The sequence below is a fragment of the Acanthopagrus latus genome, chromosome 3, assembly GCF_904848185.1.
Source record: "Acanthopagrus latus isolate v.2019 chromosome 3, fAcaLat1.1, whole genome shotgun sequence".
NCBI lineage: Eukaryota > Metazoa > Chordata > Actinopteri > Spariformes > Sparidae > Acanthopagrus > Acanthopagrus latus.
Window position 1 is genome coordinate 23,382,291 of NC_051041.1, and position 288,358 is coordinate 23,670,648.

General features: G+C 42.0%; 11 protein-coding genes, 3 long non-coding RNA genes and 1 pseudogene across 17 annotated transcripts; 9 read left to right on the forward strand and 6 right to left on the reverse strand.

Annotated features, from left to right (window-relative positions):
• Positions 1–3,281: 3,281 nt before the first annotated feature.
• Positions 3,282–4,032, reverse strand: LOC119017202 (annotated as a pseudogene).
• Positions 4,033–8,577: 4,545 nt separating this feature from the next.
• paqr7a (progestin and adipoQ receptor family member VII, a) lies at positions 8,578–14,644 on the reverse strand. Its single transcript, XM_037094147.1, has 2 exons — positions 14,525–14,644; positions 8,578–11,797 (listed from the first exon to the last, which is right to left on the reverse strand). Exon 2 carries the CDS (start codon positions 11,742–11,744, stop codon positions 10,680–10,682), a length of 1,065 nt encoding a protein of 354 aa, XP_036950042.1. The 5' UTR covers positions 11,745–11,797; positions 14,525–14,644; the 3' UTR covers positions 8,578–10,679.
• Positions 14,645–25,314: 10,670 nt separating this feature from the next.
• tmem222b (transmembrane protein 222b) lies at positions 25,315–34,045 on the forward strand. The gene is made up of 6 exons (XM_037093223.1): positions 25,315–25,478; positions 26,418–26,502; positions 28,160–28,191; positions 28,295–28,391; positions 28,483–28,613; positions 31,275–34,045. Exons 1-6 carry the CDS (start codon positions 25,360–25,362, stop codon positions 31,360–31,362), a joined length of 552 nt encoding a protein of 183 aa, XP_036949118.1. The 5' UTR covers positions 25,315–25,359; the 3' UTR covers positions 31,363–34,045.
• Positions 33,712–59,044, reverse strand: LOC119016877. Of its 2 annotated transcripts, XR_005074279.1 has the most exons (4): positions 58,373–59,044; positions 57,495–57,556; positions 57,297–57,419; positions 33,712–35,360 (listed from the first exon to the last, which is right to left on the reverse strand). It is a non-coding gene; the product is annotated as an uncharacterized LOC119016877 (long non-coding RNA). The 2 variants fall into 2 exon arrangements; XR_005074278.1 differs by lacking the exons at positions 57,297–57,419; positions 57,495–57,556; positions 58,373–59,044 and adding an exon at positions 47,846–48,246.
• tpbga (trophoblast glycoprotein a) lies at positions 35,861–40,911 on the forward strand. The gene is made up of 2 exons (XM_037093222.1): positions 35,861–37,036; positions 37,316–40,911. The coding sequence occupies exons 1-2, from the start codon at positions 36,783–36,785 to the stop codon at positions 38,163–38,165; spliced, it is 1,104 nt and encodes a 367-aa protein (XP_036949117.1). The 5' UTR covers positions 35,861–36,782; the 3' UTR covers positions 38,166–40,911.
• On the forward strand, positions 49,112–50,802 carry LOC119016874. Its single transcript, XM_037093221.1, has 4 exons — positions 49,112–49,250; positions 49,358–49,416; positions 49,505–50,668; positions 50,739–50,802. Exons 1-4 carry the CDS (start codon positions 49,117–49,119, stop codon positions 50,759–50,761), a joined length of 1,380 nt encoding a protein of 459 aa, XP_036949116.1. The 5' UTR covers positions 49,112–49,116; the 3' UTR covers positions 50,762–50,802.
• A 1,894-nt stretch (positions 59,045–60,938) lies between the features above and the next one.
• arid1ab (AT rich interactive domain 1Ab (SWI-like)) lies at positions 60,939–116,176 on the reverse strand. 2 transcript variants are annotated; one of them, XM_037093219.1, is made up of 20 exons: positions 114,892–115,791; positions 92,749–92,970; positions 89,420–90,193; positions 88,140–88,256; positions 73,579–73,819; positions 72,868–72,957; positions 72,352–72,522; positions 71,491–71,794; positions 70,793–70,938; positions 70,586–70,683; positions 70,286–70,495; positions 69,963–70,167; positions 67,889–68,021; positions 66,903–67,078; positions 66,685–66,814; positions 66,385–66,504; positions 66,096–66,192; positions 65,051–65,870; positions 64,429–64,559; positions 60,939–64,313 (listed from the first exon to the last, which is right to left on the reverse strand). In XM_037093219.1, exons 1-20 carry the CDS (start codon positions 115,789–115,791, stop codon positions 62,391–62,393), a joined length of 7,008 nt encoding a protein of 2,335 aa, XP_036949114.1. In that variant the 3' UTR covers positions 60,939–62,390. The 2 variants fall into 2 exon arrangements, with proteins under 2 accessions (XP_036949114.1, XP_036949115.1); XM_037093220.1 differs by lacking the exon at positions 114,892–115,791 and adding an exon at positions 115,915–116,176 and having other exon boundaries at positions 62,391–64,313.
• A 14,076-nt stretch (positions 116,177–130,252) lies between these two features.
• LOC119017427 lies at positions 130,253–150,094 on the forward strand. 2 transcript variants are annotated; one of them, XR_005074424.1, is made up of 5 exons: positions 130,254–132,194; positions 146,466–146,551; positions 146,754–147,020; positions 147,509–147,610; positions 148,093–150,094. It is a non-coding gene; the product is annotated as an uncharacterized LOC119017427 (long non-coding RNA). The 2 variants fall into 2 exon arrangements; XR_005074423.1 differs by having other exon boundaries at positions 130,253–132,194; positions 146,466–147,020.
• LOC119017428 lies at positions 136,476–138,103 on the forward strand. Its single transcript, XR_005074425.1, has 2 exons — positions 136,476–136,620; positions 137,279–138,103. It is a non-coding gene; the product is annotated as an uncharacterized LOC119017428 (long non-coding RNA).
• Positions 150,095–158,637: 8,543 nt separating the features above from the next.
• On the forward strand, positions 158,638–161,801 carry tbxta (T-box transcription factor Ta). Its single transcript, XM_037093341.1, has 8 exons — positions 158,638–158,839; positions 159,196–159,460; positions 159,916–160,050; positions 160,163–160,224; positions 160,310–160,371; positions 160,494–160,667; positions 160,772–160,895; positions 161,018–161,801. The coding sequence occupies exons 1-8, from the start codon at positions 158,655–158,657 to the stop codon at positions 161,274–161,276; spliced, it is 1,266 nt and encodes a 421-aa protein (XP_036949236.1). The 5' UTR covers positions 158,638–158,654; the 3' UTR covers positions 161,277–161,801.
• Positions 161,802–170,218: 8,417 nt separating this feature from the next.
• Positions 170,219–175,753, reverse strand: nudc (nudC nuclear distribution protein). The gene is made up of 9 exons (XM_037094081.1): positions 175,561–175,753; positions 174,712–174,789; positions 174,404–174,613; positions 174,235–174,312; positions 174,046–174,159; positions 172,449–172,643; positions 172,249–172,332; positions 172,025–172,143; positions 170,219–170,563 (listed from the first exon to the last, which is right to left on the reverse strand). The coding sequence occupies exons 1-9, from the start codon at positions 175,633–175,635 to the stop codon at positions 170,512–170,514; spliced, it is 1,005 nt and encodes a 334-aa protein (XP_036949976.1). The 5' UTR covers positions 175,636–175,753; the 3' UTR covers positions 170,219–170,511.
• Positions 175,754–177,543: 1,790 nt separating this feature from the next.
• Positions 177,544–180,358, forward strand: LOC119016686 (nuclear receptor subfamily 0 group B member 2-like). The gene is made up of 2 exons (XM_037092811.1): positions 177,544–178,315; positions 178,414–180,358. The coding sequence occupies exons 1-2, from the start codon at positions 177,772–177,774 to the stop codon at positions 178,653–178,655; spliced, it is 786 nt and encodes a 261-aa protein (XP_036948706.1). The 5' UTR covers positions 177,544–177,771; the 3' UTR covers positions 178,656–180,358.
• Positions 180,359–180,508: 150 nt separating this feature from the next.
• kdf1b (keratinocyte differentiation factor 1b) lies at positions 180,509–186,808 on the reverse strand. The gene is made up of 4 exons (XM_037092810.1): positions 186,614–186,808; positions 184,531–185,480; positions 184,346–184,432; positions 180,509–181,053 (listed from the first exon to the last, which is right to left on the reverse strand). Exons 2-4 carry the CDS (start codon positions 185,459–185,461, stop codon positions 180,959–180,961), a joined length of 1,113 nt encoding a protein of 370 aa, XP_036948705.1. The 5' UTR covers positions 185,462–185,480; positions 186,614–186,808; the 3' UTR covers positions 180,509–180,958.
• Positions 186,809–187,276: 468 nt separating this feature from the next.
• LOC119016687 (palmitoyltransferase ZDHHC18-like) lies at positions 187,277–202,756 on the forward strand. Its single transcript, XM_037092812.1, has 9 exons — positions 187,277–188,115; positions 188,878–189,038; positions 192,058–192,207; positions 192,437–192,574; positions 194,386–194,437; positions 194,562–194,664; positions 194,996–195,105; positions 195,997–196,099; positions 200,947–202,756. The coding sequence occupies exons 1-9, from the start codon at positions 187,865–187,867 to the stop codon at positions 201,301–201,303; spliced, it is 1,425 nt and encodes a 474-aa protein (XP_036948707.1). The 5' UTR covers positions 187,277–187,864; the 3' UTR covers positions 201,304–202,756.
• Positions 202,757–232,524: 29,768 nt separating this feature from the next.
• Positions 232,525–242,535, forward strand: tent5bb (terminal nucleotidyltransferase 5Bb). Its single transcript, XM_037094202.1, has 2 exons — positions 232,525–233,293; positions 239,661–242,535. The coding sequence occupies exons 1-2, from the start codon at positions 233,138–233,140 to the stop codon at positions 240,684–240,686; spliced, it is 1,182 nt and encodes a 393-aa protein (XP_036950097.1). The 5' UTR covers positions 232,525–233,137; the 3' UTR covers positions 240,687–242,535.
• Positions 242,536–288,358: the final 45,823 nt, after the last annotated feature.

Below are 288,358 nucleotides of genomic sequence, written 5' to 3' on the forward strand. Positions count from 1 at the left end.
TCTCCTTTTTTTACACAGAAACCTTTTGTCTAAATGAGTCTTTTGCTCTGATCATTATAAATACCTGTCAGGAAATTTATGGTAGATTAGATTCACCTTATTTTAAAGATGTGCCATCATCAGTAAGATTTCAAGCAGAGATCTAAATGGGTAGACGTTGTTTACAAGAAATTAGTAGTCGCTCCTGACTTTGACTTTGAGCTCTCTGGCATACTGAACATTTCACCCAATTCGGGTTGGTTGAATCCAAAACCTGAGGATATTTTGCAAAGCAGCTGTGTAGATCAGACAGTCTGTATTACAATGCAGTAGTGCTTATTTTAACAAAAAGTGATGACTGCGACCAAAAGGGCTTTTTCTAACCACAGGAGCGTACCCCGAAAGAATGGATCCACTGGGGCACAGGAAGCCTTCATCCCTCTCACAAGATCTAGTGTTCCAGGCAAGCAGCCACATCACTAAGCAGCACCACACACAGTGAGCCATGCAGCGTGTGTGGCCAGGAGCGTAACAGTGGAGCAGTCTTCACCGCAACACACCTAAAAGTCTAGAGAAGCAGCAGAATGTTTCTAAGAATAGTTTTGATGCTCCAGTTCTGTCTCTCTAACGACTTATGAAAAGATGAACCTGAATCCTCCTCTTGCTCAACATCAATTCACGACTTATGAAGTTGTCCCCCGGGACCTTCATCAAGAGCGATTCAAACAATTCTTAGTCATCATCAATAAATAATGCTCCATCCATTCTTTGTGCAATTATCAATATATTTGGTGATGCTTTTTTTTTTACGATTACAATTGATCAGTTATCAAAATCAGAAAAATAGAATCGTATATAATAATGTGTACAAATATAAACAGTATAATTATGAACAACGTGAGCAAGGTACTGTTATTTATGAATAATGAATATGAGTATGCAAATTGCCCAGGTAGTGCAAACCAAAATGAGAAATTAGGTACGTATACCGTTTTGTTTTTTTTTTGCACAGTGCACAAGTGAGGTCTACAGGGATTGTACTGATTGTACAGTCTGACAGCAGCAGAAAGGAAAGGACCTGTGATACCTCTCTTTCACACACTCGAAGTGTAATCAGCCTGTCGCTGTAGGAGCTGCCCAGTGCTGTGATAGTCACCTGCAGGGGGTGGGACTCTTTTACCAGCAGTGATGTCAGCTTATCCATCATCCTCTCTCCTACCACCTACACTGGGCCAAGAACGCATCCCAGGATGGGGCCAGCCCTGTTGATAACTGTTACTGCCTAAGCTTGCTTACTTACTCGTCAGGATTCGTTTCTGATAACCCAAACTGTCATTCTCATGGTGGCACTAGAGGAGAGATCACCAATTCAAGTCAGCTGGCGTTATCCTCATGGGACCAGGAATGTCTGTGCAAAATGAGCTTTTCTTAAAAACCATTGAATTATTTGCAGCTGCAAATGATGCAATTTCAGAATTCCTCCTCTTTACGAGAACCTCCTCTGAAATACTTGAAATAAAGCAACTACTGTAAGCTACCTCTCCTTCCAAAACAGCCTTCCTACAATAAGGGTTTAGTGTTTCTCAAGGAAACAAATGTTACACATGGCTACCAAGAGGATTCACAGGGATAGTTTGGATGATTTGGGAACGTCCAAATTTACAATCACAATCTCTCTAACTACCTACTACCACCCTGCAACAATATGAGTAACTTGAGATTATTATCCAAATTGTAAGCATCCACGAGATTTATATTATGGATAAAATCATACTCACAAGTTGAATAAAATCAGCGCTGCATTGTTCCCGTTACAATGCTGTGAGTATTTTGAGCCCCATTAAGTCTAATGAGCAGTGATGAAATTTGATTTGGAACGTATCACAAGGGAACCAGGCTGGCCCCTTCTATTGTGAGTCAGACAGGAGGAATGTGGGAAAGAGTCCAGCAGTGCCATAATTCAGCTGATTCAGGGTTTTAAGTGAGTAACTGAGCCGTGCAGTATGGACCAGTACACACCAACACACAGTAAGACCGGAGCCAGCCACCAGGGTCAAAATATCTGACATCTGCAAGTCAGGTGAATAATATCAGCTCCGGGGTTTGCTCAAGAGGAATTAGAAAACCAATCCTGCACTCAACATGACAAAAAAAAAAAACCCAGATTTTTCTACTGATATGTTTGTCTCAAATATATGGACCTTTATCAACACTTGGGGGCAGCAGAAAGGTATTTCTCACTCTGTCTAGATTCAACTGAGAGCAAACAAGATCCTAATTCTGATAAAGGAGATATTCAAAGATGTTTCGTTTCATTTTCTTCTGCTTTTTCTGTGAGGGCTGCACAGATGTTACTGTTTTTATCCCCCCTTTTTAAGGGGTCGCGGGGGTTACTGGGGCCAAATCCAGTTATCTCTACGAGCGAATATATTCAATATATTCAAAGATGTCTTTTTTAAAATTGGTTATAGAGCTGGTCAGGGAATGGAAAAATATTTGGTGTCAGGACAAGATGATAGGATCAAAGCAAGTAAACTCCGGAACATGACGACTATTTCAGAGGACACTAGCTGTTGTAAACCCTGAAAGGCTTTTACAACAACAAATGGTTGTTGCAGCAACACATAGTATACAAAGGATTTATGGATTCAATTATTCAAAAAAGAAAATCATAAAGGTTAGAAAGAAATGTGTTGGAAAGGACTGCAATAAATGTAAACAGCTACAAAGAAGTGTATAAAAATATAAGCATCAGTTTATGACCATGAAATGATGACTAATATAAATCACAATGAAACTTACTCAGCTGATTACTCACATTCACTCACAACAATTATTTTTAAGTTTACTGTAGGTTTATATAAATATTCATATATTTATTTCCAAAACAGAAATGTGAAGTAAACACCACAATTGTGTATTTTGGACATGTTCTCTCTACTAGTCTGAAAAATGAAATAACCCACTAAAGAGCACAGAAAACAAAAGACACCGTAGTACTCCCCAAAACTATGTGTAGGTTTAGGGTGGAGTTACCTGCCTATTATTGGTGAGATGTAGAATTAATTTATTTATTCATTTATTCACAGAGTTTTAGTTAATTTTCTCTTCCAATAGAGAGGATAAGTGTACCTTTCTTAGTCTTGATTAATATCTGGACTTGACCCAGTGCAGTAAGGGACAGATTCACTTTGTGCTTTTAGACCAAAAGTAAAACATGAGCCTGTCAGAATCTCAAAAGCTAATTACAACTAAGTTGATTTATAAAGGCATGAATACAACATTATTAGGAGGAGGCAAAATTAGTCTGCGTTCAACTGTGGTGAGTGGTGACACAGAACTTCACACCGATGACCAATAGCCGAATGCAATAAAAGTGCAGACCTAAGAGGGGGTGGAGTGCTGGAGATTCAAAAATTGAGAAAAAGCTAAACTGTTACAAGTTTGTTACTTTGGAGAGCATCATTTGCCCCGCTGAATAGCAGATAGATTGCCATAGCAATATCCCAGGCATGACAGACAGCTGAGAACAGTCGCAATGGACATGAAGATCCCCTGCACATGTCTATAAAAGCTCTTATCCACAGCATAATAAAAGTGAACTAAAGCACTGCTGCACTGATACTGTGCTACACCAACAAAGTCCAGAAAGAAGAACATATAGTGACCCTGCTCAGACTTGCCACCCAGTAGGTGAGCTGCTGCACTAAATGCTGAGTAGGTCAAGGAGGCCAGGGTAAGGACCAGCAAGGGCCAAGAATGACGATCATCAACAAAGTCCACAGTCTCAGTGAGCTGCAGCAATTTAAACAGAAAAAAATAAAAACGCCAGCAGCTGAGTCCGGATGATGATGATCTCATTGAAGGAAGCAGTAGCGCCAGTTTTGGTGGTGTGGTTGGGAGCCAGAGCAGACGTAGCACTCCCTAAAGTACTGGGAAACCTCGGTGTCTCTCACAGTGCCGGGCATGGAGGACGCCGCCTCAGTCAGTATTCGGGGAACCTCCCTGATGTGCTGCAGGCTGATGAACACACGCCCAATTCTTTCCATTACAATCATAGTTCAAACAGTGGATGGTTCCTGCAGAGAAGATTTGAAAAGTTTATATGCACTAATATTTGTGGTTTATAAGTTATTATTTTCCCCCAAATACGATTTTTGTACTTCATCAATAAATGTAATGCCTGTACATAATGATAACCAGTGAAAACATGTTTGAGTGTGTGCTGAGAATACAGACACAGCTCTCATTTAGTTATACTAGAAGCGAATGGCTTGTTGCTATGGCCACTTTACCCCACGACCTCCCCCACTGGGTCTTCTGGGGTTCACAGTTGTAAGCCTTCTTTGAGTCCACAAAACACATGTAGAGTAGATGAGCAAAATCCAATGATCCCATCCGCAAACCCGCAAGGGTAAAGAGTCTGTCCACTGCTCCACAACCAGGACAGAATCCACATTTCTCCTCTTTAATCTGAGGTTCAACAAGTAGTCAGGGCCTCTTTCACAGCTCCATGGAATAAACTTTCCAGGGGAAGCAGTATGATACCCCAATAATTTGAATACAACGTGCAGTCACCCTGTTTGCAAGCGGGAACCACAATCTACAAGTCTACCACTCCAGAGGTACAGTCTCCGACAGCCATGTAACACTGAGGACCCTTGAGCCAGCACAACCAGAAAAGCCTCCGTTTTTTTCACCAGTAAGTTTTAGGTGCAAGTCTGATCAACCTTTGATGTGGGGCCAAAGGTTTCCTCCTACTAAATACACTAGTGAACCTTATGCTCGAACATGATGGCTATTATGGCCAATCATGACTGGCACAGAAGTCTCATGACAGAGCACCACTCAGGTTCAGATCAGGCAGGACATTCTTAAAAAACCCAGGGATTCCAAGAAAGCCAAGTATTCAATTTTAGCACCATTATTCTGAAATAATGTCTTGTCAATTGAGTGAGTCCAAATGCAGATCTACATTAGATTTTCCCTCAGTTTTGTGGACACAAATGTTTTGGTATCACCTTGAGTTCACCTTGACCCCGCACAGCATGAAAAGTTTTTCTGTTTTTTCTTTTTTACTTCATCGACGGTGATATGTTGTGGCTTCTTTCTTGTGACAAATGTACGTATTGCAAATCGCTGTGGACAAAAATGTCTGCTAGATGCCATAAATGTGAATATAGGTGTTCAAATGAGACTTCCTAACCCCTAACCCAAACAAATACAAAATTTTCATTTTAACAAAAAAATCCTTTGTGGTCAAGTGCAATGTTATACATAAATTGATATTTTTTCCATATTTAATCTACGGACCTGTTTACTTAATTGTTGTTGTGGAATGGCCACACCTTTTCATCTTGTGCAAGTGCAAGCAAGCCGGAATTACTGCAGCAGGTAGCACTTATGAACCACTCTCAAACTTAGAATTGCCCCAGCAGTCTGAAGACAAACACAAAAACATGAAGCTAGCTGAAAACGTCTTCTTAGAAAAGCTCAAGAAAGCACACATTGTAACACTGTTAAAAAATATCATCAGCTAACAAAATGGTAACACAAAGGTTCTTACTACAGAACAGGAAAACACTTAACAAAAGGCTTTTAAAGCTTAAATGCAGAATAGAGTGGGTCAAACGAAGCGTGGCTTGTTCAATTATGCCCCAGATGTAGAACCAGCAGCAAAACTTTTTGGTTAATGACAGACCAGCTATTTGTGCATGTTTTAACATAGTTTCCTTATCATTGTGTGTCTTTGTTTTAACAGTTTTTAACAGTCTAATCTTATTTAACACATTAAATATTATCATATATATACATACATATGTCAAACAGCCGAAGGATTTGGAACCTCACAAGCAGGACCATCAGTTGACAGTCATTTTGTGGACCAATATAAAAAACAGGTGTATTAAAAGTGCAACATTGAATTGGTTACCTGTCACATTCAAACAAGGAGCAGCATATTACTAGAATAACCAATAAGTGTAGCTGCCATCAGCTGGTTAGCTCATTTAGCAATGCAGCTAGTGCTCCTATTAGCTGCCTCTGCCTGACCTGAGCACTTGAAGCGCCGCAGAGTGCTGATGTTGTTCACTATCTGACTACTCATGCTCATACTCGTTTATCTCTGAAGTTGGAAGATGGGGAGCTGGGAACGATGTCACACCTGAGTTGACTTGCATTCCAGAACAAGTTGAAATACCAGTTCTAGTCAGGTTAGAGGTTGTAAGCTTTTGTTTACAGTATGATTTAATAAACAGTCTATTTCATGCTATTATACATAGAGTTGAAAGTGCAGAACAATACATAGACGTCTTTAAAAAATAGCCCAAGCTGTTGTATTTTCCCCTTTCTGTTAAAGTCACATTGTCGATATTTTAAACTTTAATTATTACATATTGCACCTCTAATCAATAAAAAACAGCAAACTTTCTTTCCACAAGAATACATTAACAGGCATAATGAGGAAGAACCATTTCCCAAATGGAATGGCTCACAGATCAGACAATATAATTAAGGTTTCACTTATGTTCCGTCTTTGTTGTCCTTGAGATACAGTTCGGTAATCTACACTAGATGCGATTGGCTTAGAGGCTTCATTCACATTAAAGTGTGTTCTAAAGATGGTGGTGAACAGTGGTGATGACATTCTGAGTCTGTTGTTGCTCGCAGCATGCAAAGGTCAACATGCTCCTGATACATACTATCCATTCTCCCCATCTGGAACCTCACTGTTTAAACATGTTTCATATTTTTGGAGTTGCTCATAGTGAAAGTAGTAACAAGAGATTGTGGCACATTGCAGCAGCGTATCAGGAGATGAGATATCAAATCATCAGCCAATGTTGCACACAGGATGAGAAGGCCATGAGAAAGAAATGTGCTTTAACAAAACCTGAGATTTCTGCCTCCACACAAACTATGTTGGAGATGTTTATTTAATTATTTCCTTACATTTTGGTCAGTAGTGGGCATTATTATTTCCCGTAGACATAGATTATCAAAGTATCCTCATCTTCAATTAGTACACTCACTTTACGCTTGTGAATAAAAAAGCAGAAACAAGATTTCTCTGTGTGAACAAACAGTGGAGGAGAATTGGCTAACCGCTGCCGCAGCAATAATGCAGTATCTCTCTTTGTGAGAAGGACTAGTGATTGCCGAAATCCTAATCTACAGTACATGATACAAATCAAATGCATGCTAGCAAAGTTGACAACTCATTACATTACTTTAAATAAAAGTTTCCCAACAGCAGTGATTTATCAGTCTAAAACCAAAGGTGGACAGACATCGACGCCATCTTTTTAACACGCCAAACCTGAGTCTTGTGGGAGGCAAGAGCCGAGGATGCTAGAAGCTCTGCTAACCCTGTTCCATCCTGTACAAACTAGGGATGTCAGTGGTTAGCCGATGATCATCAAACTGCCTAGAATATTTTTGACCAGTTACACATCTGCCTACAAGTCTGTTTGCTCCAGCAGTCTGAGGTAAAAAGTGATGCAAGCTAGCAGAAGCAAAGCCTGGGAACATTTCCACCAGAACAACAAAGTTGGTAAGTTAAACTGTGTGATGATACTCTTCAGTTTAGTATACACACACACCCTGCTGCCATGTCTGATGATGGCTTGCTGCCAAAGAGCACATTGCTGCTAGCAGGGAGGAGAAAGTGTGATGCAAATGTAGAGACATTGAAGCAACATGTCCACAGATAGGGGTTGCACAGAACTGTTCGTAAGACTGGGAATGAGACACAAACAAGACAGAAGTGTTGATAAACGGTTTGTTCTACAGTTTTTAACAGCGGTTGATTTGTGAAGTGGCCATCTTGGATTTTGAGGTCGGGGCTGGCGAGGCGCGTCTGACTTTCTGACTCGGAAATACGACTTCGGGGGGCATTCCAGTTCAAATGGCTGGATGGGAACTTGGAAGTTCTGAATTCAGTGGCAAGGGGCTAGATGATTTGCATGCTCTCTGCAACACAATACATAGACATCTTTGACGAATTACCAAAACTGTTGTATTTTCATCTTTCTGTTAATAATTTGTTATATTTTGAATGTGTTCAACTTTAACTCTTACATAGTGGACCTTTAATAGAACAAATAAGCAACTTTTTTCATAAAAATTCACCAACAGGCATGATAAGGAAGAACCAATTCCTAAATGGAATGGATCACAGATCAGACAATATAATTAAGGCTTCACATATGTTTTGTCTTTGTTGTCTTTGAGATACAGTTTGGTAACCTACACTAGATGCTATTGTCTTAGAGGCTTCATACGCATTGAACTGTGTTGTAAAGATAACAGTGGAGATGACGTTCAAAATCTGTTGTTCCTCGCACAGCATGCAAAGGTCAAAATGTTCTTGATACATGCTCTCCATTCTCCCCTTCCATCTGGAACCTCACTGTTTAAACATGTTTGATGTTTTTGTAGCTGCTCATAGTGAAAGAAGTAAGAAGAGATTGTGGCACGTTGCAGCAGCGTATCAGGAAATGAGATATGAAATCATCAGTCAATGTTGCACACATGATGAGAAGGTCATGACAAGGAAATGTGCTTTAACAAAAACTAAGATTTCTGCCTCGACACAAACTATGTCAGAGATGTTTATTTAATCATTTCCTTACATTTTGGTCAGTAGTAGGCATTATTATTTCCCATAGACAAACATTATCACAGTAACTTTATCTTTAATTAGTACACTCATGAAACACATACATTCACTTTTCCCTTGTGATTCAAAAGGCAGTAAAAGCTTTCCAACAAGACACATTACAGTGATTGCTGACATCCTCATATACAGTACATAATACAAAACAGTCTAGACATTTAAACTGCCTGTTTATAATAAGACACATTTTAATTAAGACTTGATTATATACTGTATAAGGTCCCTCATATCCAGCTTTCCAAAATACACTAAATACAGACAGTGCATTAAATAATATCTAAAAGTGCAGTGAAATCAAACTCATGCTAGCAAAACTGAGCTAAGTTGACAACTCATTACATAGCTTCTCATCAACAGTGATTTAACTGTCTGAAACCAAAGATAGACAGATGTCGGCCCCATTGTTTAAACACACCATGTGGTAGGGTAGGAGGATGCTAGAAGCTCTGCTAACCGTGTTCCATCATGTACAAACTAGGCATGTAGACCTTTGATCGTTAACCACGGAGAAAATCTTTGATTGGTTCGGCCCTCTATGAGTTAAACTGCAAACAGTTTGAGGTAAAAAGTAAAGCACACTACAAGAAGCTCAGTGTGGCAACATTTCCATCAGAAAAGCAACAGAATGTTAGTTCAAATGTTTAATGATACTCAGTATCAGTTTATTAGTAGTACTGGCACTACACTGTACCATACTAACAACATACCCTGCTGCCATGTCTGATGATGGCTGTCTGCCAAAGATCATCTTGCTGCTAAGCAAGGAGGAGAAACTGTGATGCACTGGTCCAGGGCAAGGGATTCGAAAAGCTTGTTTGTTTCCTGCAGCTTGAGAACGTTATGCCATCGATAGCTATTGTAACTAAACTCACTTAAAAGCATGTTGTCACATTCAAGCAAAAAAGTCTAGCTAGCCAGGGCAACAAGCTAAATTTAGCTCTGACAAGCGATTGTGGAACAGCTCTCACAAACAAAAGCTAACTTCACAACTACCTGTAACTTCTTCAGTGCTGACAGAGAGATGCAGTCCAGTGTGCTCCTTTCTCTGGCACTGGCACAGCAACAAAACAAAGTGTGGAAATAAGTCCAGATAGGCAAGACTAGTGTGCCCCTCACTCACAGCCTTGTAAAGAAGCTGACGCAGTGTGGAGTGTCCGATGAAAGCACCTCTTTAATTTAACTTCTTGTATAATGGTATGGTATGGTATAATGGTATTGATGGGATTATTTGGATATATGGAATGCTGTGCAAAAATGTTCCCACAATCTTTGATCAGTGAATCACCTTTAAACCACTTCAAGAATTATAATTTAAAGAAACAAAAACAAAAAACTCCCACCATTCCAGCAAAAGCCTATTCATCCTGCTGCTATCTGGCAAAAGATACAGAAGTATCTCCTGCTGTACCTCCAGACTACAGAGCAGCTTCTTTTCTCAGGCTGTGAGACTCGACAGTCCAGCATAAAACATATTTTTTCCTAGACAAGCAAAAAGAGATTGCAATGTGTATGTCGTTGTACAACCGTTTGTTGTAAAATGACAAACAACTGAACCTTGAACATTGAAGTACACCCACAGTATGGACAAAACCTCACTTACAAAACCTCACTTACAAAACCTCACTTACAAAACCCTTACTCTCAAAAACACTTTACATTATATTATCCCAGAATTGTAGGATAAATAAATTCCAACAACAGTAAACTAGTAAATGGCCATATATCAAAGGCAGTGATTACTACATTTTGAGAATCTGATTTTGCCTTTGCTGATGCAGGAAAATGCTGATAGTGTGAATAATTACAAAACTGAAAATACAAATCAGTACCATATACTAACTCTTAATATTATTATGTATATATTGTGTAATCTGCAGTTAATTGTCATAAAATGTTTAAATTTCAACAGCAGTTTACTAAATACGAGCCTCCAGCAAATATAATTAGTTTCCCTTCTATCAAAGCAGCAAGTCTGGAAGGCACAAGAATGATTCTGTACACAGATCCTAAAACATCAAGTCTATTATTTGGACTTGGATTTGAAGTCAAGCACTTGTTTAACTTTCCTCATCATGAAGGCAGCAATTAACGGGCATACAACCAGAGTGACGGCATACAGTCCCACAAAGAGGGCGGCCTCGTCGCTCCTGTGCAGACGTGAGTACAGTTCCCTACGGCCTATGAAGTCGAGGTGGGAGGCGTGGATCTGACAAAAGGTGCAGCAAGATAGAAAAACATGAAAAACCTGATGGCTTTGTCCCACGAAATCACATCGCCCTGGTCGGCAGCGCTCTAACAGGGGGTAGGTGAAGAAGAAGGCACAGCTCAGAAAGAAAGCCACCTGGCCAAAGTGATAGATAATGGCTGGGTCATTGCTGGCTGTAGACCATGACATGAGTCTTTTAGCGACAGGACTGCTGTCCCACATATAGGCGAGTGCTGAGGGAACCACCTGGCACACCTTACGCACCCAGGTTGGCAGGCTGTGGTTGCAGTATTTGCCATAACAGCATCCAAGGCATGACAGACAGCTGAGAAGAGTGGCAACGGGCATGAAGATCCCCTGCACATGTCTATAAAAGCTCTCATCCGCAGCATAGTAAAAGTGAACTATAGCACTGCCGTATTGATACTGTGCTACACCAACATAGTCCAGGAAGAAGAGGGTATAGTGACACTGCTCAGACTTGCCACCCAGTAGGTGAGCTGCTGCACTAAATGCTGAGTAGGTCAAGGAGGACAGGATGAGGACCAGCAAGGGCCAAGAATGACGATCGCCTACAAAGTCCACAGTCTCAGTGAGCTGCCGCAGTTTAACCAGAAAAACCAAAAACGCCAGCAGGTGAGTCCAGACGTTGATGGTCTCATTGTGGCGCTGGAATAAAGACAGGAAGTAGTATCGCCAGCTTTGGTTGAGTGGTCGGTAGCCAGTGCAGACGTAGCGCTCCCTGAAGTAGGGGGGAACCTCGGTGTCTCTCACAGTGCCGGGCATGGAGGGCGCCGCCTCGGTCAGCATCCGGGGAACCTCCCTGATGTGCTGCAGGCTGATGAACACACGCCCAATTCTCTCCATTACAATTGTTGCCATAACTGTCAGTAGCTGAGTGATGCACTGTGGGTCAGTGGGTGGTTCCTGCAGATCTGTCGGTATCGGAAACAAATATTGTAGCATGAATGATAATTAATCATGTAACATCATTATTAGCTTTTCCGACAGGCTAACATCAGCATTAGCTACTCCAACAGGCTAACATCAGTAGGCTTTTAGCTTTCCCAAAAGGTTCACAATCATCATTCTTTCAGTATTCATGTGGTTTGTCTTTCTTGTCATTGCCTTACACACCTAACAACAGTGGCACTGCCTTTTTGTCAGTTATTTTGAGTTTAGGACAGGATCTGTAGCCTACCATCCTATTTTAGGATATGCTTCAGTGCAGATGTTTCTGATATTGCAAAATTTCAGCCAACCAGTAACAACGTTATATCTATGCAATAGCCATATTACATAATGGATACAGCCACAGCCACACATGCCATAGAAGTAACCACAAAAGACACGGCAGTAGCACAGCTACACACATTGTGTTCATAGTTACAGCTTGGCCTTCCGCATTCCTCAGAAGTAACTAATGGAATTTTAATTTACAAATTTGGCAGTAGAGAAGTCCTTGTTGTTTATCAGAGAAAATCTCGCTTTCCTTGCGTTGATTGTGTTTCTTTACTTGATTTACTGAACTGATAACTGAAATCTGTGGTTCAGCCAATTTTTGATCAGCCAGTGACTTAGCTTGCTGTGGATATTAATAAGATTTAAAGGTCCCTAAAGGGTGAATCCTAATTCAATAGTTTTGGTGACCCTCAGACCTCTACTACACTGTCGCTCACACCACACTTTCTGAATGGACAGAACAGAGGTAAACATTCTCCGGGCCCTAAACAAAAAAAATGTTCTAAGGCCCTTCTTTATCTGCTTCAAATATTAGCATCAGCAATACTGAATTTCCCTAATGTCAAGAGCGTATTTATTTCATTGTGTAGGCAGAAATGACATTTTTGTAACTTTATTTTGTTAACTGAGAACAGTGTTCTTAATTCTGGCTTTGGGGGCCCCTGCCCTGAATGTTTTAGATGTTCCCCTGCCTGACACACTTCAACAGAGTATGATGACGAGCTTATCATTCTAATCAGGTGTGTTGGAACAAGACTGAAAAACACCGATCTAGAATATAACATAGCAATACATTAATACAAATATGTTTATAACCAAAATGCTGATCAAGTAGCCAATTGTAGTCCAGCTGGTGTTACTAAAGTTAGGGTAAGTCAGTGTAAGTTTGTTCCTTAGCAATATAGGGCTTGGGTATTTACACCCAACTTAAACAGGAGGTATCTGAACAGTTGGCAAATACTGAAACCAGACAGAAAATAAACCTCAACATCTGTATATAGTGTTTTTGTGTTTGTTATAATCATGCTGTCTGAAGGGTAGTCTTAACTACTAGCCAGCTATCCAAACTGGAGCTGTAATCTTAACTGAACTCTGCAAATGTTGTTTGGAAGTTGGACAGTTTGAAGCTGATACTCCCTCTGAAGAAATATTCAGAAAAATGAGGCCAGACATGTTTTGCCCCATCTGAATTTCCTATTCAAGCTGAAACAGAGCCACGAAGGGACATGGCTACCTGACTATAAAAGATCCAAAGCAGACCAGGGATCTGCAGACCCTCAAGCCCTCAGATTTGAATGGAATGTTTTTCAAATGAAATTACCACAAAAATACAATCTCAACAAAAATAGAGAACACGTTTCAACACTCACTGAATAAACCACCCACAAATTACATTTTTACTTACACAGTTGTATTTCTGTATGGATTTACCAAATGAGGATCTTGAAATAAGGCCTGCAACTAATGATTATTTTAATCATCAAATAATCTGCTGAATATTTTCACGACTAATCGATTAGACTTTGGTCTAATCGATTAGTCGTGAAACTGCTCATCACAATTTCTCAGTGGCCAAACTGTCTTAAAAAATTGTATTTTGTCTTCTGTAAACCAACAGTACAAAACCTCATGGCTCTTAATTCACTATCATAAATGACAAAAGAAGCAGCAAATCCTCCCAATTATAAGGCTTAAACTGGCAAATGTTTGACATTTTTCCTTGAAAAATGACTTAAACGATTAATTATCAAAATAGTTGGTGATCAGTGATCAACTAATCAATTAATCATTGCATCTCTAGTGTTAATGACTAACTTTAGATTTGATTGTTGGCATATTTTTGATCATGCTAAGCTAGGCTAACAGCCTCCAGAACTCCAACTCTTTTACTGTATTAATTGCACATGCATACATGAGATTGAGACTTCTCATATCATGTCCAAAAACAGTGGAAATATTTGTTGTTGGAATGTATTTTGAATGTGTTTTCTTTTGTTATCTTGTCATACATTTCTATTAACAGCAATGTCTATCAAGTGCAGCAGCAGCAGCAGCTATATTGGCAAAACAGGAGACATTTTAAGGTGAGTTTTTGCCCCCTTACGGCCCTGAGGAGCAAAAAAAAAAAAAAGAAAGAAAGAAAAAACTCTCCTCTTCCCAGTCAACGCCCCTGGCAAGAACATGCTGCTGAAAGTCGAATGTGAAATCAAACGGACTTCATCTGTGGTGTTTGAAGCGAGTCGTGTCGGTGTGCCCATCAATCATGTAGAGGCTACTGTAAAAGGTCTCGGACTAAACCCGAGGCACTTCAGAAAGTTCTGCAACAGCCTGAAACAACTTATTAAACCTAGTGCGTATCACTTTTAGCGGGCTGCCTGTTGACTGTAGACTCATAATGTGGTATCTTAGTGATGTCTCACCTTGGAAGTGACAGCTTGTTTTCTTCACTGTCCGCAGCAGAAATGACCTCTTCCTCCTCCTCCACCCGCCGACAGAAATATTAAACAGATTGAACCGCTGTTCTGAAGTGTGAAGACAGCGTCAAGCTGCGAATGGTCACGAGAACACAGGCGGAAGTGTAGTTCTTTTTGACGTAACACTAAAAGCACGGACGAGTTTGAAACGTAAAACGAAAAAAAGTGGAGATAAAATTAAAAAAAAAAAAAACACATTAACTGTCAAACATTATATGATTGCAACTTTATTGTGTATACATTTACGGCTATGAATCATTAATTTAAGATAACATGCCATTATGCCAGCATGGATAAACACCATGCAGGTTTGACGAGATATACAGTAGTAGACCCAATTTCAAAGTATAAAGAAAAATACTCAAAAGTCAATAGACGTATATATATATATATATATATATATATATATATATTCGCCTGTATTGCTAGGAGTTTGGTGGGAACAGCCTACACAATTGCCACTGTGGCGCGTACCTGTACTGTTTACGTACTTTATTTTGAAAACCCATACCGGAAAAACTTCTGTTTTTGCAACGAGCCTGACTAGAATTTTGCACCCCGACAGGACGAGGAGGAAGAGGGTTTCCCACTGAAGACCGAGCAGTACAGAGACTAAAAGAAAACCATGTACGTGAGGTGCATTAACACTGCCCAGTTTGAATAAGTTAATCAGTAGTCAAGATGGGCTAGTTGTTTTCTGACGCGTTTATGGCCATAGTTGATATTAAACCTGAGCGGACATAAACGACAAACGTCTTGCAATCACGGGAGTCATCCACGAATCTCATACAGTCCAGAGCCTCAGGGGGTGCACAGTAGAAGTAGGCCTGAGCGGCATTTGAAGTGTAAGATATTCTGTGAGCTGGGACGGAGGCAGGGGAAGGTGGCCCGACTGTGTGGGTGTGAACTCCTGGAACATTCTTTGTCAGTGACTATCTGCTCACGTCCCTCCTCAGCACAGTTCCTACAGCACAGAGCAGCTGTGACCGAACTACTCGCAGACCTGAGTTGAATGAATCCAGACACTTGAGACACTTCTTAAACTTCACACACTGTTCATCCAGTGTGTGGAGGTGACTAGTTGAAGAAGCTTTCATGAAAATATTGACATGAAAATTCTGAGGGCAAGAAACCCACACTCTAACAGAAGTAAAGAAATGGCCTATGTGTAGTTAATGCAACCTTGAGTGGACTGAATATTACTGAATACTGAGCATATTAGTCTGCAACCAGAGGGAAATATGGAATCTGGGACGGTTCCATCAAACGTTAGTTTGACATTATGGGCGGGGAGACAACAAGGCTACACCCTGCAGCTGGGTAGCTTTTCTTACTGGGACATGCAGATCTGGCTCCGTCCGAATGTACCAAGAAATAGTACTGCAGATGAACCGTAAATCCATCTGTAACCACTTTATCCCTTTTATAAAGTCGTAGGGGTTTTTAACTGGAGCCAATCCCAGCAGCTGGGACACCCTGGGCAAGTGTCCGGCTCATCCTGGGACTCTCACTGACAGCAGAGGCATTCAGTATCTTGCTCAAGGACGCTTCGACGTGCAGCTCAGCTCAACCCGGAGCTGGGATTTGAACCAGCGACCTTCCGATCACCAGCCGACCTGCTCTACCGGCTGAGCTACAGCCGCCTGCGCATAAACTAATTTAATGTATAACCACAACGTTTTACACTTTGTTTTTTGTAGAAATTAAACAACATTTGAGAGGCTAGTAGCCTGTTTCCTCCCGTCTCCAGTGTTTCTGTTGAACTAAGAGTTTGGCTGTAGCTTCATATTTACTATGACTCTGGTACATTCTCATCTGACACTTGGCGAGAAAGTGAAGAAGCTCATACCAAAACATCTGGAACCATTGCTTTAGGGTGTGAGCGCTGTTTAAAGTGTGATTGTTTAAAGTTTGTTTTCAAACGTCCACCACTGTCTGGTCTGCAGTGCTTCGTGACATTTCAGGATTTAGCTCTGAGTCAAATCCAGACTGGAGTAAACTGAAAATGGCTTCGATACCAAATCCAGTTTTCAACAAGGATTTCCCCTGTTGTTTGGACAGCAGAGCGACCTGTTACATCATCGTTTAGCCTGAAGCAGCAGTCAGGACTGACCCTAAGGTTTGGCAATTGTGAATCGCCCAGTCTCCTTTGACTCAGTTTTACCTTTGAAGCATGAGAACGTTACAGTGTCCAGTGGTCAAGGTTTAGACATCCATCCATCCATTATCCGTGGGGCTGGAATCGAACTCAGCTGACACTGAGCGAGTTGTAGGGTACACGCTGGACAAGACGGCAGTCCATCACAGGGCTGTCATGTAGAGATAAGCAACCATTCACACTCACAATCACACCTATGACCAATTTAGAGTGACTGATTAACATCACTTGCATGTCTTTGGACTATTTGAGGGAGCTACAGTGCTCAGTGTGAAGCCACGCAGGCATGGGGATGAAATGCAAACTCTGCACGGAGAGGCCCTGCCCTGTCGAACCCAGGACCTTCTTCCCGCGAGGCAGCAGCAATAACCACTGCAAGGGCTTTGTTTTAAACTTTATGTGCAAAACTGAGGCTTTCGGACACATAGCTCGTCAATGCATAAGCTGCCAGAAAGCAAAACTAAGATATTTCCTTGAGAGGCAATAAAGTAAAGCAAGTTTCTCCTGAAGTTAGTGAAATGCAAACATTGAAACCAGACAGAAAAAAAAAAAAATTCAAATAGTGAACTGTTTACTGTGGAGCCCTGGTGTCAGGAGAAGATAATATTGTTCCACCTATTAGTTGTTCTTTTCATAGAGTTTGATATTTGCTCTGTGAGGTTTACAATGAAGCTGTCTGTAAGTTCCCTTTAAAACAGGGTAAAACAGGGTATGTGTGCATGCTGTTCCTCTGTCTCTGCAAGGACTGCTTTGAAAATTAGACATTGAAGGACGACATTTTTTGAAGGCGAAGACATTTCTCGCTCCTTAAAAAGGATGTTCAAAGGTTACGACTTTAGGCAAATAAGATCATTTACACTAGTACTGAAGTACAATTTTGAGGTATTTTCTGCTGCTGTTTACTTCCTCTCAACTACATTTTGGAGGCAGATTCTGTATGGTTTTTTTTTACACCTTACAACATTTATGTGATATCTTTAAGTGACAGGTTACTTTGCAGTGGAAACATTTTTTTTTTTTTTTTAATTCATTTGTTTTAACAGCAATCGAGCGAAAAATACACTGATTCTAATAATGAATGCTGAATACTGGATCTGATAACCAGCCGGGCCAATGATCAGACAACGCCTACCCATGAAAGTCAGATTTTTTGAGACTTTTACTCAGATTCCTCTCATATGGATGACTTTAACTTTTGCTGAAATAACATTTTAGCATCATATATTATTGCAGTGTGTTTAAGTCAAGTATGACTGTAAGTACTATTTCAAAAACATTCCTTTAGGACTACAGCTAGAATGGCATAGGTTAACATACAGCGACAGGTTGAAGCACGCAGTTATGATAGGGTTAGAGGGTGCATTATGTCGGAAAGAATCTCCTCAAATGTATAGAAGCAGTTTGTGCGGGGGATATGTACCCAGTTGCTTGCATATTTGTGAGTGTGTTTACAGTGAGGGATGACAAGAAGAGGAGTGGATGGAGCAACACTTGCGGATGTGAGCGATCGCTCCAGCCCGACCACACATCTCACTGAATAATCATGAGCAACAACAAGTCTTATCTGGAAGACCGAAAAACAGGAGATTAATAACATGTATGGCTGCTTTCCAGCTGCTGAGAAAAAAGTGTTTGCAGCAGCCAACAGTCCCTCCCGCCCTGGAGGAAAAATGAGCTCACCGTGTTCTTGACACCAGAAAGACTGTGGTCCACTTACCATTACAAAGACTAAATTTGTGCTCCACCAGCTTGACTTTAGAGGGAGGATTTCATCGAAAGGGAAAAACTGGCCTCGTTTAGAATATGTAAAGTGCTGATGGCAGGTAATGTTGAATTAATTATTCATTTGCGCACTCGGCAAATTAAAAGACGCGTCTACACAACGAGGTGAGCGATGAGACTGAGATGAGGCTCATTTGAGAATCCTCGGTGGGAATTTGGATTAGTGACATGGAATTAGAGTCCAATCGTTGGTCTGCTGCTGTACAAAAATAAGTCCAGAAACACGAAACGGGGCTCAGTTGAACAGTCGAAAATTGAGCCTTTGCTGTCGTTCTGATCTTTCACCTGCAAAAAAAATGGAATCTGTCTAATTTTATCTCAGCTCTCCATTTAACATACTGTACTTTCTGATGCTCAGTCCTGCTGGCTCTGGATTGGGAGGACCTCTGAAAGGGTTACATGCTCAACACCAGTAACTACTTCTCTTCACAGATTAAAATACAGGCACGTGACCACTTATACACACCCATATCTATAGAGCTTGAGGTTTTGACCCTGTCACTCCCTTTCTGTCTGTTTATCGCTTTGACGAATGTTTACACATTTCCTGTTACCAACCGCACTCACTTGCTCAATATTTTTAGTTCCTGCCTCACACCCTTTTCAGTTTTTATTGCCCTTATATTCATTATGATGCACACGTTGTCTACCCTGTTGCATTTCACTCTGTTGTCCTGTGACTCATTTATTTTCTTTACATTTCATTCTTCAGGTGAATTTGACGGCATAGTTGAGAAACTTGAGAAACCTTCAACCCTGAAAAACCCAGTTTTGTTGTGTTTTAACTGTTTTTTGGTTTTCTGTTCAAAAATTGTTGCTCTAAAGTGAAATACAGTATCAGTTAAGGCAGGTCCTGCATAATTATCTAATCTTAGAGTCTCATAAAGGGTAACTGGTGGTCCTGGGGAGTACTACTGCATGTGTAATTAAAGTAGAATAAAGCCCCTTGTGGTTCCAGAGGAAGTTGCATGTAACCTGATAAAATGCCAGTGGCTAAATTGCATTGCAGGTAACACAGGCACTAGATTTTAAAACGATACAAATGCATGGGGGAAAAAAGGTGCTTTTGATTGATTGATTTAGTTGTAAAACTATTGACATTGAGTCTAATAGTGTAGGAGACCAGTGCACTGCTTTTCAACACATGGCACCTACATTACCCACTAGACAACGGAGTGATGTCACTGGAGGCAGTTTTTCAGATTACATGCAGCTTCTTCTGGAGCCACAAAAGACTTCAAACTATTTCTTTTCACATGTGCAGCAGTGCTTCCCAAAACCCCCAAACACACTTTAATGTGTAAAATTGGTGGAGTTACCCTTTAATGTCGAAGGCGCCTATGCTGAAATCTAGTTTTTAATTCTACTTTACTGAAGTTGAAGTCTCGCAGCAGCAAGAACAGACACATACTACTTAAAAATGAAAATACTATATGCATTATGAGAGATAAAAACACCAAAATGACCAGTCATTATTAAGTGTACTGACACAAAATGATCTTAATAAAGTGAGGAGGGAAAGTTGCAATACAAATTAAAAACATTCCTGAAGTTGTACAGTTATTTGCACTACTAGTGTAGTGTAGTGCTGCAGTTGGTACATTATGTTGGTTTTGTCTGTGGGAGCACAATGCAACTGTAATGTATAGCCTGCTGTGTGCACTGGACTAAATGGGAACTATGGGAGGTAAAAGAGAATGCACACAATAGACAGGAAGAGGGCGGTGGAGGAGTCAATCTACCCTGGAGCCCCTCTGATCTGATCCACCCAAGTCTCTGATCAGTCAGTACAGTTCTTTTGTTTTGTCTGCAGCTCAAACACTTCTTGAACTTGCTCAACCTGTTTGCCTATAAGGTGGCATATTTTGCAGCAGTGTTACCATGGAGCATGTCCAGTAACTCTCCAGAGTGTCCACAGAGGGGCAGTGTTTACTCTCGTTACAATGGTGTTAAGAGCCGCCGGGGCCTCATTCAGGCAAAAATTAATGTGATCATTTATGTTTTAGAGATGGGGTTAAAAGGTTAAAGCTGTTTTGTGAGCATGTCACATCTAATATACTGTGATGGTGTTTTTCTTCTTTTTATGGATACTGAGAGTTTTTCTCTAACAAATGGCCCATTTTGACAGTTTTTGAAAAAGTGAGTGACAATAAGACAAATGATTGGATTAGATTCCTCTACTGGGAGGCCATCAGCAAGAATGTGAGCCCACAAACCACCTTCATTGTATTTTGCCCAGAACCTAAGAAACCAAACCACTTTTTCTATTTTGTAATAATATCCTCTCCTAGGTTTAGTATGTATAAATTACTGAGTTGTAATATAGCTGAACATACGCATATTCATGGACAGACTACATACTTTAACAATGGATTTTCACACAGGGGTCCCTCTACAGTACAGGCCTCTTTGTCTAGTTGAGAATGCACAAAAGAAACTCTGGGCTACATTGTGGTGACCTCCCTCTTGTCCTCACAGATGCAAAATGTGAAGCTTAGTGCACTGTTGGAGAGAAAATCAATATCACAATTCCAACAAATTACGCAGAATCTATGGATTGATTTTTTTTTTATTTTTTTTTTGTGGCAGTTGTATTTGTGTGTGTTTTTAGTTACATGACATTTAACAGGGCTTCATTTGCCTTTAATGATCAGCACTTCACCTCTTGGGAGCTTTTTAAGTGACACGGTTTAGCAAAGTACCATGTGGCTTTAAAGGGACAGTTCATCATAAAATCAAAATAAAAGGACATTTCTTTTTTCCTCTGTACCTGTAGGGTTTTTATCCATCTAGATTTTTATCTGGTGTCAGTTGTCAAGTTTTGGAGATAGATGTCTGCCGTCTCGTGTCAAATGGCAGTAAAGGGCACTCAGTTGTTTGAAGTGCCAACAAAAAAACAATGTCTCAGTCCAGAAATCATGACATGGTTGCTCAGGATAATCCAGAGACCTTGTTGTGAGCATTTTCATGTAGGGACAGTTTTTTTTGTTGGTTTTTTTTGTCCTCCTCGACTGAACTGTAACTTTAGCTAGCTTAGCTGTGCGTTACCTGCACACCATGTTCCCCATTACAAATAACTGCAAGCCTAGCTAGTTTAGTTAGCTTAGTTAGCTTGCCTCTAGATGTAGGCTTCCCCCTGCAATGCGGTGCGGTTGGCTGGTGTAGTGTGATCGAAAGAAAATAGTTCCTAACCGAAACTTATCACAAAAAGGTCTGTGGATTATCTCGAGTCAACAAGTCATGATTTCTGGGGAGAAATGTATTTTTTGCCGCTTGGAGGACCACAATTCGAGCCATTCTGTTGTATTTCCGAGAAGGCAGACATCTCTACGGCTGACATGTCCACAACTCGGCAGCTCACACCAGAATAATCCTGACGTATAAATAGCAATTCATGTAAGAGGAAAAATATAGAACTTGGAGGGTAATTCTTCTTTTAATCAAGGCCTTTTTGACCAGTAAAAATTACAACTTTTTCCAGTCTTTACTCTTTCATACAACCTTTCTGATAATTCACATTCTCAAGCGTTTTCAAAAGTGTAGAATTGGACCCTTGTGTTGTTGTTTTTTTTTTCGCCAAGGGATCTGAACTGGAAACCAGCGTACCACTTGACATTTTACTTTTCAAACCTTTGACTGAAAAGGATAACATGTCACCAAGTTACAGTCCCTAAAGCAGCACATCTTCTGGCCTAATTGGGTTGGACGGCTCAGCCAGATATCGAGGTGGCATTTTGCTGCAGAATTCCCTCAGCTCCCCGATGATGAGCCCAGTGTGCCTTCGTTTATCAACGTCTGCCCGCTTTTGCTGAGTAGTTTGTTTTTGCCCTTCGCACAATATATCACCTGTCACATCTAATGGGACCCAGTATGGAGTACACAGGGCCCCGGCAGATCCCTTGGGTACATCTTTGTTTCCATTTCCACCATTGCCATAGATAACTCCTTCGATAGCTGCAGCCCTCCACCTCCTCTGCCGTGCTGGAGAGCTCTCTTTGTGTGCTGGCATGAAAACGAATAGTGGCTTTTTGCAATAAACTGGAGAGAAGTCCTGTTAAAGTGCTAGTGGAAGGATTGGATTTGGATGATAACAATGGACCTGTGCAGTGCTGCTATACTGACAAATAACAGTTTCTATCACACAATGACAGTGACAGAGGGGATGTCTCTATAAGTCTGTTGTTGGAGGTTGGGTGGATAAAGGACATTTTTTCCTTTTTAAAAATATAATTGGATTGTTTTAATCATAGCTGTATTGGTATTTTTAATTGCAGTCGGTGTATAAATTCAGTATTATTTTATTATCATCACCATGATTCTGATCATATCATCATTCTCTAATGTATAGGACTGTTTTAACCCACTGTATAAGTGAGGCTTACATACCTTATATACTGTATATGACAGTCTTGTCCCTTTTAGGTGAAATATGTAAGAATTGGCCACATTTCAAATTCATGCTCAAAACAGAGACATCATAGTCAAATGTGTTAGTTTTCACTTTCTTTTTACATTTTACTAAAATGTGTACATAGTACCTTTAAGAGCAGGATAATGCTGTGCTGCGAGCCATCTTCACATATTGTCATATTTCCTTTAAGACGTGCAGGAAAGCAATTACTTGTTCTTGATTGCTGCTTTACATTTCTACCACTACAATTCAACTACTGGCAAATATAATAATAATATTTAATCCACCACATTTATTTGACAATTGTAGTTATTGGTTACTTTGCAGATTTAGTTGAATATTAAAAAATATATATTTGTTTAAATAATGTGTAATATTATAGATTTAGATCAAACTTATGATCCCTAAAGGGGCAAATTTGAACGTCACCCAGAAGACTAACTTCATTGAATAACTGGAACACCATTACAAGCTTCAACATTACTTTGATGAACACATTAATGCATCCGTATTTGTAACAGAGTAATATAACATGCATTATCCTGAAAGATGCCACTCTGCAAAAGTGCATTTGCTTTTAGTTTGAGATCTGGGTACATCTCCCCAGCTGACATTAAGTGGAAATGTGTCTGGTTCTCACATAGGAACCTGCACTGAATGGTGTCATCTGGGACTTTGCCTCACTTTGTCTCTTCAAGTAATGGTTACAGTCCTGTAAGGTCAACATAAATAGATTTTGATAAGGTATCTGGAATTAAGTAAAAGACAATGGACTACACTATTGATGGAACACTTAGTATAAGCGCTGGCATGTTTTTTTTTTAAAAGAATATTCCACAGTAAACATATGTTTTAAATATCAAATATTTACCCCTGCAGCCTGAGAGCAGACCGAAAAGTTTGTTGTTTCCTTCACAGATGATGGCAGTTAAAGTCACTTACAATGGATTTCAGCGGTAAATCTGTTTTGCAGCTAAACAACAGTTTCCAAATGTCAGATGAAACTTATCAGACCACTTCTGCTGAATAATTCATATAATGTCTCTTCATGTGTATTTCCACAATCACAACACTCTCACAGTTTGTTGCCACAGTATTGCTGAAATCACAACTTGAGCTTTGTTTATGACTTACAAACAACATTAAAGCTCAATTGACCCAAACTGCACAGAGTGTGACGATGGAGTTGCAGTTACAATGCATTCAGGGTTCACTTTAGCAGATAGAGAGTGTTTTTTGAAAAAGAAAGTGGGCATTCAGAGCCAAAAACAGCCTTGCATTCAAAAACAATTACATGGGTATGGTGTGTGTTACTTCAGTATCAGTGGGGTAATACAATATGATCCAGGAGGTCCAGTTTGAGACACAGATCCATTAAATCTGAGGCATCTTGTGACCCCTCAGCATTGTCTTGCTACCCTTTTGGGATCCCTTACTCCCAGAATTGGAACCACTGCATCTCAATTGTATACAGTAAGATAAATGTTTCTTTATTTCATAATTTCATGGCTGTACTGAAATTCATATTTCAGACCCTGGTAGGACCATTAGTATAGTACCAAAATGCCTGGGACTTAACCACCAGTTATCAGTTAAAACATTTGAATAGTTTTTGATTGCATATAATCCTAGTGTTTAAAACAAAATACCTAGCAGTTTAAGAAAAAATGGACTACAGAATTATTTCAAGGGTGTATAGGTGTAGGCCTATATGTTGCCTGTATGAACAGGCCGTTCTGTTATTGTATTTATTTATTTATTTATTTAATCTTATTCAATTCTAAATATATCGGCATATATGTTCTCTGTACCACAACTTCAACTTTCATTACATTGTGCCACTCTCTGATGCATAATGACATAGAATACCTTGATACCCTTAATATATTATTTATTAGCCATATATTAAGTAAATAGATCAGTTGCTTAGAAGAAATCAATAACAGTTGACCTGCTTGAGGTGTGAAATACAGATTTCCTCTGATGGCTGAGGGTTAACCTGAGTAGCAGGCTTGTTAGACTAAAGTTTTACTTGACTGATTTCTTCCTCTGGTGGCTCGCACAGATCCCGGAAGCACCCACTGGTGCCAAGACAGACATCTGTATCAAGTTCGCGTCAGTAAGAGAAGGAGCTTGGACTGTACCTGTCAAAGTAAAAGCAGCAGTAAACTACCACGTAAGATACTGCTATAATACGTATCACACCAGTCTTTATTTTTCTGCCATGATTTTCCCAACATATCAAGATAATACCGAATATGTATATGACGGCATGTATCCTTACACGTGGTGAGATCCGTCACCAAAAGAACACAGGTCAACTTTATTTTGAAGGTAAAATAAAAACATTTCCGGATTGCCTCAGTGCGTTCAGCTGCTCTTGACCCAAATGTGAGTGGGACAAATGAAGTTCATTTTCCACAGCTGGTGATGGCGGATGTTGTTGATAAAGACACCATGAAGAATTACCACATAGCGTCTGAGAAAATTAACCCTGAGGCCAGTCGTTATCCCTACTGTATCGTGTGGACACCTATCCCCGTGTTATCGTGAGTTATCGCCGACCACTGTGCTGGTCCTCTTTCGATAAAACCTCGGGACGAAGTGACAGCTGTATTAGCTTAGCTAGCTAGCTGACGTACAATACCATCCTGTTGCTGTTGTTTCCCTTTCATAAATTTGTTTTATGATTGTTGCCTCGCTTTTTGTAAGAGACAGACAGATATAGACCATACAGTAATGTTATAGTAGATATATAAAATGTGTTGTATTTAAAAAATTAGGCGTAGAACTAGAAAGCAAATTAACAGCACGTACTGTAAATGAAGTGGCAAACCAAACAACACAACGGTTTTAAATACTAAAAATTGGAAAGCTAAAGTTTATAGAGCTTGAAGTCAGTCTTCTTCAAGTGCGTTTTGTGTAGGTGTAAAAAGTTGTACAATGTTCTTGTTGTAACGCCAATGCACTATTTGTCCAGAAATTTACGTTTTAGTTTGTAAATTATATATATATATAATAACAGCATTTAATTAACTCATTATTCATACTGATAATTTTATGTTGAGTGACAGCCATAGAAAAATAGTTCTTCAAAGGTGGTTGTGTGTGTGTGTGTGTGTGTGTGTGTGTGTGAAGTTGGATTGGTGTTAGGGTACAATAAATATAGCCACAACCATTGATGTTGATTGATGATAACAGTTGTGTAATTTTAACAAAAGCAAAAAAGCACAACTGTTATTCCCCCTTAACTACAACTACTATGGTACACATGTAAGTGAGCCCTACCTCCACACTTGCACAATTATGAGTGCTTTATATAGAAGAATTAAACAACCCAGACTGGCCTAGTCTGCCCTACATGTGTGGACTTAGTCAGGTGAGATCATGCCCAATAATAATTGATCATGTGTCAGTCTTTCTGAGATGTATCATGTGAATATTACTTCTATGTTGTAATAACAACAATGCGTGTGTTCTTCTTTCAGATGGCTGCTGCCATTCATCGGCCATATGGGAATCTGCACTTCCACTGGTATCATCCGGGACTTTGCTGGACCTTACTTTGTCTCAGTGAGTAAAGTCTATGGTCCTGTAAGGTCTACATAAGTGGGATTTGCGAGGATATTATGGCCTTCATGTGAAAATAAGTACAGTGCAGTGGTCTACACCAGCACAATGGATGTTAAGAAAGACAGTAAGAAGGAACTTGAAGCGTTTGCGTGTACTTTTAGAGAACATCCCACTGTAAACATGTGTTTCGAGTAGAGCTGTCCCAAATGAGTGTTTTTCAAACGATTAATCTAGCGATTATTTTTTCTATTAGTCGACTAATGTAACGATTAATTCAGCGTTACATGACCAAATAAAAGTAACGTTGTAACTGTTGTTGGTAACTTATATGAGGAAAAAAATACCATAGTTGTAGGCAGCAGCGTCTGTCCTCCTGCCTTTCCTACCGACTTTTCGTCACATTTCAGCCCATAAAACAGCGTCTGTAATCGGCAATAAACTTTAACTCACTCAAGTGGTTGTGTTGATAGAAATCACCACGATGGTCAGCCCTCCCGACCGAGACTCCAGTGAACTTTCCCCCAGAAAACAGCTTCCGTCCCCACAAGTGACAGTCACTCTCACATTTTTTTGCAAAAATATGGCTTAATACACAACTCAAGTTATTTGATATGTGCAGCCAATGCTACCAAGAGCAGTTGTGTCAATCCTTTTATAAAAAATGGACACAATGTACAGTATGTGTTAAGATGCTCTAACATTGCTATCGGGATGCAATAAGCTGTTAAAAAACTCAATATGGACAAGTAAGTGGGCATTCAGACCAAAAAACAGTCTTGCATTAGAAAGAAAGCAGCACTGTCTTGCTTGGTGTTTGTTGCTTCAGATAGAAGATGTTACTACCTGGGCTCAGGAACACTTCATGAAACTGTACGTTTTTAACTTTCCTACTTTTTTGGAATCGGTGTTGTAGAAATGGCTCACAATACCATACTGAACAACAATATTTCATTTGACATAGACACAATAATTAATTCACTCATTCTCAGGTGAAAGATGAACAGCCTGCCTTTGCTGGAAAAGCAAACACAGTTGTTGTGGTTTCTTCTGCAAGAACACAGCTGTTTCAAAGGACTTTGAAGTCTATCTGATTTGACAGCAACAACATACAACCAAGGAGGGAAACAAGATCAATAAAATCTTTATGCATGAGACCCAAATAGAATAGACTCCAAACTTTCTGTCAAACTTTCGTCATGCCAACCTTCCAGGGCCAAACTACATATTTTAACGGTTTCTTATATTTGACCCTTAAGACCTTTGTTTTGAGATTTTAAAGTCAAGTCTTTAAAAAACAATAGATCATCAATACATGGCTAAACCTGCTGATGGAGATGCATACATAAGGGACCCCTTTGTAATGTGTTTTCAAAGCTGCTTCGTTATGGTGGAAAAATAGAACCAGATTATCCAGATAGTGGTGCTGTATCATGAAGCTTCCCAGTTTTAACCTGGACTCATTTAGATGTTGCACACAAATGAAATACAGACAAACAGGATATGAGGCACATTTCCTCAATTCCACCATCTAAACCATCTAAATGGCATTCTCTGGTTTCCAAAGAACTAAAAGTGTGTCTGTGCACATGTGACTGTTTATCACATCATAATGCACGGTTTGTTTTTGAGCTTGAAAAGTTTTTCTCTTTTGTTGCAGGAAGACAACATGGCTTTTGGAAGACCAACAAAGTAAGTAAATGAAAACAATATATTGAACATGTTGCTACAGAGAAATAATGAAACATGTTTCCTCACATCTGTGCTACACAAATGTTTTTCCCTTTGATGGAAGGTACTGGATGCTTGACGTCAGCAAAGTCTACGCTAGTGGCTCCAATGCGTGGGACACAGCAGTCCACGATGCATCAGAGGAGTATAAACACAGAATGGTAATTTTGGTGGCCTTGGAGACTTGATTTTTATAGACTATACAAATGTGAAAACACCAGTCATGATTTGTCCTCTTTGTTTTCTCTGAAGCACAACCTCTGCTGTGACAACTGTCACTCGCATGTCGCCATGGCTCTGAATCTGATGCGATATGAAAACAGCACCTCATGGAATATGGTCAACCTCTGCCTCCTCGCTCTGATCCATGGGAAACATGTCAGGTAAGAAGGGCTAACATGCCTAGTTGTTGACAATACTGTTTGTGGACAGGGAGTGAAATTACTGTCCAAATATGGCAAAGATGGCTGAGTTGTTGGAAGTCCACTTGCATGAAACTGTTGATTTAAAGTGTGTGGAAATATAAATATGTTGCAAGCCACTTCATCTGTTTTCAATAGACAGTTTTGGTGTTGCTGCCAAAACAGACACAACAGTACAAATCAATCACCATTCTTTTTAGAAAACTAAAAAGAGCCTCAGCAACAAAGCAACAGCACAGATGTAAATGATTAAATTAACAATTACTTAAAACATTAGATCACAGCTTCAGACTTCTATAAGTGTATGATGCCCAAGGCTGGATTTGACATGAAAAAACACAACTAACTTGCAGTTAAAGCCTCCATCCAAACATTAAAAGGTCTGCCTTTTCATAAAGAAACAAAATCACAGCACTGTTACAGGAAGTCTACGGTCCAAGCAGAAACTATAAGGGCACTGATATGTTTATTGTTGTGGCTCTAATCTAGTCCAGTGGATATTGAATAATATGATGACTGATTACTATGAGATCAGAGTGCTAACGGTCGTTCACACCCATAGTTGGCAAACAGTGTAGACATAGTTCAAATTCTTGCACAGTTCAGCAGGAAATGATCTTTTAACACAATCAGATATGTTTATATCAACTCTAAAAAACTAAAGCAACCAAAACATGATTTGATAATTTTTGTTCCTGCACTCTTTAAGAGTTGTGGTGAAGTTTTTGTGGAAAACTGCGCTTCTTCCTGAGATGCCCAATCAGTTTTGTCATGTCTCCTGAGTATTTTATTTCGTACTGGCATTGTTTGCATATAGCGTGTGTTGCCTGTCTTTCCTCCAAAATCTAAAATCCTTCCACACTGCTGATTTGTTCCTGAGAGGGGAGTAAAAACCTTTATTGCCTTTCTCTTGGCTGGTTGCCTTTATCTGCATGCCACTAACACTGTTGAGATGTTTAGGAAGGAGGGGTGCCTGGATGGGAACAGATGTGCTGTAGAAATTTTCAAAATAAAGGCACATGTTAAAACTGATGATATAGATCCTTTTACTTTGCATGAATGATATTGGAGCATTGCATTGATCCATCAGTTCACCTGGTGAAGCCTCTGAATCAAACAAAACATGAAGATGGTTGCTTTACAGTCTTGGCAGAGCATCACCAGGAAAGTGCCTGCGCATTAACTTAATGCCAAGAGTCAGTACTTGTAAGTTGAAGTGATTGTTTGAATTCAAAACCACTGTGCAGCCAACCCAATGATAAAGTTTTCAACATTATTATGTGTACAACAGTCAGTAATGAGGACAACCACATCATTCACCTGCTAATTTTTAAGAAAAAAAAAAGATGAATTGTACAACGTTATTACATACAGTATGTTTTACATTAGATCTAATGTATTTTTTGAATGACACAATTACAACAGTAGTTGTAACAGAAATGTAGCAGCAAAATCAGCTATTGCAGGAATAAGCTTCTCCAGTAACTGTAGTATTAAGACTGGACAGGTTGGAAAGTAAAAACATCATTGCCTTACGGCAGGTGCAGTAAATACTAAAAGCAATGCAGTTATCCTAGATGGCACCTAGTTTTTTTTTGTTTGTTTGTTTTTCAATAATGTTTTGACATTTTGGCACTGGCACAGAATATTGCCAATATGCATTTTCTGTCCCAAAAAATCAGATTTTTTTTTTTGCCTGACAGGCCCAAACTACTGCCTTCTATATAATCTACAGCTGCCCTCTTCAAGGCCACTGTAAGAAGTAGGGCTGTAGCTTGTGAATGAGGTTCCTCACTAGGATCCCAGGGGCTCGTGCATGATTTTGCCGGTATGCCTTGAACCTGTTGTGTCTCAGGACACGAGAGAGAGAGCCCTGATTCTTGGGTTTATATAGGACATTCCTCCAGAATGTCTTTAGATGCCTCATCCTGCTAGCTCTGTAGTGATTGCTTGAAATGAAGTTGATTGGACTAGACACTCCCCTCAGTAGCCACTTTGCTGTACAATGACAGTTATATCAGCAAAGAGGTTGTCTTTTTTTTTTCTAGTAGTCATTTTTGTCTTCATTCGTTCAAATAAAAAAACACCCAAGCTTCTAAAAGGCTGAAGAGCCACAAGCAGATGTTTTATAGAGGAGGGAAGAGCAGCATCACAAAAGGATATTTCCTAAAAGCAGTGTGATGTTGACAAACCACATGCAATTTTTTGAATCACAAGTCATGCCAGTAGTTTGGACAAGGGGTCAGTAACCCTGAGACTTTGTTTGATGTCATGTCATCTGCCAGTGTCGTCACACATTTATGCACCGGGAACATGTAGCATAGATCACTGGTGATTCAGATGACATGACTCTCCTTTAATTCAGCTACTCATTTCACTTCTCAGCAGGGGCACATTGGGTTCTAACATGACAAAGTTAAATCAGTACATATTGTCTATTCTGAAATGGCTGTTGCCATGGTTACAGCATGCGCAAGCTTATTGACAATTGGTGCTATGTCTTCAGCAGGACATCATCAGGACAGAGGGAAGGGGGAAATCAAACACAAATTACATTAGACCACTGTCACTTTTGTGCTCTTCTTCTCACCTCCATTTTTCTCTCCTCTGTGGCTGATCCAGCTGCGCAGGCTTTCTGAAGACCTGGCTGCCTTTCCTGATGCTGATGGGCATCATCCTCACAGTGGCCCTGACCCTCAACCTGCGGTGACCTGGGAGGCAGGTTGAGGACACAGTGGAACCCCTGCAGGTCGGATGTGGGGTTGACCTTTTAGACAACAAGGGGTGCATCACATGGTGTCGAGCAAACGTTACAGAGGAGATTGTGACTTTCCTCCTCCAAGAGGAGATTGTTGAACAGGGATGTCCAACACATGTACACCAACACGCGCTTGGTTTGTGGAGAGCAGGCGGCCGGCTACCGGCAGTGCTCCAGTGGTGAAGCCTGAATGGCCTAGGGACGTAAATTAATTTCTATTCAGCCATTTGTTTAGAGAGAAGTGACTGAACACACCACCACCACAACTACCAGACAAACACACTAATGGATTATGATTATTGAAAGCCTAACAGCAGGTTTGAGCCTTGGCCCCCTGCAAAGCGTACAAGTTGTGTAGCTGTATTAATAGTTGAATAGAGGTGCGTACATTGTTGAATTCTTGGAGGAGAACACATCCATGCCTTGCTTTCAGATTTTGATGACCTTACTTTGTAATGGATTGGGAGTGTAATCCCATTGTTCTGTGCTTCCAGAATGCCATTTTTATACCAGGGACATGTTAATTGAATTAGATGCCTTTCTAGGGAATTTATTGCATTTCATGCTTGCTCTGATGTAGCTCTTCTACATTACTACAACTTAAACTAAACGAGCAGTTTGTATTTTTGTGCATTTTCTTACCTGTATTCAGCCTAATTTCATAGGATTTCAAAAAGTCTGCATCTTCTACAAAGAAATATTTTCTCAGAGATATGTTGTACATGCATTACATGCATCACCTCATGGTAATAGGTTTACGATCAATGTTTTCATACCTTTTAACTATAGATCATCAGTGCAACGATTGTAGCAAACTCAATGAATGTGGCTGTGGGAAATACTAATAGAATAGTAAAGCTCCTTTTGGTTTTCTATACTTGTGCCAAATGTAGGAGAATGGGAGACCAACTCAAACTGTGTCCTTAAATATCGAACTTGTTCTCTAGCGAGGCAGCGAATGAAAAGCCTGCTGACGAAAGAGTTATAAAACCTCGCCTGATGTTGTTGTTCAACATGAGAACTGCTTTGCTTTTCATTAGTAATTTTGACTTTATAGAAAAATGCAAGAGTCAGTGCCTAAAAAAAAAAGACCTCTCACAGATTCCTTAAATGTTATATCTTCAGTTTTGTGGTTATTTTTGACGCCTTTTTAAAATCACGTTAATTCCACATGATGGTTGGCACTCAAAATCCGTTGCCATGGCTGTCGTGAGTAAATTCAAATCCCCCCATTGTTTGCAATCAAACAGAAAAAAAGTGTTGAGCCGTCTCTTTGTCCGCAGTGCTGCCAGAAGCAGCAGGTAGCCAGGATCCTCAGGTTTTTCACACTCACCGACCCCTGCTGAATATCCCCACTTTCCCCACAGCGCCTGGCCAGTGTCGCTCCTGCTGTTTTCCGCGTCTGCAGATCAGAATCGAAGGTCATTGTGAAATGTCAGCGCTGTTCCACAAAGCTTTGATATATGCTGGTCAACATCCTGCAATAATCCAAAGTAGATGTCATGTGTTTAAAAACAAAAAGTAAAAATCAGTTATATTTTGCGGTTTAAGGTTTACCAGTAGGGCTAACTCAGTGCCAGTTTTTTAGACTTTGCTCTCCTCATTGAGCGTCTGTTCGAAGCAGATACTCTGTGGCCTCTTGTGTGTAATTCACCCATGTTGCCTGTAAATATTCAAACATTATACTCTTCACCAGGTGCTCTTTATATACTTTGCAATCTTGATCGTTCGCTCTACAGATTTAGCGTCTGAATAATTTAAAGTGTAATTTTTGTTCTCTTTCCTCCACTTCTGCATATCATCTCTGCTCAGTAATGAAGCAGAATTGTTCGTGTGTGTGTGTGTGTGTGTGTTTGTGTGTGGTGAGAAAGAGAGAGAGAGCGAACGAGAGCATGTGATTGCATGCCAGCATGTGTGTATTGCATGCATGCAATAATACGAGCATTTGAGGGTCATGACTCATACTGTGGCTTCTTGATTAATAATCAGCTGCATTTCATAGCAGTCTACTGCCCACTGATTGATTTTTATATTTATTAGTCCATATCTTCCTCCTATTCTCTTTCAAATTGAATGTGATTGCTGGTAATCCTTAGCAAGAATAAATAATAAATTAGATTCTAACAGGCCTGCTTAAGTTCATGTTGATTTGATGATATAGCCTGTACTGTACTGTACTGTGTGTAGCTTCAGATTCTGTAGAGTAGAGCTGCAGTCATATTCTCAAGAAGAAATGGAAAGAAAGTAAGAATCTGCCCTCAGCATAAACAGTGAATACGATTTTCATTTTTATTTTTTTTGGGGGGGAAAAAAACATGTTTAAAATGGGCAATTTGTAAGATATGGCCAGAATTGAGGAAAAAGAAAAAAAACCCAATCTCAACAGGAGTGTTATGAAGCTACAGTGTTGATGTTTTTTCAAAGATGTCTCTACTGTACTGAAGGGATGAAGTTAGCGTGCTAACCAGCTAGTCCCGGCCCATCCTGTCTCCTAATATTTCTTTGTACTGCAAGAGGCCCCCATAGCTCCAGCAGGGAGAAGTAAAAGCAGAAAGTAAACAAAATGAACTCACAAATGTCAAAAAAGGAAATATTTTTACACCTGTTTTCTTTACTGAATAAAAAATACAACCTACTGAATTCAAGTTTTTCTTTTTCAGCCAACAGAGTCTAACTTAATTGCCTTGTAAATGCATCTTAAAACACACTTTGTTCCCTCGACATAAACAAAATGAATCTCAACAGTCTCGGTTTGTCCTCCTACGATCTTCTCTGGTTTGGTCAAAGTAAAATGTCGAAATTACTCTGGCTCTACGTGGTGTTCTGATGCCGGGCGCTCAGTCCTCTGCCACTTCAGGCCTCTCCTGTCCCAGTCTGCTCTGTTTTCTCCAGAGTCCCTGGAGTCATAGTCCTGGTCAAAGCCGCTGTAAACCACCTCTGCATTGCATCCCCTGTCTTCAGCCTGGCACTCAGCTGTGATCACTGGGAGGCCAGTTGACGTGGTCCTGTTGCCGGTGGTGAATTCCCCCATGATCTGAGGTCGTGATCCTGGCAAACTCCTGTCAGCTAATGAGGCCACTTAGTTCCACGGCTAAACTGATCTACTTGCTACCAGCAGGAAGTCCCTACAGCAAAACATATAGTGAGCCACAGTTGACCAATATGCAGACCTCTATCATTTTTGAGCTACTTTCAAATTCTGGCCATTTCTTACAAATTACACCTTTTTAGAAACCTTTTCCTGTGACCCTTTCTGCTTTTCTTAAAAGCCTTTTCATTACTAGTAACTAGTATGAGGAGTGGGTTGCCTTTCATTGTGCCCCACAGTCTCAAATATTTATGTTTAAAATGAGTGGGAAATTAAGATTTTGGACTGTGGATACAGGCAAGTAAACTGGTCGTCTTTCATTCACTGTGATGTAGTTAAAAGTAGCATGTGTTTATAAAAAGCAAATCTGGAAATATGCTCATTATCCCTCAACTGCAGAGACATTTTACATCTCTGTCCAAACTTAGCAAATGTTGCTGTGGAAACGAGCAAAAAGTGAAAACCTTTTGGCTCTCTGTAATTGCGCTAAATAACAGAAAACGAGAGACAAATTGTATCCTTGAATGTGACTTTGTTTTTCTTCAGTCAAACAGCTCATTCATTACATTTCGAGCTATGGAAGGTAGCGAATGAATGGCCCCTTTGAGGTCAGCGTATACAACTGACAACAGTGTGATTATTACCGCTTCTAATGAATAAATATATACATCTGTATGTTTTAGGAAGAGAGGTAAAATTGTGGCGATAGCTGGAACACCAACCCTCACTGAAGTGCATGTGCAGGAATGCAATATTGAGCGGAGATCATTTGAATGGTTTAAGATGCTGCCTGCTGCGGTGCCTTGTTGTATCCAGGAGCCAGGTCCAGGAATGTGGAGACCTGTGGTCCTCGCGATTCAGCCTGCTGACAAAAGACAGTTGGGATGCTATTATTAGTGCCACTATCCATATATACTTATAGGAGTCTGCAATTTCAAAACCCCTCTTTTGTTTCTCTAATCCCCAAAGTATCTTTAATGCTGCAGATCATGTAGCCCACGGGGAGTTTAAAGACTGCTGCAAGTGACTGTGTGAACTCTGAATGTGTGTATGACTTACAGCTATAATACAAATAAAGATGTCTATTATTGTAGAAATTTCTCCGAGTGTTTTTTTTTTTCCCTTTCTTGGATTTCCTTTGTTGAATTATGACGACTGCGTTTCGTCAAAGCTGTCAGCGGGGAAGGATGATGTTAAGATTTCAAGGCCCCCTGAGCCATGAAAGGCAAAGTCCCCTCCACCACCACCACCTCCTCCTCCTCCTCCTCCTGAACTTTCTATAAATACACTCAGAAGTGATTCCTGTAATAATCCTGATCATCCGTCAGAATAAACATTAGGGAAGGGGGAGCTTTGATACTCCACTATCAAGTGGCCAAAAGTCCCACTCGGTGGCCGTTATCCCACAGAGCAACTCAGGATTCAAGAAAAGGGATCAAAGGCTTTGCAGTCTGGCCCCTGAACACCCCTCCCCCGCATTTACCAAACCACCTGGGTAGGTGGGAATGACCAGGGACCCAAAAGTCACCAACAGAATTCACACTGAAGTTATTCCAGTCAAAAGCATGTGTCACAAAGCCTGACAGAGTGAAGCAGGAGAGAAATCCCAGACAAGAGCCAGAATGTTATATTAAACTCTGCCCTGATGGGAGTTTTATTAATACATTTTTCTGCAATACAATAATAATAATTTTCTTAAAAAACTCCAGATTTCCATATCCACATCTGGGCTCAGGTGCTAAGGGACTGCGATATTGGCCAATATCGTTGATGCCGTGTGATTATATTTGGCTGCAGCGTGAGAAACGGTACATGAAGAAGAAGAGGAAGAGGGGCTGAGAGCACTTTCTCCTCCTCATCCCTCTCTCCTCGCCTGTTGTGTCTCCTCGAGCCGGAGAGGAAGGAAGATCTCGCCGATCCGGACAGGGAGCAGGCGGGAGAGAAGCCCCTCCCCGCAGATCACCAACACAAGGCGATGGTCCTTTCTTAACTTCATTGTTGCAGGAGAAGCGACGCCCCGCTTCGCCACGGCCGAGGATCAAACAGCCCCTCTGATCGGCACGACCCCCAGTTTCTGTTCTCATGGAAATCCGAGCCTGCCTCCCGGCCACACTTTCTGCTCGGATGCAAAGTTGAAGCGCATTCCCAGCCGGGACGGCAGACGATAATGATGTCTTGAAAGGGAGCTGAGCGTTTATCGTTTATTCCCCTTTTTCCGCGTTTCTTTTCTTTTTTCTTTCTTTTTTTTTTTTTTTCCCCCCGACCGCGCACTTTTCTTGCCAACATGCTGGATTTGGCGCAGCGCGTCGTTTTCTGCGCGCTGCTCGGCTCCGTTTACGCGTCGTGTCCTCCGCGCTGCGAGTGCTCGGAGGCGGCTCACACCGTGAAGTGCGTCTCGAGAGACCTGCGGAGCGTCCCGACCGGGATCCCCGGATACACCAGGAATCTGTTCATAACTGGGAACCAGATCAGTCGGATCGGCCCGGAGTCTTTTAAAGGGCTGGAGAATGTGACCAACCTTTCTCTGAGCAATAACAGGTAAGACTCTCCCGGGACTTTGCTGACATTATTGCCACTATGATGCAAACTAATGATTCCATTTCAGATAGTCTGAAGAGCAGTTTGTCTCAAAAGTAAAGTACTGTTTTGTCATCAGTTGGTCAGCTGAGCAGATTGCAGGATTTTGGTCGTGGGAATCTGGGTCATTGCAGGCTATCAAGGGTTAATTCAGATGACAACCATGATCAGCTTTATTTTAGTTTGGATCCAGATGTTAAGAAAAGTGGAAATGATCTGAATGGATCTCCTCAAATACAGGATCTCAGAGGTGGAGTCCAACTCCTTTGCCGGACTCCGCAGCCTTCGCTCCCTGGACCTGAGCAACAACCAGCTGGCAGTCATCCACCCGGAGGCCTTCTCCGTGCAGAACCAGTCCCTGCGGGAGCTCAACCTGAGCCGGGCCCTCTACAACCACTCCTCGGTGATGGACTTGGCCACCTCTCTCCGCTGGAGCTCCCTGGGGACCCTGAGGGGACTGGACCTCTCCAGCAACGGCCTCGTCTATCTACCCTCGCGCATCTTCTCCCACCTGACCAGCCTGCGGCGGCTCCAGCTTTCGAACAACTCCCTGGTGTCCATCCACAACTCCACCTTCTCAGGCTTGGAGTGCCTGGAGGAGCTCGACCTGACCCTCAACGCCCTCAAGACGGTGTCAGAGGAGGGCCTCCAAGAGCTGGACTCGCTACGGGACGCTACCCTCCTCCTTGGGGAGAACCCGTTCACGTGCAAGTGCGGGATCGAACCTTTTGCTTTGTGGCTCAACAGGTCACAGGGACGCATCAGAGACGCCGAGGACCTCATGTGCGCCTTCCCAGTCAGCATGAGGAACACGTCCATGCTCGCCGTGGGGACGCTGACTCTGGGGTGCCACCAGAGGAACGCAGGGGCCGACCTCGCCTTGCAGACCTCGTACGTCTTCCTGGGTATAGTCCTGGGCTTTGTTGGCCTCATCTTCCTTTTCGTACTTTATCTCAACCGCAAGGGCATCAAGAAGCGGATCTACGACATGCGTGACGCCTGCAGGGAGGTGTGGGAGGGCTACCACTACCGCTTCGAGATCGACTCCGGCCCCAGGTTATCACAGGTCTCATCGAGCGGCGACATGTGAGCGGACAGTCACCTCCAGGGTGTTTTCTAACGAAGCCGATTTTTTTCTAACGCATCTATCAGTAGAAAAAAAAAAAATGTAAAAATTGTACAGATTTGTCTGTAAATATATACATACGATAAAGTTAACTGTCATTCTGCCTTGTTGATAAAAGCATGCACTGCCCTTTATCTTACTTTATTACAGAACTATTAATGCTCAGAATCCCAATACATTATCTCAGATTTGTGTGTTCTCTGGAGTCAAGCGGACATAAATGTTGTAAAGTTCACTATATTCTTGCCGACTCACAGCAAGTGCCTATAAGTCAGTAAGGTATTATTTTATAATCAGTAGATGTCTGAGACGAGCTCGCATTCCACACGGCACGCTCATTGTCCTGCTTCAGATCTTCTCAATATTTAGCTCGCAAAGAAGCAACAAAATGCTGCAATAAAGTCCCGACACTACAAAAACAAACCTCTGGGAATTGAAAGCACAATCACTCATTCATCTTTGAACCATTTCAAGCCCTTTGGTCCCTCCGTCAGTTAGCCCCCGGGGTGCCACAGAGGAATTAAGCCCCCAAAGCTTTTTTAAAGCCCTCCTAAATTCACCACTCTACTCCTCTTTGGCTGTCGGCTTGGAAGGAGGAGGCGGGGGGGGGACAATTCAGAGCAGACCAGCGGAAATCTCAAAGCCCCCTCTCTTTTTCTTTTTTCCTCCTGAAATGTTGCTTTGTTTCAACTCCTTGAGTTTTATTGTCAAAATGATGAGAACCAGTCGCGGGGCTGAGGCCGCTGAAAGCAATCTCCCTCCCTCCTTAAAGACAACAGCCGCTCCGGAGGCCCTTTGAAGGAAAAGTCTGGCACTCCACGTTTTTCTGTTTAGGGGATTTTTTTTCTACCAATGATAAGATACAGATGATTCTAAAACACCAGCTACATTGTTTCATTCAGCAGTTCGCTGTGACCAGTTCAGAGTTGACCCTTGTGGGAAAAAAAAGAAAGAGTTTGCTCTTATCCCAAAGGTTTTCTGCACCTTTTATCCCTTTACAGTTGGATTTTTTTAGTGAAATATGTTTTTCGAAGAGCAGTTCCGAAAAGGTCCCACTAGGAACTTTTTGTTGGGTTGATTTTGGCGCACCATACCACCAGACTACAGAGCAGCTTCTTTCCCCCGGCTGTAAGACTCCTCACCACACCCTCAGGACTTAGAAAATAGTTTTGACAATGTGACTTGAAAGTCACAATCCGACCCGGTGATAACTATAATAACTATTCAGAAACAGCCAATCTTCTCGCTGATGGTTTGTTTGATTATGAAGGTCATATACAGGGATCAAAAAGTCACAAACAGTCAAGATAACACTGAAATCCAGAGGTGTATCTCAAATACTCCTTTTCCTCAGTCAAATCCCCAGCCTCACATTTCACATGCACGTTTAAATTGAATTACAAATCACAACTTGCATGTATCCCGAGGATTATGACAAAAGCAAGTCTTTGCTACGAAGTGAGAGGAACACAGACAGAGTGGTGGGGTTGGGCGGGGGGGTAGATGGCAACCTGCCATTCCTTAAAGTGTTTATTGCCCAAATTGCTAGCTATCTGCGTATTTGGAATGAGGGAAACAGCCTCCCATTGTTCGTAGCCAAAGTAGCATCTTCACTCCCATCAAGATGTTCGCCGAGCTCCTCTGATAGCGATCCAGACAATGTTTATAACGGAGAGCCATTTTACTGCATGTGTTATGACAAAAATAAAGCTTTAAAAGAAGTCAAGATGTCTGTATGCTCATTTAGTGAATGTAATCTTGTGTGTCATGAAAGGGCAGAAAAATGAATCCGCTCATACCGCCAGGGAGACTCTAGATATCATTTCACCGAGCTGCAGAACCACATTAAGCGGGGCATTTACTCGCTGAGGGGAAAACAATTGAGGCTCGTACGCCGACACAAAGGCTGGCTCGGACGGCGAGACGTCTGAAACAAGCTTTGTTTTCCAGCGCAGAAAAATGCCTTGTGATACTCATTCTCTTTCTGTCTCCACAGACGCCCATTATGCCGCCGCGTAATAGGATTCACTCACGATGACAAAGTCGGGCTCTCTGATCCGGCCATTGTTAAAGTGTCATCATTCTTAATAATTGCCCGTGAAAGAAAATCGCAGGAGAAGTTTTCATCTGCCATTACACAATGTGTCACTACCCGGGCACGACGCCGGCCACGGGTTATTGGTGTCAGTTGGCGTAACGGAGAGAAGAAAGATTATCCGCTGCGTGTCATTACTTCCGTTTTCGCTCATTAAAGTGTGGATTAGGAGCCGTGCCTTTTTTGTCTTTTTATGAGTCTGCCTGTTGGAAAAATATACATACGGTGTGTTTGCCATAGGCTGTGCAGGATTGCCTCAGCAGGAATGCAATGAAAAGAGAGGAACCCTACAAATACAGCCAGACGTTCTCCATTAATCCCGGTGCAAAAGAGAAGCTTGTTAAAAAACTGAAAAAAAATGGCTCCAATTACAGAGTTCTCTCAGACTGTATGTTGTATCTTTGATTAAAAGATCAAATTTTTATCTCAACTTCGCTTGCCATGTCTTGTATTCCCACAAGCCATTTGTTAGACCACTGAGGAAGCAGTTTATAAAACTTTTAACAACTTTATGTCGCAGTATGTACAGCATGTGGTTCTGCCTATTTGAAAAGGCAAAATACATACTTGAAGCATTTCTTTTCACTTTTTGAGAGAGTTCCTCTGGAGCACAGCAGGCCCTCTATTTTATACGCCTCCTGTCTCCGGGAACATCTTGGCGCCATTACATGGGTTTAATGGCCATGATAGGGAATATGCCTTAAAAGTGAACACCACATCTGTGAGGAATTGAACATGTTAGAAAGAGACCACAACAGTCAGCAGCATGACGACAGAGACAAAGTGGCATCTACCCCCCTCCACTGGCATGGTATGACAAACACAGCTGTCTCTCTCTCAGCTATGGACACATGTCATCATTTACATTTGCCGTCGCCGAGTACTACACAGTCATCTGATACATTCTGCTTTACATTCGGCTTCCCCCCTTTTATAACCGAAGCATGCACAGGATAGTGAAACACAGTCCAGTGTCCCTTTTCCTTCTTTAACAATGAACTTATTTGAGATCAGTGAATCCATTCGCGCAGTTTCCTGTATGCTGCCTATACATCATGTCCAAATGGTCTGGTCAGCGAAGGTGGCGACCAAACCGCAGAGGTGGTTCCAGCGGGGAAGTAGCCATTGTTCTGCTGTTCTGCTTGATCAATGTGACTGCTCGCGCTCGGCCCCGCTCACCATTAAAGCCAACTGGCCCCCCATTTATCATCTTCATAAAGGCCGGAGCTGACAGGCACTTAAGCACATGTATCGCGCACAGTACATGCACACACTCATACATGGATTAAAGCATTTCTTGAAACTTTATTCAGATTCTTAGTTTCATCACTGTCGGTAAAAGACGGTCTGAAATTAAGATTAGTTTTGCTGAGAAATCAGAATCTTTGTTGTACTTACTAGGTCCAGAATTCTAATTACCAAAAAGTTAAATACAATACAAGATAAAGTACAATATCTGTGTGAGAGAGCTAGCTAGCTAAGAGCTAGCTAATGCTAGCAAGCAGCTAACACAACACTGAGTGCGCAGAAGATGTGACGACTCAGCAGGTGTTGAAATAACACATCGTGTCTTTGTGAAAATCAGAGCTAACATTAGCAAGGTCAGCTAACTGGCTTCCACTTTCTGAGTGCATCTGTGAATGGGAAGAGAAACAGAACTTCACTTTCAATGGTCACCCGATCTTAAAAACTGTATGTATAGAATCACAGGTCAAATGTGATGGTAAGGAAAGAAAAAATAACTTTTAAATTTCGTTGATCTGCCCCAAAATAAAGTTTTTGTTTCCAGAGGTCATCCTTCTACTACGAACGCGCACGGTTTCACGCCACCACCTTCTTTTACAGCTCAATCCAGAGTGCCGTGATGTGCTGCTGTCAGCTCGTCTCACCAGAACTAATTCAGGTTTAATGTCTACTGTTTGAATAACCTCACTTTCCTAGGTAATCCTGTGCCTTAGCGTGATATCCTCATGCCTATTGGACATCTGCAGCCACACTAAATTGGTTCGATCAGTTAGAACGGCTGTGACACTCCACTGCAACAGTTGCCCATTTGGGGTATATGTTTCCTGTGTTCGGGCTGTGATGAAGAAGATGATTGGCTTTTGGGGGGAAGGGGCGGGATATGTTACGCACAACCTTCCTCTCAGGGGTAACAGACTTTTTCAGTCAAAATGCTTTATTTAGTGGTTTGTCTCCTCTCTTACAATGTCTATGGCTAAAGCAGCCTTGTCAGCACAGCCACAATTACCCTCTTATCAAAAGCTTATGGAGGGAAAGCAAAATAAGAAATGTAGCCGTGTGAAACACCAACTAACTGAGCTAAGTACTGCACTGAAGACAGTCAGAATTAATGCCAAACGTCTTGGTGTTATAAACATGGATGTGTTGTGCGTAAGTGACGGCGGTCGCCAAATTAGTGACTATGAATTGAACAAAACAATTTGAATCAGCAAAGTGCTTCATAATTTCCAAGTCTGTGTCACACTGAAGAAGTTGACTGCACATCTGCTCACAACACCAGCCCTGAAATGACTACGGCAGTCCACCCATGACACAGTCACTGTGCCACAGGAAATGCCCACCAAGAGGGACGTTTCCGCAAATGTCCTAAAACATTTTTATCTTCTTTTGAAGAACAGAGACATCTGCATTAAAGCTGCAGTATCATTAGAGTTGAAACTTTGCTGTGACAAAAAGTGAGGCGAATCTAAATTTCAATTTGACATTAAATAAAGCCACAGTCCAAATGGACTTGATTTGCGTTTCATTGCTAATCTTTCAGTTCCACTTGGGAAAACACACCACAGAGTTTGTACAACATGTATGTGTTCACATGTCATAATGGGATTCTTTATGCTCTTGAAATTTAAACAAAAACCTCTTGGTGCATAACCGCAGTGGATCCCCAGACTCGCAGAAAATGAGAAACAAATGCTCTGAACAAAGTCCTGCCTAGTATGAAAGACAGGCTCATGTAGGCCCTCCACCGCAACAATGCAGCTTCCCTCTGAAGTCTGCATGACCATGTCTCCATTGATCTTGAATTGACTACAACTGTAAACGGAGCAACGGCACAGCTCTGCCAGGGTTTATAGTCCCCCGCCTACACCCCCGCGACTTCCCCTCCTCCGGGCCTCAGAGCCGAGAGCGTCCCGAAGCCTTGTTGTTGGCTCTGCTGTTCCCCAGCTGGCCACGAATCAGTCTGTAGATCCATGTGGCTTGTCAGAAGTTTTGTTTTGTTGTTGCTGTGGATGTTTATAGGAGGATGAGGTTGGGGAATTTTCAATTAGAGAGATATATTTCCTTGTGTCCAATCTTGCCCAATCTTCTCAAACTCTGAATGAGCCCGTCCAGCTGAGGCTCACATTGTGTGCTGAAACGTAAAGAAAAGGTAAGACTTCTCTGCGTTATACTGTCGCAAAGGGAAGGAGGTAGGATGAAGATAAATGATTCACTGCGATTCATTAAAGAGTCTCTGCTCTGGTCGTCTCAGAAAAAAGGAATAAGGCCCGTGTAGCTGGTTGATTATAAATGGCCTTGACCCGTTTTAAAGAAAGGAGGAGATACTCACAACTCCTGCGCTACTTCATCATCTACTTCATGCATCAATGACTTGGGTTGGAATTGAGCAGAGAGCCGGGCAAATATGATGGCCAACTGGAAAATGGAGTCATTTGAAGACCCTTGGGATCACCCCCCACCCCCCTCCAGTGGACCCACAGTGGTTCACGTACAAAGACAACAACAATTTATTGCAGGCAGTGGATATTCCTCCACTTTTTAGAGAACACAGAGTGCAACCCAATCACCGGAGTGACTGTATATTTCTGCAAACCATGAATAGGTTACATTTCTTAATTTCCATTGATAAATTGGTACATCTCATACTGTATGTAAAAGCTTTGAATTTATTTTACATTTCTATGCGTTTCAATTTCATGTTGTGACAGCGTTGCGGTCAAAGTCTCATTAGGTCTAATCCCAAAAACCATTTGGTTAGGGTTAGGAAAAGTTCATGTTTTAGCTTAAAATAATTGTTTTTTTTTCCTTTTATTTTTCATGGAAAAATGTCTGCAAATAGGTGTCTAAAAAAATGTCTCAACGTCCCTGTAAAAGTATTCAGTTTTGTTGCCCTGAAGACAACTGCAAAATCTAAAGATGTCTCGTTAAAAATCTGGTTTTGTTGCCATGAATTTGCCTTCAATAAGTCCCAGTTTCTTGTTAAATATATTACACGTTAGATTACCACTGAAGCGCTCCCAAACAGTGCTTACTGGCTGATCTGGACATAATATGATCCATCTTGGCTGGACTGGGCTGCAGCTAATTATTAACCAAGCAAAGGTATTTTAACATGTTTCAGAGTTACTGTTTTGTCTTTTTGCCCAACAAATCAAACTTGCTGCCTAGACCCAAATGATAGATAATCACTTCACTTAATCACAGTTAGCTTTCAGACTTAGTGAAGCAATGGTGGAGACAAACGCAGAGCAAAAATGTGTGTATATTGGATTATTTTTTACATATTAGGATGCCATAACTGCAAATGAATTCTAATATTGCTCTATGTGGATGTATAAACATTTAACATGCTCGCCACATTGCTTACAGGAGACAATTCTTTCTTTCTTTATTCCTGCACTTTGGCAGACATGGTTCCTATGCAATGAAAGTTTACAGCTTGAATCAAATGCTTTACCTCCAGAAAATGTGGTCTAGATAAACTGTCATAGTGGTGACCTATAGCTGTTTTCCTAGATCTCGAAATGATGACCAATACAACAATGAGACCAAAGTTGCTCTGGGACGAGCTGTAAACCGAAGTGTGCAGAATGCAGCCTGTCAGATGATGAATCCTCGAGCTGCTGGTGGAATGTGTTAGGTGTGAACTCTCCATAGGTAGTTTGACCTCTCGCCTTCCTGGAGGGAGGAGACTTAAGCTCATTATTATTACCTTCATTATTTCAAATGCTGGACCAGATGCCGGAGCGGGAGGGGGCCCAGCACGCCCAACGGGGACCTGAGGAACCTGATTGGTCGGAAAGAGAAGAGCGGTTTGGAGGCCAAAGGGTAGATTCTTCCGGAGATGAGACACCATCTGCTGACTGTCTCTCCCTGACTTTACATCATCTTGCTACATATAGGACTTTGAGGAGGGGATCATTTTGCTCATTTTGGATGATGACATTGCCTACACTTGTATTACATCATGTAGTCCCGCCAAACAAAATGTGACTATAACAGTCTCGGAAACTGACAGTGTTATTTTCCTTTTGTGAATAAATTGCTTTCAGTTAAACTGTTTCCCTCCTAATTCCAAGGTGAAGTCCAGCAGAGCAGCCTTCCTTTGAGAACTACTTTTTCGGACTGAGGTACCTTTATGACGGCTATTTTGTTGGTACAGCATATATTTAGCAGCTAACACACTCCTTTAGAAGCTAAGGCTAGAACAAAGCACACCTGCAGCAGTAAGCATAAACCTAACTGGCTGGCCAGTTATCATTTTTCAGATTGAGGTACGTTTATGAGGACTATTTTGTTGGTACATGATATATGCGGCAGCTAACGTGAACACAAAGCCCACCCACAGCAATGAGCATTAGCCTAACTGTCTGGCCAATTAGTCTTATTTGGACTCAGGTACTTTCATTAGAGTTATTTTGCTGGTACACACTATACGTAGCCGCTAAAGGAGTGTGTTAACGTCTACATATAGCATGTACCAGAAAATTAACTAACAGCAGTCATCGGCCTCACTGCAGGGCTGGTTAGCCTTTTTTGGACTGAGATTTGTGAGGTGAACGCAAAGCCAAAGAACAGAGCTGTGGCATCCGGAACAAACTCCATTCATGGCTAACAAACAAAGCACTGGTTATTTCCAACTGAGGTACATTTGCGATGGCTAGTTCTCTCGCTAAGAGAACTTGTGGAACATAGCAAATTAGCTGCTCACACACATATCCCGGCTGGACAACAAGAGCCACAGCACAGTCTGTCGGTTGGTATGTTTAGGGGGAGTGGCTTTGCAGTGAGGTCTGAAGAGAGGGGGTGATATATTTATTTTTGGTTGGATACTTTCAAAATTTAGCTTGCTCTTACAAGATTTTCCAACCTTACCAACTCCAGGTTTCAAAGATAAAAAGTATTTCGATGTTTTGTTTACATCTTGCCTCCACTGCCAAAAAAAGACAAGAAAGTCCGAACACCTACAATAATTGGCCTTACTGGCAAGCCAAAGCCTGATGTACCTCGTTCCTCCTCCTCTACTATGGAGCTCCGCCGTTGTCTGAAATCTATTGAAGCAGTGATCAGACACACACGCACACACACACACGCACACACTGTAGTTTATTTTGAGTCAATCCCACATACACTTTCTCTGCTGCCATACATACTCACTAGCGCTAGTAAATGGGTATTGATCCACAGCTGAAAAGAGGCATTTCATTGTTTTCGGAAATTACTCGCCTTTTCAAGAAAGTATCAATACGCTTGTAGTCATTTTATGTCCAGTTGAGATGAATGTGCTTAGGACCACAGACAGCTTAGGGCAGTCAGAGACTATTGAGAGGCGAACAGACACATCAATGGATTTGGTCCTTCCACATGTTGCCAGTAATCAGAATGAAAAATACATAAACTTTTGTTTGAAACATAAAAGAAAAATGAAATAACATTACATACAGCGTTTGAAGAAACAATGTTAGCCCTGAAAGTCTCAGCCGGGAGAAGGAAAATCAAATCTAATACAACAAAATAAACAAAACAAAAAGTCAAGAAAGGAGATATTTTAAACCTGTTAAACAGAAAAATACAAGTGTAAGCCGTCTGTCTTTTACCAAGTTCCTCTTTAACTTACTGTAAAACTCAACAAAACAGTCTTTGTTTGTCGGTCCACATCACCTCCTCTTTGTTCAAATATGAAACAGCAGAGAGTATACTGAGCAGCAGTTAGCGGTTATGCTATGACTTTTGAGTCTGTCTTCAAATTATTTTCATTTCCATCCATTTCCCGCCACCTTTGAAACCTTTTAAATGACAAAGTGTAGTTATATACACTCTACTTCCACTTGATCTAAAAAGTCGGGTGGAGCACGGCAACCTTGAGTTTGAATTATTTTATCACAGATCTGTAACTGCATAGTAAAGAACTGTAGGCTTGTTGTGCACAGCAAGCTAAAATGGAGAGAAAAGGCTGTGTTTTTAGATTCAGGTGGCAAAGGTGACTGTGTTACTGACCCGTCTCATGAATGCCCCCACATTCTGCATAGCTCTGCACATAAATTAGATGACAATGTTGTTTGCCTTCTCCTCCATCATAGCTCTGTGGTGGTCCCTGCACATACAGCTACAAATTTATCTTAGCACGCAGAAAGCTCATGAGCGGAGTGGAACCTGACACAGGGCGACCTTTGCACCAAGCCAGGTCGCAGTGAAGGCCACGCTCAAATGAGCGCACCCACCACTCGTCCGCAGATCGAACAGGGCACTTCCTTTGTTAAAGCAGCACAGATCAACATCATTAAGGCAGAACATGTGCACTTACGAGACACGATGCGGGCAGACTTTGAATTCAAATGAGAGAGATCATCCTCAAGGAGAAAAGCGGCGCCAGCTTTGATGAATAGATCCCGTTGTGATTTATGTCACCCTTGCACGTTTCATGTAAGCTCTTTTAAAGCCCTGCCTGTGTCATCGGGAGTATTGTGGCCGATTCCAACGGAAAACTTTCACTCGCGTTTCCTTCTCGCTCATATGAATGTTGATAAGAGTAATGGAAGGAATTTAGAATGGAGGAAACTGTTCCTCAAAAAAAAAAAAAAAAATCCTCTGCGCTATTTCCTTTGACAGGAAATTGTGTCTTTGATTTAAGCCACCACACTCATCTGGTCATCGCATGCGAGGTGTCGCTCCTTCCTACGATGGAGAGGAGGAAATTTGCTATTGCCGCTCCGGCTCAAACGCTCAAGTGTCCGAGAAGTGAAAAATAAGATTGCAAATTTGAATAAACCTGGGTTTAAGAAGTTTAGCTGATGATGGCAAATACAATAAGGGGAAAGTGGGACAGAGTGACAGATTAATTTGTCGTCCTTTTGTCTGCACTCGCATCCTGCTTCTGCTGGCACCAGGGGAGTGCCATTAATGAACACTATTGACCAGGCACAGTCTGGGAGGAAGATTCACACCTGCCAGACTACCAGGGAGTGTGTCCTTAGTGTGCGCGTGTCACCTACACTGATAATGTAAGAGGTCGTTTTCACATTGAGCGTCCCACATGGTCCCCGATCAGTCAAGCGGACGCGGGAGGCTGATGATATCACACTCGCGTGCAAATACGACATCATACATTCGGCTTATCGTTTCTCACAGTTGCATGTCTTATGATATTGACTGTGGTATTGGTATATGTGATTTATACCCTGCAAACAGAAGGTGGAAGCCTGATGATGTTGATGTGCTGTTTGTCACAGTTAGGGTCGACTGCATCATTACTGCAGCTGGGCCGCCTGGGTCTATTCAGCGTCAGGGTGGTGTCAGAGGCACCATTAATAATATTAACAAGGCCATCAGAACTAACATGATCTTGCTCAAGGGCAGGTTTGGACGCAGGGAGGAGAAATCTCAGCGCGACAAAGTAACTGCGGAGTAAATGTGTGAGAAGCTCTTCCTAGCAGAAGGAAGCTATGGCTGTTCGAGAGCGCGGCGCAGAGAGAGGTGGCAGGAAAGAAGGAAATCCACTGAACCCTTCTCTCCCAGTCACCCTGAAACCACAGCAGCACACACCTGTAGGCAATCACTTCATTAAGCGCTGATTGGATGCAGACTGCAATAAACGCAACCTCGCTGCCACACACACACACATGCAGAGCAAGTAGCCTCAGGGCAGTTGGACTACTGTTGCCTCGACGGGGCAGCATACAGGAAAAAATGGCTTGTGGAGTTCATTTGGGGTAAGTTGTTTTTTTTTTTGTTTTTTTTTACTGCTTTTCCGAGCATGTGTTGAGTAACTGCTGGCTGGCCCATTTCTTCTGACCTTGATGTTTTGTCTTCTGTGCAGGATCTTGCTGATTTGCTTAGCTCAAGCAGAACATGTACGCTGTTCGTGGTCTAAACAGGGTGAGCAGAGCACAAAGGCGTCAATGTCCCTCTGGCAACGTGATACACGAGCTGCGCATTAATGGCCTTGTTTTTTTTTCTATTGCAGCTCAAAGCTCTCAGAGACAAAACAGCAATGCATATGTTGGCTTTGCTCAGCAGCAGAGTGGACAAGGAAGACTTGCTAGCAACTATCCCCAGAATCAACTCAGACTGGCCTCAGCCCAGAGCAGGAGCTTCAACACAGAGCTAGCGGCTAGCAGCGGCAGGAGGTTTAGCCAGGTGTACTCCAGCGGTGGCGACACAAACTTTCATTCACAACCAACTCAAAGTGGCCACTCGTCAGTCAGGCTGGTTCAGAGCAGCTCGCTCTCAAAACCTAACTGGCGACCAGCAAAGTCGAATCGCGCAAATGCACAAACTTCACCAAAAAACTCTTTTGGACTTTCTACCGCTATTGCTAGTGGAAGTTCTGTGAGTAAGTATAAGAAACCGAATGACTTTGCTAATGTCAGCAAGAAAAGGACTTGGCCAGTTCAGCAGGGTACAGCACATGTTGGCAAGTATGTGTCCAGTAGTTCTACAGCTGTTCAGAGTCCTAGAAGCCTGTCTGCAGCACAGAAGGCTCCCAGCGCGGCTGCTGCTCCAGCCAGTTACTGGCCGAGAAGCTACGTTCCTGTCGAGTCTTCTAGCCGGTTCAGTGTGGGTGCTCCAGCGCTGCAGATGCAGACTTCAGCCACTGCCCGCGCCAGAAGAGTCTCTTCACATCGTGGCTCTAAAGCATCTAAACCTTCTCGCTTCTCACCCTCAAATGAGAGGAGCGTAAATAACCCCAGCCAGACTGAGGCTGGAAACCGATACAAAAGTAAACTCTTTCAGCCAACAGGAGGAAATGCCCAAGGAAGCCAGTCCCTTCCAGCGTCCCAGAAACAAAATGCGCTCAACGTTCAGCCACGCAGCTACACCTCCACTAAGCTCCCTGCCTCTGAGAGCAGCGGAACAGGAGCGTCTGGTCAGCGCTTCGCCCCAACCAGAACCTACGACATCCCTGACCGCTTCGGTGGCTTCGCTATCAGACGGCTGAAAGAACCTGCTGACCAGAAGGTGAGCGTCAGGGAGCCACAGCAGTCATATCCTACCTCGTGGCAGAGTGCATCTCTCAAACAGCAGCGGCAGGCCCACCCAGCTCCCCCACAGCAGGCCTACAAGCCACAGGTCCAGAGTATTCACCATGAGAGCAAGTGGAAGAGGGTCAGGCCATCTGGGAAACTAAGTGAGTATCTGTTTTCTTGGTGGTGTTCGCCTCAGCCTGGTCTCTAATATCTATCTCTATCTTCCAATAGGTGCAGCTGGTGTCACTGGATAAGAATTTGGTCTTTTTGAAATAAAGCATTTTTAAGATCTTGACTTCTGTCAATTTGTGTACACTCTGTGCTGAAGCATGTGTGCATATTGCTGTATATTTGGTGCCATCTAGTGTGCAAAAGATGTGGTGCAAAAGGTTTTGAGGTGCCCTCTTATGAGGCTTCAGTTTTTAAGCAACACAATGTAACTTGTGGAGAGGGGTCCCAGCTTTAAGGGCTTGCACACTGAAATTGTTTTGGGGAAAACAAATGCAGATTTGAACTTAAACATTACAAATACTGGGTAAGTGTTAGAATGTATAGCAGAGTGACTTAAACCATAAGAACTTGGATAATTTCTCCAAGGAAAATTTTATGGGGGCCATAAAACAGACTAAATGGACCCCATTTATCTGTCAGCAGGTGTTAATGGTAAACTCATTCCTCATTTGTTTGTTTTTTTTTAATAAAACTTCATTTTATTTGCATGTCCACAATAACTTTACCTCTTAGGTTTAACAAAATTTTAATTTGCAATACAAAAATTTACAAATTGAATAAAGACTGCCTCTTATTGGTCTTAGTACATTACTATAGATAACTGAGCAACAGACTTGTAAACACAAGTGTAAAACGTTTGTATTGTCAGGACCATGTTTGAACTGTTATCTGGGGTGGAGATGTGGCTGTGGAGTGATGGGCAGTTCCTTTGAAGGCGGGAGAATGAGGCTAGTTGCAGCCTCTGCCTGGAAGCTCCTTTGTTTCAGTGGCTTGTGGACACCAAGTAGTTTTACAGTCTTGTAGATCAGCCATGCATTAACAAGGCCTAGCATTATGGTTTACCAGAATAGGTAGAGGTAACAGCTCTGTGACCTCACGTGGTACTTGTACCTTGCAGGGCATGCTTCTAAGAGGTCTACCCCTCCCATGAATGCGTTGTACTACTTCACAATGGGGCTAACAGATCTGTTGTCCTACCACTTGACAATGGCCATGCGTTCTTCTTTCTCCACCCTGACATCAACAGATCCTCTGCCTCTTTTGGAAAGATTTTTCTCAGCTTCAAGCAGCCAAGCGATTGCTGCGGAGTGTTCCTACAAAGTAGATCTCAAGCTGAAGAAGCTTGAGCACCAGTGGTGCTGAAGAAAACAAGCTGTCTGCAAATATTAGTTTTATTTTGACGGGAGAGTTTCACACAGCTTGACCACAATGTCACCTTCCATGCCAAGTGAGTTCTCGTCATTTTCCCAGTAAGCACGATTTCCCAACTGTTGGCAAAGACCCATGTGCAGGTAAGAGGCCAATCAATATTTCCAGCTCCTTAACAGTGGTGTTAACGTTGCTGTGACGTGCAGATTTTTCTACACTGTACAAATTTGTTTGCTCCTTCAGTAACTTAAGCATTTCCGCTGTGATGAACCTCTTGAAACACTGTAGGGGAGTATGAAGATTGTCTGGGGGTGTGGCACTCTCTCCTTTGAATGAGCACTCAAGAAAATAGTTTTGTGCCCTGGGTGGTTGTATTTTGCTGTCCAGGGTTCATCTTTGGTTGAGGTACTTCATCTAAATCACTAGACTCACTTGACTCGTCATTCTCCATGTCTTCGTTGCTGGGAGTGTAATCTTCAAGGTCTTCATCTGAGCTACTTTCACTGTTGTCTCCCTGTATGACTGCCAATGCATCCTGAACACTGTATCGCTTCTTATCCATACTGCAGGTAAAATTAGATTGCAATTTTCATCATTAGTTTCAATTTTTATTATTTATTTTCATTAAATTTTCAAATAACATAAGGTAGAAAAAAAGTTGATTTGGGGTCTGTTTATTTTATTGACTGATGGGTAAAAATGGTTTCTTTATATATTTGATTAATTACTGGATTCATATAATGTGATTTTTGTTTACATTTGTGGAACAATATAAAATATATTAGCTAAATATCATTGAATAAGTTAACTGACCAGCTCATATTTTTTTTCTTATTGTGACATATATGTCACATTAGCTTTTCCATGACAGTTTTAAGGTTAAAAGCCGAGTGTGACAGTGTGTCACAACGATATTTACCTGACTTGTTTTATATCAACTTTATATCAAGTTTACAACAGGTTAAATGTAAGAAAGGACATCTTAAATGGTTTGAATCTTACCTTTGTCAACCAAAAGCAAGCTCTTTATATTTAGCTGGCTCTGCCCCTAGTGGTAACCTGGCACACACACATCACGTGAACTGTCACATGACCCACCAGGATGTTTAGTACGTGTCACTTCATGAGTTAAAGTCAAGGATAAAGCTGCTCATTGAATTTTCCAGAACATTTAAAGGACGTGTGACACCTGTGTCTCGGTGGGTTTCTCCTATGGGTTAAGCTGAAAATATTCCAGTTTTATTTGTATGCATTTACAGCTGTGGTATGAATCACTTACAGGACCAAATATTGCAGAAAATGTTTGGGATGCCTTATATGGTGGTACATGTAGCTTTTCTACTTATGCATTACTTACACCATTTTCTTCAAAAGGCCGAGATGAGTAGTGTCAAAAAGCTGCACTGATGGACATCTTCATATCACTTAGACCTGAATGTACCCTCACACACTTGGGCTGCATTGCGGTAGATGTAATTGTTAAAAGGATTTGTCCTTTCTCCGCATTTAAATGAGAAAATAGGATTTTCAGACCTCAGTGATAAATTCTGATTAAGTTTTCTATCAGCTGTGTATCAATTGTCAAAACTATTTACTAAACTTTGTAAATTTCCCATATGACTGAACATATGCACATATTTAAACAGTCACATGTCAACCTGTAGTCAAATGGGACGATTCTTTGCATTTATATTGGTTTACTCTTTTTTTTTTTTTTTTTTAATTAAAATCAGTTTTATTGAGATTGAATGTTGACATTGCATTACCTACAAACACACAGTACATATCGAACATGGAAGCTGCATAATGTGCTTCCATTCTTTACTACAAACCTCAGGCCTGTTCATCTAGGAGCTGCTCGGATCTCACCCATGTCAAAATGTCCTGAGTTCTGCAAAGTTACAGATTGCTCTGGCATCTGGTGGAGAAACTGTTTGGAGGTGTTACAGCCAGAACAAACACAACTGACACGTGCAAGCAACTCAGGTTGACCCGATGGAGAAGCTGAAACCTCATGAATCTTGTGCGTCTTGATTTCTGCAGCTTTTGACAGCCTCTTCAGTGTGTGAGGAGGCATGCAGTGACAGCTTCATCTGTCGCCGGTGAGTTAAGGATGCTGTCGTCTAACTGACGCTCCAGTTTGAGGTTTAAGGAAGCAGATTTGGTGCCGAAGAGTCTTACCCTGATGCTGACAACAAATAATAAATGTGATCCCAATAAATGAAGACAGTAGCTAATAAGATGGTGATGTGCTGCACAAAATGTTATCTTCATCTTCTCACAGTCTGATGTCACTAGGGTTTTGTGGTCTTAATAGAGCACTTAGCTGCCTGGTTGAATGAAGCACCACATGACTTCCATCTTGTCCTGTCCTCAGTCGTCCTTCTGATCCGCTCGTGAGGGACCGTTTCTTCGACGTTGTCATGGAAACTCTGGTCGTACTGTATGTTTCCTTACAGTAACGACACGTTACCACAGGAAGGCGCTGCAGGGGTGACTACAGAGTGGCTGTATGCTGGCAGGAGGACACTCAGCTCCTCATTTCACCTCTTGGTGGTGTTTGGGGTTGGACTATGACAGCTGTTGAGGGGGGGGTGAACGTGAAAATACAACAAGAGTGAATTACTCATCAGCCCCAGCCACCTGTACCTCTGTCAAGAAAAACCTGACGGCAACAACAGAAAAAGAGAGAGTTTTGTTATGTTGTTACTGATTCTGAGTGTTCCTTCGTCAGCACCAGCCACCTGAGTGGAAACATCCCACAGAGTGAGTCCGATGAAGAATCAGCGAATCACTAACGACAGAACGTTCATGGATCACAGAACGTGATGTTATGAACGATTTCCATCCCTGTGTCTGCTCGAGTCATCTTCACCTCAGTAAATAAAAAGAAATCAAAGGGTGATTAATCCAAGTGATGCTGAACAAGCAGGTACATCAAACAGTGTGTCAGCTTGCATACTTGACTGCCAGTGATTTTAAGTAACACACTAACCGTAGGTCGTTTTCTTTGCGAGTCACAGTGTTGTACTTAACTTTCAACCACAGGATGTGAATGGCAGTGGTTCAGCTGGTAGAGCAGGTCCTCCTCATTTCAGGGTTATTGTTGCTCTTGTGTACCCATGAAGCTTCAGTGAGGCTCAGGCCAGTGTGGCTCCCGTCAGAGCCAGCTGAGGTTTTACAGTCAAATTAGCTCAGCTGGCTCCAGTCGACAGAAAAAAAAAAAGCAGCCGTAAGGACGAAATCAGGCGGGATGAGGAGGAAATCCTGTATTTATTATAATATTCTCACAGCACAGGTCGAACAGGGGAAGAGATTTTTTGTTCACACACATCTCGCTTTCTTTTGTTGTTCTTTCTCCCCTCCTTCCCTCTCTTTGTCGGTTCCTGACCGGCTCATATGAGATTAAAAACTCGCCTGACTGAGGGGCGAAGCTGGTCTTCACAAGGCCACAAGTTAGTTTTACATGCAGTATGAGTACCGCATTTCTTTTTTACCCTCACTAATATAACCTGAATCATAAAAAAAAAACTAAACTGTGTTTCCAAGATGATGTCACTGTTGCCGACACACCAGCTGTTTGCACTGAGCCGGGGTCATATCTGATGTAGCCAACCGGTTTTGATGTGCGCAAAACTGCACGCGTAATTACGCGTTGGTGAACTTTGGGGACCTCGACCAGGCCACGCGTGACAAACGACTGAGATCTCCAGAATCACCACACAAACGTCTGAGCTTCTGTGAACTCTGTAGCTGCTGATTATCATGCAGGAGCCGGTGGCATCCTGGACTCACGCCATTTCTTTGTTTTCAGACAGGACAATGAAACCATTTGAGTGATGAGGAAAGAAAAGTCTTAAAAGATAAAGTGATGATTAAACAACAGGTGTAGTTCTTTGTCCATGAGCACTCAGACACAGTGTGGTTCAGTTGAGCTTCCTCCTTCGCTCAAGCTCATAGCAACTCGGTTCCTGTTCCTCTAAAGGGACATGGGAAAATTAGTTCACAAATGTGATGAACTTTGAATTCAAAAAAGGTCCCTACAGCAGCTCTGAATACATGTTAAAACCTGTAAACCTCGTCTTGATTGGCCTGCATGTCCCGACGCCTGCTCCTAATGATTCCATCGTCTCCATGGTTACAAAACGTATCGATTTAATGCATTTCATTAAAAATGGCCCAGTTGCCATCAATCAATCAATCAATCAATCAATCAGACTTTACTCACAGAACACTTTTCATACATTGTAATGTAGCACAAAGTGCTTTACAGAGTTAAAACAACAAACCCCCCCACACACACACATTCACCCACACACACTCACATTCACCCACACACACTCACATTCACCCACACACACTCACATTCACCCACACACACTCACATTCACCCACACACACACACGTATCCAGCGATTTAAAAATAAATAAAAGAGTGAGTAATGATAAATAAATAACTGGTAATAAATTAAACAGGGCACTAACAACAGGTGGTGCAGAACTGAGGAAACGCTGTCATCGATGTATTTCACTGAGGAGACACTAGAGGCAGTAAGATAAAGATAAAATAATAAAACTCTAAAACTAAGAACGATAAAACACCAAAGGAGGTTAGGAGTCTAAAACTGCGGTTTAATTGATAAATTAAATAAGAAAATCATAAACAAAGTAAAACAAGATAAAACGAAATAATTGAAATAAATAAATGAATAGTAAGTGAATAGATAAATAGAATAAAGCCAGGTTTAAGCAGAATAAAAACCAATGAATAAATAGAATTCAGCTAAAAGCCAGCCTAAAAAGGAAGGTCTTAAGGTTCCTCTTAAAAGGAACTTAAAAACATTCTCCAGTGCCCTCAGTTCACAAACGTGGACCGTGGAACTGAAAGGCAGCCTCACCGTGAGTTTTTGTTCTCACTTTTGGAATAGTTAAAAGTCCGTGACCAGGGGATCTGAGGGTTCATACAATAAAAGCAAATCTGATAAATAGGTGGGGCCAAGGCCATTACGAGCTTTAAAAGCTAATAAAAGGAACTTAAAATCAATCCTAAAGCAGACAGGTAGCCAGTGCAGAGACGTTAGAATCAGTATGATGCGTGCGTCCTTTCTGGTCTTAGTCAACACCCCTGCTGCAGAGTTTTGAAGTAGTTGTAATTGAGCTATGTTCTTTTGTAGGAGACCAGAAAACAGAGCGTTGCAACATACATTCAAACCGACTCATAACAGGTACACACTGAGAAATCTGCAATTATCATCAAATCTGTGTTTTTCAAACAGGCCATTAAGTACCATACCATTTCTTCAGTTTCAAATTAAAAATGTATTGTTAACTTTTGTACTGAGGAAACTCGCAAAGTTGTTAGACAGGTAGACAAGTAGAAAAAGAGGAGAAAGAGTTGCGTTACCTCACCCTCCAGTCAGCGGTTGTTCTTCTTCTCTTATTAAGGCAGTCGTTCAGCTCTCCAACAGGTTTTCCAGATTCTTTCAGCCTTCCAGATGTTGTCAACTCCAAGTGCACAACTTCCTTCTGTCACTAAAAAAAATCATACAGACACAATCATGCCCAGGTGATAGCCCCTCCACACTGGATTTGAGATGAGACGATCACCTGTCACAGGGGCTCCTGTAGCTCCTGATCATACACACCATGGCTGCTGAGGTCCACATCATCTGGAGTCACAATTACAAGTTCAAACTTCAATTCATCTATTATAAGTATTCACTGAAATGAGAACATTACCTGTTCTTATATTAGCATTTTCTTTTATCAAACTGGGCCCCAGATGCAAACACCTACACTTGACTTCTTGACCTAGAAGGCTTTAAATGTTTAAAATATACCGAAACCAATAAATAAATAAATAAATAAAAAATCGTCGAGCACAGAGCTGGACAACGTTATCCCACAAGATGTTTCCAGCGGTAATGTCTGCTTTTGCACGAAGAGACTGTTAACACAAAGCCTGTGTTTAAACCGCTGGCCTGAGGTTTGAAATATGTCCAGGATCCAGTGTTTTCCAAGCTGGGAGGATACCAGGGACTAAAGTCAGGAGGAAATCTGAGCTTCTGCTGCTGCAAGCCTGATTCCATGAAGCTGTGACGTCATCTCCATGGTGCTCTGATTGCAGCTGCACCTTAAGGCACCTTGTTGAGCATCACCTCCCATCACATGGCACCCAGAAGCTTACAGATAATCACTGTACTTTGCAGTTCTCACCAGATGAGGGCAGCATATCTTCAGAGTAGAATGAAGAGCCAGCGAGATGACACACATACATAAAGTATATTGGCTACCAATCAAAGACCATATAGACAAAAAAAACATCAAATCACAATATAATACATAAACTACACTCAGATGCTGAGTTGACAAACACGCAAAAACCTCTAAAGTCACAACTCGGATCTAACAGTGTGCTTATTCAATATGGTGCAATTATGGACGTTTGCGGCTTTAAACACAATGTCCTGTGATTCAAGACTCACCGCAGAGTCCGTCCAGCCAAACCTCAGCGATCACCCACTGTGACTTAACGCTGTCATCAATATCCGAGCACATGGATATCGACAGCGCTCCAGCGAACCATCCTCTGACACACAATGCCGTCTGTATGTCGGAGAGTGGAGGGATGCCAGGAGGGCCCTCTGTAAGATTCCTCAGGTGCTTTGTCGATGCAATTATAACGGATCAACGGCGTCTTTAGATACGCGGAACGCTTTTTTTTTTTTTTTTTGGCAGCATGTGTTCAGCGCTGGCTGCCGTGATTGTTTGTCGTGGCTCTTGCAGAATATCCATGACAGATGTCTTCGCCCCCCCCAGCTTCAGGTGCCAGCATGAATGAAACGTAAAGCGCAAGATCTCGTGGTTGTTTCAGTGGCACCTGTTGCTGAGACGTCTCCACTTAGTATGGATGTGGAGCACTGGGCAGATGTGGCAGGTAGGCTCCTCTGATTGTTCTCGCATGCGGCCGCAGATGGACCGGAGGGTCTCTCGCAGCGTGCCAGCAGTGTCGATTAAGAGTATTCATAGGCAGGCGCACAGATGTGTCTTTGTTTTTGTCGTATTCTTCTCTCTCTGTGCCGAGCAGCAGTTCACCACTGAATCAAGCTGTCAAAGAATAAAATCAGCACTTTATGCTTTCTACTTTTTGTTTTTGTTTTTTTTGGTCCACTCCTACACTCCAACAAATGTTCCCTGTTTAACAATATCCAGCTAAAACTCACAATGCACAAAGCTTCATACCCTTGTGTCTTTTCAGAAGAATGATTCTTCAGCTTACATCTGATATGCACAACAGTTGGGTGCACATATAGTTGTCGCAATCTAATGATCTTCCCCATATATATATATATCTATATATATATATATATATATATATATATATATATATATATATATATATATATATATTCCAAATAAAGTATATTTTCGCCAAAAGTGACCTGCAACACTGTGCTGTTACCAACAGATGTCCTCTACAGAGCACAATGGGGCAGACAGTGGAAACACCACTGTTAAAGAGGACCGGTGTGTGACCTCAAAATCAATATATGGTTGAGGCATGAGGTGAGTAGCTAATGATCTTTTATATTATCATTATTTAGTGTTTAGCTCTTCAAGCAGCATTTTTTTATATGAAAGGTCAGCTTTAAAAATGTATATGTTAATATTTAGGGATGGACCAATTCTTGGTCTGGCTGGTTATCAGGACAGATATTCAGCATTATTTGTTTGATTGCTGATAAAATAAATGAATTTGAAAATGCACTGCTTTGGCCCTGATACAGCATCCTCTCTCTGTCTCGTTCAATGTCCCGCCCACAACACTGTCTGATTGGTTACACGTCAGTAAGGAAACAGCATATATACCCTGCATGATCTGAATCAAAGTAACTAGTCACGAAAGTTATCAAATAAACATATTGGAGTGGTCAGATAGGAAAGTGAAAACATGGAAATACTAAAAGTTCCTCAAAATTGTCCTCAAGTGCAGTAAACTGTAGTTACATGTAATCGCTGGTTGTTTAATATTTTGACCCTATGATTATTATTATTTTTTTAATACAAATGAATATTGGTTCAAACATCCGCGATTGCTCTCCTTGATTACTTATAAGGTGTAAAATGAAAACTGTATCTGTTGACATCTAGTTCATGAACAGACTGACAACCTTGGCAGTGCACACAGGTTTATTTCTGCAGATTCATGTGCCTCAGTGTATTTTACAAAGTCAATGTTGTCTAAAGGAAGTGAGCACTTCACTTTGGATTACTGTTCTTTCATGTCTCTATTGTGTAAGAGATCTTGATCTCAATGAGACTTCCTGAACAAATAAAGCTTAACGAAGGAAAAACCACTTCAAGAGGCGGCAGCAGCCTTTGAAAATGTAGTTGTTGCCACATTTAGCTCATGCTGACTGTGTTCTGTTTTTACGGATGCTATTTTGTCTTGCCTTCGAGGACTAGAATGGAACATAATATTTTAAAACTTTATAATGTTGTCTTTTGGGCTAAAATAAAAATGGAAGTTTTTGCTCTTTTAACTTTGTCTCTCCTAAATTAACATTAGATCACTGTAAGCATGTCAGACTTGTTTTGTTTTTCTGGCCGCTTCAGTAATGCTGGGTTTATTTAAAGTCGCACAATTTAAAATGCAACTTCCCAACATTCAGAGTTACAGGTTATCTGTATGCATCACGCAGAGAGCCTGTTCACAATCCCCCACCTAATGTAAATAAATATGTAAATATCAGCATGTGTGATCTGGGGACAAGGGCAGCCGTGCAACATCTGGGTGAGATGTGAATCAACGCATGGATGGAAAACATGGCTGCGCATTTGATAAGCAGCGTACTCCACAGAGCTGGCTGTGCCTTGTGTCTCTGCATCCATGAGTAAATATCAAAAGCATCAGCAGAACGCACTGTATACTGCTTTAGACTTAATGAACTGTCTCTGTGCAGGTGAGGTGTGAGCCCGCTTAAAAAAAAAAAAAAAAATCCGGACTTTATTAACTGCTGCCTCAACTATCTGTGAGGTGAATAATAAATAAATCCACAGCAAACGTCTTACGAAGATTTAATGTACATTTATTCTTAACACGTGGAACATATAGTATAAAGATTTCATACTGAATAAATGATATTCATTAAGCCAAAAAAAGGAAAAAAGAGGAATTTACATCAAGTTTTTAGCTACATCATCTGAAATACAAATATGCAGAATCCGCATCACTGGAAAAAAAAAAAAATAAACAAAATAAACAAAATTAAAATGGTTTCTTCATCAAGGTCTAGTTTGTCATTTATGAAGGAGCTCAAATGGAACCGCAGACATGATTTTTGTTATACTCTCTACACCCAGACCGGAGACAAACTGAAACTTGAAGTTGTGTTTGTTGGGGGAGGGGGGAGGGGAGGGGTGGTGGCATTGGACAGCAGCTAAACACCCCCTGGAGCGCGATACGAGCAGGGTGAGGCGCCTAAGTAACGGAGAGTGTGGGCGTCAAGTAATCACATGGCGTACTTGATGCAGGGAAACTTGTAATCGTCAAAGATTAAAAATGGTGAAGAGCAACAGAAGTTGAGAAAGAGAGAGAAGTGTAATGTACAACATCATATATACACTGCAGCTTGGACTGCATCTAGAGTTGAGGACCAGTCCTAAAGAGGTGACTTTTTAATATAAGGGTCAAGTCATACAATCAAGGGACAAAGAGAAGAGGTCGGGGTGTTGTAGGTTCACCATACTTTGGGGGGAAAGCCGTTTTCTCTCTCGACATTAACTAAAACTGTTTTTAAAAACTACAGTTTGCTGCCAAGCCAGCGTATCTCAGTGTGAAACAGTATTATTACAGTATGTTTACAGTTTTTAAGGTGTACAGTACAGAAAAAAGTCCTACAATCTACTGCACAGGCCTCCCATGACAGATGTCTGTTCACAGCCAATAATGTGGTTCCTGTGGGGCTGAGTATATAGCATCCAAAGTTACAGCAATTATACCACACCACAGTCCGTGAGTCTATGAAGCCTCCAAACATGAACCATAATATTGTTTAGTCCGTGCCCTCTTCCCCCTGCCGACCCCCGAGGGAGAAAGCGAGCACACGTATCCCCCAAACTCACTGTAAACGAGACAGCAACTTTGGTTACAGTTTCTTCTTTTTTCTGGAGATTTTTTTTTCTTTTCATTAAAAAACAAGTCCTTTCTGCAGGGCAGCGCACTCTGTCCTTAGCCTGGGTCCCAATCTGCTCTTGTTTGTCAGTATCTTTCCATTTCAGACGTTTAAAATCCACAGCTACTTCATGATATTCCTTCCTTTAGTGAGAAGCAGGGGTAGAAAGACAGTGGAATCCGAGGTGATTTTGCATAAATTAAAAAAAAAAGGACAGTCAGTTTTGCTCTTTTCACTCACACGCAACAGACACACACACATACAAAAAAAGGGGGGGGTGGGGTGACTGGGAACGGAAAGAGGCAGAGCTGAAACCTCCCCACGGCTGTCATGACTGGCCAATCAGAAACAGTACGTCACAGATCACTTGGGACACCAGAGAGTTCATAAGTGGAGACACTGAGATGTCCAGTAGCCGCGACTCGTACAAAGTGAACTCCGAGTGGTTTTCCTCCACCTTGGCCAGGGCATGCAGGGCCCGGGCTGCCCGCCGCATCATGTCCACACTGGTGGGCTCAAACTGAGGTGCGCCCTGCATTTGAAGCAGAGAGCTCTGGCTCTGCTGGTACTGTGTGGCAGCTAGGCTGTCCTCCAGGAAGCCCAGCAGGTTACCCACGCTGCCTTTCTGTACAGCGATAGCCCGCGCTGCTAGGCTGTCACCCTGGGCCAAGTTAGCCAACAGGACGACCGCCATTTCCCGGCAAACGGCCACCTTGCGTTCACCAACCAGACGCACCAGTGAGCCGTACAGCTTCTCCAAGCGGCTGAACGGCGGCGTTGCCAGAATGAGGTCGACGTTGTTGTCCTGGATGCTGAGCTTGCTGAGGGTCTCGAGGACCAGTCTCTGGGGGGAAAGTGAGCCGTGGGGCCCCAGCGTGGGGAAGGGGTCCAGAGCCTCTGCTGAGGGGCAGACGGCCCAGTGGAGCAGGCCATCCAGCAGCGGCAGGCATATACTCTCTGGGTAGATAGAAAGGTCCAGCTGGCCTGAGATGTTCGCCAGAGTGACCAGGCAGTTCTCCCTTAACACCTCGAGGCAATCCCACCACCACTCATCTCTCTCGCAACTCACGCCTTCATCCTCCTCTTCCTCCTTCTCGTAGGTGACGGGCGCCTGTTTGCGCTCAGGGTGCCTGTGGTGAAGCAACACGAGGCGGCCCAACAGCAGCAGGAGCCCTGGGTGTTTTGACATCTCCTGGTCGTTTCCGGGAACGAAGGAGAGGCTTCGCACAATGTTGGACACGCAGATGCAGCGCCGAGCTAACGAGTCCTGCCAGTATGACAGGGTGCTAAGTGGCGTTTCATCCTTGCTGTGAGGCTCGTCCTCCAGGATCTTGATGTTGCGTCGGCTCTGGAGGTCAGGGTTGATGCTGAACAAGTACTTGCCGTTCTCTTTCTGCTCTTCAGCACCTCCACGAACCGCTTCCTCCGTGACCGAGCCTGGGCGGGCAGATAGTACATCATCAATGGTGGCAGTGACCGGAGCACCAATGGGAAGAGGAGGAGGCGTCTTCTCCGCTGGAGACTTCTGAGGTTCAGAAGACTGGGGCTGCTGCTGCCGAGGCTTGTTCTCCCCGTTGGACTTGGCTTTCTCCGAGTTTTCCATCACAGTCTCAGTCACCTGAACTTTCTTGCCGCTCTCAGTGGCTGTTGCTGTGCGTTTCCGTTGCTTCAGAAGGTCCATTCGGCTCTCAAAGTGGGTCTGGATATGTTCGGTAGTGTCACCACCACCAATGCTCCAGTGTATCAGGCCGCTGTCAAAGCTTTGCCGCTGCCCAAGCTTGGACGAGTGGTTCACCAGGAAGGGGTTCTTCTTCCTCACCACCTTGATGGGGAGTTTATCAAACTTGCTAGCCTGCTTGGGCTTCTCCATGTGGAGGTTGGGGTCCTGGGAGGACCCTGAGGTAGAGGTATTGGGTTCCTTGATAGAAGACTCCCTTTCCTTCTCCTCTTCCTCATCCTCTGAAGACTTGTGTTTCTGTGAGCTCTCCTCCTCCTGTTTCACCTGGACCAGCGAGGAGGTGTCAGGATTGGCCTTTGTTTCCTCCACTTCCTCATCCTCTTCGTCGTCTTCGTCCAAGTCCATGTCCTCGCCTTCAGGCATGGGCATGTCATCATCAGAGTCCTCTGCAGCGTTAGGGTCTATGAGGGTGCGCTGGCCGGGGTCTCCTACTTCATACTCCTTTAAGATGCCAAAGATCTCAATGAGGCAGCGTCGGAAGTACTCCACAACCAGCTCCAAGAATCCAGGCAGCTAAGGAAGAGAAGAAGAGGGAAGTCACCAAAACTCTCCAATAAACAACAACTTAATACACTTGTGACAAGGTATGTCTGATTGTGTTAATGTAAGTTGATCAGATGTGGCTTACCTGGCACAAGTTGAAAGTAGAAATGCTATTGTCGTCATACAGTAAAATGTTGATGGTGTCCAAGGCCCAGGTGCTTTCAGCTAGTAAGCCTGACTTTAGTGACATCATCACTCTCCAAGCCTCAGGAGTGCCTGAAAAGACAACAGACAGAATATGAGAAATATGAGAAATCCTTATAGGATCAGTTATTACCACTGTGAATGACGGATGGACTAATACCTGATGGTATTAATCCATCTGTACCATCAGGATTGGTATAAATTTAACTCCTTATTACTTATGACACCAATTCCATACAAAACAGCTTTTTCTGTTACACAATTCAGTTGCCCACAGCACAGCCAGGGGTATCAAATGGCAAATTCAGGTCAGGCAGGCGGGTGGTCATTAAGTAGATATTTGGGGGTGATTAGTACTGTGGCCATTCATGTAGAGAAAAGGTCAAACAGAGCACTTTAGACTCTAGTCTATGACCATTCTCAACAAGCAGTTTTTGCTTCAGCAACTCTGTCTTAAATATCTTCTCATACAGCCTTTTATTTCAGTCTTAACTGCACTTTGTTCCTTGAATATGCATGTCTTTTGAAAATACAGAGCAAAGAATTAAATAAAAGTTCTGTACCAATGTCCTTCATGGTGAGTCGCCTGCGGGGCTTCAGGTGGGGTTGGGAGGCCTCCACAGAGCCAGGAGGGAAGGCCACATCTCGCCTGATCATGGGTTGCTGCACAGGGGCCTGGCCAATATGTGACGCGGGTACCGGTGGTCCAGCTTTCTGCACCTTAATGCCCGGATGCATGTAGGGTGACTTGCTGGGAGACGTCCTGCTTTCCATGGGCCGTGGCATGGGTGCTGGGCTTGACACCTGAGGAATGTGGTTCTGGGAAGTCTGGTAGGTGGATGGCAGGGGTCTGGTCATGGGAGGTCCGGAACCACCGGGGCCAAATGGCGGCTGCCGCTGGTTGACGTGGCTAGGCCACTGCCCCTCATGGTTCATGCGCTGGTCTGACGGCATCATCTCCTCCGAGCGGTTCATGCCATGGTAGCTGGGGCCCTGGCCGGGTACAGGAGGCCCCTGTCGGTTGGGATAGTTGGGGTAGCCCATCTCATTGCGACCCTGCCACATTGGGCCCTGGGGGCCGTCAGGACCTGAAGGCATGGGGGTTGCCATCATCTGGGGAGGCATTGGGGACTGGGAGTTGGGGCCTGCAGGTGTCGGTCCTCGGTCCCGGCCGAAAGGAAAAGGGAACTGGTTCTGTGGGCCTGGTGGTCTGCGTTCTCCTCCAGGGTATGCATTATACTGATTATACATGTCCTGTTGGCCCTGGGGCCCAGAGGACTGGGGTCCTGGCTGCTGTTGACCACTGTAGGGTACATTATACATTTCTCCCTCATGGCGCTTGGCTGGTGGTCCATACCCTCCATCTACAGGACGCTTGTAGTTCTGTCAGAAGATAAGTTTCAGCATCATACTCGACTAGTGGTATCACCATACAATAAATTGAGGAAGAACCAATGATTGCATCTGTTCAACAGATCCCAGCATAAATAGGAATGTTTACTGTTAATAAATATATGCTAAAAATCTATATTTAATCATGGGAACATTAAAAAGAAAGAAATCAATTTGCAGTATGAGCAGGGCAAACACCGAACAAAATGTTCTTACCGGTTGCTGCTGTGGATACATTCCTGGCTGTTGATTTGGGTATGGGCCACCAGGGGGAGCTCCTTGGCCAGGGAACTGATTGGTATAGGAGTCATGCCTGGAAATAATAACAAAAGTTCACACCACTACGTTTCACATTTCTTCTTTACAGTAAATACACAAACAGTTGTAGTAGGAAACTCCAACGCTGAAAATCCTATTGTTTTCTAAAATTATCACACTGGCCTTAAAAACAACATCTCGCTTTCTCCCTTTATACAGGCCAATTTTTGCCGTGAATGGTACTGACCGTTGCTGTGGTGGAGGGCGGCTGGGCGAGTACATCCCTGTGTCGGCTCCAGAAGGCATCATGTTTGGCTGAGGAGCTCCTGGTCCCATGGTGCCATCAGGTCCCATGCCTGGCTCCTGTCTGTAAACCCAACAAACAAATCAGTTTGATTTGACTTAAATGGATATTGATGTGAACTGTGAATTGGACTAGTACAGGCCTGTTCTGCATCAGTTTTTAATAGGCAAGATGTACAGATATTTACAATTATACAAGTTGAACTGCATGCTGACCACTAGGAGATTAACGCAGTATGTTTACCTTCGGTCATATCCGTAAGGGTACTGTTGCCTCTGGCCCATCTGCATGTTGGCCATAGGGCCTGGAGGGCCTCTGTTATACTGTTCTCCCATTCCACTGTTGGGGCCTGGTTGCATGAACTGCTCTCCAGCTTCAAACAAAAAAACACAGGTCGTTGTTGGTTATAGCTCTAATAGAACTCCTACAGCATCGTATTGGCTGGTTTGGCTGTTGCTCACCTTTCCTCATACCACCAAAGGGGTCCTTGTTTGACTCATAGGGACCCATTCGGCCCATCATCTCTGGGCCACCCATGCCGGGTTGGTAGCCTTGTGAGTTAGGAGTCATGGCGTTCCTTCTGGAAAACGCTGGATCTCCACCATCAGCAAAGGGGTCCTGCAGATTAACGCTACTCCTATAGGACAACAAGAGGCTTCTTAGTGATAGAGAAAACTATTTGGATGACAGATATTATTTTCAATACATTACATTTTAAGTTTCCAATATTTTCACAACAATGGTAAATGGTTGATAACTCTTCTGATGTCCAAAACAGTATATTGTGTGCAATGATTGCACCTACTTTATGTTATTCTGCAGTTTTCAGGGGCATTCATACTACTGTTTGGGGCTGCAAGTAACAATTGTTTTCATTGTTGATTAAGCTGTCGATTGTTTTTTCGATTTATCACTTAGTTGTTTGGTTTATAAAATGTCAGGAAATACAAAAAGAAATGTCAATCAGTTCCCAGGATGTTTTGTCCAAAACCCAGACATTCAGTTTAGAGAGTAAGTGAAGAAACCAGAAAATATTCACATAAACACTATAATTTTGATGGTTTTTGACCAAAAATATTACTTGATTCATTTATTTGTTAATCTAATCAATCAATTGTTGCACATCTAGAACTATTCTGTACATTATATATAGTTAGTAGTTAGTAGTGGTGTCATTTTCTAAACCCCAATACAATGTTTCAACAATTGTCTTTTCTACTTGCATCATAACAATACTCGTCTTTCACACTCAGTTACAAGCTGGTTGGCTGTGCTTTTATCTTAACATCATCTACCATAACATAATTTAAATATGTTTTCCTGTTTGTTGTATTTCAGTTCCATTTCCTGATCCAATTTCTCAACAGGGATCAGTTTCATTTCACCATCATGACTCCTGATATTGTTAACATCACAGAAACATGATATTGTGGCTTCTAACTTGTACCTGACACCGGGCATTGGAGGCATTTGTGTGTGTGGGGTGGAGGCTGGGGTGGGGGGCTTCAGGTCTCCCCCCTCTGCCATCGAACTACTGGTGGACTGAGGCGTCTGGGGTCCTTGCAGGGATCCAGAACCAGCTGCAAAACAAAGATACACACACTGAGAACTGAGAAACAACAGCAAAGTCCTCGGGTTTGTAAAATGCATTTTTATTTTATTCTAGAGAATTCAAAGCACATCCCCTCCTCATCCCTTGACTTCAGGAATAAAGGCGAGAGTCGATAGCTGATAGTGAAGCGGGGTAGTCTTGTGGATAGGCTGAGCACTGCTGGGGGCTTTTAGGAACACATGCTGCTTTTGGCAATCCTAAATCCCATTAAGAAATTCCTGAGCGCTGCACAGAGGAACACAGTTTGTGTCAAGCTGACTGGCTTTTGAGTGCGCAGCCAGCGAAAATGTTGAATCTTCCAGCTCATCACAGCATGCCAGCATGCCAACACCCCCCCCCCCCCCCCACATCACCCTCTTCCTCAACTACCGCCGGCTCTCGGAGTCACCAGGAAACAATGATCTAAACCCTGACTCTTGAGAGATTACTGCCTGACCTGTACAGACAGCATGATGTGTGTGCGTGTGTGTGCATGACAGTGAGAGAGTGATTGTTTGTGTTGTGTGTGTGTGAATGTGTGACATAGTAGCGCTCATCCTTAACTTCAGCTCAGGACTTCTTACTATTAGCACGCCAGTCTGATGACTCACAGGTTCCCATTCATTAAAACTGGAGCACACAGACACACACACGCACGCACACACACACACACACACAACACCAGGGTCATTGGCAGGTCACATTTATTCACATTTTCTCACATCATCCTCTCGCCTCTCTTACTCTCACACACATACACACACATTAACCGACTCCCCCACCCCCTCCTCCTCCCCCTCCCGCCTCCTCCCTCTGGGCAGGGATTTCCCTCTACTAAAGATGAAGGGAGGAAAGGGGAGGGGGAGGGGGAGGATCTCGTGAGGACAGAAAAAAAAATAGCATGGCAGAAACAGTCAGAGAGAGAGAGAGAGAGAGAGAGAGAGAGAGAGAGAGAGAAAGAGAGAGAGAAGTGCGTGATTTTTACACACACACACATTCAAGCCTCTTCCCCCCATTCATCATTTCTGGCTCAGCACTAATCTCCAGGGAGTGTTGCCTTGCCTCTGTAGCCCTGGGCCAGGCAGCGAGGACACGCCACTGACGGGGCATCGCTATCGCCAAATCACCTCCCGCCCCGCACCCCCACCCTCCCCCTCTTCCCATCTCTTCCTTCGTACTAACTAGAGGGCTGATGCCAGCTGACAAGCACCCTGATGTCTCCTGTAACAACACCCCGGCGCTGACTCAGTGCCCCGTGTCTGACAGCCTGGGTCTCGGCCAGACTGAAGCAACACGTGGTCGCTCCTGGTGTGGTTGGCTCCTGGCAGCTAAAGCCCTCCAAAACAAACAGCTTCTAGGCGACACATCGTCCTGAGACCACCCCACTGCATCCCCCTTAACCTCTGACTGACTGCCAGTTTACACAGTGACTTTTCCCCCCAACATTCAGAGTTCATTGAAAGGTTTGGCATTCCATTGGCATCACTGTTCGCGCACAAACCCAATGGGAGGGAAGTGTGAAAGGACAAGTCTTTTGTCATGTCCTGTGCAAATGCCAGGGAGTAGTCCCCCATGAGATGTCTTCGTGGAACTGTCCAGAGGATGCACTGCACTTCTGTGACTTATAGCTACACTGTCGCCATTTACAACTCCTACAATATATGCCAAAATAGCAGTGATTTATGGGGGATGGCAGCCTCGTACAGGAGATGACAAACGATGGTCTGAGATCGGCTTTTAACGGTGCAATTAATAGGATACAATAAAATAAGGTGGTTTATAGGGCAGATGATGTGAGGCAAATAGAGCAAGGAGGATGTGATGAATTGCATGGCAACCACAATGTGCCTCAGGGAGAAAGTTAAAAGGAAATAAGCTTTCACTCACTGGATATGAGTGTGATTTACAGACATGACGATGGGGTGCTCACCTGGGCTGGGAGGCTGGATCTTGGGCTGGTTCTTTTTGGTGTCCGTGTTGAAGAAGTCCGGGGGCGGGTCCTCGCCGCGCTCGATCTTGCACTCGAAGGCGTACAAACACTGGATGTACTGTTTCTTGAGCGAACTGGCCGCGCTGCTTGACGTGCCCACGTTCAGGTTGGTGGCCAGCTCCCTCCACTTCTTGTTCTTATTCACCTGGTGGGCGACAGATACAGGAGGACGCTCAGAGAGCAGCACACAACAGCCTTACAGGGATTTCAGTGCTGACTGTTTTAACGTGGGATATTCAAATTCAGGTGGAATCCAGGCATACTTGGGTGAGGCCGCCGATCTCTTTGACGGAAACGTAGAGTCTGAAGAGATCGAGAGGCTTGCGTCCCACTGCGGGTAGGTTGTTCATGCCCATGGCCTTCTCCTCAGCAAACGCCAGATATCGATCTACCCACATCTTCCTCTCTGGCTCTGGGCCAAGCTCGTATAGACGAGTGATCTTCTCATTGGTAATGGTGGATGAGCTCGACTTCTACAGGATGACGAGAAAAATCATGAGTTAGAGAAAAACAAAGCTCTTATGAGCAACAATAATTTCTTGGTGTGGAGCTAGAATTTTTACCTTTTTGGATTCAGGCTTGGGCGTCCCCTCCACTTTGTTGTTCATCTTCGGTGCAGGGGCCATTTTCTCCATGCCAAACTCCGTACTAGGAGCCATTCCTGGATGTAAAGTGGTTAAAAGAAGATGAAAAATAGAAGAGATCAACTCTATAAGACCCCTAAAGGACAAAACATCCAGGCCCACAATTGTCCTGCAACTATTACTCACCAGGGGTGTTGTTGGCCATATTTGCTCCCATTGGGTATGGCCCTGGACCTCCCTGGTTCATCATACTGTGCATGCTGTTCATGCCAGGGCCGTATGGAGAGCCTGCTCCCATCATGCCCTGGGACATGTTAGGGTAGCCAGGTGGCCTAGAAGAGAGAATTCTTGTTAACAAAGAACACATGGGAAAAGTTTTTAAACTGAAAGCCTTTTCGTGCCTTTTGTTTGATCCTGTAACAAATCTAAGCTTTTTTCTTGTCTTGCATTAACTGGGTTTAGCTTATTTTGTAGGAAACATCAATTTACGTCATATGATTCTAGCAATAGCCAGGCCCACGAGTGCCTCTCAGTAGGCTGAGCTGGCATCCACGCTGAGGAGAGATGTGATTCACTGATGTCAGAGACCATCTCCTGCTCTCTTTTTCTCTCCACTTCTTCCTTTTCTCTCAGAGATTAGCTTTTGGTCTACTGCCATCTACTCCGCAGCACACTCCGGCACCAAAACACACAACAGATCAGCTTGCATGTGGGAAGGACCAATAATTTTTCATTTCATAGTCATACAACCAGCACATATGAGCAAAGACACACACACACTTCAGTCTTAAGAGTCCTAATACAATGATTCGAACAGACTCTCGTCATCAGCTCTCTTACGTGTCATTGAGACAGTGATGCAGCCAGCAGCCTGAAGCACCCACCTGTTGTGTATGGAGTTTGTGGGTCCGTGGTGCATGGCGGGGCCGCCGTCCTTCCTGTTCATGCCGGGAGGGGGACACATCCCAGAGCCCACCTGAGGAGGCATGCCAGCCATGTTTGAGGCCATTGCAGGACCGTAGGGCCGTGCACCCATCTGCCCCGGGCCTATCCTGCCTGGTGGGATGCCTCCGTACGGAGCCCCGCTGCCTTGACCAGGCATGGGGTTTATGGTACCGCCCATGCCGGGACCACTGGGAGGGTAGTTGGCATTAGGCATCCCTGTGTAGCCAGGCTGCCTGGGGTAACCTGGAAGGGTCACAGATGGACAGAAACTGTAATTCTAGCCTGCTACACCAAATCATCTGATAGGGTTTCAATCCACTGAATTGTGTTTATAAACTGTGTTTCGGGCTAAAACAGAGAAATCTGCAGAACGACTTCTACTCATCTGTCCCTGCCGAGATAAAGAGTTTCAGCAGTCCAGCTCTAAATTTACCTCTGCGCAGCCTGTTCTGACAAGCAGCCTGATGAAGCGGGCTTTATCTGGCCCTCGCTGCTCGCTGCTATGACTCATATCAGAACTTCTTCAAAGCCCACAGAAACCATCTGAGACTTCAAAGTGAAGTGATAGAATTTCATAAATATATGAAGTGAGAGGAAACTTCAAAGCCTTTTTAAAAATCTGGTCTATCTATGAAACTGTGATGGTCGCAGGGCGTCAACTGTAAACTCATTCATAATATTTTTAGAATTGGAAAAACTGCGTGATATGACTGAGCAGAGAGCACCACTCAAAACTGTACTCTTCGCTCTCCTCTACTAACCACTGTAGAGGGCCTTACACCTCTGCCATGAGGCCTCACCTTGTGGACCGTACTGCCCTCCCTGAGGCCCGTAGTTTCCCATGGAGTTGTTCTGGGGATAAGGTCCCATTCCACTATGTATCTGGCCTCCTGAAGACTGGCGTGGAGATAAGGCAGAGCCAGGCTGGCCAGGGGACCCATAGGGGGGCATCTGAGGGTTCCGCATGTACACTGGAGAGGATGAGAGGAAAAATCATTACATTTCTTCATTTGTAAAACACGAAATATTGAATCTCTGCATGTGCACGAAAACATAGCAGTAAACAGTGTCTTTCTGCTGTTGCTCTCATTCAACCTGGCAAGTAGATTACAAGCACATTCTAATTTAATGATACAGCCTGGGGGAGCATTTAGTGGGGAAAGGAATGCATACAAATGCAAACAATCACACCTTAGAGCTGCTGAGAATGTGGCACAGTTTTCTTTCAATGTTGGCCACTGAGCTAAGCAGAAATTAAGTGTTTTTTTTGTTACTGTATTCTTCAAAAACCTCTGAGAAAATGTATTGACACTTACCCCTGTCCTGGCCCATGGCTGGCTGGTTCATGGAAGAGTGCATGATGCTGTCCGACTGGACACTGGGTGGCCGGGGAGGCATCTGATTACCTGCAGGACAGCAACACAAGGCTCAGAAAGGTTCAGACCTTGTTATCTTTGGTCTGTGCATGTCCTTCAACTTTAAAAATATTAACCATCAAGTATTAATCTATAAATAGTTATACTATGATGGTGTCCTATTGGATGCCTATTAAACTGCTCTCCACTAAGAGTTGTAGGTGGCATCGTAACTGCTGTGTTCCCCGGCATCTGGGTGGGCTACTAGCATCATGTTAGGGAAGAAATATTCCCATCTGGCAAGTCACTTCATGAATTAAAAATGGGGTCTGTTTGTATCTAAACTCTTAATCTTTCTCCTTGTTACAGGATGTTTCATACACCATGTCACCAACTCTATATGAAAAATGTATTCAAGTTATTTTCCTGGTTTGTTATTTTCAGCAGGCCTAATTGCTCTAACACGATAAAAATAAAAAATGCTATATGTTAGAAAATAATGCAGTAAAGAAATACAGAATATTTCAGTTGCATAATGTAGTTTTGATACAGCTGTGAAACTGTCTAAAACATGCAACAAACATCTACCAAACTCTGTCATACATGAGCAAAAATCACATAAACAATACTTCTTTCCAATGGCAAAAATTGTTCTTCTTAGTCTGTTTTTACCTGGCACAGCAGCAGGGGACAGTGGGCCAGTGCGGGAGGGGGTGACACTAGCAGGAGAACCCACAGGTGATGGCGAGGGCCCACGTATACCTGGCAGGTGGGGTGAAGTGTGCGGAGAGAAGGGCGACTGGGCAGGATTGCTCTGCTCGCCCTGACTGCTGGACACCCCTGAGGTGCTGACACCTGGGCTCAGGGCACCCTCTGTACCAGTTGGCAAGTCATCAATGGATCCCGAAAGGTCCTGGAGCAAGAGGAGGAACACAGGTTGATGATGGGTTGTACAGGGCAAATTAAGTAAGTCTAATCTTCTGATACATTCTGGGTGTCTATCAGTTGACTGTAAAGGCTGAACTGGGAGCTCTGCCAACCATACCAATTTCTTTTACTTCTGTAGGCAAATCCATATAACAGCTAATGACTTCTTATTCTTAATAGTTTGTGTTTCTTAAAACCTAATTCATTCACTTAACACTTTTCATTGTGATCATTTCATTATTGCCCTTCACTTTCACAATTAACTGATTCATTGTTTGGTCTGTAAAATGTCAAAGACGAGTGAAAAGTAATGTCTTCCAATTGCTTCCATTGTCTAACAGTCCAAAATCCAAAAACTCTTCATATACTGTCATATGCGACAAAGAAAAGTAGCAAACCCTAACATTTAACATACTGGAACCAGCAAGTGTTTGACAAATTTGTAACAACAATTAATCGATTATCAAAATAGCAATGGCAATTTTCTTTTGATTGACTGATTGTTTCAGCTCTACTGAAAGCTGATTAAAATGTTATTTAATGCACCATTTCAGCAGTTAATACTGGGATGGGTTAAACAGGATTATGATGTAGTAAAAGAGGACCGAAGTGGAAAACCTGAAACAAAATATCATAAGTCTGTATGTTGGTGTGTGTGTGAGCAGGGATGCAACTAAAGCCCAGTTTGGCTCAGTCTAAAGTGTGAACATTTGCTGCAAATGGGGGAATGTGAATCCAATTCAGGTGTTTTCCTGCACACAGTTGACTGAGGAGGTTTTCAGATTCATGTCAAAGTCAAGTGAAGTCAAATCAAGTGAGTGGAAATCCAATCAGCTACTCGTGTTACAGAAATCTTTCCCTTCACCAAGATGTGTCTGTTATTCTCTCATACAGCACTTCCAGCTCTATTATGGCAAAAACACACATTCAGGTGAAAAGACTTCTTTCTCCACCTTTTTAAAAATACTCCACATCACATCTATAATGCTGATAATGATCCATCTTGGCAAAGAGAACTCCGTTTGTGTGGCTTGCAAAGACAGTGGGGGGGGGGGAGTGGGGGGAAAAAAAAAAATATTTGAAGCAAGTCATCTAGGGAGGCAGTTGAAATAATTGGTGCTGGGCACCGGCTCTGGTGCCATGTGGTGTTGTTATTGAGCCTCGCTGGCTGTGACACAAAGACAGCCAGGCGGGCAAGAAGGTAGGAATGCAGCCGGCGATGATTATGTTTGTGGGAAGGTGAATGTTTACACACTGGCCACTCACGTGGAGCCCATGTGCTCGCTCAGAAATGCAAGCTCATCTGCCAGTCACATCGGAGGAGGGAAAAAAATGGGAGGGAGGAGGAGGAGGGAAAAAAAAGCACTCATTGGAAGGTGGCCAACTATTCCCATAGAAATCTCACACTCGCAGGCTGGCTGCAGCCCCGAAGCCGGTGGTTTTGCACTTGAAACAGCGCCCGTTGCTATTTTTGGGACGTGACCTGATGGAGGAACCCCAGAGGGAGTGACAGGAGCAGAACGCTGATTCAGAATCCCCCCCCCCGACAAAACCACCCCCCCTATTCACTCTGCCCTCCATTTCATTCCATCTTTTCCTCTCACTTCAGTGACTGAACAAACCCAGGCCTTTCTGACCCGCACAGAAGATGTGACAACTACAAAACCATTCAAAAAGCAGCAGGAGTGCTTTATGTACGAGAATCACACTCTCAAGACTTTCATTGGCTGATACCCAATTAATGTTCACAAATGTAAAATCAGGTCAGAACAAGGCAGAGCCACGCTGTGTGAACGACAGAGCAGGGAGATCTTAAAGAGCAGAGATCAAACAGCATGACATTCTTTGCTTAAACAACCATGGCGGGATCCTTTTTCCAGCAGCCAGCATCATCAGCTGACCTACATCCCCCCCTCTTCCCAACCAGCACCACCCCACCTCCACTCAGACATCACAAGACTGGTCATCTGACAGAGGGCTTGGTCTGAAAGCCCCCGGGCCAGCCGCCAAGATGACCACCTCGGCAGCTGTCACACTCAGAGCATTAGAGATCACAACAGAGTTGTGTCCCTGCCACAAAAACCCGCCTACAACAACTCCTCCACCCCCATCCAACCCAGACTACAGGGCAAAAAGGTCAGGGGTCAGTTCCTGGAGTTATGCCCAGGAGTCACCTCTCAGCATGAGGTCACTGTGGACATCGGCATGGGACATACTCACTTTGGTCACAAGAAAGAAAGAGACACCAAGAAGGCATTACTAAGGCAGGATCCATCCTCTCAAATAAATACTACATTATATGTGGGATCTCTCCCTGAACTGAGAGGTTCAATGCCAAACAGTCCCAATCCTGATTCCAGGACATAGCAGAGTCCTGTTTAAAGAAATTATTTGGTATTAGATGGGTACAAACACTATCAGAACAACTCTACCCTCAATTCCGTAACCCGCAGGAATAATTCATGGATAACAATGAAATAAACTGGTGTATTTAGATGCTTGGTGTCTACAAATTGATGCATAACCTAATAAAGGTCTACTATTTTCCGCAACACAATTGGAGATTATGGTGGTTTAAATTTAGAGGTATACAGAGCAATCAAGTTTCATATTGGATTCAACTAGATTTAATTAAATGGGACTCTTCGGCCTCTGGTGGAGGTATGCACTCTACTGAAGGCCATTCAAGTATTTTGCTGCAGCAGCACAGGTCCACAGCAAAGATTTGACAAGGGACATGATTTGGATTGGGTTTCAGGACTAGATTGAGACGTTCTTAATTTTTCTCCCTCAGATTTTCTTTGTTGTACCAGACCAGTAGGAACAGAATTTAACTGGAAAAGGACTGAGCAGCCACTGGGGTGAACAGTAAGGACTGCATCCTCAATCAATGACAGAATAATAAAGTGACTGTTTGTATAAATTACCTAAAATAAACTGCATCTCGTGTTACTTATCTCTTTAAGAATGCTTTGAGAAGCCTGTCTCATTTTGCTAAATGCAATAAGGGGGCTTTGTAGAAAAAATATGATAATATTAAACCATAATACTATAGGATTAACAAAAATGAATTGAATTGTGTATCTATTGACTAAATCTCATCAAAATGTTTATTGCCCATAATGCAAAGGTACAAAAACATTGAATGGTAAATCTATAAAAACATTCACATATGCACCTTCTATACTGGCACGTATGTAGCATAGAGGGTGAGCTCTTCTGTAAATATCTGACAACTGACAGCTCTGATCCCTCAGCCTGGATAGGCAGAAGCATTGCGCACACACACACACACACACACACACACACACACACACACACACACACACACACACACACACACACACTCTCTCTCACTCCTACCTACTCCCACTCTGCAGTCATTGATTTTTCCCAGCTCAATACTGCACAGCACCAGCCTGTTCTGCTGACTGCACAAGCCGGACAGCGAGAGGAGAGAAGAGGAAGGAGGAGGAGGTGGTGGTGGTTGTGGAGGAGGAGGGGGAGGGGGAGGTCGCTGATACTGATGCTGCTGTGGCTCTGCTATTCAACACACTCATTATTAGAAGGCAAATGATGAAGAAGACATGGATGAGGCATGAGGGGGAGTTGAGGGATGGTGGGGCGGTTAAGTTTGAGTGTGGGGGGGTTGTAAGCTCTGAAGAAGGTTATAGCAGTATTATCCATGACAATAATAACAGCTGATTAAATGAAAATAATCAAGTACAAGCTAGTTTCCTGTATGCAGAAAAGGGGGATATATGAGCTGTGTTCTGGAGAGAAGCACAGAGCTGCAGCTCTTTCTATGGAGCTTCAAGCTCCTCTCTATGGCAGCCATTTTGTGTTTTTCCCAGCACTGCCTAACATGGAACTTCAGAGCTGAGAACAGCACAACAGTGTTCACAATGTTCGAGGCAAAAACAGAGATTCATATCAAAGGAAGTGATGAAAATACACTAATAAATCCTAGACAATTGTACGAAAATGTATTTTAATGCAATAATTGTTACTGAACATGGAAAATGGCAGAAAATCTTTACTGCTCCCATTATTCCCATATTCTCCACTGCTCCTCTGAGTGTGCTGTCTCTGAGTCATCTGCTCTGCTCTCCTCTCCTCTCCTAATGTATTCCATTTGCAGATTACTTCACTGAATCAATCAAGCCCGACCAGAGTCATTAGTCTGCCAAGCCAGCCGATTTCTTCTTTTTCTTTTTCCCCCCTTTTTTACTAGGTTATGAGAAACAGAAAGTAGGTAGCGTAGCAGCCCTGAGCTAATGAAACATATCTGGATTGTGTGACCCTGGCCACTAGTGTGTAACTGGATCTGGTGGTGGTGGTAGAGGAGGTGGGGGCAGAGTTCATCCCTCAGTCACACACTCTCCCTGACCCACACTTCTCTGTCATTCTCAGACCTCAGGCTTTCACCGACCGCCTAGTTGGCAGGCTTCCTCGTTCTCAGGCCTCCAGATGCTAAACACAATATACAGGGAGAACAAAAAAAAAAAAAAAATGAAAGAAAAAATCTCACTCACTCCAGACTTGCGTGCACACACACTCACACATCCTCTGTGGTGAGGCGATAGCTGAGGAAGAGAGAGTAAGAAGGGGGGGTAGAGTAGTGGTACAGGGGGAAAAAAATGGCTGCATCTCAAGGGCTGCCATGGTTACTGTGATCCACGTGGTTGACACATTAGAGCTGACACAGTCCCTCCCCCCTGTTGCTGCCATCCCTCTCTCTCTCTCTCTCTCAGCGGCCTCCCTGCATGCCTGGCAGGGTCACGGTGCAGTCAGCTACTACAAAAGAAGCAGCCCGTCATTGTTACAGGAAACGCAGACGCACCAAAGCCGTGTTCCTCCCCCCCACCACCACCACTGCCACCGCTTTAATTACACACTCAGCCTCCAGGCCTTTCGCGCTGAGGATGCCTGGGAGACACGCACATACAGAGTGGACAAACACTAAACAGCAGAACCTTGAACTTCTTTGCTGTCTCTCCTGAGTCCCTGATGTTTATGTTTATATGCCGGCGACCTCGTCAGTGAGAACACTCCAGCGCTGCGCATTTAGCACTCATTCAGGGGCAAAGTGAGCTTTTGATATCTGAACAGGGTCATGGGAAAAGTCATCTATTCCCTTTTAAGCTTAAGATCAAGTGAACATTTCTGAGCATATTTTCTAAAGGAGTTTCTCTTCTCTTTCTCCCAGCTCAGCCCCAGAACGTGCTGACTCGTCTGAGCCCAGAAGCAGATTATCTTCAGACCACAATCACAGAGCTTCTATCGGCGCACACAGATGACAGATAGACTGCAGGCACTCAGACTAAATAAAATGTAGCCCGTCTCCTCTATTGAACCACCTGTAACGACTCCATGCTGCAGTAGCATGAGATCACAGCAGGAAATGTTCAGGTGTTGAACATGACGACGGACAGGTGGGTACTGCTGATGCCTCAGCCAACTGCCCAGAGGGTCCCACCTGCATCTAAGAGTTGTGTCGAGCTACAAGGAGCTTCTGGAAGTCCATGGAAGGCTTGGAGAGAGGCAGCTCCAGCCCCAGCTCCAGGTTTGCAGGGCTGAGCTCAACCATAAGGGGGCACTCCCATCCCACTATGAGGGAAGAACTGGAGAAAGGAGGAGAAGCAAGGCCCCTGCCTCATACAGCAGCAGCAGCAGCCATTACAGGGTTTCACATACAGCACAGGCTGACATGAAACTCTCTATACACTGTTGGAGCAACCTATAGGTGCACCAGGCAACATTTAGCCAATTCACACGATGATATAGACGAGAGCTGTTAAGTCGGTGGTTCAAAGACCAATCCGTGGATATAATTATCATGTATAACTTCTGGTATTTAATTTATCTTAGATGTAGGCAAACAACAAACAGGGATGGTGAACACAATACTCAGAGTCTGGGAGCACCCTGCTGGGGTTAGATATCTCGTCTGGAGTATCAGTGCCACAGACACATTGTCTACTACCTTCATCTCCCCAGAGATCACCATTACACTTTATCACCAGCAGCCACGTGGGAAGGATAATAACACAGACAGAATAAGTACAAGATGAAAGAGTGAAGCAGCACAATTCAGTAAAAAAAAGTCTTGTACCGCTACGGCGTTAAAAATACAGTTCATTTGACACTGATCAATACTGCTTTAACATTCCTGTGATACAGGCTTGCAGTCAAAAAAAGAAAAAGAAAATAAAGGCCAACTATGAATCTTAATCAATGAGTAGGGAGTTCTTTTTTAAACGCTCCACATTTGCCTAATTGAGCTTCTCTGTGGGGGTAACAAAAAAGGGGGTGTGCAAGGCACACAAACACTGCAGCAGCCTGTGTGTAGCAAACACAGAGTAGATGAAGGGAGGTGGTGGGGGGGAGGAGGGCGATGGGGAGGAGGGGGGTCTGATTGCTGTGAATAATGGGGAGATGGTGTGTGCGTGGGGGGCCTTTTGTAGAGATCACAATAGTAGCAGGGAGTCCCAGGGCAGCGCACAGATGCCCAAGTGAGACAGGCAGCTGCCCAGCCCGAGGTGAGGGGTGCCGGGATACGGAGGGCGATGGGGCTGGAGGGGCCTCAGGGTGAGCTGGGTGGGGGGTGGGGGGTAGGCTCCAGACCCCTACAGCTAGTCTGCCTGCTCTCCAGAGCACCAATGCCCCTCCCCTCTTACTGTCTCTCACTCACACACACACACAGAGCGTGTCTAGGGGGCACTACCAAAGCAACCAGCGGTGAATTAACTGAGGGAGGGGGGGGGAAATAATACAGACGTTATTTCATATATATAGAGAGAGAGAGAGTTAATTTCATTGTGAGGCTGGTTTCATCCATCCAGGCTCAGCAGCTTGTTCCAGTGAGAGCAGGAGCGAGCCGAGCACAGACAGTGCTGCAGTCAGCCACAGTCTTTGTGCTGCAAAACTAGCTCAGCCCAGCAGAAATGGAGGCAGAGGGGAGGGGCATGGGAGAGTGTGTGTGCGAGTGTGAGAGTGTGTGAGTGAGCAGAGAGAGCAAAAAAGGGAGAGGGAGAGTGCTCTGCCAGTGTGTGTGTATGTGTGTGTGTGTGTGTGCATGCACACTCACAAGAGCAAAACAGAGCTTGGGGTTTTAGCAAGCAGGCTGAGAAACAATTCAGTGAGGCAAATGCAAAACAACACACTTTGTCAGCAGATTGAATTTTCTCAAGTACATTAATTAAAAATCACATAGACGAAAGAAAGGGGTGAGACAGAGAGGGAGCAGGGGAGAGAAACAGACGAGCTAGAAGGAGGGAGGGCGGGTGAGAGCAGTGCGAGTGAAAGGCACCCTGGAATCTGAATAAGACATGTCTGCACAGGAAGCAAGGGCCCCAGAATAGCAACAGGAAACTGGCCCCGGACTCTGAATACTGTCAGCGTCAGAGCCTCGCAAAACAAGGCTGCGCTGCACAGCGTTATGAAAGCTGATTTACTGAGAGAGGAGAGAGAACGAGGAAGGGGAGAGTAGGAGGTGGGGGGGAGGGCGCAGGCGAGGGAAAGAGAAAACGAGAATTTAGATAGAAAGAGGAACGGCAGAGAGTGAAATATATATATATATATATATTCAAAAACAGAAAGAAAGGGAGAAATGCAGCAAAAACAGAGTGTAATAGTGAAAGGCAGGGAGGGGGGTTGGGCTGGGTAGGAGAGGAGAGGAGAGGAAAAAAGTGGGCCGGCCTTGTCAGGCTGATTGCTCCAGAGCTATGTCGCAAAAACAAGCTTAGCTGCAGGAGGAGAGCAGAGCTGGGCTGGGCTGAGCGGGGAAGGAGGATTGCAGGAGGGGGGACTGAGTTGATCAAGACTGGAAGATCCCTCAGTTCCAGATCAGGAGGCTCGACACATAACATTAAAGGTCATTAAGGAGGGGGTGTGTGGGGGTGTGGGGCTGATGTGGGTGGTCCTTGAGCTTTGCAAATGCAGTGCATAAAACAGAATTCATTCAAGGGTGGGGTCGTAATAAGCAGTAATGTAGTCATCAATTTGAAGGTGGGAAAACTAGGACCTACAGTTGAGCTAGAAAAGACCACTGAATTTAAAAAAAAATAAAATAATGTCAAGTCATGTACGGGGTTCATTACTCCTCATCTTCCATATATAATAATACAAGTAGGGATTTCAAGTAGGACTGAATAATGACACTACGTCAACCGCAGTTAATAAGAAGATATACACCCCTGACGCACGTTAGACAATCTAAAGCCCCTTGGCCCTTTCTTCAAGATAAAACCACTCTACTCCACATGAATGCTCTTATTTGGAAAGGCAAGAGCAGCAGGAAGATGAAGGAAAGAAAAAAAACAAACTCAAGCGCAAGTGTGTGACCAACATGTGACCTTCCTCTCAAGTCTGGAGCACATTCAGACACATCAGAAAAGAGGAGCATCACGACCAGTGGGCGGTCCTGAGTGGGATTAGTCCCACAGTGGAGAAAGAGTGTACAAAAGACATGGGAGAGGACAAGGAGATTTACAACAAAAAAAAAAAGAAGGAGCAAGGTGGGAGGGAGAGACGTTGGTGGTGGTCTGGTAGTTATTCTCATTCCCATGGGTTGACTTAGAGAGGAAGTGTCACTTCCAGGGAAAGTTACAGCACAGCTCTGGCCTGCTTCACTTCTGCTGGAGCCTTGATCTGGAGCAGGTGGGCTTTTGTATTAGCGAGGAGCTTTCATAACATGAAGGATACTAGAAAAACGCTTTCCTAATAAAGACACTGGACCCTATTCTTGCACAGAATATTTCTTCAAAACATGACTCAGAATGTTGGCACCAAATGCCTGAGTAGTTTGGAATGTGAGCAGCTATTGTGGTCAACAAAGGATGACTTTAGTGATTAAAGTTTGCAACTTAGGATGGATGGATTACTAAAAACTGGTTAAGATTATGGCAGCATATTCTTCGATATCATGAAGTTTAGCCCTTGGCATAAGTCAAGCTTAACCAACACATTTCCCATAATGCAACTAAATAGAGAGGTGAAGTCCCTACCCTTCCAGTGGATCATCATGGGACCTTATTTTTAGAAAGAGTATGGACAGTAGTTTATGGTGAACGAGTAATTGTTTGATCCCGTTCGAATTGCTCCATAATTACAAATATTTGTCAATTTAAAAGATACATTTTCAAGTTTTATGGAGTTGTAGTTAGTCATCAAATTGTTTCAAAAGGCAGTGAGATGCCGATTTAGAAAGACCACACTCACAAAAATTGCTGAAATGATGTTGTTTCAACACTCACTGTAACCTTGTACAGTAGCTAGCCCACAAAACTGTATCATTGTCCTTTCACATAACTGCAGCTGTCAATATGGCCAGACTTGTTGTGATTTTCACCTTTTTTGTACTTTTCTTGTGCCAAGATAACAACCACGTTGGAGTAGGTGCGATATTTTTAAGGCAATTTCATTCACCAAGCAGTTTTACAAAAAACTAAATAGTATTTTACTATCTTAACAACGAAGTGCAACTTTCATGATTGGAAAAATGTTCCTTTAAATTTAAAAACATTATTGCACAATTCAAATGGGATAAAAAAATTTAAAAAAAATGTTGGACATATTTTTCTGAAATAAGGTTCCATCAGGGAAACTAGCAATGAGGGCCTTCGCTTCTCCATTAGACTTTCCTTGCTTCCCAAGTGCCCACATCTTTCAAGCTCCACACCTCCAGTTTCACCACAGATTTTATACTGAAAATTTCCAATCTCAAACTGAGATTGCCCTAATGACATCACCATGATGACATGATGGTGACCAGCAGAAGACCCAATACAACTGTTGTCATAAGCTGTGCAAAACTCCTTGTGAAGAGCAAAATCATTATTGTGTATAATTGGTGGAGTGCCCCTGTAATCAGCAAATATGGTGTTTCATTATCGACAATAATGTGGCATATCTGATAAAGGAAAAAGAAAAAATAAACTGCTCCTCTTACGTCCTCTTACCTCTTAATTCAATTTGGAAATTAGTTTATTTTTATCAGGTCACAGGAACATTTTAACTTTCCACTTGTAATGCTTGTTATTCAGTACTCACTGCGAGTTGTTTTTAGATTCACATGAACTACACTGTAAAAGTGCAGTGTAGTGCAGTGTTCACTGTAGACACCAGTTCCAGGGATCCGACAGCGTGGTAAATACTCAGCGGTTAAACTGTGCTCGTGTGTCCTGGAGCCAGGAACCAGCTCAACCAGCTCAGCTAGTTCCTCTATGACTGCCTGTTTGCACCCCCCCCCTTCTTCCTCCACCTCTTATCCACAACCCTTTTCTCTAACTGACTGTTGCTTTCCTACCTGCACCTTCCAGCAGGCGCTGAGCCTCCTGTACTCCTTTATTCCTACCTCAACGGCGGCCTAACAGACGCTGGGTTTTTAGCACCTGGCTCAAACAGACCCATCTGTGCTCTGGATGAGGTGATGTCTGGCTGGCTCTGTGAGAAAGCTACTAAAGTAGCTAAATGGTGCTTACCCCTCAGCCGCTGTCAGATTGGGATTCAAACATGTTCTGAGGCAGATTAAAACAAATGTGTCTGTACAAATCACTGCAGGCTTTTACAAAATAAACATCTTTCTCAATCAAATTAAATCCGTTGGTCTGTAATCTGTAATCAACATATCTTAATTATAGGAAAATACTTCTGTGTTTAAAATGATATAAATTGGTTCAAGATTAGACAACATCTAATCTCAATCAATCACTGGAACAACTGCATCTACTGTATGTGGCAATACACCAATGAATGGTAAATGAAAAATAAGTAATAAAGTATGATACTTGAAAGACTACACAATGAAGTTGTTTTTTGTGATGCCCTTTTTATTTAAAAAGAAAATCAGCTTTCTGGCAAGCGAAAAAACTACTGATCATGGCTGGGTTTCATTTGACTGGGTTTAACACTGCTAGTATGGTATACATGGTACTTTTTAGTTGGTTTTTTTTACAATGCCTACCAATTCCCTTAAAAAAGTGTCCTTTTATTTAACAAAATAAATAAAACCTCTATAATGCATTAGTATTTCATTTAGTTTTAAAATAAAAAGTAATTTAAGAACTCTGTCTCGTAAAATAGGCTAAAATGGCCCAAAGTTTGTTTTTGGTTTTTTGCGGAAGATTACATAAACGTGACTTAAGGCTGTCCAATAGGACACATTTTTTAAAGCATTTCTGGAGTGTTTTTTGACTCTATAATGGCACAGAACTGCTGCCATATTAACAATTGTAAGATTCCACATTGATCTCCAAGACACACCTATGTGGCTTCCAATTCAGGTCCTACACTTTATGTTTCATTGCTCTTAAGAATCTGTTTTTCTGACCATTAAGTGCGGCAGAGTGATGTGGATAATGGATTCACTATGGGCTGGCTTTTGTTAGAAAACAACTGGTTCATATGGCAACTTGTCTGTCCATGTTAAAACCATTTCAAACAGCCACTTGGAAGGCAGAGTGAAATTTCATCCATCGCACGAGCTTTAAAAATGTTACAGAAATTATTAGACATGTCCTCTCCAACAACACTGTTACAAATGAGTAGAGCAGCTGGGTTTTCTGAACCACTCTGACAGTCCAACAGGCAGTTCTGATGGAGAATACAGGCATCTTACAGCCAAAGTGGGCCAGAAAATTAACTATTTTGGTCCATTAAATGTCTGTCATGTCTTTATTTAGAAGCTGTAATGTTTACATTAAAAGTCAGGGTCCAAGTGTGTTTTAAACAGAAAGATGCCTCAGTAGGGTAGCTGTCTTGTTACTTTAACTTCCATTGTTACTTTAGGGTAAGCATGTGGCCAAGAATTTGATGCCAACTTTTTATGCACGACAGTCAAATTTCACTTGGTACCACAAAAGATACTGGGCTGCAACACTGAGACCTACTGCTATTTCAGAGTACATCACAGAGTACACAATTTTATTTCCACAAAAAGAATGTCAGGAAATCAGAAACATTTTGTGCAAGTCTGTATTTTTTTATAAAATAACTTCATTTCCAGGTACAACAGATACCCTGGTGTATATCTACTCATAACACCTGTAGGAGTCTATTCAGCTGTTTTGACACAGGCTGTCACACTTACACTCTCATGCTCTAATCTGCACAGTGTCATGTGCACTCCACAGGGGTGCAGAGGAGGCAGACGAAGAGAAAGGGGATCAGTTCATTTCTAACTTAGCTGGATTAAAGTCTCTCACAGCCAATCACAATGCACCGATAGGGAATCCCCGAGAAGTCGGAGAGAAATAAATAAAAATAGCCCTGGCCTGCCCGGCCCGGCCCGGCCAATGGCTGAGCCCGCAGAGAGATGTATAAATAAATAAGAGAAATAAATAAAAGAGGAGGGAAACACATCCTGAGGGCATCCCCTACTGGCATAGACAGCGCTGCCTCTCATCCCTCCCTCCCCTCTCAGCATCTCCCTCTCCAACCAATCACTCACACTATTTGAAGTTATTTGCTTGCACTCCCTCAATCCACCCCCCCATCCTCCTCCACTCGCCGCCGACTCCGCTCGCTCACTTTCATTCTCTCTCATTAATGATCTCATTTCTCACTCTCCTTCCCTGAGGCCCAGAATGAGGTTAGCTCCGCAGTCTGACCTATAAACACTGCCATGGAAACTGCAACGTGTTACAGCGAGACACCTCCTTAACGGGGAAGATGTCGGGGGGGGGGGGGTTTGGGGTTCTCCTCTCACCTTTATCTTAGCCAGAGGGCTATCAGGCACCAGATTTGCTGCACTTTCAACAATCCTTTTCCTGGCAGAAATGTTTTTATGCCCTCTCAGAATTTTGTGTCTTACAACCTACACTGCTCAAACACGCTTTACTCACTCTTGGCACCTGCTTGTTGTTGTGTGCTTTGTGAATATTGAAGTAAGAAGCAGCCGAAAAGGGATCTAAATTCAAAGGATGGCAGTAGGAATGCTGGAATTGTTTTTGATATTTAAGCTCAGTTACGCCCCAAGTTTCTGTCATTACTGTAAATAAGATTCAGATATTGGGTAAAACTTTTTCTTTTTTAAAAAGTATATATACTAAATAGGAAAACAGTTCACATTAGCTTAAGTTGTGACTTTAGAGACTTTAGTATCTGAATGTCAGTAATTTAGCAGACATGTCGACAGAAAGCAGTAAATAAACCTGGGAACCCACCAGCATCAGCAGTCCAAAGTACCGAATATTGACCTAGTCCAGTAAAGCATGCAATACCCACCATAGTTATAGCTCTGAAAAAGCATAAAATGTCCATCACATTGCTCTGAAAAGATGGGAACAGCTCAGTTTGAGAGTTAGCCCAAAGGTCTGATTTTCCCACATTTCTGTGTATTTTCCTTTCTCAGTGAGACCAGTGCTGTTGTCAAACTAAAAAATGTGTGTACCTGTAACTTTCATTAATTCTTTTTGCTACAGGGTGATAATTGTTAATGTTGGTTATGCGACAGTGAAAATTGCAAAAATTAACTGCACAGTGTTATTTTTTTAAGCTTTAAACCAAGCTATGTTTAATAGTTTGGGATATCAAAAAGACTTATAGGTGGAAAGCAGGTGCTTGTTGTTCAGGGTGAAGGGAAGAAATCAATTCACAGTAAACATTTAACCAGTGATATTGAAAGTCGCTGGCAGGTTTCAGGCAACCAAAACTGGCTGGTAACTTTTGAGCATTTGTATGTTAGTGGCTGGTATATGTTCACATCTTTATAAGTATTTCCACATCATTCTCATAAAGGGAGATAATTGTAAGATGTTCCAAATTTGTGAAGTCAGTTTGTTTGTATACAGTCATTCAGTGACCTTTATCACAACCATTTAGCTTAAGTACCAGATATGTTTCATATTGCTTTTCAGTGGAGAAACATCTTAAAAATGTCTTCCTTTATCAATATTCAATTGAGAGTCAGTTTGGAATCAAGATCATTATCACACATAAAAATCAGCAGTTCAATCCAAATCCATGGGTTCTTTTCCTCAACACATGGCAAAATCAACTATTTTAATGAACCTAGGTGCAGCTCAAGTAATCCAGTATACAATCTATGTATTACCATCAGTGTGTAGAGGAGGAGCAGAGAAGCTCGCTGTAATGATACTTGCCATTGGATGACTTTCAAGGGTACCTTTATCCCATGCTGGGTATCAAAATTTTGACAAATGAATAGGTCAAGAATTCAGAATCTGAGTTAAGTGCCATATTCACTTTATCATCAAAAAGCTATTTGCAGTGCAACATTACTTGTTACCAGTCTTTATATAACACTGGACTTCAGTTGTTATATAAAAAGACAGAGGACTCACCGGCAGACTAGATGGCCGGCCTTGCATGCTGTCTTCCTGACTGCTCTTGTTGGAGGCCATGGGCTGGTTGGAAGGAGGAGCGCTGGACTGCGAGCTGAAGGAATCCTGGGAGAGTTCCTGAAGAAGAAGACCACACTATGGATTCCACACATGCAGAAAAAATATCCCAATACCCAGCTTCTTGTTATTGCTTATGACCTCTTTGTTTGGCAATTCATCTGCTGACACACCAATATAAATAACAGATCTCCACAGGGCAATGCTGTTCCAGGTGATTGAATACTTACTGTATGACATGTCTATGACACCACATGACGCAGAAAATTAATTGCTTACTGCACAGCTCTTTGCCATTCTTAAGTCATTCAAGCAGTGTTTTTTTTTGTTTTTTGTTTTTTTACCAACAACCTAAATTGAACAGCAGAGCTTTGCTCCTGAGTAATGTCGGAGCTGTTGTGTTGTGTTATAAATCCTCCTGTCCTTACAATTCATTGAACAGACAAGAGCCTCTTTAATTAAGTAAATAATTAAACTTTAATTAAGCAACAAGTTAGCCCTTGATGGCTTACATCAAGTTCATTCAAACCCCCAGATAGCTACTCACAGAGTCTCACAAATATTCACACCATTTTAGCACCAGGTATGTTAAGGAAAGCTAAGGACATATCATTCTATTAATTTCAACTGTCTGTTAAACAACTACTGCCACTACAGTTCATCGTTTTATTGATTACTCAATTGAATGAAAATGAATTGCCAATTATTCTGATAAGCGATTCTTTGTTTCAGTTATTTTGCAAGCTAAAATGTCAAAGATTGGCTGGTTCCAACTTCTTAAATGTAAGGATTTGTTGCATTTCTTTGTCATTTATGGTAGTAAATGAGTCTTTTGGTTTGGACTGGTGGTTGGACAAAAGAAAGCAACTGGAAGAAGCCACTTTCGGCTCTGAAATATTGTAATAAGCATTTTTCACTTTTTTCCTTTTTTTTTTACATTTTACAGACTTAACAATGATTCAATAAAGAAAATTATCTTTAGTTGCAGCCCTAAACAGAACAAAGTCAAATTTGACCCAAAGTCAAAGTTGCGGACAGGAAGGTGTTTACTGTGAAGGTGTTGCAGACAGCAGCATGGACTGTATCTATACAGCGTGCATAAAGAGCGTGTGTCAGTTCAGCAATCTCCTGCTGCAAACAGTAATGGAAACACAAACAGGCCTGACACGGCACATCACAGTATAAATAAAGTGTGTTAACAGAGTTCTGTGTAGTGTTATTACCTGTGGAGGAGGTGGGAACCTCTGATATGGTGACTGCTGTTGCTGCTGCTGTGGTGGCTGCTGCTGTTGCAAGGGGGGTGTCTGGGAGTAAGGAGATGGTTGACCCTGCTGGCCATGACCTGGAGGTTGCTGGGTTTGAGGAGGTGGACCTCCTGGTTGTTGTTGTTGTTGTTGTTGTTGTGGTTGTTGTTGTTGTTGTTGTTGCTGCTGCTGCTGTTGCTGTTGTTGTTGTTGCGGGGGCCCTTGCTGCTGCTGCGGTTGCTGCTGCTGAGGGGGTTGCTGCTGGGGTGGCTGCCCTGATCCTGTGGGTTGTGGATAGCCTGGCTGGCCCTGTGGGCCCTGTTGACTTTGAGGACCTGGTCCCTGCTGCTGCTGCTGCTGCTGCTGCTGCTGCTGCTGCTGCTGCTGCTGCTGCTGCTGCTGGGGAGGGACATAGGGTGGCTGTCCTGGCTGAGACTGTTGGGGCTGGTTATAGGGAGGCTGCCCTGGAGTAGGGCCGTGGGGACCTTGGGATTGTTGGTAGGGTGGTCCTGACTGCCCGTGTTGGCCAGGAGGCTGTGAAGGGTGGCCCTGCTGGGGATAGGGGGTTCCAGAGGTGCCCTGGGGTTGGCCCGCGTATGGAGGCTGCTGCTGCTGCGGCTGCTGCTGCTGCTGTGGCTGCTGCGGCTGCTGCTGCTGCTGCTGGCCAGGGTGAGGAGGGGGGCCGTGCTGACCATAGTAACTCTGGCTCTGCTGGCTGTAGCCACCTGGCCCCTGTTGTCCATAGGCTGACATCTAGAAGGAAACACAACGATTGGTTAGGTCTCCAATAGCTTTAAGAGGGGGAAAACTGTCAGATATGAGAGTAAATACAATTGAGCACATCTGAACTATTTGTAAACATAAACAGCTTTATTCAGTTGAACTTATTTTTTTTTTTACACAGGTTTACTATCCAGAGCCTCTCTGTGGAATATAAATCACCAACCGAATAATGCCGGTGCACTGACAGAATCCTTTCTAAAGCTGTAGAAATATATAAAAATAACCAAATATCCACAGTCAACTCTTTGATTTTTTTTTTATCATTCATTCTCAGCAGAGTAATCAGAGCATCTCTTCATCTTTCCCACAGATTAAAAGGGAAAGACAACTGTTCTCCGTGTCTGTGAGAGAGAGGAGCGTGTTGCTTGCAATAAACTGATCAGCCAAAGCACATAAGAAAAACCATCTAAGTGCTCAGCCGTGTATCGCTTTAAATTACAGCCGTGAAAATAAAAATTGAGTTTTGACTTCATCTCCTTGAACTTCAATATGAGGCTTTTTTTCATATTCTACCCGATCCTGCGTGCAGAGAGCCTTTCAATACAGCATTTTCGTTTCATTACCCTCAAGGAGCATGGAAGGAGAAAACCCTGACCTTGTGAGGAAGCACAGTAATAAAAACGAGAGGAGAAGAATAAAGGCCACGTATTGTTTTGGGAGGCTTCTCAGCTACTTGAGGATTCAAAGAAAATAAGAGATAGTAAAGAATTGCCACATTTAAAACAACATGAAGTGGCTATATTGTATCTGTCTGACAAAGGGAGGGAAGCCGTTTTCTTCTCTGCAGGGCACTTATCGAGTCCATGGTCAGCCACCAGGCAGAAGTGTATGAGATAATCGCACCACACAATGGGCACAAGACCACAGACAGCGGACGTGGAAGAAAAGCCTTCACTCTACGGGATTTCCCTGCATGCATTTCTCTGTTAAGACCGACTGCCTGAGTGAGAGAGTTCAAGAAGAGTCTTATTCCTCGCTATGTGTAAGTAGCTATGACAAACTGGATGTTTGCTGTTTTCAATTGGACGACACTGTCAGAAAACGCTGCCCACTGTGCGCATACACACAACTTGAATTTTCCTCAACTTTCGCTTTCAAGCATGAAAATAAACCAGAGAGTGAAAAAATTATGGATTGCCCTCTGTGAGTCTGTTCCTCTCAGAGCTTCTTTCTTTGGTGCGGCTTTGGACAAGAATTTGGTTTAATTCCACTAACTTTTGTTGGTCAGATAATTTATGATCATCATCATCATCATTTATAGCTGCAATGATTAATCGATCACATCAAATGCCAGCTATTTGGATTATCAATTAATCACTTCAGGAAAAGTTAAGATGCGCTCTGTTAGAAAGTAACAAAACAGATTTTTTTCAAATTAATCCATACATAAAATTTTAAAAAGTGCAGATTTTTTAAGGATTTTTTGTGGGACTATTTCTTGGCCAGGAGCAACACCTTTGGGTAGAGTCAGGTTAGCGATACGCCCCTGCTTTCAGTCTTAATGCATTGCAAAACTAGGGCCATCAGTGGTTAAGTACAGCAACATATAGTTTCACCACTTTAAAGTATCAACCCTACCTATTCAGATTGGACAGATATTACACATCGGGATCATGATTATTCACTATGAACCGAAATTTCCCTGCATCTGACCTCAAAGGAGGCCCCCTCATAGGGTAAGATTATCTTCAGTATGCTACTTTTTCCACCATTGTTGTAACAGTAAGTAACATACCAAACAAACTCTCCTCTACATCTGCTAACAGGTATGTAAAAAAAAAAAAAAAAGATCAACTTGTGGTCCAGACAACAAACCACATGCTGCACAATGGCTAAGTACCACAAATACTCAAAATGGCATATGTTTATATGTTCACTCCTAAGACAGGAGGCATTTCATTTTTAATCATTTAGCTCTGGTTTTGACGATTCACTAACAGATATGTGGCTTGGGCCTCTGCCCATCATTTTCTCAGCAAAGCCAGCAGCACCACAGGTTGTGGTCGTGGTTTGGAGTTTATTTTAAAAAAAAACACTGCGCCAACCTCTCTGACGTTTACTGTTTATATGCGCCACCCTCCCATCCCCAACAGTAGCTTTTTCTCTGAGTTCACATCGACGAGCCAGTGACTTAATGTTTGGTGATTTCAACACTCACGTTGATGATTGTTCAGCTAGGTTTGACTTTAACTTTGAACTGTGGTCTACATGTCTCTGGACCCAGACAAAGCCCCAGTCACATGCTGCACTTTAAACTTGCTCAATTTTGAAGATTCCCACATCTCTCATTGTAATTGCCTTGTCCTAAATACAGATAAGGAAAAAACTGTATTTGTTGTCAATCTTTATTTTGCTTCTGATCACAACACTGTTTCAGGTGATGCAAAGACTTCAACCAAATTCACTGGATTAAAGCTTTTATTGAATACTATAGGTAGAAATTCCTTCAGTCATAAATCACATATTGCCTTTCAAATCCAACTGTAACTTCAGAGAGTCACAATGAAGAGTCATTAACGACTGACCTGCTGTCCATACTGCATGCTGCCCATAGTGCCTGGTGTTCTGCTCTGCATCCCCATAGGATACCTCTGAGGGCCTGGAGGTCCGTAGCCCTGCCCTGGGTAAGAACCTCCATGCTGGGGTCCAGGCCCTGTAGGGGGCCCTTGCTGCTGCTGAGAGTAGGGGTTGGGTCCTCCATATGGCTGGCTACGCATCTTCCCTACCTGGTCCATTGGGCTTGGAGGCTAGAGGATGTACAGAGAGAATGTTTCAATTAGCTGACACAATGGATGGATGGATGGATGGATGGATAGATGGATAGATGGATAGATAGATAGATAGATAGATAGATAGATAGATAGATAGATAGATAGATAGACAGATAGACAGATAGATAGTGTGGTAGTTCGGGCACCAAAATTCTCTGGAAAAGGTTTGACTTCAGAAATAATTGCCTGTCATTCACTCATGGGTTTGGGGTTGATGGTTATGGTGCGTCTACTGTGCAGTCACACACCCTAACAAGCTATAACAAGCATAATGATGCAACTGATTGTTCAGAATCCAGTGATGTGACAGTTCAAATATAGTCTGAGCTATTTTGGAACCTTTCAGTGGGTTTTCTTGACAAAGCATTACTCAGCAATGAGCACAAATGATAACTCCACCATTGCAATGCATCATCTCATAAACCAGTCACAGTATAATCAAGCAGATATAGAACAAAAAGCAGGAGGGGGAGGGAAAAACAGTAGTGGATTTACTTTCCTACTAGAAAGGGAAAAAATTGGCCATGAATGAATGAATGAGCCCACTATATCCGCCAGGAGCGTTTCCCTGCCCAGGAGATCATTGTGCCAGTGGGTGGATACTGTTACGGCAGAGACGTCGGGGAGGGTTTCTATGAAAATAAGCTTAAGGAAGTGGAAGTGTCTGCGGTGGCTGGAGCTGGGCCCACCCCTCAGCTGGAGCCACGTCAGGACGGGGGCCGGGGTGGCGGCGGTGGTGGCGGGGGCTGACCTTGGCCGGCTTGGACGCGGGGAGATCCACATGGCCCGGCAGGCAATGTTACTGGGCCAGACAGTGTTTTCTGGCTGGAGATCCAGGGAGGGAAACGGAGGAAGAGAAGGGGGGGGGTTTGTAATGAGGTAGCCTCGCCTGTCAACAGCTGGAGCCAAGGTCATAAAGTGTCTGATGCTGTGTTTGTGTACATAAGAGATGAGCCTGGTGGAATCCCCCCAAACACAACACACCTCCAGTGCAACGAAAAATAAATACAATTTAAAAAATGGAATTCCAGTGAACTATAAATGAGCTGGTCATTCCCTGAATATCTGAAAAACTACATTCACACCAGGGCCTGTGTGAGTATCCTCTTGGTTGGCGCAATCCAGTGCCATCAACTCATCATACCGCTGGCAGCCCCTGTGTATTCCCATCAAACCCACTGCAGCAGCGTCTGAAAGTACGAGCCACAATGGGGGCTTTGAAGTAGCAACACCTCCTGGCCTGCTGACCTCAGGCAGCAGACACAAAGCTTTCATTGCTTCCCACGGTTATTAATCTGTGTGTGTGTGTGTGTGTGTTTTTCCTCCCCCAAAAACCTCTTTTCCTTGGTTAAGGGAGACAACCACCAAGGCTATTTATAGCCAGCGAGACGGAGAGGGCAGTCTGCCGAAAATGTAACAGGTCCCAGCTGCACTGCTGTTTGAACCTGGGCCAGGCCTTGCTCTTCCTGGGTTTTAATAAAGCAGCAGGCTTTGGCACTCTATGAATGACAGAGCTGCAATGAGAAAGACGAGGTCAGGTGGGGGGTGCCTCAGCAGGAGACTGGTGTGTGTGATAATATGTGTATGTGTGTGTGTTGGGGGGATTCTGTAGGTGTAGTGTGGGTGGATGGGGGAATCAACAGGCTGTCAGGATGGTCAACCAACATTACCCAAGATAACATATTCCATTCCAGGTTTTCCCTGTAGCCTCCCCCAGGCCACACTCTCCTGAGCTCCTCCAGGTTCAGGAGAGTTTGTATGTGTGTTATGTTTTGTGTGTGTGCGGAGGAAGGGAGGGGAGGAGGACGCGGGGAGGGTGTTACTACGCTCCCCAGGGTCATTACCGACCGCACCGTGGGGGGAAGAGGTAACAGGTTCTGGTAGGCGCTCTCCTATGACCTCTAATGCACTTTTAACCCCAGTCTGGTCTGCCAGGACAGACAGCATACCTCCCCCACCCCCCACCTGACGCTATGATGATGCGCAACACACACTGCTCAGATTAAAGATGACTAGTGGAAATTACTGAAGCTAGCACCACCTTCGATCCATTGCAGACAAGTGGATTTGTCCAGTTATGGCAAATAATAAAAAACCTTCACATTTCCACTAACAAAGCTGGAGAAGACTTCTTACACGAGACAGAAATATGCTGTAGCTCTTTCCTAATGAGCTGCTTAAGCAGTTAGACAGAGGCTCCTGTATCATTCGTAAAGTGTGCCACCGAGGCCTGAATCACCTGCTAACATCCTCCAATCCACAAGAAAAATGACTAGTATGCTAACAAACTACAGAGCAGCAACACTAAAGGTAAAATCTATTTCTCATTTAGACAAAATCTCCCAGCAATGACCAGGGCCATAAAACAATCAACCTTCTTCCTCACCGATTTCGGTCGATATTCCGCTGGCGGTGAGAATATTTCTACACCAGCTTGTGTACCCGCTTTTTCATTAAGGAGGCTGACAGCTCAGGCCCCGGCTCAGCATGGAGAGAGGGCTGGAAAAGTACAGCTCAACTACAATCAGGGTTTCCAGCTCCCTGAGCCACGTGGAGAATCAGTGCTGACGTCCTCAAAACAAAACATGTGTTGGTCTCTCTTCCTCCCTCATGTTTAATTTAACAGCCACTTTGAAGATGGAGATAGTGGTCATTTAACCAGGTGATCAGATAGCAGAGATAAGTGTTCACTCAAGTGCTCACAAGTGTTAGACCAACATGTACCTTACAGAAATCTAAACTGTATTTTAAATGGAGCAGCTGACAATCCTGTGTATGAATATAATCACAAAATAATGTGATGTAGCAATATGAACATATTTTGGCAGTTTTCATGCCAAAACATTAAAACAAACTGTAATAATTAAGTGTTTTCTCTGGGAGAACAGAATGAAAAGCCAATGGGGAACAAAACTAATTAAAATAAAACTATTAAGATCATGATGATGTAACATGTGTTGGCATTTGTACCAAACAGACATTTTCTTACATCTAGAGAATAAGATTTGTAGGCCAGGGCATCTCTGCAGCAGTACAGTACTTCACTGTAACGCCGTTTTGTCACACATTTTACCTTTATTTAAACACTGCAAGATGGCCAAGTCCAATATCCAAACTGCATACTGCACTTGGCCATATTGAGATTTGCCTAACAGACCAAAATATGTTGTATTATTTTGAATAGTAGTGTCTTGAGCTGCCCATTTCATTTAGTTGGTTTAACAGATCCTTTGTTCCTTCAGTTTAATAAAATGTGGGTCTTCTTTAATATAGTGCTGGAACAATTTGCCAACATGTTGAATACAATCTAAAACCTATATAACAAACTTAGATAATGAATCATGCGTGAGAACAAACTTATCAACTAGCAGCAGTTGCCTCTTGTCTTGTTTTATATCAGTGTAACTTGAATATCAATCTGCAATCTGAAGACGTCACAGTGGGTTCTAGAAAAATCAAGAATTCTTTTTCATGCCTATTCTTTTCATGATTATTCAATTAGTCAAAAAATGTCAGCGAATTGTTGAAAAGTGTCCTCACAATTTCCAAGAAGTGATGCCTTGAGATTGCATCTTTTTGTCAGCCAATAGTCCGAAAACCAGAGACTCTCAATTTACCGTACATTTAAGAAGCTGGAAACTGTTGCTTGAAAATTTACTCAAACAATTAATCGAGTAATTGTTCAGCTCCAAAATATAATACAATATAATAAACAGTTTTAATCAAAAAGAACTAGAGCTGACCATTATGGCCTTGAACTAGCATTTATTACTACTACTAATATTACTAATTTTAGATAGATAGACTTTTGGATTCTCGCCAAAAGCTCTTCAATAATGCTAGGGCTGGGCATCAAATATCATGATGTTTGTAACCTTATATCGCAATACTGACACTGAAAGAATATTCTAATACTGTACAAAAATTAACACAATGAGATTTTTGCTCAACAATCATCATTAATATCCATATAATGACTAAGCCATTAAAGGCAAGTATTAGAAAATGTAGAACTGTCTGGTAATTAAGTAAAATTACACCATTTTACTGTACTGAGACTTTTAAACCGGGCAAAGACAACACTTATGCCACTTCACAGTATACAATGTATAGCTCTGCCAAAAGAGGAATAATCCTTAAAAGTTATGGGCACACCTACTTTTTTTTGCAAGATCCATCAATGAAACTACAATTTTCAAACTGGAGCTGTGGAAACTAAATCTGCAAAACCATGCTGATTCATGCACAACCAATGGCTGCCTAAACCACACATCATGCCATTACATTCAATACATGTCATAATGGCTTTTAAAGTATGTGTCTGCAGTCTGGTATGTACCTGGGGAATCCACGATGTTAAACCTGCTCGAGATGTCGGGTTTTTTTTTTTGTTTTTTTACTCCTCCGCCTCATTCGATCATGTTAACACATCTGTGCGCTGCACACTGGAAGAGAGCTGTGGCCAGTCTGCTGCTCGGCCCTTCATTGATCTGTTTACCAGCATTTTCCTCCTCGCATTGCTTAAGTTGTTCACATCTGACACACTATTATACATCCTCCAAGATCCCAAAGAGCTTTGGCTGAGGCCTTTGTGAGTGTATGTGTGAGTGTGTGTGTACTTTAACCACACTACACAGCCTCTACTGCATCTTTGTGTATAGAGGTCAGTGCCAGCCATAAAAGGCTCTGTTCCTCTTTCTCTTAGTTATAGAATGAGTGGCTCTTTAGATGCCGACACCAAGGCTGGAGTACTGCTGCTGTTGAGTAAAGTCCTTGAGCATCTGAATTTATTTTCCCACGTTTTAGAGTCTGAGTTGAGAATTTCATCATAGCCAAACTATGATTAAAACTAGTATTACTTTAAATATTACATGCACAAGGCTGAGAAAAAATGCCAGAGGGAACAACGTGCGTAGGCACTTAAAATTTGATCTTTTTAAATCGAGTACGTATTTCAAGGTAAAATAACATGCGAGCCAAAATGTTACATTAAATATGAAGACTCTGTAGATTTTCCCACATTGATAAAACTAAAATGGTCAAACTTTGTTTTTAAAAAGGTTGGTCACTGTTCAGGGTCTGACACCGAAGGCGATTTGTTTCTGATGTGCCAGAGCAAAACACTGTGGCTAGATACACTCTAAAGACAAAAAGCAACACTACTGAGTAGATGCCAAGTTTGAGTCCTGGTACCTTGATGCACAAACAACTACAAAAAATCTGCAGGATGTCATTTAAGCATTAGTGTCACCATCCCCACATACTAAAGCCCAATAGTCCCATTTAGTTCAATCAAGCTTTATTCAATATTAAACTCCATAACACTGTATCACTCTTTATTTTAAATCACATGTTACTGCTCAATGATAATTTAAGCTCACCGGGTCTAGGATCCACATCAGATTGTTCTCACTCATTTATACCAGCCATTTAAATACACCTGATTTTCTTATTAAGATCCATACATTACTCCCCAAGACAATAATAACAACAAAAAAAGTTGAAAAACACTGCATCTTGCCATTTAACATGAAGTTAGAATAAAATCCTGGATCTGTGCCTTTATCTGGAACTGCACCAAAAGTTAATGGGGTCTATTCTGGGCCCAGAGTCATTCAGCCCTAAACAAGAACACAAGTATATCTAAGATATGGATATTACCTTTTTTGTATGTGAAATTTCTGTGACTGCAAACATGACAAGAAGGGAGATTCCCTAACACATACAGATCTCAAGGCAGATAAAAAAGCTTTGCAGCAGCAACCCACTCATTTGCTTCTGAAACTGTCTAAAGGGCTCATTTTCATTCCAACATGTCAATTGCATATTTTAATGGATAAGATATATTTGATTTCTTATTTTGGCTATGGCAAAAGGCTAATTATAAACCTGAACTGGTGTGAGTTTTCAGTTACCAAACAGATTTTAAAAGCAGATAACTGAACTCTCATTTAAACCAAGGTTATAACAATCAACTGACTAATAATTATCTACTAAAAACTATCAGACCTCACTCAGGGCTAAACAGCCTTTTACTAAAATGTGCTTTTCACTGAAAGACCAGGATATTGCCGACATGTCTTCACTGCTCCACACAGCTCAAAGATTTGGAGCAAACATCCCACAAACAGCAGCTATGTCTCAAACATGCACATTGGATGGCAACTTAACTCACAGCACGGCACTGTCTCTTTTTTCTGCTCAGTCATCTAATCAATTTCTGGAGGAATCTCTTCCCCTCCCTTTTTTCCCCCTCTCTTCCATAAAGTAAATAAATAAATAAATAAGCACAATTAGCACATGGCTAATCTGCATAGAGGAAAGCCAGAGCACTCTTGGCAGAAGAGGTTGCACTGAGTATATTGTGTCATGACTGGGCTGCTGGTGGATATTGCAACTATTCAAAGCTGTGTGTGTGTGTCTGTGTGTGTGACATGGGGATGGGGATGGGGATAGGGATTTGTAAGGGGTTGGGGAGGGTGGGATGGAGGGTGGGGGTGGGGACTCTGGAGCAGTGCCTGAGAGCAGAGCTGGAGTCTACGGGGCAGAGTGGAGCAGATGGACCGGGGGGGACAGACGATAAACAACTGCTGCTAATTTAATCCGCCACACGGCCACATGGCCTCGGCTCGGCACACACACCATTGTTCTGCGTTAAAGCCCTTCGACACGCAACACAACAGCGCTAGCACACGCCAGCTAAGGCCGCCCTCATATGGCGGCTCAAACATCCCATGTCAAAGAAGAGCAGCATAACCTACCCTCTGACAGCAATGTCCACTTTTAGGCTCAGTTTTGTTCCTAAGAGCAAGTCCAGTGAACTTTGCTTACTCCACATCAATGCCGTGATCCACTATCACAGTGGAGCAGTCTTTAACCACTGAACACTTCCACTGCAGAAGTGAAGGGTTAAGTACTGTGCTCCAGGCCAGGCGACAGTGTTCCCTCATCCACTTTCTCCACTGACAATGCTTCAGGACTTAAAAGCCGACTGTAGTGTATCTAACTCTACATAAACTTTAAGATTAATGAAGAGATGAAGTTCTAGAGCTGCTAACCGTTTGTCTCTTATCAGTTGAACTCTTTGGAACAGTTTCTTGATCAAGTGACTGGACTAACGTCGGTATACTACTAACCAGAAATGTACAAATTAATATGAGCCAAAGGTGACAATAACATTTTTTGTTTGTCGGTCCAGTAGTCTAAAACATCTAAAACAATTAAGGGTTTATCAAATTCACACAACTGAATAGCTTGAACCGTAACACATTTTACATTTTTATTTGAAAATTAGTTAAAACTGACTTGCATGATTTCTTTTGTTATTAAAACGCCAATGGATTGACTTCAATGGTTCCTGGTTTGGGTCACTTTGATCAGTACTTTACTTTAAGGAAATGTTCTTGTATAGCTGTTTGGGATAACCTGAGGAAATTTCTACACACATAATTTTTTTGACAAATATTGCGATTCCTCAATATGAAGTATTGTTTTGGTACCAAAAGTCTTTTAAATGTTAACCACCCCTTACAGGAAGTGCGTGCAAAACTTATTGATTGCTGATATTGACCAAATTTAATCTTAACCAACTTCAACTGCAGTTTTACTCTCCAGATGCTGATGGAATCAAAATACGATATTCACATTTTAACAATGAACAACTCTTTTATAAAATCCCTGTAAGTTTAAGAATTCATAGAGGGAGCTACACATTGTGTGAATATTTCCCTTGTTCATAAATACACAGTATACACAGGGATAAACAAACAGCTGGTCTCAGCACCAACAGCAGTAAGGTACTCCTCCAGCAGCCATAAAGCTATAAAACAATCTAGACAAGTTGTTAAAACGAACTTTTAAGGAAAGCTGGACCACAGCCAACTGGTGTGCATAAATAGCTGGAGAAAGTAACTGAGAACGGAGTAAACAAGAAGCCAAGAAACTTGGGGGGGGGGACTTAAAAGGCAATGTTCTCAATTAAGCAATTAGTCTGCCTTCCCACTGCATCAACCTGAAAAGTCCCAACTTTGAACTGACCGCTGCATGACTCTGGATGAAAGCAAGGAAGACTTGGGTTTGGCAGAAGGGGGGGGTGGCAGCCTGCGCCTGCTGGTGCCATCATCCACACCGAGCAAAGGCAGCGGCACCCCACTCACCCAGGTGTTCATCCAGCTGTTCCGAGGAATTCAAAAGATGTTCAGGGAGGAGAGGAAGAAGGGAACTTGCACGCTTGACACAAGACAAAGTCGGCTTACACATCTCTGAGAGATGAGCGGGAAAACAAAGCCTTTCCAGGCCTATTTGAGGTTCATAGGAACAACAGAAACAACAACAACAGACAGACAAGAGTTATAAAACAACACCACTGCTGCGGAAATAGGCCCCTGTATTTCTGAGCATCCAGAGGCTAAATATAATAGATTTTCCTAGGTTTGTTCAAATGTAGTTTGATAGAGGAATTTTGATAGGCTTCATTTTACACTTACTTCAGCAATCAGACCATCAATTCAGTTAATGGTAATGTAGATTTACAAAAAAATAAACATGTCTCCACAGTCCACGGTATAGTAAAGGTTTACTCGTACCATTTGCTCTCCTGTGATTTAAGTTGAACCCTTTGTTAATTGTCATTATGTGAGCCTTTTCCAGGAGAACTAGGCAAATTCCATTAGAAACGCACAGCTAGTAAGTGGAACTTGAGTCTGGGCCTAAGAATCAGGGGAATATTTTCATCAAATCTATGTTGAAGATGTTTTTTTAAACTATGTTTTACACAAGTTCTGAACTCCTTTCAGGAATTAACTGAAGCAGAGGTCGTCTGTGGAACGTGTGTGCTTTTGAAAAGCGAGGGTGGTGTAACAGCGTGCAAATTAGCAGTAACATAATAGATGGAATAGTGAACAGGAAAAGAAGATTTAGCATATGTGCAGTCTGACCACTTTAAATCAAAAGTTAAAATCCTGGAATATATTCAACTTCGCCAAGTGAAGTGAAAAGTTGAAGTTATCCATTTAGCAGACACAGATCACAGCAATCAAGTTGAAAGATGTAATAGTCTTGTTCATCTTCAGGTTTTGCAAACACATCTTTACTATTGGCTCAGTAACCGAAAAATAAAAAAAAATATATAGAAAAATGCCTGCTTCCAAATAATCAAACATGGATGTGTAATGGCATGCCATTACAAGTTGAAAGAAATGACTACAAAATTTATTTTAAACCAGTACATTAGAATGTATTTTAATTCATCCTTTAGAAGAAATTCAATTGAGTAATCATATTGAGTAAACGATGACTGGTAAATAAATAACAGCAGTTACTTGGTGTTAAATGGTTCCCAGTGCTGCACTAATGGGCCCAGCGTGCTCTGTTAGGTGGATCAGAGCAGCTTGCTGAGAACCGTTCAGTTATTGCCTGATAATAGAAAAAAAAAAGGAAACAAAGAGGGCTGCCTGCTGCTGCCTGCCCTGTCAGTGTGATGCTGAGGTCGGAGCTACAAGAGAGTGAACATTCGCCCTGACTGCTGCCTGTCAACCTGTCAGGCCAAACTTATATTTCCAGGTGACAGCGGCTTCTCAGGAGCGAAACGAGGTGAGGGGGTGTTTGAACTGGGAGCTCAGAGAGGCTGAGCGCAGGGCCGGTGGGCACAGTGCACACTGCGGTGGGAAACAGTTGAGGCCAAACCAGATGTTTAACGTTTAGCTGTGGAGTATAAGTAAACTCCAAGTGATGCAGTACCAGTCAAATTCACGCAGCCGTTCTTCACTAAAAAAGTATTTTCTGCCCTTTTTTTCGCCACACTTGTGTCTTCAGACTCAGACTCATCCTCTGAGTTAAGATTTGACTCTGGCACACTACTAGGCTTATTGGGGAGAAAGATTCCACCAGATACATGTCCGGGCCATTACGGCTCCAATCTGGTTTTGCTCTTATGTACGCCGTACAACAACCCCCACTGGTTGTGTTTTGAGTCTGCCACAGCGCAGTAATGTTGACAACTGACATCATGAGATCGAGGAGTTCCCACAATAATCACATAATCACTCGTGACTGCAGTTGATCAACATGATGTTATATGTTATATAGTTGTGTCAGTGCATGACTTCCTGTCTGCTCTGTGCTAAATTCAGGTAAATTGCTGCGTTGTGCTCCGGCATCCGTCAAAATAGAAGTCCTGCATATCTGTTCCAGAGGGCTTCTGACCTCCAGAGCTGGGACAGTGAAGATACGCAGCACAGTGGACCTGGTGGAAGTTAACATTTATAGACTAGAGTGAAACCTATCAGCTCCTCCTGCGTGGTGGGGCCGTAATGCAGAGGAAGTTTGTTTCACCATTGCTCGCTCAAAGTGAAACCCTCGCCTTCCGTGCTCGGAACAACTTTAGGACCCCCCCTGTCCACTTACAGAGCCATTCCCTATTCCCTGCCCCTTTCACACACATTGATCTGCCACTTGTGATTCCAGGTTCTTTGAGATTTCCACCAGTGTAAAAAAAAAAAAAAAAAACACCAGCAAACTCACTGGTCGTACATGTCTCACATTTTGGTTGTAAAATGTGACCAGTTGGTTGCAATCTGGATCCCTGATGGTGCAGCTGTAATAGCTCACAGAATTAAAAATAGCCAACAACTGAAAGCTGACACTAAATGTTGTATATTCGACTTGCATCAACTTATTATTAGATAAGCCCGAACCAGATTCATCTAAAAATTTCCCCAATTTCAAAATCATTTTTGGAGGCACATTTCTGCATGTTTCAGTTTAGACAGCTGTGTGTGCGCGTTTTTACTGGACAACAATACTGAAATTTTGGTGGGTAATACATAGGATTTGATAGTTATTGTGACATGAGACTATATACCGTCTTTGAATTTGAATACTTTTAAATGTGATACAGCATAAGTGTTGTCTTTTCCTGGTTTTTAAGGCTGTATTACAGTTAAGTGACGTCATTTTCTAAACTTACCAAACCGTGCTTTTTGAGGGGGTTTCACATTGTAGAGATATAATTTGTGTATCGCTATAAACTTAAAAAAAAAAAGGTTTAATTCAATTTCTCAAAAAGCTATAAAAAAAGTGTTGTTTGGCACTGGTATCACGCTCAGGAGTAATATTAAAACATCTCAAATGATATCCAGGCTTATGAATGACTGTTTATTTCTGTTTGATATCCTTTTCGGTATGACTAACAAATCTATTTTAAAACTTTTTATCTATCAAATCTAAACATGAAATATCCAACAGCTATAAAGTAATGCTCAACAAATTCCTATTTAAATGTCGTACCTTTGCTGTGAGTGTTTACAGTTACGGTCGACTGACATTCCATAATAGACAACAGTGTGGCTTATTTAAGGCCACAACTGAGTACAGTGTAAGAATGGCAGTCTGCTCAGGTTACATGAGCACTCGGGTTAGAAACAGCGGTCTCTGCCCTCCACTGCTGCTCACAGATAACACACCTGATGCGTTAGCGTACAGCGGTTTCTCCGTCAGCATCGGAGTCAAGACAGTGATCGGTTACATCACGTTGCTGCGGCTCGACTCGGCTGCCGAGAAGGATGCTTATTCAGGCTGACCATTGGCACCCTGGACGACCCATTACGATAAGTGTGTCACTCACTACTATGCCAAAAATACCCTGGCTACTGAATGAGGCGAAGCCACTTAAGGACCTGGCTGGGTCACTGCCTGCCTCATGGTCAGAGTCACAACTCTGACACTGACGTCACACACGCACACACACTCTCGCCAGAGGAAAACATGCTCTGTCATAATCTGAATCACAGACTAGTAATCTAATAGCAATATTGAGTTTGTGCATTGCAGCAGAGCTGTCCACTTTTAAATAATAGCCTGCAGGTAGCAGTGAACGACTGTGTCCAACATGTTTCAGGCCTTGCTTAAAAACAAGTGGACAAGAGAGACTGTTAGGATTCTTAATTTGCACTCTCCCCTTCACAAAACAGAAGAGGTACAGCAATGCAAATCTTCAGGTCGGGAGCGGAGCATGCCAACAACAGCTGCACAACCACACGTTCAAGTATCACGATCAGAGCTCAAACTTGGCATGAGCCAGGCACCATACACTGTTCAAATGGGTCTTTGGTGCATAAATCACAGTCACCTGCCACACAAGCCACAAACAATGACACCAAACAGCCTTCTGCTGTCGCTTTTGTCTGTATAACTGTGTCCCTGCTGACCACTGGCTGCTCTTTATTTTACCCACGAGCCGATCAAATCAAAACAAAACAATGGCTCTGTATCAAACAGGCTGCCTGCTGCACTACTGTACAGAGAGGTGGCATTTAAACTTGTGTAAACATTGGCCTCTTTCAATGAAAAACTTACATTAATTATTGAGGCCAGTTAAAAATACGAAGTGGCACATATACAGTACTTTAAGAAACCAAAAAGTTTATTTTAGAGTCCAAGAACGTCCATGCCCAAGGCTATACAAATTAGCCCAAATTCTTTCAATAACAATTTTGTTTTGTATATCCCAATATAACTGTGGCCACAACTGATCATTATGTTCTTCGTAACTTAGTGTCTAAACTGATGTTGTTAAGTGTCAGAAGTGTCAAACGGTGAAATAAATAGTGAATTACCTTGCTCTGCTAACAAATGACAACTATTTCTATGATCAATCACTCGTTGTATACATTTTTTCAAGCAAAAATGTCAAACTTTTGCTTGTCCTAGCTTCTAAAATGTAAGGATTAGCTTCTTTTCTATGTTATTTCAGATAGTAAATTAAGCTTATTTGGGTTATTGGTTGTTTGATGACAGGACCATTTTGTTTTGTTACTTTTCAAAAACTAAATGAAATGGATTAGTCAAGAGACTGACCAACAATAAAAATAATTGTTAGTTGCAGCCCTGAAAAGTTTTTTTAAAATTGCCAGAGGCTGACCATCAAATTTCATATGTCCAACAATCCAAACGTTTGATCAGCGAACAGCCCAAATCACAATGATGCTTAGTTTAATTTCATTTAAAACTATGAGAAACAGTCAATATTCACATTTGAAATGCTGGGCCCAAAGGCTGAGCATTTTAGTTTAAAAAAAATGTTTAATGGAGCACTAATCAAAACAGTTTGCTTATTATTTCATCAATCAACTAATCCATTCATTTAATTATTTCAGGTTTGTAAAAGCAGCAACATCTCACATTTAAGAAGCCAGAAGCAGCAAAAACTTGTTAACTGTATTGTTGTTTCACAGAACATCCTTAACAATTACAAAACATTGTTATTGATTCATTTTCTATCAAACCATTAATTGACTTGTCACTCAGGCACTCTATGGCTGCTTTCCTATTCCTCAAAGATCTAGTGTGTAAGGCTTGCACTGGATTCAAGATCTGTGTATTGATCCATCACTGGTTTTGCAAGATTACTTCAGTCTGCACAGGCTTTTTACCAGCTCCTGCTTTACTTAAGTGCCCTGCGCAGCTTTGGTTTTATTAGCCTCAGAAAAGGCTGAAACAGTACATACCACATTAGGCAAAACAGAAAGCAAGGATTTGACTGGAGGGCACAATCCACAAAAACAGACATTAAGATTGAGCTCCAGAAAAGACATAAAAAGAGAAAACCAACTGTTCCCTGTGTGCTTATGTTGCCTTTTCCATCTTTATATACAACATACAGTGTATGAGCCTTTGGCTTCTTTCCTGCAGAGAGCAAAGGTGAGGGCTGCCTGAGAGCTGGGAGGAAGTATCATTCTCTACCTTCTAGCATCAACAACTGCACCAATTTAAAGGTTAACCACTTTATTCCATAAAAACACACACACACCATACGTCATGTAAATGAAGTCTGTAGTCTCACACAGGCTCGGAGAAGGATATTACTATGCTAATATGGAGCATTTTAGAAGCTAAATGTCAAAAGAAATGAATTACCTTTACATTCCAGCATGCCCTGATGCTGCAGCCCAAGTTTGACATTTGTCCGTGGAGGAACTACTTTTTCACGGTTTATTTTCAATGTGTAACTCTGGGCGTACAATTATTCTGATTAGTAATTTTCCAAAGATACCTTTCCATAGCTTGTGGAAGTCAATACACATGGAAATGTTCAGTCAAATCTATAAGCATCTGGATGATGGTCAGCTTTGTACCCTATTGTTTTGTCATTTTTTTCCTGGAGTGATTTGTATCAAAGACTCATAGGGTCTTCTGGATGATGCAACCAACAAAAAAACAAAAGGCTGCGTTGGAAAATGTAACAATGTCTGATGCTGTCAGCGGGATGAAAAGGGCGATGTTACCAAAGAACGACGGATGGCTGGTGACACGTGGTTTAAGACCAGGTCAGAGAGGATCCTGAGGCAGCGGCAAACACACACACACACACACACAACACACGTACACACACTCCCAATGACCATCAAGTAACTGCCGCACTTTAGACACAAATACACACAGCTGTCAGGGGCAGACGAAGATCATTCACAAAACACCCTCCCCCCCTCCCCTGGGTGTCACTGACACCGTTTCTCCCTCATACGCACACACACATGGACGGAGTTGCCGGGAGGCAGCATGCTGTCCATGTGGCCTGTGGAGAATCATTACTCAGCAGTGCAGACTAAAGAGCCGAGAGTGAACTTCCTTTTTGAACGCTCAGGCTTCCTCTTCTCCACGGCACCAACCCCCACAGAAAGGAGTCCCAACAGTAGCTGGAAGTTGTTCTGCATGTTTTCTTAGAAACGTCAATTGTGCTGTGTGAACAGGAACAATTCAGAGAGTGTGAAGCCCGCTGTCACAGAACTGTATATCACTTTCTAGTGATTGTGTACAGGTTAATACTCCGCGAACTTTCCAGTGACGCAATACATGTGCATCTAAAATGGTATAGTTTAACAAGAATTGATATGCATCATTTCAAATACAAAAAAATATTAGGTACAGCCACAACTATCAATTATTCTCATTTATATTCAAGAAATTACCATTTAGTCGGTGAAATGAATGAAAACAATTGGAAGGTCACGTATCAGAAGGGATTCAGTTTACACAACACAACAAATCCCCACATCAGAGAAAGGGGAGGCAGCAAGAATTTTGGCATTTCATCTCAATTTTCTGCCTTTCAATTCACCAAGTTATTTATTGTTGTAGCTCTATTTATTAATCCATTAGTCTACAGATTAATTTCTCAATGATTTGATCCATAGAACGTAAGATAGCAAAGACTAATCAATTATTTGTCAACTATCAAATTAATCTCCAACTATTATGAAAAGAGTCAAAATTCTGATATCCAGCTGCATTTGTGATTGTTTTCATGTTTCTTTCCTTCTCTGTGACAGCTGACTGAATATTTTTGGACGATGTCCTCTAGACATTTGTGATGACATCATCATCACGGATGTGAAAACACAGATCAACATTTTTCACAACTACTCGATTATTCGGGAACATAACACACAAATAAATCAACTGAGCATTATTATTTACTATCATTAGTAAACCTGATAGAGCTGCAGCAAATAGCATGATATGCCCATTACAACTTCCCTGACCCACACGACACCTTGAAATGGCTTGCTTTCAAACCTTTAGATGTTTACCTAGTTTATTATCACATACATCAAGCGAAAGCATTAAAACCCACATAACTGACAAGCTAAAACCAGCAGATGTTTGATATCTTTGTCCAAAAATATCAAAAAAGCTCGTGTTAATCTTGATTGACTTGAATAATTATGAAATAGTTTCTGCACAAGTCACAACCTTCTTCATCTTAAACTCAATGGTAAATACTTACATCTGTATTGTTTCAAATACAGAAAAGTGAGTAAAGTCTCCCTTTTTGTCATAATTACAGCTCCAACTACTATCAATTACTTATCTACCAATTGTTTTCCTGAATAATTGATTAATTGCTATATTTATCAAATGTCCACAGAGAGCTAGAACGGTTTACGCTCAGAGAAAACTAAAGAAAATTGGAAATGTTTATTTTTTCTGGAATACCTGATTTTTAGCATTTTCTTAAATGATTGCTCATATTATAAACACATAATCACAATATTTGGCATTAGAGCTGAAACAGTCAATTAGTAATTTTCAGGCAAAAAAAAAATGCTTCAAAAACGTGGTAATTTCCTGTTTTTCTTTCATTTACGTGATCGTAAACTAAATGTCTTTGGGTATGGGACAGTTGGCAGACAAACAAGGCTTCACAATGTGCTTTAGGGAACTGTGATTAAGAGATTTTTTTTTTTTGACAGTTGAAGACTTCCTGACCGATTGATAATAACAAATTATCGTCAGATGCCTTTTGTTTGGAGATCACTTCAAATATCATGTCAGAAAAACACATTTAATGATGCTGAAAGTGACACCATGTGCAGAACCTTTGTGTTGTCAAATTTCCAGGATGATCCTGGTAAGACTGAATCTATCCTCTAACAAATGACACACTTAACACAGCTCTAGTGTGCTAAATAAGAGCAAACAGGCTTGTTTAATGCTTTAATTAATTTTACTATGGAAAACAATGCCGAGCCAGGCAAGACATTTGCTCTGTTAAATATTAAATATGTTCCATCTTCATTTCTTGATAGTTTTTGACACAGTAAAGCTGCCATGAAACTGTTTATTTGTACGCCACTTTCCAATTTGCAGCGGGGCTTCCCTTGTACATCAGCAGCAGAACTGTGCATCTATTAGCAGCAGTCAATTTAACACCCTGGCTTTGAAGTTCTTTCATTATGTTTTCAACTGTGGGACTTTCTCAAAGAAATATTTACAAAGGTGTATTCGATTATGATTTAATTCCAACTCAATATGGGAAGTCAGCCTTGCAGAGCCGAGGGCATCCCCAATGGCTCGCTCCCATGTGTTAGACTGAGGGAAACACCTGGCGTTATACCATCCAAAACAACCCCACTACAATCCACTTCACACAATTTGTTTATGTGTGAGGCATAATGAAAACCCATAATATTAGCCTTCACCCACCACCCAATTAACGTATTAATTCATCTTCTGCAGGTGGCTAAAGGCAGGCAGAGTGGCCCCATAAAAGAAAGAAATAAATAAATCACCCAGCCAATCATTACCGGTGATATTCGCAAATTAAAAACCCAATTGTGGCTCTGTTAATGAATGGAGAGCGAAAGCATTTCATAAACTCTCTTAACACACAGCCTACAGCACTTATTATGGACAGCTCTACTGCAGAGGATGAACTCCTTACCTGAACTTAAAGTCTACTGGCTGCCACATCAAACGCGCAAGTTCTCCAAGTGAACATGATGTGGCCTCATGTGAAATCCCCATGCTTTCATATGACAACAGTTCATGTTCCAAAAACAGAAACCATCATTTAATCTTTCATTTTTGCCCTTGTGAGAGGTGGTGTCCTCCAGGTACCATACCTGAGATTAAATCTATTAAGATAATGGGTTCTGTGCACCTACACCTATGACACCAGGACAAGAAAAAAAAAACTCCTGCAGGGGTTTGAAGTTATTCCAATTCTTCCAAATGTACTGACACTAATGAGAGTTTGACACAGTCTGTTTGCCTTCTGCATAAATACAGTTTCTGCTGCCTTTAACTCTGCTTACAACCAAAATGGTCAATTACCATCCCAGACACTCTATCTTCACTTGCACAGTCAGAAAGAGCCGGGGCTTATTTAGCAAAGAGCTGTTCTGAAAACACATGAAAAAACCTGCATGGAAGTCAATCTAGTGATCAAAAAGTGTTAAGACTGTTGGGACAGGTGTCAGAGTTTTTGCTTAAGATATTGAGAGGATATGAGCACAAACAAATTTCATTTCAAAGCACTCTAACAATATTTGATATATACCTTAACTTGTGTGCTTGCTTTAATGGTAAAACAGTGCTGTCACTAACATAATGTAACTGTCAACTACAGCAAGTATTATAACCATGAATTCAAGAAAAGTGACAGCCGGATTCTTTGCTCTTCGAGACATTAAGATGTAACAGCAAAGATAAGACACATATTCTGAGTTCATAACTCTAATTTGACACTTTCAGTCTTTGTTCTGCCCACAACACAACCAGAAATACAGACTCAAACTAAAGAGAGGTGATGCACGAATTCAATTAGATGAATGTTGCTGAGTCTGTCCCACTCCCAGTTAAGATATTACATGAACTAAAGATTACATGCGCAATTTAAAAGCAGTTCTTCTCTTAACTAAAACTGTTTAGACCTGCAGCGATTAATCAGTTGTCATTCAATTAATCACCAACTACTCTGACATTCAATTCAAAAGTACGTTTTGGGGAGAAAGTGGTCAAAATTATCCGATTCCAGCTTCTTAAATGTGAATATTTTCTGATTTCTTACTCCTCTATCACAGTAAACTGAGTATCTTTGGGTAATGGACAAAACAAGACACTAATCTAGTGACTGAGAAAGTAATTGGAGGCAATCAAATATATTAGTTGGCTGATTAAATTGGCTAATATTGGTCTATCACAGATATATACCTGGCACCACCATTGTGGTCGCACATGTGGCAAAAAAAAAATCATTCAAGTGTGACTAAACATGTTTTAATTGGTCGCACCTGTGCTCCTGAAATTTAGTAATTTGTTTCTTATACTACTGTTATTGTTACAATGGTTAACGTTACTTTTCGTTGCAGGTGCTGTGATTCAAATGTCAAGTTTACTCCTGTCTACAATCACTTACATTCAGTCTCAAGAAAATAAATGAAAATGTATTATTAGGTGCACCTAAATGATTTGCTGGTGCATCTAAATTATAAAGTTCAGCGCACCAGTGCAACCAGTGTAAAAAGTTAGTCTTGAGTCCTGTGTATTGGTATCTGCATTTATGTTGCCCAACAAGCCAAGATTTGAAAACTCCTCTTGATTAAAATTATAATGCAGAAAAAGAAACTTTGATTTATAATTACTAAATATCCATTAAATTCAATGCACTAGCGTCACTTTAGATGATAACGTTTATGGCCGAAATCAGCCTAGATATCTGTAAGAGACATTTTTGCTTCCTAGCATCAACCCCAAAAATCACATATTGGTTGGGGCTCTCAAAATGATCAACAATGAAAATAAGCATTAACTGCAGCCCCCAATTCCCATTGCAAGTTACCTGACTGAATATCTTTGGGTTGTAAACTAATTCAAATAATTAATTGTAGATTGTGCTGTTCACTAGATGGCAATTGCAATAAATAAGAACATAACCCTCTGGTCATCTCATTAGTTGTTCTTAAATCATGGCTTGAAAGAGGTGTGATCTTGTCAGTGATGTAAAAAAAGGCATCTCTAAAGCATGGGAATACATGTTTACAGTTTGATTTAACACTCATTGATGGCCAAAAAGGAGCTTCAAGCTGAGAAATTCAGCTCATCCACACTAACTGAGATGCTGTCAATTCACTGCTGGCCTTGGGTAAGGCCGCTTCTCTGCATGCAGGAAGTGACAAACTGAAACAAAAAAGGGAAATCCAAAATTTCCCTCAAACAACAGTGCATTACACTATAGAAACAGACTAATCAGCATGCCATTTCCCAGCGCTTTAGGTATATTTTTATAAAGAATCACAGATCATCCCATTTAATGAACATGACTACAACATCTGCAAAAAATTTTAAACAGAACCATTTTGCTGACATTTAGACAGAGGTACAAATGTACAAAGTGGCACTGTGCCACTGTAAGTGTCCACAACTGACCCTGTTGTCATGCAGCAGAGGGGCAATCAAAATGTGTGAAGAGCTTGCACCTTAAAAGGTTCAAGCAACAAGTGGTGCCATCACTCCACCAGATGAGCAGTCTGTCCCTAATGACCACTCTTTTGCTTGAAATAAAATAGTAAAACACAGCACACCTTCTTGAAGACATTAACCAACACAGATAGCGCATGACCTCCGCCATTATATATCCATATATTTGATCAGTGGTCACCTCATGTTAAAAAAATAAAGATGGGAGCGTGCAGTTCTCAATCAATTTGAATTTTTGGAGAAAATGCATTCAAAATATTGTCATTTGCAGGTTTCATGCTATATAAATGAAAAGCAAAGATAAACAATTCAAACTTTGCTGTAAAGGTACACTCTTCAAGTGTGATGTCTTTGACACGTATGACACCAACTGTCGAGTAAAAACATGACACATGTGGCCGTTATCACTGGAGACAGAGATGTAGATAAGCATTGTTGACATGGTTGCACTCTTGTGCATGTGGAAGTTAATTAGACAATTGTAAACCTGCTGGAAAAAAAAAACAGGTTGTGACACTGGGTGGATGCCTCCTCTCACTTGTAAACACAACTGCAGCCAGTACGACTCTCTCACGTGGCCACGAGATCTGCTGGCACACAAGTCTCCTCAACTCCTGATCTGGAAACAGTAGAGAACGGTTGTACAACGGGGCTACATGACCACACCTACTCTATCTGCTGTACCAGAGTCAGCCCACTTGAACAGGCAATGCACACAGCGTACCCAAGAGCTAAGAAAAAAAAAAGAAAAGAAAAGGGGAAAAAAAACTTGAGGTGCACATCTGAGGTCAGCAGCTAAAAATGACAGTGGAACTGTGACTCAGCACATGTGAGCTCCTTAAGGTTTGATGAAACAAATCAAAACAATGCGGGAGCTACAGGAGTACAGTCATCATGCAAATTACTGCAGCGGAGGAAGTGAACAAACTGTGTTCTTAAAATGCTTTCAATAAATAAAAACAATGAGAAAGATAGGATTATTAACATAACATTCTGTTTTCTGGTGTATTTCTCTTCCTATGAGAGGATTAGGTAACATTTTTTATTATTTTTTTTTAAATTCATATTTTTAGACAACTTGAAAAATTGTTAAAAATGAATAAAAAGACCCAAAAAAAAGACACTAGGAATACGATGTCTTGACACGATGGAGGATAGAAGCGGGCAGAGGGGGCTGTTTTTCTGCAGCCTTCCATTAGATGCAATTATAAATGGCCGAGAGCAGAGGGATGGGGAGCCAATCAGATCTCGGCTCGCATGTCAACCTAAGACCAACTGTCTCCTGGCTCTGACAGCAGGATTTTACCTCCATAATTCAAATCCCAAAGCAAAGGCAATCTGCACTTTGCCAACTCCAACCAGCGGGGCCGTGTTTACAAGGCGGCACATGGAGGGGAAGCGCAGACCGAAAAAAAGAGGCGAACGGAGTCGAACCGAACCCACAATGAATGAAACCCTCCGTCAAGATGAATCAATCGCGGTCACAATCACACTTTGATCCGAGCAAACACTTAGCGGATGTAATTGTTGCCATTCACTGGACTGTGAGACACATCTCCACTTGACTGTGCAAAGCGGCTTTTTAAACGGACAGCGGGCTCTTTTCTTAATGATTATGCAAATTTTATTTAACGGCTATCGCTGTCATTTGCATCTTGTTTATTGCCCTGACAGCCTCTGACACAACTTTGATAGCACCGGTGGGAGCACGACACCGAAAAGGAGCTCTCTATCCGCGGATTCTCGCACAGATAACAGAGGTTACAGCTCTTAAATCTACAATGAGGCTGAAGGAGCACTGCGAAGAAATATCACCTTATCTCCCTGTGCACGCACACACACTTTCTCCTGACAAACTCCTGCTCTACTTAGTCAAACTCTTGCCCTGTACCCAGCAGGGACACACACTAATACCCACCACTCAGAAAGTTGTTTCTAACGGAATATGCGGCTTCTTTCTCTGTCTAAACACTATTGCAGGGGGTGGTATTGGGAGAAAGAGAGAGGCAGCCATTTTAGAGCTCTTGCTACATAGACAATGGCTGGTCCAATGCAATATACAACTCTACAGTGCTTTCTCTGAGCTGGTGGCTGACTTTAACTATGTCAAAGTGTGTCAGAGCAGTAAGTGGAGTTTACCTGATTTCTGTTTGGAGGCTGTCCAGTGTTTCCCGGGCTCATGGGAGGCGGATGGTGGGTCCTTTGTTGCCAACCCGGATGGACCCCACCATACTGACTGCTGCCCATATCTCCTGGTCCCTTATTGGCCCCTTCCTGATTGTTATAGTCTCCTTGGGGGTAACTCGGGTAGCTCCTGGCAGAGCTTGGGGATGTCAAAAGCTGATTTAAAGTTGGCGTAGACGTAGGTTGTTGGTTTCCCATGTTATACCTCTGATTATTGTAAGAGGCAGCCATAGCTGTGGTTCCTCCTGCTGGCTGTTGCTTGCCTGGCTGCCCCCCAGCCGCCGGAGGCTGGTTGTTACGCGGGGAATTCATGGCCCCGTATCCTTGGCCCTGATAAGAAGTCCTGTTCTGGAACGGGCTGTAGTTGTTATAATGGTTAGGGTAGCCGTGTTCGTGTGAATTAGGGGGGTAAGGGTCCATCATGCCCGGCCCCGATGCAGCTGCCATGCCAGGGCTTTGTTGTCCGCCATGTTGATGAAAAGGGGCCCGGCTGTAGTGCTGGTTGTAACCGTAAGGAGGTGGAGGAAAGGGGCCCGGGTGGTGGTGTCCCATCCCGGGATGGTTATTCCCTTCGGGCCCACCTGAATCATTCTGATTACTGCTATTATTATTTACCCTGGGCAAATTCCCGTTGCCGTTCTTCATGTCAGGATCCCCTCCTCCCCCAGCATTTCCAGCATCGGTCCCGTCCTGCAGCTCCTTCTGACCAGGGGATCCGCCGTCAGGTCCCGGATCCTTATTTTCATGCTGTTTCTCTCCCGGTACCGACTCCTCCTGTGGGTCCCGATCCGGCTTTTTGAGTTCGGATGGCGGGCTAGTGTTGAGAGTGGCGACGCTGGCAACCTGAGCGGCCATGATATCCCTCTCTCTCTCTCCCCCACTCTTTCTCTACCTCTCTCTCTCAGCACGGCGACTCACTCACAATCAAACTCCGAATAACCATTGAATATAAATACAATTATATTTATAACAACGTACCCGTCGTCCCGGTTCATTCCCCCCTTTGCCCTCCGCCCGGACCGGTATCCGGTAATCCACCGCGACTCCGTTTAAAGTTAAAACAGAGAGGGGAAAGTTTGTGAAAGAAAAAATATATAAATACAGAGCCAGGGAAATGAATTTCACCGACACTAGTGAGTGTGTGTGTGTTGGAGGGGGGGCTTCTGTTACAGAACGAGAGCGCGAGCTAGAAATCAACCAAACCAGCACGAGGCTCCGCGAGACACAGCCATCTTACCAAGCTGTCGCGAGAAAATGAAAACCCGGAGCGGAATCCGCAGACAAATGGATCTGGACTGCGCCGACTGTCTAATAACAACATTGTTTATACCCAAGAAGAGCCATTATTGTGGGTCTAATGCGCTTTAAACTGAGCTCATACATAAAAATGTCGACGTGTTCGAGAAGCACTGTTTGTTAGTATAAAACACCGGTCATTCTGAGACTAATTAAGTGTTGCATATAGGTGAAAAGCTTATGCTAATGGAGATTCACAGCAATGGGCTGCCTGACATAGTAAGTAAAGGGGAGTTTTAGATTCGAAGGTATACATTTTATTTTATTTACAAAACGTGCTCTTCATCAGTTACATTATTGTATTTGGAAGACCTACCACAGCTATCCAGTGCTAGCGTATGTACGCTAGTACATCATATTTGATATTTTATGTGCTCAAAATATTCAATAGCTAAAATACTATCCTAACAAGTAGGCTGAACAGTATTTCAGTAGCTTCACATCCCTTTCCTCTACAGTGACCAGTCTGGCATATTTAACTTCAGCACATATATGAATTCAATGGCTCTTCCAGTATTAAACAATTAAGATGCCCTTTCCTTTACTACATTGCTCTGCCTTGAAGTAAACTATTCAACCATTCTGATTAGAAAAAAATTGCTTCATGCATGAGCTGTGTGTTGCTCTTTGTTACGTTCATTCCGTGCACTTTATCGTATTAGCTCGTTAAAGGAGTGGAACAAAATAGGCTTCTTCTGTTTGAGTGGCCTAATGGGTCGAAGTGACTGCCTCCATACTGCTTCCATGTGTCGAAGGCGGCAAATGAGAGAAGTGGGTACGGCGGAGGAAAGTAGAGGAAAGCATGAAATCACAACCTGTGCGTCTGCGTGCAGTGTGTGCGTGTTTGCGTGTGTGTGAGCGCGAGCGAGAGAGAGAGATCGAAAGAGAGAGAGAGAGAGAGGATAGAAAAAGGAAGAAGGATGGGGGATGGAGGGAGCCAGTCACAGAGCAGGAAGTGAAGATACAAAAAGAGAAACAGTGGTGGTGGAAAAGTGACAGTGAATAGGCCAGTGAAATTCAGCACACCACATGTTATCTGTTTTTTTGTTTTGTTTTGTTTGTTTTTTTTTAAGTCAAATCTCACGCCAACACACGAGAACGAGAAGAGATTTGGTGAAAATCATACAGTCGCCCTATACAATTAATAAGAACAGACATCCTATGTCTCTCCACCACTCTCTCTCTCTCTCCCCACCCCCTTTCTTCGTGCTCTCTGCCTGCCTGCCTCGCGCTCTCCTAGCAGCAGCAGCCTTCATGATGCCTTCCAGTGCTGTCGGAATTTTTGGAATCACGCCTCAAGATCGAAACGAACAACTCGTACAGTGTGAAATTGAAGGACTGGATGTCCAAGGAAAGTCTGAATTGTCCTACCACAGCCTCCCTTATTGCCCCCACGCTCGTTACACTGTGTGGGAAAGCCCTCTTACACATACACAAAATGCATACATCACACCAGACATGTTGGTAAACAGAGGCATTATCTACTTTAACAGGAAACAATCATGGAATAACAATGATTATAGAGAGTATAGATAACTATATGGATAAAGGGTAGTTAAATAGTGTCACGGTCACAAATTACATGTTTCAAATAAGATCATGTGAAAATGTGGACTACAAAAGTATCAAATGTCTTCTCTTTTAATGAATCAACCCCATAGTCACCCAATTCTTGACTAATAACAGGAAATAACATTACATGGGCTTTTAAAGTATTGTGTGTGGGGGCTCATGTGGAAAGATATTGTGCTATTTTTTTCCTGTATGTGTTTGATTTACAATTTTCTTATCTAGGGCAATGTAATACACATATTTTCTTTGCTTTTAAATTCGTGAAATGACTCTGAGATTCACAAAAAAAAAATTAGTAGCAAGCTGTGAAAACCTATCACCACTTATATAACGGTGTAAAGCGTATTCTTTCTAAGCAGAGTGCTGCGACATTGTGCGTTCACGAGCCTCGGGTGGAGCACGTGAACGCAGCATCGCCGCTTGCAAAAGCAGCAGAACTTTGCTATGTGAATGTGGGGGATGGGAAGCAGCAGCTCTCTGCTCTGCTCAGCCCTTTCTCTCTACAATGCGGGGCTTTCTGCTCACATTGCTCACCCTGTCCATGGAAAAAGAGATCCTCGTTTACTTGAACTTTTACTCAGAAACCAACAAAAATATCCACATGTATTTTAGAGCTGCAAATACTGCTTTTGTATGTTTAATAAAGAGAGAGTATGCAGAGTGGAGGGGGTCAGCTCAGCTGCTGTCTGCTTATATAGGTCTAAGGGAGGTGTGTGTGCGCCCGCGTGTGCGCGCGTGTATGAGTGTGTGTATGTGTGTGTGTGTGTGTTAGCAGAAAGCGCAGAGACTAGGCTGTGAGGGAGGAGGGGGTTGGGAGCTTCTTTTTCTTTTTAGCATAAACTTGCTGTTTATTATCAGGGGGTGCAGTCTTTCTTCCTCCCTGTTTCACATGTTTAAAAAGAGTACTATAATCTGTTTTCTATGCTCTGCTTCCCTGGTCTTATTTTAGAAGTGGCTTCAACATGTGCTGTATTTTCAGCGCTCACCTTGAAAAATATTTATCTGTTGTTCAAGCTTGTCTGTGTGGCTCCGTGCAGCTGCAAAGTGCCTTAAAAGCTCTAAGATCATATGGTATGTTAAATCTCTGTGGGAGAGCAACAACATGATGCTAAAGACCTCAAGTGCAGCTAAGTGTCATGCATTTATTTATGTGATTCTTGTTTTACAAGGATATGGTGTTCTCTAAAATGCCATGTTGCCTGTCCAGACAAGCTCCCCAGCAGGCACGAGGACCTCCTTAACACAGAATAATTAGGGACACTATGGTGGTTGAAATTGATATGACTTGGAAAATAGTCTTTATTCTGAAATGCAGAAGCTGAATCAGGAAGAAGCATTTAGTTCAAATGAAGTCACGGTAATAAAACTGTAACCACCCACAGACAAATAATGACATGGCGAAAAGGTGTTAACACCAAAACCCCTGGCTGTCCATGCATAGTCCTGTGTGGCTCATCTAGAGTAAGATTCATACTTCCCACATGGTCTTTGAATGTTGTGCCCCATGTCTTGTATTTTGAGAGTGAACTAGCTATAGTCTGTTTTCCTGTCTGTATATTATTTGCATATCTTGAGAACCACTGATCCAAGCTACCTCATACCTGGCATGTTTGTTGCTGATGGCCCAAGGAAGTGCAGTGCGCAATTTGGTGCAATTTGGACATGAGACATGTTCAACAGTAATACCCTACACTTTGAATAAACAGTGAACACCGCTCTATGCAGCAGTGGAGCGCAACATCAGCGCTCTGGTTACGTACGTATGCAAACCGTAGTTGGGCTCAAACTGATCCCTCTCATGTGATCTCATGGGGAAGCAGACATAAACCAAATTGGAGATTAAAATGGTGCAACAACTTGCTGTAGTAGCGTGTTGCAGTGATAAAAAAGAAGAAAAAAAAGTTAAACTAGTCTGCACAAGTTGGGAGGTGCAGTCAACAAAGGTTTGCAATTCTGTAGCGACAACCTGAGATAAGATTTTATGTTTCTGTCAACAGTAGTATGCTAGCTAATGCTAGCCTCAGAAGCTCAGAATTAGAATTTACTATTGCTAGAAAGCAGCTGCTCCAGGATTCAATCCACACCCAGCCTGTAAATCATATCAAACATGTCCGTGAACAGTTCAGGAGACTTAAAGGGCCGCTATGTAGTTTTGGAGAAGAAATTACTAGAAGAATTTAATTTTTTTATATATATATATTTATGAGGTAATAATACATACTCAGAAATATATATCTATTTTTTCCATAACTTAATAAACAAGCTGTTCTAAGTGTAAAATAAGTTCCCCAGAACAGTGTTTGAAGGGTCCGACCAATATAATTCTATTGTCCTTTATGGTCAGTTTGTTTATTCAGTCATGAAAGCAGAGAGAGTTTGTTCATTCAATTTGTCTCTTCTGATTGTAATGTATTTTTCCCAAAACCACACATTGCACCTTTAAGGCTGGATCTATGAGCCCCGGGCCTCACATTACCAGATAATCTGTGCTGTTCAATCTGTTCAAATAAAGAAAGAAAATCAGAATTTAGTTTAAAATGCTGCCTGGACTCTGTCACATTTGTCTTTTGCTCTGACTGTTGATAGTGTGTGTAGAGTGACAGGCTGAGGGGATGGCGTGGGTGGGTGGGTGGTTGTGTGTGTGAGGGTGGGGGGTCATGTGACACCCCCCATCTGTCCCAGGATGATGATTTAAGAGTGTTTACTTGTGCCCCACCACCGCCTCCCTGCGAGGATGACCGTGATGCATCACCTTCGGCCTGACGCCGCGGCTTCCCCGGCTGTCACTAAGGCAGCAGCTTGGACCTCATCCATTGGGCCTTTTCTCTTGTAATCATTATTAAATTGAAATCGGGGCTGATTAGAAGGAGGGAAAAGACAGTACCAGTGAAAGCTGTGGGGAAAAACCACGTTTAAAGATGCAAAGAGTAAGAGGCAGTTCATTATTCATGTCATCAAATTCTAGTTATAAAGGCAAAAACAGAAATTTCGGTGGACAGGCTAGGGTCATGAATATTTTACCAACTTATCTGAGCTAAGATATTCTATTTTTGTTAATTCATGTAAGCCTTTGATATTCCTAAATATGCATTTTTAATGTAGTAACTTTCTTCAATTAATCTCAGCTTTGAACAGTAAAAGTGTCACTCTTGTTGAGCGAGTTAACTGATGACTGATCATTCAGGAGTTTTTCTTTTACTTTAATCCCTTGGGATCCAGTCTGGGAATGGAGCCATACAATCACCAAGACAACCCAATAATGTGGCGTGGAATTTCCTAACAAGAGTGGAGTTGAATTCAGAGACACGCACACACACAGATGCACTGCACACACCCACGTGGGCAACAGCCAAACACAGCTCACACCTGACAATAATGTACACACTGAGAATTTATGGCCGTCAAGAGTCCGTCATTAATGCATACCTGCGGCAAACATCGGCGGTAATCCCGCGGTGACGTTGTCCCGGCCATACACACACTGAAACAACACTCACACACACACAATCACAACACTTGGGCCCTGTCCAGATGGTTGCCAGGCAGCAGTTCAACGCATAGTCTGGAGTGTGTAGAGGAAGGAAGTGCCACTTTGCGAAGTGCAATGGGCGTCCGGCTCGTTCCCAGACGCTGTGTGTGGAACCTGCCGCTTAAACTTACACCTGACAAACACACACCCACTACTTTGTAAACAGCGAAGGGATAAGGAATGTGCACTATAAAGCCTGGCATGGTTTCCTCCGGGGTTCCTTAATAGATGTGGACAATCAGTTTCATATTAGCTTTAAATGACCACAGTCTCTCTTCGGGGCCTCAGTATACATTTAATCCAAACATACAGCTCTGATAGATGAAAAGATATTAAAAAGCACTTGTGGAATTATTCTGCTGCCTTATAAGGTCATACTTCAGATTAATCTTTCAGCCATTGTTCTTACCTGATTTGATCAAATGGGATCAAACTTTTCAGGAGCCACAGCTCACCCTGAACTGCTTAGCAGACATTCAATCAGTTGCTCCTCTCTCCTTGTATTATTCTCTCCCAAGCACTGAAATCCTCTCTGTTCCTCAGGTGAAAATAGACTGGGGGACCTCAGTGACCCACGACAGGCTTTCAAATCAAAGCTGATAGGACTTATTCAGGTTACGCTGGGGTACTTTTATCTACCATTTTTGTGTGTGTGGGGGGGGTCATAATTTGCTAGGGGGCATTTTTTGGGGTGGGGGAAATCTCTGAATTCATGAGATCCACACAGTCACACAGGCGCCGGCGCTGAATTCTAAACACTCCAATTTCTCGCGGTGTGTTCGAGCGAAGTGAAGGAAGGACCCCTGATCTCAACAAAGCCAGGCAAGGTTAAGAGCACTCAAAATTACGGTGTCCACCCTGCAAGGACAGAGAAGTGCTCACTCTCTTTTCAGGCGGGATGAAAGGAAACCGTGCGAGGAATCATCTCCAGTAAAGGAACTCATCACTATGAGCATACTGGGAACTGCTCCATTGTGGGTCACAGAGCCCAGTATGTGAGCTTCTACTCGACTGACAAACAGTCCCATCCCTATAAATCACACAGAGCATTTTGTCAGCGTTTCAGCTGCGAGGTAGGGCCAAAATAAAGAGGAGAAAAAGACTTTGCAGTGGTCTTACAAAAAACATAAACAGAGCTAGTCAAAAACACACTCAGCTTTACAACTAGGAATCGTCTATGAACCTATTTCCTTGTCATTTCTGTAGAAGTCCTAAGGGTCAATCACACCAGAAAAAAAGCCGAAATCCTCCATATGTCCGCAAAGCAGATGGCCGCTTGCAAGCTAACACGCTAGCAAGCTGGGAACATGCTAGCATTAGTCAGCCAGCAGCTGTCTAAGCTTCTTTCTCTTTGTTTTTTTCCTGCTGTTTATTTACCCTTGGTATTTTCTTCTCAGGGTGAAAAAAGCTCCCTCTGTTACAGAACCTTTAAATTGTGAATTAGCTCACTCGGTCGCCAATGAGACAATAAGTTCAGAGTTATCCAAAAAATGTGTTGGGTGCACAGTTGTTCAGAAATCTGTCTCAAAGCCTAAGTGACTATAACTTAAGTCATCTGGACTCTCTGTTCCCTCATTTGCTGCAGGAATCCTAATTCCCGGAAATAAGCAACCAGTTTCGTAATTCATGCTCCTTCAACTAGTTCCTAAACTAGTCCATCTTTACAGGCGGACTACAGTTGCAAACTATTCTAACTCCACTACTTTAACTTTACAACTTGTAGACTGATCGGTTTGTAAAGTGTTCATACTATAGCACTGTTAGATGTTTATCGTTGGTGACGAAGTCATGTAACCGCCAGGCTATGAAGTTCATTTACAGCCTAACGTTAGCTTTTTACTTCTGGCGGCAATGCTAACTTTAGGGTTAGCCTACAAACGGCGGCTGTTGCTCATCAGTACAATTTAACATGTCAAAGTTGAACAAAGTGGATTTTGCAACAAATTGTTTGGAATTACTTACTTTAATCGTGATTCCCATTGATTATCCAGCTAAATATAGCTGATTTAAACGTTGGTGTTACAGTGGCTTCACAGTTCAATTTTACAAAAGTATCACATTGCATGAGGCAAACACAATTAAATGAATAAATGAGAAATCATGAAATAACAAACGGTCTGAATAAATAGAGATTAAATATATCATATAAACATTCATCATTAATGAATCTAATGAATGTATGTCCCTTTTCCAAAGTTTGCACAACTACTTTATTTTTCAGGACACCAGTTTTCTTTACAGAGTCTTGTTAATCGAGACAAACAGGGCAGCCAATCATATAACTTGCCTAGCCCTATAAAACGTCAGGAACTGACATTGTGAAATAAAAGAAAACTGGGAAAACGGCACGTTGAAATAATAATAGTGCAGTGGTTTATTGTTCAAATACAACAGTCCAAATAAGAAGCATTTTATTTCTTCAAAATGCTTTAAAAAAAAAACCTTGAGTTGCCGTGCATCACTAGTTAATAAAGAATATATCCATCCAAGGGGAAAATAAAATGCGATATTCTGTTGTTTATGGTACTGCCCTCCTTTTTATGTGTGGATGATAGACTGGGCCCCTGCTCACGCAATACACTCAAGATAGAATGACAGACTAGGCTATGAATATTTAAAACTATAATTGAACCAAATATGCATGTTTGAATTTGTGATTCAGAAGCCATAGGGTTGCAATCAATGTTGGCAGTCGGGGGACCTGCGTTTGTTTTGAGGTGAAATAGCTAACTGTAATGTAGACATGATGAACAGCAGAGTGGGCCGGCAGAGAGATGGACGAAATTGACATGTTGAAGATGGAGTGATTAAGTTACCTGTTACAGAACAGCCCCTGAGCATATATCAATATGAACTGTGGCAGGCTGAGAAGATGAATTGGACGCGAATGAATGGATGTGAAAAAAAAGAATTGCAAGCAGCTGTACTTATCCAGGACAGAAAATAGAGTCTGTGTAGAAACCAAAGGAACATTTTATGGAGAAACCATTTTCTATGCGTAATATCAATGTGTTGGTACGACGCATTATATTGAAAAACGGCTGATGTAATTCACTCCCTGGGCCTCTGAGATGCTCAAGAGACCAATCTTCTCATGTATTGAAATTGGATGTATTTCAGCTGTTACCAGCTGAATCATTTTCTTGTCCCACTCTTTTAGCCTATTGTTTACAGATGCGCCTTTTGTTGTGCCTGAACTCTTCCCTCTTATGGGGACTGATGTTTGCGCTGTTTCAAGCATGAGTGCCTTAACTTACAAAGGGCAACGATGAAGCGAAATTGGAAAAAAAAAAAGGGGGAATATATTAGCATAGCAGTTTGATATGAGATGAGGTGGTGCAGTCGATGTTGAAACAGCTAGAGAATTCTTTTTGAAGGGGGATAAACTCAAACAAGATGTGGTAAAATGGGGACTTTGGCATGTAAACATAATCTTGATAAGGTGACAGCATCAAGACAGAATGGGTTTGATGGGAAGGCAGCTATCAAATGAGACGGGGCCTCCGAGTGAATGCACCTATATGGGCTTGATGACGATGTAAGGGCCCCTCAGTTGTGATGGGAATTGTCTCCATGTGGGGCGGCACACTTCAGGAATGACCTTTCGCATCCACGCTAGGACAGCGGGTGGGGGCGGAGGGACTCCAGCACCACCCACCAGTCAACTGAGAAAACAAAACTTTATCTTGACTCCGTGGGGAGGCTGTGAGATAGGGGACTACAAGGCTTTTGAGGGCAGAAACCATTCTTTGGGGCTGATTATCAGCCTGAGGCTGCGGGGTAAGGTTGAAAACAGGGGTGGCACCGGCTGGGGGTCGGATCTCCAAATCTTTGCATTGAAATGCTGATGAAAGAGAGGACATTCAGCTGTAATTGCTCTTTTGCTGTGAATCTGAGTGACACACCTCCAAGAAAACAAACCATGAACACTGATGTGCTGCAGCTGCCACCTTTTTCTCCATGCGTGGCGAGAGGGAGGAGGATGCTGAGATTAACGAACAAAATCTACTATAATGTGTGACAATAAAGAAGAACGACGCTGTGCATATGACTTTCCAGTTTTTCTCCATCTGTTGCCAGTCGAGTTGATAAAACATAATCCACGGTTTCCTCTGAATATGATATGAGAGCTTACAATTTGGAACGCATCATTTGGATCGTTTAGGATTTGGATCAGGTTCACATTTGAAGAGGGTATTTGAACCAGAACCTTAAGAGACACTGCTGGGCACAGCTCTTGCCAAATAGGGCATTTATAAAAGGTTGGCACAGGCCCTACAGAGTGAAGGCTGGCAAAGGCATGATGCCCACATCATAGTGCCAACCAAGGGTTTTGTTTGGCATGTGTCTCTGTAGTATGGCTTGTCTCCTCCAGACAACTGGCCCAAACACAACTTAGCATTAGGTTACAGAAGCATTACGAACTGAAAGTGATTCATTAAAATCATCTCAGTCTCTCCGTGAGATGAGACGCGCAAGAAAGCGGATCAATTCAAGGCATGTAGAAAAGGTGCAAAATATTGCGGACATATGTGTGACAGTCTCCTTTAGCCTCTGCTGTCTGTTTGTATTGGATTCTCATAAGAAAAATCAATAAGTAATAACAGCTTTAATCATATGGATTCACAGCATCAAGTGAATGGAAGAACAAGTATAACCTACATTTATTGTTGACGCAGTTTTATACTCACTATTGCACATAAAACTACATTAACTACACATTATTGCTTCAGTGTCTTCACCATCAGCCTTCTCACTGAAGGACTTGGCTGAATGCCTCCGATATCCCTCGTTTGATAGCAGGCGCCACATACGCAATCCTCATTGAGACTGTTACAATAAAAAGGGCTCTAGGAACATAGTCGGGGACAACAGCAAGGTTTAATTTCAGGCACCGAGGAGAGCAATTTCTGTCCTGCAACTGTACAAATCAAGACAGTAGGGAAAGAAGGGCAAAATATAGCTAAAGTAATTTATTCTGCCTCATTTTAACCTGCCAGAGAGGCCTGTTTTAAGAGAAAATATAAAAGAAGGGAGGAGGTGCTGAAGACAATGCATTTTAAAAGAGGCTCTTCCCCCAGTGAGCCTTTATCTGTCAGTCAAACCCGGCAACGTAAACACATATTAAGGGGGAAGACAGAGGGGTTTCCATAGCCACAGTTTTAAATGGCACTGTCGTGCTGTACACAGGCCCCCCCCCTCAACACACACACACCCTTTCCCTTTTGCAACACTGTTTATTTGCTGTTGTGTTGGAAGAATTCAGGTTGTGCAGAAAAGCGCCGATAGGGAGGCACTGCGAGGCTTGGCTTGCGCTAGTTCCACTGCAAGGCAAAGAGGGAGAGAGGCAGAAGAGACTGAGAGAGAGAGAGAAAAAAACATACAAGGCCGGTTATGCAGAAACACAGATTTAATGTAAGGCTTGGCTCTGTTATAAGCAGCGGAGAGAGGAAAAAGCTGGTCTGGACTGGCAGGAAGAGGGTGAACCGAGGGGGAGAAGAGGAGGAAGCAGCGTCTCATCAAGCGGCCTGAGGGATGACGGTTCACCCGCTGATGGAGCAGTTAGAGGAGGACTCAGTCCGGGAGAAATCACCGGTCCTGGGTCCTCTTTCTGACTGACTACTCAGAGAGGATGGTACCCCTTTTAAAGCAGCTCCTGCCCCCTCTTTGGATAAACACTGCCATGATACACTGAATTAACAACACAGACCCTGGGGAAATCAGGTCTCTCTACAATAAATTGGCAACTCCCCCAAATACCCCCACCCACTAACCATGATTTTTATGGTTTCAAGCTCAATAACACATTTATTATTAAATCATGTTTACTGGAATCACGTGCGTGTCCTTGTCCTGGCTGCGCAGCTATTGAGTCTGGATTTCAAATGTGTTTGGTGTTTTTTTTTCCAATTTGGTTGAATTCATTACATTACATGATATTTCATAAGCAGTTATTGATTGTGGCTTTGGGCAACAGAAATTCAGCACAGCCTTCAGTTTTTGAATCTGTGCAATGGAGCTTTAAATCCATGTAAAAATAGCATTTGGTTAATGTCATTTGTTTAAATATGACACTTCTAGATGCTCAGTTCATCAGCCGCCCATGCAGCTGAGCTTCTCCCTTGCAGGTCCTCGCTTAGGCAATGCATAAAACATCAAGCATGTAAGCAAGAGGCACTGTTCATCAACACAATGTGTGCTGCAAAAAAGGGATACGATTCTTGCTGAGCCACATTAAAGCGCTCTCCAAAACCTCTGATTCTGTTTGTTCTGTCGTCTCTGCTGGAGACCAGGTAGGAACCCCTTAACTGTGGCTTCTCACCCGCCGCTTAATCTTACCCACAATCACATTCAGTGACAGGCGCACAAAGCAGTCCAGCGAGCCCAACAAGGCTCTGCTATTATGTAACCACTGACAGCTGGGCTTTCAAGGGATGGGTGAACCCCCATCCGTGTGGCAGCACTTTGTGTCAACCAGACGTGACAGTCAAGAAAGGGCCTGGGTAGAGAAAGGGTATTATCAGGCCAGGCAGAGGCATACAGCCCCCAAAACAAACGCACTGAGTGATGGAGTCCGAATCAAAACAGCGCTAACATTTCCTCCAGATCCTTTATCAAATGTCATGTAACATGCTGTATCAGTGTGACACTTGGTAAGAAGTGCTGGGCCATTGGGAGCATTAAATGTGATCTAGAAAATAATGTAACCAAAATAGTATATTTTCTTGGCATCACAGTTCTTCCCAAGGGTAACAGTAATTACTGCTTTCTATGATGCAGAAATGGATGAGAGGATTTTGTTCCTTTTAAGCGCACCCAACAATGTCCTTGGTTGCATTTCAACCAAATGCATCTCAATGTAGATTCCTGTGCCTTGAAAAAAAAAAAGAAAGAAAGTTGGAACAGGCACATGTTCATAGATTTTAAGTCTCCTTGCGCCAAAGGGGGTGATTTCTCCCCATTGTTTTTCTTAATATGTCATTTCTTTGAGACGGTGGCACATGACACTGAACACAGAGGCACCCAAATGTTTGATTAAACTGTGCATCGCCTCCCTTTAGGCCGACATCTCTGACGGGCCTTTGATGCTCTGAACACACAGCGGAGCCAAAGGACCCAGAATAGCAGGGGGATAATCGACAGACGGTGTGTTGATTTTGCCACCCTTTCCAAATAATTCCCTGTTGTTCCAGGGAAGAATCGCTGTCAGTGGCGGCATTCCAGGGCAGACAGACTGGAGAGATTGTACAGGATGAGGGCCGGCGTCTAGATACAGTAGATCTAAACTGGCCTTGAATGTGCTCTTTCGCCAAACTGGCTATGATTTTGTTGAACGCCTGCCAGAGCAGCGCAGCATCCATATAAACTTGTTTATACCATGCAAAATTAATGACTATCACTTCTGTTTGCCCGTAAAATACTTTTTATGCAAGTAGATTGCTGCGGCAGCATAATGTAGCAAAAAGAATATGATTCAATTGAAGGGCAAAGGGGACCCCAATCGCAGTAGCATTTGTTATGTAAAGGCAGAGTGATAAAAGTGCACTTGAAATATAAAACAAGCATTTCAAAATAAATAGCAAAGGATATTTTATCATTAGAAATAACTATGTGTCTTAGTGGTAGGACTCTACTGATATCTTTGAAGGTTTCTTCACACAGAATAAAGAAAATTATGTTCACTTTAAATTCAGACTTTTTCCAATGCTGTTTGGTATGGAAACATTTGAGGCACCACATGAAGTTAGAGGAGTAAATGTTAATTATAGACAAATTTATTTATCATTATTATTTTGTTTACCCTTGCCCTGGCTTACAGGCAGCCCAGATATCTGTTGTTAGGACTATTCATCACATAACATATTTTCAAGAACAAACTAGACAAAACATATGTAGTCTGCATGGAGGCTAACATCTTGCTAACTTTCCCACATCATTTCAACATGTCTGCCCTGGTGCAGAGGCTTCAGGACTGCATTGAATGCTGAATCCAGGCAAGAAAAAACCTCCCCATTTTTTTTTCAATGTCTGAGGACATTTTGTGGACTGCTTTCAGACCTTTCTTGACACAAGGATGTCCCCGTTTGCTGGCCACCAGTATAACCAGTTTCACTCCCTGTGTAGCTGGTGTCTGGCGCTCTCACTGTTGAGCCACAGATAGTCAAGTCTAGATAGAGGTCATAGTACAGCAACCGCTCCCTCCAATGCACAGGCACTTCATTAGCAAACAGGAGCTAAAAAAAAACTGTCGAACGTGTTGAAATACGGCAGATTTAACAGTCACACTTTGGTATAATATATTTGTTAAGCGGTGTAAAACGCTATCGTACCTTCCTCTTCTGTTTTTCCACTTTTAAAACGTGTTTTTGCCTCAGATAAAAATCAAACTCCGGTCCGGGTTTTCCACGACGCCGGAGCCTCAATTTACTGTGTGTGCTTTCAGTGCCGCAGCACTCACTGGCAACCTTAAGGATTCCTCCGCGGCTCACTTGTGTGTGCGTGTATGTGACTCTTGTTTTACAGCACAAAACGACACGTAACGTACTGCGTAACGCCGCGCAAAACAACGTGTAATACTTCATTTTGATTGTCCTTTCACGGGTTTGTAAATACAACCCGTTTTCACACGCACAGGCCGGGTTTGGGGAACTTGGTGCACTATTTTGCCCCAGCTGTCCTGTCTTTCTAACGCATACAATACATTCCTGTGTCGTTCCGCGGTGTGACAAGGCCCTGCCTGCCTGCTGTTCCTGTAAACTCCCGCCTTGACTCAATGAGCGAGCGAGGCAGAGAGACACGGAGGGAGAACGGAGAGAGCGAGTGGAAAAGCCCTATAAAACAACCAGTCCCACAGCAACCACACTGGAGTTCATATTCCATTATAGAGCTCGCACCAAGTTTGCTGGGTATAACGAACACAGTAATCACATAATAACATAATAAAAATAATGACTCACACATATGAGAGTGGAGAAATATCCATTTACTCAACAAAACTGCCAGCAAAACAAATTGATGCGGTGTTCACAGTCCACTACGGGCCATGTTAAGTGCTAACAGACAACAAATGAGTAGCTACTTCATACTGAAGTATGAATAACCTCCTCCCCTCTTTATTAACAGAGATATGTGGCTTTTCATAGCCTTATAATGATAAAACATGATGTAATCTCCTGGAAATCCAGTAGAATATATTCAGATTTCTCATTTTTCCCAAAGTCAACATGTCTCACAACTGACCCAAACCTAAATTATAGCTATTTGGTGTTTAATTATAATAGCATTAGTCATGATCAGTACTGGTAACTAAACCCTGGATGCATAAAATAAGGTTATCTGATTAAAAGGCCTTCAATAATATTCCTATCATATTCCGGTAGGGACTTTAAAGTGCATCTGTGCCACTGAAATGTGGGTCTACAGTGCCTTTATCTGATATTTAATCACCTATCGTGTCACTTAAATATTCCCATAACACAGGGTTTATAGCTAGCTGTGCTGCAATGTGATGTTTTTCTTCTTCTTCTTCTTCTTCTTCTTCTTCTTCTTCTTCTTCTTCTTCTTCTTCTTGAGAGCCACCCTGGAAAGGACCATCTCCTTATCGGCTCTGCATCTTAACCATCAATTAATTTCTGTCCAGGTTCTGAGTAGCGTGATGTGGTTGTATGATGACTGATGCTTTCGCAGTAAGATTGCGTGCGAAACCAGATTCCACTGCCCCTAAGTGACAGTTTATGGTCTTTGATTTGGTTTGGCTGGAGATTGCCAGGCAACAAAACTACCCTGAGTCCTGAACGAAACAGCCATCTGTTCCATAGCCCCGGTAAAACTGAATTAATTTGACACAGGGCCTAATCCTGGAATTCGGCTGTAGATTCTTTTTTTGTTGTTGTTTTTTTTTAAAACCAGAACAGCCCGAAAAAAGTAGGTTACATCAAAGAACACGGCGACTATGGTGAGACTTGACATGAAAGCGTGCAAGGGGCGCTGCTCGGTCACACATAACCTTAAAAGGTGATGCGTGCAACTTTGAGACGATGAACGAAAAACAAAAGAGAGGCTATTGTTTGTGCTGACTGTAAAGCAGGTCATGGCATACTAATCCCCTCGTCTGCGCTGTGACCCATTGAATTCTGGACATTCCTTGCCATAAAGAGTGCAGCAGGAGTGAATCCTAAAACCTGGAAAATAAGTTAGCGTGGTTGCACTTTCGGCCGCCCTCGTCTAGACGTTATTGGGTTTTTTTTTAAATGGGTTTCTAGTTAAGCGCTTGAAATAAGGGCATTGGTTAACGCAGGCTTAACTGATCTTCACGTTTTGTTTTGTGACGTAAAATGTGTCGGTGTATACCCCACGTTGCAAACAACTGGCTAAATAAGACTGCTCAAGTTGACATTAGCTTGAAAGTCAGGACTTATGTTGTAAAATATTCAAACTCTAACTTCACAATGTGTAAACCGATCAATTCATAGTAGTGTGTGCAGTGTGGTGTAGTAAAGGCCATGTTCGCTTGAAGCTAATGTTAGCATCTTCAAAAATCATGAAACTGGTGTTCATTTTTGAAGATTATGTTCCGAAAACGATCAAGCATCACAATGTTTTGTGTCTCACGGAGCTTATTATCTGCAATAATTCAAAGTCCAACTGAAGAAATCCAGTGGGCTTTTTGTCAAAGAAATCAAGGCGACGCTAACGTCAAGGTTAGCCGAAAAAGATGCACCATCCCTGCAGCACTCGACGGACATGGCTATTCAGAAAGAGAAAAACTCTGTAGAGCTGAGATGGATACGAACACATTACACGATGCGAGCACAGTCAAAAGAACAGGAAGAAGGCGCACATTTAATCGGACTTGGTTCAGGTGAGTGGGCCTCAGCCAGCTCCTGTCGACATGTCACTGACCTTTTCCCCCCTTGCAGATTACCCTACTGCCCTTGACCCGCGCCACACTGAGGGCAAGGCCCTTTGGCTCGGATGACAACCTCGCCTTCCAGAGTCCCCTAGCTTTATCCGTCCTGCTTCATGCCTGTTAAACCTATATGGATTGTTTCACCCTCCGGTCCGCGGGGCCACACAATGCCCATTGAGAGGCAGAGGTCAGAGGCTCGCCACTGCGACCCGAGCACCGGGGGCTTTTGTATGGAGCCGAGCTTGTATCCCATTCTCCACCCCGGCTCAAAATCATGTAGCCAAGCACAAGACACACTTCTGGGGCTCACACTAAATCAGCTTCATAAAGGGTGCAGCAACAATGGAAACAGAGCTGATCATCCGGCTGCTGTTGTTTCCCTTCCCACACAGTTGTGGGGTGAACTCGGATGGATCGCACACTTTTTTTTCTTCTTCCTCTACGATACTAAACCAATGCTGAGGGAGCGGGGCTGACACTGACAAATCTACTAATGCTGCCACGGTGTCAGACACACTTCCAGGCTATCTCTCTGTCACAGCTGGTGAAAGTGCCTGATAACCTGCGCGCTCTCCTTTTCGTCTCAGATGTTGTCTGGTGCTCATGCAGGTCAGAGGGTGTAGCGGCAGCGCTGTGATTATGACACCTTTGGTTTACCTGCAAAATTAACAATACCGGCTCAGGTGCTGTCCTTGCCTTTGTGAGAGCTTAATCGAGAGCCGTCGCATTCAAATGGGAACACCAGCGGAGATGTGTTTGATTTCCTTTCAGTCTTCATAATAAGAGCTCTTTGAGTGGAAAGATAATTGGCAAAGAAGGTCAGGATGGAAGGGGCAGCTGCTATTTTCAGTGTTGATCTACCGCAGAAAAGCTCTGTTTTTGAATTATTTAGCCGGGCTATTCTTGATCCGCAAACTGCTTTGACAGCAAAACAAGAGTGTCTGTCTCTCAGTCAGAGGAAAAGATGATGGTCTGCGAGGAGAGAACAGAACAAACAGCTCCCTCTTTTATGCCAGTAATTAAGCTAGCAGTGGGTGGAAGAGTGTGGGAAAGAAGCAGAGAGGAAGTGAAGAGGGCTGGTTCAGGAGTGCCACCTTGTGGCGTGACGAGGATAATGCAGGACGAGGCGCACAGAGTGCTTTGTTTTAGGTCTTCCTCTGTAGTTACAGCGTGCTTTGACTGTGCGATGGTTTTGTGGGAGACAGAAATCCCGGTCACCTCTCCTGAACTCGCTCTTCACCAGCATGTGAAAGCAGCGACTGGCAGGATCTCCAGGATCTATCATCTCCTTGCGCCATGAATGGCAAAAAAAAAAAATAATAATAATAATTGAATAGGGTGACCCACACTTGGCAGCTGAAGTGCAGGATGGATTCTGATCCCTGTAATAAGTAGGGCTCAATAAGCGCTGCAGGAAGCCCCAGCTCGGCTCCGGCAGGAGAATGACTGGGTCAGATTAAGGTTGAGGAGTTTAATTATGAACAAGGAAATGAAGTTCTCCAAATCTCTGGCTCATGGGATAATTTTAGCCGAGAGACGGCAGCGGGTGTCTAGGTCCATCTTCTCTCTGTCTGCGTGCTATAGCTGAAGCATCTTCTGCCACTTCACAATCAGAAGCCTCCTGAGGGATGAAGATGTGGGGGGTGGGTGAGACGAGGAGGGGGAGGAGGGAGGGAGGGAGGGGGTGGGGGGAGAAGAAGGAGACAGGGATGAAGTGCCACTTAGGATATTGCTTCAAGGACTGCTCTCCTTGTTAAACTCATTGCTGTGGGCATAAATATAGCTGGGCGTCAGATGATTTATTGACACGCGCTCCCTCTCCTCCTTCTTCCTGCCTAACAAGCCTGTGGACAAATGAATTGTCGAACTGAAGGAATTTCGCCTTGATTTACACTCAGCTCCCCGTGCCTGTGGGAAATCGTAGGGGAAGGGGCTGAGTGTGAGGGAGAGAGAGAGAGACGCAGAACTTGGAATAAGAGTGATGCAAGTTGGAGGGTACAGACTTCAGATGTTTTGTTCACCAGAAACCCCGAAATACACAACTTCTTACACTGTCAAGTGTTTCTTTTTGGCAAAATAAAAAGGAGAATTACACTGACTTAGCTCAGAAAGGTCATTTTCACTTTCCCTCTTTATGATAAGTGGACTCCAGCCCATGAGCACAGTTGTGTAATGTCTGCTGTGGCTCTGTGAGAGCTCTGACAAGCCCGAGAAAATGACCCCTGATTATGTCACCAGGAGCGTTGAGTTTAAAAGACATTAGAATTCACAAGGCCGTGAGGTGTCTAAGAAGAAGATGCTACTGGTTGCATTATGGGAAATGTAGGATACAGTGTGTTTGAAGTTTGACCCAGGAGATCAGGGTGAAGTGACTACTTTAAAAATTCCACTTTTAAAAGTCTCCTAAATATATGGAAGAAAAATGTAACTCACACGGACAGTCTCACCCAAATCCCTGAGCTACACCTAGTAATAACCCACAGTGATGACACCCATTGATTTGACTGCCATTTTGTTACCCCAAGTTTGACATTACAGCTATTGCCATTGTGGTCTATTGGAGCCATAAGTGACCTTATTTTGACAAGATGGTGGTGAGTAACCTGACTGGATCTGACTGAGAACCTGAAGACACTCTGTCGTGGCGACTTGTCAAACACAATGGAGCCACACATTTGTTTTTTTCACCTTAATGGGACCATAATTTATATAATGAACATCATGTCGTATCAAAGACTTCAAACTAACAATTGAGACCATAAACTCATTGGGAAATTGTTTGCTGGGGTAATTAATCAAGTGACAAATTGGGCCATTTTCCCATAAGCTTACATACAGTTTGAACTTATTTGTGAAACCAGTGGGGTTCAGCCTTTGCTTGCCATTAGAAAAAAGTGCAGGTTTAAAGCACTTCCGCATCACCTTTCAGACCCCGGAGCTCCATCCTTTTTAAACAGTCAGTAAGCTATATGAAGTTGTTTTAGCTTCTTTTGGCTAATTATTTTGGTGGTCTGGTTGAGAAAGCTGCACTCTAATCGACTCTGTTTCAATCAGACAGTTCATTCAGCTCTTACTGACCAACTGTATTCTACATACCCAAAGTGCAACATTAAGCACAATATTTCTCTGACACGTCTAATCGTTTTAATAGGTCGATTGCCAGCGACTTCCTAAAACAACAGCGACAGGCCTGCAGGACCTTTGTCGTTTGGCTGCAGTTTGGTTAGGTCTAGGCAACAAAACATCTTGCCTAGGTTTTTTGTGGTTTTACTGTAAGTTAAATGACATAATGTATGCGACGTAACTAACTTACAGTTTACTTTTGGTTTCCTGCTGGACGTAAACAGTGGTCTCCCCCCCCCATCCCCTCCCTGTGTGGACCGTGTACACTTCATCTGTCACCCCGCTATTGCTGCTGTAATAATTTAGTGCCCACTAGAGGTCGCCGCCCACAAACGTAAATGGACCAGAATAAGCTGCTGTCACAGTCGACCTATACGGAGCGATTGGGGGACTCTTAATTATTGGCAATTACTTAAGAAGTCACTTCACGTAAGTTGGCTACTCTTTGCAAACACGCTCGCCACAACATCTACAGTATCCATGCCAGCATTCATGCGCTGTTGGCAAAATGGGAACAACAGAAAAAGAAACTTGCTGCTATTCCTACTTAGCGGTGTGAGTGTTCATGTTTTCTCACATATGGGTCTTATTTCCCTCTGTGTGATCGATCGTGTGATGAAATCGCCTTTTTGAGCTGCTGGGAAAGTTTTACTCATACAATGCCAGAATGGTTTAAAAGTCCATTGCAGCTGGAGGTCTCCTGTCAGCAGTTTCACAGGCATCTCTTTTATAATGGCGGTCTGCGGGGAAAATGCTTTTTGGACCACACGCAAGCGCAGCTCATGTGGCCTTGCTCAGGTCTATTGAAGGAACAGTTCACACAAAAATGAATTATCTTCTCACCCGCTTGCTGATGGCATGTCAGGTGAAGTTGTGTGGCCCGAAAAAAAAAAAAACATTTCTGGAGCTTCACAGGGAAACTGCTTTGCAGCAAACACCTGAAGTGGATGAGGGCTAGTTTTGAAAAAAATGACATTGATATGGCTCTAAGCGGCTAGCTGACGTGCGTGCTAAGACTTCTGCGGCTACAGTGACTGATTGCCGCTGTAAAATGAGTGTAATTAACATCTCTTCAAATCAATTAGGGATCACTGGGCTTCTGGAGACTTGGACTTCACTGGAAAAGCTGTTTGGAGCAATATTACGATTTTTTTTTTTTTACTATCCCCACACACTTCCTGCCGCGACTCTGTTTTTCTGTGACGGGTCAGACCAGATGAATAGACTACTAATAGCTACTTTTTCTATATTCAAGGTGATTTATTTGTCATAATACAAATATATTGAAGCCGTTTGTTTACTAATGAGACCATGACACAAGATGTCTCTTTAAATGAGACGAACTGGCCGCATCAAGGTTAATACAAGTTTTATTTAGATGCCACTGATGTGGCTCCGCAGTCTGTTGGTGCCTCTGTAGTCCTTTTCGGCAAATGAGAGATATCATGGCTGCCAGAAATCCTGGGCTGGGCCAGCTTGTAAACAAACATTCTAGACAATATGTGAGCAAAGGTAGAGTTATCGTGAAAAAATTTTATGCATCAGTTTTTTCTGTCTTGTCTCAATAAAAGTGAGAGAATTAGACTAAGCCGTTAAAAAGCTTATTGCCAAAACGCAGGAATCATTACTTGAGAGTTGTTCTCTCACTGAATCAGCTTATTTAAGGGAATCGCTCGTACATCATCGTGCCAACCATGCATGACAGATCTATATGGGCTGCAGTGAGAGAGGAGAGTCCCTCTTTAATTCATGCTTACATTGTAATTTGTGAGGTAGGACGGTGCGTTTGGTGAAATTCCTCCGTGGGAAACAAAGAGAGTCCTTGAAGAGAAGAGACTAATGTTGAGCAAATATTGGGGAGCTGCACTTAAAAAGCCCTCTTCAGCAACTTCCTTCCATTTCCTCCCCTCCAGTCGGTGCTGCTGTGAAGGCCTGCAGCTGGCAGCAGACAACGCCGCCTAAGCGAACACAAGAGCAGATGAAGAGAAATTATTGTCGACTGTTCTTTGCCACAACGCTGCGCCTCACCAATTGAAGATAATAATTGTACATCTCATAAGCTGTCAGCGCCATGTGCTCACATGTAATTTCTTTGTCTCCCTTACTCCTCCCCTCCTCTCCCTCCCTCCCTCTCTCTCTCTCTCTCTCTCTCTCTCTCTCTCTGTCTCTCTCCGTCCCTTCATCCTCCCGTCCTCGGCTTGTCAGTCCCCGCCGCGGGTTGGAGGGTGGCACGTTAGGACTGATTCGCTCTGACAATGAGCCACTCGCACTAATTTACTCATTTATTCTAATATGATTGACATTTCATTTCAGCACACTCCCCTCCCCTGCCACTGATAGGGTTGGTCGAGGCAGCCAGTAATCACTGACAGGCCCATTAAAGGGAGATTGCATGCAATTATCTCGCTAATTCAGAGGGTTCTTTTAATTTGGCAGCATAAAATTGTCAATCTTGGAAGTGTAATCGGCCTCATTCCCATTTGAGGCCCGGACTAAAAATAAATAAGAGCGGAGTCTGTTTCCCTTCTCAGTGCTCTAATGACAAAAGAGATGCAGAGGCAGCAAATGAAAAGGATGGAGGCCCTCATCTGTTGTCCGTCCATGCTGACAGGCATCAGGATGATACACGGAGTGCAGGAAATTAATATTGTTCTTACTGTCACATCACTTTCATTGCTGTGAAGCCATCAAGATAGAAGGTTGCATTCATTTCAGCTTGCTTTTTGCGCTCACATCCATATGCTGTAAATGACCCCCTCGCGGAACATGTCTGCAAATAAAGGAGATGTAAAGATCACTCAGCTGCTGGATGCTGCAAAGAAATGTGTATGAACGAGGAAGACAGTTAATGGGAATCAAACAAAATACCCAGAAGTATGTGGACACCTGAACTTTACAAAGCAATGAGCATTAACCTCCCGCTGTAACAGCCTGCTGGGAAGCTTTCCATAAGACTTTGGAAGCTGGCTGCAGGTCTGGCTCACAGCTGATGCTCCAGCTCATCCCAAAGGCGTCAGATCGGGATGAAGTCAGGATGTGTATTTTTCAAGCCGCTAAAAGTGAAATAAATCCTCACATTGGATACAGCTCCACAGCAAGCTCTTGTGATTAAGAGTAGGTCCTGGATGGATGTAGTACAGAGACTGGGGAGAGTACTCACCTGCTGAAATATCTGACCGTGTTATGGATCATGACTTTATCTTGTACCATTTGCATTTGCTTAACTTTTCTTTTCTTTTCTTTTCTTTTCTTTTCTTTTCTTTTCTTTTCTTTTCTTTTCTTTTCTTTTCTTTTCTTTTCTTTTTCCTCATCTTACATTATGTGACCTTAAACGATATCACAGTAATTTCAGGCTATAACATGATACATGATGTATTTCCTTATATTTTCCTGGGACCTTGTGACAAATTCAAATGTCAGTATTGTATACCTCGATATCAGCATTGCCATATCACTGTATGATGAGATTTCTGATCAGTAATCATCAGTAATGTTGCAGTGGGCGTTCTCTCTGAGCAGATGCGCTTGGATGCCTTTAGTTTTGAAGTTGGAAATACCAACTATTTTGTTTTTACTTTGTAACTGTTTTATTTCTTGTATTTCCGACTATTTCATCCCTATCTGTTCAGTAAACACTTTAAGGTATTAAGGACCTGTTGCAGAATAACTGATCACTGAGAACATATTCAAAATCTTTGAAAAGCCAGCAAATATGGCAGCTGCAGGGTAAATAGTTAAGTCTGGTTGGTGGCTCCTGCGGTGGCCTTTCATGTGAATTATTTCATGATCACTTCAAAGTTGATAAAGGTCTCTCGGAGCATAACTTCGAAAGTGACTGTTTGCGGCATTCTTGAGAGTAATTCTTAAGGAGTTGCTATGGCATTGAGAGTTCTTTTCAAAGGAGCCAGTAACCCAAACTAGAATCAGAATCAGATTTTCACTTATATATATAGATATTATGATATCTACCCGCACTGCAGATAGAGTGTCTCTCTCTCATCAGTCACCTCCTCCAATGCGATTTTGTGCGGCAGTAGTAGCCACACACTGTGGCAGTAGCTAGCTAGTTACTGCGATGAGTTCCTCTTCTTTTTCCTGTGATATGGAGGGTGGTAACTGCCATCTTCTCACATTTCATGTTTGATTGGCTGGTTAAGTCAGAAGGTGGCACGGGGGGGGAGGGGACTGCCTGTAACTGCAGTGTTTCTACATTTGTAAGCATTACACTACAGATATTTTTACAAAGAACTCGAGACAATTTCCAGCTGTGTGTGTGTGGCTGGTATTTGGCCTTTCCATGGCTGTATTCACAGGACAGCTTGAGAGATGACAGGCAATGGGATGAGAGACAGAGGGGGGGTGACATGCAGCAGATGGCCACAGGTCGGACTCCAACCCCGGGCTGCTGCAGCGAGGACAAAGCCTTTGTACATGGGTCACACGCTCTACCAACAGAGCTACCGGGGAGCCCTCAAATCGTGTATATTTGATGATATGTCAAGAAATCTGCAGCCGTATTTGTGGTGACCAAAGCTGGCATTTCAAACCAAAACATGATCTTTTCCTAAGCTTAAAGGGATATTCTGGTGTAAGTTTAGTGGTGAGTTTTGTTTATCTTTTCCAACAAATCCAGCAACGACATCAAATGTTTGATGCCTCAAAATATGTGCTGGGACCCAGTTTGTAATGTTGCTGAAGTTTGGTGCTGTTCTGAGCATTATTTGTGGCTTTTTGATGGCGGTTTATACTTGGACGTGTGGTCGTTTCTGAGGATGCTAAAACTATGTTTGCTAGTGGTCCGCGAACTTTATCTCTACTCGGTGTCGCGGTGTGTTAGAACATCGATTAAACTTACACCGGAATATCCCTTTAACCGAGTGGTTTCTTTGCCTGCACCTCACTAGAACAATAGGCACAGTATTGTCACAAGAAACATCTGAAAATGTACTCAAAATAACGTAAAGCTGCAACACGAAGAAAGTCTGCAGTACATGCAAAACATGCGTTGTAAAATGGTTGAATCAAGTCTGAGACAAGCACCGTGAGGCTACTATTTACTTTTATTGCGATATGAGGCCAAGACAGAGGGACACGTATTTGCAGAACGTGCAAATGAGCAAAAAATATGAAATGCGGCAGCAAGAGATAAGTGGGAAATTCAGCGTATCAGAATGTCAATCCAGAAAACACATTACATGCAGCATATGGGGACTTCTATATAAAAGTGTGTTATATTCACATTTACAGGGAATACAAATGCCCACAGGGCCTGAGTCTGTGAATGCATGTGTGTGTGTGTGTGTGTGTGGCCATTATTCACCTCATCAGCACATTCAGTTTGCACATGTTGATAACATATGACATTTACATCACACCGCTGTCCCAGTGCATTTCTCAGCCCCGCTTTACAGAATCGTACAGCAGTAGTTCATCTTATCCCACGTTCCCACACACCGCCGTCTCTCCCCCCTCTCTTTTCCGTGACTGTTCTCAGGATTTCCAGATGAGGGAGTGATTGGTCGTTTCCCCATAAGTGCGCGGGCCCCCCGAACGCAGCCCCATTCAGCAGCCATCAAGCGGCCCCGGAGAAACACTGGAGTGGATGGGAACGGCTGCGAGAAGTGGACTCTACGTGAATGAGAGCGCAAACCCTTGGCATTCAGCGCTTGGAAATGGCTTTTCATGCCACACTCTCAGAGAAGCCAATTGGGCTGTGATGCGTGGCACGTCTCCTCGCTCCCTCACTGCAGGCGATTCAATTACCTCCCATGCAAATTGGCCGGGGCTTTCATTTCTAGGAGGCAACCCTGGTAACTCATAAGGCATCTCATTGGTAATCTCGGCAATTAGGGAGCTAATGCCTCTGTTTGTCATGGTTTGGAGGGGGGGGTGAAAGACACTGGCGCAAATGAAAAAAAGTGTCCAATTCAAAGAGGTCCAACATGAATGCAAACTCACTTATATAAATTCCATAAAGTCTGATGAGATGTGTTCAAAAGTGTCTCTCTCTGAAGTCCAAATCTTCAAAGCAGAGAGAGGCGGTTGATTCCGCTCCTGCCGACACCAGAATTCAAATTACGCTCAGGCCGGGGGAATTTATACGTTTCAGAGCGATAACGCTAAAGAATGAACGATTATACAAAAGTCTAATGTGTTTGCCACTCTCATGAATCCATTGTTCTGTGGGTGTTCATGTTTTCAGCCAAGATTTTATTGTTTATCTAACCCCTCATGAATAAAACATGCCGGAGTCATTTCTGCTGCATGCTGTTGCATTATATCAATCATTCACAAAGCCCGGGCCTGTAATTTGATTCCCAGTGTAATATTCATGGCGACAAAAGCAGGCCCCGGAAAAGTGGAACTGTGGAGACACGTGCATTTTCGTCGCCTCTCTGTGTGATTTGTGGCTCGTTCGTCATCAATCTTGCATATGCTTTTTGGAAAGAAAAAACAAAACGAAACAAAAAAAAAACCCATTGTACATCGTTTGGGATTCACATTGGGAGAAGATTGAATTATGATATCGATGTAATGCACGGGGATATGGAAGGCACCGTGGTGCATGAGGGTACACAGTGGTAGTGGTTACTGTCATGGCCACCAGAGGGTGACCATGCATTGTTTAAAGACTGGCCTGTGTTGTGCGGGAAGGCAAACCCTCAACAGGACGACCAATTGCAAAAGAGCATGTCACCCAAACAGTGTATGACCAGACACCCTATTCAAAACTCCCTTTAGGTTTTTACAATTTTTTTTCCCCCCACATCAAGAGAGCAGTATCTGAGCTCTAAGCGGACTTTTCCTACATTTGTACAGATGTTTTCCCCTCCGTCCTCCTCTGTAATAAACACCGGGGGGCCATTTAGCCCGCGATCACTGCAAGGATCAATGAAAATGTCACCAAACGTCGAAAGTGTGTGTCGGCAGCTGTGTCTCTTTAAAAGCAGCCGAGGAGTGACAGGAGAGTTAATAAGGGGCCCTCTGATCAACGTTGATCAGCTGGTTCATCTGCACGTCTGAAATATTTCCATTTGATGTGATGTTACAGTGCAGTCATATAGAAAACACGACATCCTGAATTGTTTCATTTAGTATAAACGTCATGAACTTTCAATGAAATGTTGGAAGAAACCAACTAACTTAAACCTTACTTGAGGTTTTTCTTTTCAATTCTTTGTAATTCTATCATTCTATTAAATGACTCACTAATGGAGCGTGAAACTTCCCTCTTGACCTTGGTAATAATAGTTTCACAAAAACTGGAGACCAGACCTGGATCTAATTCAGGGAGTTGTCATGGTGATGGTGGTGTAGATGGCTGTGATCACGTGTCTTTTTTCTTGGGTTGATGGTTACACAGAATGGTAGTCAGTGGAAGATGATCCTATTTGCAATTTGTACTTGCTGTTATGACAATAACGCAGTGATGTCTGAGCCAGGTAAGAAGGACCTGTTCATACGAGGCACCCCTCTGCAGCAGCACGTATCCAGAGATCTCTCATCTCAGTTTGGCGTCACAGCTCTGGAAAGCCAGCACAGCGATGCTCGCAACAGGCTTTGCAGGTAGTTTAACAAACGACTTGTGCAGCAGCAATAACACTGGAACTTAGGTCGCATGGTAAATGTCGGAATTGTTGAATTATCAGCCAAACATTGGGAAATGGATATTAATGGCTGTATGGTATCAATGAAATTCTGAAAGCCGGTAATTTGAGTTGATAATAAGAGGTGTGTGTGTGTGTGTGTGTGTGTGTGTGTGTGTGTGTGTGTATGTGTGTGTGTGTGTGTGTTTATCTCAGGTCATTACTGATTCAGTTTTAGATGAATTACCAATAGCCAATAAAAGTAAACTGAATCAAAACAATTTAGCAATGAATAATAATGAATGTAGATAATAGACAGATACACTTAATAATCAATTGGGGGTTGTATCAACATAATGCAGGCTGCTGGAATATAGATGAATAATAAGAAATAAATCATAAAATACATTTGAAGACAGATTTCTCATAAATGCAATTAGTAGCTTGATCAGTTATGAGTAGATTACTGAACAAGAACTGTGTGCTTCATATGTAATTAGAAATGTGATCTCTCAGTTATAGAAATGGCTCCATGTAATGAAATGAAAGTCTGTGGAGCATGTTAGGAGTGTGTGTGTGTGTGTGTGTGTGTGTGTGTGTGTGTGTGTGTCTTCCCCACGCTGGCTCTGTTGACATCCGCCACTGGTTGGTCGGCTGGTAAAAAACGATTACAGCGCAATATATCATCCCGGGAACCTGCTACCTTCACTGTCACCTGGGATAAAACAATCTCCAAAGCAAATAAACAGGAGGCCTGCTGTGGCGATGGGAGCAGCGGCTGAGCCCGCAGCCTGCTCCCAGCCTCGGTGGCTCCCCCCGACACAAAAGAGCAGACGGTGATTCCGACGTGGCTCTTTTGTCGGGGTCCACATGGGGCCATGATTAAAACAGTTCAAGTCACCAAGGGGGTCCTGTGACCCTCCCCTTCCCTTGACAGCAGCTCTACCTGCAGCCTTCCCATGGAGGGCCTCAGGAAACGCAGGAGACAGGCTGAAGTGTGTTCTTATCAAGGTGGAGGAGCATCTCGAGCCACTGACACCAGCACAAATCACGCATGATTCATGTACAACCCTACATATACAACATTAACCTTTAAGATTATCTGGTGTTCAAGGAGTGCTCTCTGCTGTGCTGGGATCAGCGGGGTCCAGGTGTCCTGCCAGGCGTGTGTGTGAAACAACATGTTTGACTGTGGTTGTTTGCATGTATCCACGCTGCTGCTGCTGCTGCTGCTGCTGCTGCTGCTGCTGCTGCTGCTGCTGGTCGTTCTCTCCGCATAGATATCATTCGGTTGTGGCTGCATTCACCCCTTGTCACCTCAGAAGTTCAAAGTGAGGTGAGGATGGCCTGTGATGGGGCACAGTGTGAGAGTGTGAGAGTGTGTGCATCCTCTCCAGCCTCGTTTCTCAAGTGTTGATTCCACTGCATTGATCTCCAAATCCATGGGAATGTCCTGTAATGGGCCTGCTTTTGCTATGCCTCCTATTCTTTTCCATACAGTTTCTCACATATTTCATCCATGATTGATTACTTCATGAAGACAACTGCCTTAAATGTCCTTTAAGCACATTTGCTGAATACATCAGTTTGTTTTATTCATTATCCCTGGTCTATTTTTTTCTTGGTTGGAACTGTTTGCAGCAATGATCCGTGTGTCCCCGCAGGAACTGCGAATGTTTCCCCATATTTTATAATGAACTAGACAAATAACAATGTACCATGCACTCTGCACACAGCTGTATACAGATGGATGCTGAAGTCTTAAAATCATTAACTGGAAAGCACCCCCCTAAAATGAATTATTCATGCATTCCCTTTTCAGACAAAACTACACAGAGGAAAATATATATATATATATTTTTTTTTATCTTTCGCAGTGCAATAAATGAATAAATAAATAAGAATGGAAAAATCACGCACATTTTTCAAATACATGAAGTGATCAAGTTTTCCTTGACGTTCTGAGGAAATTCCCCGACTTTTAAAATGAAATAAGCCGTTTTCAAACACGTTGTTTAGTGGTTTGCAAATGAGTTCACTCTGCTTTCTGGCAGCTCAGCAATTTGTCAGTCTCTGGTTATTTCACATTGGAATGATGACGCACATGGACGTGGATCGGCTGCAGTTTTTCAGCGTGTGTGATAAAGAGACACGCAGTCAACAATGCATTGGCACTTTCTTACACGCCGTTTCATCTCAGGCCATGTGAAATCCTGCGAAACCGACACGGCAGTGGGGCAATTTGTAATCCTGAGTCAGGCAGATATTATGATGTATCAGTCGATGACTGTCTCGCAATCTATCAATTAGTGCAGAACCGCCGTATTGTGGTTTTATAGTAATTGTGGGCAAGATATCACTGTGTTAGAGTTCCAGCAGTCTCACAGCTATGAATCATATTCGAGCACAATGAATACAAAATGTGTAATATATTTATATATATATATGAATAAGTAGAGAAATTAGTAGAGAAATAAGTAGAGAAATTAACATATGACACAGACCGTACAATGTGTTACTGTGAAAAGCATCTAAAATTGAACTGGTGAACTTGGCATTCTGTCGGCCTGTGGTAACCCAGGGAGACAGAGTTTCTCTGCACTGATCAGACATGTCCTCCATCTGACGTCAGGTCAAAGGTCAGGAGAGTCACAGGGCCTCCAGCTTTGGATCTTTTGGGTCCTTATGGAAGATATCATGACACTAAAAATGTCATTTCCTGTAGGAGTGATGCACTAGCACAATTTTCTCTTGTAACGTTTTAACCGTGTGCAGTTGTTGAGTTTCTTTGCCTGGGTCATCAAACGCCCGCGCTTTGAGTTTGCGTCCAGCCCGGCCCACCGAGCCCAGAGCGTCAGTATTTGAACGCCTTGGAATGAGGCGCAATAATCAGCTATCTGGCTCCAGAATCGCACACTGCACCTTTAAAAGAGAGGAAAGAGTGGTTACAAAAATAACAGCTCGCTAAGATAATCTCCATACAATCCACACTTTTAGATTATAACGTGTCAAATCAAGTGAAGTAATATCCAGCCAGTTTTGTATGAACTTCTCTGAGAGGGACAGATAGGTAGAAGGGGACTGAGGAGGAGAAGAAGGAAGGGGGGGGGGGGGTAAAAAAGAAAAAAAAAGAGAGAAAAAGAGGAGACACTCCAAGATGAAGGGGCAGCAGAAGAAAAGGGGCAATTACTGTTCCTTTCTTATGGAAATGGTAATGAAGTGGGACATGGGGCTCAGGACAATAGAGGGCCACAGGCAGGTTGAGCGTCACCGTGTAAACTGCTTCCTGTTAGGGAGCCATTTAGCCCTCACTTTTACTGACTAACAAGCCATCTCCAGGCCAACTACAAAGAGGCTTCCCCATCAAAGCTGGAGGCTGCTGCTGTCTGTGGAGTCCAGATAGGCTTTTCCCAGGCCAGCTCACATCTAACGGCGCAGCGCAGGGCCTTTAGGGTTCTGCTTTAAAATGTGTGTGTCTGTGTGCGTGTGTGTGTTTGTGTTTATCCTTCTGCAGGGAATGAGTGATGACGTCTGCCTGCCTTTCACATCTTCTGACTGATGCAGAAATGCTTGCGCGAGCAATCCCAAGAGTTTCACCCGGTGACTATAGTGACCCAATTTCTAATTCAAAGTTGACATCAGAGAACGCAGCCGCGCAGTGATGTCGAGATGAGGCGGAGGAAGGGGAAGCGTGACCAGATGAAGCACTGCCTTCGATTTTTGCATCAACTTTGAAGTTGTTTTCCTCTAACGATCACTGACTGCTCTGAGAGGAAATCTAATAATAACTTATTTCTTAAAGGTGCTAACTTCCTGTATCGTCATCATCAACTGCACATCTGTCACATCTGCACTGACAGCTGGGAGGGATAGTCAGCTCATTGAAGGTAACGATAAGAAGGTGATAATAAGGAATATAATAAAAAGGAAGGAGCTTTGCATTCGGCGTGCTGTTGCTATATTTTTATCCTATATATAACCAGGTGGTTTCATGGTGAAGAACATTCATTTTTCAGAGAGACTGGTGAAGAAAACTCATCAAGTAACAGAGGGTTACTAGTAAATCTGAGTAAGTAAACAGGAAATGCATGATCAAAATCACCTACAACAACGCTGACAAATATAAGAGGCCGTTCCTTTGAAATAAAGGAAGTGGAGAAGAGATTGATCATTTAAAACCAAAAAATCTCCAAAAAATAAATGAGAAACATTAAAAGCTGGCACTGAAAATAGCGACATAGTTATAACCAATAGTGTGTCATGTTGGTACCATATCAAACCGTTAAAAAAGCAAAAGAAAAGAAAAGAAAGGGAAGTATAGTACAATATATAAGACAATTAAAGCACAATGAAAATGAATTAATCAAAACACCAGCACATATTTGACTGACCATGAGTCTGATGTTTGACCTTTTTCATTTTTCACATGTGTTTTGTCTCCTTTTCTAGGCGGCCATCAGTTTCCATTCACTTCCACAAGATTTATGACTCATGGACTGAAGTGTCTGCAGTGTGCATCCTTGCTAACAAAACTTATTTTTTTCCTCTTATCTTTAGTCCAGGCTTGATACTCACGGTGATTGAATACAGGCCAGTGTCACGACTGTGCTAACTGATCCTCATATTATAAACTAATGGATGCCATGAATGTTCAAAAAGGTAATTGAATTGATAAAGTATTGAAGTTTAGGTTGGAAAATGACACAGTGGGCTCTGGTTTAAAGTAAACACCAATAAAGCCTTTTAAAGGGTTAAGGACGTATAGCCCAGCCCCACTGGAAACTTTCAATGTTTATTCCAACTCCAGGCCCATTTATTTTCCCGTTGAAGACAGGTCACAAACATATTCAAACTTTTTCTTGAAGAAAGAGTGAGACATTTCATCAAATGTGACTCAAGCAGGAGGCGCCTGCACATTTGGTCAGGTTTAGATATTTCAAGATATTTGTCAACAACAAGACAATGACCTGGTCCCATTATATCTGGACTGAGGTGTTCTATACATGTTGATGAGGTGAACTTCACAGTCCTTAAAAATATCAGACTACACACTTTCAACAGATCCACAGCACGGGCATTAATTGACCATAAGATTCGATGCTGTCTTTCCATTTGTTGTGACAATCATTTCGTCACCACAGACGAAATATGACACTTGGAGGCACTGGATCCTGGATGACACTATGATCGTCCCCTCTCGCCCCCCACACTGGACAGGAGGGGGCAGCGTTCTGGTCTCAGGGGGAGCGTTGGGGTAGAGGCCCTGGCAGGACTTGAGTGGAGGCAGGGGAGATGAGGAGGAGGGCAGCGTCTATTGTCTTTTAATGAGAGCCTTTGATGTGGCCCCTCTGTTTGCTGTTTGTACACCTGGGTCACTGCGCCTGCATTCACATTGGCTGTCTGCTGGCGGAGGAGGAGGGGGGAGGAGGGGGGGAGCACTCGGCATATTCCAGGTAACACTTTCCAGTCAGCTGCTGCTGCTGCCTGGCGTGGGAAGGCAGTAAAAGCAGCCCGGCCCCTTTGTTTACCCCCCTACGGTTTACGGTGCAGCAGTCCCCCCCCTCCCCATCCTATAGTCCTGCCTGGCCTCCAGACTCTGCAGGCAGACGCTGGCTGTCTCTCTGGAGCCCCTGGACACCAAGCAGAGGTGAAGCCGCCTGCCGGGGGGCTCACGGGCAGCTATGCTTGCTTCCAGTGGAGCAGGAAATGAGTGTTAACAGGAGTGAAATGTCTTAAAAAAGACATCAGTACAGATGCAGAAACAGAGGGAAAAGTAGACAGGTTACGGAGAGGAGGCAGCAGTTTGCAGCATCATTGTATACGGGAGTCATGGCCACAGCTTCAAATACGGTGGAGTTGATTTGATAACTTCACTGCTGCTCCTCAGGAAATGGTAAAAAAAAAAAAAAGAAAAGAAAAAAAAAAAGAACACTTGACAAGTGTTTCAGTTACTCCCAACAAACCACAGATTTGAACTCCTTCTAGTGAAAATCAGTTCCACTCAAAACCATAGGAAGCTGAGGATTATTCTGAAAATCTGAACAGCGGTGGCAGAATTTATCCTAGAGGGATATCTCGACACCTCCGCAAATCATACCCTGCAACTCAGAAAGAAAGCAGCTTTGTGGTCTGGGTGAAATGGCCCTTTAAAATGCTGTTTTTAAGAAAGTCATTAGAATGGGTTTCAAGGGAGACATTTACAGACAGATTATGCTCTACGTGTTGTGGGAGGGTTTCTTTTCCAGTCTGGATATTTGCATCCCTTTATTAGGCAGACTAACTGTGATCCAGAACTATTTTAAAGTGGGACCTGTGCACAAAAATGCACATATGCTCTGTATGTGTGGGCTCACAAAGAAACTCAGAGAAATGTACTCTATATTAAAGTCCCCCTCCACTGAAAACTGTGCGTTATGCCTTTTTGTGACTTGACTCGGATGGCGAGGCTTCACTTCTTCCTAACCCTAACCCTGTGAACACATCTTGTTTCATATTCATTCTGCTGGAGGGCGAACGTTTCTCGATGCTCACCTTAAGTCTGAGTTTAACGGGCGGACACACGAGCAGGATTTAGTGACATCACAACAATATGGAGCCCGCGTAATTGTTTCCGGAACTCCACCTGTGTGTTTTTCTATTTTCGCCGAGAGAAACGTCCAGCAGTGCATATGTGAGGCCTAAAGATTCAACACATCGTATCCAGAAATATAAATTATATGAAGTCGGATCACCAAAAACAAAACTGAATTAAGGACATTTAGATTTAGTGTGAATGGAAAAAGCAACCACAATGATGAGGGACTTGAGAGACCGTGAACTTTTATACCTGTGTGATCCTAATCGTGTTATTATTTCTCTCTCTCTGTTGTAACTGAGCTGTTTTTGTCTCTGTTCATTGTCGTCTCTATGGGACTCACCACTGAGCCCAGCGACAGAAAGCATCCTGACTGGAGACATTCACACACCGGCACGGTTCGTTCACGGCCAAGGACAGGACGGTGATTAAAACCACCCAGAGCATCAGTGGTACCACCAAAGTGAGACAATCACAGGCACAGTCTGTTCACCCTGCTGCTGTACAGAAGTATCCACTGCCGTCCCACCAGGCTACAGAGCAGCTTCTTCCCCTCAGGCTGTGAGACTCCTGAACTCATCCTCAACACTCCACCAGAATGAAAAAAAAAAAAAGTTTTACATGTGTGGTGTAAAGACAACTTGTATTTCTGTATCGAATGACAATTGAATAAAAATCAAATTGAACCTTGAACATATCCACTGTATCATCGTTATTGTGTGCCCACTATAACCTGTGAAACGAGTGACCACGATGCTTTATGAAATGCTCAAGGTTGAAGGAAGCAGTCAGTGAATAAAATATCATTGTGGATCTGAAAAAGCTGGACTGTAAAGTTTTAAAGTCTAAAGTAGAGAATTCATGTTCTTTCTTTAGAGTGTTTTTTTCCCTCCTCGGTGTGTTACGAGTGTAGCATTTAAAAACTTTTTTTTTCTCGCTCAGTCTGAGCACGCAGTTCAGGTTATATGAAAGTCCCATGACGCTGCTTGTATCACTTTAATTTTTTTGTATTAAAGTTACATTTTTATTCAGTATCTCACAAGGGGAAATACAAAAAAAGCAAAATTAGAGGCCTCTGGTGTAAATGCTATTTTGTGAATACATTTGTGGGAAACATTTCTTTTCCTTCTTTCCGTTGAGGCCGGATTATTCAGGTTTAGACAGAGACTTTGTGGATTGTGACTGCGACAACAACACAGAGAGCGTTTTCTAACATCTAACAGCCCTTTTTCCTTCATTAGCATTAGTTTTGCAGCAGTCCAGTCCTTTCTCACTCACAGATCCAGTGGCTCTCATGCTGTATGGGAGATGCTTTTATCAGTCATCCGTGTTGTTGTTATTGTATGATGTGACACGCCGGTGTCATTGCTCATGCATCAGACGGTGACAGCGCGCTGCGTGAACATCTCATTTTAATTGTGCATTTATAGAGAGAGGAAGTGCCGCCAGAGGAAGAAGGTGATGAGCTCTCAAGTCACACGTCCTCTCACTCTGGGTAAATAATGTTCCTGGCTGCACCTATCATTAATCCTCTGTCTTTAACACTTACTGTTTGTCAGTGGAAACTGGCCTCGCTCCTTTTGATCTCCCCCCCTCCTGCCCATTCAAGCCTCCCACTAAAAAAAAAAAAAAAAACCTCACCCACCCAGGTCAGAGCAGAGGGAGAGGTGGTTATAAAAAAAGTCTTCCCGAGCGAGCAGACAGCGGGGCCCGGGTTATGATGATCCAGTCCCAAACCTCATGATTAATATCTGCTAATATTTGCAAATGTCCTTCGCAGCTTCCAAGTCGATCCCTCTTCGCGTCGGGAGGAGATGGGCTGGAGTGTGATCTCACTCCACAGGGTCTGCTGCTCATGTGTGTGTGTGTGTGTGTGTGTGTGTGTGGGTGGGTGGGTGCATGTGCACACAGCTGGGGGGCTGCTGCAGGCAGATTTAACTGTGTTTTCTCACACACTGGTGTCTGCTGACCTCAGCTGCTCATATTTACATCAGGCAACACCGATCACCGCGGAGGAAAAGAGGAAACGGGCGAAAAACAAGCCGGCGAGGAGGGAAACGTGTGTGAGCCGGGGAGGAAAAACTGAAATGAATGAGAACTGATGACTGATCTGTATGAATCAGAATTAAGCATTGCCGTGCAGCCCATCATTGAAAATAATAATAATAAAAAAAAAGTAAGGACAACTAGCACACACTAATGTAGCTTCGCTGAAACAGAGCCACAACACTGGATGGAGGAAACCGTGTGCAAGCACTCACTGTAACCATCTCACCTTTAAAGTCACGGTCTGTTGCACATCTCTTACTGTGTGTATGTTCAAGTTTACCCTTAACCGAGGCTGAAAGATACGGTGAAGAAATGTCACACTGCAGTTACTCTGATGGATATTTTCCCAGACGGTTCGAGATCAGTTGACACGAACATTCCCGCCTCACAATTTTCGGATTCCATTATAAAAAAAAAACTATTAAAATCCTGACGATGTAATCATGTTTTGGGGTCTGTGATCTAGAAACAAAGACTTTACGTGCAAAAAAAAAAAATTGCACGTAGTTCCTTCCTCAGTTTGGATCAGCACTATATTAGCCACACTACGATTTCGAAAATGTCTTTTTTTTTTTAAACTTTTGCTTCAGGACAACACCATCTGGCTTGTGAGTGGTGGAAAGCACATTTACTTAAGAACCACTCAAGTACAACTTCATGGCACTTGCTCTTCATTTGAGTATTTTCATTTTCATGCTGCTTCATATTTCAACTCCACCACAGCAGCTTTAGGAAGCAGCTGACCAAAACAGATGATTACCACGTAAATGATGATGCATTTGTTCCTGCAAAAATCATTTTAGTCGACGATTTAATTTTCCCACAGTGATTAAACGTTTCGTTTCAGGTTCTCTCTTGCTCCTGCATGAATATTTCACAATTCTACAACAGCAACCTGCCCTTTCATCTCTTGTTTTAAAGATCAGGTCAATATGAAAAAAAGAAAAGAAAAAAGAAAAAGAAAAGAAAATCCAGTCTTATAATGTGGAAAAAGTTAAATGTTGGTCAGAATGAAGTCAACACAGTGCTTACGACAAAAGTTATCACATATAGTGGGAACAATAAATTATAAGGTACAATAGACGTCTCTTCTCTTTCCCTCGGCTACCATGAAATAAATGAATTACTTTTGTCAAATCTGTTCGAATCTGATCAAATCCAACGAATTTTTTTTTTTCTTTACCTGGAAGGAGAAATAAACAGATCGAGACACACTGAGGCTGTACTACACCATAAGACACCTGGGGACATTTTCTAAAGATCTTTCATCATTCATCATTTCCTAAATGTCTTCAAGTTGCATGTTTTAACCTTTGTTCATTCTTATCACCAAGAACAGTCACAGCTGCAGAGTCCCCACACTGAAGCTGTGTTTTCGCTTTTTGACTTTTATCTTATGCAGGGACACATGTTGTTGTCGACCGAACAGCCTGTCCCTCCTCAGCTCTCCTTCTCTGCCCTCCCCGTAGTGTCAAAGCTGAGCCTCCTGTCATTAGCATGCCAAAGGTCTCAAGGTCTACTGTAGGGCACCTAGATGAGGGCCGGTGGGGGGGCAGGTGGGGGGGCAATTACTGTCCCCACTAATTCTTTTTATCCCTTTCAAAGGGACGGGTGATTAGAAGAGGAAAGTTTAGATTTCCTGAACTTGAAGTGGAAACGCAAAAGTGACAGACGAAGCTCAGGGCTCAATCCACATCAGGGAGGGTGTGTGTGTGTGTGTGTGTGTGTGTGTGTGTGTGTGTGTGTGTGTGTTGGGGACTCCTTAGTCTTTACTGGTCTGCTCACTACGGGATGTGAGGAAGTAGCGCTCTACTTTCTTTCTTTCTTTCTTTCTTTCTTTCTTTCTTTCTTTCTTTCTTTCTTTCTTTCTTTCTGTCAGTAACAGAGTTTGTTAAACATCTTTGAGTGAATGCACAGAGACATAACAAAACTCCCTCAGCGATCAACCGTATATTTACTAAAGTACTGTATTTAAGTATAACTATACTACATGTGTACTTCACTTGAATATTTACATTTTATTCTACTTACTTCTTCATCGTGATGACTTTTCAGATTTTACTCTAGCTATAATTCTGCACAGATTCAGATTTCACATGCTACACATATAATTACTAAATAAATGATATAATTATACACAGAAATGCTCAATAATATGTATTAGCTTCTCTAGCTACAACATTAAAATGCAACAATAATTTGATAACAGCCATAATAGTAGATTAAATAACATTTAAAGAGGGCATTTTAAAAAAAAACTTTTATTTCAATAACTGAGATTTTGAACGCAGATATTTAAATGGGCACATTATTAGGATACTTTTTCTTAAAGCAACAGTATGTAAGTTTTGAAAGGAACAATAACACAATATTCCTCTTCCAAAATTAAAGGCTACATTCACACAAAATAAAACATATTCTCACTGTGTTTAATACTCTTACAGCTACAGCTGGCTAACGTTTGCTAACTTCAGATACTGCAGGTATAAGTTGATGGACTTTATGTTTCTTCTCTATTTATGACTGTGACCTAACAATTTCACTCAGCCAGCTGGCCCAGTGATGGTGCCTTTAAAGCAAGAATGAATCGAACATGTTGGGACAGTGACATATTTAATGTGCTGTTATTCCGTGTTGGTCACACAGGTCACTGCTCTGCAGAAGTTACACACTCTCACTTTAAGTAAATGATCAGAGTACTTATTCCACAACTGTCATCAATCTAACAATGATCATATATGACCTGAAACTGAATGAAATAATAGATGAGGAGATGGAAAATGCTATATTTCACAGAAAGAAAATAAGGATATAGTTAGGGTACAGCTTTGTTTTTTAAATTCATATTACAATAATTTGTACTCCAATCCAATATGTCGGTTTTCTACCGATACTTTATTTAATCAGGAAAGCCAAATTGACATCAAACATCCCAGCTGAGATGAACAAAGAATTCAGAATATTTTTGCTATAATTTCTTTTCTTTTCTTGTATATTAGTTAATTTGACGGGGACATGTAGACATTGTTGTGTTTACACACATTTAGGACGTCCAGCCATGGCTTATTTGCAGCCCTTGTCCCTAGCTGAAAGAAACATAGTACAGAAATGATAACGTTGACCAAGGCTATTATCCCAGCGACAACAACAACGACAGTGAGTTACCGACTAATAATTTAAAAAAAAAAAAAATTGCCGATCAGAATCACCTCAGAGATTGATTATCTCACGTCTTGTAAATAAGATCCAGATTTTTAATATCACAGCCATTATTAGATTTCATCTGTTTAAGCTTATTTTAGGTCAATAACACTAAGGATGGAACTCGACTGACTCTGTTGTTTTGTACAGGAACCAACTTATGTCATAAGTCATGAGAGAAATGACTCTGTGACTGTGTTTGTACCTGTGTATGTGTGTGTGTGCAGTCGAGTGTTTTTTCTTCCCAGGGGCTGACTCATCCGCCTCCCTTGTGTTTACTTATTTAGGCCAGCGAAGTCCTCTGGAAAATATGCATCGTTATAACTGTCCCTTTGTGAAGCACCAGACCTCTGTAATATTTCTCACCTAGGTGAGTGTGTGCCGATGCCAGAGCAGGGCCTGCGCTCGGTTAACCCTCAGCTCGCCAGGGCCGGCAGCGGCAATGTGTGTGTGTGTGTGTGTGTGTGCGTGAGGAGGAGAGGAGGTGTGGGAAGCCTCTGCTGGCTCTTCAAGCAAACTTCATATTTCAGAGCAGACGTTCGCTCACCGTGCGGGGACCGAGAGGCTCCTCCTTCACCTCCGCCTGCGATTCTCCTGACAACCACAACAACAGAGTGTTTGGTTCCGCAGCTACGGGCGACTCATCCCTGATTTATCAAACGGGCACGACGGCCGAAATTGAATCTTAATTTGGAGGGATGAGGGCGGCCTCCTGTGAGTGTGTATCGGGGGTTTAGCGGGGGGCCCCTGCAGGCCTGGTCTGTGGGGGTGAGGTCCTGTATGCAGCCACTTTTTAACACTCTCTGTCTCTCAGCCGCCGATATTAAAAAACACACTCACACACTCTGGGCTGGAGGCGGGGGCGGGGGGTAAAGGAAGAGGCTGCTTGAATGATACGGGATGGAAAGGTGTGAGAGAACCCCTTTACATTTACGGCCTCTGTAGAAGTGGAGGAAGTGGTGCAGTAAAGTGGAGTCACGCTCCAAAGAACTCACTCAATTCCAAGTACATGACAGACAGCGGAGTCAGAGGCGACGGGAAAAAAACAAAACAAAAAAAAAACACACGAAGGGAAACAGACCGGCGGGGACAATGCGAGCACTGTAAGGAATACTGTAGTCAGGTGACGGCTCGGTAGCAGGGAGATCGGCATTAATACACACAGTGGTGTCCTGATGTGGAGGGAGGAGGACTTGACACGCTCTCCTGAAACTAAAGCAACGCCACCCACCATTACAACATCGTACATATCCTATGCGAACCACGTATCTACAGTGGCTTGTGTATTCCTGATAAAGTGAAAGACGAGGGGTTTCATTATGGGTTGAGAAAATCATGGCTCCTACTTCTGAAACTAAACCATTAAAAATTCTGACCTCATGTAAAGCGGATGTGTATTCTAACAGGACAGTGAAATGAAGTATAAGCAACGGACGTTACATTATAGAGCTGTTTTCAAAATCCTGCCCCTCGTCTACATATCACACCGCGGCTGTCGGCTGAAGTTCATCTTGCAACACGCTGCTGCCTTTATGAACTGCTCAGAAACCTCCGGCAGGACATCCAGGACCAGTGTACTGGTGGCCCCATCGAAACATGGCAAATCATCGTTTTGTTATCAGGCAACCCGGGCCTTGAATAATCCGCCTGTTCACATCAGACGGATGTGAACTCTTTTAAATCACAGCCAAAAACTGTCTTTCTGCATTACAGTGACCAGTAATGGCAAAAAATAAATAAATAAAATAAATAAATAAAAAATGTAAATCCTCTTTGCATGGCTTTGAAATTGCCTTATTCTAAATTTTTTTATAATCACTTATTATCTTTTTAATTGATCTGAATTAGATCCATCAGTGCAACAGAACGTAGGAGCTTTAGCTGTACTTTTTCCCCTCGATTTAAATGGCACAAGTTTTGATTTTAAACTCTGCGGTCCTATGTTTCTTCCCAGTGCACTTCTGAATTGTAAATGTTTTCTCTCTGTCGATGCATTCCTGTCCCGTACAGAACACTGAGGTGCTTTTATGTACGAAATGTGCTATACAACTGAAAGTCCCTTTCGCTGCCTGTTGATTAGTATGATAAATGCATGGATGTGTGAAGCAGAATTCTAATGTTGAAGCAGGCCGATTTGACCTACGCCACGCGGTCAGATAGTTCAGTCTGTAACAACGGACCATCATCAGCTCATCACAGGCCTCGTTTAGGAAACCTGACCTGAATGGTGTCTTTGAATGCTCCTGCATCATGTGTCTTCTTAGGTGTAGTTTTCATCGTTTGTAAAGCGCACGGCGTCTGTTTCATACGTGAATAAAATGTTCATCATTGTTCTTTACTGCAACTGTCAAATGAATGCAGTTATTTCTACATTTACATTTACCACAACATAACACCGCCGATAAAGTAAAAAGGAAAACATAGGAACAATTTTCAAGCCCTCACCTGAGGATTGCAGCTGCTATCTATTTCTAGAATAAAATTATTTTTTGAAAGTCTTTTTGCTTACCTGCAGTGCTTTTGTTAGACTTATATACAGTAGGTGCACGTATTTGTCAGGGGGCTTGGGGGTCGGCTACTAAAGAAAATTCTAGCTTTTCAATAATTAACTTTGCATAACTTGAAAACATTAATGATACCATATCTGCGTACAAGAAAATTGGAAAAGCTATAACAGATAATAAATACAAAAAAAAAAAAAAAGGATGTAAGATGAATAAGTCCTGGGATCAACTAAGACTGTCACATCAGTCATTTGATTCATTTTAAAGCCCTCCTCGTTTTGGCTTAGGTGGTGCCCAAAACAGCTTATACTGGCAGGGAAAACGCTGCTTTATGGGTCTGTTCAAATGTCACATTCACTGCAGCAGTCAGCGCACTAGTCTGTCTAAGTCTAAGTTCAGAGGCATCTGTTGCTGTGATGTATCACACTCCGAATCCTATATTTCCAGCCACAAGCTCCACTTTCTCCCCCTGATAAGGAGCTAATAAATACAAGCACATTTTGCCGAAGCATCTCAGACGGAGAGAGGTTTCCACGGCGCGGTTCAGTAAATGAACGTCTCTGTGTAAATTGCAGAAAATCGCCTCTCCTGAGCCTCCAGCCTCCAGCTGGCTGAAATATTCAATATCAGAGTCTCAGAGGGAGCCACGCAGGCCCATTATGTAAATCCAGGCATCACTTGTGGGCCGTCCACACTTTGGCACAACAGGAACACAGAGTCTGCCCTAATGGCCCATACTCAGTAAACACAGGCCCTCTCCCATGTGGATTTGAGACAACAAAAGATTAGCACTATTTGCAAATATACAACTGAGTTCAAAGGCACAGCTCTTCCCTCCGCTTCCCTTCTTTTGTTTGAGCGCACAGCTTTGAACATGCAGGACATCAACTGCAAGGGATAAACAGATTTTCAGGCATCAAATTGTAAATCCCCAAATTCACTTCAACAGCATTTTCAACAGCGTCTTCAAGCAGCAAAGTCATTCTTTCGACATCTATAAAAGTTGTCAAAATTTCGATTTTTTTTTTATTGGAGTTTGGTTGAGGAAAACAGACTTCAATTTAAAAGCGTTGAGTTGATTTTTTATGAATTCTAAAACTCTGTTATATTGTAGAGAGAGGTTTCAGGATGGAGCAGGGGAGGGGGCGGCGTTTGGAGACGTTGAACCCGGTCGGGGAGGCGAGATGTGTGCGCACAAACCACGCCCCGCATCCCCATGAGGTCCCTGGGGGCCCTTAAATGATGAGGCCTCGGGGTATAGAAACCCAGAATCACTCGGGCCTTGTCTCTCTCTGTCAGCGACCGTCTCAGAGTCAGTGAGCCCCTGCACTAAAGACGTCTTGGATTTAGGTCTAAACTACACTGCTTTGGAAATATGACTTCTGCCAACCCCGACCAGCGCCTGGAGCATCTCCTCAGCGCCGTGGAGAGCGAGTTCCAGAAGGGCAGCGAGAAGGGAGACGCGTCCGAGAGGGATATTAAACTGACGCTGGACGATGCAGACTTATGGATCAAGTTCAAAGAGTTAACCAACGAGATGATCGTCACCAAAACTGGAAGGTAAGCAGCGGCCTGCTCAGAGGCCGCGGTGGCGTCTTTTGCGCGTCCGGGTACATTTTTAACGCGCTTTTTTACGCACGGCGTTTTCGGTGTGAAGATTGCAAGTTAGCTTGTAAAATGTCATTCATTTTGAAAGGTGAGCAGCACGGATCTAAATCCAGTGGGTTCACACTCACTTCAGTGCTCTGTCAAAAGTGCGTCTCTTCAGGAGGCCTGAGGTGATTTTCTAGAAATGGTAACGAAACTTGGTTCTGTCAGCGAGCTAAAATAAAAATGATGTTTGAAAACACTCTAAACAAATCCCACTCACAAACTGAAGCACGCAATTCTAACAGATCGTGCTTGTTGTCTTCCAGGAGGATGTTTCCGGTGCTGAGGGCGAGCGTGAGCGGCCTGGACCCCAACGCCATGTACTCGGTGCTGCTGGATTTCGTGGCCGCGGACAACAACCGGTGGAAATACGTGAACGGGGAGTGGGTCCCCGGTGGCAAACCGGAGCCCCAGAGCCCCAGCTGCGTCTACATCCACCCGGACTCCCCAAACTTCGGAGCGCACTGGATGAAGGCGCCGGTGTCCTTCAGCAAAGTTAAACTCTCCAACAAACTCAACGGAGGCGGACAGGTGAGGGGAATACTGAATGCGCAATACCCATGCGCAAAGAGTGTTGTTAATTATGGGGACTTTTTTTTTTTATACAATTGAATCTGTTCCACAATTAATTCAGAGGAGTTATTTAATCTTTACAATGCCTTTTATTTTTCTTTCTTTCTTTTTTTTTTTTTTTAATTTTCTTATTACAATATTCCACTGGAATATGAAATACACTTGTTTTCCAAAACCCATTCCCCTCACTTATTTCAAGTGTTTTGAAACACTTCAAAAAGAAATCATTTATATCAAAAAAGTAACAAAGTTCAAAGTATGGCTGTGATATTTGCAGGATACCATCGGTTTTGTGTCACTTTAAGGCTATATTCTCACTCAATCTGAGAAAAATACCTGACATTGTGAGGTAGCATTCCTGCGGTTTGTTTTTTTTAACTGTAAATTTGAACATTCGTTATGTTTTCCTGTAGATCATGCTGAATTCTCTGCACAAGTACGAGCCGAGGATACACATCGTGAAGGTCGGAGGCATCCAGAAGATGATCAGCAGCCAGTCCTTCCCAGAAACTCAGTTCATCGCCGTCACCGCTTACCAGAACGAAGAGGTCAGTCGTGCATGGAGCTCGTGGCGGTCCTGAGACCCCGTTAATTCTAACTTGTCTCAAATATGCATGCGTGTCGTTAGAAATGCTGACAGTTGCCATGTCCTGCTCACAGATTACTGCCCTGAAGATTAAGCACAATCCCTTTGCCAAGGCCTTCTTGGACGCCAAAGAAAGGTAAAGACTCAAACCTCAAATGTGCTCTCAAACGACGACGTAGATGTTCCGAGAGAATGGCTTCTAATGTTGGCTTTGATTGCAGGAGCGACCATAAAGAAATCACCGATCACAGTGCAGACAGCCAACAGTCTGGATACTCTCAGCGTGAGTTTCATTTTATCCATACAAAACAACAGAAAAAGAAAGGAACAGCATCTGAACCTGCTCCATGCATTCTCACACAGAGATATGATATGTGGCTTAATATTATGTGTTTGATCCCACAGTTGGAGGTTGGTTCCTCCCAGGCCAGAGTCCCATCTGCCCCAGCAGCAGCCCTCCGCAGTTCAGCGGCACAGCGGGCCACTCCTCCGGCTCCTACTGCGAGCGCTACTCCAGCCTGAGGAGCCACAGGGCGGCCCCGTACCCCGGCCACTACGCCCACCGCACCTCCGGCACAAGTAAGACACGCACAGACCTGAAGCTCAGCATGTCAGGGATCCAAAATAAACAAGAGAACTGATATTAAATTGTGCTGCGTGCATCATTATTTTTTTTTTTTCAGACAACTACATGGACAACACTTCTGGGACTCTGCCCTCTCATGACAGCTGGTCTGCTCTTCAGATCCCCAACTCCACAGGCATGGGCACTCTGTCCCACACCACCAACTCCACGTCTAACTCCAGGTAGGCATTTCTCAGCTTTCGTTTTTGTGGTTTTATCTGAAGAGTGGGTTTGTGTGAATAAATGGGAGCATTAATCAAAATCATCATCATAATAATAATCCTCTCGTCCCTCTCGTCCACAGTCAGTACCCCAGCCTATGGTCAGTAGCTGGCACCACCCTCACCCCCTCTGGCTCGGCCTCAGGCTCCATACCTGGAGGTTTGACCTCCCAGTTCCTGAGGGGCTCCTCCTACACGGGCCTCACCTCCTCGCTGCCCGTCTCCTCGCCCTCCTCCATGTACGACCCCAGCCTGAGCGAGGTCGGCGTCGGGGACGCTCAGTTCGAGAGCTCCATCGCCAGGCTGACCGCGTCCTGGGCGCCCGTGGCTCAGAGCTACTGAGCTACTGAGCAGCAGCTGACACTTGAACATTGCTGAAGGCCTTAGGAGCAGGACTGAAGACATAGGAAATAAAATATCCTGGAGAAGATGTGGAACTATGCGCTCCAGAGCCTCTCATTTAAGAAAGGTGTAAGTTTAGGCTGGAGTCATGCTGAACAAAGCTGATATGCAAAGACAGGAACTGAATGACAATCATCTCCCTCCATGTTGGACATGATCACAGTAGAGTATTAAGCCTTAGAACAGCTTCATGGTCAGAACACCTTCTTTGCTCTTAGTAACATGTTTATTTCACCTTTTTAAAACTCATTTAGCTCCACACCAAAAAAAATGAACTGAACAATCCCCCATATTTTTGTTTTTATTCTTAGATATATAAGATGGAAAAAAAAATTGGTTCTGCTAACATGAATGTGTATATGTGTGTAAATAGAATAAATTAACGTCCAGTGTTTTCCGTATAAATGTGCCTTTTCTGATTGCAATAAATGTTCCGAGTCCGGACTGAGAGACACAAGTGCCTTCTGTACCTTGGCAGGGTTTATGTCGGGGCAAAAAGACCCCTCACCCCTGTGCAAACACCTGTACATAACTATCTATTTGTATTTGAACTCCCCCGTGAGTTTTATTTATGTCATTTAATAATAAATTAAAAATGTTTGTTTTCTCAAACTTGGGCTTCATTTTGTCTGTGTGGTGCACGCTACGTACCTTGTGAAATGACCGAAATACTGGGGAACGCATTGTCTCGCAAGCTTTGAGAAAGAAGCTTGGCCAAGAATGAGTCGATATCTGCTCACCCCCCGTGCCAGCAGAAAGCTGGGCGAAGTTTCGTAGCCCACAAAACGTTTCTGGAGCTTCACAGCAAAACAGCGGTGCAGCGTTCTCCTGATCGACTGAAGAAGCTGGGGACCAAAATGTGAAAAGAAGACAATGAATAAACAAAACACCAAAACCCTTAAAATAGCTCCATAAAGCTTTTCTAGTGTAATTCTAGTCTTCAGAAGCCCCGAGACCCCCAAGATCCCAAAATGATGCTATTTACACTCTCCACTCATGATCGAGCTCATCAGCCGGGTCGCACGCTAAAGCTTTTAGCTCTGGAGATTTCAGCTTAAAAAGGCTGTAAGTAACAAATTTTTGGACCCAAGGGCTTCTGAAGTCTTTGATTATGACGGACATTATTATGGAGTCATATTATATTTTTGTTTTTTAGTAAAAAACACCTTCTTCAGTTGATCAGGTGAAAGCTACAAGGCTGTTTTGCTGTGAAGCTCCAGAAGTGTTTTGTCGACTACAAAACTTTACTTGACTAGCCAGCGGCACGAGGATGTGTAGATAATGACTCAATTCACATTTTTGAGTGAACTTTTCCTTTAGCCACTACCATACGTTTGTGTCTTTTTTTTTTTTTTTTTTTTTTTTAGTGAAAACACAAGTTTGGAATACACAGAGAAGAAAAAAAGCATACAACACCATGTAAATAACAGTAAAGTCCTATCATCCCAAAGGTCAAAGGTCAAACAAAGTCCACTGTGGTATTATCAATTAAAAAACAACTTAAAAACACATTTCTCATTTTGAACCCGCGGGTTAATACCCGTGGTGTAACTCTGTGTAACCTCAATCATCAAACGCCCCCCTGTGTTATGAGCTTTCCTTAAATAACGGCGTCTGCACGGCTACGCTAAGTGAATGTGGCTTCTCTGACATGTAATTGATATGAGGGGGTGATGGAGAAGTGTCCAGTTCAAGAAATCTATCGGGGTACTTTTCCATCACTGGCACCCTTTTGTTACAATCTGCATTATGGTGCGACGTACGGCTGACACATTCAGATCGGCGTGTGAGGAACGTCTAAGGTACGGAATACGGACCCAAAATGGCAACAAACTGCGGCTGAATATTAGAAAGTGAAACACGGACAGAGCTTCGCGTTATAAGCAGGAATGCAGAGGACGCGAACCAAACTCAGCTCAGATTTTCAACGTTTTGACTTTCAAACAGGACTTGAACCACATTGATAACAATGTTTGTGGCACCGTTTTTTTTTTATAGTACATGTGTAGTGAATAACAAGATAAATGAATGTAAGATCAATTAGTAATATGTTTAACAATAACCATGATTATAAATAGTGATTATTATGATATGATAGTTATTATAAAGTGTTACCGAGGAGGAAGGCAACAAGTACATGGTGACGGTTTTAGAATTATCTATAAAAAGGAGTGAAGTTTTGTTTATCATGGCTAATAGTTATTTACATTTTGATCTTTGAGGACTCGAGGTCATAGCTTCCACAATGTTGTTTGTAACTCTATTATATTCATTCAAATGTGCACACACACAAATCTTAATCCTAATGCTCAGTATTATATGACACAGTGCAAATGTGTGTTGTTAAAAGTGCATGATTAGATATAAAAGGTAAGGTAACATCAAATGTGTGCTATTTTTACAGTGTCAATATGTATTTGGAAGAGAAAAAATAAAAATACATCAAATTAAATATAAAATAGCACTGGCAGTGCTACACTCAACTGTCAAGGGGGAAAAAATGGCAGTGAAAAACACAGTTAAAATCGCCTACGGTTGATTCAGCTCCAGCTCATACCTGAGGCCGCTGGCTCGGCCGTACACCCATGATGTCAGCGGTGTGATGTGTGTGTCAGGCCCGCAGAGGCTCGGCCCCTGAGCAGTGATGGAGTGGTCCTCACCGAGGTGCAAATGAAGGCTGGAGGGTCAAGGGGCCACAGGCAAACAGTAATGAAGCAGCAATGTGACCTGCAGCTGGCGGGGCCGATCACTCGGACCAAAGGTCTCCTCATGAAACGCTGACATCTCCTGAATACCTCCACTTTACTGCCTCCCAAATGTAGGAATTTATTTAGCTTGAATGAAATACAGGAGCTGTCTTTGTCTCAACTGTCAGATGAGATGTGGACGGTGATACACCTTCGTTTCAGGTTGTGGATATTATTTCAGATGAGAAATTGAACATAAAGCCCCTTTTCTTTTCTTTTCTTTTCTTTTCTTTTCTTTTCTTGTCAGAAACTGTATTGATGGGATATGTCAGGCCAGTGATATATCAACTGTAGCAGTGGTGTGCAGCTCTCTTACTTACATTACAATAATTTGTGTTCAAAATTGTACTGAACTAAGTATTAAACATACAAGCTCACTTAGACTAGTAACTTGAATTAAAAAACAACTGTGAATTGTCATGAATCAGCAGCATGAAGTCACATGAAAATTAAATACTCAAGTAAAGAATGAGTGTAATTAAGTATAGTACTTGACTAAGTGCACTTTTGTATGGATGCTTTTCACTTGCACTGTATCAGAGGAGGATATTCAAAGCTGCATTGGTCATTTTTCAACTTCTTGGGGGCAGTGAAAAAAAAAAAGCTGAGAAATTACTTACCAGACAATCACCCTACATGCGGACAGCACATCTCACTGACTCAAAGCAGTGTTAACATCATTAAGGGTCGATTTTGTAATCACCTGATGAAAGTAAATATTGGCTGTCATTTAATGCAGGGAGCGTACTCGTTAATCAGGGGTGTCTGAAAACCAAAACAAAGCTCTAATAGAAGCTAAAAGGCCTTCTTGAGCAAGCCACCTATTTCACATTTCACATACATTCGATCCAAATTCATACAACAAGAATACATCAGAAGCCAAGCTAGTAGCTCTTTGACGCTGTGCGGTACTTACACACAGTGGCGCTTTGAGCTAAATGCCACCATTAGCATTCTAACATGCATCAGTGATGATGAAGCATGGTATGTTTACTATATCAGTGTATTAGCAGACTAGCTAAACACAAAGTAGGCCTACAACTAAAGCTGATGTAAATGTCATTAGTATTGTAAGCACTTAGTCGTAAAATAAAGGGAACAGTGTTGTCCTGACCTACATTAAAGGTTAAGGAATAAACAGATTTATCATAAATGGGCAATATAAATGACAATACCAAATTTCATTGCATCTGCAATTTTATTTCAGTATGGACTGACATGGTGGACTGACCTGCTGACAGCTCGAGATGCTGACAGCGTGACTAAACACATAATGAGAGCTGCAGGCTAACAGCTTGATGCTACATTAGCCACTATTAGCATTACAAACCCGAATCGCTGACTGAACCGTCAGTGTTGAGTTGCATTGTCGATGATATGGCAGCAGGTTTTGACAAGGAAGACAAATAAAAAGACAATGTTCTACTGCATTGGAATAATCCTTTTATCATTTTTGGGTAGGCAAATGGTGAGACACTGTTATAGGAAGGCCGTGTTAAATCAGAGGAGTACTACATTAACCACATCCGGTGTTGAGGAGGTCAAAGGTCAGTCAGGCTACCTCAGCAGCAGATGCAAATACAAATTTATTTGACCCTGAACTGATTAACAACATGGGGTGAAGAAAACATGTACAGTACCGAACATATACTATAATTAACATATTGGGTTTTTGCACAATAATCCAACTGATTTGTATTTAACGTGCCTGTATCTCTCATATCGTCACCTTCTTGAAATAATGGCCTACGTCCTATTTTAAACTTCTTCAAAAAACAGAAAAAACTGAACTAAATATATGACATTTATCATCTCACACAAAAAGGTTATGTTATGACAACAGATGACTATTTACGTAGTCCCTTGAGGTAAAGATATGTCTTGGAAAAAGCTTATAAAATTGCCAAAGTCTTTCGTGTGACTTGGGCAAAATAAAACAGCCTTTGACGTAGGTCATTATACTACTGGGGTAAGATTGCAGGATCTGTTCAACTGAGGATGTGAGGCAGCCTGCATCATGAAGAGCTGCCTCTTATTTTAAGGTGACACTATATAATATATTCCATATTCCCATTTCTGTACTATTTGAAAATCTGTGCCAGTGGACGATTGATGCTATTGTTGATATCAGACAGTGTGTGTGAATTATATTGGCCTATCGTTACTATGTTAACACTTGTGTGTCTATTGCACGGACCAGATACAGAAAAGTGAGCATAGCCTTGAGTTCTCATTATTAAATTGGAATCTGAGGTTGAACAACTTCATTATGTTCAGTAAACAACAAAAGCCCCAAATAAAAGTCAGTGAGCCCATGTGATTCATCTTCAGTGCGGTTTGTGTGTGTGTGTGTGTGTGTGTGTGTGGCTGTGGCTGTTTATGAGCGGTTGTCCAGACTTGGTGAGGAGGATGTTTGCCGATGGTCTTTGCTCAGTCTGGAGCGATAAACAGGTCCTGCTGGGCCCGCAGGCATCCCTGCCCTCTCCCGTGTGTGCTTGTGTGTGTTGATCTGAGGACGCTGAGCTGACTGAAGCCTTTGTCCTCCAAGATGGCTGATCTGCTCTGTACACCCCTGCCCGCAGCCTGTGTTGGCCTTCACTAATTGACAATTGGAGTCTGACTTTGCACACCGGCCAACTCTCCGCCCCTGGAAGTGTGTGTACCAAATACGCTTAGCAGAGTGTGCTCATCACCCAGGTGTGGAGGACGGAGGTCTCCAAACAACAGATGCAGATGTTGGGTTGGGTCACTGTTGCCTCATCAGGGCTCTAGTTATTAGTTTAAGCTGTAGTGTAGGGGAAAACACACCAAAGTTAGATTTCTGTCAGGGTTAAATTTAGGTTCTTTTTGACAGAATTGGAGTGTATTTATTAATCACACTACTGAAAGTCGTTGAAATAAAAAATGGTGACCCAAACAGGGACCAGAGTTAGACTGGTGCTTCCCGTCCCATCTCTGTCCTGGTGTTCCCTCACGTATCCCTCCTCCTCTTCCAGGAATAAGCCTTATGGAAGAAGACAGAAGGGCGAAGCGGCCTCCACAAACACTACAGATTATGACGGTGAGTCACATTGTGCAGGGCCTTGCGGTTGATTTACGAGGGGACCGCTGCCAAAAAACAAGTTGTCAAAGTCTGGAACAGCGAGTCAGCGCAGCGGCGGGGAGGTGTGTTTGCAGACCGCCCCCTCGTCCGCCCCGAAACCCCAACCCCGTCCCTCTGATGTCTGTGTGTCTTCGTTAATGAAGAAATTCTGATACCTTGGTGAGACATTGCTCTCAGCTGAGCAGACTCTGCCTCCTCAGTGCCCTCATACAGCTGCCCCACCCATCCGCAGTCCCATCATGCCTCTGGCTTCCCCTCCCTCGCAGTTAATGGAACTAACTAAAATGATCCCCAGTTAACTTTTGAAAGAAAAATGTCAGTACATTGCCGAAATGTATAGCAACAACTAATGGCTGACAGCATATTTTCTTTTGACAGCGTGATTATTACATGTTGGTTGCTGTGAAGCTTTGAAGGAACTATGGTTTTCAGTGATCATTGGTTTTACTGTCAGACACACTTCTGTCTAATCCAACTGGATTCCACTGTCAGGATGTATGCTAAAAGATGACATTTTCCAACCCAACATATACTTGGGTTCTACAATGGCCCAGCCTGACTGGATCTGACTGGTATGGCCAAATGTGAGACCCAAAACTAATCAGAATCTCCATATTTTCTCATCCAATATGGATGGTTAGCTTGCCAGGCAAATGTAACATATTGTCTTCCCAACTTTGGCCTTTGCAAATCTCTTTAAACATAATATACACACAGTATACACATGGACACAAGTAGCACAGCTGAAAAAAAGAAGAGCTAAGTTTCTTAATAAATAACACTTGAAATAACCAACCCAAACACAAGCTTTACACACAAAAAGAAATGCTCCCAAACTGATCTAAAAGCTGTTACGTTTTTCACACCTGTCTCTTCAACGTGGGTTCAAATTATAACAGGGCAGAAATCTATCAGATACCACAGTGTATTGCTTTTTAAATTGAATTTTAACTCGCCCAAAAGTGACGTCTTGAGATTGCTTCTTTTGTCTGACCAGCAGTCCAAAACCCGAAGACTTTTCCCTTACTGACATAAGTGACAAAGAAATGCAGGAAATTCTTACTGATTAAGGATCTGACACATACATTATTCAATGAATGGAGTGCAGAATTAGTTGACATGAAAAAGTAACTGCTACAGTCCTTTAAATCAGTTGTTGCCAACCTGGGAATGAGGACCTCCCAAGGACCCCCAGTGTTAACATCAGGGGTCACAAGATGAGTAAAGGTAAAAATAAAAATAAATTAAAAAAAAAAAACAAAACAAAAAACACAACAGCACTCTACACACAACTCTAAAAAACGTCCTGTAACATGCCCTCTGTGGTTGTATACCTCAAGGCATAAAAATCAAACATGGTGGCTCTCCCTTTGTAGCAGGTCAGTCCTTTAAGACACTTTTGTTCCTCATCGGACAGACGTCCTTAGTGTTTTTGAACCACATGAGCAATTTCACACATTAGGAGGACTTGCTAGGCAGCATAAGCTAATGTATGTTTCCTCCGGTCGCCACAGTGATGGTGACAGCCTCTCACCATCCTGACAGGCCAGTCCAGTTAGCTGTGGACGGTCACACAAGCAGGAAAGACTTGTAAGCAAACTGGTCCTCAGTGAAGTAACATTTAGCAGAGGCGCATGATATCCAGTGTGGTCTGAGTGAGAAAGCGTGTCTTTCACTCATTGGTAGCAGCATGCTGATTATTCTCAGGGTTCAGACGACGTGTCGGTTATCGCATTCACACAAGTCAGTAACATATCAGCACCACTTGGAAAAGAGTAAATAACTATATAAATATTTCTGAATGATGTGACAGCCGGTCAGTTTTGATTCAAGTTAACAGCGGCTTAGGTCAGTTGCAGGTCTTGGGAAATCTACACATTTTTAAACATCAGAAAGTCTGTTTACAGACGTTACATTTAAGTGAAGTATGTCAGGTTGCCTTAGGTGATGTCACCTGAGCCAGCATCTGTTGGGGCAGAAAGTCTGATGTGTTGGTGTGCAGTCTAAAAAAATAAAATAAAAAATTGATCTTATATCACTATATCATATATGTAGCCTGCTCACTCACCTCAGCTTGAGGCTCCAGGAACAACACATCCAAACCCCTGGGTACTGAACTGTTGGCGGCAGAGTTACATTGTGGGTAACTTAATCACAGTGTCGTCTTTTCAAAACAATAAAACTTAAAGCTACAATCCTTAAACTGATCATGAAATAAAAACTGTTCTATTTAGGGTGAACATTTTTTTTTTAGCAATAGCCATTTAATGTATCAACATTTAGTAATCTGCACAGAAGTTTTCCTTGGTCGAGTCCACCACTCACATGCTGGATCCAAACAGTCTATTTTCACTCGAAGGAATCAACTAGAAACAGTGCATACATGCAGTCCAGCATTACTGCTCCTTTTTAAAATTCTATCTCACTGATATCAACGTCATTATTTTCCCTACTGGTGCTGCTAACAATTCAGAGTGGTTGTACAATAATTTAATGGTCATGACCTGAGGCCACATGGTTCATTCAGAATAGGGTGATTTTGGCTGCTGCTTTCTTCTTTCCAAGCCGTTGGCTCACACACACATTTCATAGAATTTTACACCAGATTTTGGTGTACAGGACAGAACTCAACCTCTCAAACGCACTCTTTACACTTTAAGGAAAACACTGCTCCCTAGTGGTTCATTTTGCCTTGTCTAGGAATCTTATGGTACACACGAATTATACTTTATTGCACATATTTTGACAATATCAGCACTTCCTGTACTATGTCATTAAACTCCATGGCGATAGCTCCAGGAAAATCTGTTCCCATTGTAGGCCACTAGCCTCTGGATGTGATCCAAATAGAATATACTGTGCTGGTGAGTTCAATGACTCCGAGGGCTGTTAAAATAACTACTTTGGGCCTTGAACTATTCAAGGTTATAAACTTCTATATTCTTGGCCAGTAAAAATACAAAATAGGGCAGGAAAAACGATCACTTTTTTTTTTACTAACCTAAGTAAAAAAAACTCTAAACGCTCATGCATGACTTGATGATTTTAAATTCCTTTATTTAAAAAATTCAGACACATCTTTAAATATTGAGATGACATGCACAGTGAGAATTGGGCTATTACAGTCATCAATCTTCTTTATCATAAACAAAAAAACAAAAACAAACCCAAACAAAGCAAAGAATGAACTTAAGACAAACAAAGTCAACAAAACCTTGTCCAGTAATGAGAGAACAGTTGAGGGGAGTTGTTTGGTGCCTGAAGCTGGCTCCAATATGATGGATAATTATAATGATTCTACAGGTGAAGCGGATAACATTAAGTCTCAGCTGAATTTGGCTTTAGAGAAATCCATCTCTGGGTGTTGAGCCATGAACCTGCAGAGAGAGAAGATCTCAGAGTCACAAATGAGACAACATGTTGTTACCAAAGCAAGAAATCAGAATCATTTCATTATTAATTCAGGTTATGATCTCTATTCATTGACTTCAGATATGACTTTTTTTTAAAGTTTTATAAATAACAGATGGGTTTTGGTGTCTATGTGTGTATGGTCAAACTTTTCTCTTGGTGGTCTACAGCGTGTCTGGATTTGAACTTTTCCTCGTAGGGCACGGACCATTTACCTTAAGCTACAGCACCTCCATCTGGCCAGTGAATGAGCTGTTTAAAAACTCAAAATGGGGAAAAGATGCATGATCCCCCTGAGATGGCACCATCAGACGACACATTTGAACAGACGGATGCAAGGTGAACTTTGTGTCAGTGACAAGCCTCTGAGAGGACCTATCTTGACTACAGTCACCCCAGTGGTATTGTTTAACCCGTATAAAACTATACAAGAATCTTAAAAGGCAGCTTTACAAGCTTTAAGAGGAAGGGAAGGTCAACATGATCGCAGGCATGTCTCCTGAGAGTGGCAGAGGAGGAAGAAGGTCATTTACTGCCAACAGTGATAAGAGAGGGTCCCTCACAGTAGAATCACAGCTCTGATGCCAGCCCACATCAGGGTCTCATCAGCATCCTTTGTGTAAAAATGGAGATCCCTTTTAAACGCTCAACCAAGAGAAAGGCATTGTGGTGATTAGCCACAGGCCTGTACTGCGGTGTGGCAGTGTGATTCAATGACTCCTTTGAATGACGTAATGTTGTGAACTTTAGTAACTTTGTCGGGCTTTATAACCATATGAAAAAACGCCGACAATAGATTAAGGTATCTAGTTGTTATCTGTGATGGATTACGTATCTTGGCATTACCACAGAAAATAACTTTGCAGACAGCAACATGAATTGGAAACAATGGCTGTGCAGAGGGTAGGTAATCAATCTATGAATTTTTTAAGCAGAATACAGAAAACGGTATAATGGGAGGAATATATTCATAATTCAGTTGATGGGCCAACACATGCAAAACCACACCGATAACTTCGAAGTGCCTCAAAAACCAAGTGGATCATCCAGAAGAACTGTGGTGCTCTGAGACAGCATGATGGATGATGTGGAATGAGAGATTACAACTTGTTTGTGGTCAGATGTGTCTCCTTGAAGCAGATCACGTCTGTGCCTGGCAGAAGCTTGTACACACTATCTTTTATTGCTACAGTTACAGCAGGTGAGCCTGGCCTTGAGCGGAAATATGGAACAATGAAGACAAAACTAGACCACTTTCAAATTCACTCTTCTAATAAACTCTTTATATGCCATAAAGCTTCTGTTAAACTGACTATGGATATATAGTCTGCTTTGGAGAGTTAGCCTATAAAACCTAATAGATGTCAGCTGACAGAGGATAAAAAGATCTCTGAAGAAAAACTGAGCAGGCGCGTTATCACACTTACTTTTTAAGAATGTCTTGTTTCTTCTGCTCTTCAGATGTCGGCAGGCCCATTGATTTCTGCCGTTGGTCATACATCATCTTCTCTACCATCCCACGCGTCTCCCCGTCCAGGTCTGACAGCTGCTCGGCAGGAAAAACACACAGTCAGGATGAGGCAGTAGGCTTTTCCTCCACATGTATAAGGGGGTGGAATAAACCTAAAGGCTTAAACTTGACCAGGTTTACCTTGGAGTTCTCTGGACACACTTTCTTGGTGTTAATTTCTGGATCTGTAGTAACAATCCTGCTCCACCACTCCATTTTATTGATCTGAAATTAAAGAACGTAATTAGGCTCAGGTTCTTCATTCTCTTGGTTGCTGCTACAGATACACAGAACAGTGGTTATAATGTGTCTTAAGCCACCAGCATTAACTCTGTTCTCACCTTTTCTAAGTGGACTGTAACAATCTTTCCATCGTCGAGGAGCCAGGAGCTTTCCTCCACCTTCACCTCGTTGTAAAGCTGCCCCTCGATAACAGGAGGGTGTCCCTTCAGGCCCACTTTGATGGAGCGTCGCTGGATGTCCACGACTACATCCCTCCCCTTAATTCGGAACTTGACATCAAAAGGCACCACCAGCTGTAGGAGGAAGGAAAAAAGTGATGCTGCATATTAGATCCTGTTTTATCCCCAGCAATCAAAACCACAAGACACTGAGGGAGGAATCACCCGGTTTTAGTGACTAGCAGCATTGTTAAGATTAATACACTGAATCCTCTGTTGATAGAAGATGCAATTATACCTGTGATTCTGCTTTTTGGTGCAAACCACTTTAGGTGTAAAATGTGTTGATACTGTTCATTTATTTACAAACATGCTCAGTGACAATATGTGGAGAGGTTAACATTACACTTTCGCAATGATAAGAAAATGATTTAAACATTGGAGAAATGAGTGTGATTTGTGTATGAAGAAGTACATTTTTTGAGACGGACAGAAATACATTTGGCCTGTTGAAAAAAATAATTAAAACACAGCAAAAAAACAACTCAAGGTGTGGCCAATAAAATGCACTGAGCAAGCTTAGTTTAGTGAATACAGTGCACCAGGGACTTCATTTGACAGCAGACTGACTGTACGCACTGTATATAAAGTGAAATGCACATGTCCACTCTTGTGACACCTGTAACAGAGATTGGACATGACATACACAGGAGCTGCTTTTTCTTGAGGCAACCAGCAATGATGTGTGTCGAGACATAGAAAACGATGGGTGGAAGTGCTCTGACACATGTCATATACTGCTAATGTGTGTTGGCTGTAAAGCATCCATAATGGATATCTTTATAATAACAGTGTATGAAATGACAATGTGACAATATGCAAGAGGTTTCTCAAAGTGGTGACCCTGCAAAGATTTATCACCAGATTCTGCAGCTCACTATGGCTTACAGAGCTTTATCCTGAGTTTCAGCTCATTGTTTAGCAGCGTGACTGCAACTTTTCTGTCCTGGTTCACTCTCACAGGACCTAGACACACCTCAAAGTCGACGAACTTTAAAACCTACATTTTGGGGGGCGGCAGAATTGAGTGAAGTGCTTTTACAAATGCTCCACAAAGATTCACCCTGTAAGCAATATTTCCAGGCTGCTAGCCAATACCAATATAGACAAAAAAGAAGCTACAGCATTAACCTAAAATTTTGATTTCACTGGGCAATCTGATCTGATTAACAAGAACTTTCCTCGTAGTAAACAGTGTAAGCAAATAACACCGACAAAAATCAAGTGAGAGCTGCCATCCCTGTATATAAATATGAAATCATAGGTGTGTAATGTTAAAAATGGACATTACTGAACAAGAGAGGAAAAGGAGGTAAGTATCTGTTGCGTGATGTACCTGCTGAAAGCAAAAATCTGTCTGTCTTAGCATGAAGGTGATCTCTAAAACACTGTCTATGAGGCTTAGTAAACATAAACTGCTGACTCTTCCACAGAACTGACTAGTCACAGCATTATCCTGACGATAAACGGCACTCACATCAACTTCAGACAGCGTCTGTGTCCACTTGTAGTTTGGCAGGTCTGCTCCATTTCCTGCATTGGGCTTTATTTTATCTTTGTCTTTCTCATCCTGCTCTCCTTCTGAGTCCGACTGGGGAAAAGAAAATCAAGATGAGTACGTCAGCATTTTAATCAGCGCTCGAATACGGTCCTACTGTTAACTCACCCCCTTCTCTTTGTCGGCTTTGTCAGAGGACTTTTCATCCATTGTTGCTTCCCCCATTTTCTGTTCTTCTTTTTTTTTCTAAAACATGGAACAAAATATTAATTGGGTGATATTTGGCAGTGGTTTAGCGGTTCATGTGTGGCAGAGCATCACAGTTCCCAGATTTTACCTTGTCGAGCTCAGACTGAAGTTTCTCTGCTTCTTCATCAGTCAGTTCCTGAATTCTGGGACCATCACCAGTTTTCTTTTTCCTCTCTTCCTCTTCAAGCTTGGCAGCTCTTTCGGCTTTCTCCTTCTTTTCCTTATCCTGTTTCATCTGTTTTTCTTTGTTGGCCTTCACTGCTAGTTTGTTGTGGTGGGCAAAAGCATCTTTGATAAGCTGAAACAAGAAATGGTGGGGGGGGGCCTCTGTTATGACATTGTACAGTATGCAGTCTCAAATGTCCCAGAAGCTAAAGGTACAGCAACACTGCTCACCTTCTCTGGAGCTCCTGGTTCTCCACCAGTGAAGAAATCAGTTTTGCGGCGTAGAAAACTGAAAAATGTGTTTACCAACTGTAGAGATAGAAAAAAAATATTTATATAATTTTACTTAAGCATCACTAGACAACAATATATACTTTTCAAGCTACCACATCTTACACAGCATCAGCTTGATAGTATACTGATATTGAGCATATTCATTGTTAACACATCTATAACATCAAATTTTCATTTCTTTCAACAATCCTCCATAAACTACTGGTATTTATTCACGGATCCAAAACGAATCTTTGCATCAAATGCAGAAAAATACTGTCATCTTTATCCTTCCACTGACTAACTGTCTCAGCCTGTAATTCCTTACCGTTAAGATTATTTGCTTACCATTGCCATAAGCAAAGAAATGTGCGGAAGGAAAAGTCTGACTCTTCTAGAAGTCATTTGACACCACTCAGACAGGACCCAGCATCTTTGTGCAACACGCAATACTTGCGACGCATATTTGTAAAATCTAACTTCCAGGAAAGAAGACCCTTAACAAATAGGTTTCACAGAAGCTAAAATGTGATTTTACTGACATTTCCTTCAGCATTGTTAGTCACATGCATGCCGAATGCCACTGTACACACAGCTGATTAAAAACACGACAAAACGGCCCGTCCACCGAGACAGCCTGTTAATAATTATAACGACATAAGTCAAAATTTGTACAATTCTTGACAACGTTTGCGTTTTCTGCACGTGCATGGTTACAGACGAAGTGTGCCGACTAGCCTACAAGCTAACTACATTAGCTCCGATGTTGGCACGGTTGCTTAGCATGTCAGCGGCACACTGACTTACCTCGTGTACCCCTCCTTCGTGTTGTTGCGCCATAACAAGCAACATGCCGTCATATTTTTCTTCATCATCACCCATGTTGGAGAATTACGAAAACGTTGGATACAATGTGAGCTGAGAGATGACAAGCAAAAAGTTGTGTTAGCGACAATGTGAGGCCTGTAGTCACGCTAGTCACTTCCTGGAAACAAACCCCGCCTACCTTTGTTTTGCCCAATCGGTAGAATAGATTTTGAATGACAGTGGAAACATCGAATGACGTGAAAGAATCGGTTCAGCGAGGAACTGGAGCGCCCGGGAAGAAATAGAATTTTCCAGAGAAGCCACTAAACAAATAGGATGTTATTGCAAATATAATGATAAACCACTACATTATCGTCATTAAAAAAAGTGAACATTCACAAATATGTATGTTGAAAACATTTGTCGGCAGTTTTCATTAACAGTTCTGAATTAACAAAATATATTGATTGATTGATATTGATATTTAAGGTGGCCTAGCCAGTGGAACATCCTTTTCTTCTTTTGACACATTTATGCAATTTTAAATGTTTTGGTTTTGGACTCCTTGGATAAAACAAGTCATTTGAAGAGGTGGCTAGATTTGACTCTAGCTTTATAATCTGCATTTCATAAGATTAACAGATTTGTAAAAATCAAAAACATAACCCCCAAAGTAATTGATAAACACGTTTGATAGTTGCAGCACTATTTAGTAAAATGTGCTGTAATTTGGGGTTAATTTCACTAGCTAGGCTGGGTTGAGAGCTTCGATTAGCCTATTAGGCTGCTCAGCATCAAAGATTCCATGTTAGCATTGTTAGCAAGCACCTGTTGGCTAGAGCATCCACAGCATAAATATTTTTGTTCTTCACATAGTTGTATGTTATTGTTACTCTGAACAAACCTGCTATTGGTAAATGCTGCTGTTAAGAGTTTATTGACTTTGATGCTAAGCAATAAAACAAGGTCACAAACCAACCTAGCTAGTTAGCAAATTAAGTAGTATGTGCAGCCTTGTTAAGTAAATCAACAAAAGAAGCTGGGTTAGCAACAGCAGGAGCTGTGTTTAAGATTAATAATGACAAAATAAAACTGAATTTTGATTGTTAAAATGTACAAATGTTTAAAGTTGTATTTATTTAATATTTTTTCATATTGAACTCTTTGGGGCTCAGTGGATAGTGGTGGGTCTTAACAAGTGGTACATCACTAGCGAAGATGGTAAGCCGATCAGGTGAGTTTCAATGGCCTACTACATTTATATAATTAAAATATTTTATATTCGAGATGTTGAAGTTGTACAGTTAATTTCTCCAAATACATCACAAAACATTAGTATTTTTTACGATGTTTGTAGGCTGATTTATAAGATCATATTTTTTGCAAATATATTTTGTTGTATAAATCACAATGACGCAATCAACTAAGGCAGATGAACAGTTTATAGCACTTTAGAAGTTATGTCATAGATTAAACCATCTACCAAGTATTATGTCTTCAGAGAGTGATATCCAGGTGCTTCAGGATGAGAGTTCACTCTCTGTCTGTGACCTACATTACATATCTGTGAGCTGCCAAAAAATTAAGGACTCCACCTCATTTAAGCTCACTAATGTCTGAGGATTTCCCGAAGTTTGTTACCTCTATCTTGTACAAGATACTCATAACAGAAAATCTGTAGTTAGTTATTACAGTCAGGTAAGCTTGATGGAGGCAGAGAATTAGGAATAAATAAACTGGCAGCACAGTTGTAATCCTCATAACCTAAAAAAAATCATTGGGTCCTTTCATGAAGGTCCAAGGTGTAAGTGGGGCAGAGGTCAGCTGGCAGCCTGTGCGTTGACCCCGTCAGTCCTTGGTAGACTGGTACAGACTGAGTTAATGACTGAGGTAAACATGATAAATGTCATTCACCCCACCAGCTTCTGTGTTTCACTTTCCTGTGCTGCTGCTGAGTTTAACTAGCCTTATCGCCGCCACGTGGATGGAACCTAGATCCCTCGACATGGGAAGTCCATGGTCACTGTTTTTTTTTTTTTACTCAGATGCAATGGTTTAAAAAAGGAGGGTCAAGGCTGAGCATGTCGTGGGCCGGTCACATCCTGAATAAATAGGGCTGGAGCTTGCGGAGTGACACTGCTCAGGCTTTCCGGAGCTTACAGTTAGTTATTTTTCCTTGGAAAGCATTCTTCAGATTTTTCTTCCTTCAAGATGTTTCCTCTGGAGGAGATCACACCCAACACTTGCTCCGGTTACCGGGATCAACGTGGTCACACACTTCTTTACAACATCTTGAGCGGGCGGGCGAGTGGCTACCTCAACACCAAACTGAACCACAACACCACGGCACACAACTGCCGCTGTGAGCAGAGGAGGACGGTTTGCCTGAAGGACCCAAAGGCCACCTGCCAAGTTGCCTCCAGCGTGCTGGTCAAAACCATCCACTTTGTAAGAAGTTTACCCTCCTTTAATCAGCTTCCATCAGGAGATCAGTCATCATTGTTAAGACACTGCTGGGTTCCTTTATTTGTGCTGGGGCTTGCCCAAGAAAAGATAGCGTTTGAAGTGACTGATGCACCAAATTCAAGTATCCTGAGGCAGATTTTGCTGGGACCAGGACTTACTGAAAAAGAAGCTGAAAGGCCAACTTTGGCTGGAGTGCACAGCCTCAGAACTTGCCTGCATTATCTGTGGAATCTGGATCTCAGTCCGAAGGAATACGCTTACTTGAAGGGTGCTTTGTTGTTTAACCCAGGTAAGACATTTTTTATTCGTTGTTTCATCATCATCATACTTATTTTTTTTAACAATGTCATAGGAGCTTCAACAGAAACTTCTCTTTATCTGTTCCAGCTGTTCAAGGACTGAGTGCCTCGCTGTTCATTGTAGGTCTTCAACAGGAAGCTCAAAGAGCTCTTCACGAAGTCATCCACCTCCTGCACCCAGAGGACAACTTTCGCTTCAGCAATGTCCTTAAAGCCGCCTCTGCAGTCCAGACTGTCGGCCACAGCCTGGTCACAGAGCTCTTCTTCAAGCCAGTTATTGGCAACACAAATATGTTACATTTATTAACAGAGATGTTGTTTGTGCAATAAGATCGCAGTTAGTGAGACTTGAATGCTTGAATGTTGTAATATGGAATTTTTACACAGTGAACATAGTTGACAAGCACATGAAATAAACCTTTTAATACCTTCCTCAGCTTTATGAAGCTATGACCTGATCCTTAGAAGGAAATGCAATCTCTGACTCCCTCATGTGGTCATAAGTGGCAAACAACAGGCAAACAATTTCCTTGTTCTGTTTCACTTCATTTACTTTATTGTTTTTACAATGAGACAGCAGTAAAAGGGTGGCCTACACATACCTTTGCAGAGAATATAAAGCATAGTACCCTGGTAAATGGCCCAAGCATTACTTTTTGGAATTTGAGAATACAATCTTATGAGCAAATGGAAAGAAATTGCTTCAGACCATTAAACACATTTAGTGGAATAAGAAGTGTACAGTAGGATAGTTACAATTAACAATTTATATGACACAGATACATTCATCACTTCCTAAATAGTCCAGTTGCATATCGGCTTCTTGCACAAAACCAGAGCAACCAGTTTCACACCACTTCATTATAACCACGCTGGTGTTGCAGCCACATTCTTGACACATAAACATAGATCCAAGAGAGTGCAATCTGGACAATTATACCACATTTACAATATGTGTATTAACTGAAGGCATTACAATAGGGTCCTTGAACAACAACCATAATCTAATGCTGATAAGAAATACACAGAGCTGAATAAATTCCACTGAGTCACCTGGCCAAATTCCCATCAGCACCCAGAAGCAAACACAGTGAGCACATTAAGGTAAGAACCCAGATCAGACATTCACTTCATGAGTCAGCTTGAATTAGAGTCACTGATAAATTACAGTCATAGTACAGGATATAACCTAAAGTCTAGCTGCAGTTCACACCAGCTTTCAAAGCATCTTTAAATTACAGACAGGACGGCCACAAACAGCTCCCAGAATGCATTAAACACCTGGTTAACCTAAAACTTAAGAGCTTAACCTGCTTCATATATATTTCATGTTACCGAATAGCTCTAGTAGTAATCATATTTGGAAAAACAAACAAACTGTAGGTACACTGTATGAAAATAATAGAAGTCACAAAAGAAAATCCCCTGAATTTTGACATTAAAAAACAAACAAACTCAAGGTTCACTCACAATATGTAGCTTGCGCAGTTCTGTAGCTTTCAACTTGTTTTTTCTCTGTGGAAAAAAAAACACTTTACTTGCTAAACTTTACTTACTTATGTTGAAAAATTGCTGGTTAGCTTAACTTAGCACAACGACTGGCAACAATGTGAAACTGCTGGCTCTGCTCTTTGAAAGCTCATTCATCAACGTGTTTGATCTAATTTTTAAGTACAAAAACAGAACCATAAAAACAACTAATTGTTGCCAAGAAATAGTTGGATGCATAACTGGCCATAAAACCACTTTATCATTTATACACTTTGGTTATTGTTGGAATATGCTAATAAAATATAACATGTTAATAAATGAGCAATAGAAATATTATGTGACTGATCCCAGCTAACCATTTCCAGCATGTATGCTAAACTAAGCTAACTGGCTGTGACCTTTAACTCTCTGCAAGAGAGCAAATAAACATTTTTCCCAAAATGTACAGCCAGATTCCATGTTATTATAACAAGACTTTGAATCATCACATAAATTGGCTTTTTTCCTTCTGCCAGTTATTGCTACTTCATTCTTTTACTTTTGCCACTTTTAAGTTGTCTTACAGTAAATATCGTCAAGCTATCAGAACATCATTTCTTATCATTAATCTGGAATCACTGTACATAAGGACTAAATTAAAAGCGCTAAATGCAAATAAACTTCTTAAAAATCTAATCTTTGATAATGAAATGTGCCAAACAACCTCTGTATTTTATTTTTACAGAACTAAATGGTCTTTGCATTACAGCAAAATAATCTGACCAGGTCAGGTTTCATGAACATTACTCAGTTCTCCTTCAAGGACAAGGGGACGGTTAACCGTGATACAATATCTATGAGTCATCAAGAGCTGCTGGTGATATCTGCTTGCAATAAAGCAATCCTTCAAATATACACATAATATTGATCAACCATAAATATCTACACACAGAGCCCTGAGTTCACTGATGTCCTTCAGACAATGTGAATTTTCACATTTTCACGGCTCAGCTTCAGAAACAGCAAAGCCATGTCTCTCCAGAGAGCTTGGCTCAGCCACAGACTCCTGTGCAAGTAGTGTCGCCTTTCAACGTCCCACATGTGACCTTGTGGACACAGCACGACAAACAATTCAAGCATACATCGCCGGTGTGTTGCAGGAATCATGTTCTCACAGAGGTGCGAATTAGTGGGACACCTGAAGAGTTGGTTCCTGTGTGAGAGGGTGAGTAGGCTGTTGGAGAACTAGAAGTATGACCTGTAAGAATAACAAAAGACAGAAACAGCATGAGTATTAACTGCTGTCTGACATCACTCCTCACAGTACCCTGCAACTAGAAAACATGTTGCACTCACACCTAGGATGTACAATTTTAAAAGAGGAAACAGCACATCAGAAAGATTTTAAAAAAGATTTACACCTTTTCAATATCAGGGCAGAAATCCCACCTGCTTGATTTTTAGTTTTTAATTACAAGCAGCGCTTTGGAGCTTGGGTTTTGTGAATCATTGTTTTGCTTCTTATGCATGAACATGCAGTCAATGCGGGATTCGGCGATCAAATGCAGGGCAAAGGAAGACGAATGACAAGTAAACAAGGGTCTGAGCAATAAAAGACTGAATCTAGAGGTCCAGACTTCATCACACTTTTAGACTTGTGGACTTTACTCACAGTCACTGAGAAACGTTAAACAGAAACTCTGCTTACAAGAAAAAAGAATCATAATAGTCATAATAATCTTAGTGAATTATATTGTTTAAATATGATACCGAAATCAACCTAAATAGACTGGCAGAACGATCATATTCATTATAAAGATGTTCAACAATATTTTGTCTACAATTCTTTTTAGTATATACAATTTTAGCATGGAAAAAGATTACTAATGGTTAAAACATTTCTCTCAGTCACAGCTTAATGCATGTTGCTTGCAACATTTTGTGTTGCAGCTGACGGACTATTGTAGAAAATATCCTCTTGTAAGGGTACAGCACAGCTCTGATGACGCATCGCAGAAGCAGGTGAACAGGTTGCATTCATCAAGTTGAAACAAACCTTTCATGACATGTTGGTGCAGTTAGGAGAGTTTGGTGAATACCATTTTAATATTTATGCAAGCAAGCGTCAGAAAAATGCTGAATGGATTTTGGATAAGATCACAAAAATGTTCTTGCATGAGGCCCTTTATTGTTTACTTATGTTCTTATCATTCCATCTACTTTCTGCACATGGATGAAACAGTACAAGACCTCAAATGATTATTCAGGCATCTTCTTACGTGCTTCATCAATTTGTGTTGACTCATTGTTCTCATCAGAATAAAGGCTAGAACAAAATTTAGTTTACGTTTAATTGCATCATTCATCCTAACTAAATTCTTCAAATTATAGGACATACATGTAATTTTCTGCAATTTTGTGCATCCTTCAAAGATGCATCACTGCATGTGCTGATTGGTACAATTTTCATTGAACAACTACTTATAGCCGCACAAAGACAAACTGTAAACTAACAGCAGATGTCAAATACCTGCACCAGGCCACTGCTGCCATAAAGAACACAGAGGTCATTTCCTCTGTGTTCATTCTAGGGAATAAAGGTGTTTTAAAAAATACCTGGCAGAGGGGAGTTTAACTTTGTACATTTAAAAACATAGACATTCAGACTGAACCCAGTATAATTAGAATTAACATACAGTCCTTAAAACCAAAATGCTTCAAGGCCAACTAAGCACACACATTACTGTGAGTTTCTCCACTAGAAATGTATTCATAATAGAGAGGAAACGGCTTTGATATTGCATTTAGGCCAATGGTTGTCAAAGTGGAGGGGCGCATTCATGGCTAGGGGTAATAATGATGAAAACATGTTATGGCAAATCTGATTCCTGAGGGAACAATGGCCATACAGGTGAGGCTTGACAGGCAATCACATCTCCAGTGTGCATTTGTGCACAATGACTGTTTTTTGACAGGGGAGCGAAACAGGTGATGTACAACACATAAGTCAAATATGACATATAATAATAACATAATAATAATATGAGTCATGTGCTTTCAACTTCCCCATCAAAACAGTAATAGACATCTGTGTCTTTTCTGTCCAACTCTGAAACCTTTGGACAGTTTGATTTGATTTATGTGTGGGGATAGATAATATATCTATATTGTGAAATGAAACTACATATTTTCTGATATATTGTTTATTGTTTTGTTGTGGAATGTCTTCTTCTGGTTTCACAGGCCTCATTTCATTAAAAAGATGTAATTTTCTAAATTTAGCAGACTGTTCTTTTTGTCCTGAAATTTGCCTTTACCCATTTAGTCATTATTATTCACATAACTGATGGTTATTTATCATAAATGTAATTGTGTTAAAAGAACCATTCAGTGACCCCCCCCTCCAAAAAAAAATTACAAATTATTGCTGGAGCTTCCCAGTGACACTTTTACGCTGTTATAACTTTCTCCTTAAAAATGTCTCCATACAGAGTGTACAGGGTAATCCATGACTTCAGAAGTCTTGAGATCCAGAATTGATTTCAAAAGACATTATTTTACACCCTCAACATGGGATCTAGTTTTTCCACCACTTGCATGCTAACATTTTTAGCTTAGCAGATACTGTAACGATTCTGGCTTGAAAATTGGTGTAAATAAGCTATTTTAGGAATCTTGGAGCATCTAAAGACTTGGATTATACCACACAAGCTGTATAAAATATAATAATATATATAATCTTATGCTCTGTTTTAGTTACTTGTTACGCTTCAAAACAAGTCCCCTTCCACTTCAGTTGCTTATGAGAATGCTGCAACACCGTTTTGCTTTGAAGCTTCCGAAATGTTTTGTGGACTACAAAACTTCACACAATTCTACATCAGTGTGGCTGGAGGAGATAATGACTGACTTTTCATTTCTGGGTGAATCTATCCTTTAAAATTTTGTGTACAATAGTCATCCCATCACTAGTCAGCCTAAAGACATTGCAGAGTTTGTTTTTTTAGCATGGCAGAAAATGTTTGAGAGTTAGACTTTACATAGATCTCTAAATTATTAGTTTAAATCATGAAAAATCAATCTGTAGAGTAAAAAAAAAATATCTACACTATCCAAGAGAGACATGCCATCTGTTCTCAGCTTTAGTATTCCATTTTCAAAAAAACATCAACTAAGTTGATTTTACTGAAACATTATGTGTACAAAAAAGTACTAACCCTTTCATTATCCTTAAAATTCTGACACTGTCTAGTCAGAAACAGTGATAGTGAAATAGTGGATGTCAAAGTCAGAACAGATCTTATCGGGAAGTTAAACCAGTGTTACCAGGCTGTGTGTGCTGACTGTTGGCAGATCTATGCATGTTGGATTTCCCCTGTTCTACCAGCCATGATATGTAAAACAAATCATGTAATTTATTCAAAGTTATTCACCAATTTACTGGGAAAAGCTGGTGAGTGACATACTATTTAAGCTACAATTTTAAACAAAGTACACATTACAGTACATACAGTGTGTATGGAATAATATAATAAAGACATATTTCTTACCTCCATTATTCCTCCACATATCTCTGGCACACTTGTCAGAGGAGGTCAGTTCAGATATTTGGATGTTTGGATTTGATTTATAGTCATCTTAAGGAAACAGAGACAATGAGAGTGACGGTTACTTGGTGGCAGAAGAGCACTTGTATGGCAAAATAGAGTTTAAGAAGTGAAAAACTACAACTTACTGTTGTTGCTGAATGAAAAGGAATCGCTCTCTCGCATGGTCTCGTTCCCACTGTCCGACAGCGTCCTCTCCCTCCTGGAGACAGGCGGCCTCTTCTTTGTACTCTTCCTTGTGCTGATACGGATGATGCCACGCACCAGCCGACACTCGGCCTCCTGCTCGTCCATTTTGTGTTCTTCTGCCAGTGAGTTGATGAGCTGGTTGATGTCCTTGCTCTTCCTCAGAAAAACAGAGTCAGAGGTGCACCTGGCCAACTCCTCGATCTGATATTCAGAGTACAGCTCCAGCAGCTTCTTTGCAATCAGTGAGTCCACGTCCTCATCGCCATCCTCCCAGTCATCAAACCTCATGGACTCATGCAGTGACGGATGTCTGGGCTGTGTTCGACCACCGGAAGAAGGCACGTATGATTGAGGTTTGCTTTCAACTTCTAAATACTCGCTTGGACTGTCAACTTTGACTCCAGCGATGCAGACGTCCTCAAACAAGTCTACGGCGTCCCCCTCTTTGTTGTCTCCTGGGTTCACACCTTGGAGGCTGACCTTCTCTGGTTCATCTGTGGAGCTCTCATTTGGCGCCAGGCATGGAGCAAGTATGGAACGCTGGCACACCCTATACAGGCCGCAGGTGAGCACACTGCAGATAAAGGTCCTGCAGTTCCTTGGAGAAGCACAGGGATTGCATGTTTGTGTGGCAGAGGATGGATCAGCCGAGCCAGGAATGAAGCCAATGGTCTCGGACTCCTTCCCATTAGCATCTTTCAGTTGAGCTTTGTGGACTGTCTTTGGCTCTGGCATCGGGAGCCTCTCTTCAACTGGGTCCACACAGCGCTCCTCATACGATGACCTCTGGCTGCTGCTCCTGCTGGGCCCATGCCTGTAGCCACCAGGCCCCGAGCTGCGTCTGAGACTGCCAGTGCCGCCAGCAGACATGACTTGCTGGCTCCAAGGTCTGGATGAACATCAGAGAGAAAACAAGGTGCACAGTGTTGAAATGGCATCACTAAACATTATGCTTGTTATCGATACAATCTTCTCGGCAAAACCCAAAATCGCTTGCAGGTACCTGAGGGCATCTGTCTTCAAAACAAATGCGAAACTACTATCCCCAGGTGGCACGTAAAGTCACCCAACTGGTTCTTTTGAGGATGTGTAACCACACAGTTGGAGACAATAACATCTCAAATTCACTGGATGATGTCATGGGGATTTTAAAAAGAAAAAGGCTAATCCTGTTACAGGAAGAAAAAAAAACATACAGCCTATTACTATATATAAAGGTCAAAATTATATATATATATAAAAAATAATTACACTCATCCACAAAAATACACACACCGTTGGGTTTACGCTGTGACGCAGAATCAACGTAGACCAATTTCAATTGAAATATCTTGGAATTTAACACTTTTTGGTCTCGAGAAAAGGTTGAAATCACCCGGACACTATCAAACCTGCGACCTTCTTATGCATCGGTTTATCGATTTTAATCCCGCACCCCTTTGACCAAACAATGAGGAGTACGATGCCAACATTCGAACTGTTTCGGTCAGCTGGCTGATAGCTAAACCTGTAGTCTTTTTAAAAACAAATTGACATACACTATTACAGCAAAGCTTTGAAAAAACAAAAACAAAAAAACAACACAATTTTATTAGAATAAACAAGCACCGTTTTGGAGGTGCATGAATGCCGAATTTAAGAACAAGCCTTATTGAATCTGTTTTTGACTTCGGTTATTTTTCCTGGGACTACATGTTGTCAAATACAAAAATAATCTTCAAATTGTCAGATTGTAAAATGTAGTCCGTGGTTCCGTGTCATGACGGCAGGTGTTGGGGCGATGTTTACAGTAGTCAGCCCATGCAGTTTAGCCAGTTAATAAAAATTAAAAAAACAAGTTAATTTAAATCACTAATTTGCTCTATTGCCAACATTTAACCTCCATCATTAATTAAAGGTTATTGTTTGAAACGCACTAATCCCTTTCGTACTGAATACTGATTTTCACTTTCATGGCGACTTGTCACTGCGGCTCTTTCCTCCATTAGAGGACTCGGGAACTTCTCACTAAACATTACTCACAGTGTACACGGTGCGTCCACCAAACGACTCCCGAATTAATGTTGTCTTCTCCACCTTTGACCATACATGTCTGTTTTCAATCCATTCTGAACGTCCCCCCGTAGGAACTCCGCGAGAAAATGTCAGTTTCGTAAAGTTTTCGACCAAATCCGTGTACCTGAGCGTCAAGGTGGAGGAAACGCACCAGGTGGCTACAGCGAGAGGACGGGCTTCCGGTAATTACATCAAAAAATAAAACGCAAGTGTTCTCGCTTCTGTGATTTTATCTAGAAATTATGAATTTAACGTGGTAATCACATATCAGAATTCATTTCAATCACATAGCAATTCTTTTAGAGGCCACGCCATCCCCGAACGCATATTGTTGATAACTTCACAGACGTTCTGTTCGGCAAACCTGCGGCAAGTCACCCACACTGGCCTCTGATTTACCGGATATTATAATATTTAGTAACTATTGACATTTGCAGGTTCGTAGATATTTTACATTTATAGAGGTAAATAATGTAATGAAAGTGTGCCAGGTATTCCACTACATTAAGTGGCTATTCAATTTATATGACTACCATTTTGATAATAAAATCTAATATTTTAGTAGGATATTTATTTTGAAATAGAATTAACCGGAAATACACGCTTTTTTGTGTAGAAATTGACGAGAGCCAGTTTTCCCGGATGCCTCTCCTAATGGCAATATAGCTAACCAATACTAGTCACGAATGTGTCAGGACTCATGGAAGGAGCGTAATAGGAATTAAAAATTACGAAGTTTTAGTGCTCGTTTTAATTTACGAATATATGACCCCTGGAGATTAGCAAAAACGGTTAGCTGGTATGCGTGAGGCGAGCAAGCTAACAAGCTAGCAGTAGTAACGGTACTTTGGTTTCACTGACGTTAAATAGTCTGCAGCTGGCTGAGTTGGCTAACAGCTAGTCTGAATGGCACAGCTAACAGGCTAACGACGGCAATGGGACATCTTCTAAATTGGTCTTTCTGTAGACAGACTCTAAGAGGAATACATTAAGAGACATGGGAAGTAACAAGGCTGTCCTTTCTTGCACGGGGTCTTCGGGTTATTTACAACTGAATACCCACAGTAACGTTCTAGGATTAGCTTGTTTTCTACGTGGAATGACGACATTTGCACCGTCCAGCTGCCTCAAACACGAGCGTCGGTGATGCTGGTGAACGCCGACCAAATGCCCTGGTTGTCCGGATTGGGACAGAGCACCCAAACTACATTATAAATCATGAAAAACTGCGAGTATCAGCAAATCGACCCGCAGGCACTTCCGACACCAACACCGACGCTTCCAGCACATCACGGGAACGACAGTGACAAGAGAGAGGAGCCGAAAAGACCGAAGAAAAAGTGGGAAGTTTTCCCAGGAAAGAATCGCTTCTACTGCGATGGACGGATCATAGTGGCCCGACAGAGTGGGGTCCTGCCCCTCACTCTGGGCCTTATTCTCGTCACAAGTGGATTGTTCTTTATATTTGAGTGAGTTCATGTTTCATATTCAGGCTTCTAATGTGTTATGTCACCTGCGAGTTCAGTCGTTGTCCTCGTGACAAAGATATAAATATATATATGGACGACATTTCATTACTTCACAGATCCATAACAGTACAGCAATATTTGGCAGACAGCTCTTAAATTGACATTTTATTTAACTGAATTCTGAATTCTTGCACTGAAATAAACGCCGAAGCTTTAAACCGATCCCATTGATCAATAACAGTTTCGTGTCTGCATTGTACACGTGTAATTTATTCACCAAAACGCAATTCATCTAAACAAAGCTAAGATTTGATGATGCAGTCTGGCAAGGTTTTCCAAAATGCAGATACTAGACCTTTTTTTGTCCCCTCATTTGGTCTTACAACTTTTGGATATCTGTTAATGTTGTACATTGAAATTTAATTGTATTCTTTCAGCTGTTATAATATGATACGTACTGTAATGTTGACTCATGCATGAATATGAGCACAGTTCCTTTCTGTCACTGTGTGGTGGAAACTGTGTTCTGTCTCCAGAGACTCAGATGGTGATTAAATGCACTGGATGTTAATTAAAATAGATCCCCTGGTGGGTGAGAAAAGTAGGCTCAGTTGTATGAGACAGGGATTTTTTTTAAGATCCATTATAGGCCTTTGATATTGTCATTGTTTGTTGTTAATCCATCCTACCTATCCTCTCTGTCTGTCTGTCTGTCTGTCTGTCTCTGTGTGTGTCTCTGTCTGTGGCTGCCCCCCTACACAGCTGTCCCTTCCTGGTCAAACACCTGACCAGCTGCATACCTGTTATTGGAGGAGGCCTCTTTGTATTTGTGGTCATCACCCTGCTTCAGACCAGCTTCACTGACCCCGGCATTCTGCCCAGAGCAACGCCAGATGAGGCTGCAGACATTGAAAAACAGATCGGTAAGAGCCAACTGGAGTCGGATCTATATAATTGTCTCAAGTGCTTTTGAGTTTGATATCCACTGTCATAAAATCTTACAGTTTTAAAGTGTTGTTGACTGATTTTCCCCAGAGTGGTACTATGCCAGTTTATGGCACGCCTGGTACGATAGAAGTCTCCATGTGGTGAAGAGCTTAAACTCATCTATCTTTTTTATTCTAAGTTATCCATCTGCTCAGTGGCATTCAATCATGTCAGACTTTATGGACATCCTATTTGTGGCACTGTCATAAGAGCATTCACATGTTTATTTTGCTTTAGAGCACAATTCACAGTTGAGACTGAAGGCATTGTTCTGCTAGCAGAGGCTATTTTTCTCTGAAACGGAAACACAAGGCAGGTTCTAATAGAAAACCTATTCACCATATGTGTAATGAATGTCAGTTGGCAGCCACTAGGGCAATTTTTCTGGAAGAGATGTGCTTTGTTGACTTCTGAAGTTTGGACTGGAAGATACGATTTCTCTCTGATAAGGTCCAGTACAGCCTCCTTTACCCCAGTCTGTTCTGTTCTCGCCACCGTCCTGTTCACAGCGCTCCATCAGCTATATTTACTGCCAGTTTTAAGTCTTGCCAAAAGTATCTTTATTTTTTGATTTGGCATGCTTCAATATAATGACCTTGTCTAAAGTTGGCTTCATGTGCACCTTGTTAACTCCTACTCATGGCCAAAGTTTAGCAGTGGTGATGTAAGCTGTTCATATTACCCAACTGTACTGCTATTCTGCCAGCTATTTTTGAAACAAAGACTCTGAGTATTGCATATTTACCTACTGCTTTGGACATTTAGTTAAATATTTTCTGAACATGTGTCTTAGGCTACATTTAATTACCAATCCCATATAAAATTAAATTTACAAGGCAAGTGATGAGTGATAATTTCACTCTGTTCCTTAAACAGGAGTGAACTGTGTCCTGATTTTATACAAATTCTAACCAGGGTTTGAGAACATAATGTTCACACTGGAAAGTGACAAATACTGTAACTCAGATACATTAGTATGCTTCTATGTGCTGCTGTAGATGCAGTATTTTCCCACAAGGTGGATGGTGGTAAAACAGATCCAGGAACATCTCAGGCAACATTTCAAAGTAGCTTGGATTGTTGTGTCAGTGCAGTTCTGCCAATGTAAGTACAAAGTACATATTGTATACATTTATACACAATACACAATGTCAAATATAAATGCAACAGAATGTGATCATTTAATAATCCCTTTTTACATATTCTCAGTTGGGAAAACAGTAAAGACAATTTAATGTTATGCCTCATCCACTTTCTATATATTCTGAATTTGATGGCAGCAACACGTTTGAAACAATTTGGGGACAGGAGCAACAGCATACTGGGAATGCTGTGGAACGCTCCAAAAACATCTGTTTGGAGTATTTTACAGAGAAAAAATACCAAAACTCATGCTCGAGTACAAACAAAGATAAAGAGTTAAAATAAGTATTATAAGTATTATACTTTTACTTTGTAAAAGTAAAAGTCACCCATAACCATTGAACATAAGTCACCCAAATTCAAACAGTACTTTAGTAAGTATCTGATATCAAATTTACTTTAGTATTCAAAGGAATTATCTGGCAATAAATGTACTTATATCAGAGATACAGACCAAAGTGAATTATACATTTAATAACATGAATGTATATGCTGTATTCTGGGTCGACCAGTGGTCAGCCTGCCCGTTGTGATCATCTGATTTTAAATTTTTTTTTTTTAAAGTTATAAGATTAATGTAGTGGAGTAAAAAGTGCAATATTTGCCTCCAACTTGTAGCGGAGTGGAAGTTTAAAGTAACGGAAAAAATGGAAATATTCAAGTTAAGCACAATAACCGTAAAAGTGCACATTAATGCAGTACTCAAGAAGCTGTACTTAGTTACATTCAATAACTGTCAATTGATAATAGATTATAGGATCATTGTGTGGTATGAGAGTGGCACCCTCAAAAGGCTGAGCCATTCGCAGGCGAGGATGGGGCGAGGTTAACCCCTTTGTGAAACACATGATTGTATGGAGGATATTACCACATGGGCTTTGGAACAATTAATTGTGATGCACCTGTGAAAAATAGACTGACTGTTGAAATGGTTGCTTTTAATGTTGTGCAAATGAATCAGAAATTAATATCTTTGTTGTCAGAACTGTTTCAACTAATATCACAGGGGCTGTGAAATGTATAATGGTGCAAGGAACAAATCTTCCAAATCTCTTTAAAAGCATATGCAATAATAATTTCAACGTGCTGGCCAGAAAGCGGCAAAATAAAAACAGTTTTATGTTGCACTCCAGACAACTCTGAACTTGAAGATTTCTGACACAACAATGGCAGCACCTACAGGAATGGAGTGGGATTTTTTGGGAGAATATAATATTTCTATTTGGCTAGTGAGTGAAATATTTAGCTACTTGTCCAAGTATCAAAGTGCGGTTAAACAAAACCTATAATGATGTCTGTAAACTTGTGCATTGTTTTTCTGTTCACTGTTTCATTTATATATGCAAGGAGGTTTCACTTGGTAAGATTTCAGTGTGTGTACACTTGCCAAAGGAATATCTGTTTGGTGTGGTCTGCAATGTCTTTTGTTTGTTTTGTATCATGCACTAAGAATGCTAGGAAGTCGGAAATTTTGACAAGTAAATTGCGACGTCTGACTTTGAATGGTAGGCAGCATTAAAAACCATCCAAATGGCACAGGAGCTTTCACTTACTCTGGGATAAAACTATGTTGGTCACCACATACGCTGGAGCTTTAAGAATGGCTGAGGAGCCTTGCAGTTTCACACATCAAAGTCATTTTAGTCATTTCAGGTCTAGACAATTTATTTTATAAAAAGCTGTTATAGTAGTTTATAATACATGTTAAATGGTTTGTGTTTAGGTGATCAAAGGACAGACCATTAAGAAGAGATGATCAGTTGAATGTAATGAATTTTGTCCTGTTGTTTCTCTTTACTGTCCTCTCTGTAGACAACACAGGAAACACTAGCTATCGACCTCCACCACGCACAAAGGAAGTCCTCATCAACCAGCAGGTGGTGAAGCTCAAGTACTGCTTCACCTGCAAGATGTTCCGGCCTCCTCGCACCTCCCACTGCAGCCTTTGTGACAACTGTGTGGGTGAGCTGCGGACACACGCCGACACTCTGACATTTACCAGTGATAAATAATGGATAGGGCTTTCCACAGGGCTACGGTGAACATCGATGCATTACACAAGCTCAGGCTGGACTTACTTGTATGACGTATTAGCATATTTCCCAAACTTCTTGAAGTTTTAAATTAAAACCAAAATGTCAGTGGTTCCTTCCATATTGTGAATTCTCTTTTGGTGCGCTTCTCATTTTAGAGCGATTCGACCATCACTGTCCTTGGGTGGGGAACTGTGTGGGGAAACGCAACTACCGCTTCTTCTACACCTTCATCGTGTCACTCTCCTTCCTGACGGCATTCATCTTTGGCTGTGTGACCACACATCTAGCACTGAGTATGTGTTTCTTCTCTATTTTACATGTGTTGAAAAACAGTCATGAAATTACTGATAACAACTGCAAACACACCTGGCTCAAACAGCACCCGCCAGTAAGTGTTGGCGTTTATTTTGTCTGGCTTTGACCACTAGATAGACAAGGTTTACCACATCAGAACAGTCAAACTGCCAATATCAAAAATAAATGAATGAATAAATTAATAACTGAAATACTCATTAAAATATTACAATGCTATTAAATGCATATACATTACATACAATACAATACGATATTCTACAAACCAACTGAAAGGGGAAAAGATGACCATTGACAAGAAATATTAGCCCCATTCACGCTTCCCTTTCAGTGCGGAAATCATGCGCTGATTCTCTGCATCATTGTCTGTGTGAGAGTTGCAGATGAGGAGAGGGGGACAGTTTAGCTGTGGCTCTGATGTGCCCCCTGGAGGTAGAATCAGATGCTAGCTGCCGTCTATGGGAATGGGAAAAGCCGGAGGCGCAGATCAGGGGTGTGTATTGGTCTGATGATGTTCATACTTGCAGCTAAACATATCCTTCACTCATAAAATCAAAAGAGAAATGACTCACAAAGCAATGTTACAAGACCAAACAACAGTAATGTGTTAACTGGCAGTGTCATTGGCATCTTTTATGAGGACAAACAAATACTGCGGTGATACGTGGAAAAGCCGCTGTCATACTGACTCGTCGTCACATTTCTGCCCGAAAAACAGCATCTGTCCCCGGCAGCAGAGCCAGGCTGTCACCCTCCATTATTCTGTTGTCGTAGTTACTGTCTCTGAAAACTTGTATTTAAAAATCACCATGATGGTCAGTCCTCCTGACTGAGAATCCAGTGAACTTTTCCCCTGAAAACAGCATCCCTCCTCACGAGGGAGAGAGTCAGACTGCATCCTGTTTATTGATTGCGATTATGTAATTATGAGCAAAAAACGTAACTTTGTCTCTTTCCAGGATGCATGGTGGGTCAGGATTTCAATCACAACACATTATAACTGCATCCATATGATTATAAACAGTCAGCAGGTACATGTTTAGATTAACAGGTAGACACAGGGGGAAACACATTGATTTTGCCATTTGGATCTGCAGCACCGGCACTCTGTATGGAGAAATGGTGAGCCTTCACTGCAATGATTATGCAGAGTCTCTGTGTGAAAAGGCCTACTGTGAATGAAACCCCCTTTATTTGCATAAAGAAGCAGGGTGAGGGTTAATTAAATGCATTAAGAAATAGAAAAAGAAACTATAAAAAATGGTTTGTGGGAAAAAATAGGGGGGGCAATGAATAAATATTTATATTGAATTGGTAAAGAAGTCAAAAAATTAACACAAAGGTAAATGAATATGGAAATAAATTAAAACGAATATAAATGTATGATATATTTTTTTAAATTTAAATAATGCTTACATTTATTTTTAGTTTGATTAAATTCAAAATGTGTTGTGCATTTCATGTCATATTCATATATTTGTTGAGTCACTTATCATTTTATTGTGATTTGGCAGTTTTGGTCCTCCGTATTTAATTGTCTGATAAGAAAATGTTGATGAATGTTTTAATTAATTAATTTATTGTTCAATTTCAGTTTCATCAAAGGCTCAGTTCAATGAAGGCTTGGAATGAATTGAACATGTTTGAGTTTTGATGTTTGTATTACAGCTCCCACATCAAGAAAATTAAATGCACTTTTTGGCTTCGGAACCCCGAAATGATCACACACTTTTTGCTTCGATGTGCTTTGAAACACACTTTGAGCCTTATTGTGTTCTTCCATCTTTTTCAGGGGCTCAGGGAGGAAAAGGCCTGGTGTTTGCTCTGCAAGAGAGTCCAGGCAGATATCCTTTAACCACAAGCATGTTAAGTCTTCCTGAGCAAGTGAACACTGTTTTTGAGGATGTTTATGTACTTCTCCCTCCTCCAATAACCTGATCTACTGCACTCCTTGACCCAAAGTTTCACTGCAGTGGAGCTGGTGATATGCTTCTTTTCTGTCTGGTCCATCCTGGGCCTCTCAGGCTTCCATACATACCTGGTTGCTTCTAACCTGACCACTAATGAAGACGTAAGTACTGCACCTGCAGTTCTACACCTTACAACTATGACTGTGAAAGTTTGTTGGTACAATATTAATTCAAAAACAATTAAAAAAAAAAAAGAAAAAGTTATATTCAGTTAAGTTTATGTTTAAGTTTATTTGAAGTTCAAGAAATGCACAAAAAAAACGTGTTCCATAATAATGATGATGATGATGATGCTGTATAATTGCAGAGTAAAGCATCTCTTGGCAAATATTCACTTAGATTTTGTGGAGTTAATCAGTACTTCCTAATCTAACCAAGGACCATCAAAATAATGTGCAAAAAATAATTTTAAATGTATCCTGTTTGTTACAGATTAAAGGATCGTGGTCAGGGAAGAGTGGAGAAGGTGTCATCAACCCATACAGTCATAAAAACATCTTTATTAACTGCTGCACCATGCTCTGTGGACCCATGCCACCCAGGTTAGTTCAGATCTCACACACTGGACAAAGTTATGAAAGTAATCCATGCATGATTAAGATCGATAGACAGTTGAACATAATCATGTCTCTCCCAGATATGTTTTTTTCCCCTGATCAACCAGCCTTGAATGTTTCAAAATAGTTTTACATCCTTTATTATCTGTTGCTTTCACAGCTATTTCTATGACTTTAATATAAATGTTTTTTGAAAATGCATCTATAAATAAGGAGGTCAAGCCAGGTTCTCAATAAAGGAAAAGTTTCAGGCAGTGTTTGACAATTTCTGTCGATTAATCCATTATTAGAATGTTTTTTTGGGGGGGGCGGGTTTCAACACTCAGCTTATTCATTTAAATTCTCCAAAATTTACATGATGCGTAGTGTCAGGTCGCTCAGAGAAGTGCAGGTCAGATGCAGTGCTGCAGAGGTGCTGGGGCAGTGGTTCACTGGAGCGGAGTGGTGGGTTGTTGGGTACACAGGGAGACACTGGAAATAGAGCGAAATTAGTCGCAGTACAGGAAACACTAGAGTTTATCTAAGAAACACAGGGACAGAGCAATATACCATGTGTGCTTTACAAAATCATCTGGCAGCAGGTAGCGTGATGACCAAGGCTTTTAAGAGAGACCGCAACTCCGCCAACCTCTCCAATGCACCTCTGCAAGCAGACAAGAAACACACAATCACAAAAACGCAACACCCACACACAAACACATACACTGCATTCATAAGATAGTGACAGTTCTGTTGCCTTTAAACACCTTTGGAGTCTGTTTGCACGATGGTTAGTTTACATCCTTCACTGAATGTACATGAGGTGTCAAGATGAGGAGAGGGAGGTGAACACGTTATGACTTTGATCGTCCTCCCTCCTGTCTCCCGCCCCCCCAGCTTGATCGACAGACGAGGTTTCCTGCCCGCGGATGAAGCTGTCCAGACAGCCGCCACGGACATCGAGCTGCCAACTCTGACCAATAAAAGCGAGATAAATGTGGTAGGAGGATCTTCTCAGCTGGCTTGTGGCTTGCAGGATCCCCCCTTTCTTGTGCCTGCACCCCCCAACTCCCTCCAAAACTCTTCCTCTGCCTGACAGACGCCTTGTTGCCTGCTGTAGCCCTGAGCCAGCATCTCTCTGCTGCCTGTTGTTAACAGTTGCGTACAGGTTAATCCATATGTATACTGTATTTACATTACAGTCAGCTGTTCACATATCAGTGGTGAAGGTTGAGTACTTAGTGTGTGCTGGCATAATGTAAATGAGTAAAAATACAACAAAAAGCAGGTTAAGGGAATAATTTAGTTCTTGGGTAATGAGTCTGTTCATGGAGGAGATCAATGTCAATCTTGTGACTATATTAAAGGTCACCTCACAATTGGCTGAACAGCAGCCACTGGGGCCACAAGTGGTAATCATGCTGTAATGCTAACTACTAAAACATAGTGTAACTGTAGCACAAGAAGGGAAAGCTACAAAATTCAATGTTCAGCCAAACTTAATGTAAAACTGCAGGTAACCTGCCACTGTTTCAAGTGGGAAAAATCTACCTACAGCAATGACTCTGAAGCTCACAAATGATCACATTTTGTCTTCTATATGATTTTATACAGAGCAAACATGCTGGAACTATTCACTTTTCCAGTTTTGGTAACAGTTTTTTTGTAATGTCCCTCAGTATTAAATGGAAAATTAATAATCCTAACTATAAATTCACTATTTGTTCATGTTCTGTTAACCTAGTTCTTTTCCTTGCTTTGTTTTTTTGTTTGTTTTTTAACCTCCTTTTTGTCAAAAGAAAAAAAAGCCTCACTGGTAAAACTGAAATATATAGTTCTGTAACATTTCTGTATGAGTTGATGAACAATTCAGTATGTAAATCAGAAAGATTTAGAATTGTTGGTAAGTGTGTTTACATTTTGGACAAGCAATATGAGCAGTTTCCCTTCCTTTTCAGTCTTGGCTTTAATCTAACTGCCTTTTGGAAGTTTCTTCACATTTAGCATGCACACGAGAGTGGCATCAGTCTCAGATGAAAACCTTTCGTCTCTCTCTGGGTGTAAAAAACAAACTAACAAATACTCAGATTACTCAGTCAAAGTACTCTGTAAATGTATGATTTGGTTATGTGTGGCTGGCTGCTGGCTTTGTCACTGTGATGAGTTCAGACACCAGCCCCAGGCTTTCATGCACTTCTCCAACTACCCAGTCATGTTCACCTCATGGAAAAAAAAAAATCAAGTTTACTGAAATTTTTCTTTTGATACAAGCTGCAGAGATATTTCTCACTTTTTTTTATGTCTGTTTTCTCACGTTTTGTATGACAGTGTACACCTCAGTATTTTAATCCTGTGCAGTATGTCGACTCAGGGTGTTTTTAAGGTAGGAGGAGGGCAGGTGTTGTAAGAAGTGAACACTCAGATGTTGTTTCCATCCCGTCCTCCTCACAGAGCGCCTCTCTTGTTGACATCCAGGGATATAAAAGGATGCCTGGAGAGACGTACAGCAACTTTTGTTTACAAGATGTATCTGCGGTTCAGGTAGCTGCAGTCTGAGCCTCAGTACTCTGATATCAAGGTGTAGAGTAGCTGCTGTTTGGCAGACAAACAGCTTTTTTTTTGTTTACACCAAAATAACAAGACAGCTTTCACCCCTGTATTTGTGTGCCAGTCGAAGCTGTAGTGTTTCTCGTCTGAAATTTATTTTGTGCATATAAAGTGTGTGTAAAAATAGCCTTTCTTTATTTCAGTTCATACACTGACTTCATACAGGGAAGCTTTTTCTGCGCAAACAGTTGGATGTTTTTTCCTGAGTTGGTTCACTTTCTCCGGTCTCGATGTTAATAGCCATATTTGTCTGCATATAAAAGGTCAAAGTGCCAAATTATTTATGCTACATCAAGCCAATCACCATAATTTCCATTGTTTGCCTTCATGCCTTTATTCCATGTCTTGTGTTTGATTTGTCCATCCTATTTTATACATATTTCTATCAGTATTTGAAATGTAAACATTTAATAAAACATTCATTTTTGTTCATGAATTCATCATCCTTGTGTTGTTTTTAATTGTTTTCTGTTTGTCCATCCTCTCAATTTACATATTGTGTAGTATAGTCGTATTTTCCAAGAGAAGGAATGCCTATAAATAGGCCCTCCATGTGTCTATCCATCCAGTCCTAACTTGCTGTTCTGTATGTGGTCTGTCTCTGTGCCTGTGTTCTGCCACCAACACTAGGAGGAGAAATGTCTAGACTTTGCTGTGTTCTGCACTGGCTGATTAGCCAATGTTAGTGCAGGAAAAGCGATGCTTGAGCTTGGTAAGCCTGTTTAAAGGAAAGGAAGACGAGCGCAGCGCCTCTGTGCCTGCCGCTGAGTTTGCATGTCCACCTAGCTTGCTTATGCATGGCTTTATTAATATGCTGCCATGTTCAATACACTGCAGAGTGCATCATTTAACACAATACAGAGTGTACTGTATGTAAAATTCATTCACGATTTACAGACGTGTAGTCATCGCTCAAACATTTCCAATGTACTTTGTCATCATTATATTTAAATTTGACCTTTTTCATGCCGCAGATTCGCTAGAATTCAATTTCACTGCAAGTTGCTCTTGTCAAAGTGGAAATATATTTGAAACAACATTAAGCCATGATGGGAGAGTAAAAATATATACTTCTATGACATTTGTGTACTATAAGGCATGACATTCTTAAAAGTGTGTGAGATTTATTAAGCCAAAATGATTTTGCTGATGGAAAAGACTGGTGAAGCTTTATAGTCCAAAAAAACATTTCTGGAGCTTCACAGCATAACAGCGTTGCTTTATTCTCCCTAACTTTAGTAGAGGGGGACTTGTTTTAAAAGGTTTAAAGAAACAAACAAACATAAAATGGCTCCATACACAAATACAAATTGATTTCAAAATCTGATATTTATACCATTTTTAAGCTGAAATCTTCACTGTAGCCTCTAAGCTAAGAACATTAGTACGCACCTCGCTGAAGTGGGTGCGAGAGCTCGACCTGGTCTATGTTGGATGAGCTCTATTGGCCAATTTTATGTTTACTTTTTTTTTTTTGTTGGTTGTTATTTTTTCTTTTTACTTTTTAAAACAAGTCCCTATTCACTTCAGTTGTTTAAGAGAATGATGCGATGTTTTTTGCTGACTACAAAACCTTACCTTACTTTCCATCAACATTAAGGTGAGTAGATTATTACTGAATTTTCCTTTTTGGGTGCATTTAACCTTTAATGACATCTGATGGCTACATCATTTAGTTTATGGATAGCAGCTCCAAATAAGCAAACGCACATGAGAAAGACCTGTTATGATCAGTTGGATTTGCCTAAAATTTAAGAATGCTGCCCTCTGAGCTGAGGGGTTATACAGCTTTTGACTCAGCGAATAGTGAACTGAACTTTTTGAACCTTCATTAACAGTTAATGCTTTAAATTTGAATAAAAAATGACTCCCACGGCTCTTTGCTCTTGAAGTTCATCCATTATTCACTCTCTTGAGTGTGTTATAGCTTCAAGACTGAGGGCATTACAAATTTAACTCGAATGAAAAAGCATGCATTTAAAGCTGCAATAATTAATATTTTTTTTGTTAACACTGGAAAGAAATAACTATTACAGCTGTATGGAAAATGTTTTGCTTCTTTAGTCATTATTTCTTTTTAGGCCTCTTATGGTGTGTTTACACAGAAAGCAAAGTTAATTTTGGCCTTGTACAAGTCAGACCGCGAGATCATCTCTGTTTATTCAGCCAGAACAGCCAGATTGCTGTGCATTAGTCGTAGGCTTGGGAGCAATGGCACACACGGAGGTTTGTGTGTTTTGGTGGGTCAATCACTAATTTCAGCACTCACCGGAGACGCGTTCTCTTTTCTGTTTCCCCTCCTTTCCTGTCTGTGACATTATGTTCATGAAGTACATTTGTCTCTTGTAATCCCCCAAACTGTATTTGGGTATAATACCAGAATTCCTGGTTTAGTCTTTGAAACAATTTTGTTCCATCCTACACTTCAAAATGTTTGCCCAAAGCAAACCAAGTGCTGGTTTGTGGCTTATGCTGGTACTTTTTCTGTTGGTTCAACTAACAAACCTCCTACAACCGGTATGCTTTTCCACAGGCATGAGAGCCTTTGCAGAGTCACATCATTGCATCACTGTATAGGCTGCAGATTTCCCAGCATCGCTTGGAACAACTATGGTGGACTACGATGACTCTGTGAAAGTGTTGCTCCTGGCTTTGCATGCCTAGCATTCAAACATGACTGGTGCTCAGACCCCTGTTGTTTCGATTTGCCATCCATATTAAAGATATTTTGTCTATTCTCCCATAGATAAGTCACACTTGGTGTTACACTGGCTCTGTTTTTTTTAAAAATGGTGATCATAGGGTTTCAGTTGAGCCTTGCTGATGATAACCCCGCCCTAGACTCTGATGGAAGCAGTTCTTTGTTCTAGACCAGCAAAGTGTTGGCGCTGCTCTTGAGCCACATTTCCTGGCCCAGAGCCAGTTCTTTGGCTGTTGAAATGTAAACAACTTGTTCCAAACTGGCATGAAAAGGGGTATTGGATGTCCCTTGAGCTAATCATGTGAAAAATGAAATTCCCTAGGTCCAATTTTAATCTCCGTGCAGATCTATGGCATGAAACATTTGTGATCCCTTGCTTCGGACCACTCGTGTGGCCTTGCTTGCACTCCCAGCTTGGAGCTTTGATCCATCCTGCACAGCTGTTGCTGAATTCACTGAAGTGCTATAACACTGCTGTTTGCCCTGTTAACTTCCCCGACTCATCCTTTCTTCCCCTTCTCTTTCTCGTGCCTCCCCAGTGCACGCAGGGAACTAAAGGTCTGCTGGAGTCGGCCACTCGCCCCCCGCTCCTATCCACCTCGTGTCCTCAGGGGAAACCCCAGGCAGCTCATACCTGCCCAGACAACAGCCCAACGGTGAACTCTGACCCCTCCCCGGAGCTCTCCACGAGCTGTGGAGCCCGTCATACCGCCAGCTCGCGAGGCCATACCTCTCCACCACGTCACTCCAAGAGTCGGTCGAAGAAAAGTAAACGAGCTGCTTTGCATATTTCCAACCCTGCTTACGATGCCCCTGTTTCCCCTACCTCTCCAGACGCTGGCCCCAAATCCAAAGCCAGGGGCCACGAAGGTGCCAGCTTCTCCCCTTTGCACTGACTGACTTGAATGGCGGCTTTCTCAAGTGGAAACACACCTTGTTTGAAGCTTGCATGCTGTAACACAGTCAGATACAAGTGATATGAATTCAAAATTGTCTTGTCTGTTGGTTTTCTGAAAGTCCAAGGCATTGTTTATGAGGATGACAATCACAGGGATGTTTAACTGTGTGACCGATTTGCAGGGGAAACAGGAATATGAGAGCTGATTGGAAGATTACTCTGTAGAGGATGTAACTCAGCCCCTGCTGTTTAATGAAAAGCACATGGCAAGATGAGATTTGTAAGATGGAGGCACTGGTGTACTGATAGACCTGTATGACTTTTCTTGATGATTCTCATGTAAAACATGAATTTTTACCAGCATGTCAGATCCATCAAATATTGTGAAACAGTGGCTTTGATGTATCAGATGGACAAACTCTGGGAGCTTAAGCGCTAAAGCTCAGAGTTTGTGTGTGACTGTAAAGAGAAAAGTTGCCGTTATAGAGGAAGTCCATCCCCCATGTAGAATTCACATATGTCATTTCTATTGCAGTTAATTGCATGAACTTGAGCCAGTTTCTCCTTAAGCTGAATAGCAGAGGGACAGTTAGTACTGATGATGTCATGTTGGGACATATAGGCGGTGAATAATGGAACGTCATGCGTCATGCGACTCTGACAGCAGCCGTGGAGCATTTTCAAGGATATGGGGACATTTTAACATTAATATCTGAGAGCTCTGCCTTGAAATCAAACTCGTTTGGATGTGCAGATGGGTGACAAATTAAGGAAAAACCTGACATTATTACCTCTGCTTAGGTTCTCCATCTCTGTGGAACCCTACTGTAGGGATGGATGTCATTTGGTGTTTAATGATGGCGGTGGAAACCAAGCTTAATTACCAAGTGTTCCTCAGACATTCGGGGACCCCTCGTCAACCAAATGACACCTAGTTTAAAGGGATTTGATTAAGTGTGTTGTTGATGTGTAAATGTGTTACGAATATGAACTGTACGATTTGTAGCCTGATGTGTCAGATGTTCAAATGTTCTGGCACATCAGGCAAAATCATCTGGAGAGCCGTTAGAAGCTGTTTGGAAAAGGGCGGCCACTTCCAGAAAATATCTGGCAGGTGATTGGAGGAAACTGCCACAAAACGGCCTCATACCTAAAACGACTAAATAAGTAGATTGCCGTTGACTCCTTAAAAACAACAGCAGTGACAAGTGTACTCAACCTTCATATGCCCGCAGCTTGATCAGGTTTAGGCAAACAAACTACTTGAATAGGTTTAGGAAAACATTGTGGTTTGGGTTAAAATAACTAAATTACATTTTGAGTAACTGCGGTCATAGATCAAACTGTTGCCAAGCCAGTCAAGAAAAGAGCAAACTGCTCTCCATAAAAAAAAAAAAAAAGCCTTCAGTGTGGTTCTTTGCTCTTCTTTCAATAAAACATACTCTCCAGTTCTTCTACAACTAATGCTTCAGCAACATCTACGCAAACCACTTCAGGAGCTGCCATTGCTGTTTTCAAACGAGCAGTTGCTTCTCTTGCTGGTCATCACACGTAAGCTACACAGTTGCTCATAGGACGCTGATTGGTCCAAACCAAGTGGTTCAGATACAAGCGCACAGGCTTGAAGCGTCACCTCTCGGACTGAGCTGCCCGGCAAGCTAACATGATTTGGGACTCAAAGAAAAAGCAAAGTGCTTGTCGGACATTGTCTGAAACTCTCTTCGCTAACACCTGTAATATTAACTGGCTGACTTTCTGATAAGCATGACCACTTGACACAATGATTACACCCTGATCCCTTTGTTGGACAATTAATCGTGTCTTGACCCTCCCTATATAACAGCAAGTTTATACCCCATCTTCAAGTGTGCCTTTCAAAAACAGCTGGTAACACTTTTGTCTTTCGGGGTGTTCAGATGCCATTTCATATGAACTGGTTAGTTTCAACCATACTATTTGGCTTTTGATTTGCACTTTTGTCTAATCTTAAAGATTCAAGAGTCATTACATTATTGCCGTGGAGCACGGTTATTACAAAGTTATTATGCTATAGTTATTCATTCATTAACTTACCATCAACTAATTGAAACAAAGTAAACATGGAGACATGTCGTATTAGAGCAACGCACTTGCTGGGTTTTTCAAAACAACCACATGCAAACAAAACGTGCAGAAACTGGGATGCCCGCAGCTCTCTTTTGCCCTGGGCCCCTTGAGCATTTTAAATCCGGCCCTGGGCAGAAAGCACTATCCAACATTGAGACCTGGCGACTGTTAAAAGTCACGGCATAAAACTCATATCATTTACAAGCAGCTGCATTTGTCTGTTTGTACACACGTTTGTTCAGGTTTTACTTTGCCACCCATCTGTCACATCTGAAACAAAGGTATACGGGCCCAGTGAACGTGCAAAAATGTAAATGTGAGGTCTTTATCATGGCTGTCTTTGTTTAATAGTGCCGACTATCCAAATTGCATATGTGAATTCAGTTTTTTTGGTGGATTTTCCCTTTAACTTGGCACAAACTGCACACTGAGTTAAGCGTGTTTCAGTCGTATCGGTGTGTGTTGGTGTTCAGATTTCTTTTGATGTATAATTGGCAGCGAATGCAAGTGCATGACAGTGACTAAAGATGTATTTTATGGTACTTTTTTGTTTATTTTCACATCCATTCCGATCATACACATCATACACCTCAGAGGTCCCATACCAATGTTTTATAGGAGGCTATTCATGAATATAGTTTGTGCACCCGAGCTGAAGCGGTATTGTTCACTGCCAGTGCTGCTGCACCCCCTCCTGCGTATGTTATCACGCACATGACACAATGATTTAAGGCTCCAGTTTAAACTTCCACTCCCTGCACACTTTGTGTCATCAATACCTGTTCACTCCTCCTTAGAACTCTTTTACTTTGTGCACTCATAGACAAATCTAAGAAGATCTATGTGAATGTGGATGTGTTGGTCTGTTCTCAGGTGGTGCGCAGTAGAGGTTAGGTATTTCAATATGCAAGTTATATGTGACACGCGTCATGTTTATCCACATTGTAACCTGATGGCAATAGCTGCACAAAAATGCAATGATCCCAACAATCATCTTCATGCACAGAATCACACACACACACACACACACACAGACACACACAGACACACACAGGCACGCACACTGTTTGTCTGTAGTTCACCTAAAGCGTGAGTAGAGCAGCATCACTGTGTGTATTCTCTGTGTCCAAAATCATCCCAACACCTTCTGGATGTGGCGTGGAGTGAATGCGAGCAATGCATTTCTGAGGTGACGACTGTTGTACTGCATTTGTACAGACTGTAAAGGTTGTTTAAGCCAACACTCCTGTCAAAATAAAGGAAAAAGGAAAAATAAAGTTCAGTGAAATAAAGAGGCTCACTTTGTTTTGGGTTTTTTTTTTGTGCCACTGAAATGCTGCAATTCACCACTAGATGGCAGCGATGGTCTGTAAACATGGAGCTGATGATCCGTTCATGCTGGACCAGTGTACAGTATGTTGTGTGTGTGTGTACATACTGACTTGCAGGCATTCTCTTTCTTTCCTCTCCTCGTTCCACCTCGGAATCCTTCTCTAATTACTTCTCTTTGTGTTTTCCTCTCCACCTTTGTAATTACTTTTTTTTGTTAAATAAGAGAATTCAATACAATGTCTTTCGCGATACGGCGGAACGGAAAATGAAAAGAAAACACTGAACGCATTTAACAGTTTGTGATGTTATTGTTAATTCCCTCTGGGTTTATTCAGTCACCCGTATACTGAAATACAATGGAAGAATGCATGAAAAGCCAAAGTGCACTCTGGGAGCAGACAGGTGTTTCAAAATGGAGCGCAAGAGGAAGTGTTGAGGCTGGAGAGGTGGAGCGGACACGTGACGGTTCAGTTTCTGGTCTGAATGCCGCAGCTGACTGTGAGGCTGTAGGTGGAGGAAAAGAATAAATAACTGACGTTCTCTCCGTCATTAGCAACTTTCAGTAATTACCATCACCAGACTGTGGTTGGGTAAGGTGATTCATTTTGTTAAAGCCCTGAAAATTTAGTTTCAAATCTTTTTTCTACACCAATTTCTTTTCTTTTTTTACTAGAAAGGACAGACAAAGAGCGACAAGAAATGGGGAGAGAGAAACACGACACAATGAAGCAAAGGGGGCACAGATTGGAATATCGAGGCATCCCATTGGTCTGACAACTTCGAGCGTAAACTTGCTTATTTACTAATCAAATAATTAGTGTGCATAGTGTGTTAGTGTGCATGCTAACAGTAGTAGAAGCATAGTAGCTATAGCAAAGATTCTGGCATAGAAGGTTTTTTTTTAAAACAAGTCCCCATCTGATTTAGCTGTTTAGGTGAATGGTGTAACACTGTTTTGCCTAAAGCTCGGGAAATGTTTTGTCTACCGCGGAACTTCGCCCGACTTTCTGTTGGCATGAAGTATGAGTCGATGACTGAATTTGCATTTTTTAGGTGAACTGTTCCTTTAAAAAGAGTTTAGTTGTCTGCAGTGTGATCAGATTAGACTGACTACTGTTTCATACAGCAACATAAGGAAATGCATCAACTGTCATCAGTTTATATAACACAATGATAGATAATAACTGAGCAGAAGAGAATGAAACAAATATATAAAGAAAACAAAAATAATACCTTCATTAAAACTTTTAGCGGATTTTGACGCTGATGTTGCTCTATCCTGATTGGTCCATGGAAATTCGTGACAACTGCTTTGTTCAACAGAGCCCTACCAGATTAAAACGCAGACACATTAGAGACCATTACACAAAGGTACGTGTTGTTTGAGAAAAAAAAACCAAAAAAACTTGTCAGGGGCTTTGATGCGTTCAACAGACTTCTGAAAACATGATTGCTCAATCAATATAAAAAATCATGATAAGCGGTATGCACTGACACAAAAACCAGCCACTGAAATCAACAGTTAAACAAGTTATTTGCTCTGTGACCTCCAACTGTCTGGTGACTCACAATTGATGTACTCTTTCCTCGTCTGCATTATATAAAGAGGCTTGTCACCTTAGTACAAACCATAAACATCCATTCATCTGCCAATTTTGAAACCTGCTTATCCTCTGCAGGGTTGCAGGAGGGCTCTCAATCCAGTTACACAAAGGGCATGTTGCCATGTTGTCTGTCACCAGTAACACATGCTCGGGCTGCCACCGTTCGAATGTGAGAAAATGTGTATGGCAGGCTGTGCCGTTTACAGTGCAGTTCATTTTTAAAATTCAGTTTCCTTCTAAATCCACTGCTCGTCCTGTTGCCGTTGGGAATGTTTTATACAAATTGATTCTCAAATTGCACCCTATAATTTTATTATAATTTGCTTGCCAAGCGCAGAAACCAAAAAAAGGTTTATGCATTCTGGTTTTACTTTACTGCCGTGGGTATCACCACTCAGTAAAAAAGGCTGTCTTTGTTGGCTTTGCTATCGCAACATGGAGAATCATAACACTAACGGCGGTGTGAGGAAGCGTGTTGGACAGCACAGTTTTTTTGACTGTTAAAGGTGCAATATGTAGGATATGGCCTGAATTTTAGCCGTGAAATTTTAAGAATGAACTAATATGATCAGCAGAGAGAGAAGAAACAACACTGGGTAATGTTACGTCAGAGAATTTCTTACAAATGTACTTTGTTGCAGAGATGTCTGAATTTAGCATGCTACCAAGCTGGTCCTGGCCCTTCCTGTCTCATTGAACTACTTTGTATAAATATATGTATATATTCTTAGTTTTATTTTTCTTACTAAACAGAAAAATACAACTGTAACATACGATTTGTGTGAATTGGCTAAAACTCTGCTATGTTTGGTTTTTTTTTTCTGTCTAATAAGGAAAAGAGTTGGAAAAAGTAATTTTCCTGCTTGACATTTTGTAGTTAATTTCGTCTGTCGCCATTTGTTACACTTAAAGCAAAAAGAGCATGCAGCAATGCATGAACACTCGTTGTTTGGTACATTTAAGAACGCTTGTGGGACTTGTATGTGTTGCCTTCCAGCAGTAAGAATGCTGTCTCAGACTAAAGGCTGTGAAGCCTGTTAACCTTCTATGCCCTAATTACATTGTACTATTGTCAGCGTAGTGTCTTATGTGAACATAAAGGTCTAATATCAGGTTACGCAGAGCCAGTTACAGCAATTACTTTAATAGGCTGTATGTCACTGCATGGCATCCTTATATGATCTTTTACTTCACAGTAAGAATGAAGAATGACAAGATTGCACCGGTGACTTCAGGTTCGCCTGTCAGGCTTGCCACTGGAAAAACCTTGTGTTTCTGGTCTGTGTCCTCCATTCACAGTGTGACAGGAAAATGAACACATCGTTCCCATCACCGTCATCACAAGAGGTGTTGTCTTTATCAATGTTGTGTCCCTGAAGCAACAAGACTTTGGGTCATTGGCAGGTTGCTCTTCAGCCATCTTGCTGCTCACAGAATCAACTGTTGTGAAAGAAAATAAGTTCTTAGATAGTGTATCTGTGCACTTCCTGCTTCCTTACTTATTTTTCTGCGTACTCGTGTTCCTGAATGGCTCTCTTTGACATCACAAAGGTTGTATCACCAGTGCATTTCATTATTGTTGTACAAACTTAAGTTGTCTCTTGAATGTGCTGAGTGGTCTGAAATGGTATTATGTGAGTTTTTCCAGCAAAGCTTTAAAGCTGCACCTATTGTCAACATAATTCATTTATTTATGACTATAAAGCAAATAACCTCTCTTTGTCTGTTATTCATTTGTTTCAAGAACCATTCTATCAAATCTACATCACACTTGGCAGGATTGTTGCTGAGGACCAATGGAAGTGCAATAAAATTTGGACATGAAACATGTTCAATATGCATACATTTTGAAATAACAGGGAATACTGCTCTGGGCAGCAGCCGGGCGATGTTTCAGTGCTCTGGCTTCATGGCTCCACAGACTGAAGCTGGGCTCACATGTGATCCCTCATATCTGAACTCATACACTCTCTCACACATGTGGAGCGTCATGCCTGCCTGATGTTGTCAACTTGTTCCGATTGTGCTCTTTGTAATTTGTCCTCGATTTATGTGCCTCTACCGTGGGTGGATGAGCTGCGTTGTCACATTGTTTCGTTATTTGTCTTTTTTAAATGTGTTTATTGTTCATTTTTCCAACTTGGCTGTACTGAAGATTTCAAGCCGGTACAGGGTGTTTTTTTAAATTTTTTTAAATGGACGAGATTCACTCAGCCATAGTCAAATATTTTGTTCAGGAGTTGGTGGAGAACAAAATAGAGGTGGAAAAACTGTGAATATTATGTTCCTAATCTTGCTGCCTGTTTGCCAGGTATTAAAAAAGGCAACTGTTCTACCCTAACCTCTGTTAATACATTAATACATTGTATATTTTCTAATGGTTGATTGATCATCTGACCAAAGATCAATGGTTAAAACACACCATTTGGCTTGCACTGAGACACATCCAGTGATGATCAGTGTGTTTTACCTTGAAAAGAAATGAAATGACCTCTGACCTTATTAATGTCATATGCATCCAGGTGATTCATGTTGGTCAACTGCTTACAATCTGTCATTATTGAAATGTAAAAAAACACAATTAGAACCTACATGATGTTTACATCTCAAAAACACTGACCTAATATTACATCATCTATTACTGCCTTTAATTTTTACATGTCAGATTATCATACTGTAAAGAAGCCAACAATCTTGACACTGTCCATGTGAAACACTGCACATCAGCAGATACATTTAGTTTTCCTTTCCAGCTGTCTTAATGGTAGTTTACCTGTCTACAGCTTACGAGGGAAGCCGGGCTCCCCTCTCTCCATGCGCTCCTCGGAATGTCAAGACAAATTAGGCTTGCTCCAGGCCAAGAAATGTTTAATGAGTTCCTCGGAAGAACAAATAAATGTTTATGGAGAACAGCCGCTTAACATCGCTGATCTCCCCTTCCTTGTCTGCTGTGTATGGCTGTCTCATGAAAACACAGCACTGTTGCCAAGGAGATTCCCCCCCTCTTGGCTTAATGAGTGGGGTCTTTGTGCGCGAGGCTTCAGGTTAAATCTTTTCATCACCCTTTACTATGCATTCACTTCTTGGCACCGATAACATCTCATCAGACGCCATAACCTAATCTCATTTAGTGTAGATCTTTTGCGACAGCCAGAGTCAAAGTCAAGATCAAGGGCAAGAATGGGAATGTTTCCAGAACTTTATCATGTCATCATTACTGGCTTCAGCTAACGTTCGACTGACATGAGTTTTAAAGGCTACTGTTGGAAGCCTGTAATCAGTGTTACGTGATTTATGTGTAGGTTTCTTATGCGTATTAAAGACTTTCCCCAGAATTATATCAGTCTATAAAAGTAACTTGAAGATCAAGTTAAGAACATTGAAAAGTCTTTTTTATGACCTCCAGCTGTTTAATTTCTTACCATGCTGCAGTTAGGTTGAAGTGTTCTCGATGGTGTGGTCAGTACGCTGTGATGTCCCTGCTCACTGGGGTCACAGATGAAACAGAATAAGTCTGAATAGGCCTACTGAATAGGTCGGTAGGCGAAAACAGACCGTGCCTTCATTGTCATCTAGTGAACTTGGTGATTTGTTGCAGATGCAGGCACTTGGTCAGGTTAAGGAAAAGATGATGGTTTGGGTTAAGGGTTAGGTTTAGGGTTAGGGTTAGGCATCAGTTGAAACAGAAAAGCAAAACAGGACTGGACCTTTGTTGTTGTGAATGGCTGCATTTTGGCATGGAAACTGCTTGGCTAAGTTTAGGAAAGGATCATGGTTTGGGTTAAAATAAGAAAGCTAGAGTGCAATGTGCAGATGTGTGTACAGTGTAAGTACATTGCGCAAGTTACAGTAACTCACAGATCAATTTTGGTTTTGTGTGCTTGTTGATGATTGTTGAAAAGTACCTGAGGCAAACTTGAAATGGACTTTCACTGTTGTGTGGTTAACACTGTGAAACATTTGCACTTAGGGTGAGGTTAGTTTTTGGCATAAACACTGCTCAGTTAGGTTTAGTAAAAGACCATGGTTGGGCTGAAACAAGTAAGCCTTCATACATCAGTGTCCTCAAAGACATGTTACGCATGTGATGTAGTATATGCAAGTTAAAAGAATTATCACTGATGACTTGCATGAGACATGAACAGTGATCTTCTGGGTGAAAATCCTGTGCTTGTTGACATGAAAACTACAACATTTGCCTAACGGCCCAGCCTGAGTCTATACCTGGCAGTGTTCAGCTTTGGTATTAATGCATCAACATGCATTTCAAAAAATAACTTTAATAGTATATGGTTATTCTCCAAGTTTCAGATTTCAGTGTTCCTCCTCACTACGTAAACTCTTCTGTGGTGTCTTTAGTTTCCACTTTCCTGCTGTTCTCCAGCTGTGCACAAGAGGTGAAAATGACTGATCCATCCATGGGGATGGTGTCATGTTGGGACAGATTCAACATATTTCTGTGTAGAAGCCTAATACAGTCCCTCTACAAATTACATACATATGCAACTAATTTGCTTTGTCTTCTGGAGGACATTTTCTGTCGTAATGGTGGCCTGAATCACTTCACATTTAGTGTGACGCTCTTATACTGTAGCAAAAGGTCACAGAGAGGGTGTACAAAGCACAAGGCCGACACCGGAGACTCTTATTTTTCTCACACTCAGCCAAGTGTTTTCAGTGCATAATCTTGGCCATTTTCCAGCTTTTATGTTGTGCTTTGATGAGACAAGACAATGTATTGCCATTATGCCAAATATGTCATTTTTGAAAGGACTGTCATTTCAAACCTATAACTTCAAATAAACTCATCTCTATCTTCTAATAGAATCTTAAGACTGGTGGTCAGAATCTGTAATAATAGGTAAAAAGGCTCCAGATGAAGATCTGAATTGGGGAACTGGGTTTCTGAAGATGGATATTCAAAAATGATGTGGGACTTCATTCTCCTATGCTGGAAAACAGTGCTCCGTCAAGGTTGGGTGTGAGGCGCTGCCCCATGTGAAGGAGCCTGGTTTGTGAGTGGGGGTGAAATTAAGTGTGAGATCAACAGACATGTTGTCAAATAGTCAAAATGAGTCTTTTCCCTGGGTTAGTTGGGCTCACCCTTACCAATAGGGTGAGGAGCTAACTGAGGTGGTTTGAAGATCTGCTCAGATCTGATTTTTGGGGCACACCCCGTGGGAGACTAAGAACCCGCCACATGGATCATCTCTATTGCTGAGGAGAGGGACAGCTCAATTACCTATCTTAGGCTAGTGACATCAAGACCTGGATAAGGAGCAGAAAATGGGAAGATGGATGTGATCTTTTGTCAGAAAATTGAGTGTTAGGAAATGTTAGAAAATGAAGCCTATTTATCAATCGATAACACACCAGACATGTTCATCTGGCGCACATACCTGAGCCATAAACAGGCCATATGATGTCTACATTTCAGCCAAGAGCGAACCGAGTAAACCGGAACTGGCCTAAATCTAGGGGAGTGGACTGGATCAGGCCCAGACAGGGAGGTTTCTGCTTTATTTGGTTCACTCTTGGCTGACGTATGGCATGCTTGTGGCTCAGATCATGTAATGTGCCATCATTATATGATCTGGGTTTGGCCGATGAACCGTTTTGCTATCTGGGTTGGCACCATTAACAATGTACCAAGTTGGCTATTAGCAGTTCTCGTATTCCCATGGATGTACACACAACTATTGTTTACTTTCATAGCAAATTTTTCAGTAGATTTATGCATGAACAACTCAAGTTGTGAACTCAAATGTGAATCCACCCGGTGCATTTCATTCAAAGCACAGATTATTTTAGTCAACACCTGTAGCAGCTGTCTCCAAAGGTTCTATCTTTTTTAGATTTCACTGTATGTATTTACTAGACTGTGTGATTCAGACAGGTTCAGTCTAATTCTGAAATTCCTTCAGTCAGCAGAAGGAAATGGTAAATTTGGCACATGTCCAAAGCATCAACACAGATGCTGAAGTGCTCCATCTGCTTTGAAGAGAGTCATGCTTTTCAACTCTGGTTCAAAAATCCACTCCTGATTTAAACCCTTTACTTCCGTACATTTGTATTTTTAATCTGTGAGTCCTGTAAGTGTTTGGTCATGCTCCATCTATTGGTATACAGTTGCCGACAGATTGAAGATGGAAATAGTGATGGAGCACCGGTACGCCACATGTTGACTGGGTAGGGGCTTGAAATAACGTGTTCGCTGAATAATTTGTGAGGCTGCAACAAGATAGATGAGGGAAAAAATGCTTTATTTCTAAATTTGTATTTCAGGCCCACTTGCTACTGGATAACATCTCTTTCCTTTTTTGTCAACTGGCTGATCCCTGACTCCTCCCTTAGAGTCACAGAATCACTGTGTCAGGATTTTGGTGGTACAATTAGTATAAACTGTGGGCAGTTTTACAGTGTGGGCTGGCGCTGCCTCACCCTCCTCACCACCAACTGTTCAGCTTGTGACGCCGTGTGGGGTCCACAAGCGTCACACTGGGAGGAATGAATGGGGGGGTTGAATGTGCAGGTGAAAGAGTACTTTACTTCCTGCAGTGAGATATCACATGCAACCACTTGACTTGTGCGGAAAATGAATTGGCTTTGTTTTACAGGCGCGATGTGAGAGATTGCTTGTGCAGTTTCCTGGAACAACAACAACGACAAAATCTTTCAGCTCCAAATCACCAGCTCAAAGCAGTTCTGTATTTAATGTGGAAACAATCTGGACGATGAAAAGAGATAAAACATTACTATTACTATCAATATTATGACCACTATTTAAAGTGATCATAATTCTAAGGACAGAAACTGATTTTATATTAGCGCTGCTGCTTAAATTGCTGTCATGCAGTGAAAGGGGCAGCTGTCCATCATGCTGCCACCTCAACTAAAGACTGAATTAAAATGTTTCACCCATGTCTTCTATTCATAATGTTCATATGCAACTATGCAGTGATGATTTACATTCACATTTACATACAGTGACACTGCAGGAGGTCAGGAAGTAGCATGAGTTTTAAGGGCTCGATAAGATCGAAGGATGTGCACAAAGGCTGGGCGACAACCCAGTTAACTTAGCTGCTAAATTGGTTTATTTTTGCTGTTGAGTCTTTCAAGCCCATTGTTGCTAAAGTGAGTCCCATAGATTTTAAACAGAACTAGATTGTGAAACCAAAGACTGGCGACCATTCAGTCCAATGAGAACTGCCCGCCTGGTGCATGCTGCATGCCAAAAAAGTTCATCATAGAGTCATTATTGACCTGAAAATGGCCCACAGCAGAACTTTTAGCTGTGATATCGCTAGAGGCCACAAAGCAAACATTTTAAGCAAGGCTGAGCGACAATCTAGGGTCCAGGTTTATTATACATTCATATACTTAGACCAAAAATAAGTTGCCAAACGAGCCAAATCTTATTTGATACATTTAAGGGGGGGGGGGGGTGTAAGCCAAGTGACACCCCCTGCCGTGACACTGTAGCATCCAAACATCCTGTAAATGATTAATGACAAATGGTATAACCTATGGGATGCCCTCAGAACAACTTCCAAACACTGAGCAGTTATAGAAATAAAATGGAACTGGATTGCATAAGAATGATAACAACTTGCTTGAAACTTAATAGTGTTGTCTCTTGAAATTGTCTCTTGAAAGTAATGTTTATTATTGTAATCAAGGCAATCCACTGTATTCATTCATGTAGATATGTGGTATGATAACAATGATATCTGAGGGGAGGTATGTTAAATGTTGGACTTGGATTGAAATAATAATAAAAAAAAGCTTCCAGTCAGTCACCTGTCTGAACCCATGCTGAGTCTGATCCCGATGTCTGAAAAAGGAAGCAGAGAACTCAAACTAAACCAATGGCATCACTGCATGCAGTTAGCCAAGCCTTGATGGTGAACCAGCTCTTCGAAAAAAGGCTGAGTCTTCCTCTGTCTTGATGTTCGGCCAGTCAGGTCCAAGTCCGCTCTCCTCTGCCACCGGTTGGGTGTATAAGTCAGCTAAATGTGGTGTGGCTGGTGGAAAACTGTGGCAGAGAATCTCCCATCACCAGTATTGAGGAGGTGTGAATTACACATTTAGAGCTTATAACGAGAGTCGTGGGGGAAAGATATTTGCACCCTGGGCTGGAAATATGTCACTTATCACTAACGTTACAACGTGACTGACAATGTCATGGGTTCTCTGTCCTGATCAGATGTGGGCAGGGATACCAGAAATGTATTTTCTTTTCTTACTGCATGAGCTGGGGCAGGAGAGACATGGGTTGCTCACCAAAACAAACTACAACAATGATTACTGTTAGATTATAGAGCCATGTAGCACTTATTTCAACAAATATATAGCAATCACAGCAGCTTTAATGAACATCTAATTGATTCCTCTTCATGCAGGGTGAAGTGTGATGCCCCATTTTGACTGGCAACCACTTCACTGGAGTATTACAGTTCCAGTAACTTGAATTTATTCTTAATGTGGTGCATACAGAATCAACATATTATCACTGGAACTGGAAAGGTTTATGTTAAGAGTTTGAAAATCAAAGTTTCCACTTCTTTGGATTTTGAAATGTTTCGTGTAAAATATTTTTATCAATTTCATCAAAGGTATTATTGAAAACATTCAGCCAGTAAATGTGGCGGTCGCTCTCCACCCATCATTGCATCCGTGCCACAACGCAAGTGGCTGCCAGTTTGTTTTAGCTAACGTTGCTAATGCTAGCCAGTGCTAACGACAGCAAACGCTAGCTAATGTTAACATTGCTAAAGTCGCCTAACATCACAGTGCAATATGCATTGTTAGAAACCTTGTTAGAAGCATGAACGAATTTATACAAAGAGATAAACAAAATAATCATTTTGGACTTGTACATTGTAAAATTGTGAACTCACAATCCTAATAATGTTTTTTTAAGGAAAATAGATACTTTTATTCTCCACCTTACTACACGCTCTATATATTCTTAATCTATCATCTTAATAAATTATTATCGTTTTATGCTTAATTGTCATCTTGCATTAAGCGGATCACTAAGCTTATTTGAACAGATCGGGGAGGATTATTTTTATTTGTGGAGGGTGGGTAGGCTGGAGAAAACCAGCAGGTCGGGGGAGAGAGAGCGCACCATGAAGCAACGACGACAACTTCGGCTTTTCTTCGGTACTATTTTCCTTCCTTTTCACGGTTTGCCTGTATTTGTTTGTCATTTCATCTTCTGAGAAATAAAAGATGGTTATGAATGTGCCATGAGGAAAGTGGTCATAACTGCTGAGCTTGTTTTTGACCTTGGGAGGTTTGCTGGCTATGACGGCTACAAATGGACGTGGGCTTTGGTCGGGCCTGCCGTGCAAGTCCGACCAAGAACCAGAAAATAAGAGGCCTAAAATAGAGCAAAGGACTGCAATTCTGTCAATGAGCCGTGTTGTGCGAGTAAAAATAATCCAGTGGGAAAATATAATCAAAGGACTCTCCACTACTTATCCGTATTTGACTCCATTCAAGTCAAAATTAAACAACTGTGAGAGGAACGCACTGGATTTCTCACAGCATCGCAAACTATTATACTATATATATTACCGTGGCACAGAACACACAGCTGACATACTGCTGGAAATGGAGGAATTGCTTCAAGCCAAACTGAGAGCTGAAGCAGAAAAAGGAGACTGTGAAGGTGACATCAGCTTTTAAGAACTAACTCAACTTTTCAAATTCAGCTTTTCAACCTAATACCTCTTATCACGTCACACAAAACTTCCAAAATATCCTTGCAAGTTTCGAAAAAAAATTGACGAGGGAGTCGCAGGAAGCAAAACGACGTCGAAGTGGCAGGACACAAAGTACAGTAAGAGTGCTGTGGTCGAGGTGGTGTATGGGCAGAAACATCGGCCTTTAATCACGACCTTTACCGAGAACACACTGTGAGTCAAGTTTTAATTTCTAGCTAAACGTTCTGTCCTTTCACCATAACCAAAGCCTCTCCCTAACCTTAGCCAAAATTGTTTTAGTTGCCTAAGCATAACCATAGCCTCGCCTGAGCCATAAATATAGTTGTTATAGGTGCCCAACCTTAACCCAAACCTTAGACAGAGTTATTTTACTTGTCTTTAACTTTGGATTTAAATGTCGGGCACGCTCTACTTTGGGGCAGAAACTATTTTATGCTACCACCTGGCAGTCTAACTGGCTAACTGTGAGCTAGGTTTATTTGTCAGCATTAAAGTGGAGAAACAGCAGGAAGCAGGTACAGTGCAGCTCGGGGACGACGTGCATGTCCACAGCACGATTATGGACGCCAGATCAACTTATTACTTTGTGTACACCTTACGCAAACCAGATAAATAACCACACACTTTTCTGCGGCTTCATTGCAGAACCCCCTAACACACCCACTGATAATACATCTTTCATGTTCCTGCCGACATCCCTCTGCCGCTCCCTCACTGTGTGCACAGGAGATGTCTTTGAGTCCACTCCCTGAGTTATGGCATTAACATGCATGTGTTGTAAAACCAAAGTAAGGCATGAGCCTGGGGGATGTCACAAGGATGAAATGTTTACACGTGACATTAGTAATATGTGCTCTTGAGCAAAGCAAATGTTGTGACTAAAAGTGTTTTAATATGCAGCGTTACTATATAAACTCAATTGCCTTATATAGCTATTTTGAAAATCATACAACTAGCTCGCTACCATGGACCATGCCCATCATGAGACTAAGCAGCTGGCTAGCTAGCATTAGCTTAACTGCAAAAGGTGCACATACAAGTGTAAGTATTTAATAAAATACGCCACAAAATAAAAAGTGAGTATTTGTTATATTATTTGCTATTTGCCCGGCATGATCCAAGTCTTCAGAAGGACACATTTATTTGAAAAATGTAATTTACATCCTTTTTAAAGCCTAAATCTTCACTGGACATAACGACTGCATTTTCATTTTTTGGTTGAACTTCTCTTTTAAGTAGTTCGAAGGCAGGAATCAAAATGTGGGCATATATTTTCCCATGACACCCGCAGGGCTCGGTAAGAAGGACCCCAAGGAGGACTTTATTCAGCACTTTCACAGATTTTTCCAGGCGCCCTCTGTGCTACTTTGAACAATGCGACATGGCCCATATCATCTGTATGGAGCTCTAATGAGGGAAGACCACCCCTGAAAGATCCTGCTATGCCATTAAGTTTCCATACGTAAAAGCACACAAAGGTGTATTGTTGCAGTGTATTACACAAAGACCTGCGTCACATTTTAAAACATCGGCTTGTCCCAGATTTTCTGATTAAGACCTTTTTGCATGTACTGTATTTCAATGGCTAATGAATTTTTCACAGGCGATTACATTAATTGCACTTAACAGTGAACACATGTAGTACATTTTGGTTGTATTTATGCATGCATTTACCAATAGCTATAAAAGGAATTGTGAATGTTGTGTCTCACCATTTGCTAATTTGGAAGATGATTTAAAGCAGGCCAAGCGCGAACATTTGTCTCTGCACAGACTCGCAGGAGACACGATGTAGGTGTGGCGGCAACGATTTCATCCAATAACCTTTCAAAATACCGGGATTATCACTGCAAGACTTCAAAGACCTATACTTTGTCAATCCTGTGACGTATACTGCTCTCTACTAACATCAAACGAACGGACTCTGATGAATTTATGTGGCTATAAAAGAGGGTTTTGGGCTGAGCATAAACGGCTTCACATCTGTGCTCAATCTTCACTGTGGCGTGTAATGAGGATCACAGGGCCTTTGTTCTCTCCCGGAGGAGTGAAGGAGCCAGGTAGGGGGCCTGCAGCTCAGGTAAGCCTGCGTATGTGCCGCACGGCTAATGGGAAACATTAGTGGAGGCTGTGTTGCCGACCTGGGGGTCTTACTGGCTGCCTTTAAACCATGTGGCTGACCAAAGGTTTGGAATCTCCCACAAATAAAAGCAAGGAGTGCAGCTCGAGCCTCGACCTGAGTCTGACATTCTCTCACATATACACCTCACCTTTGACCTGTTCACGGCTAAAACTGTAGTCATGCTACAAGGTGAGGGTCAGTTTGGTCAGCCTCAAGTCTACATACATCATAAAGAGATAAGCCTCAGATCTTTGCTTACTCTTTAAAGTACAAGTGAGAGGACCGAGATGTTGAACGTTCAAGATATCACACACACACACACACACACACACACACACACACACATATATATAGATATAGATATATGATCTCTTGAATATCAGATTTTGATGAAAAGGTTATAAAGAACATCAGGATCAACATCCAAGTGCAAAGGCCTATGATTAGTTCTGCATTACAACCCTGTAAATATTCTCTTGTGACTTGGCCAACCTGAGGAGAAGTGTAAGTAAAACCACACTTAGCATTTTTACATTTTATTTCTGTATGAACTAAACAACCAGGCATGTTGTGTTAAATGTGTGAGCTTCATATATAGGGTTTTAACCCTCTGCATGCTATTCCCAGTGTTTTTTGGGCCTGTGCTGACAAAAAACCCAGGATCAGAGGCAAATTGGCGCTTCTCAGATAGATATCAGTTGTGGATTGGACCATGGTGCGAATATTACCAACTGCTCCCTCAGGATGGGTTAAATGTACAGTGCCACTTTCACTCAGTGAGTTTACATGCACATCTTAGTCGGATTACAGCCATAGTTTGACTATGCTACTCAATCAGACAAGTGCAATTGTCCGAGTATATATGCCGGTGAGAAAATCTAATTACTGGCATGTCAAACCCCAGGTACGCTAGGTGGCGCTGTACCCATTTCAACCAGTGGTAACAAACCCACCTCCGGCTGACCTCTTTACATCACCAGCTGCCACGGCATTCGAGAAAGATGGCGTATGAAAAGCGAGGAGAAGCTACATCTTTGTACATTTCGTATATGGTGTACATGATAATTACACAAACTAGATGCACAATGGCGCTCTTGCTTGCAGTTATTTCAGAGGAAAGCCACCGCCGCCGTCCATCTAACAAATCTTGAGCCTGCGCAGAACGCAAAATCTGATCCGATCTGATGGAACGTATACACGAGTAATGCGAATATCAATCGAATAATCTAGGTGTTTTACTCCGACTATGAGAAATCTGATCTGGTCTGATTTTGGTCAGACTAAGGTGTATACATGCATCTTAAAAATCTGATCATAGTCGGACTAAACCAGTAATTTGGTTTTCTTGAGTGTCATGTAAACGCACTGACTATGTTGTACATGGTCTGATATGTGATCAAAGTAACCTACTTCTTGTTCTTCTTCTTCTTTTAGGTTCTTGCTGTTAGCGACCATGTTGGGTTAAGAACAATTGGCCATTTTCAGCCTGTAGGTTTCTTGCTTGGTGGTTGTTGCTGCTGTTTTTCCAAAGCTTAAGTAGGGAGTTTGGAAACTGTAACACACAGACAGCTGAAGGGAGGAGAATGTCTGAGGAAGTAGGTGGCTAATATCAGGCTTATACCCAGAGTATACATCCAGTGAGTCAGACTATTACTTAGATAACGTAGTGGTGTCGTTCTTCCCATTTACTGTATTTACCAATCTAGAAATGTTCCAGACTATTCCTTTATGATTCACTACATCTAAATTGGAATGCTCACATAAGCACTGGGTTAGGGTGAGGGAACTTAAAACACCTGTTTGTTTTAAAAATATATTAAAAACATTTGGCAGTAAGATTATTTCAATTTAATTATATGCTATTATGTGTGTGCTGTAATTAGACCCCTTTTAAAAATGAGTATTTATTATTCAGTTGTGCATTTACAAGCAAGGTGTTACCACTCCAGGAGAAAGACAAATAATTAGACCTCTGCCTCTAACAGATACTTACGATACATGTTTTTTCTTATTAAAGATTGGCTTGAGGAACAGTTCAAGCTGCCAGCTTGACCTGTTCTACAAGGAAGCAACATTTTTATAGTAATTATCTAATCATGTCCTCCTGGATCCAGTCAGAGATGTCAAGCAACTAAGTGTACCGCATATTTTGTTTAGCTGTTGTACAGTAAATGAAGCCAGGTTAGAACAGGTTGTGATTAATGGTTTGGCCCAGAATAAAATGGAAGGTATCATTCCAGTTAATTCAAAGGGAGGGAGAGGCAAGATGTTTGTTTTGAGCGCCAAATAGACATCCAATCCATCAGAATAGATGTTGGCGATGTATGCTGTTGCAAACCACAGATATGTTGAAATTTTCAGTGTTATGCTTTGACAGTGCTGTGCTTATGTACTGGTTAGGTTTAGGCACAAAAACCACTAACCAGGGTTAGGAAAGATTGTGTTTTGACTAAAAATACCTGGTTAATGTTACCACAAACACGGCTGGAAAATTTCTTACAAATGTTGAAATATAGTCTGGAGCAGTGGTCTCTTACTTGGTACCTGTATTGGCACCACCAGCCCCACCAGCTCATAACACGAAAGTCAGGTCATATACATGTAACATGAATGGGATGTGACATATATTTGTAGAAATGATGGTGATGGCAAAGATGTTTTTTAAAGGAACCATATAGAGCTGTGAGACGTACATGGCTCAGAGAAATATCGAGAGCCTGCCTTTTAAGCCAAAAATAGGAAAGGCTTTACATGGGAAGACCTTCAGTTCCATGAAAAATTTACAACAAACCACAGGAAAGCGTTTAAAAGGATCCTTGGCGTTTTCTTAAAAGTAAGTAGAGCGTCTTTTGAGCTGACTGCTACAGGTTGTGATTCAGCCACTACGTCAAAGTTTTTACATTTGACATTTTACATACCTGGTGATCTGGTGAAAAATAAAAGTGTATCTGTTTAAAGCTCTACTCTTCTCACATCAATTTCTGTATTCACAATGAGTCAAATGACCCAATGTATGTTAAATGTGAATGGATTTGCAAACCCACAATTATCACCTGACTCTGGAGTTCCCCTCAACTCATTGGACTGTTTTAGCTGCACCCTTTTTTTTTTTTATTTTTATAACAGACGGCAACTGTTTTGTACGGTGGCACTGAAGGCCAAAACAGAACAACATTACAAAAACAAAACCACATTTATTAAAATGTGTTTTCGTAAAGATGTTTAGTAAAATGTAGCATTGCAGAACGTGACATTTGTGAAATGTTGTGTTTTGGGAAAATGTATTTTCTTAAATGTGTTTTTTTTTAATGCAGTGTTTTGTAAAAATGTTTTCTTAGATGCTGTTGTGTTTGCTGGTGTGTTGTATGTTTCTGAAATGTGTTTTTATGGAGTGTTCTGTTTAGCGAAAAGTCACATTTTCTGAAATACTGTATTTTCCATAATGTTGTTGTGTTTTCTGAAATGCTGTTGCATTGTGAACCTAGACTTCTTGCTCATTACTGAACAGCAGAAAAAAAGTAGCGTCCAGTGGCTATCTTTAGCCATGTTTTTCTTTTTTTTTTCCTTTCTTTCCAACAGCTGTTTTCTGGAAACAAAGCCCGGTCAAACTCACTGAACTACCTGCCCAGCAGCAAATGACTTGTAAAGATAATGACTACCTGGCAAACACAGTCTAGCATTTAGCTGCTAAATAAAATATTGGACTCACTTTCAGTTTTATGTTAGCCACAAGAACTTAATGAAGTGATAATATGTCAATATGGTGTCAGCTTGTTCAACGTCCCCTAATGGACCAAAAACCAATATTTTGCTGCTCCTTCAAAGTCTTTTCATTCAATTTTTACAACTCACACATTATACAGTATATTCAAAGACACCAAGAATTCAGAAAGGGCAAATCAGACCAAAGCATCCATGTTTTATATGGACAGTTTTATTCTGTAGCAGTCATTCATAGTGTGGTTACTTGACTCTGATTCAGTACTCTCGCCTGTCAGATTAAGTATGTAAAAAGCTTGCAGTCTAAGCTGCAGGTTGCAAGGTTAAACTCTACCTTGAACCATTTATGTAAAGAAGCTGTTTGATGTATTTAAAAAGTCACATTATACACCTGCAGTGGATGAAAGGAATCCTTTTCTCATTCTTGCTGATTGATTTCCCTCAGGGCAGCATGACTACACTTTTTGGCATATTACAGGCTGAAAGCCAAGTTGAATTGTCATCCAGGTCATTGTTTGCCAGATAAACAAGATGTTCTTTTACTGGCTTGGGTATACTGGATGACGGTAAATCTTAGACAGCCTTGCTTTGGTAATTATTATATGACTCCACCTGACATTATAAAACTAATCTCGTCTGAATGGGGCCGTAATCTGATCGCAAATCCACAAAGCCACTGGCAGTGGGAGTTGCTATGATCCAAACCCCAGAGGTAGATACAATATCAAACCCCAGGAGGTGTTTTTTTTTTTTTTTGGTAACATTGTAGAAATCCTGACACAATCCGCATCTAATCCCCTGGAGATGGACTCGAAGCAGTGCTTCTGCTGCTTCAAAGGCCCAGGTGAGTACGCAGCGTATCAGCCTCCAGCATCAGCTGCTCAACACTGGAACTGCGAGAGGTCTAACTAAACGTGGTGTTCGACGCCGTAGAGAAAATTGCCTTACCCTGAATGGAGCATTCATTAGTTTTTACTGCCATTACACCTCATAAAGCATGTTTGATCTCTGATCATGTGGTGTGATTCCAAGTAGGAGCCACTCCATGTGTGAGTTGGTCCTTTTTCAATGAATCTGATTAATTACTGAGGTGTAGAGAAGAAACAGGGTTAAATAAGTGTATACGTCTTCCTACTCCTTTTTCAGGCATGTCAGTGCTTGTTGATGGAACATACACTATATTGCCAAAAGTATTCGCTCACCTGCCTTGACTCGCATATGAATTTAACATCCCATTCTTAATCCATAGGGTTTAATATGACGTCAGTCCACTCTTTGCAGCTATAACAGCTTCAACTCTTCTGGGTAGGCTTTCCACAAGGTTTAGGAGTGTGTTTATGGAAATGTTTGACCATTCTTCCAGAAGCGCTTTTGTGAGGTCACACACTGACGTTGGACGGGTTGAGGTCAGGACTCTGTGCAGGCCAGTCAAGTTCATCCACACCAAACTCTCTCATCCATATCTTTATGGACTTTGCTTTGTGCAATGGTGCGCAGTCATGTTGGAACAGGAAGGGGCCATCCCCGAACTGTTCCCACAAAGTTGGGAGCATGAAATTGTCCAACATCTCTTGGTATGCTGAAGCATTCAGAGATTCTTTCACTTGAACTAAGGAGCCAAGCCCAGCTCTTGAAAAACAGCCCCACACCATAATACCCCCCTCCACCAAACTTTACACTTGCAATGCAGTCAGACAAGTACCGTTCTCCGGGCAACCACCAAACCCAGACTTGTCTATCAGATAGCCAGATAGAGAAGCGTGATTCGTCACTCCAGAGTGTGTTTCCACTGCTCTAGAGTCCAGTGGCGGCACGTTTTACACCACCGCACTTGCACTTACTGATGTATGGCTTGGATGCAGCTGCTTGGCCATGGAAACCCATTCCATGAGGCTCTCTACACACTGTTCTTGAGCTAATCTGAAGGCCACATGAAGTTTGGAGGTCTGTAGCGATTGACTCTGCAAAAAGTTGGTGACCTCTGCGCATTATGAGCCTCAGCATGCGCTGACCCCACTCTGTCATTTAACGTGGCCTGCCACTTTGTGCCTGAGTTGCTGTCGTTCCCAATCGCTTCCACTGACAGTTGACTGTGGAATATTCAGGAGCGAGTAAATTTCACGACTGGTAGTTGCACAGGTGGCATCCTATCACAGTACTGCGCTGGAATTCACTGAGCTCCTGAGGGCGACCCATTCATTCACAAATGTTCGTAGAAGAAGTCTGCCTGCCTGGGTGCTTGCTTATATGCACCTGTGGCTGTGGAAGTAATTGGAACACCTGATTCAAATTATTCGGATGGGTGAGTAAATACTCTTGGCAATATAGTGTACTTTGTAATATGCTTTTCATTTTATTGTGCTTATTTGTCAAACTAATTTCACTTTTTATTTTGTATTGTTTTTTATATGTCCAACATACATTTGCATTCATTCATTCATTCATTCATTCATTCATTCATTTGTGAATATTAGAATGTGACAGTGACTCTTTATATTATTTTTCATACTACCTGTGATGTCTGTGTGACAATAATCTACTAAGAGCTTCATCTCACCTACAGTATGTTTATAAGTGGTATATCTGATTTGGATATAATAAAGTAGAACCAATTAGTTCACAACAAGATTGAAGACTTCATCACCCTCCCGTTTGATTTCACTGGAATGAAAAACTTTCATTTTATCCTTGGCCAAACAGCAACCCAGAACCTGTTCTGATCTGGTTCCATTTACAGTAAAACACCAAAACACGTGCTCTGCTTTCAGGAACCAGGAACAAATAAATACCCAGTTTAACTGGTTGGTCTGGTGGGACACCATGTTCTGACGCCACTGACTGTTTCTAACGCCAACCCTAAATTTAAACACATAATTGTATAGCCCAGTAGCCAGGATAAACTGTCGGCTTTTTATGTTTTATGCATGGATATGTTCAAATCTGTATGTGTATCATATCAACATTTCTACAAATATATGTCATGTCACATTTACAATACATACATATGAGCTGACTTTCATGTTTAGAGGTGTTGGGGTTGGTGGTGGCAATATAGGTACCAAGTAAGAGACCACTGCTCAAGACTGCATTTCAACATTTGTAAGCAGTGACTCACTCAGTAGTCTTAATGGCACTTCGTTCCGGCCGTGTTTGTTTTTGAGTCAAAACATGATCTTCTCCTAACTCTAACCAAGGGTTTTTTGTAAAAAAAAAAAATGTAAATAAAAACATTGGTGGTTTGCAACAGCATACATTGCCAACATCAATTGTATTTATTCTGATGATTTGGATGTCTGTTTGGTGCTCAGAGGAAACATCTTGCCTCTCCCTCACTTTGATTTAACTGGAATGACAACTATAATTCTGGGAAAAAGCACTTATCACACACCTGTTCTAACCTAGTTTCGTTTACTGTACAACGCCAAAACAAACTATGTGTAATACTTAGTTGTCCCACATCTCTGACTGGAGCCTGGAAGACAAGATTAATTATGACATGACAGATAATTACAGTAAAAATGTTGCTGCTTCATTTTGGCAGCTTGAACTATTCCTCAAGCCAATCTTAAATTAGAAAAAAACATTGATTGTAAGTGTGGTCTAATTACACTTTGTCTTCCTCCTGGAGTGGCAACACCTTGTTTGCAAATTCACAACTTTATATCAAACCATACAAAAACAAAAATATACAACAAAAAATGGGGGTATGCTGCTGAAGATGAGACATTGACTCTAGAAACTGACTCTCTTTGTCTCTCTTAAGTCAGGATTATTGACAGGCCGCCGCTGTTATGCATGCTTACAACAAAAGACCTTTAGAAAACAAGGAACACCTTGGACCTTAACAATAGCAGAAACATGATGTACATGTGCTCTGACGAATGCCTTCTGAACGTCACATGTGAACACTGTATTGTCTCAAACCTGGAAGGTGTAGCTGAGGCACGTATCTAGATCGTAACGATACCATGTCAACTGTGTAGATATTTACTGGGCTGTAACATTGCTGTCAGTGTGTTGAACAGAGCTACTTTTCCCTTCTGTCACAAGGAATGTCTCACTCACTTTTAAGAGATGGAAGAACCAACTATGTAATGCTTGGTTGTGATATGATTTCTGATGTTAAATAGGCTATAAAAACACATGATTTAACACGGTAATGGAGCATGGCAGCCATTTGGTTTCCTCATTAAGTTTTCTCCATATCCACTGTTGCATAGATCCCCACTTATTTATTACAACTCACCAGCTTAAGGAGTTCTTGGAGTTAAATTTAAGTTGGGCACTTTACATTTAATGTTAGATAAGAGGGTTGACGCCAAAACAAACTCTCTGGTAGATTAAAGTAGTTTAAAACTGTTGTAGCAGTTCTGAGGATTTGTGTTGGGTTAATTTTAAAGTAATACGCTGGTGGTTTTGCATGTTTTAGCCCATTAACTACAAATAGTTTATAAAACATATTACTTCTAATCGTAAGCACATCACGTGTTTTGAGTTTGATTCTCCACGATTTCCCCTCAATTTTATAAAAATAAACTTGCAGTGACTTGAAACATTCTGTGACCATGTGATGTAACTGAGAGCAGGGGGCTGTTTGTTCTTGTTGTTCTGTTAAAATCGGGCAGTTTTCCTCAAATCCAGATGCGAATCCTTTAAACCATCAAGAACTTATTTGTGGCGCCATGTGAAAACTATTTTTCGACACTGACTGCGAGTGAAGCGCTACATGAATGCAGTTCAAATAAGGTCTGTTTCAGTTCATATGGCTCACCTGTTAGCAAACAGTTTCCAGCACAGAGCAACATGAGTGTTCATTTGGACTAAGTAAGTCCAGTGTTTTTCTTTTTTAGCTCTGTTTTGTTCTCCACCAACTCCTGAGAAAAGTCCCTGGGTCTTTACCAGCTAGCTGCTGTCCATCTAAAAACAACCTGTCAGAAGCAGTGAAAGTGAACCAAGGTACTTTTGTAGCTGAAGTCACCTCAGTAACCTTATTGTTTTAACACAAACCATAATGTTCTCTTAAACCTTGCCAAGTAGTTTTGTTGCCTCGATCCTGAACAAGTACTGTTAGTGCCTAAACCTAATCAAGTAGCTTTCTTGCCTAAACTTAACCAAGTACCTTTAGTGCCTAAACCTAAACAAGTGGTTTTCTTGCCTGCACTTAACCAAACGGCAAGCATATGATGAAGGTCCTGAACGCCTGTGGCTGGTATGCTGCAAATGTCATGTTGTTTTGTTGGTGATATGTTTTTGAAGTCCCTGGCAATTTACCCATTCTGTCATTCAGGTATGGGGATGCGCTGGTTGGGTGATAATTCTCTGCTGCTTTGTCACTAGGCGAGACATCCCTATTATGGTCACGAGAGCTATTACAGTCAAGGATTAGTGGTATGATCCCGGAAACGAAAATGTTCCCGATTGCTGTATCAGACAGCATTCTTCTTCAATCCAGCCACGATCACAAACACGTTTTCAGCCTGGATCGTTTCCCATCATGCTCGAGGCCCCAGAGGCATCCTCGTAATCATCCCCTTCAATGTTATGACATGAGGCTGATTTAGCTTTGCTGTATACCCACAAAGTAGGAGTTTATACGTAACAAATGTCGTATACATACATTTTCCCGGCACAGCAGCTGGAGTAAATGCTATGTTTACTATGGTGATCACATCAGCAGGGCCTCCCTATAGTTCCCATGCTGGCTGTTATGTAAGAGAGGTAGTGAATGTAAACAGCATGGGTCATTTGAGTGACACAGGCCGTCACATATGAGTGCCTCACACTTCCTCATCATTTTCAAAGCAGAACCAGTTTTGCATGACGTGCACCCGCTAGAACAACTGAGTGAGAAGTCTCTTGTGATTAAACCACGTGATGCACTGTTCTGTATTATCCTGCTAATGGACTCCAAACGGTGGTTGTGTTATTAATAAGGCTAAATGATGATTGTCAGGGCAGAGGAAATGAAATTGCTAATATAAATGTTACGCGCCAAATGTAACTGAATGTCAGGGTGCTAAGAAGCTGGAATCTGTCTGACAAGATAAACAGATCTGTGGCAATTTGCATTCATCACATTTCACAAAAGGCTAGCTTGAAATGTCACTGTTTAACCTGTCAGCACCATTATTGTACCGCAGTCCAGGAAGTTTGTGTGTTCGAGACATTAACACATTCTTTCCTTCCAGGGAGAAAAGCCACTGTTGTCGCAAGTGGAAAAGGAGAGGCAGACCAGAGCCTATGGAGTTATATAAGAGTGACTTGTTTGCCTCTTTAGGTGTGCAGACACTATTGATGCTGTTGTTAAGCTGCTGAAGCACGAGGTGTACACAATAGAGTAAAAGAATCCGAATCTGACATAACACACGAGGTGCATAATGGTGTTCAACAGGGTGTTGTCACGGCCATGAACTCTGGTTTCATATGAAGAATACAAATGATCATATAACACAGTAAAAGGGCCATGCCCCTTTTTATTACAATGGCGCAAGTTATTTCTGAGAGTGGTTGATAACAGCTAAATTGCCACCTCATACATTTTGGCCACTTTTGGCTCAGTGTTTTTGCGTTTAGGGTGTCAGGTGAGGTCTGGCTCCTGTACATGGTATATTTACAGGTGTGTGACAGACTGAATCACAATGTTTGTTTATGATAACTTCCAGGTATAAAGTTTATAGTGCATACATCTCATTCAAACTAAATGTATATTTGATGCTTTTTTTTAGTCTTTCAGTAATGTTATGTTGGAGACTTTTTTGCCTGTTAACAAAAATGACACCCCGAGTTTACCTCAAACTAGCAGCTAGTCTAAAATGTCACTGTTAGCTATCAGAGATGTCAGCAAAGCAACACAGGCCATGAATTAAACACAGCAGTAATGTCAGATAAGTTGGACCAAAATGTATAACTATGAATCTTAACATGGAATTATACTGCGCAACAACACTAGTCTTATTTATTTTTATTTTTTGTACATATTCATATTCTTACACTGAGTCTGTTTAATTCAAACACTGTATTGCAGTACTTTATTTAAATGTATATAATGCGCATTTTCCTCTGTATACATTGCACACTTACCTCCTGTATATAATGCACATTGTCTCTTTTTCCTGTATATAATGCACATAGTGTATAGTCCTTTCTATTTAGTATCTCTCCAATCTAAATGCTAAGTGTTTTACTTGTTGTATGTCTGTCTAACAACGGCTGGAACAAGTGAATCTGTGGGATGGATGAAAATCTAAAGTCCATGTTACTTTAACTCCTGGTGCTGGTCAGAACTAGCAATAATAACAGCATCATTATAACTGAAGAAACAGTGGCACTTTCAAGGCTTTAGAGGCGTTAGCTAAGTGGGCTAAGTGATAATAAAATCAGTAAAAAAAAACAAAAAAAACAGTATCCACCCAATAACGTTGCTAACCTAGCTCTTCATGAATGAATGAATGTCAGTTGCATACCCAGAAGTTCCTAGATCTCCATGAGGTTCGACTAACATCAGTAACTTAACAGATTATCCCATTTAATTAGTATGGACCACACTGTTGATATGAGAAATTAGATTATTTATGATTTGAATCCGGGCCATATTTTAAGGTACAGTAACATACCTGAGAACGCATTAGCTAACGTTATCATTCAACCACTTCATAGTCAGCGTCACCATTAGATTACATCCAGGCCATTTCACTCCCAGGTTGAAATACATGTGTCAGAGATGTGTGTTGATCATTTAAAATTAATTCATGACTAGTAAGTTAGCAAGTGGTTGAAAGCGAACGCTAGCGGGTCATCAATTATGATGTTTTACCTTGAAAAGTGGCCCAGTAATACTCTGGATTTTTACTGTCTATTATCTTTTTGGTTGTTCTTTAATCTGTTAGCGCTGAAATAATACACAGCTCGCCACAGTCGAGCTTCCCACCTTGTACGTGATGTCGGTCAGCTTGTAGGCTTTCATTCCGGGATATCACTGTAGTGTTTTTTTCTTTATTTACCATCCCTGTCATGTGATATGTGAACTGCACAATATACTGCGAGGTAAAAATGCCAGGCTGCATTGTCTGTTAAATGTCAGTGTGATTTCAATTAAGGTTTTTCTTAAACATGTTTAGGTGGGGTTTCACTTGGATAAAGTTTCAGTCAATATTCACACATTTTGCTCATACTGTAATTGTAACTATAGTAATACAAACGTTTCCATGTATTTTCATGTAAAAAACTGCTCATGCATTGTCAAACTGCAAGGGTGGTCCAACTGAAGAACTAAGGCAGTATCAGGTAAATAAGCAGGTGGCACTCTTGGTATGTAAAGTTTAACTTGGACACAAAGCAATGTTTATAGTCCTCATACTGCCACATCTCTAAAGGGTATATGGAGTATCATTTGAGCAAAGTAACATCGGTAACTCCCGACACATTTGCCAGTGCACCTTAATATGTCGCACACCTCGCGTTCAGTCCCCCGGGGCTGTAAAATAAAACTATCTCTGAAAGGTGGGGGTGTGACACAGAAGCGGTGCTGTATCTCCTCAGTTATGCTTTGGTTTTATTTTTAGCACACGGACAGGTGCTGATTACCACCGACTACACAATTCATTAATGACAGCGGGGTCACTGACGCCGTATTTGTGACACGCACATAACACATCTCTCGCTTCACTGACATTTACGAAAGACACAAACTGTTCTTCACTCTTCTTGGATCGAACAATGACCCACGATGACGAGGTGTCATATGATCAGCCCGACATCTGATTCAGTCTCATTCCACAGCGGTCGAAAATGATCTAGAATGTTCGGAAATCTCTGCACAACAGGTCTGTTGGTCGACCCCAACATCCAGGAATTAGTGAGTTGCCGTTCTGACCTTTTCTCGTACATTACAGTATCACCAAGTGAATTACGCGGTTTTTCCTCCTCACAGGAAAACCTCGGCGAGATTTTGTATTCTAATGTAACCATAGTCAATCAAAGATATTAATCTTCTTATGGAAAAACACCTGATTGGAATTTCTCGTAATTCCCTGGAAGACTGGATGGAAATATGCAGCACCATGGCAGATCCTGTTCTTTTCCAATCATATCGCGTGCCAAAAAAACTTTCCAATTGTATGAGGTTTACTTTGTCATTACCCTGTTTTGCACAGCTCTGGGAATGACAATGGTCCGCCGATTGTCTGGATGATGGATGGTTGCATCAGAACGCAGTTATTCAAGGTTCGTTGAAAATGAATCTGCCCATGACCTTTGTCCGGTTCAACCAGCAGGTGAACGTCTCAACATCTGTCTTTACAATTACTCCTCAAACAACTCTTGATGATCAAAAAAAAAAACCTTTTGAGCCGGAACTTCATCAATCCGACAAGAAGTCGTCACACTTAAACAACAAAATAACCCATCCGTCCATGTCCGTGTAGAAAGACACACGTGAGCGGCTCTGGATCTTGCGACAACTGTTTATCAAGCTGTTACACAATCCCTGCTGAACAATATCTAATTCCCTTTCAGAATGTGACAACGCTATGGTGTAGGTAAGATGAAGGGCAAAATCCTGGTTTTAGTTCAAATAAGCACTTGATAATAATAAAAAATACAGTTTATTGAACATTTGTTGACCCACCCAATTCTAATTCACATAGACTCTCTATATAATTCTGAGCTTTCTTCCTCCTTTACTCCAACTTGAATAAATGTTTTCGAGCACTTGCTGAAATGACTTAGGGTAACTGTTTCAGAAATTTCTTTACATCATAAAGTCCCTAAAAATATTGTGTTTCCTCATTTAGCTTTGTACTAATTACAGGGATGAGGTCCTACATCAACGTTAATTTTTTGGCCAAAGTTGGCACAGTTTTGGTCACATCATTTCAGATTTCTGTGTCTGCAATTTTTTTTTTTTTCCCCTGCGTCCTCCTCACGGGTTTGGAGCTGATATTCCCACGCAACAATCCGAATTTAGCGACAGTCAAATTGTTGAGTTGTTTGCTCACGCTCACAAGCCTCTGTCAATCACATCTGCTCAAACCAGACCACTTCATTTGCAAACTAGCGTTAGCTACTGAGGGAGAGGCGCTCGAGAACACGCATGAAGGCTGTGACTGTGGGATGTTGGCTGGATGGATTGCCATGAAATTTTGTGCGGACATTCAAGGTTCCTTAAATGTTCAATCCACGCGTGGCCTTCGTCCAGTTACCCCAGCAGGTCAGGTTTTCACGTATCGATGAAATATTTCAACATCAGTTTTTAGATTTATTCGAGTCTGTCACAAAGAAATCCATGTTCCAGGAGCATCAAGCAACTTCAACTAATTGTCGACAGGCTTGTAGAGGCATGAGAGCGACAGGGAAGGTCTCACTCTGCTCACATTTGGCTAATAAAAAAAGATGACATGTGTGAATTGCTACACCAGGTTAAATTGAGCTACTTTAACCGTTGTAACACATTTAAAGACAGTTTTCCAAGGTGTTATTAATCTTACTAAGTGCCACCTTTTTTGCCACAACAATTTTTTATTATTTTGCTCATTTCCTCGTCCAAAAATAATTTTTAAAATATATTAAAAAACATGACTTTTTTTCAAGGTTTCCGCGTGTCTGCAACAAACTTAAAACACAGAGCAGGTTTGGATGTTGGAGCCAAACGTGCCCAGTCGCAGAGAACTGGGTCCTCTAATTGCGCTCAACTAGTAATTACCATATTTCCTACAGTCCTTGAACCTGCCATCTGACGCATGGGAAGTAGGTGTGTGTGTATGTGTGTTGGGTGCTGTGTGTTTGGAGGCTAGTCTTCTGTATATTGTAGTGTTCATAAATCTCAGGCCAGCCAATAGGGAGGCTGCAGTTAATCCCGGCTCGGTAAAAACCCGGTGTGAGTCCAGAGGCGGCTCTAATCTGAGGACAGAGTCACACAGACGCACACACACACACACGCACACACACACAGAGGAGGACTGGAGGTTTCTACCTGTGGAGATGTCCGTTATTCTACAGCATTTTTCTCATTACGTTATTGCTTTGAGGAGGCTTTTCTGAAAACTCGTCTCAGAAGAGGGAGACGCTCTCTGAACCGCTCTCATCATCCACAGTCACCCGAAAACTCCAGCGGCTCTCTCGTGCGGGATTGCGCTGCGCCCTCGCCGCCGCTGTCCTCACCACAGCCCTCACACCCTGTGGACACCCACCCCCACTGCGCTCAGTCGGGTCGTCATGTCCTCCGGTGATGCCTCGGAGCAGAGTCGGCGGGTCAGCGTGCTGTCTTGGGATCAGGTGCGGCGCTTGGACTCCATCCTGGGAGAGAGCGTCCCCATCCACGGCCGCGGGAACTTCCCCACGCTGTCCGTGCAGCCCCGGCAGATCGTCCAGGTGAGAGCCCGCTGTCCGCCCGACTGTCTTTAATGTCATTATCAACCCCCCCCCCCCCGCAACCCTTTCAAAATAAAGTCTGCGGGAGCGCATGTGACATTAAAGATGGAGGAAAGGGTACTCAATCAACATTAGCAGAAAGTTTACTTTTTTTTTTTTTGTTGTTGCAAGAAATCAAGTAGCCCGAATTAGTTATAGTTACCTTACATAACTCCCCTTTTTTTAAAAGTCTACTTCTGTGGGGTTGAATGTACTGTACGGTTTCTGTGGTTTCACACTGCTGTGCCTGCAAATCACAAGCTTGTCATTTCAATTCCAAAATCTGTCAGTAACTCTTAAAGAGGGGAAACAAGGAGAGGGGGCTGCTGATCAGGTTGAATAAGTTTGTGTCTATTCACTAATACACCCATGCAAATACAGACAAATACACAACACGGCAAACATGGAAATACTTGTGTAAATGTGTTTTTCAGGTAGGTTAATTTCCAACATGTTGATTGTTATCAGCTGATTATATGAAGCCTAGGGTCGTTTGGCTGGACCAGATGTTCATTTCTTCAGTTTCCTTTGGGAATACATTCTGAAGTTATGTGTCTGCATGCCGTCACATAAATAAGACTGTAAAGCTTCATTCAGGGGACAATGCAAAAATTCCTGAGCAAATTCACTTGTTGCATCGCATAGTGTGGCTTAGAAAAAAAAGAAAATCTAAATAAAACAAAAACAAAGACAAAAAAAACAAACTCCAGAGCAACCTGACCCTAACAAAATCCTTCCTGCTGTGTCTGGTGTGTTGACACACAGATCGCCGCAGCTGTTACGAAACATGCGTGCGGCGGCGCTATAGGGGATCTGTGGCATCGCCGCTTGCGCTCGAAAAAGAGACACCTGATCACTCGTACTCTTCACACTGACACGGGAGCCGGGATGATCTAACGCTGTGACTGCAGTTTTCCACTAGCTCACTAATGCGCCTGCTCCCTCGGCGCTCTTACAGAGATAATGACCGAGCCACGGCATACTTACTTGGAGTGAAACGTATAGGGAAATGCCTGGGTCGTAATTTTCCCTGCAAATTATTTAAATGGCTTTCGCCCGAAATCCAGGTTCTTGTTTCACTCTGGTGATTCATATTTTCTGTGGTGATCCTGTGGGGAAGGAAAGACCCTCAAAGACAAAACATTTCAAGGGCCTCTATAATCAAGGAGGCCCCCACCATGTCCACTCAACATTCCCCACTAAAGTCTTTCCTTCATTACGCAATCCTGGAAGACAACAGGGACCCCAAACACTTTTTTTTTTTCCTTTCCATGAGTGCTTTTGGAGAAGACCAGCTTCTGGAAAGTTAGCCCACTGCTTACCCAGCGTCTGATGGGAGGCTCCGAGGGTTTCCCTCTCTGTCTCCAGTGTCTGAGTGTCAGCGCGTTGGATTAGCTAAAGTGCAAAGATAAACATTTGAGTAATCCATGGATATTTTTTTTCCTCGAATCTTTTTAGCTTTAGAAAACAGGTTTCTTGCTGGTGGGGTCCGAATTAGCAGTGCAAATACTTGCTAACGTCTTAGCAAAACAAAAAAGCCACGGACTACATAGAAAAGCAGTGGAAATGAACTTTGATATAATGAGCTGCCTATGCTAATATGAAAAAGAATCATAACTACTATTTTTTTTTTATGTTCATAGCCCTTTTAAAAAAAAAAAAAAAAAAGATATATTTTACACTGTTAACCATTTGTGAATTTTGTTTGCATGGCCAAAATCTACTGTAAGTATCTTTGATGTGAAGTCTGCGCAGCACCACCTCGCAGTGACACGCTCATTTTGACAAAAACAAAAGCAGAAGTCTCGTTTCCCTGTCATGGACTTACAAGTCGAGCCAGTTTCAAGTCTCTGCGAGTTGATTTTCATACCATATGGACATGAGTGGAAACCAGTGGCTGCCTGGGAGAGAAAGGAAAAACACATTCAGATCTAAACCACTATGATATGTTTTGGAAAATGGCTGACAGTAATGTGAGGTATCGGTGATTCATGGTAAATGGGCTGCAACATGCGAAACCGCCAGTCTGCTCCGTTTAATGTCATTTATTTTTAGCCTACGCAGAGCGCTCTACCTGAGACAGATAAGAGACGATTTGGGAACCTGCCGCTGTCGTCACAGACTGGGTAAGGTGACCAACGGATCACACTCCCCAAGAGTCAGAGGGGCCCCCTGTCAATGGTCGGCCTGTCTGAGCACCACATTTAAATAACATCTGTTCGTGGTCTGGTTGTGAGTGCGCCATGGGAGCAGTGAAGGAAAACTTTTACTGTTACTTACACCTCTGTGCTCTCGATTTCATTAAATGTTGACAGTTATCAACCCGCAGCCAGAATCAGAGGGCCTCTTTATCTACAGAGGCCCTGTGCACATACGTGGTAGCATCATACCGCATGATGATAAACACAGATATCTGGTGTGGGAGCCATAGCTGACGTCATTCGCTGAGTGGTTTTCTGTGTGGAGGCGGAGGTATGGAGTCTGATTCCAGCCCTTCAGGCTATCGTATACAAACTAAATTGTTGTGTCTAGAGCACATGAGATAAGTCTCGTCACTGCTTTAATCATGGGGTTTTGTTTTTTTTTCAAACTTGAAGGAGTACTTCACTTTCCCGCACGGTAGAAAGTGATCTGGATTTGAGGCTGATTGTGAGGGGTGGATTAGTGCCTGTAATAACACTGGGCTTGTGGGTCAGGCTTGACAACGTATCACTGTGGTAAGTGAAGACCGGTCGCCTGACTCCACTGTGGCCTCCGCCACACTGTAAACCAACTCCTCACTGGTCCATTGTTGAGATGGAGCAACATGAAGACACCACATGCTCCCAGTGCTCCCTAGAGGAGGAAACCATTCACCTCAGACTGTTCAGTAATGATTTTTATTTGGCACTTTGCTTTTGATCTTTCTCAAAGATGTGGGCAGTGCTGAAATGATCTTTTTGTCTGTTTTTTTTTTTTTTTGTTGGTGAATTTAGAGTTTTGTCGGGCTTTTAAATCCAGTTCGACATCACTTCCTGTGTGCCTCTAGTGGCCATCTGAAAACAAGGAAATGAGTTTTCATTTCTGCACTTCCAGTTCCCTTGTCTTAAAGTCAGTTGGGTTTTTGAATGGGCTTTTGAGTAATGCCTTAAAGGGGCTCTTTGTAGTTTTGTAGTTTTATACTTAAAGGGTAACGCCACCAATTGCACACATTAAAGTTTGTTTACAGGTCTTGTGGGTACTACTGCATATGTTGAAATAAGTTAAAAGCCACCAGTGTCTGCAGAGGAAGCTGCATGTAATCTGATAAAATGCCCACAGTAATGTCACTCAGTTGCATTGTGGGTAATGTCGGTGGCAGTTTTTCGAGAAGAAAGAACACTAAAACTAAGTAGACTTTTTTTTTGCATACAGTATGCAGTTGTACTCTCAGAGACCTGTATACACACTATCATCTGAGAAACCCCATACTAACCTATACACACGATGGATCTTTAAATATACACCCAAACGTATTATATTCTTTAAAGATGACTACTAAAACTAAACTCTTACCTGAATACATAAGATATGAAAAATCTAAACCCTGTGAAAAGTTAAGGGGCACTGGGTATAATCGGAGGGATTGGACTTAAGTATTTTACCCATTGGCTATGGCCATTTAGGGTGGCAGTGAGCTGGTTGCAGGGTGTCCATCAAGATGGGGAATTACTTGATTACACTATTACATCACAAGACACTGTCACAGTTACAAGACACATGACGATGACAAACCACAGCTTCCACTCTCACCAGTTTTATCTTACATGGTTGGCACAAAAATCTAATGCACCTAAAGTCTCCTCGGACGGGTTCCTTAGATGAAATCCTAACCCAAGACATTAAAATGTCTTTGAACCCGTGAAGCAGATGAACAAATCCTTCATTGAAAACATCCATCTCACAGGGGTGTAGTAGCATCACGTTTCAGCCCGTGACTCACTCTGGTCTCAGCGTACAGGTGAAAGTGACCACCCGAGTGTAGGAAATTCAAGGAAGCTTTTCAAATCAGAGGAAAAACCATCATCATCATCATCATCCCCCGCTGCCTGCCAAGCTACTGTACGACTGACTGGCTGGGTTAGTTTTGGAGTGAATGCGAAGGTCAGGGACTCGTAACTCCTCGTTCGCTGTCGCCATTTGCTTGGCAGAAGGATCATCTGAATCGCTGCCCGGAGCTCTCATTGGCGTCCAGGGGACTATGGGCTGGTAAACGGCTGGGTCATTTCGTTTCATAATAAAAACACACTCAGGCCGCAGCTTAAATGAAATACTCAAGGAAACGATTGACACTGGAGAAGGAAAGTGGAGAGACTGTTGTATGTCGCCAAGGCGTTGTCAACACCAGACAGTCTGGTGTGTTTGCGGCTCTTTTTACAAGGCTTTTTTTTTTTTTTTTTTTCCTCAAAACGTCGGCGGAAGTGTCTCCCTTCGCTCGGCTCACCAGGTGCTGGTGCGTCATGTGAGAAATGTACTGGCCCGTTTTATGAGTGCTGAAGGACGGAGGTGGTGGGGGTGGCAGAGCGCCGTTTCCTCATACGTTCCATTCCGGACCCTCAGACAAGGCAGATCGTGGCGTGCTCTTAACTCGGACCAACTGTTTAAGTGTGAGGTCAGAGCAAATAGTGCTGTGGGTTTCCCTCGCTGGATGGTGAAAGGAATCCACTTCTCTTAAGTGTCGTCCAGCGAAACCCCATCTGCCAGTGGATTGTGGAGGGATGTGATGCCTTGTTTCGTTTCTGTTTGACTTGAAAAATGTTGGCTTTGTGTTGGAACCTTAAGTTTATAAGATACACTCCTTTGATTTTGAGATGAGAACATAAACAGGAGGTAGGGGGAAGAGGGCTAGCATGGGGGGGGGGCACAGACCCACTTCAGTGAGTCTAAGTTATTTTTTTAATTTAGTTTCTTATTGTGAAAAAGCAAGTTGATGATTATGTCCAGGTAAAAGTGATCCTAGATCTGATTTAAGCCTTTTAAGCCACTGGTTGCGATGAGTCTTAAAATTAGGGTACGTAGGACACTCCCATGAGTGTACAGTAGGTGAGCTGAGACCATAAACTTCTGATGCTATCATGCTGAACTACATTTTACATAGACCCTTTTTTTTAGTAGTTGCTTTTTTTTGGGGGGGGGCGTGCCACAGGTTTAAGTTCCAAAGCAGGCTCAGTTTGCCAAGACCTTAGAGGGAGTTGTGTTATGCAAACTGGTCCTTGAAGAGCAACAGTTTCATCCACTATTTTATTCACTGTACAGTGCATTAGCTGATACCAAAGGGAGCGAAAAGACACTGCAACATGAAACACACCGTCCTCATCTCAGTTCCTTTAATCTTCTGTGTTTTTCTTGGCCTTAGTCAGCTGAAAACAGCATCTACATATAATGGAATAACAATGTTAATTTAAGTTAATTTAAGTTAATCTGTAACCACGAGGCAGTAGAGCAAGTTAAAAAGAGACTGTGAGTATCTCAGGTTACTGCATTACCTAGCTGGATAGATGTCTGTCTACATTTACTGATGGACGGGATGACAGTGAGAGTATTTTGTATTTTTTCTTTTTTTTTTTCAGAACAGACAGCTGTGTTTTGGATTTCTTCAGAATTTGCCTTGTTTGGCTCATTTTGTCATTTGAGTGATGCAACAGACAGGAAGCATAAACATCTCAGCTGTCTGAGGCCTAGTGGTCTCCCTGAGCATCACAGCAGCGCAATGTGGTGCGCGCCTTTTCCTGCCAAAGAGTGTTTATATGACAGCGAAAGGGTTTTCTCAATAGGAACACAAGTTTAAAAGTTCACAGCTGAACCGTGGAGCCTCTTACCCAAGACAAGCACCGACTCGTCGTGTTCACAGTTTTATCTCTCTTGATGTTGCTTGTGCTCCTTGTGAAGTGATAAGACAGAATCAGACATGCAGCTCATTAGAGGTCTACTGTACAGTATATAGGGCAGTGTCACCCTCAGGCTACAGGATCGTTTGTAATAATGACATTTCCTCTAAATGGGTGACCGCAGCCTCCACTGCAGTCACTTTGTGGACAAAGTGTTCTGAAGCAAGATACTGAAAGTCTGCCTGCCTCAGGGATCTGCAACTGGCTTTCATTGACTCTGCATGTAGCTGCATCATTCACATGCAACTGAATATTGCAAAAAAATGCTCAAAATCTGCAACTCTGTTGACTGGAAACTGATGTTATATTAACACAGTTAGTACTTAAAAAAGTGGATTACTAAATATTGTGAGATTATCTTTTTGTGGCCACCTATCACTAATCTTTTTCTGTGTTTTCTTTTTTTCTTTTTTTTTTTTCAGGTGGTCAGGGCTCGACTGGAGGAGCGGGGTGTGGTGGTGCGTGATGTCAAGCTGAACGGCTCAGCGGCCAGCCACGTGCTCCACCAGGACAATGGCCTCGGCTACAAAGACCTGGACCTGATTTTCGGTCTGAGTCTCACAGACGACAAAACCTTCCGGCTGGTGAAGGATGTGGTGCTGGACTGCCTGGTGGACTTCTTACCTGAAGGGGTGTGCAGGAACCGAATCACGGCCCTTGCCCTGAAGGAAGCGTACGTGCAGAAACTGGTGAAAGTTTGCAATGATACGGACCGCTGGAGCCTCATCTCCCTGTCCAACAACACCGGCAAGAACGTGGAGCTGAAGTTTGTGGACTCCCTGCGAAGGCAGTTTGAGTTTAGCGTCGACTCGTTCCAGATCACTCTGGACTCGCTGCTGCTCTTCGACCGCTGTTCCGAGACTGCCATGTCTGAGACCTTCCACCCTACAGTGCAGGGGGAGAGCATGTATGGAGACTTTGAGGAAGCTCTCGGGCACCTTTTCTCCAGGACTATCGCCACCCGCAGCCCAGAAGAGATCCGAGGCGGCGGGCTGCTCAAGTACTGCCACCTGCTGGTGCGCGGCTTCCAGCCCTCCTCCGAGTCTCAAATGAAACAGATGCAGCGCTACATGTGCTCGCGCTTCTTTATCGACTTCCCAGACATCGGCGAGCAGCAGAGGAAACTGGAGGCGTATCTGCAGAACCACTTCGCGGGCATAGAGCACAAGCGCTACGAGTACCTGGTGACGCTGAGGCAGGTGGTGGACGAAAGTACTGTGTGCCTGATGGGCCACGAGCGCCGACAGACGCTGGGACTTATTTCCGCTCTGGCATTGCGCGTAATGGCTGAACAGCATGCTATCCCCGCTCTGTCCAACATCACCTGCTACTACCAGCCCGCTCCCTATGTCAGAGATGTCAACTTCAGCAATTACTATGTGGCACAAGTTCAGTCACCCATGGCCACATGCAGTAACTCTTATCAAACGTGGCTGCCTTGCAGCTGAGCAATGACTTTTAAGGCTCATTTATGCTCAGCGTTCGATACGGATACAGATGAAGCCCTCTGTTTGTACTCTGTGGTCATTTTGTCCGAATATGTGCTCGAAGCTTACACTTCATTTTACTGGTCTGGAAAAGTCATGGCAAGTATGTGGTCAGTACCAAGAAACATATCCAAAATTTCTTTGAAATTACCCCAGAAATACCACAGTATTTACCACATTTACATTTCCAACTAGTTTCTGTCAAACTTCCCTCAGCAGGTGACTAAATTGAAGTGAGTTGTCACAGCTTTTCAGATAAGGGATTAAGGCAGTTAAGGAAATTAACTTTTAAAATGGTAAATTAGTAACTTGATCCTGTTGTAGTATTTGTTGGTTATCAACAGATTATGGAGGCAAATAAATATTCAAATAAGACATTTTGGATAACTGTTCCAAAGTTGGACTGATCTTCTTAAATTATGGTGAAGAACATTGACCTCAGTCTAGTGACCTGCAGAAGTTAGACAGAAAACTAGTTTGAAAGTAAACTGCAACAACTCACTTTAATTTAGTGGCCTGCTAAGAGGGTGTTGGACAGAAGGTAGTTGGAAATGAAGCTGCAGCTCCTCACTTCAATTTGTTGGCTCGCTGAGTGGCAGTTAAGCAGAAACCAGTTGGAAGCTTCCTGGGAATTAATTCAAGGAATTACCAGCTATTCATCAACTACTTATTGGAAAATAGCAGCGTATTATTATCATGTTGGAGTAGCTCTCAATACATTTTGAAGTAATCATTGTGGTAATTGGGGGGTAATTTGAAAGAAATTTCAGATATGTTACGTGGTGATTACCAACTGCTTACTGTGAAATTTGCAGAAAAGAATGAAATGTACCAAGCTTACGGATCCGGATGAAACAGAGCAATGCCAACGAAAAATCACGGGGTAGTGTAGCCAGTAGTTTATGTGAGAGCACCATAGGACGTTACATAGAAATTTGAACAATGGTGGTAATTCAAATGTACTGTTGACACTGAGCTGACCTTTACTGGATGTATTGCTTAACATCTATACCAATGTAAAGGATGCATGGAAGTATGTGGGCAGTTACAGTAATGATTTGAGATGGATGTATGTATTATCGGACGTAAAGGGAACATCAATGAGTCTCAAGGATGTCATGAGAGCTTTGGGTTTTATCTTTACATTGATGTAAGCTGAACATTCGCTCGGGTGCTCAGCACCTCTGTAGCAACGGGACTTTTTTTTGGTTTGAGGCCCATGGTGGACAAAAAGGAACTTGCGCATCTTTTTTTTTTGTTGCCAAATCTTATATCAAAACCATTCCACTAAGTTATGTTGATTAATACTGCTGTAAAAACAAACAAACAAACAAAAAAAAACTCATTCGAGCCATTATAATTATACCTTTTTATTCTGTTATTGTTTCATTACCAATGTGGATGTGTATGGAAAAATATGAAGGGTTGATATGTGACCGAGGAACTTTGCCAGTTCTGTTTCTTGTCCAATGGAGACTTGTGTTTGGTCTTTAATGAAATGTAAATAGTTGTTACGAAACCAGAGAGAAAGAAAGCCGTTTTTTTTTTGTTCTGTCTGTGGTTACAGCTGACCTTGACTGGGAGGGGAAAAGGACCAAAGAAATACTTCCTTGTGTAGCATGACAAACAAAGACTGTATATGGTTCCAAGTGCCTGAAAATGACCGTCTTTATAATAGTTGCAATGTAAGAATTGTTTTTGAAACTTTTTCATCCAGGTTACTGTACATTTCTATATCCAGGGTCAGGGTATTTGTTTTTAAATCATTAAAAAAAAAATGTCAAAAATGGAAAGATGTGGTACACTGGTCTTTCTTTGCTCTCTCTCTCCATAGTTCCTAGAAGGAAGATAAGGACAAACTGTTTTTGAAATGCTCCAGTTGACTCAAGTTAGTCTGGAGATGTTCGTCATGAATGCATACTCTCTTCCTTCTCTGTATCTCAGTTTCTGTGTCTGTAGCAATCTCTCTCTGCGTCTACCTCTCACTATCTTCCTCGATCGCACACAAACTCCTCAGTGTGTTGTCTGTGTTCCATCAGCCAGACACCCACTGCCCTGACACAAACACTTACTTGTTCTAGCTCTGTGCTTTTTTCCCCCCTCCTAGAAACGGGTTCCCCCGGGCCCGAGCCTATACATTAGCCATTTCCTTCCACTTGTGCATCCGACAAGGGGTTTCCTTGGCCTCATTCAGAAAGGAGAGATTGCTGTTGCTTGTCTTGGATGAGTTGAGCTCTGAGGGGGCAGCTGAGGACCAGGTGGTGAAATGGGACTGCTGGCTTTTCAGCAAATGTAACGATGCATTCCAGCGCTTCGCTTCCTGGATGATCAAAACAGCTCCGTATTTCATCCTCAATTAGACCAACATTTCACCCGCTATGAAATTTCATCCAAATTACTTTTGCATGTAGGTTGGGGGGGAATGACTTCTTGAAATTTATTAGAGCATGAAGTGATATGTTGCTGGGACACACCTGCTTGCTCTTGACGGAGATAGAAAGTCCCGTACCGGCAATGCTGGAACACTTCAGTGAAGCGCACGCTGATTTCTTAATAAAAGTTAATTTGGAAGGAAAGTGTCTGTCAGAGTGATTAAGAGAATGAGATATAAATGCATCAAGGGAAATTTCCCTCCCTGGGTTAGCTGTCAGACTTGTCTCTAAACTGCTACTGATACACTCAAGGAAACACAGGACACCCCTGGAGAGTTCCACTGGAATAAACACACATTTGAGCCACAACTGAGACAGAGCTTGTCGTTTCTTTTAACAATCCAGTAATTTCTGCGTCTGGTGGCCAGACCTCAAGAGTCAACCAGAGAGCTGTGGAAATGCATGATGAATGTTAACAACTACAGCAAGTGGTGAATGTGTCGAGGGTTCCATTTTTTTTTGTCTTATTATTTAGATTAGTCTTAGTCTCCGAAAAATAAAGTATATAGGGCCATGCTGCAACACAATCTAATGTCAGGATGCTAATGTCTATTGGTCAGTTGCAACATTTTGATCACGATTCAAAGATCTCAACAACTGTTCGATGGATTGCATGATTCTGGTGACATCGATGATTCACTTTTCATTTAGCTGCAAAAACCTGAAAACTAGTGACATTCCCATCTGTCTCAGCAGAACTTGGTCTATAGTACCAACTAGCAGGTGTTAGCATGCTACACTGAGATTAACACGGCAAATATTAAACCTCATCATTGTTAGGTTTATTGCTTCTTTGTTCATTCGATCAAGATTATTCTTAATGAAACTAAAACATTTTTGCTATGGTAGCAGGAAGGATGCTATGTTTGTCAGTTCATCTATCATTTTGGTCCACAGTGAAAAGTCAGATAGATTTCCTCTCAGGATTCGTTTTAACAGCACTGATATTTACTTACCATATTGCGCCATCATCATGTCAAAACCTTGCAAAATTAACATTCCCCTAAGACTCCACTATACACATGTGTATGCTGCATTCTATTGTGCTTGGAAATTGTAAAAAACTTACCTCCGACATGGAAAAGAGCAATGGAACGGTTGTTTGAATCGGAATTCAGAGTTTAAACTTGGGCAAATCCACCAAGCCCAACTTCACCGACATAAACAGCATTACAGTGGTATGGTGGTGCATATAAACAGTGACTCATTGCTTTTTACTTCAAGTAGTGAAGTTAACAACTTTGTAGTTGCTCTTTCTATTTTTGTATCCATTTGATTTGTGCTTGATGGAGGTGCTTGCTAGCAAGCCTTACAAATCTACTTCTCCTGACCTTTTTGAACTGTGTTATTCAGCTGCTGTTGTTGTTGCTTGTGGAGTTCGGAGCCATACAGAGATGGATTACTGGGGCAGTGCATGCAGACTTGCAAATGTTAGCATGCTAAACTAAGAACATGAAAATTGTAAACAAACATTTGTAACATTGATATTGTGAGCATGGGTTCGAGACCCAGCCCGGGCAAGGCCTTCCTGTGCGGAGTTTGCATGCTGCATTCCATGTGCTGCATTGGTTCTCTCCGGCTTCGTCTCACAATGCATTAGGTCAACTGGGCACTCTTAAATTGCCCATAGGCATAAATGTGAGCGTGAATGGTTGTTTTTCTGGACATGTCAGCTCTGTGATGAACTGGAAACGTGTCCAGGGTGTGCCCTTCCGCCTGCCCAATGTCTGCTGGGATTGGCACCACCCTCCCCATGACCCTGCAAAGGTTAATTACAGACGATGGATGGACAGTGGATGGACATTGCGAGCATGTTAGCATGCTAACGATTGCATTTAGCTCTACATCACACAGCTAGTGTGGCTATAGAAGTGAGGCAGTAGACATAGTAATACAAAATGTTAATTTATCGAGGAGAAATTAAGATGTTTTGGACACTTCTCATTGTACAATAAATATCAAAACTGTGATGAAGGCTTGTGCCACGAAGGTTCATTTTTCTACACCGACTCAGTTCCTCCAAGAGTAGGCCTGGCTGAAGGGTTTTCAGAAGTCATGCACCTTAGATTTAAGGAAAGGTAGCTACAGTTTTGTTTTTCCTGGACAAATACCACAGATAAATCTGACACTGTGGTAAGCACTGTGGTTCATAGCGTTCCACAGCGTACACCAGCGCTCAGCAGCTTGGCCTTCTCAACCCCCTCCCTCTTCTACGTGGGTGGGCCCTTCTAGGGTTCGACTCCAACCACAGCCATTGGAGCTGAAAAAGGTCCTGTTATCATCTTTTCCCTCCTTTCTGTGTCAGTCTGCTGTGAAGACTAATCTCTGTCTGACGATCTGTGTGCAGGGATGCAGGAGGTTTGCATGTTGCCTGATTAGATTATGGGAATGTCTTCTTCATTGGTGACTGATTCCACCTGGGGGATGATGGGAAGGGTCAGGATGAGCGTGGAGCCAAGAGCGGTCTCCAGTGTAACAAACCGTTCGATGTTGTCAACTCTCAGCTCCCTATCTGGGTATATTGGCTGCCTAGGGAAAACAAATTTGTCCTCAGTTGAGATGCTACATGCACAGCTGAATCTTCTCAAACAAAGATGAAGGCAGTGAACTTTAAAGAGCATACTTAAAGGAAGATGTTAAAGGAGTGTTTTATCATGGGAGGTGGCGTTTAGGGGAAATTAGAGGGGAAGTTAACGAATCAAAAGACATATTTCATATCAAAGAAAGCGGTGAGAACTATGAGTTCCCATTTTAAGCGGTCGCCATCCAAATTAAGTTCCATAAAAGTGCCACATGTACAAAGATCCGCAATTTAGATATAATAAAAACAAATAAATTTCTTCTTTTCAAGAACGATTGAATCAGATTGATACTAATTTCAGTCTTTACAGCTGAAGAATGAAGGAAGTGGTGCTGAAGTTTGTCTCATAAAGCCGTTTTACTGGACTGGGTGGCATTGCTCCATCCATCATCATGTCGTTAGCAAGCGATTCCCAGGAACTCACACAATTTCTATTTGTAGGATGTGTGAGCGGCTTTACCATGGTGATGTTTATTTGTTGTTCTGAAATGCAAAGGGGCTGTGAGTGCCATACTGAGCACAATAAAAAAAAATGCATTTATCTTGGCCTTTGGTGCATTTTTTTCTGCACCACACAATGAGATAAAAAAAACATTTACTGGGAAATTTTAGTAGATTAAAAATCCAGAGATTTTTGTGACAATAACAAATCCAATACCTTAAAAAATCTGCTTAGCACATGTATTAAAACTGTGTTTTCTCACTTGATCTATATGCTCCTTTAAAGAACTGCTCTATTTGGAGTATTCTAAATCACAGAATTGACCTTGAGATAACAATCTCACAAAAAAAAATGAAACTAAAATGGCTTATAAATCATGAGAGCACCAGAAAGACTTAAGATTTTAAAAATCTAGAATTCAGAGACAAGACCAAGAAATAATGGACCTCTAAACTGCTTGTTGACAAACCATTTGACCTCAGATATTGAATAGGTTCACTTCAGAAATGTTTCCCTTCAGTTTTGTTTTTTTTCTCACAAAGTTCAATTTAAAGGTATCCCTTTAACTAAGGTGTGCCCAAACTTTTTTTAAATTTTATTTTTACTTATAAGACCAACAGTGAAACTCAACAGTATAGGCCAAAAGCAAAGACTTCCTGTGTCATTACGATGTTAAATGGTCTGATAAGGAAGCCCTGAGCGGCAAGTAGGGAAAAAAAAATAAAGATCTGTTGATTCATTTTCTGATGATCAATTTTCTGAGCCTGATGTAAAAGGTTTTCTCTCCTCTATTACATAATAACAGGTGCAAGAAAAACTGTTTTGCTAGGATAGCCTTTAAAGTTCCATTTTTTCCCCTCTTGCCTCTAGAGCTTCCTATTACGAAACGAGTATCACTCCATGGCCCGTGTGTGTGATATGTGATCTGATTAGTTTACCAAAAGGGGAAGCTCATTTGTTGTTATGCTACTGGCGTGCTGTCCTACCAGTGATTATTTGTCCTCATGGATGGATTAAAAATAACAGTAAACAACCAGGATGCCAGGCAATCAATACTGTGTGTTTTAACCTCGGGCACGAAAGTGATCACAAGGGAAATGTCACACTAAACAAAGAAATGTTTGTTGTGTCTCCTCTGTAGCATTTATCCATACTAAATAACATGCCCAGCTAGCGACCCGTTGTACTCTGCACTCTGTTGTCATGCTTCTGCCAGAGTAGGGTTAAGCATGCAGGTCCTCGTGATGCTCATCGACATCCACATATGTATTTTAGACACACTATGTTACAATCCACTGCGATTGTAGTTACTCATGCTGTGAGTCTGATCACCAGCTTACGTGAACAGCCTCTGCAACATGATGTCCCCCCTTAAAATAAATGAAATTAAAATGAATAGGAAGGCCTGCCTTTTTGCAGCACCGCGAATATAGAGCAGATAGCGGAGTGGGAGGGGACTTCTAACTGCAAAACGGGCAGTAGGTTAGCTCAAACGACAAAGACACTTACAGAAGCTTTACTTAATTAGTGGTCCCACATAGTTAAAGATCATTTTACCACAGAAAAAAAAAAATCCATACACTCAATCATAATATAGTTATTTTTACACAAATGTATTTATTTCTTTTTGGTAGACACATCTGACCGACCAACTGTTGCTCTGTGCTCCACTTTAGGCAGCCCAGCTTAAATCCATATCATAAGGAATTTGGCGGGAATTGTCCATTCCATCTTAGTTTGACAGCATAATGTAATATATCTGCTACTTAAGCAAGAGGTTCCTGTAGTCACAAAGAGAAATCAAATGTCCTTTTTGTATTATAAAACGACTAGAAACCCAGACAAGTCAATTGTCTTCTCTAATTTCAGATTTTAGGTCAGTTGGACAGAAATAACATGTCACCAATCGGCCCATAAAAGCCAGCTCAGTGATGAATAAACCAACAAAGTCAAGAGAGTCATAATTTTCCTGGACTGACACATACTGTATAATTCCTCCAGTGGCTGAATTTATTTTTCCAAAACAAGCAGAACAGAAATGTTCTTATATGCATGCCCTGCTTTTACCGCTTTATTTGAACAAATTAGCGAGTAACCTATAATTTACAGACAACATCACAGACGTTGAAGAGAAGCCTCGCTCTGTGTTTTCATGACAAATAAGGGCTGGAACACAGACGGCTGAGCATCAGATTCTGTTGAGTCACTCCCCAGACTGAAAATAATGAACTGTAGTTTTAAGAGAGAGTCCCAGACCACTGAGGGTGTAGACTATAAACAAAAAGAGACACCGTGTGAGCGCACGACACAGTTTTTGGGAAAGATTTGCTGAATGGAAATGTCACGTCTTTAAATGGCAGAGACATTTGTCTTTTTATACGAAATGGATGATTTCATCTCGCAGGCTTCCGCACAGCTGCTGGGGCTGCTGTCCGAGCTTCATCTGAAGGCAAAACCTTATGGTATCTTACCAACATCTGCTCGGGCCAAACACCAGCCTGCTTTCATTTGGTTGAGAGGAAGATGGGCGGGGGTGCTCTCTTCCCTTATCCGAGCGGCTTCCTGACAGCCACAGTAAACACTGGCCCTCTGAAAGGTCACACTGTTTGTCACCCTTGGGCCCCTGCGAGGAGCTCTCCTCTCATAAATATTAATGGCCACTGTACCAAATGGGGCCACTGACTGTTAACAAGGGGTGTGGAGGATAAGAGGGAGGGCTGTTCCTTTTAACGCTGCGAGAGGCTCCTCCGCTGTGGGGCCATGGGAAAACAGAACCTGGAAAAAGTCTGGCCCCTGCTCCTGGCATATGGATCTTCTTAGCCCAAAGTGACTTGGGCTCTGGTGCCTCATGGCTTTGATTGCCAGGCGCTCGCTTTGGCTCCGAAAGTGAAGTCAGCAGGAGTAGACTTATTCACTGCAGACCACATCAGTTCTCCACTTGAGAATTGTAATTCTCTTCAAATGATTGATTACTCTCCAGCCACTCCAACCCTTCACTGCGCCCAGCTGGGTTAATACAGTATGGTGGGCCTTTTTTACTAGTCTCAGACGGCTTATGTAACAGCGTTGCGTAATAATCCGAGCCACACAGAGCAGGTACACCATGCTTTCTCGACCCCATTTTACTCACAAACCCCCTTCTCCTCCTCGAAAACAAAACAAAACAAAACAAGAATGGCACTCAGTACAGCGCATACCTCTGCCAAGGCCCAACAGTCCCCATTCATTCAATCAAGTCCAATACAATATCAAACTCTAGCCCTGCATCACTCTACATTTGAAGACCTCATGGACTTCAATCTACCATACTGGTGTGTTTACCAGAAAAAAGTCAAGTCTGTGGGGACATGAGACTGCAAGGTAGAGCTTAGATTGGGCACATTAACGATACATTAACTGTAATTATGAGCCCGAGCCCGATTTAAACCTGACAATTTTTTTTAATACGTAAGCTGTTATAACTGACATTCTCAACTACAAATCAGAGTTGTTTGAACTACAGAAACGGTTTAGAATTCTCTGAATAATGCAACAAGTGCTGCACTTAATGACAAAGCCGACACCTCGGCCTATGTTGTCACTGCCCACGACTCGATTAAAATGGTTCCATACCTCTGACTGATTAGAGTTACTCATTCAAGTCACTGTGCCTTACTATTATTTTTGTCATTTTCCTTAGTTAAAAATACATACTTTTGCTTTCTTCTTGCATCTTGGGGAGTGATGACACAAACTCACGTTTTCAGCATGAGGACAACTCACGTGTAACACCGCGCAGCAACACAAACACAAACAACAAAGGACGGAGGAGAGAGATGTGCGTTTTTAATACAAACTACGTCTAAGTAATACAAACTATGTCAATAAAATTCAGCCTGTACTCCTAAATATTTCCTTATCATTATGATGTGGTTCAGTATTATTTCCAGCCGACACAATTCAAGCAATATTATTATAAATTAACAGTTTTACACATGCATAAGAACTCCACACCCCAAGCAGGTTCTCTGGAAGTCTGCACAAAGCCCTCTTGAAGGCCGTGGTGGAGATGGATGAACTGTGGGTTTGGATGTCCTACAGCACTTGCAAAGTACACAAATCTGCAACGAAGATATGACCGGAGGTCATAATCAGAGCACAACGGCTCAGTAGCTTGGAATGATGGGGTGGGCCTTACTGATTGCTGCACAAAAACCCAATTTAGTAACTTAATTCACTGAGTTGGGGTAAACTGATTGTACTGGACATAAGGGGCGTTGAAAATAATCATTTTCAACAGGAAATGGCTGAGGAATAAGTGATTAAAAATGCACCGAGCATTTCAAAAGCAGCCGTCTGGACACATTTAGGATTTTATGAAGATACTGACAAGCACGAACTGGACAAGACATGCGGTGTTTAAAGTGTGTCACACAGAAATTAAATACCTGGGGAATACCACTAACTTGAGTAACCGCATTAAGCTGTTTTCACCCGGAGAAGCTACCGTAAACGTTAAACTGCCAAAGAGTCAGCAGACCCAGTCCAGCCAAGAATCGATGCAACACTGCCAATAGCTAAGGATCTACGTCCTTATTCTGTTGTTGACAACATCGGCTTTCGTCAGCTGTAGAAGACACTGGAGTCACGATAAAGCTTCAGTCACACAGCCACTTCACAATGAGCCAAAGTTGTCAAGTAGCAACATGTGATTCCTTTACAATTAAAGCTATGGTAAAAATTGTGAACATACTGTTAAGAACTAAACAGCATTACATAAACTTGTGGTTGTTGTTTTTGTGACATTTGTGCTTTCTCAGAGCACATAGAATAAAAACAGAGTTCATATATACAGTATATATATATATATATATATATATATATATATATATATATATATATATATATATATATATATATATACTGCTTGTATCCTTCGATGAAAACATAGTCATGTGCAGTAATCATGAAGCATCATGATGTATCGTGGAATCAAATCGAATTGTTGACAGGATAATCGTAATCGAATCAAAGCGAATCAAACCATGAGACCAGTCAGTATTCACACCCCTCGTGATCAAACACAAACTCAGAGACCAGCTGCCAGTTTGACGACAGGGAATCCAGTACAGAGGTGCTTTACAGAGTTAAACTGCTGTTAAACAGTTCGCGTTAGTGATTGATTGTTTAGTCATGCAGCTAACCTCAGCGTTCCTATAGGCTGCCTAACATTAGGCAAGAAAACTGCCTTGGTACCATATTCTTTGTTTAAAACTGCCAGCTGACTGACAGCTAATGCAACAACTGGATGCTGAGTTAGGTCTCGCTCCAGCCCTCTCATCACTTTAAGGGCCTTATTCACTAAGAGCTCCTGGTGATGGCTAATTTTGACATATAGATTCATGGCGGGGGGCATAATTCACATTCAGCGCTAACTTTTTGCTATGTATACAAGCTAGATGTGCAAGCAAATAATTCTCCCTTTCATGGGGACTCAAAATGAAGGATGTGATAAAAGAAATTCCTGGATCTGTCCATTTATCCGATCCACACCACAGTTTATGCAGTTATGCAGTAATTGTATGCAGTAGTTTTTGTGTAATCGTGCTGACAAACCAACCAAGGAGGAAACAAAAAATAAAATAAAATAAAAAAATAAATACAGCCTGAGAACATCTGGTTGTCCGCTAATTTTAACCACAGCCAAATGATAGGCAGACAGCTGCCAGGGTGGGCAAAAGGAAGCCTTGCTTTGGTCCAAGACAACCAAAAGTCTGCGAACCGGGGATAAAAAATGGGGAAACCTTGGAAGGATGTTTGCTTGATTTGGAATTAGTTGGATTTCAAAAAATGTCAAGACCTTTCACTGCTCGACATTCCCGAGGATAAAATATGCTCTCTAAGAATCCCCAAAGGAAATCACCCAGGTAAGTATGTATGTTTAAGACTTCACATTGCACCTTTTGCTTCAAAGGAACTTGGAAGGAATTTGGAAGTTATAAGACTTGAGAGGTTACTCGTAAACCTTCAAGTCTAAAAACGTATTATTATAAGCAGATTCATATGCCTCCTGCCTTCGCGCGCTGGGGCTCATTTTCCTCTCAACTGGGTTTCCCAGAGTCACACACTGTATAGTCAGACTCGCATAGAGAAGCAACATTTCTCTGGCAGTGTTGATGTTTCCTTATGAAATACAGCTCAGCAGGCAATGGCATCAGGGCTCCACGCTGAGGAGGAGGCAGCGGAGGTTGATGGATGAGCAACAAGGTAGGGGCTTCAGTTTGACTCGCCGTGAGCAAGGAGGACTGACACCTGATCTGCCTAGCATTGGGAAGGACAGGCCTGCTTCTGTTTCCATCAAAACCTCAGCAGGATCTGCCTGGGGGAAAGGTAAATCACATCTTCTGTTCATGTCAGACGAACTTGGGATCGGCCGTGTTGCTGCAGCAGCTTGTCAGTGCTGTGGCGTTATTACTTTATCTATAAGATTTACAGTAACTCACACTGAATTCTTAAAGCCCGTCTCAGCCAGGAGTCAAGCCGTAAATGAAGAGAGGAAACTATAAACTCCAATTGCCAATGATTATCATGTAAACAGACAATTACGAAGTCAATTGTGCTCCAAGAAACACACTGAGGTAATAACAGTGACATTTTCATATGCACAAATCTGTTTCACTGCTCTGAAGGGCCAGATAAAATACAGCAGCACATAATTGATACAGACAGGCCATGAAGGCTTTACTCCATCACTGAGCATGAGCCTTTAATGGCTGAACAGATGAAAAAAAGAGCCGTTAACAGGCACTCTCCATACGAAGGGAAGGTCTATGGATTTTGATGGACAAATCAATGGTCTCTAGGAAGTGCTGTTCAACAAAAATATCATTTTTGTAGTAAACCAAATTGAAGTGTAAGCTGAAAGGACTTATTGAACAGATGGCAAGAGGTGGTTAGCCTAGCTTAGCATAAAATATGGTCGCAGCAGGGAACAGCTAGCGTGCTCATTTTGAAAGACCAACGACCTAATAATCGATCAACCACTTGTGTTACCTTATCTAATGGCAAACAGCTTCCTGGCTGTAAGTGCATAATTGATGCACAGACATGACATTGGTAATGTTCATCTCATATAACTCATGGCAAGAAAAGCAAAAGGATGTATTTCTCAAAAAGCTGGAACATTTCTTTAAACAGATGTTGACAAAAGAGCGATACAAAACATCTTGTGCTTTAAGTGTTTCAGTCAGGTGCAGTGACTTGTCATCACAGCAAGGGTGCCAGGCCGGACGCTGATCACCTGGTTTTCACCCAGGCATAGCTTTGGCACTTAAAGTTCCCTAAAACCATAAGCTATCATTTTGAAATGCCTTTCTGGATATGTATTAAACAAATGTGTTATTTGATGTGTTGATAAATGATGATCTATTTTCAAACTTGGAGGAGATCTACGCTAGCTGTTTCCTCCTGGTTCAAATCTTTAAGCCTTATTGTCTGTTTCTAGTCATGCGTGCTTCGTGTTCTCCTCTTAAAATGGAATCATTTCCTAAGTTCTAATGCACAAAGAATGTTATTTCCCCCCTTTATAGATAGCATGCCCATTTTACAAAATTAAGAGCCTGAGTCAGCAGTCACATTATCTGGCCTGCAGATGCATCTGTTTGGCAAACAGGAGAAACATGTTAGAGAACATGGGTAGGTGTTACGTGTCCTTGTGCATCAGCTCCTACATAATGACTCAGTCTGATTATGTGAGTCATAATCACGGCTCGCTGTCCAACATGACTGACCCATATACCGCACGACGGACACAAATACATGCATTTCTGTTACTCTTACTGCTGTTTATTCTATTGTATTTCATTAGAATCTTATCTAACTCATGAGACGCAGTCATGATGTTACTAGTTCTGTGAACTCCAACATGATTCTTAAATGATGCATATTGTTAAAGGTCCCATATTATACTGTTTTTCATCAATATCACACAGCTGTCAGGCATCCAACAACACTGTATTTGGAATGCATTGCCCCAAACCCGTCCATGGTCCTGAATTTCAGCTGTCTAAAAGTCGCTCAAGTGAGCTCTCCTGAGCTCTCCTGAGAGCAGGCTGTTTCTGTGGATGCACCTTTAAATGCTAATGTGCGCCGTCTGTTAATGCCTACCTTGCTTGCTACATGACCCTCTCAGGGAGAGGATGCCTATCAGTAGCATAACATCATGGTGATAGGCCCCGGTGCAAATATTTTTTTGTGCCCCTGAACAGTGTGCACAGTGTGTAAACAAGTGCACGCTCGTGAGCACTGCATGCACACACACATGCTTAGACACACGCACAGCCAGTCGAGAGAACTGCTATTGCAGGGGTGGACTGGCCATCGGGAGATTTTTCCTGGTGGGCCAATCAATAATGGGCTGATAGACGGCCGTTTTATTTATTTATTTATTTATTTACTTGCTGTGCCTAGATGTTTCTATGTCGATGCAGTCAAAAAGGAGAGAGATTGGCGAAAAAATAAAACTGAGCTTCGGCGTCTGTCTGAGGAGGACAGCTACAGGGCCAGGCTTGAGATAAACATGTGGGGATGGGTGATCAGCAAACGGGCATGCCACGAGAGAGTGTCCCGCAAAATGATCAGGGCGATGGTGAAACAAAGGTACCCCACCGTGAGGAGTTTGCTGTGAGTGCTGGTTGACTAAATCTTTTCCTCTGCCTCAACAACTTCACTTGCAGGAGGATGCCGGAGAGTTCACCGAAAGGCTTTCATTCACAAAAACAGGGGCCTGTGGCATTTCTGGACAGCTGTTTTTTTTTTTTTCTTCCTTCATGGGCCCCTGACAGTGGTTGCACTGCCGATACTTACGCCACTGATGCCTATCATGCTAGCGGTAGCATGCGCTAATGTTATGGTGGAAGTATATATATATATGTATATGTATCGTTATGGCTCATTGAGATGCTGGCATTCACCAGAACCAGTTTGACCCAGAATCTGACCCAGACGGAAGAAGTACAGACTCTGCAACTGCAGCAGGACGTTTCAGAATGGTTAGTGTGTCTGAATAATGTTAGTTAGTTCATATGTGTGTTACAGTTACAGTTACTACCATGTAGCTATTGGCTAACAGCTGTTTGTCTCCAACACAGTCTCCAAACTCTTGGACACTTTTAGCATCGTCTCCGTCTACAGTCTGCACGTTTCCAGACCTTTTACTGTGACAAACAAGCGCCATTGTAATTTTATTAACATTAAACTTGCTTCAAACTCCATTGCATAGTGGACTGAACTATCTCTTCTGTCGTTCTGTAGCTGGGACAGAATATAGGCACTGATGTTGATTTTTACAACCAACAACAGAGCAATTTGCGAGTCTAACTCTGAGTGACGACATTGCGAAACACTGCTAGCTTACTGCTGGACACACCAAGCTTCACATCAGGGATGAATGCCCCCCTCTCGGATTGCTCCTCTCATCGCGCAGAGGAGGCCGGCCTATGTAAATCTCTCCTTTCGTTACGTAACAAAAGGAGCTGAATCTGAACAGCCTGTAGGAGCGCCATTTTACCAGTGGGTGGGCTGCAAAGACCATGCAGGAATCTTTTGTTTTCCATATTTCGGGAGTTGTTTTTCATAATATGGGACCTTTAAAGGTGCAATATGCAAAATTTACCTGTCAAATTTATACTCAAAACAAACAGGAATACAGCATATTGCTAGAGTAACCACTAACTGCTGCCAACTGTAGTTGCCGTTTGCTAGTAAGCTCAGTTTAGGCAATCCAAACTGGGAGTTCAGAGAAGTGGAGGAGTGTTTATGTTTACATCATCAGTCAGCATTATTCAGCATTTTTCAGATAATTGGTAACATTGATTCTTCTGTCAGATTGCAGATAAACTAATTAAAAAAATGTGCTACTTAAGCTCTCGTGCAGCATTCTTTTTACACACTGAATCTGCAAAGTAAGTAATGAATTGATCTGAATAATTGTAGTAGAGAGGAAGAATGAAGTAGCAGGAAATCAAAGTACTGAAGTTAAGTACCTGAAAATTGTACTTAAGAACAGTACTTGAGTAAACTGAACTTTGAGGTTTGTTCCATTGCTGGCTGTTAAAAATAATTCACACAAAGGCTTTCATCCTTAATGCAAATTAATATAGCATAGTAGATTGAGACCTGTTATGGGTTGGGGCTAGCAAGTTAGCATGCAAACTTCAGTAGATACTATCTTAACGAAGTAATACATAGACTTCATAATGTCAGAACTGTTACAAAAATTCAGTTGACAATTTCTTACGATTCTGGAACCTTTTCAACTAAAATTCTTTCACAGTGCACCTTTAATATCTGTATTATATCTCTGGGAACACAACATATTGTTGATGGTTAGCAGTAATTAGCATTCACTTCAGTAATATGTAAAGCTATGTGTCCAGAGATGAGGCTGAGCTACACTTTTCTTTCACAGTCTGTATCAGTTGTGTGCAGAGTTCAGAGAGACTCTTGGTCTTGAAAACAGACCAAAAAAGCTTTTAACCACATCTAAGTGTAGAAAGTTAACAATGTCATGAGACTAAAAACTTGAAAAACCTGGGACTAGTGGATGATGAGTCGAGAATTTTCTTTTGCCAAACTGCTATTTCTAAGGTCAAGTATGAACTTATTATCTGAAACTGAATATTCCTTTGTTGCTTCAGTGCCTAAATACTTGTCACTTATTATAACAGCCCATTAATACCTGGTAAGTTATCAAGATGAAAAATGATCCGATCACCTTTGCATTCACAGCTGTCATTCATGGATGCATTCCTTTTGTCCTCATTAAGATTCATCCTTGGGCAATTTAAGTTAGCTGCAAGTTGCCCCAGACTCCCTTAAAAAAACACACATTTTTGTGAGTTCTCGAGCTAGGGAAAACATACTAACTTTGTAAACCCCAGTCTCTGACACATTCTGAATGATCTGTCCCCTCTTGTGAATTCGGCAAGTAATTCCTTCCTTGTATGAAAAATCATGTCTCAGTTTGGCTTGGTGTTGCAGCACTAGCATGAGGGCTAGTCTCTAACTTCATACATGATATGCCTTGTTTCGATGTGTGAGTAGAATACACATTGTTGCACTCAGTTATTTCCTCATCCTTCTTTTCACACACACCTGTACTGTTCAGTTCTGTAGAACAACGCATGTCGTGGTGCTATTGCAGAATAAACACATAATCAGCAATTAGAGGCACGTCTTCTTAAGCCGTCTTGCTTGCTTGCTCTAAATTTAAACAAAACCTCACAATATCGGTTCTGTGTTTTGATTTCATTCTGAGCTGCGTTAAATTTCAAATCTTACTCATATCTTCTTAATATTCTACTTGTTGCACCAATGATCCAGCCATGTAAGTCACATTCCACCTTAAAAAGAGTGATTTATACAATGGTGGCTCCTTTCATCTCCAGCCATCCCTGCCTCCTTCCTCTCCTCTCTCTCCTCCACCACCTCTGCACATTCATCCTCTTTCTCTCCTTTCTCAGGTTGATCAAATATTTGCTCTTCTTGGGCCCCGGCCTGTTTATTTTCTGGAGTGTGTTTTCAGCGGTGGCCGGGCCTGTGCGGTGGCTCAACAGTGCCGTCTCAGACGTGCTCAGTGTTTGGCTTAGCAGCTGGGGACGGAGGCTGGGCCGAGTCCGGGGCTCTGAGTGCGCCATCAACATTGGCTCTTCTCCCTTTCGCTGGGCAAACTGGGCCTGTGAGCCTCACACACTGTGGCCATTCACTGTCCCGGCACACACAGGATAGAGTATGGATTGTTTGGAGGCCAGTGGCAATGCCAGGAATGCTGAGCCCTAGTTCCTCTCTGGGAAAAATGGTATTTGGTTCTCTCTCTCTCTCTCTCTCTCTCTCTCTCTCTCTCTCTCTCTCTCCCTGCCTTTGAAAGGTTGCAGCAGTCTGATGAGAGGGATCACTAGGTGCATTAGCCGACCCGTTTCCTCTTTTCTGCAGATTCCAGACTGGCCAGTCAGAGAGGGCCTCCCAGCCAGAGGAATCCTAAGGAGAGCCACTGCCTTCCACATCGGTATTTCCTGACCCAGTCCCACATCCCTAGTGGCTCATTCACAGTAATAGCAGTTGAAAAAACTGAAAGCTATATGTGGATGCACACATTTAATATCCAACTTCAACACGGCAGTGATAGTAACATCCATTTAGAGTTTAAAACCAGAACCATCTCAACCATTTGTATTTTTAACAATTTGTCCAATGTACTTTTGTGTTCAGCATATATCAGAGACACACAGTGACATTACAAGCTACTCATTGGCGTGCGTATTAGCATTTCCGTCTGCTTCAGTGAAGACAGGATGCTGATGATCTTCTACGCCTTAAACAGTTTTACCATATGCAAAACCACAACCGTCCAGGCGATCCCTGCAGGTCTGATTCATTTCGGTCTCAGCCGAGGCTGTGCGTGACTGTGTGTCCACTTAACAACTTAGCCACTGCGCCCTGCAAATGCAATAAGAGCTGAGGGGTCAGAGAGGATATGAAACACACTCCAGAAGGCATCAGAGGAGGGACTGTAAATCCGGAGACGTTGAAAGGCAGAAATAGGTGAGCACTTATTTATTAATCACCACGGAGACATTCTGAGGTGCAAGTGATATCAGGTGGAAAAGGGATTTTCGACCAGTTGAGTGATTTTTGACGTCCTGGGGATGATTGTGCATTGATATGACTTCCAGCTTGGTAAACAACAAAACAGAGTCCAATTTCAGCAAGTTAGAGAGGCACAAGAATAACAGAAGATTTCCACAAACTTCTATAAAGGCAGGCATCAAGGGGCCAAGTGGAGAAGTCAGTGGGAAAGTGCTGCAGTATCCCAAAACCCATCTGGTCTATCAGATTCATTTTAGAGCAAAAACGCTCCAAAAGGAGATGATAATGTCCCGGAATATTTTACAAAATCTTTAAGAAAAAAGGCCGGGCTGTTGTCAGCCTTGTGAAATTCTGTTTCTTGTGTGTCTCTGCATGCCAGAGGAAATCCCCAGAGTGAAATCCCATCTCTTCCTCCTACAAAGATCCTGTAGTGTCTTCTGAGAAAACTCAAAGAACAAACAAATGAGAGGATTGAGCATTTCAGCTGAACATGGTCACAACAAAAAGTTTGTTACTGTGTCTCATTTTCAGCCCTCAAATCCTTCAAGTGGAGCCGGAGGGGGAAGTGATTCAACTGGAAACCAGGCTCCATTCACATATTTCTCTATCTGTGACAAGTTGATGTTCTTTTTCTCTAATAATTTGTCAGAAAATCCCTGTTTGGCACAAAGAAATAATTGGTAATAACCGGCCATTTTTTTTTTTTTCTCTCAGCATGGCGGGCATCAAAGAAACAAACAGGAAGGAATTACACAAGAGGAAGTTAAAAAAAAATGGCAAGGTACTTCATTCTGTAGTGGTGGATCAGGTTCTGCTTTGAAAGGTGACATTAATAGCAGCAACACTGCCCCAGATGTAATCGACTCATTGTTTTGGCGTCACCACCGAAGACTTCGCTGTTTTTGTTCAGTCTCACAGCTCTCATTGTCATTTCCAGACGTAGAATTTCAGCTGTGTATTCCATTGCACACCAGTGATGTGGCACAGCATAGCTGACACGCAAAATTATCAATTAGCTGGTGAACATAGTGGAACGCTGCTTGGATAACATATTCATGTCAGCTAACCCAGAAGTTACTACTGAGTGTCTTACTGGACTGTACTAAACACAGTGTAGCACGAGTTCACCACTTTCCAAAGTTAGAATTGTTGCAACTAAAGTCAGCCTGTAAAGACAGACTAGTGAGTAGATGAGATTCCGTGTTTGGCATAATGGTGTTTAATGTCCCAGACAACTTCTGTAGCCAAATGTGTGTCATTTACTGACGTATTTCATGTTGTAGAAGAAAAGTTTGTGTCAACCACTGACCTTATTTCATTAACCAATAACCCATTCAAAACCCTCTGAATTGAAGACGAGCGAACCAGAAGTGCAAAAATGCTAGCTTATTTCCAGGTTAAGGACTCATTCCTGCTGCGCTCTATTTAGCTACTAAAAAGAAAGATATTGGCCTTAGGAGTCAGACCACAACAGAGCAAAAATGAGCAGGAAAATTGGACTGAATTTGTAAATAGGCAACTGTGCTAGCATGTTAGCCAGAGCACTAAGTCAGTGTTCAGTTGAGAGCCTGAAACTTAGCCATAATTGCCATCCCAGCGGGCTACTTTCAGTGTTTACTTTGGGCCAGACAACTGTTTGAAATGATCCATATCATAAGCATAATTATCCGGAAACCTATAGGTAGTTCAAAAAGCTCGCCCAAATACATGTTTTGCACAAATCTTTGTTCTCTCTACAGCAGAGATGAAATGTGTAAAGTAAGTCTGACCTATAGTCACAATGGCCACACAGAAGCACTTTGTGTTACTTTGCTGTATAAAAAGGGCTCTAAAAGTTTGATTGATTGATTGATTGATTGATTGATTGTCTTTCACAATCCACCATGCTAACATAGCTTATTGGTGACAACTGGGGAAAAAAGGGCAGAGTCTGCAAAAAACAAGTACATTTTCCTTGAAGATCATGACACATCGCCTTACATGTCAAAGAAAAATCTTTCTGACAGCTGACTGGTGTCTTTTGCACAAATTGCTCTATAAATGTTCTCAGTTCTGAGTAAATCTGTCCACACACTAACCGAGAAAGTAACTAAAGGCATGAAGCGTGACCCTACATCTTCTATGTACGGTAACAGAGGAAAGACTAGATCTTGTATTCAAGCTGGAAACACTGCATATCACAGCATGGAGTCTTTCCACTGTGATATAAAATGCACACAGTTTGCTCAGAAACGCTGTCATTACACACAAAAGTGATAGTTAGCAAGGCTGGATGAGACGTTCACGTGCCAGCAGAGGGAAAGAGGAGAACATTCTTCCATGTGTTTGGCTCTAAGAAAGAACAGATTGTCTCATCAGCTGAATGAAGATCCACTTTTAACTCTCTATAGGTAGAATCACACTGTTTTTAAGGAGGTCATAATGTAATGTATCCTGTCAGTCATAGAGAAGAGAGTCTCACACACACACACACACACACACACACACACACAGAAGAATATATTTCGGGATTATGGCCGAAATGGTATTATTCTATGTGAATGAGCGTTTACCTATGCTTTACTTATGGCCAACCAAAGTCCCAAATGAAACGAAAAGGGAGGATAAACAGTCTTGACCCAAGCCTTTGGTTCACCGCTCCATTTCACAACCTCCACGCCCTCTGCCACCACCACTCCATCCATCTTCCCTCCAGTTCAAAGCTTGACCCTCTGCAGGCTACCCACATCACAGAACAAATCTTTTCCCCCACGGCGACAAGTGACCAACATGCATTTTCTCTGGGCAAACTTTAATTAGCTGGTGTGCTAAAGCCTCTGTGACTAATCCTTCTCCTGTGTTTTGCATGTATGGAGAATGAGCATACAGTGTATACATGTAGAATGTGTGGTCCCCTTTGGAACTTGGACCCAATGCACAGATCAGAATCAGAATCAGAATCAGAATCAGAAAAAGCTTTATTGCCAAGTACGATGTTACACATACGAGGAATTTGTTGTGGTGATATTGGTGCATGCATCAAATAACTATTAAGTGAAAATATAACAAATTAACAAAAACAAAACAGATGCCACCTATCTCAAATGTTGACTGCCATCCTGACCATCCTGATTAAAGAAGCACCCTGTCCAGATACAATAAATCTCTATCTATATCTATCTATCTATCTATCTATCTATCTATCTATATATATATATATATATATATATATATATATATATATATATATATATATATATATATATATATATATATATATATATATATATATATATATTTCTGAGCAGCACACTTCTGCAACTATTTCTATATTTGGATTAAAACTATTGGATTGGATTGGATTTAAACTACCTTCAAGTTTAGAATTTTATTTCAATGTGAAACAAAGCACTCGCTTGACTATCTGGAATTTTAAAACTTCTAAAATTTATTTCTATTCATTGATGTTATTTAAAAGTGCAATATGTCAGAACTGGCCACCTGTTGAAATCATGCTCCAAACAAATCGCTAACAACAACATATAACATACAACCACTAACTGCTCATAACTATACCTGCCGTTACCTAGCTAACTGAAGAGGTAGGTGTGTTTACTAGGGAAACAACAGATCACAATGCGCTCAATTGGCCTTGCAGCTGGCTGTTTGTTTTACAAAACTAACCACAAGCAACACACAGACACAACCCATTAAAACAAGACACCACTAAACATAGTTAGGATTATTCTTGTCGCATATGCAATTAAATAATTCATCCCAAGTCACTGACCTTCCTCCCTCTCTCTGGTTGTCCAGTGGACTACCAGGGCACCCAGGAATGTGTGGACATGGAGGGACAGCTGAGAACAGACTCTTGTTTTCCAACCATCTTACCAGAAAATCTCTCTGAGATTTTTTAAACAATTTTTTCCCTGCCTGTCAGTTGACCTTTGCCGCTTTCCTTGTCTCCTCCTTCCAAAACACCCCAATGTAGTATGGAACACCAAGACAACAAAGTGCAACATCTGAGACAGATAGAGACCAGTTTGACAGCAGGAAATGCATTACCGAGGTGATTTACAGAGGCTCTGACAAGGCCTTTAACACTGCAGACAACAAAGACACGTGGGTCCAGGCAGGTTCAGTTTCGGGCCATCCTCTTCCAAGTCACCAACGTGACTTTTTTGTGTGCGTCCAATCCATGCATTAAACAACTGTATTGTACTAAATTCACCTTGTTATATGTTGCATCACTTTAACGCAGAGAGTGAAGTCATAGCACACAAAACACAGTGTCCCCAAAATGTGTCCCACCTAGAAGGCAAATCAGGCTGCTTCAGGGTGGAAGCATCCAGAGCTCTCCGATTTTTCTCTCCCAGGAATAGTAGCCAACAATAATGGTCCTCCTGCTGTCTTGAATTTGAAAGAACGTGCCAGTTCTTACACTGTTTTATATATCATCACCGAATTCCATTAGGTATTTTGTGATGATGTTTATTTTACTTCTCTGGTTTCGCCACTTTGCCTCATTATGTCTCGTCTGCTTCTGCTTCAGTTTGAGATTTACTGCATTTCTTTGGAAATTAACTTCGGCCTTCAGACAAAACACTTCCTGTGTTATGGCTGGAATGAGTTCTGGTTTAGTAAAACTCCTGAAAGTGTAAGAAAAAAAAAAAAAAAGATACATCTCTTAATTTCACTGTCACTCGCCAATCATATATCAGATGTAGTGAGACTTGTTTCCTCAGTAAGCAATAGACATCAGTCGGAAACCATTACAAGAGAGAAAGAAAAGCCCATTGTGGGAGTAGATTGGCAGGACTCTGAATATTGTTGGTGAGCGTTGTACTTTTTGTCACCCTATGGATATTCCTATTTATCTGATTATGGGTGAACGTTCCCATAAAAAGTAAAAGGGGAAGTAGAGGGAAGGGAAGAAGATGAAGAGTAAGGCCAAAGGTGAACCTGAAAAGCAATGGAAATTCTGAGCATCTGTGCATTTCAGGACGACCAGAGTAGATCGACAGAGCAGCCTATTCTTACCAGCTTGTTGTAACAGCTACGAAGTCCACACATGAAGGAAATTGTGATGGATGTGGGGGTCAAACACACCCAGACAATCACGAAGGAGACAGCTGTTGCTTGAACTTACGTAAAGTATAGTGTAAGGTATTTAACTTGATATAATCCTAACCATGATCTCTTCCTTAACCTAACCAAATAGAGACTTTAGGTTATGATTACTGAAGCCCAAACAACAAGTGTAGGGAAAATAGAATGGGCCTTAACTGCTGAGAAATAAACACACAACTGTGATGTGATGAGTGTGTGATGCCTATATTTTGACAAACTGTCCTCCAAGGATGTTGTAAGGGGCATGGTAATGTAGATACAGTAGTCAAACTTTTAACTGATAATTTTTGGCTTTGTTATTAGTACAGGTAGGATGCACGATGGAAATCAATTCTTTGGCAATGAAAAAGGAAGTGTGGGCTTTGGGTTAAGAGCATTGGACTTTGAGACAATCACTGCCCAAGGCATGTTTCGACCTTCCATACCACCCCAGAGAGGAGAGGAGGAGAGTAAGTATTAGAGCCATGCTAACTCAGTTTAGATTTAAGGCTGCTTCTGGCTAATGTCTGGTTGCATGAAAATGAAAAAGACAAATTTAGACGTTTTTCCACCAGCACTTTTGGGGTCAAATTGAGTCACGCCGATTTGCTTTTCCATCACCAAGCTGCGCCTGCCCCACCTCCAAGCGCGCTCCGGTGACATCTCACAACTGTGTCCAGCCTGTAACAAGCATCCATCTCCCCCCTCAAACAACAGTGTGTCGTGAATCAATACTCAACTCATGTTTCCTGAGCAGGAAACCTGTGCGAAAGACATTAAAAGTCTGTGTTCTGCTCTTAATACATTTGTAGCTTCTAATTGAATCTCTTCAGTTTCTCTCATTTGGTTTGCACTTTCAAATGTCTGCTGTGGTCTACTGTTTTGTTGGGAAATGCTGCTTCACAGTAAAAGCTTTTAAATGACTAAATGTCAGGGGTCTTTTTTTGTGAAGAAGTTACAAGAAATTAAAGTTGTTTGAAATCCGAGCCACTTTGTTAGCGGTTATTCTGGTGGAAATACACCTTAGTCTGACCAAAATCAGACCGGCTCGGATTTCGCATAGTCGGTTTAAAACACCTAGATCATTCGATTGATAATCGCATTACTCGTGCATGTATACGTTCTATCAGATTGGATTCGGATTTTGTATTCTGCACAGTCTCAAGATTTTTTTCCCAGGGCCGTGGGCCGTAAAGAGAAGGACACCGGTGGCAGCGTCTTTCTTCCGAAATAACTGCAAGCAAGAGCGCCATTGTGCATCTAGTTTGTGTAATTATCATGTACACCATATACAAAAATGTACAAAGATGTAGCTTCGTCTCGCTCTGTGTACGCCATCTTTCTCGAGATGTGACATGCTTCAGCCAATGATTCGATTTTCTCACCGAAGCAGCCACTAAATCTTTCCCTGATAGCACTGGCCTCTGATGGCATTGTTGATTCCAACTGCTCTGATATCCTGGCACTAAGGAGTGGCTCTGCTGGCACTGCAGGTACTGGCACAGATCCACCATCTTCCCATCTCAGGAAGCTGCAGAGCATACAGGTTGCTTTCACAGTTCTCACTTTCTCAGATGCACAAAGCACCCTCCGATACAGCCTGCTTTGACTGGTTGTGATTCCGAAGGAGCACTCACAACTAATCTCTTGGACCCACTTCTCTCCATCTGTTTGCACAGTGTCAGGTCTCAGTATGACTCCTCTGAGAGTGAAGGCCTCATCTGTCACAAAGACATGGGGAGCAGGGTAAACTTCCTTTCTGCCAGGTTGGAGGCTCTCTTGCAGGTAGACCCATTGTACCTTAGAGTAGCTCCCTTCTGTAAGCAGAGGCATGCTGTGTTCAAACTATTTCTCCCATATCAACCATCTGAAAGCGGTAGTCAAGTCACGTGGTGGCGTGGTGGTTAGCACTGTGTGGAGTTTGCATGTTCTGCCCATGCTTGCGTTTCCTCCGGTTACTCTGGTTCCCTCCACCATCAAACACATGTACACTGGGTTGATTCTCCAGTCCCCGGGGACATACATTGCCTTGGAATGGGATAAATCCCAGTTTCAATATGTTGTACATTGTATGATATAGGATCAAATTGAGATTCTTCTAGTGAGCTGAGCAATTGAGAAGGAATTCTTGGATGATAGCGTGCCCCCCATCAGCTGCACCGAGCAGTTTGGAAAAGTCTCAGAGGGTAATGAAGTGTTCATCAATTTCTGCCAGGCTTCTGGGCACAGTCATGGAGTCATATCGTCATCCGGAGATCCATGTTGCAAGGGACGTAAAATGTGAGATCCATTTCAGGGCCTTCAAACAAACAAATCTATTCATGCACATTTCTTAACAGAAATTGCTGTTTCATGTTCTTCCCAGTAGGATAAAACATTTGCCTGATGAACTAAATGTATTCAGCAGGTGTGGTACTGGACAAAGCTCAGTGTTGGAAAACCCAAAGCTGAAAATATGGCGGACACCGCATCTCACTCAATACGTTTACATGTGCAGCTTAGTCGGATTACAGCCATACATCGACTATGATACTCAGTCAGACAACTGCAGTTGTCCGAGTATACATGCCGGTGAGAAAATCGAATTATTGGCCGAAGCATGTCATACCCCGGTACGATAGGTGGCACTGTACCCATTTCAACTAGCAGTAATATCCGCTGCTGTCCTATTTCCGGCTCACGGCCCCGGCAAAAAAAAATCTCGAACCTGCGCAGGATGCAAAATCCAAATCCAATCTGATAGAACGTATACATGCGGGAGTAATGCGACTATCAATTGAATAATCTAGGTGTTTTAATCCGACTATGCAAAATCCAGTCCAGTCTGATTTTAGTCAGACTAAGGTGTATACATGCATCTTAAAAATACAATCATTGTTGGACTAACCCAGTAATTCGGTTTTCTTGAGTGTCATGTAAACGCACTGACTGTAGACGCTTTGCTGGGTTCAGCTTCTCCCTCAAAAATGTCTGTGCTGTGGAGATGGTACTGCCAACCTTTTGAGGGCTAACCTGAAATGCACCCGGAACTGGGCTCCATCTGACAATAGCTTTTGTACGATTTGATGGTATGCTGATTTACACGTGTCAAAGTGGACAAATACATTACGCAAACCTGACATGCGATTCCTTCGTTGTTCCTTCAGCAAAAATACAGTAAATACAGCTTTGGATACATTTTCAGTGATAAACCCAGGGTCATTGGTGTGTCAGGTCTTTGATCATTAGACACAATACAAAAGACACAATAGACACAATACAACAAGAATCTGAAAGGAGTACTGGCAGCACTTTTTTTTCCTAAACCAAAGAAACAGATATAAATAGGCTACTTCTTCCACCACTGGGGAAAAAAAAAAAACATCTTCCATTGTGTTGTGTCTGAGGAAAGAGACCTTTCTGGAAACAGCCGAGTTGTCCAGAGTTGAAAGTTTGAATCAGATAATAAAATCATCTGTATGCCAAACAACCCAAGGAGATCATTTATTAAATTAATATAGTGAATAAAAAGGCACACAACTTGAATCTTTCTTCAAGATGGATTCCTTTAAACAGAAAAAAAAAGACTGCCATTGCTGAACGAAGGCTGCAGCCTGTTTACTTTGCAGGAAAAAAAATGACTCCATGGGGTGTTTGCTCAGCTATCTAGAGTACAGCCTTGGCTAAAAACAACACTGCATAAAAATCATAATAGATGCAGAGTTTTGCAACACTCTGTACTCGGTAAAACTCGCACAGTGGCACAAATGGCAGGTCCTTGGCAGGAAGTAGACTGGAGGGTTAAGTAAGGGTGGCGGCTGGCGCTGCTACTGATTTCCATGGGTTTGGATGAAAACTGACTAGCTTTTTATAGCACAGTGGCCGGGCGGGGTCACAGGGTATGTGTGGCTCACAGCATTCACTGTGTGGGAGTGTGGCACTCGTTCAGATGGAGCTGAAAGAGAGACAGTGAGAGAGAAATAGGGACAGAGAGGTGGTGGTGATGGGAAGGAAAGAACGCCAAGGCTTAGATTGAGAATTAACAAAGAACAGGAATGCTAATGGATGAGGCATTTCAGCTTAATCTCTCCAGAGATCTCCCCTCTGTCATTTTGGAAAGGTGTCATGAGCCATGGAAAAGAGATGTGCCGATGGGAGTTCAGCAAATGAACTGAGACAAACCAGGAGGAAAAAATCTGCTGCTTGTCTCTCGTTCCTTCTTATCCCTTGAGACAGACTGGAGTTTTTCATTTTTTAAGCCTTCTGTTATCACTTGTATCTTCTCAATAGGGCCAAGCAATAAAGAGATAAAAAAAGGGGTGAATTAGTGTGCATTTCTAAGAAAAATTAATTTAATTTCAGAAGTAGGATTAATAGGGATCTCATCATTGTATACCCCTGATCTCATTCACTTCTTGATGCCTCTCATCTCAATACTGAAAGAGTAACTTGCAACTATAAGGCTAACAAACGAGCTAGCTGAAGTTCAAATTCAACTGCCAGGCTGATACGTTGTCATGAGCTAATGTCAGCGAATGCCATGAAAGATGTTAAATGTTTCACCTTGAGATGAGAATTTCATATTTAAACTCTTCACACGCTTATACGACTAACGGACTAATTAACTACGATACTCACATGGTGGTAAATTCACATCCCTTACATCCTTTTTTCATGTTCTTAGTATTATCCCTTAGGATATGTTGCACTTTTTACCTCAGGATTCCATGCTTGGAAAATGTTGCTAATCTAAGATCAATTGTGTATCCAAGTGAAATGCGTAGTTAGGGCTGATTACATTCCTCTATGGGTTTTCCTTGGAACATAACTTGCAGATTACTTGGTGGTATATTTTATTGTTCTTTCCAATAAATATACCACTTTGTTTTTTTATTGTTCTCCCAGCCTGGTGAAGCCAGTTTCGCTGCTTGTGATAAAATTATCTTGCCTCATCTAACTGGCTCTCTTTACAGAGACTACCACTCAAACTTTAACGAACAAAGGCCAACAACAATTGGGGACCGATCAATTGAACCACGCGCCACGCTAATCTTCATTTTGTTAATGCCTGCTTCCCCATGAGATCACAGGGGAGGGATCACGTGCAGGCCCAGCTTCAGTCTGCAGAGTGATAAAGCCAGAGCGCTGTAAGTCTGGTGTGCCAAAATAGCACCAAATTGAAAGAGTGGTTCTCAAGAGAATAACACAGACAGACATTCCTCGCTTTATAGTAAGATGAGATTCTAGAAATGAGACACCTGTAAGAACATTTAGAGAACTCTCACAGTGATCACTGTGACACTGAACCATGTTTAAATTTTAGGATTTGACATTGAGTTAAATGAGCACATCGTATTGCACAAAACACACAAAATCTATCTGCTCTAGGAAATGTAAATGTGATAATGGAGATCTCATCTTGATTTTTTCCTTTGCTTTAGTAACGGACAGAGCTGCCAAGCAGAGACATGCCAGGCCACTCCTCCATCACAGCCTCAGGAAATACCCCGGTCTCAGTCCCAGATCTTGAATCTCCCAGCTCATGTGTGTATGTGCACATCTACATGCCTGTTTGTTATTTTTAAACAAGTCAAACTGTTAGAGTGACTTACAGTAGAGGAAAGTCTGGTTTGCAGTACTGCAAGCGCGTCTATTTATTTTCATGCCAATATCATCAATATGATAAATGTCAGAGAGCTTGGAGAGATAGAGAGCTGCACAGCCAAACTCAAGTGTCACTGTGTCATACCATGGATTCCTCTGTGCTTCGGAGATAGATTATAAAGTACAGAGCACCAGGCAGGCCCTGCCATCCAGACAAATAAAAAAAACCTTGATTATTTTAGTTCATAGCTGTTTACAGAATTGGAAGAGATTTTTTTAGGAATTCATAAACAAACACTGGGATCTTTTTTATACTGACGAGAATATGGTGAAAGGGTTATGGGGGTTTACTATAACTTACTCATTGAACCAGGACAATCTGTGACAAACGTTTACTATGGAGAGTTGTAGTAATTTTACTCTTCTTTTCAGTTGTAGTAACATTAAATGTGGCTGTTAAGATGAGCTATGCGGGCAAAATGCACTAACTTAATCTTTGTTTGGTCCAGCAACCTTCGGTGGTCTATTGCAGAATTAAGTTTTACCAATTAATTTTCTATGGTGTGAGTGATTTGAGTCACGAGATACTGTAATGGAAAAGGCATGATGTGTATTAAAAATACCCTCACTTTTTATTACCTATGTAAAATAATCCACCTATAAGTATTGCATTTTAAAGGAGCTCTGTAGAACTTCTGTGTTGTGCTGGAAGCCAGTCATTAGCCTATGTAGCAGACTCCATCTTCAAATGTACACTAGCTACTGTTGCTCTCTGCTAGCAAAGCAGAGAGATGCACTGAGACGAGGCACTCGTGTCTGTCTAAGTTGAATGAGGAAAAAATAATTTAACTGTGCAGCTCTTCTAGACTTTCCAAATGTTATTGGACCAAACGGCTCAAATTATGATTAGGGGGTTGTGACACTCAAAAAAAAATGTATTAACCATTTTACAGACACTTCTTTTGCAATGGGTCTATTGTTGTATTCTCTTGTGTTACAACAATTTCCGTCGCATTCATGATGTGAAACATGACATAAGTGACCGACAACGTGATGCTTCAGATAAAAATCAAAGACAGACTGTCTTAGCTGCTGTAGAAATAGGGTCAATAGATAATTTTTAGCAGGTTGACCAGAGTTAAAAAAAAAATAAATAAAAACAACTATGTAGGCCTGCTAATTTTGTTGGAAAAGCAGTATTAGTTAGAACTGAAGAAGTCTCTTGGATGAGAGATGAAACATCTTCAAGAAACTGAAACAAGTCCATTTGCCTACGATGTAGCATTTAGTATTCAGTGCAACTTTTCTGCCAAACGGGTCAGACGAGAGGCAACGTAGTGGTCGGATCAAGATAGTTGGTTGTTGGTTTGAGTCTGGACAGTGTGTTGGGGCCTTAATGCTACGGGGCAGGGCATGCATCCAAGTCTAGCATAAGAGAGCATTAATCAAGTTTTTCCGTTAAACCTGAAAGAAAACGTCAAAGTTACAATAGAACAGAATTAACAATAATAAATGACAATGCCTCATTCGCTTTGAAACACCATGAACTCATTGTTACACGAAGAGCTCATATACTCTTGCATTCATCCGCACCTTTACTTCAACTGTAGGCTATGTGTATCAGTTGTGTAGGACTGATTCCCTTGAATTGCTTTCAGTGAAGTAAGACCTGAATAAGTGAACACATATGGAAAAAGGTATGCTCGAGTTGAAGCGCCTTTGAACTGACAACTGACAAAATATTATCTATGAACTCAAATAAAACCATTATTCTCTATTTGGAATAAGAACAAACAACTGTTCATATCACAGCCCTGGCCAGCGCCTCCATGAAGCTGTCTGTCAGTCAGTCAGTCAGTCAGTCAGTCGTGTCCAGACAAACCACTGAGAAAGAGCTGTGTCCTGTTTTTACCACTCGCAGGCACAGCTAGATCATACCATACTGTACTCTTAGTGGGAAGGCCCATCTACATTATAGGGTACTATAATGACAAAAACAAGGCAGAGACTTGGGAGCAGATCACAGCTCTAGGGTTTCCACTAGTGGCTGCCTACTGTGTTTCAGTTCCCAGGCTTCTCCATTGTCCACTCAGTCAGAGTGCCACTGGGAAACCAGCTCCTTTATGGCACCGTGCCTCACAAGACCCCTTAAAACACAATACCAGCCGCCAAGTTAACGTAGTCACAAAACAAGGTGTGAACCTGTTAGGACCACCAGGGTTGTATGAACATTTTCTATGTATACAAGTGCTTTCATCTCTTCTGTGCATGTGTTTGGATCCCTCTCTCTCGCTGCTGTGGTGCCTGTGCGTGATGCCGCAGGTGAGCTGATCGACTGAGGGAATGATTTACAGCGTGAGAGTGTCGATTCTTCCAGGGAGCCGATTGGTTCCAGTCTCCGAGCTTGAAGTTTAAAAGGCAGGCTTCTCCTAGCTGCGGCTTCGCTCTCTCCACTTGCAGCCAGAGAGCTCGCCAAAATGTTTCTGCGAGAAACGCATTTTAAATGAACCTTTAAACAGCCGCAAATTCTTTGTTGCCGGTGGTTCTTGGGAGCTGTAAAGAGGGGAGTCTCAGTTTTCATGTTACGCCAGGGTTTCCCCCAGGCCTGGTCATAACAAAGCCCACCTGAGTAACTCAGCATTAGCTCCAGGGCCGAGGAGGAGGCTCACATCAGGCCGGGACAGGCTGGATTTGTTTGTGAATGGCCCATTTAGATGGAATTTTCAGTGGAATTTAAGCGTGTTGATACTGGCACATTCCTTGGCAGTCTGTCGAGTACAGGTTACAAATATAGACAGCAGAGAGCCAGTTCAAGAAGTTCAAGTGTTTCATGCTTCAAATTCAAGTGAGTGTGTTCAAAAGGAACCTTTACATTTTGAGCGACATACATTCAAAATGAAGCAAACTCCCAATGAAAAAACAATTATGTATAATTTGGGATTGGAGGTTTAGAGTTCAGTGTTGATATTGATATTTAGGGGCTTTAACACATCTACTTTTTCTTACAGCTCTGCAGGGTAAAACATCAGGTAAGATTCTAGACCGGGTTTACAGCTGTGGTATCTCCACTTGCCAATGAACCAGGTGAAAAGACCAAACCCAACAATGCCTTGTTAGTCTCTAAAATACGTTACTACATCTCTACCTGAAGCCCATTGTGGTATGTAGCTGCTGAGAACAATTTGTGAATGTGGGGTTGGCAAAAATTGAAAGTGCCCATTCCATAATGACGCAGTGACAAACTGTAAATGAATCCTGTGCAGGTTTTGACACTACACTGACTCTTTACTGATGTTCGTGTGTTCAAGTTGGTTTCCTCCGTCAAGGGAGTGGCGTTGTCAATTTTAGAATTAATGATTAAAGATTCACTTTTGGCCGCATTAGCCATGCTTGCAGTGCAGCTCTGGGGATTGCAATGTTGGTTCACCGGTCCGCCCATTTGGTCCAGAATGAAATAACAAGTATTGGATTCCATGAAATTTGGTACAGACTTAATGTTTCCCTCAGGATGAATATTTTAATAACTTTTTCGCCAGGCCAAAATTAAAAACAGAAATCTGGTGACCTGCAGAACTAATGACTTTACCATCAGCTTCAGTGAACTTTGAATCAACTTGTCATGAGAAAATGTTTGCATGCTAAACAGGATGCGGTGCATTGTGCATGTGAAATATGCAGCGTGTCAGCCGTACAGAGCCTCTAACATGGCTGTGATGACTCGTTTTCTTGTTTAGTGACAATGGCGTTGAGGTTTGAGCTACACCAGGCTAACAAAGACAATACTAGTCGGCATATTTTTGATTTTGGTTGGTTTTGGTCTTTTTGTGGGATATTTTCATGAGCAAGAGATGTGTAAATAATCATCTGACCAATCTATAGATATGCAGCTGTGAAATAATAAAAGGACAGCTGATGAATCATGAGTACAATTTGTTAAATACAGTTGGCAATTCACTTTGGGCTGGGGACCTTGGTTGCGTGTTATCCCTCTCACCCTTCCTTTATCCTATCAAGATACACAATTTACTTTCAATTGAAGCAAACATTCCCCCTGCACACACTCAATGTGCTTCACTCTGCAAAACTCAACTCAGTGATTAAAATGCCCAGTCCATCATTCCTTTTGGTTTATTTTTCTGTCTGACTGAACTTGGCTTCTTCTGAAAAGAATATGCAAAACATTCAGGAAGCATCACAAATTGAGACCAGAGCCCGACTTCACGGAGCTTCATTATAAATATCTGTGATTATTGTTGTTGCTCTTTTGACAATGTTAGTTGGAGAGCCCTCCAGTACTGACTCTTTACACTTTATTTGTAAAGCCCTTTCCCAAAAGTACAATTTCTTTGAATAATAAGTAGGGGTACATCTGCAATTTAGTATTGCATGTATGTGAAGTTGGAGCACTCTGAAAAGACATTAAATGCGAAAAGAGTATTCAGAATTGATGTAGGAGAGGATTAGAGATTTTGACTTGTTGCCCCTGGTATGGAGTCAGGCAAATGACTCTAATGACATCATTTTAATGACATCATTATTTTGGCAAACCTGAGAAAGCTGATGCAGAGCCATAGAAGCGATCATAAAAGTGTTATCACTGTGTGGTGCCAACCGTGCCAAGCAAACCGGCCTTTATCTGCATAATCGCTGGAGTTCCCCTTTCACAAAAGGTTGGCTTTGGAAAGGACAGAACAGTGAGAACACCAGAACTCGAGATCCTCTGGCAAGTCAGACTGAGATTTGTGACTGACATTCATAAAGAGATCAAGTGAGCGGACACGACATTTTTGAAAGGTTGACTGGTGTATTTGAAATCAGTTAAGAAAAATCTAATATGCAACCTCAGCAAAAAAAAAAAAAAAAATTCAATCTTGTGAAGTTACAGCCTTTATTACACAATACCCTCATGTGCTACTCCACCCCCCATTGCTCACAATAATGCTGGCACGATTAAGTATAATAATCACCATCTCCCATCTAACTAGCAATAAACATATGTTACATCTGAGGCTGATGGGAATGTGTAGTTTTACAGGAATTTGACACATTTAACGAGTGAATGTGATTCATCCAACAGCTGGGAAGATATTTAAGTGACTGCTACAGACAAAAGTCAGGGAATCACCAATGTTATCAGAAGAGCTGTCAGGGGCCCACAAATTTCTGTACAAAAACTTGGTGGCAATCTGTCCAATAGTTGGTTTTAATCTGCACCAAAGCAGTGGACTGACTGACAGACAGACAAGCTGACTGCCATAACCATCACAAGAATGATGTTACTACATAACTGAAACCCTTGTAGGATCTCTAGGGATCTCTTTCCAACTAAGTAAAAAAAAAAAAAAAAATTACCTAGTTTTGTATTTTTGTCATCAAACTAGCCTCTGTTAGTCCTGGAGGCTGTTACTAGTCCCACTCCAGCCTGGTAGGGTTCTTAGTGCGGTTCCATAGCCTGCTCACCTGCCCTTGGTTCTGGTGTATCCCCCTGCTGCGAGCCTGAAAAACAACCCCGTCCTGTCGCTCCTGAGCTCTTGTGCCAGAAGCAGCAACACTCCAGTGCTCCAAGCTCACAGTCTGAGCAGTCAGTTTGCTAAAAGACCGCTAGCTATACTGCTAACTGTGCTAACCAGCTAACTGCAGCTACAGTTACCAGCTGCTGGCAGTTACTCTGGCGATGTGCTGCCACCAATGTTTGTAGGGCTGAATTTCAAGGATCTTTCCATTATGTGCTGGTGTTATTATTGAATTCATAAAGATCTTTCTTCCCTTACATGTTAGTAATTTTAATGAGGACATATGGATTACAAAAGCATTTGCCTAGAGTTCTTATTCAAAAACCACAGCTTCACATGGTGAAGGCATTCATGCATTTCTGAGTTGTCATTTTTTACAGTAACCTTTTTCATTCCATTGAGGCCTCATATTTTACAAGGTTATTTATAAAATATCTGCATTCAAGGATCCACATATGCTGGGCGTGCAGATAGTCAAGTGGTTAAGAGTGCTTGCCACATACGCCGCGGACCCTGGTTTGAATCCCGGCCAGAGGACCTTGCTGCATGTCACACCCCCACTCTCTCTCCTGTCTATCCACTGTCAAATAAAGGTGTCTATGCCTGAAAAGAATCCACATATGCTGTTGAAAAAAAAAAAATTGGGATTCATACTGATGACGACAACCAAAGGTTCTAAATGGACTAGTGTGGAAGGTTTTGAAAACTGAGTGACCCTCCAGGATTTTCTGTTTCCATGTCCTCGTCCCACCCAACGGAGCGGCTGTGGAAGCGGTCGACCGGGGAGAAGATCCAAGAAGAGAGCTCAAATGGAAAGAACAGGTGAGCCATCCGTCACTGGGATTCACCGTGGCAACACTTGAAAAGACAATTAGACGGCTTCAACAATGAAGCCATTGTAACGCTGCCTCAACGCTGCCTTCCTCGCTCTTTTTTTTTTTCCGAACCCATTTCGTATCCATGTGAAATAACAGCAGACGGCATGGCGGAGAAGGCGTTTCCGTGTAGCATCACGGCAGGCTGGATTCGGTGGAAAAGAAGGGCAGACAGGTGCTGACAGAAGGCTGAGGATAACACATGTCTGAGAGCAGTGAAACAATTATCACAGTGAGGCATTTCAACACCCTAAGTGACTGGACATAGTTCAAATCCTCGTCTTTGCCCTGTGCTTGCGCAGGTGGTGCCTACAGTTTCATGAAAGACTTCACATTTCAGGATATAGACATGGAAATGATTCAAAATGTAGATGATCACTCACCTTTTTTTATTGGTGTGCTCAGAGAGGAAAATGATAATTGAGGAGGAATGGCTTTTAGAGGCCCAACACTTACTGAGCAAGGCGTTTCTGTGTAAAGCAGAGAGGATTTAGAGAGGGAGAGGAGCCAGTTGACTTAAGGGCTTTAAGAACAGAAAATATCAATAGATCTTGAGGGAAATAACCAGGCTGTCATTTAGCTGAATTGGCACAAAGCCTGTTGAAAACATGCTGTTGGGCACAGATTATCTGGTAATGTGAGGGGTTTGCTGATCCAGTTTTAAGCCGCCTGGACTGCTCACAGACTCTTCGCTGCCGCCCCGATAACTTTAGACATATTTGATATCTATGATGTCAAATCTGGATGATTCTATCAGCACTTTCCACATTTTACCACAACAACCAATGAGGGAGGCATCCCAGAGCAGCTGACGGTGCTGCCAAGTAAACATTCTAGCTCTTGAGGCTAACGCTGGCTAGCATACAACTGTTGACAGAAACTTAAAATCTGACCCACAGTTCTCACTGAGAAACCGTGTTTGTTTGTCTTTCTCTCTGAAAAAGACATTACTACACGCTCATCTCCATTTTGTGTTATAGCTCATTAGGCTAATGTTAGCTAACAAACTACTGCTGACCACCATGAAATCTCAGACTGCATTGCCTACTCATCCTGACTTGTTAAAGGTGCAGGATACATTTTATTTCAATAATTTTATTGCATTTATGATGCCAGGTTTTAGGAAAAAAAACAACAAAAAAAACAAAACAAAAAAAAAGCTAGGTCCTTTCATGCTACATTCCCAGAAAAACAATTAGATTTTATAAAATAAACTTTCACCTTTTTTTTCTTCTCTATCATTGAAATGCGTTACCACGGCAAGTGGTTGTGCCACTCTGATCTCCATTTTGTATTCTAACCCATGAGGCTAACGTTGGCTAGCACACTACATTTGACTGAAACTTTAGAATCTCATCTGCAGTTGTCACTGAAGAATAGAAAACCTGTACTGACGACGTCTCCCAATCATGCACACTCTTCTAAGCTTCTGCTATTGTTTTTTTTCCTCACTGTAACGTGTTACTACGGCAACTTGTTGCACCAAGCAAATCCCCATTTTGTTTATGTCTGCTTCCCCATGAGATAACATGAGAGGGTTCACGTGTAAGCCCAGTTTTAGTCATGAAGCCAAAACACTGAAGCAGTGCGCCCACTGCTGCACAAAGCGGTGTTTGCTGTTCATTAAAAAAAATACTGAACATCTTGGGTGTCTAGGTTGGAAACTGCACTTCCTTGAGTCTTTTGCAACAAACCCGCCAAGTGTCATGTTGAAGCAGAGGAGGTGTACTTGAATGTGTGAGATGGCAGGGAGAGAGTGCAATGGTTGTTTGGAAGTTTCATTCTCTGTCACGGCACAAGGAACAGGGAAAAACAGACAGACAGACATACTCAGCAGGATACAGCAGGATCACGGAAATTCAGCAGATGTCTGGAAAATGATTGAACGGCTACTGGACTTAAATACAAACTTAATTGAGGAGGGGACGAGGTGCAGATGAGGGTGACGATAGGAAAAACACTAGAAACAGGGACAAAACACTGAGGAGGAAAGGAGAAACGAAAGAGTGCAGGTGTGGAGGCAAAGCAGACTGGGAAGGAACACAGGTAACAGGGCTGGCCTGATTAAACAGATACAAGACAGATGTGGTGGGAAAATTGTGTTGGTGAGGAGCACAAGACAACAGGAGACAAGACGGAACACATGAAAGATAGCAAAAGAAACCACAAAAACCTGGAAAACACAGAAAGGGAAACTGAAATGACATGAGCATGATGCCGAGTGTGAAGTAGATCAGATAGACAATTATCAAGATAAACAAACAGCTTACTGACGGGCAGAGAATCCTTGGTTTATAGTGAGATTATTGAAGCTTTTGCATGGAGGAAGTACGCCTGTACGTATATTACAGCACGTGCCTGAGCTGCATGGCATCAGGTACCACTAAATACAGTAGTACAGTAGGCCGCTTTGTGAAATTTCAATCACCCCCCCCTGTTGTTTGCATAAGCCCCGGTGATATAGCTTCCAGTCTGAGCAAACATTGGGGGCTATTGTGGAGCAGAGAATTTTGTCAGCATGCACTTTTTGGCCTCCCTGCCAGGCTGTCAGCTCCCCTGAGTTCCCAGTACTCACCAGGGGGGAGACGTTATAATGGCCATGTGGGACAATTTTATATGAAACACCTCTCTGCCTTCCAGCCCCGTGGCTGTTAAATCCCCCTTCATATGCCCAATCCTACCAGCGGTGCTCTCAGCTCCCTACTGGGGTCAGGGACTGAGGGTCGGAAGGCTCAGGGGCGAAACCGAGGACTGGCAGCACCGCTATAGAAGGTGAAAGGGGAGGGGACATACAGCTGTGGATCCAGCTGTATATCATCTCTCTTTTTTTTCCCCTTCAAAGTATTTACAGAGCAAGGGGCCACGAGTGAGACAAGTTGTAGGAGGCCTGAGGGGGGAAGTGAAAGTGGTTATTACCCAGTACCTTTAGGTAATGGTGCTTAATTGTCACTTATCTGAAGTTTAATTTAAAAAGTGTTGAGTGAGCGTATCCTGCATGCTGTGACTGCCTTTTGAAGTGTACATTCGAATATGATTTTGCAGTTAAAAGCCGCAAGTGGCTACATCTGAACAATAAGCAGTTTGTTACACCTTTCATTAATACCATAAGAGCCTTTGGTGATTTCAGCTGAGAGTTTGATAATCTGTCTTTGGAGTGATAATGGCTGATTAACACCTTAATCTATGTTTCATGACTAAGTTTGCCAGAGGATTTACAACAGTCCTTTTTCTCATTAAGAGCAGGCCCTCTGTAAATTCCATTCCGTGACCTGTGTGCTTGCATTCCCAGCGAGAACAAAGAGCTTTAGGACATTTTTTATCATTACCGCTGCTTATCTTCTTGCCTTGCAAGCCCGTCTATTGGGAGGTAGAGTTTACACTGGAAAATAGTTTCTGCTTTGAGCGCTTAACCTAACAAATGGGTTTAACCAGGTTGTCGTCAAGCCATAAAATCAGCAAAGTACAGTGAGTAGATGTTTTTTGACAGGGCTGCCAGTCAAAACCGCTGTTGACTTTCACATAAAGGAAAATATGTGTGCTCGTCGTCAGTGTTAATGCTGACACCTACACTTTGCAGTTAAAGGTGATCTGACGTAAGTGGGGTCAGGACTTGCAAAAATGGAAACAACAGATTGGAAGTTCAACAAAGTAACATATATTACTACTAATGTGCCATGCATGTATGTATAGCTCTCCATGATGCAGTATAAGTGACCTGAATTGATTTTGAGCACTGGTGCACAAAATTAAGTTGCTGATACCATTTTCATGTCTGCGCAACATACTGCTACCACCAGCAGCTGTGTAGCGTAGCCTGACATAATGATCAAAAATGGGGGGAATCATCTGTGTGTGTTGTCAGAAGGAAACAAAATCCACCTACCAGTTCATCTAAAGCGAACGAGCGTGCTGAAAACAGCACTGCACCCCTGCCAAGATACAGAACTGGAAAAGTTGATAAAAAATATCACATTGGACCGAAAGCCAATTTCTTTTGACGGCCTGTTATTTAGAAAACAAACGCCTATTGCTCTGAAAATATGCACTCTCATGCAGTTGTGAGTTCAGAGACTGACGACCCTGTCCATGGTACTGAATTATCGTAGGTTTTGCCCTCAATAGGATATCGACTAATGACATCATGTTTTCAGGATGAGACAAGTTTACAATGTCAGATGGAGGCTGATCTAAAAACTCTGATACAAAACACAGATGGAAATGTTGATAGTATCAGCTCGACCTCCAGGAGAAAAATGTTGCCAGGTAATGTTTACTGATACGATAACATTTGTATTTCTTCGCTGTATCACGTTCACATGGCATGTTTATGACCTGACTTTCACATCTGGAGGTGGAGGGGACCGTCTTGGCGAGAAAGCGAGAGGGCTGCAAAGCCAGGTCAAGACGGCGTTACGACATTTGTAAGTGTATTTTTAAGGAGACCATCCTTTTTCAGATTGTTCTTGTTTGAACACAACTATGTGATGGTGTATTGATATAAAGTCTGACTTCCTACACCTGTCTCAGATGATTAACATCTGACCTAATGTATCGAAATCTTTAGGCTATAGTCCCTAAAGACTTGTTTGAATGTGTCAGTTCTAACAGATAAATTGTGTAACTTATAGGGGTTAATTGCTACTCTACTTTATCGATCGCAAATAAAATCTAATTCAATTAAAAAATATCTGAACCGGCAAAAAATTGGACTTAGTTGTAAATTTGGGTCAACTCAGTGATGAGAAATGCACATTTTTACATTGCTGTGTGAACATTTTTATCGCTTTTTTGTTTTTCTGACAGGGTGTCTTTACCTTGGTCTACCTTGCCAAGAAAGTGTCCAGAAATTAATTTCCTGGCCTCACAAAGAAATAAAAAAGTGTAGCCTTCCAACCAACAGATGTTGTTTTGTGATCCTAATATCTGAAACCCCAAGAGTCTATTGATTCCTCGATGACGGCAGTGAATAAATTCTCACAAAATGTTATTGAACTCATTTCCCTCTAATTATTTCTTCATGCAGTGTGAAGGCAACACCAAAAACTCATTGTTTCGGAGTCGCCGAGTTTGCCAACAAACAGTCATTTCATTTGGACAAGAACTGTTTCTATTCCTCTGATCTCTGACTTCGACCACCTGATTAATATCCCTTCATAAAAGATGACAGACACTTAAATATGGTATTATGACCCTTGCGTCTAAATAGGCCTGAGTCATTGTCTTTTGATGATTCAACACAATAATGTGCAGGACGTGGCTACGTGGAGCGTTTGTGTAAGGCGCTCAGTCAGGAAACATTTATTTGGCTGCTGATTGGAGTTTCCAAAATCAGAAAGGCTGAAGGATTGATCGTGGCCTGTGTTAAGATTCATCTTCCCCTGCTAGTCTGTCATGGAGTTTATCAGACCGATATGTGCGGCCCACTCTATTGCAGTAGGTTTGATGCTGCTGCTGGTGCGCATGAACTTCGCTCCCGATTCACTTGAGCAACACTTTTCCTCTCAAGGAAACCCGAGTGTAATAGCTCATACATGTCGTTCAGTATAGAAGAGAGTGATGAGACCCTCGTGAGCCTCTCTGTTTTCCTTCTCTGTCTCTTTGTGTTTCCTTATCCTGATTTTTATCTTTTCCACTGCCTCACTGTTGTCTTTAAGGATCCCCAAAACTCAGATTACTATTGAAATACAGCATTGAGAATCATAAATCAAAACTTAAAAAATAAATAAATATATAGGGCTTGGCCAGACTTGTTTGTATTGCAATTCTTTTTTTGGTGCAGAAATCTCAAGTGACACCTTTGCAAGAAGCCGTCCACACCCAAAACATAAGTATGTAGTAAGTAAGTAGTAAATGGTTTAAATAGATAGTTTTAAAAAGTGCACATCACAACTGTAACAACTACGAAGGCGGTGAACAATGTTGGATCACTTTTTGAGTGATTTGATGAATTATATAAACATTAACAGCCAATCAAATTGTATATGTGTGGATGCTAGTTGACCTGATGCTACATTATTATTACTGATTTTTACATGACAATTTCCCATTTTGATGTATTTCAATCTAGCATTGATGTCATATGACGCCTAAAATTTAAAGTCCAGTAGCGAAGTTGCTGCACTCGGTACCACTAATAATACGTACCAATAAAGCACCGCTACGTTGGCAACCAGTATCAAGCAGTGTTCTTTTTTATTGACAGCTTGATTGATAGCATGGAGTTTTGAATAGTGAGTGTGCATCCATGCTTTTCTATTTCCATCTGATAAATGGTATTGTGGTCATACCAGGATTGTCACAGTAACACAAGAGAAATCACCACAGTGGAAGACACCAGCTTGGAAAATTCTGGTCATATTGTAAATGCCATCACTGTCAACTCATGACGTATAAGGGTCTTGAGGGGTTGTCAATTTCATAAGCAGAGGTTGTTTTTTTTTTTTTTTTTTTTAACACAGCCTCTTGTTATTCTGTTTTGAGTGGCATGGGGGCACTGGAAAAACAAGGGGTAGTGGTAAAGCTTGGAAATGGGACTGTTGAACTCCAAACAATTCAGTAAACTCAGGGGATTTACTGCTAAAGCCTAAGCTTAGCCAATATTAACTAATGTCAGCATGCCATTGATCAGCACTGCATTTAGGTTACATACAGTAGTCAGTTTGCCTACTACACGTACTGCTGGTACACACAATTGGCTGTTTTACCCACAAAGGTTTACAATAGAGCACCATTCCTACAAACATAAAGCCCAAAGTGCTGAATAAAGCAAGATTTAAACAGCATAGACACACCCTCATTGATTAAACAAAGCATCAGGAATAGAGAGATTACCTTGTTTGTGACATTTGATCCAAGGACTGTGTCCTCAAGTTGCATCAACCATCTGTTGGCACAGGTGAACAGTGACATTTAGTAGGTGAAAACAAGCCCATTAATAACACAGGAGCAGGATAATGTGCAGACCTGGACTAAGTACAGGTGTTTTTCACTTTCTTTGGACTGTGATGATGTTTCGCTCTCCAACAGCACAATACATGTGAGTAACCTTTGCCCCATGGAACCAGCTCATTCCCCAACACCTCCGCCCTTACCGCTGTAGCCATCGTCGTCATCAACATCTGTCATGTTGACTAAGAGGAAATTGTTATTTAAGACTCTTCATGGTCTGCCATTGATTTCAGACAGAAGAAATGGAAAGACCAGAGATTATAAGCAAACCTGTCAACTTTTCCTCGCAGGAAAGAGAAGATTAATTATGAGTTTTTCCTTTCCCTAGAGGAAGGAACATCACCACTGTGTTAAATTCCTTCAGTGGCAGTAGTGTGATCCACAGGGAGATCTGTGGAAGCCGTGGGAGCAAGGGAACAACATCCCGTCTGTTCAATACCGTCCCAAAGATCTGCCACTGTTTACCTTTCTGATCCATTAATCACAGAGAAGCTGCAGCAGTTTAGCGCGTGACCCCGGCGCTCTCCTCAGCACACAAGGAGGCACACATTTAGATGAGAATTCTGAACTACACAGGCCGGTAGTGTTGACAGCTGGTTTGCAATGTGAAAACTTCAACCAGTGCAATAGAATCAAGAAACTGAAACTTGTAAATATAATATGGAAAATCATGAGCATCTGGTGTCATCACCATGAGGCTATTTACTTATAAAAATACACTTACGTGTGAGAGCAACTTATCAAAGGCATTTACTGCAGACTGGAGAGACAACAGGACAGAGGGAGAAAAGACATGTGACAAAGTCTGAACTTGAACAGTGGTGATCTGTCTCTCATATTTCCTGCTCCACTTCAGTGTTCCCCACACATTCAGTTATTTTTGGTGGTCTGCCACAATATCAACATCGACCGCCACATTTTGATTTTCTATTTTTGGAGCTGCGCATCCTATTTTCATTCAAATAGCGTGATGTTATGTACTCTGATCCAATGGATGGCGGTGTGGTTTTTGGTCACCTGGTAAAACCAGCGAAGAAGAGGAGTAGGAAAAGCAACTGGGGCAAATAGAATTTTTCTTGTGGCGCTCGCAGTACTGAAAAAACCCTTCACTGAAAAAAAGTCAACAGCAACGTCTCTTTCCAGAATCAGTGCTCTCAAAGGAGCCGTCCACACCAGCCCGGTTAATTTCGCAACCGGTTAAGTTATGTTCCCAGTTTTACTTTCTGTCCACATGCAACCGTGCTTTTGGAACACTGAAACCATGGTCTTTTGAAATCGGGGTCCAGGGTGAGGTTTTCGGCTGATTCGGGTTTCAGCGGTTGCGTGTGGATATGACAACTGCGAATATTTCCGTTGCTTGCATCAGAGCTGAGCGTGTACCTTTGTAAATATTGCGCGCACAGTATTGCACGTATATCGCATCGCTTGGTGGCGGATTTACGGTTGCGTGTGTAGAGAGTTATTTTATTACACCCCTCGTGTGGACGCGTTCTTTTTAATTTAACAAAACCTTGGTTGCAAAATTAACCGGGCTGGTGTGGACAAGGCCAAAGGCTTGATTGTAAACTGGGATAAGCAGATCCTGATGATCCCAGGTTCACTGTGTGACATTTAATGTCTTCTCATTTTACTAATTGTTAATCTGTTTGGCAACATGCCGCACTAAGGCTGAAACTGAAAAGATTAGGGCCTCAAAGCCCTAAGCTAATTTTTTGCTTCTGGCTACTCGTGAGCCAATGTGGACTTCAGTGTTCCTGCTGTTTCTGTAGTCATTATTATTATTATTATTATTATTATTATTATTATTATTATTATTAACTAAGAGTTTACTAAGAAATGAATAAGAAAATGATTCTGTTTTTCTTATTTAATCGAACTAACACTGTATTTCTAAGAATAAAAGGTCGTTTTTGCAGGCTTACATGTGACTCCATCCCTGTGCCTGTACTATTTAAGTTAAGTTGAGGAGGCCAGTGGTTACACCTCTCATCAGCACAGGTCACACTCTCATACTCTGCGTCCTGTGTGAATCTCTGGACACTTCATCACCTCCATGGAGCTGTTTGTTCTTCCGCTCTCTGCCGACTCCTAATTCATACTGTACAAGTTTAACAGGGTTGCTGTTTCCCGGCAACAGCTCGTTCTGCATCTCGAGCTGTGCTTGTTAGCCGGCAGCGAGTCTGACAGGAAGATGGTGCCGACTAATGAGACTGGATGCATGGGCGAGCATCACCTGGGGCCAGCCAAGTTAATCATTTCCATTCAGGGCAGCTGGGCCTTTGTACACAGCTGATGGCTAATAAACTCTCGGTTGGAGGCATTTTCACTTTATCAATGACTTTTGGAGCCGGTCTCAACTGAGAGGGAGTGTTCGTTGGTACAGCGCTCACATTATTAAATGCCTGTGGCCTTTTGGAGAGGACAAAGAGATCCAAAGTGGCGGTGATGTCTGCCTGGCACTCTCCCATCTGAGGTCATCTTCTGAGTTCCCCTCATATTGAACTGGCTCACTGTCCAGTCCCCTTGAGAAAACAAGACAGAGCCATCCACCAGTCACTGAGTCAGGTTTATACAGCCGTGATATGGATCAATGACTTTTTTCTCCCTGCTCCTGCGGTGCACCGGCCGCTCTTGAGATGTGGACGGGCCTACACTTTCCCAAAGACTTTTCCCCATGGCACCCCTAATTAGGTAGGAACTTTCCGTGCTCATAAACGCCAATGCGACCATCAAAAGGAGGAATGCTCGGAAACAGAGAGGAAAGCTCCAGGAATCACAATCTTCAGGCTGACGGAAGCCTCACGGATTACTATTTACAGTGTCACAGGCCTGAGAAGTCAGGGAGGAGTGGAAAAATGAAATGAGTTTGGTGTGATGGAATATCTCGTAGAATGTCTGGCCAGACCGCTCGTAGGCGGTGACAGATAGCAGCTACGCTTAAACATTGCATATTATAACTTACAGGAACCACCACACAGCTATTCATTTTCATATTGGGGCTGTCTGGACTGAGGAACAAAGGACTGGACACACACACACACACACACACACACACACACAGGGGAACAGTATGGGGGAAGTTCTGAGGTTTTCTCTGGAGGCGAGTTGTTGATGCAGTACACAACACATGGAAAGTCAGAAGGTCTTTGCCCTGGAGCTTTCTAACTTCCTGTTTTGAAATGTGATCATAATATGACACAAACTTTCTTATTGTTGACAACTTTCCACTCTGCAGATAGGAAAATTATGTGAATACCTATCTTATACATAAGTACCTAAGTGCATCATTTGGAGATGTAAAACAACACGTTATTTCCATAATACCTCCATTTTTGAATTTTCTTAAAATTACAAAACATACTGCTTTCTATAGAATTTTAATCCAGAATAAACGGCATGCTGCACATGCTGGGTAAGTATAATGCTAATAAAACATAAAACTACTAGATCTTTATTGCAAATGTTTTTGAGTTGTGTACTTATATTATCTCAATTGTTCGAACCCAGAGAAATCCATACTTTTACTTGAGGAAATGGTTTCATTTAATTTAGTCATCTGTCGCTGTAACTTCCTGTAGACAGTCAGATGAGGAAGGAAGTTGGCAAATGAGACTAAATGTGACATGAATAAAGGTAACACATTTCCTTTCGAGTGTTGCAGATCGACTTTCATCGTTAAGAGCGTTTGTTTTAAAATGAATACAATAACTCCTGTGAACCCAAGCTATTTGTGACTTGTTTTCATCGAGAAACCCCTATCAGCAGAAATGCATACTGTGCGTTTATTTGATAATTCTATTTTATCAACCTATCATTGCTTTATAAGACTGAAACTATTATGCAACTAGATAATTCAGTTAACTTGATTTAAAGCTGACCTGAATGAACTACGCTACGTAACTCAAGAAAGAAGGTAAGGTCACCAATCAAGATTATCATGTTAGCATGCTAAATGTTGTATGCTGCAGTTGTTACATCATCAGCTTTGCGGTGTTAGTATTGGACAGAGTAACCTGATGATGATGTTGGATAAAAAGTCAAGGGATCACCAAAGTGATTCGTCTTTTTAGGGACATAAATGTCTTGACCAAATTTTACCACGCAATAGCGTTGTTTTCAAGACATTTTGCCCAAAACCACAAATGTAAACCTGATGGTGCAACTGCTGGTAGCACCAGAGGGAAAATTCAGCGAATCATTGGTCATTATAATGACTTCGGTGATTCACTGAATTTTTCCTGTAGCGCTAAAGACATCGATGGTTTCCAAAAGATGAAGGAGTCATCTTTTGGAAACCATGAATGTCTTTATCAAGTTTTGTGCCAATCCATCCCAGGGACATTATATTACATCTGGACACAGTGTTGGAGGTAGATCCCGTTCATTCCTATGAAAGCAGCTCATTGGCTTTTTGAAGCCAAAGAAGCTCAACACCCCAACTATGAAAGTTTGTGGATCTTCTGTGTTGTGCAGCCCATACAGCATAACTTACCCACTGGCACCAGGTTAACTTGAATGTGGATAAAATAATTTAAGCGTGAGGCTCTTCTAGACTTTCCAAATGGGTTTATCGAAATGAATGGCCCCAGTTACGACAGTGAAATTATTTCTAGAGGGTTGTGATGCTCCAAATATTTTTTTTCCACTGTTTTACAAATGCTTCTTTCACAATGTTAGGGAAAAAGTATTTTGGCTGCAGTCATCACCTGACGATGTAATTACACTCTTTGGCCAATATGAAAACTGGCTTCATAGTCGGGCGCTCTTCCTGGGGGCTTGGTCCATCCAGTAGCCACTCAAAATTACAATCTGGGTAAAAAATGGTGGACTGCACTGCCATATCCAACATTGCCATGCGAAGACCTATGTCACTGTCATGGCTACAATGTTGGTTTAATGGATTGTGACATTTTACAGTGTACAGAAGTCTAGAATGTAAACACCATGACAACATTCAAAAATTAATTCCCTAGTATTCAAAACCCAACAACTACCATGAAACTCTCTCATTTATCATCACAGATGAATGTTATAAGTTATCAGGACTCTTTTTTTGAGAACAAACATACACTTCAGCTATATATATATATGACGTAAGTATAAGTGATATTTCACACAGCTTCACTAAAGATATGTTACTGAAATAAACTTGCTCAGGAGCATGTCAACAGTAGCCATAGGGAAGGGCAAGTGCACCTCATTCCTTTTCAACAACCACTTCCTCACTGTTGGGCCAGGAATTCAACACAGACCTTATTCAAAATATGGTTTCATATTATTTATAATGGTGCAAAGTAAAGCAGAGCCTTTGTACTGAGAAAATAACCGCTCTGGTCTTTAACACACTGTAATGGAGCAATTGCTTTGGCCTTCTAGAACTATGATAAATATCCTTTTGGAAAATGAGAAACACAGAATCCTTTGTGAGTGGAGGGGAAATGGTTCTTGCAGCCAGGACAGAGAAAACAAATACTTTACTGGTGTTAAATCCAAATTCTCTTCTAGTGAAAAACTAAAGGTGCACAGCTTCTTCCAGGATGAACA

Excerpts from the sequence above, each read along its gene's own strand:
- paqr7a (XM_037094147.1), bottom strand. The coding sequence starts at position 11,744 with ATGGCAACAATTGTAATGGAGAGAATTGGGCGTGTGTTCATCAGCCTG.
- tmem222b (XM_037093223.1), top strand. The coding sequence starts at position 25,360 with ATGGCGGATGTTGTTGATAAAGACACCATGAAGAATTACCACATAGCG. Across the intron at positions 25,479-26,417 it reads ACACCTATCCCCGTGTTATC|ATGGCTGCTGCCATTCATCG; the intron begins GTGAGTTATCGC and ends TTCTTCTTTCAG. Across the intron at positions 26,503-28,159 it reads CTGGACCTTACTTTGTCTCA|GAAGACAACATGGCTTTTGG; the intron begins GTGAGTAAAGTC and ends CTTTTGTTGCAG.
- tpbga (XM_037093222.1), top strand. The coding sequence starts at position 36,783 with ATGCTGGATTTGGCGCAGCGCGTCGTTTTCTGCGCGCTGCTCGGCTCC. Across the intron at positions 37,037-37,315 it reads CTTTCTCTGAGCAATAACAG|GATCTCAGAGGTGGAGTCCA; the intron begins GTAAGACTCTCC and ends CCTCAAATACAG.
- LOC119016874 (XM_037093221.1), top strand. The coding sequence starts at position 49,117 with ATGCAGACTGCAATAAACGCAACCTCGCTGCCACACACACACACATGC. Across the intron at positions 49,417-49,504 it reads CTGTTCGTGGTCTAAACAGG|CTCAAAGCTCTCAGAGACAA; the intron begins GTGAGCAGAGCA and ends TTTCTATTGCAG. Across the intron at positions 50,669-50,738 it reads CAGGCCATCTGGGAAACTAA|GTGCAGCTGGTGTCACTGGA; the intron begins GTGAGTATCTGT and ends ATCTTCCAATAG.
- arid1ab (XM_037093219.1), bottom strand. The coding sequence starts at position 115,791 with ATGGCCGCTCAGGTTGCCAGCGTCGCCACTCTCAACACTAGCCCGCCA. Across the intron at positions 73,820-88,139 it reads GCCGGCCATCTAGTCTGCCG|GACCTTTCGGGATCCATTGA; the intron begins GTGAGTCCTCTG and ends CTCTTGCTCCAG. Across the intron at positions 70,939-71,490 it reads ACAAACTCCATACACAACAG|GCCACCTGGCTACCCTAACA; the intron begins GTGGGTGCTTCA and ends TCTCTCTTCTAG.
- tbxta (XM_037093341.1), top strand. The coding sequence starts at position 158,655 with ATGACTTCTGCCAACCCCGACCAGCGCCTGGAGCATCTCCTCAGCGCC. Across the intron at positions 159,461-159,915 it reads AACTCAACGGAGGCGGACAG|ATCATGCTGAATTCTCTGCA; the intron begins GTGAGGGGAATA and ends GTTTTCCTGTAG. Across the intron at positions 160,372-160,493 it reads ACAGTCTGGATACTCTCAGC|TTGGAGGTTGGTTCCTCCCA; the intron begins GTGAGTTTCATT and ends TTGATCCCACAG.
- nudc (XM_037094081.1), bottom strand. The coding sequence starts at position 175,635 with ATGGGTGATGATGAAGAAAAATATGACGGCATGTTGCTTGTTATGGCG. Across the intron at positions 174,614-174,711 it reads AACCAGGAGCTCCAGAGAAG|CTTATCAAAGATGCTTTTGC; the intron begins GTGAGCAGTGTT and ends TTCTTGTTTCAG. Across the intron at positions 172,333-172,448 it reads TTACAGTCCACTTAGAAAAG|ATCAATAAAATGGAGTGGTG; the intron begins GTGAGAACAGAG and ends CTTTAATTTCAG.
- LOC119016686 (XM_037092811.1), top strand. The coding sequence starts at position 177,772 with ATGTTTCCTCTGGAGGAGATCACACCCAACACTTGCTCCGGTTACCGG. Across the intron at positions 178,316-178,413 it reads TGCTTTGTTGTTTAACCCAG|CTGTTCAAGGACTGAGTGCC; the intron begins GTAAGACATTTT and ends TATCTGTTCCAG.
- kdf1b (XM_037092810.1), bottom strand. The coding sequence starts at position 185,461 with ATGTCTGCTGGCGGCACTGGCAGTCTCAGACGCAGCTCGGGGCCTGGT. Across the intron at positions 184,433-184,530 it reads CTTTTCATTCAGCAACAACA|ATGACTATAAATCAAATCCA; the intron begins GTAAGTTGTAGT and ends TGTTTCCTTAAG. Across the intron at positions 181,054-184,345 it reads TATGTGGAGGAATAATGGAG|GTCATACTTCTAGTTCTCCA; the intron begins GTAAGAAATATG and ends TTATTCTTACAG.
- LOC119016687 (XM_037092812.1), top strand. The coding sequence starts at position 187,865 with ATGAAAAACTGCGAGTATCAGCAAATCGACCCGCAGGCACTTCCGACA. Across the intron at positions 194,438-194,561 it reads CTGCAAGAGAGTCCAGGCAG|TGCAGTGGAGCTGGTGATAT; the intron begins ATATCCTTTAAC and ends CCAAAGTTTCAC. Across the intron at positions 194,665-194,995 it reads ACCTGACCACTAATGAAGAC|ATTAAAGGATCGTGGTCAGG; the intron begins GTAAGTACTGCA and ends TGTTTGTTACAG.
- tent5bb (XM_037094202.1), top strand. The coding sequence starts at position 233,138 with ATGTCCTCCGGTGATGCCTCGGAGCAGAGTCGGCGGGTCAGCGTGCTG. Across the intron at positions 233,294-239,660 it reads AGCCCCGGCAGATCGTCCAG|GTGGTCAGGGCTCGACTGGA; the intron begins GTGAGAGCCCGC and ends TTTTTTTTTCAG.